General features: G+C 41.9%; 4 protein-coding genes and 1 pseudogene across 18 annotated transcripts; 2 read left to right on the top strand and 3 right to left on the bottom strand.

Annotated features, from left to right (window-relative positions):
- The first annotated feature begins 15,542 nt into the window (after positions 1-15,542).
- ATG14 (autophagy related 14) lies at positions 15,543-68,957 on the top strand. 4 transcript variants are annotated; one of them, XR_011432076.1, is made up of 12 exons: positions 15,582-15,900; positions 29,213-29,275; positions 30,694-30,736; positions 33,034-33,115; positions 36,792-37,029; positions 39,522-39,751; positions 40,985-41,102; positions 42,696-42,786; positions 42,865-42,950; positions 67,969-68,168; positions 68,260-68,311; positions 68,757-68,957. XR_011432076.1 is itself a non-coding variant. In XM_001914860.6 (10 exons), the coding sequence occupies exons 1-10, from the start codon at positions 15,626-15,628 to the stop codon at positions 50,394-50,396; spliced, it is 1,533 nt and encodes a 510-aa protein (XP_001914895.2). In that variant the 5' UTR covers positions 15,543-15,625; the 3' UTR covers positions 50,397-52,981. The 4 variants fall into 4 exon arrangements, 2 of the variants coding, with proteins under 2 accessions (XP_001914895.2, XP_070105796.1); XR_011432075.1 differs by having other exon boundaries at positions 68,260-68,957; XM_001914860.6 differs by lacking the exons at positions 67,969-68,168; positions 68,260-68,311; positions 68,757-68,957 and adding an exon at positions 50,090-52,981 and having other exon boundaries at positions 15,543-15,900.
- Positions 54,597-61,464, bottom strand: LOC111770284 (homocysteine-responsive endoplasmic reticulum-resident ubiquitin-like domain member 1 protein pseudogene; annotated as a pseudogene).
- Positions 61,569-137,188, bottom strand: FBXO34 (F-box protein 34). 9 transcript variants are annotated; one of them, XM_023627776.2, is made up of 2 exons: positions 137,018-137,188; positions 61,569-64,783 (listed from the first exon to the last, which is right to left on the bottom strand). In XM_023627776.2, exon 2 carries the CDS (start codon positions 64,771-64,773, stop codon positions 62,629-62,631), a length of 2,145 nt encoding a protein of 714 aa, XP_023483544.1. In that variant the 5' UTR covers positions 64,774-64,783; positions 137,018-137,188; the 3' UTR covers positions 61,569-62,628. The 9 variants fall into 9 exon arrangements, with proteins under 9 accessions (XP_023483544.1, XP_014591098.2, XP_070105794.1 ...); XM_014735612.3 differs by lacking the exon at positions 137,018-137,188 and adding an exon at positions 136,521-136,810; XM_070249693.1 differs by lacking the exon at positions 137,018-137,188 and adding an exon at positions 136,384-136,776.
- A 67,075-nt stretch (positions 137,189-204,263) lies between these two features.
- Positions 204,264-232,191, top strand: DLGAP5 (DLG associated protein 5). 4 transcript variants are annotated; one of them, XM_070249429.1, is made up of 15 exons: positions 204,264-204,429; positions 204,935-205,170; positions 209,693-209,877; positions 213,707-213,788; positions 213,883-214,065; positions 214,839-214,909; positions 216,879-217,150; positions 218,075-218,190; positions 218,584-218,707; positions 220,981-221,066; positions 221,793-221,953; positions 224,513-224,605; positions 227,718-227,937; positions 229,838-229,884; positions 231,816-232,191. In XM_070249429.1, the coding sequence occupies exons 2-15, from the start codon at positions 204,936-204,938 to the stop codon at positions 231,954-231,956; spliced, it is 2,016 nt and encodes a 671-aa protein (XP_070105530.1). In that variant the 5' UTR covers positions 204,264-204,429; position 204,935; the 3' UTR covers positions 231,957-232,191. The 4 variants fall into 4 exon arrangements, with proteins under 4 accessions (XP_070105530.1, XP_005605254.1, XP_005605255.1 ...); XM_005605197.4 differs by having other exon boundaries at positions 204,267-204,429; positions 213,880-214,065; XM_005605198.4 differs by having other exon boundaries at positions 204,272-204,429; positions 229,835-229,884.
- A 2,998-nt stretch (positions 232,192-235,189) lies between these two features.
- Positions 235,190-248,569, bottom strand: LGALS3 (galectin 3). Its single transcript, XM_023627775.2, has 6 exons — positions 248,374-248,569; positions 242,400-242,421; positions 241,467-241,754; positions 239,517-239,605; positions 236,824-236,989; positions 235,190-235,497 (listed from the first exon to the last, which is right to left on the bottom strand). Exons 2-6 carry the CDS (start codon positions 242,415-242,417, stop codon positions 235,342-235,344), a joined length of 717 nt encoding a protein of 238 aa, XP_023483543.1. The 5' UTR covers positions 242,418-242,421; positions 248,374-248,569; the 3' UTR covers positions 235,190-235,341.
- Between the last annotated feature and the right edge of the window lie 5,635 nt (positions 248,570-254,204).

Below are 254,204 nucleotides of genomic sequence, written 5' to 3'. Positions count from 1 at the left end.
AATATATGTATTCTATTCTATATTTTGGCTGCTTTTTAGTACCCTCTAGAGTCTTGGTGAGCTTATAACATACTTCATACTCTTTTTTTTTTTTCAAAGATTCTTTGAAAGGAAAAGGAAGTATTTCAAAGTAAAAAGCACAGAGTTGGATTAGTGGTGGTTTTAAATCTCAGCTTTACCATTTCCCGTGTAGTGTGGGAAGTTAAATAACCACTTAGCTTCCCTGTGCACTAAATGGGAATAGTAATGGACTCGACTTAGTCCTGGCATGAGGATAAATGAGAGAAGACCCATAAAGCCTTTAGCATGGGGCCTGAAACATAACACTCCTATTTTAGCTTTACTGTTACTATTCTTACCTGTTTCTCATAAATACGTTTTAGAATCATGATCATTTTTGTTAAGTAATCTCAATGTGGGGGAATGGACCCAGATATTTTTTAGTTTTCCCATCCAATTTCAGTTTATTCAAGACTGTGTTCTTGCCCAGCTCAGCTTTTCAACTGGAATGGTGCTAACTCCTGGCAGAGGCTAACGTCTTTTTGGCTTCTGTGTCTGAAGATTTGCTGCTGTCATAATGAGGGTCCGCGAACCCGGGACAGCAGCCCTCATGTTTAGCTCTGGGAAAACAGTCTGCACAGGAGCCAGGAGGTATGAGGAGCCACCGTCCTCCACCACCAGACAGGTAATTCAGTATGTAAAGCAAGGAAGGACAGCATTAATGCTCTAAAACACATGGCACAAGCAAAATATTTTTCTTTGCTGAAGAGTTAAATTCATGAAATGCAAAATTTTGGGTTAAAAACATTCGGCCGTATAATACTGACTTCTATCCTGCTTTCCAGTGCCCCCTGTTAAACCGAGGAGGCTTCTCTAGCCCGGTACAACTTGTTTTTAAGGTACATTAAAAAAAAAAAAAAAAGCTGCAGCAGGGATAAAGCCTGTTGTAGGCCTGGGGAAAAAGTTTTTGTGTACTTTCCTTGTTGAAGATAAATGGATAAGACTTTTTGAAGGAGGGAAACGAGACATTTCTTGACCATCAGCTTGAGCATTAGCTCAGGAGGCATCTCTTCACAGGCTCGTCTTTCCTGTCTCATGCAGAGGTACCCTGTGCTCATGCAGAGCCTGCCACCTAAAATGGTAGTGGAAGAGCTGCCCTTCCCTCTAAGCCTAAAAGATGAGTAGCAAATTGTCCTCCTGAAAGGTTATACCGATTTCTTCTTGCTCTAGAGATGTACAAAGTATTCATTTTCTCTGATGAACTCTGGGTGTTCATATCCTTTTTTATATTTGCCCCAACTTGCTTGGCAAAAAGTTACATTGTTTTAATTATATATCTTTGATTTACTAGTGACACTAACTTTTCCTAAGCACGTAAACTGCCCACTGTGTCTTTTGCCCACTAATCTATAGAGATATTTGTCTTTTAGTATTTAAGTATTTTCACCATTTTATACCATAAACATCTTTCCCCAGATTAATGTTAATAGTGTTTTATGAGTTCTTTTTTTACAAAATTAAATTTTTTTGTGTGGATACTCAGTCTATCCAACTTTTTCTTTGTGATTTCAACATTTGGCTTCATGCTTAGGAAGGCATTCTCCACACACAACATTATATAAACATTGACCTCCATATATTTTTCTGGCCTTTTTTAGGTCCTGCTTTGTATTAAAGAAAGGAGGTTGATGTTCTGATTTATCTAGAGCTTTCTCTGGATAATGGAAAAGATCTATATCTGTGCTGTCCATTGTGGCAGCCACTAGTCACATGTGACTGTTGAGCACGAATGGAGCTGATAGAACAGAGGAACTGAATATTTAATTTTAATTAACTTAAAATTAAATAGCCACATCTGGCTAGTGGCTATCATATTGGGCAGAGCAGGTCTAGAATTTTATTTCAATCTAAGAGAAATAATTTTTTTTCAAATGGCCAGTCAGTGCCCTGATACACTTATTGAAGAATCTATTCTTACTCCATTTTTCCCCCCACCTGTTTTTACATGCGAATTTCTTTACATGTGTCTGAGTACATTTCTGGCCCCTTCTGTTGATCTGTGTATCCTTTGACCTGGAAATCTCCATTTTAAAGTCATTATCGGACAACTCTGCAAGATATCTGCAAGGACGTTCATTTCGGCATTGATTAAAATGTGGAAAACAAATATCTAGTAATAGATTAGGTCATAAAATACAATCGTATCTTGCCATTAAAACACACACATGTATTGAGTTGGAAGAATGGTCACATCACATTAAGTTCAGGGAGGCAGGCAATTAAATTGTAGGCTTATTATCCAAATTTTGCTTTAGAATATGTTCATGTTACACACACATTCACGAGTATCTTTCCCTGTCTGAATTTATCTGGTTCCTAAAATCTGATACTGAAAGTTTGGACAGTGAGTTCAGACAATAAGAGATAAGTATTTCTTCTTGAGTTTTGGATAGAGAGTTGTGAAAGTTTGGTTGTTAGTGTAAGAGATGTCAGAATTATTTCCATAAATTTATCCCAACCTATTCTCTTTAGATGTAATAACCAGAGTTTGCATAGTGAGGGATACCTGTGTTTGCATAGGAAAAGTGCAGAAGGGTCATTTATCAGTGGGTATCACTGCTGGTGGTGACGTTTCAAGATTCTTAATCTATTTTCTAATGTTTGTACAGGAGCATGTATATGGGCTTTGTTAGTTGTCTGAATGGGGATTTCTTTGCGATAGTCACAGCTAATATCTCAAGAAACTACAGGACTATGCAAACTCTTGAAATTTATATCATTAGCACTTATAAACATTGTAACTATGTTATAGTTATATAGTTATAACATTAGCACTATGGGAAATGTAATGGGCCATTTAGGTGAAATGTTTTTCAAAATGGAAACAGTTTATTTCACCGCTAACTCGGCCTCATGGCCTTGCTAGGGACATTTCAGGAGTTAGAAGTGGATGAGGAGATTCAACGTGAAGTGAGGTGAAGTATGTGAAATAATTAATACACACACGAGAGGGGGCAGTGTTGACAAGGGTCTCGATGGGAAAGAGAATTGACCACTTCCTTTGGTCAGGAGACAAGTTCAATCTGGCTTTCCTTTCAGGTGCCTCTGATTTTCGACTTAAAGATGGGGACAACCCGTAAGAGAGGGCAGAGTTCACATGATTTGCTCACCCTGTTTGGCAACCCCTATCACTCACTGTTTTGCTTTGCCAGTGACCATTGAAAAGTATCTAATGAAAAATAAAGCTCAAATCTCAGGACTTCACATTCTCTGACATGGATTTCGGGTGGGAGTAGGACAAACACTTAGAAGAACGTGCCCACAAAGTCAGATGAATTTCTTTTTTCCTTATGTTGGGTATGAATTGAATGACAATTGTGTGAGAAAGCCTCAGCAAAATTGGGCAGGTTTGAAGTATATTTTAAGGTTTTTCTTTTTCTTTTTTTTTTTTTTTTTTAACAATTTGTCCCTTAAACACCCAAGTCCTGACATCTTGTCTATGCTCCTCACTTGGCACATATCTTACTTTCTCATGTTGGGTTTTTCTGTATGCATGTGTCCTTATTTTTGTTGCCGCTGTTCCCATCTAAATGGCACACACTTGCAGACCAGACAGATGGTCCTCAAAGTTTAGTGGGCATCACAATTGTTGGAGGGCTTGTTAAAACACAGATGGCCCGGCCCCACCCCCAGAGTGTCTGCACATCTGGCTGGGGCCCGGGACTCGGCATTTCTAAGTTCTAAGGTGGTGATGCTGCTGCTGATCTGAGCACACACTTTGGGAACCAGTGGAATAGTTGATTTTATCCATTAGCACTTACAAGTCAAAGAAAAAAATACCTTGTATGTGAGAGGTGACAAATTAAGACAAAAATCTGTTTATGATTCAGTTCCACAACTGTACGTTGTACTAAGTGCTAAGGACAAAAGTAGAGGAAGTGGGTCCTTGTCCTACGAGTCTACAGGTTGGCAGTGTACACTGAAAGGTAAGCATGGTGCAGATGCTAAAAATACAATCAGAAGTGTGTGAATACAGCACAAGGAGTGTGGAGGACATGGTGATTAAGACTTCTTTCACGCATTTGCCCCTCCCCAGTGAAGAGCAGTCTTGACTTGCAGCGAGAAAGTTTGCTCGTGTGATACAGAGCTTGGGTTCCCTGCCAGATTCCTTGATTTTAAAATTCAGAACCTGGTTGGAAGCTGTGATGTGAGATTTCCCACCAGGCTGGAAGGTTCGGTGCTAACCCATCAGCAGTTCAGTAGGTATGGTTGTTACATAACTTAACTTGGAGTTTACCAAGCTATTAAAGTTGTACTATGGGCTGATTATATAATGTATCTTACAAAGTGTAAATTTTTTTAAAGGCACAGTAGGTGAAAGGGTTAAAATGCTATGCCTAAGTCCTCGTTGATTACCATGTGTCCAGTCTTTTGAAATAGTGGGTCTCAAAATTAGATTGCATAGTCATCACTTGGACAGCTTATTAAAACTCCTGCCTGGGCCGTATTACTAGACGGTGCTTGAGTCTGCATTTCTAATGAGCTCACAGTTGATGCCAGTACTGCTGGCCAGAGGCCTACACATTGAGACCCACTGAGGTACAGATTTCTAAAACACGCACACCTGCCTTGGGGGTGGCAATTGTGGGAGGAGAAGGGGTATGAGATGGGGAAGGCAAGTTTGAAGGGGCTGACAACTGGTAAGAAGAGAGAGGATTAGAGAGAAGACAAAGTATGGCCATAGCACCTTCTGTGAAGGCAATCCTATCTAGTTTTTGTCCTGCTGAGTTTGTTTGAGGGTTTTCTTTTTGCCTGTAGCTGTAACCCCCACTGCAATTTCTCCCTTAGCATATTTTCATTCCTCGGGGAGTATCTCCAGCCTGCCTAGCTTCTTCAAATGTCACTTCCCATCCCAACAGCAAACGCTCCGCCTCTTCCTCCATCAGCTGCTTTGGTAGTCAGGCCCTGGAGAGCAGCGACGGAGCTTGACTAGTCGATCAACACCAAATCTCACCGCCCCTTGGGAGATACACTTGGGCCAAGGCCCTTGAACTGGCTTAGAATCACAGATGCTCTTCAATTGTCTTCATCTGGCTTGAACTTAACTCCTTTCACTCAACACTCTTCCTTCTCTGTGCCTTTGAGCAATCGTTCTGTTTAATAGATTGGATAGGGCTCATACAGCTGTGCTTTGACACCTGACCTGAACAGAAGTTTAAAGTTGCTTAATTTTTTCCCAACTTTTAAAAAACTTTAGTTCATTCTGAGATTTAGCTTTTACGATATTCTTCAGGGAGTGTTTATTTTCCCCTTAATTGTATGTTCTTTTTTCCACGGCATCAATTGTTTTTTCAACATATGCTTATTGAGTGCCTATGGAGGACCATTGAGTTCACTGGGAAGCCCCCCATGCAAGACATGTTGCTTCTGTAGGTATCTTCAATCTTGGGATAATTTGTAGATTCGTAGTAAAACATTTATTTTTAAGAGTCTCTGTTCAGCCACATGCCCCTAAATGCTCTCCATTCAGCCTCCAACCTTAGGTTATGGATTACAATTCCAGTATGTGTATTCGTGACATGGGGGCGTTAAAACACCTCTTTCTCAGCAGGTTTTATCTTTAAAATGAGGCCCTTCTTTAATTGTCTGTAGCCCTGTGGAGATGATGCCACACATCAGTTATCATTATCAGGTCAAGTTTGCCTTATGTTAAAACCTCAAGTTCATTTAATTTCCCGGGTTTTACAAATTTGTATTTATCAGCATCTGACAATACAAATATCTTCCTTGTTACTGGGCACATTCCTCCATCAATCTTTCTGTGCCATTATTGTTTTCCCTGAGCATTTTTCTCCCTTCCCTTCAATTTTAAAATCAAAGATATCCTGATAATAAATATTTCTGAAATGAGTAAAATCTAGGTGGCTACTGTGTAGCAGGTGCTACAGTGATGGTGACAATCAAGACAGCCATGGTCCCTTGCCCTTATGGAGTTCACTATCTAAAAGAAGACAGACAAGCCAACAACAGTAATGAAATACGGTAAGTATGAAGGTGAACACCCCTTGGCATGCTATGGTACCCTGAAGCAGGATAGATGCTTAATGTAATGGGGGAAGCGTGGAGGTCAAAGAAGACTTCTTTAGGGAAGTGACATTTAAGCTGAGACTTGAACAATGAGTCAAAGTTAAGTTGGCCAAGAGATTGGCAGGTATTTGTTATTCTCCATACCCATGTAGTGAGGCAGAGAATAAATAAAATGAAGTAAATCTCTAATTGGGAGATCATGATGCTGGTACGATAAAACCAGTTTCTGAAAGCCAAACGTAGTTCACCATCAGTTATATACTTTCATTTTCTCTTTTCCCTCTCAGAGTCCTAAGATTCAGTTGGAAGACAAAATGGAAACATTCCTTCCGTGCCCCCAGGCTTCGCTTTCTTGGCTCACACCTCTTAGTTCCCAGAGGCGTTTTCCAGGGCTCCAGCTAGTATTGTGTTTCCCCAGTGTTGGGAAGTGGCTAGTGGATAGAAGTCTTGACTCGATAGAGCGATGTCCTGGAAAGACAGGTCCACCTACAGCAATCTGCATGTATTTTAGAAGGGTCGCCTCACCACTGTGATGCATCCTTCTGGTGCCAAGAAGAGGTTTTAGATCTGCTGTTGCATGGGTCTTCTCCATCGCAGAGTGGAATGGAGTTTTCCATGTGGGCTGAATTCACCCCTTAACTGCAAAGATTCATGTGTATTACTCTTTGACATCAGTATTAAAATGATCTTTTCGGACACCATGCCTTCTCAGAGAAGGGAAACAATAGAAGGAATAAACAAATGGGACTTCATCAGATTAAAGAGCTTCTTCAAGGCAAATGAAAACAGGATTGAAACAAAAAAACAACCCACTAACTGGGAAAAAATATTTGCAAGTCATATATCTGACAAAGGCTTAATATCCATAATGTATAAAGAACTCTCGCAACTCAACAACAAAACATCAAACAACCCAATCAAAAAATGGGCAGGAGACATGAACAGACATTTCTCCAAAGAAGATATACTGATGGCCAATAGGCACATGAAAAGATGCTCATCATCGCTGATCATCAGGGAAATGCAAATCAAAACTACACTAAGATATCACCTTACACCTGTTAGAATGACAAAAATATCTAAAACTAATAGCAACAAATGTTGGAGAGGTTGTGGAGAAAAAGGAACCCTCATACACTGCTGGTGGGAATGCAAACTGGTGCAGCCACTATGGAAAACAGTATGGAGATTCCTCAAAAAATTAAAAATAGAACTACCATACGATCCAGCCATCCCACTACTGGGGATTTATCCAAAGAGCTTGAAGTCAGCAATCCCAAAAGTCCTATGCACCCCAATGTTTATTGCAGCACTGTTTACAATAGCCAAGACGTGGAAGCAACCTACGTGCCCATCAACAGACGAATGGATAAAGAAGATGTGGTACATATATACAATGGAATACTACTCAGCTGCAAAACAGAACAAAATCATTCCATTTGCAATAACATGGATGGACCTTGAGGGAATTATGTTAAGTGAAATAAGCCAGTGAGAGAAGGATAATCTGTGTATGACTCCACTCATATGAGAAATTTAAAATTATGGACTAAGAACAGTTTAGTGGATACCAGGGGAAAGGTGGGGTGGGGGGTGGGCACAAAGGGTGAAGTGGTGCACCTACAACATGACTGACAAACATTAATGTACAACTGAAATTTCACAAGATTGTAACCTATCAATAACTCAATAAAAAAAAAGATTCATGTGTATTATAGTGTTCCATTTCTCAGATTTCTTCTTTTTCTTATACATGTGTTCTACACTGGTTTTGTTTTGGTTTTTCTTGGAATAACTTTATTTTATTGGCTTCCTTTTATCTCCTGACTTCTTTTTTGCAGGCTCCTCAAGCCTTCTCAGTTCTCTCTCCTCTTCTCATGGAGTGTGGAGAAGCAGTTCTTAGCCCTGTCTTCCTTTGTTCTGTGGAGAAGCCAGCTTCCATTTAGTAGTACTATTTATAGGAGTGAGTTACTATTTATAGGAACAAATTCTGAATTTTAAAGCTTGGGATAATTCCGTTTTCTTTCTTTATACAGCACCTGTCCAAGGACAAATAACACTGGTCTCGAAAATTGTTTACATTCTATCTGCTAAAAATGTTAACTTTAGCAGCTCATAAATGCATACAAATTGTGCTCATTATTGGGGAACGTGGAAAATTTAGAAAACATGTTCATATATTTTTCCTGATAGACTTTTTGAAAGACAGAAAACATTTAACCAACAAGATCTTAATGCATTAAATCTGATCCCCGAATTTCTAATAGCTTAGGATGACTTGCACTTGAAAAAATATTATGACCAAAAATGAATTCTGTTTTGACTGCCACAAGAAACTACCTAGGACACTCAAGACTACTTTTATCGAGATGGCCAGAAGGTTTTTGGTAAAATACCTTCTTAAAGCTGCTTTAATATGCAGCTTTAACATACTGGATCTTGACTCTTATGGGAGAGTAGTTGAACAGAGCTATTTTTAACTTTTTCCTTTTATATCTTAACAGTTATGAACCTAAACTATTTCCTGGCCTTATTTATAGAATAGCAAACCCATGAGGTGTGTTGCTTATCTTTGTATCTGGAAAAGTTGTGTTGCTAGGTAAGTTCTAAGATTATTTTCTGACTTCCATAAAATTCAATATCTATGTGTGCGCTTTGCTTTTCCTTTTAAATAGCTTGTTCACCATTATAAGGTAAGTTTTGCTATTATAGAATACCTGGAAAAACATGAAAAGTAGAAAGGAATATAATATCATGCATCTGTCCCAATGCCCAAAACAATGTAACTTTTTTGTGTGTTTTTATGTCACTTTGATGTGTACTTTCATCTTTCCATCCTGCCTTTTTATCAACCAATATAACATATGTAGCTTAACTCATTGTTACAAACTCTTCACGAAGGCTTTTAATGGGTGCACAATGTTCTAACAAGCGGTCAGCAAACCTTTTTCTGTAAAGGGCCAAATACTAAATATTCTAGACTTTGCGTGTCCTGAGGTCTCTGTCACAACAACTGAGCTCTGCCATTGAGGTGTGAAAGTAGCTGTCGACATTGCTTCAAGGAAAGGGCTCTGAAATGGGAATTTAATATCATTCATATAATTTACTTGTGTCATGGAATATTCTTCTCCCCCCACCCCATGCCCCAACCATTTCAAATATAAAAATCATTCATAGCTCACAGGCTGCAAAAACAGGCAGCCGACTGGATTTGGCCAGCTGGCCTCAGCGTCCTCACCTCTGTCCTTACATGTCATTGCGTCTGATTCTCCCATCATCAGGTGCTTAAATGTCCCTTCTTTGTTTGCTGCTTATAAATGGTGATAGATATTTCATAAGATGTAGGTGTGTCCCAGGTATGCATACTGTTTTAGGTGCTGAGGGGGAAAAGCGGACAGAACACACGCCCCGGCTGGCAAGAAACCAGCTGAGTGAAGGAGACAGATGTAAACAAACTATGTGATGCTGCCTCTTACAGAACCAAATGATAAGCCTGGTGTCCTCGGCCTAGCTGCCCAACACCCTAATCCTGAAGCACATTTTCTAGGGCAATAAAATTGCTTAGGCTTTGTAAAACGTTATGATTTACAGAGGGCTTTTTACAAACATTTGCTCACATAACACTTATAGTACCCCCATGGGAAGGTTATTGTCCTGAGTTTACAGGTAAGAAACAGAAGTGCAGACATTAAGAAATTTGCCTGTTATTTCAAACCTAGCTAGTGGGAGAGCTGGTATTTGAGTGAATATGGTTTGATATCAGAGCCAGTCCTTTCTCCAGGGCAGCAGCCACAGAATTTCCACCTCTGTCACCATGGAATAGTGTTCATCCCCCAAAGTCATGATCATTATTGCCTGAAGGAAAGGACTGACAAGTTTTGCTTAAAAGGTAAGGGTCATCTAATCCGACTCTGGTGCTACAAATTGGGATGTTTGATTATAGATTGATTATTAATAGGACTATAGGACCAATTTAGGTTCTCTTAAAGTTTTGATGCCAATATTTCATTGAGGAAATATTTGACTAAATCCCCTCATTGGAACACCCAGTTACAAATCCTGGCAATGTTTATTTGATGACTTCTGGTGTAAAGGAAGGAACTGGATACACGAGGTCTTCTCCCATAGCTGCTACTCATGATTCAGGGAAACTTCAACATCTTGGGCCTCATTTTCCCACATAGGAAATGAAAAAATTGTACTAGATAATTTCCCTAAAGCCCTTTTGTGTCTAAAGTTGTTTTTCTATGATATAAAATAATGGTCACTTTCAATGTCGGTTTCCTCTTGGGCGATGGGTGTTTTCTGCTCTCCAGGAGGTGCGAGATGCTGGACTCTTTTGGGCTTGAATGCAATGCTCTTGGGTATGATTTTTTTTTTAAGTGTTATGAAAAAACTAAAGTACATAGTTACCCAAAATGCTAGACCCACACACTCTTCCTCAATTCAATATAAAAAGAACCTTGGTTTGGGGGAAGTGGAGGGGATGTGTGTGTTGCTATACCTATTATACTTGACTGTCTCCTAAGAAGAAGGCTGCTGCATTCAAATGTATCCAGCAACTGAAAAAGTCCATCAAACCAGAGGCAGAGTTTTTTGTAATGATGTTTTACTTACTGCTCCCCCAACTAACTGTTTGGTTTCTACAAATCAATCTCTTTAGAAACTAAAATTTAAGGGGCTGGCCTCGTGGCCGACTACGTAAGTTCACGCCTCCGCTTCGGCAGCCCAGGCTTTCATGGGTTCGGATCCTGGGCACGGACATGGCGCTGCTCATCAGGCCATGCTGAGGCGGTGTCCCACATAGCACAACCAGAAGAACCCACAATTAGAATGTACAACTATGTACTGGGGGGATTTGGGGAGAGAAAGCAGAAGGAAAAAAAAAAGATTGGCAACAGTTGTTAGCTCGTGTCAATCTTAAAAAAAATAATAAACTAAAATTTTAGTGCTGTAACTAAAATCTGCTGAGTGTTGGGGGTTTTCCTGATCCAGAGGTACAGAGTTTGTGGCCCACGTCAGGGACTCGCCCTCCTCCCCACCCACATCTTTAGGGGCGGAGATTCACAGATAGTACACTCTTTGGCAATGAATAAGTAACTTTTTGCCCTTACCTCTCAAAACATCTTTAAGTTCATAAGGTCTTCATCTTTGTTTCTTAAAAAAATTTTTTTTTAATTTATTGAGGTGAAATTCACATAACATAATCTTAACCACTTTAAAGTGAACAATTCAATGGCATTTAGTACATTCACAATGTTGTGCAAACACCACCTCTATCCAGTGCCAAAACATTTCTAGTACTCCAAAATAAAATCCCATCTCATTAAACAGATTCTCTCCATTCCTCCCTCCCCCCCCCCACCCCCCCACCCCGGCCCCTGGCCACCACTCATCTGCATTCTGTCTCTATGGATTTACTTATTCTGGAGATTTCATATAAATGGAATCACACCATTTGCGACCTTTGGTGTCTGGCTGCTGTCACTTAGCATAATGTGTTTGAGGTTCATCCACATTGTAGTATGTATCAGTACTTCATTCCTTTTTAAGGCTGCCTAATATTCCATTGTGTGTATATATTGCAGATTTGTTTATCCATTCATCTGTTGATAGACACTTGGGTTGTTTTCACTTTTTGGCTATTGTGAATAGTGCTGCAATGGATATGCATCTACGTGTGCTATTTGTCTGAGTGCCTGTGTTCAACTGGGGGGTATATACCCAGGAGTGGAATTGCTGGCTCATATGGTAATTCTTATTTTAATAGTTTTGAGAAACTGCCAAAGTGCTTTCCACAGTAGCTGAACCATTTTACATTACCACCAGCAGTGTATGAAGATTCCAGTTTCTCCTTATCTTTGCCAACATTAGTTATTTTCCATTTTTTAAATTACTAGTATAACTTATCCTTGATTCTGAATCCTGATTTCTACCTGCTTTTCAAATCTGCTGACCCTCTTTTTGGTAATTCCCTCCCATTACTACTGTAATTAAACCAGATAACCACTTCTCATGTGTCATTTCTGCCCTCACACTGAGCCTTCCTCCTTTCTAACTTTATAGCTCTCAAGGAAGAGTCTTTATTAACTTGAGCTATTTTCTTTTTCTCTTCATGCTAGCAGTTTTTATATTCTTTTCATTAATATCCTTGCCTCCTGCCCAATAATATCAGATAATAGTTTCTTGATTAGCTGACAGCTCCATATAAACTCCATAAGCTCCATAAGCACTACCAGTCTGTAACCCTTAGCATGATGTGTCTGCAGTTTTGAAGGTGGAAATAGTTAGCGGTGGGTGGTGGTGAGAGATGACTAGGGACTGATTGACATTATCTCTCAAGGGTGAGGACTGTGTCTAACTCATGCTTTTATCCTCTTTAACCCGTAGGGCAGTAATGTTAAAGTTAAAGATTCCTTGAGGGGCCGGCCCGTGGCAGAGCGATTGAGTTCCCGCACTCTGCTTCGGTGGCTCGGGCTTTCGCTGGTTTGAATCCTGAGCGTGGACATGGCACCGTTCATCAAGCCATGCTGAGGCAGCGTCCCACATGCCACAGCTAGAAGGAACCACAACTGAAAATACACAACTATGTACCAGGGGGCTTTGGGGAGAAAAAGGAAAAATAAAATCTTAAAAAAAAAAGATCCCTTGAAACTTGAGACTCTAAAGGTGACAGTGGTACGGTTTTCCCCTCTAATAATCTCTTCCCATACACCGAAATGTGAAACAGCTCCAGTTTGTCTCACTCTGTTAGTTAATGCCAGGGAACTGAGATAACTAGAAATGAACAGAGCAAAGGAAGTCCCTTTTGCAGGTAGCTGAGTGCCCACTGGTGCTGCTGAAGGTCATGTTCTGTGGTCACATTCATGGCACAGTAAGAGAGAACATTCCATATTTTATACTGCACCCTGTGAGGCTAAAAAATGAACTGATGCACCCACGAAGCGGGAGTACTGGCAAACCCTGCTCTAGGGCATGTGTGTGTGGGAATGTGACTGTAGTCACTAAATTCTTTTCCTTACCAGGAATAAATGTCACTTGTCAGGTACACCTAAAGAGGGGTCATCATATTAAAGTAATTTGAGATAACAATGAAATTTTAGTTTTAAGAAAATTTTGGTATTGTTTTTATATTAAACTTTATATAAACTTGGGTTTCTTTACAGATGCCAAAGAACGTTCTGAGATCTGTGAAGCATTTGAAAACATCTATTCTAGTCTAAAGAATTTTGAAAAAGCCTGAGTATATCATTCCACACCTCATGGTGTATTGGTTTGAATAGGTGCATAAGCCCAGCACAGAAATGGCTGGGTTGTAGACGCTCCTTGCACATTTTGAGTTTACCTATTACAGAGTGAGTCTGTGAAGAACCATGCCTAAGAAATGAAGAAACGTTGTTTTCAAAATGACTTGTTTGTTATCTTAAAGATTGAACAAGTAAACTTATTTCAGAATTTTAGAGAGTTAGGGCCTTGCTAGAATGATATTGTAGCATCATTAAAATTTAATGCTCTGCTTTTGTTAAAGATGCACATTAATCTGTTTTCTGAAAATTCATAGCAATATACAGAAATTTGAAATAACTGCATAATACAGATAATATTTGTAATGTCCTCTAGCAGGACAGAAATTTGTCTATTTTTTGCCTTTTAAAATATTAAGTAGATAGTCTTGGCCATTAGGTACAGCCACTGTACTGTGAAGGATCCTATCAGAATACAAATGAAACAGGAAAATCTGAAACCTTAAGAAAAATTAAATATCTTTTTGTTTGACGTGATCAGTGAAAATTATTTCTCTCACTTATAAATCTTAAACTTCCAGGAACTGTTCAGTTTTAGTATAAGCTTTACCTTGAAAACAGGGTAGGGTCTTTTTGCTTTTTTCATACTCTCATAATCCTATGTAATTGTATTAAAATAGACCTGATAAGACTAAGAGGATGGAGTAAAGGGTTCAGATTCAAGATCTAATTAGGTTGTGGAATCCTCAGCATTTGCTAGAGATGTGGAGGTTAACAGAGGGGGATGGGGCTGACAGGACTCATGGCTCTTGTTCGCAAGAGCTCAGTCATTGTCTTTCACCAAGATGAGGACAAACATTTGTGTGGAGGGAGAGTCAGTTTCCAACATGCTGAGTTAACGGTGGCCACCAGCTATAAAGTGGTACATCACTTTGTACCTCGCAGGCAGTTATGAATCTGGGTATGGAACTTGGGAGAGAAGTCCCGGCTGGAGAGAGAATTTAGGATAGTCAGCAATTGACAGTGTCAACTTAAAAAGCAAATTTGCCTGTTACTTTATCTCAATATGCTGGAGTAGCCAAAAGAATTGCAATTGGGGTGTGCATGCCACGGCCAACCATAGGCAAATCCAGAAAACAAAGGAGGGAAGCCGCCTTTATAGAGAAAAAAGGGGGAGGCGAGAGGGGCTGTTCTAAAGCAAAGCCCGTTGGGGGAAAGCAGCAGTTCAGGCAGGAAGACTCCTCTCTGGCTGAGCCGTTGCTGCTGGGAGAGAATCTCCCCCCAGCGGTGAGGCAGTTTTACCTCCCGGGAAGACGCAGGCCTCCGCTCAGCCCTCTCGCTTCCCGCGGGGGGACTGTGACCATGTGCAATGGGGCCTGAGAGCTCCCCCTGCAGGCCTCCCCAACTCCAGTTTAGTTAAGGTTTCTTTTATTCATTTCCACAACAGCCTACCAAAACAATCCTTGAGAATCACTAATGTAGATAGTTTGACCTATATGCCCACTTTTCTTTTTTCCTTCTGTAGTTTAGAGGCATATTCAGCACTAATTACTCTGCTTTAATACTCTGACTCATCCAATTTACCTCCAAAGGAAAACATTCCTCATTTGGAGGAATCTACTTTCTAGGTTAAATTCCACCTAGTTCGAATTTTTTCTCAGAGCATGGGAGGAATGTTAGACATTAATTTAAAATTCACTTTTCAGAAAGCTACAACTTTGATTCCCACAGCCAGTACTGTTGTTTCCACTGGCTAACTATTTTCGATCAAGTACTATCGAATTACTATTACACGTATTTACTTTTTAATCCTCACGATGTCAGGTAGGTAGTGTAATGATCTCCATTTAATGGATAAGAACACAGGCACAGAGAGGTTAGGAATTTGCCCCAAACCACACAGCTATTAAGGAGGTGGGTGGGCCAAAATTCAAACTCGCTCCAAGACCCAGCCCCCTCACCCAGCTTCGTTGGCTGCAGTTTTAGCCAAATTTAAAAGCATCCATAGCGAATTACAGAAATTCCTCTATTTTGTTCCCAATCCGTTTTCCCAGAATCCTTAGGGCATTGTATCACTATCTCTTGCACAAGTTTGGGGCGTTCGCTGGCAGCCGGGGCAGCACCCAGCGGCCGAGGACGTCTGCCCGGCTGACTCGCCTCTGTAACATAAGCCTCCCGCTTCGCGACGCCGCCCTCAGCGGTCCAGTAGGGCACAGGGCCGCGCTCCGGGGGCGGGGCGGGGGCGGGGCCGGAGTCGGGGTTAGCCCCTCCCTGGCCCCGCCCCCTCGCCCGGCATGCACCTGGTTGAAAACAAAATCCCACGTGACTGCCTCTGCTCTCAGGCTATCATGGCGTCTCCCAGTGGGAAGGGAGCCCGCGCGCCGGAGGCTCCTAGCTGCGGGCCGCGGCCGCTCGCGCGGGACCTGGTGGATGCTGTCGACGACGCAGAAGGACTCTACGTGGCGGTCGAGCGGTGTCCGCTGTGCAACACTACCCGCCGCCGGCTGACCTGCGCCAAGTGCGTCCAGAGCGGCGACTTCGTCTACTTCGACGGCCGCGACCGTGAGAGGTATGGCAGCCGCCACGGCCCGATTGTTTCCTTTCCCGGCTGTCTCCTGAAGCTGGGCGGCTGGAGGCGGGAGCCTGGGCCCCGGGTTCGGGCCCGGAGCCCGGCCAGAGGAGCAGGAGATAGGGAGGGTAGCTGCTTTGCAACGGCGCTTTGCTTCCAGGGGACGGAGTCGGAGGTGGGAGCGCCAATGAGGGAAGGTTGGCCTTCTCCCCATAGCCCACCGAGAGGAGTCTTACCCCACGGTGCTCCTGGGTACTAGGGAAAAGGGATAGATGGTGCCTCTGGAGAAGTCTTCCCCCTTGGCTGCCATAGAGTTGGATTCTCAGCTCTCTGCTGCACTCCCGTTCAAAAGCTTAATTGTACTTTTCTTAGTCTTCGAAAGCACATTCATTCTCTAGAAGAGAGACCAGAACAGGATCAGATAACTGGTTTAAGAGAGATTCAGGCCGTGGTAGCCTGTGTCACAGATGGACCTTGTTATTCAGACATGCTTACTCTAATGTGTGAGCTAGGACTAACTAGTTGCTGCTTTTTCCCTCTCTGCCTCCAAAGATTGTTCTGGATCCTAAGGAGTTTGGGGATGTGTTTTGGCTTTGTTTTAAAATCCAGACTGGGAGCTGTAAGCCCTTAGTTAAGAGAATTGAATTTAGGAACACGTTTTGGCCTTGTTTTGAAATCTTAAACAGAGAGCTACAAGTCCTTGGTTAAGATAATTGAAACATTAGTGTGATTAGCTGTGGGGTCTCTCACTTTTGTTTCAAAAGAACACAACTTTTGTTTCAATAACTTAGTACTGATGATAGTAAGATAGCTAACTTTTTGAGTCCAAAAGTACAGGGGTTAGTGAGTCAGCAGTGATGGCCTAGTGGTTAAAGTTTGGCGTGCTCCGCATTGGTGGCCTGGGCTGGGTTCTAGGCGTGGACCACACCACCTGTCTGTCAGTACCTATGTTGTGGCAGCAGCTCACGTACAACTAGAAGGACTAACAGCTAGAATATGTACTGGGGCTTTAGGGAGGGAAAAAAAGAGAGAGAGAGGAAGACTGGTAACTGATGTTAAATCAGAGTGAATCTTTGCCAGCAAAAAAAAAAAAATAGTTCAAGTATAATTAATTTGTTAAAAAAACAATAAATTATTATCCCCAACTTACTGCTGAGGAAACTGCACAGTAAGTGCCTTTCCCTAGGACACACAGACAATAAATGTGGGGTCCAGAATTAAAATCCAGGCAACCAGAACCTATGTACCGTTACAAACCAGTACACTATATTTGGAGATGTTTTGAGTTCCTAGTATTCCTCTGAGCACTAATGGAGTTCATTTCTGTCTGTCTTTCTCTTTTGAGGTTTGTATGAGGTAAGCTTTTTAGTTCACTGCTGTGTCTCATTGATGCACTCAATGACTTTTAGAAACTGCTGGTGTAATAAGTGATAGCTTTAAAAATTAAACCAGGGGCTGGCCCCATGGTCGAGTGGTCAAGTTTGTGTGCTCTGCTTTGGCAGCCCAGGGTTTCACCGGTTCAGATCCTGGGCACGGACATGGCAGTCCTCATCAGGCCATGCTGAGGTGGCGTCCCACATGCTGCAACTAGAAGGACGCACAACTAAAAAATATGCAACTATGTACTGGGGCGATTTGGGGAGAAAAGCAGAAAAAAGGAAGATTGGCAATAGTTGTTAGCTTAGGTGCCAATCTTTAAAAAAAAAATTGAACCAGTTGTTTTATTATAAGAATGCAAATTATGAATTGCAAATGTTTAACTGGTGTAGTTTATCAGGGGTTCAGTTCTGGATGCTCCTCTCTACCTATATTTTTCCCTAGCTCCCTTCCTATGATTTAAATACCATCTAGATGCCGATGACTGCCAGACTTGTATCTCCAATGCAGACCTCTCTGAAATCCAGAAAACAGCTGCCTACTCAACATCTGCATTTAAATTTGTAATGAGTATCTTCATCTTAATATAGCAAACTGAACTCATGATTTCCATGATAAATCTGTTCCTCCCATGCTCATCCCAACCGAGTAAACCGTAACCTCATTCTTCTCTGTTACAGGCCAAAAAAACCTTCCAGTCTTCCTTGACTCCTCTCTTAACGCCACCATATCTAATCCCACTGACAAATTCTATCCAGTCTTCCAAACCTATCCTAAATCTGACTGTTTCACCACCTCTGGTCTAATCCACCAGAGGGTGTGGCCTCTTGAGTCTCTGCTTCCACACTTGTTCCTTATAGTGTGATTTCCAGAGTGCAACCAGAGTTAACACCACTCCTCCATTCCTCTGTTCAATCTTCCAGGAGTTTCCTGTTTCACCCAAAGTAAAAAAGCCAAAGTCCTTACCCAGTACTCTATATTGTCTGTTCCTCTTCTGAAATCCCATTACTTTTCCTTTACCTACTCTGCTATGCCATCCTCGCCTCCTTTCAGTCCCCAAACATACCAAGAACACTCCCGCCTCCGGACCGTTGCAGTCTTATTCAGACTGCCAGGAACTCTGCTCCCAGAAATCTTCAAGGCGCTTGCTTTGTTTCCTTTAGGCCTCTGCTCATACATTAGACAAACTCTTTTTGACCATTCAGTTAAAATAATAATCTCTTTTCCCACTTAACCTGCTTTATTGTCTTCCATAGCACTTAGACCACCTTTTGGTTTACATACTGGTTTGTCTAACTGCCCCCACTCCAATGATGTAAGTTCTATGAGAGCAAGACTTTATCAGTTTTGTACTCTGCTGTATCCTCACATAGTAGAGGCTTAATGAAGATTTATTGAGTGATTAAATGAATCTACCCCTCCTTCCCAAACTTATCTGATCCCAAACCATTTCATTATTACCCATCATGATCCATTTGTTAGTAAAGCCAGAAACCTGGGAGTTATCCTAGACCTTTCCTTTTTTCTTGTTCTGTGTATCTAAATCATTGGCAAGTATAATTTGATGTGCTCCGGAATAGATCTTGAATCTGTCTCCTGGTCCAGACCACCATCATTTCTCTTCAGGCTGCTTACTGGTTTCTTTTCTTTTACCCATACAGCTCCTCCCTACTCTCCCTCTGGCGTCCACACAGCAGCCACAGTAGAGATGTAAATCAAATAAGGTCATTGTTTTGCTTAAACCTTTCTATGGCTTTCCACTCCATTTAAAATAAAATTCAAGCTCCTTGCTATGGCATATAAAGGCCCATGTGATTTGGCTACTGCTTACCTCTCTAACTTTGGCTATAAGGTTGAGTTTAAAACGTGGGCTTGGGGTTCATGCTGCATTGAATTGAATCCAAGCTCCACCACTTGCTATGTGATTTTGAGCAAGTCTCTTAACCTCTCCTGTGCTTGTTTATTTCACTTTGAACATGGTGGGTTATCTAACTTGGTAGGTTTCTTGTAGTGATAGAAGCATGCAGTAAAGTACTTAGCATGAGGTCTAGCGTGTATTAAGCACTCAAAAATAAACTCATGCCCTGCTCCCTCATATTCACTGCTCCGTCATCAGAGGCCTTCTCTCAAATCCTCAAACACATGAAACTTCTCCACCACTGGGCCTTTTCCCTTACTGTTCCGTCTGCCTGAAACACTTTTCCTCGTGATTGATGCCTTATCTTTCATGTCTCAACTTAAATGTCACTTGCTCAGGGAGGCCTTCCCTGATGTTCACTGAGATAGGTTCCCACTTGCATTTTCTGTCACAGTACTCAATTGCTGCATGGTGCTGAGTGTGATGCGTGATGTTATTCGTTTGGGGAAGATATCCACACCCAGAATGTAGGTCTGTGAAGGCACGAGTTCTGACTTTGTTCGTCAGATCACTGGTGCTGAGTGCAGCGGCAGTGGGAGCACACAGTAGGCATATTGTTGAGGGAATGGCAAGGGCAGTACAACTTTAAAAAGTGAGATACAAGTTCTTTGCTAAATCTGAGCATTAAAGTGAATTTTCAGAAGAGGGATGTGTTACAGTGGATTTTTTTCAACTGAGTGGAAAAATGAAGAGCAAATACCAGAACCACGCAAAATTTAGAAATAAAATCAAAATTTTAGCGTCAGGGATAACGGGACTGCCACAGCGGCCTGCTCAGCCAGCTTCACTTCACTTTCCAGCTTTCCCTTTTCTGAACTGTGTTTTCCTTCGTTCCTAGAACAGTGCCCAGTATCTAGTAGGATGTGAGACTCTCTTGAGACCCAGGACCACTGTCCTAAAGCCAAATCATTTTTAGCGAGCTCTCATTGGGTACAGTTATCTGCGTAAAATGTTCTGGCAAGTGACAGAGGAGAAAGGTCTGTTCTCAAAGATTTACAGTGACTACTAATAAGCCTTAAACGGCACGGCTCAAAGGTTGATTGTGAGATACTCCACTCTCTTCAATATTGATGAAGAATTTTGTTTTCTGTGCTTTGCTTTCAGACTCTTTTTCCTTTTACTTTGTGAAAAGTCCCTCACTAACTGTGGGAGACCACTTGGAAATAAATATGGGTGCCTACAGTACAGTTTAAAAACCCTTGATTAGCCTCTGATTCTTTTTAGTAAATTAGCCTAATTAGCTGTGTCATGTGTACATGGGTCTTGAATGTGATGATGCATCTCGAAGTACTTTCTTTTTATTTTTTTGTGAGGAAGATTGGCCCTGAGCTAACATCTGTGCTAGTCTTCCTCTATTTTGTGTGGGATGCCACCACAGCATGGCCTGATGAGCGGTGCTAGGTCTGTGCCTGGGATCCAAACCTATGAACAGTGGGTTGCCAAAGTGGAGCACATGATCTTAACCATTATGCCACCAGTGAGCCCCTCAAAGTTCTTGTAAATGTATTTTTTCAGGTTTCATTAATAGACTCGCTGACTATGCAGGTTTTAATGGTTTAGCAGTTCAAGGAAGTCAGATAGTAAAGAAGAAATCTATTTCACAGTAATTAGTTCCTTTGACTCTTATGGGAACATGTGTCTTTATGTAATTTTGTGAACAATATGAATTCGGCAAATGGATTGATTGAAAATGATCTGGACTCACTGCTTTGTTGTTGTTCAGTGGGAAGACTTCCTTACAGCCTTGGTGTCCTCACCAAGAGTGTCTGTCCCTCACCTCCCACCTTGGCCCCCGTCCTAAAACAATGGCCACTGTCTTCTCTGCTTTTTCATCTATCTTTTAACTTGTGTGCTTTTTTAAGAGATGAAGAGGAATGATATTAAGCAGTACTCTCCACACAATCTCCTTTTGATCTTGTACTGGTGAACATTTAAAAATTGTAGGTCTTTTAACAGGAATATAATTTTCTGGATTATATGTTTATCTGACATCAAAAATAACACTGTTATCCAATAAATAACTGACAAGTTGAAGTAATCTTTCCACTCAAAACTGGAAACAAATTGGTTACCAGTTTATGATAGATGTAGGAATAAGATGGAGAACAGAATCTGGGACTGTAGCAGCTGGGAAAATCGGCTGCTGGCTTAGGAACTGGTTATTTTAAAGTGTGGATCAAAAAGAAAGATGCACACACGAGGGGCTGGCCCCTTGGTATAGTGGTTAATTTTGGCGCATTTCACTTCAGCGGCCTGGGTTCATGGGTTCAGATCCTGGGCACGGACCTACACCACTCATCAGCCATGCTGTGGCAGTGACCCACACATAAAGTGGAGGAAGATTGGCACAGATGTTAGCTCAGGGCTAATCTACCTGAAGGAAAAAAAAACAAGAGTGGCAGCAGCTGTTAGCTCAGGGCAAATCTTCCTCAGCAAAACCAAAAAAAGAAAGGAAGAAAGACGCTTTATGCATAGGGATATGATGTAAGGAATGTAAGGAATGATGCAGCATTGCCTTCACTGTGAGGTTTAAGAATGTGTGATTACACTTCTACCAGGAAGCAGAAATATGGGTGCTAAACAAATTGAGAGATGGGATAAAGGATGAGCAAGAAATTTAGATGTTACTGAAGATTTCAAGGGGAAGATACAGCCAACATCCAAAAAATTACCCTTTAGACATTTCTGTTCTCTCTCCAGTGTCTTTTTGGTTGTCAGTCACTATAGCCTGTAAAAGTCTATAGTCCTGAGAATTCAGTCCTGGTCCCGAATTTGTATACCTCACTCAGCAGAACTAAAGCTCTACAGGGAGCTGGACCCCCATCTTTAGACAAGAGTTTATCAACCTTACTGCCATTTGATTGTCTTTCCGAAAGGGTCTCAACTCCCATCTGATGCAGCTTAGGACCAGCACGTGTGGATCTGCTAAGAAAATATGGCTTTTGTTTTTAATCAGTGTCACTGGCTACTCTTATCATTGTACCTTTTAGAATTTATAAAGGCTTTTACATTTATCATCTCATTTGTTCCCTCCCATAAACCCATAAGTTATTAACTTATTTTAAAAATGAGGAAACCCAGAGTAGTTGTGCCTTACTTACTCCTGGGCTACGCTAATTTTTAAATTCACTTCCAGATCTGAACTGTATTTCTATATATATATAGTAAGATTAAGTCCAAAATTAGTTGTTGCATTGAACAAAAGGAACTGGTGTATATTATGTAACTAAGTGCCTGTATGTGATGCTTTCACGTTTATCTTACTTAATTCCTGTAACCAAGTAGGATAAGCATTATTCCCATTTTACAAGTGAGGAAACTAAACAATGCTTTGTTTCTATTTTCTATTAATGACTTAACCTTCATTCCCGCCAGTGGAGTATGTTTTTACTATATTTTCTCATATTCTGAATGTTCTAACATAAGTTAACCGTTCCAATAAGGACCATTTTTTGTTCATATTGCATTTGTCCATAAACATCATTCCCTTGTATGCTTAAGGAATTAAGGAAGAAAAATTTAATAGCTAATAATTCTTACTGCATTAGTATCCTAATTCAAAAAATATTTAGCTGTGGGGAGTCACTGCTTTAAGGGTACAGAGTTTCAACTCAGGAAGATGATCGTCCTGATGATGGATAGTGGTGATGGTTGTCAAGTGAAAGTATTTAATGTCACTGGCCTGTACACTTAAAATGTTAAAATGCTAATTTTTATGTCATGTATATGTTATCACAAAAAATGAAGGAAGAAATGTAAGAATTGGGGAACATAAAAGGTAAGTCAGAGGCTGGCCATGTGGCCGAGTGGTTAAGTTTATGTACTCTGCTTTGGCGGCCCAGGGTTTCGCTGGTTCGGATCCTGGGCGCGGACATGGCACTGCTTGTCAGGCCATGCTGAGGCGGCGTCCCACATAGCACCACCAGAAGGACCTACAACTGGAATATACAACTGTGTACTGGGGGGCTTTGGGGAGAAGGAGACAAAAGAAAAAGAAAAAAAAAATATTGGCAACAGATGCTAGCTCAGGTGCCAATCTTTAAAAAATAAAAAAAAAATTAAAAAAAGATATCATATCAAAATCAAATACCAAAACAGGAATAAATCATTCCTTGTATGTAATTACTTTAAACATAAATGTATTAAACACTCCTTTTAAAAAGCTAGAGATTGGCAGAATGGATTAAAAAATAAAAACTTGATACATCTGAAAAAATATTTACTTCTTTAACCATCTCTACTTAAGTAAGGGAGCCTGCTGTGCTCTCTTCCCCAGGCACATCTGTGCTCTCACTTACTGGCTTGAGAAGCCTCACTGCCTTATGTCTAGAGCCAGAAGTCATCATTAACTCTTCCCCCAAACCTGTGTCCACAGCAGAGATGGAGAAAGTTCCGCACCACTGACCGAAAAACTGTTAGTGCTCATTCCGCCTCCCTTAGTTTAAGAAACCTAAGGAATATAATCTGTCTCAAGAGACCTAAGAACTTTAGATACTTTTAGGGGATTGTATATATATTTTTATTTATTTATTTTTTATTTTTTAAAATTTTTCGAGGAAGATTAGTCCTGAGCTAACCTCCGCTGCCAGTCCTCCTCTTTTTTGCTGAGGAAGACAGGCCCTGAGCTAACATCTGTGCCCATCTTCCTCTACTTTATATGTGGGATGCCTGCCGCAGCATGGCTTGACAAGCGGTGCATAGGTCTGTGCCCAGGATTCAAACTGGTGAACCCCATGCTGCCAAAGCAGAGCTCGAGAACTTAACCGCTGCACCACCTGGCTGGCCCCTGTATATATTTTTATAGTGGATATGATCCTCAAAGGGGAAACTTGAGGATTTTAATTGATTGAATGGTGTCTTCTTTTTCTGATTGTAAAAGTTTATGTGATTATTTTAGAAAACTTGTAAAGTACAGAAATATCTAAAGAAGGAAACAGATTTTACTCATGGTCTCACAACTCTGTAAATACTGTGTTATATGTCCTTCTGGCTTTGTTTCTATGTATATGTGTGTGCTTGTAAATATATTCTTTCATTTGGAATCGTACCATGTCTGGGTAGTTTGTTCTGCGCTTTTTTTTTAACCCAACATCTCATAAACACATACTCATGTCTTTGTCTACGAAAATATTTGTCCTTCAGGGCAATATAGTGTCATTGATTAATCATTATCCTATAGAATGCTAAAGTTGTTTCCAATTTTTGCTATTATGGCTGATTTCATGATTGACGCCTTCAAACATAAATTTTCCTCTTCATCTCTGATCTGTTTCCTTGAACTGCAATAAGTGGTTCAAAGGGTTTAGTATTTTTTAAGGTCTTCAATTGTATATTTGAAAGGTTTTTTATTTTTTTTTTGCCCTTCTTAGAATATGTTAGTAGTGCTTCTCAGCCTTTTGTATTGCCATAGCCCTGAGCACCAAGTAAATGTATATACCCCTAGGATGAGGGAAAGAACTGGGCAGGCAGATGGGGAGATCAGGGTTATTTAATGAAAGATGCTCTGCTTGGGACGTAGTGCTCAGAAAGCTGTAGGTGTTACGACAATGTTAACTATCGCCCAGCACGGGAGTAATAGCATGGATCCCTGATAGAGTGCATGCCTGGGAGCTGTTTTCTGGTAGTATGGCACAGGTTTGTGTGAATGGGCCCACCTGTGAATAGATCCGCTCGGTTGTCCACGATTGTCTGTGGCCATGGAACAGCCTGGTGTGATGAGGCTCACACTCTTAACTGATAATGTTATTAGCAACACACTCCTGTCCCTGTTGTCCCACCTGGTATGTTGAAATGCTTTGGTGCAGGACAAATTAACTTTTTACCTTGTGAAACAGCAGAATTTCCTCTGCCTATAATGCCTTCCTTCCCTTAACAGAGCCAACTCTAACCCATCCTCAAGTCTCAGCCCAGACAGGCATGACTCCCAGAAAGCTCCCTCTGAAGTCTGAGCTGGGTTGTATGCCATCTTTTGTACCACCCAGGTGCTGTGTGACCACCAGCTTTTTGTCCTCATGAGTCTCTATTGCAGGGGAACTGTTTGAAAGTCAATTTAAGGGAGTACTGTTTTAGGGAAAATAAACAAAGATAAGTATGGGGAAATTTGGTAAATAATATAGTGGGCATTTTTAAATTGGGAGAGAAAAGATAAGAAATATGTTGCAAAAGCCATGGGGCGTGGTTACAGCCTCACTGGCAGATTGCTTTCTGAAAACAACACAAAATTAGAGTCATTAAACAACAAAATAATAAATGTCTGCATAAAAGTTTGGAAAATTCTGTAGAGCAGAAACATAAGTAGTCAGAGCAGATTGAAAAAAATAATTTGAAGATGTATGAAAGAAAAATGGCTTATTTCCCTAACAAATAACCCTTAAAGAAAAAAATCTGGGCTGGCCCGGTAGCACAGCGGTCAAGTTTGCACATTCTGCTTCAGGAGCCCAGGGTTTGCCAGTTCGGATCCCGGGTGCGGACCTACGCACCGCTTGGCACGCCATTGCTGTGGCAGGCATCCCACATATAAAGTAGAGGAAGATGGGAATGGATGTTAGCTCAGGGCCAGTCTTCCCTAAATAAATAAATAAATAAATACATAAATAAAGTTAGAAAAATATATATATAAAAATGAACAAAGGACTTAGGGGAATAAGAAAAGAAAGTAGCCGGTGAGATAGGAAAGGACGGTCACATTTCTAATAATGAGCTAAAGAAGAGCTAATGCATGTGTTATGCACTATCTGGGAGGTAGGTGTAGGAGGCCAATAGATGAGCAAAGACAAAAAGAAATGTGCAGTGTTTTGGAAGAGTGTGAGAAAACAGGTTCTGTTACTGTTGGCAGGGTTGAAAATTATATGAAGTGATTCAGAGGGAATTTAAAGATAACTGCCAGAATTTTGCATGTAAATATTTGACCCAGCACTTTATTTTATTTATAGGAATTTCTCATAGACAAACCTAAAAGCTTGTAAAGATTTATGCACTAGGATATTCATTTATAGCATTACTGATAATAGTGAAAATTTGAAAGTGATGGCAGTGTTCATCAGTAAATTATATGATGTCCATTCAATGAAATTCTGTGTACCTCTTAAAGAATTGGATAATCTATAGGTTCTGACATGGAAAAATATACAAGATATTTTATCTAATATACCCAATTTGAAGGATAGTACATAAAATATTTCTTCCGCCCTTCCTTTTTTTTTTAAGGTAAAATATGTATCATTAAATCTGGTTTGAATTTGATGACTGTCTATTAAATCTTTCCACTTCTTGGAAACCATATTGAGAAAGCACAGAATTGAGGAATGAATTTTTTTTTCATAAGCGTTTCACATTTTTATTTTAATATTGGCACCTGAGCTAACATCTATTGCCAATTTTCTTTTGTTTTTTTTTTCTTCTTCTCCCCAAAGTCCCCCAGTACATAGTTGTATATTCTAGTCGTAGGGCCCTGGTTGTGCTGTGTGGGACGCCACCTCAGCATGGCCTAATGAGCAGTGCCAGGTCTGCAACCAGGATCCAAACTGGTGAAACCCTGGGCCACCGAAGGGGAGCACGTGAACTTAACCACTTGGCCACGGGGCTGGCCCCCGGAATGAATTTTTAATCTATTTCCATGCGTGGTGGGATGGAGAATGCAGAGAACGGATGAGTGTGCTGATGAGCTGTTGAAATGTTGACCCAGCTGCGTTCTTTGATACCATCTGCTGCTTAGCTTTGTTAATCCCGCCTATTTTTAATTTCTTTCGTGAAGAATAACAATACTCATGAAGAGTTTGATACAGTGGGCATTATCTTCTGCTGTCATCTGTATGTTTATGTTTTAAGTTTGTTTGTTTTTTTAGCAAAGCCCAAGAGAATCAACCAGCTTGATATACAGCTGGAAAGAGTTGTTTGTCATCCCAGTTTGTTTTAGTGCAAAGTGGCGTTTTCACAACAGGTCTGAAAGGAGAACTTTTATAGCCTCTAACAGCAAGATGTTATCCGCCGCCCGTCAGTCCTTTGTTAGCATGGTGTGATGAATCCTGCAAGGTTGTTGTCTTCTTCAGGTTATCGGACCATGAATCACCACATTGCCTCAGTGAGGTGGAAATAAATACAATATTAGTTTCTCATTTTTGATACAAGGAAGTGGAAGCATATAACAATTAAGTAATATGTCCAAGAATACACAGTCAGTTGCAGAAGAATATATAATTAGATTTCTTAATATTCTGGAAGATGCTTTATTTTAAGTTGCAGACACACAGTAAATGCCTGATAAATTAATTGATGAACCTGTGGGTTTGTCTGCATTTCACATTAGTTTCTGAATGTTCTAGTACTGTTTCATGCAGTTACCACCTTACTAGCCATTGCAGTGCTACCCAGTAGAACTTTCCACAATGATGTTCTGTATCTGCACTGTCCAGTAAGGTAGCCGCCAGCTGTATGTGGCTGTTGAAATGTGGTCAGTGCAACTGAGGGACTGAATTTTAATTTAATTTTAATTTAGTCACATAAGTATATAATTGTGCCACACATGGCCTAATTTTCTTTTTTGTTTAATATATATTGTACATTTTCAGTGACTGATTTTGAAATGGTAGGATCATAATTAGACCATTTTACCCCTTCTGTTTAGAAGTAGATACCTTTGGGGATGTTTCAAACGTGGGGTTTTAGAAATAGTATTTTAGAGAGACTTCTATGTCTGGATTATCTTAAGAGATTTTTAGAGCTGTTATGGTTCTGTTAAATTGTTTTCATTTAGGCTAGGAATTCAGGAGACAGCCAAAGCCTAACTTTGGACTCCAGACCATGTACTGTAGCATCTGGAATTACTGTTTTTTCCTTGAAAATAGTGAGCCACTGTTAGCTCATTTCAAGATCAGTTTCATGATGTTAGTCATACGCTTTTTTTTTTTACCCAAATTCTTATTAAGCAACAGGCCACACTTTAGGTACTCAGTAGCCACATGTGACTGATGGCTATCATATTGAACAGCATAGATCTAGAAGATCTGAATGACACTGTTGGCCACCTACAGCTAGTTGACATTTGTAGAATACTACCCAACAGCTGTAGAATACACCTTTGTAAAGTGCACGTGGAACTTTTCACCAGGGCACACCATATGCAAGGCCATAAGTCAGTCTCAAATCAAAAGACTGAAATCTCATAGAATATTCTGTGACCACATGAGAATTAAAGTAGAAAACAATAAAGCCCATGTATATGGAAATGAAACAATGTTCTTCTAAATAACTTAGGGATCAGAGGGGAATTTTATGGAAAATTAGACATTTCAAACTAAATAATAATGAAAATGCACCATATCAAAAATTTTAGGGTTTGGCTAAAGCGATAGTTAGGGGGGAATTTATAACTTTATATGGTTATATTAAAAAGAGAGAGGCTTAAAATCAGTGATCTAAGTTTCCACCTTAAACTGCAAAACAAAAAAGGCAAACTAAACCCTGAACAAAGTAGCAGTAAGAAAGTAATGAGATAGGGGTAGAAGACTGACAAACTGAAAATGAACTGCAATGTGATAACCCTGCTGATAGCTTTTACTGAGTAACTTTAATGCCCATAATGACTAGCAGTGAAATCAGTGAGGAAAAAAAGTGTGCGCTTTAAAAATTATAAGGAATCAATTTACAGGTGAGAGCAGGATTAAATTAAGCTTAATTAAAATTAGTTTTGTAAGAGAAGCCTCAGTTTCCTTGAATTCACATTCACTTTAATGATCTGATATGCCTGTTTTGGAAGATAATTTAACCTAGGGGGAAAAGCCTATAGACACATTTTATAAATTTATGAAAGAATTTTAAAGCTGAGAATTTGAAGTCAGTTTTAAAATAACCAAATAGTAAGCAGCTATGTGCATCCCATTGAGAAGATGTATATTTACTTGGAGGACAGCAACATTTCCAGATGAGTCTCCAGAAATGATTGACTCTCAGGACTTTGCATAATCTCATTGAACTGAATAAATGAACATTTAAATAAAATCCTGAATTTTTTTCTTATAGGTTTGTAGACAAGAAGGAAAGGTTAAGCCAACTTAAGAGCAAGCAAGAAGAATTTCAAAAAGAGTGAGTTTTCATTTTGCTTTTTAATTTGTGGTCACCATGTGGTTTAATTCAGTGCTGTGGTATGCTGATACATGGACTGCTACCTTAATGAATTTAGGATACCATGTCAAAGTGGGGAAGAGCAGTGCATCTGGGGGAGCAAAATAGGAGAGATTATCAGGTTCTAGAGACTACTGGGATCAGACCCAGTGCCTAGTACACAGCAGGCACTCAGTGACTAGATGGATGGATCAAACCCCTGGCCCTGGTAATTGGCGTGTGGCAAATGGGCCCAGGACAGTAGGCATATTAGACTTGAATTAGTGATGGGGCCTCCGGTAGGACATCACTGCCTCCGTTTACTGTTCTTCTTCTGTATCAGTGTTTTGCAAAGTGTGGTCTGCATATTATCTGCATCAGAATTCATTAACTGAGGTAACGGTTAGAAATGCAGATTCGTGAAATCTTATCCTCAGATATTCTGATTCAGCAGGTCTGAGGGGAGGCCCGGGAATCTGAGTTATTCACAAGCACATCTGATGACTTTCTCACCCTCTGGATTTAAGAATTGTCTCCTATAGAACTTTCTGTCCCAGACTGACCTAGCCACTGTTCTCCAGACACCCCCCGGGTCTGATGAACACATTGTTGAGCAGAGTGAGTCTCCTGAGTTGCCCTGCAGTGGAGACACCTGCTTGGCTTTATTTAGCTCAGTCACTTCTGTAACGCACTTGATCACATACACTTTTATTTTTTCCCAAAGGACATTATCCCATAGAACAAATCTTTGCAGACACTGGCTTGTGCCATTTCTTTGGAAACCGATCATAGCATTTTAGATCGTGAATTCTCTTGTAACTGTCATTATTAATTATGACTGATGAAGATTATTGATTATGACTGAGGACAAAGGCTGTGGCTATTAAGGAAGTTTATTGTGAAGGTTTGTAGAAAGGCTCTGGGCAGTATGAAGAGGGCAAAAGGAAGGAGGTGAGAAAAAAAGTGCAGAGAACAGGAAATTTGGAAAACATTTTTAAATGCTTAAGCCCCAGTTTGATATTTCGAGCCATTTCTAAGAACTTATTTTAAAAAGTTGTTGAGGGGCCGGCCTGGTGGTGCAGTGGTTAAGTTCACACATTCTGCTTCAGTGGCCCGGAGTTCGCTGATTCGGATCCTGGGTGTGGACCGGTGTAGCACTTGTCAAGCCATGCTGTGGCAGGTGTCCCACATATAAAAGAGAGGAAGATGGGCACGGATGTTAGCTCAGGGCCAGTCTTTCTCAGCAAACAAAAAAAAAAGGATTGGCAGCAGATGTTAGCTCAGGGCTAATCTTGCTCAAAAAAAAAAAGAAAGGTTTAAACAGTGGTTGATACTGTGTTTTTGAGCTTCACAAAATTTATTATTTTAAAAGCTTATTTTTTTGTCTCTTCTCCATACAGAGTGTTAAAAGCTATGGAAGGAAAATGGATAACAGATCAGTTGGTAAGCTGTAAGAAGTATTTAAATACTATTACTTGTACTTGAGATTACATGTTTTTAAGTTGGTAGAGCTTAAGAAATCATTTTGAATTTAAATTTATCTTTGATCATTTTTTTGGCAGCCCTCTATTTGAATATATTTGTAGTGTAGGCTTCTCAAATATTTCATCTAGATATGAAAAACAGGGTATTGGCAATTAATTATGAAACCATAATAAAGGCTAATTATAAAGTCTGGTATTGACAGAAATACAAGAACAACGGGCTATCTTTTGTGTGTTTACTTGCTCATCATAAACACACACTCTCTAGATGGGTTAATGATTAAATGTGAAAAGTAAATTCATAAAAAAATTAAAACATGAGTGTGTAATCTGCAGTGAGCAGACCTTTATAAGCCATAAAGGAAAACCTTTTGGCAGACTACATAAAAATTTGAAAATTCTGTATGTTAAAGACCCTGAGCAAAATGAACACAAACTTGGAAATAAATGAGTACTACGTATGAAAATAAGGAGTTTGATTGATAACACTTTTCCTCACTGTTGGTGGGAGCACACGTTGAGATCTTATTCGGGGGACAATTTGGTAGTGGTTTGTTGAGTTTTTTGTGCATGTGCGTGTGGTATATCTGGCAGTGTTCCTCCTAAGAAAATGCACATGAATGCAGAGATCATGGACAAAGAAGCTGGTTGTCTGCATCACTAATAGTGAAGTTAACATGAATAATGTAAATGCTCATCAGGCAGGATGAGGAGAATAATTATGATTCTGCGTAGCTGTTAAAAAGAATGTGGTTAGTCTACATGGGTTGATATGGAGTGATGTCCAAGATATGTTTTTTAATGAAAAACAAACAGAAAATAGGCTATGGTAAAGTATGATTTCATTTGTGTAAGTATGTGTTTTAAATATAAATATACTCTAAAAAAATCTGAAAGATGTACATCCAACTTTAATTGAGATTACCCCTGAAGAGTGGGAAGGAGTCAGGCTAACAATCACTCTCTTTTTTCTCTTCTGTGGTGGTTAATTTTTTTACAATAATAAGCATCATTCATAATTTGTAAATAATACTTAATATGTGATACAAGTGCATTCAGGTCATGTTCTGAATGATATAGAAACAAAACATGCTGTATGGAAAAAGAGCGTAAAAGGCTATTTATGAAGAATCTCATTCCCATTTTTCTAAATTCCCTGTGCTATTTCCTAGTTTTTGTATCAAAATTCAATATTGATTCTGAAAGACTAATGCAGATGTCCCATTGCAATTCATTTCTGAACCCATCAGTCACCACGATCTGTTTTCAGATGCCTCTCTCAAGTCCCCTGGCGGGGCTGGACTTTCCCCCTGGAGCATCTCTGTGATCTGCTCTGTGTCTCGTACCAGCAGACTACTTAGACAAGGGTCAGACGCCATCAACATTTGAACATTGTTCAAGTTTTAATTACCCACGTTTATGGAGGCATTATAGAATAGATAACCATACTTTTTAACTAACTACTACTAGGTCACGTTTTTACTGATCCTTTATTCACCTTGGGGGGAGCTGTGCCTAAATCCCAGTAATGTAAAGAGGCAATTTCGTGTTTCATATAATTTTCTCAGGCTTTTCCAGAAATCTTATGTGAGTTATGTACTTTTTTTTAACTTCTGTTTTATTGCAGTTTTTATTATTTTGCAAGTAATACTTGCTTATTCTATCAGTGAGCTAATACAGTGATGTTGATGGTCACCTCCATAACCAGCACTGAGATTCTAGAGTAGTGCCTCAATAGAATTTTCTGAGATTCTAGAGTAGTGCCTCAAGAGAATTTTCTGTGATGATGCAGATATCCTCTATCTACACCAACCAATGTGGTAGCCATTAGTCACATATAGTGTTGAACGCTTGACATGTGGGCGGTGTAAGGAACTGGATTTTTTAATTTTATGTAATTTTAATTGACTTTTAAAATCCAAAAGCTATATTGGACCAAAAGCTATATTAGACAGAGCATGTGAAGAGAATATCCTTCAACACTTTTCTCTATGTTCATTAACACATAGAAAAGAACGGTGTGAATGTCTCTTTCTCTCTTAATTTCCTAGCAGCTTTTGCATTGAACCAGAATAACATTTTATCTTTTTTGTAATCTACCATCGTTACAAAAGCTATAATAAATATAATTATATTGGTCTTTTCTTCATTATGTTTTCTAAGATATAGCTGAAAATAAGTGGTGATACCAGGTCGATAATCATGTTAATCATAAGAGACAACTGTTTCTGATATTTATTGCATATATTTTTTAAGAGGTGGAAAATAATGTCCTGCAAGATGAGGATTGAGCAGCTGAAACAAACAATATGTAAAGGAAATGAAGAAATGAAGAAAAGTAAGTAGTTTGCCCACCTCCCTGCAGCTCTGATAAAGGGCCTGTGTGGAACTTCATGGGATTGGTAAACCAGAGACGGAAAGACAGACAGGAGGGTTGGGAGACAACAGCGACCTGGGAAAGTTGACTACTTGCCTTCCTCTCCTTGTAAAACATGTGTATAAGAAATTTTTGTGTAAAAACCTTTGAATAATTTACTACCTTACTCAATTAAAAAGGTTGGGGAATGTTTCCCATCTGCCTTAGCTAACAGGCAGCTCAGCGTCTAACTTGGTACTTACTTACAATAATTATTAGTTTGTACTAGAAGTAAAGAGTATTGGCTTTTTCTCCCACAGTGAGCTTTATACATATTTTAATCTGTATTAGTCTTACATATATTTGTGCAGTTCATACTTTATCATAGGTGGTTGTCAAAATCTAAGAGAGTCCTCTTAGAAATCCTGTATCCTTGGAAATAGTCTATGTATTTCTGAAGGTTGATGTTTAAAGTTTAGAATGAGTCACTGTCATACTTTGTGAATCCCTTTCTTGTCTACTCATTGCTTTCAGAAGCAAGTGTTTTATAGTGGATGTAAAAGCTTCCTTTGAAAGTGTTGGTCCTGATAAAGCGCTCCTGTGAAGTTTCACAGGATAACAAGCTAGAGACACAGGGCAGCATGAGAAGAGGTGCTCAGAGCTACAGAGAGCCCATTATCCACCGAGGTTTGCCTGCATCCTCCAGAGGCTCTGCTTCAGTGGCAGTGGCAGGACTCGTGACTCAGCATCAGTTCGCCCTCTTTCCCCATCTTCCCCTGTGTTTACACCAGGGGTTTGCCACTGGGCATCTGTGAACCTCGTGAAGTTGCTGAATTTACTGAGCTTGCACATTTCTCTGATGAGCAAGTTTATAACCTTGATCAGCTCTTTTTGACGGATTCTTAGCCCCCTCTCCACCCAAAAAAGCAACAACCACAGAAAATAAAAGATATGGTTCTATAACAGTGGTTTCCATCCCTGGCAAATCATCAGAGTCACCTGGTGACCTTTTTGAAATCTAGACAGAGAATCCTGGGACTCACCTGGATGTAGGAAATTAAAATCTCCCGCATGGGGACTGGGTCATTGGTTCTTAAACTATTTGTAGTGAAAGACCAGTTTTTCTCTTTAATTTCCAGTCTGTCATAAATTGATACTGATGCTTTTGTAAAATACAATAAAATGAATTACTGGAAAAATGATTGCATACTTGGATGTCCTGGCAATATTAAATTACCATGTCAAAGAAAAAAGTTTCTAAACTTACTCTGTATGTCTGTACTCCTCTTGTCTGACTGGTAAAAGTTTGCAGGCAGGCCCAGATCCATAGGCCACACTTTGAGTAGCGCTGCTCTGGGTGGTTCCGATGACCCGCCGGGGTTGGGAACCACTGGTCTTTAGAACATAAATGCAGTCTAGTTGCTACTCTCTAGACTAGACTCAAAATTTTGCAAATCATTTTAAGAGAGCTAACAGATTCCAGAAGCTATGCATGCACTCAGGGCCACAGATTAAGAGCTTGCTACCCACAAATAGTCTTTCTTCTTTTTTTAAAACTTTGTTGTTGAAATACCACATATATTCAGAAAAGGGCCTAAATTATAACCTGTAGAGCTTGTTGAATATTTCTCCAGACTCTTTTGACTTAAGATGTCATGATACAGAATAATACAGATACATTATAGGGCATAGATAGGGAAGTTGGATTCAGAGTTGAGTTGGTTTGTGCTGCAAAGTTATTTATCCAAACAAACGAGTAGATTACAGAAATGGCAGCACTGTAGGGGGAGGTGGCATGGAGAAAAGGATAAACTAAACTGTATGCTGAGTCTGTGCTAGTGCAGGTGGGTAACTGATGATTTCCTGCCTCCTGTGAGGAGTCATGATATTAAATTGGAAACTATCCTCAGAAAATCTGACCACCATGTGACTTGGGGCTGTGGCTAGAGAGATTCACTTGGGCACTTGTGAAGGGCTCAGTGGAGATCATGAAAATGAATGAGTTTGCTGGAAAGTAAGAGACTTAACCTTCAGGACATTCACATTGAGCCAGGGTGCTAAAGAGATGCATCTAAGGAGAAAGAAAACTATAAGAAACCTTACGCCTACAACGAAATACCTGAGTTCGGTGGTCCTCAGTCGAAGAGGGCAACTTATCAGATGCTTGTTATATTCTAGTCAGGAGACAGCGAGGCTTTGGTGGACCTGGTATAAAGAACTAAGCTGCAAGCCATAGGTTGGGTGTACACATTACCGTAGAGTTCCGAGGAGCGAGAGGTCTGGGGAGCTTTCATGGAAAGGGGCTTTGCTGAATGAGCACAGTTTGGATATTCGGAGAACAGGAGCAAGTAGCACTCCTAGAGAGACGTTGATTTGAACAACAAGATGGGGTGAGTATTTAGGGAATAATAACTGGTTCAGCATCCATCCATCCAAACATTTGTTTAAGTACTTCTACCTTGTGGAAAGGGTTTGAAGCATCTAGTCATTGAGTGAGGCTAGAGTACAGGATGTGCAGAGGGAACGGGGATATATACTGGCTCGAGGGTGTCCTTGGTCTGTGTTTGATTGGCAGGGGAGAACTGCTGAGCATTGGCTACGGTTTATGAAGACTGAGCCAGGGAAAGAGGACATGAAGGCGTGGAGTGGAGTCAAGCTGGAGATAGGCAGAGTTTTGGTGAGAGTTAACTAGGATTGTGATGGTGGGAGTGAGAAGAAATCACTAGATATAAGCACCTGTAGGACAGCTCATGGAGTTGGCCATCGGGGGATGGATTAAGGCAGTGGACAGGTCAAAAATAATCATAAAGTAGGGAACCTGGCTTAAAATGTATCAAGAGGGAGCTTTCCTGGAAAAATAATGAGCTTGATTTTGAACTTGTTTGAGCCTTCTAAGTTGCTCCAAGGTGTCTGTCTGAGATTTTACTACTTGTTTTTGGTACCCTAGCAAAGTTTAGCTACAACCTAATACCCTAGCAGGTTCGGATGCAGAACCTGAAGGAGCTCCACAAAAAGGACAGAAATCTGACAGGATGAGTGTCGGTCTCCTTTCCTGGTTGTGTGGCGATGCTTTTGTTGCCCTTGCAGTGCCTAAAACGCTGGCAGGTGAGAGGCGCTCATCAGATAGGTGCTCCCACCCTACTGGGGGACGTTGCACTCCGTTGTAACTTTTCAGAGCTCTTGGTGTAGTTCTCTGCTGCACGCCCACCTGCTGTGAGGTTAACCCTTGGTGTCTGAATGTAACCCAACGCACGCTTGAAAGGTTTCTTAGGAAAATCAGGTAGCCAGCAGTTTTTCAAACTTGAATTAGCTATCTTTTCTGCCCGACATAGCTGTTCTTTGGTGCTTTCCGTAAGACAGTTGGGTACTTCCTGTGCTAAATTTAAACTTGATATCATTGAGCTATTCTTGCTAACGATGATTGCAGATGGAGATTTAGAGTCATTTTAGTGGTGGTCCCCTTTGCTTTTATGTGTCATATCTACTTGAACTAAGCTCTCGGTTTCCACTTAGTGAGCATTATCGAGTTAATTTTATTGAGGGTTCACTTCCTCCCAGTTTGCGCTGCAGGAAGACACTTAGACTTGCGAGGTGGGGTTCTGCAGTTCCCAGGAACTATTTGTAGAGATAATTGTTGAGTGTGATTTATCTCCTTTAGATTCTGAAGGCCTTCTCAAAACCAAGGAAAAGAATCAGAAGCTTTACACTCGAGCACAACGGCATCAAGAGAAAAAGGAGAAGATTCAGAGGCACAATCGCAAACTTGGTGACTTGGTAGAAAAAAAAACCATTGACTTAAGAAGTCATTATGAACGTCTGGCACATCTTCGGCGATCGCATATATTAGAGCTCACCTCTGTCATTTTTCCAATCGAGGAAGTAAAGACGGGTGTCAGGTACTGTGAGTGACTCTTTTGCCTCTAGGAATAGATCAAGTTCCAAAGATCAAGTATTTCTCAAATATGTCCGCACCTTGTTTACTGGGCCTTGTTCTGGGATCATTGGTTTTCCTAGTAGTCACACTGAAGTCTTATCTGCTTCAGCACACAGCATGTACTGCACGAAGTCGGGGATGTGGCCAAGGGGAAGGGTGGTGGCCCTCGAGGATTGGGGCCGAGGCTGTGTCCTCTGACGGAGCTTCCAGATGAGCTGCTGAGTCACACTTCTGATCAGGAGCCATCTGATGGCCGCTGTTGGCTGCAGTCCCAGCCGGACTGTTGATTAGTTGTATGCTGTAAGGCAGGTTCTTCAACCTTGAACCTCGAAGTCTTATTTCCTTGTCTGTTAGATGGGGATACTAGTGCCTACTTCAAAAAGAAGTGATGAGCTGAAATGGAAGAAAACACCTGGAGCTGGGGTCTCTTACTTGGTGGGCATGACACTTTGACTTGGCCGTTTCCTAGTAACTAGCTGCTGTCAAGCACTGGATACTGGGAGTGTAGTCTAGGGTGGTAGTGCATGGATACCCTCAGGAGTCAGTGGGTTGGACAAGACAGTGGTTCCCACCTGGCTGTTCATCAGAGTCACTCAGGAACTTTTGAAAAATACAGGTTCCAGAGGACACACCTCCCAGTGCATCTCAGAATTCTTTTATTTTAAACTTCTCCAGATGATGCTGATGATCATCCAGGTTTGGAAACTACCCTGGAGAGTTTCATTTGCTTTCTCACTGAGCGTCAGGATTTGCTCTCTCTTCTGGTTGCCCTCATCTTCCAGCACCTTTTCCTGGAATTGGACAGTCAGGGCACTGTTGCTGGTTCGGACTGTTACTAGTCTTTACTGCCCCTACTTCAGTCTGTCCTTCTGTCTGTTGCCACAGTTAGCTTCCTAAAAGCTTAAAGGTCTGATTCTTGCTTCTGGCTTGAAAACCTGCTCTCTGATTCTTACCAAGTAATTTGTCCTTAGTATTATTTGGCAAATGTAGAAATAAAAAGGAAGATTCAAAGTAGAGCAGAATAGAAAGTTCAGAAATAGACCCTAAGCTGGCATTTTAGATTAGTGGGGAAAGTTGGATTATCCAAAAATTGCCGTAAAGACAGCTGGCCAGGCCTTTGGGGAGAAAACAGCTGACAAAACAGAAACATGCCAAATTAAATTTTGATGGGCCAAGCTATCAATGTTAAAGCACCTTACAGCAAACAAAGACTCAGACACAGTCCAGATTTTTGGAGACTAAGGAGGCTGACAACTGAAGACAAAGTCGCAGAAGAGAAAACATGGAGAAAAACTTTCTCCTCTATACCTGTACTGTTTAAATCTTTTATATTAGTATATATTATTATACACTGTTAATTTTTTTAAGCTGATAGTTTTGAAGTTATCCCTATAAGATTTCTTGTTCATTCACATTTCTCACACTTCCTTGAGTAGGACAAAGAAGAAGTAGAGGCCCGGCGTAGAATTGGCTGTAGTACTCTCGCCCCGCATGTTATCAGTGATAGCCAGTTGGACTTATCTTACGTGTGTGTTGTGGCAGAAGGAAAAAGGACTGAGAACCGCTGGCCAAGAGAACAGAATCTAAACAGTGCAGCACGGAAGGCCCCTCCCAGTGTGCCCATTTCCTGCCTGCTCTTCCAACACCGTCTCCTGGCACTGCCCTCCTGCATGCTACACACAACTGCACTGAGCGTCTTTGCCTCCCAAACACACTTTGTTCTTCCCTCCACCGTGCATTTTTACCTGCTATGACTTCTCATTCCCATGCCACTCTCTAGGCCAGCAGTTGTAAGTGTGGTCTCTGGACCTCTGCGGGTCCCCGAGACTCTTTCGGGGGTCCATGCAGTCAAAACTATTTTTATAATAATACACTTTATTTTCCTTTGTCACCATGTTGACATTTGCACTGGTGGCTCAAAAGCCATGCTGGGTAGAAGCTTGTGCACCTTAACATTTTGGCAGTGACACCAAACTATATTAATAGTCACTGTATTCCACCATGTACTTGCAGTTTGAATAAAAGCCAGTTTCACATCAAGAAGCAACAGTAGAAATTGTTAACTTGATTTAAATTTTACTAAGTCTTGACCCTTGCATACACGTCTTTTTAACGTACCATCTGATGAAATGGGAAGTATGCAGAAAGCGCTTTTGCCACATGTCAAACTGCCATGGTTGGCTCAAGGTAAAAGGGGTCTTGAGACCAAAGAGTTTGAGAACCTAACAATACTTGAAGCCCTAGGCCTTGGTGCTGCCTTCCTCACACTGGTGTGCGCTTCTGTGCCACAGCTGGTTTGATGTTCATCTCTGAGAGAATTACTTATCTCTGTATATTCCAATTAGATTCCTGTCCTTCTGTGCATCTTTCCAATGTTCTGCAAATCTGGTGAGTATGTTGCATGCTCTTTAAAACCCCGTCTCTTGAAATCCATGTGCATCTTCTGATTTTTAGAGATCCTGCAGATGTGTCTTCAGAGAGTGACAGTGCCATGACCTCTAGCACTGTGAGCAAGCTTGCCGAAGCCCGGAGGACGACTTACCTCTCGGGGAGATGGGTCTGTGACGATCACAATGGGGACACCAGCATTAGCATTACGGGGCCCTGGATTAGCCTTCCCAGCAATGGGGACTACTCTGCCTACTACAGTTGGGTGGAAGAGAAGAAAACCACACAGGGACCTGGTAAGAAGCAAAATAGTCTGTGAAAACTTTTATAATTATATGTATTTTTTAATTAAGGTAAAATTTGTATAACAAAATGAACCATTTTAAAGTGAACAATTCAGTGGCATTTAGTTCATTCACAGCGTTTTGCAGCTATCACCTCTGTCTAGTTCCAAAGCATCTTCATCGTCCCAGACAGAAACGCTGGGGCCTGAAGCTGTCACTCCTTCTCTGCCCTCCTCCTGGCCCTAATCTGCTTTCTGTCCCTATAGATGAGATGTCTGTCCTGGACATTTCATATAATTGGGGTCATACAATACATGGTGTTTTGTGTCTGGCTTTTTTCACTTAAAACAGTGTTTTCAGATTTCATCCACAATGTAGCATGTATCAGCATTTCATTCTTTTTATGACTGAATAATATTGCATTGTATGGATATACCACATTTTGTTTATCCATCAGTGGATGGACTGAAAATATGTATTTAGATATTTCACCTTTTGGGGGTCAGTACTGCTTTATTTATATAAAAAGACCTCAGTGTTTAAAGAAGTGTATTTAGCCCGTTGAGTCCCATTTCTATAGTTTCTGACTTTATAAAGAGCTTGTTTTAGCAGTCCTAAATGGAGCCTGAAATACCCTAATAGAAAAACCCTTTAAAACACCTGCAGCTTCTCTTTGGTGGAGAAGGATTGTTCATTTGGCCCTTCAGCGAATAGTTAGTGAGTCTGTGCTTTCTGTCATGCGCAGTGCTGGTGGTACAGAGGCGAGGTCACCAGCACAGGTGTAGCCCTTTGCCTTTCTGTGGAGAGGCCGGGAAGCAGGTGGTGATCAAAGGCACCATACCCGAGTGCATGCCCTGGACAGAATGAGGACCACCATGGGGCATGGCTACAGAGGAAGGGACTGCTCTTCCATAGCCTAATCAGGGGAGGCCTCTCTGAGGAGGTGACATTTAAGTTGGGCATTAATCGTTCTGCTAAATACTACATTATTTGGTCCAAGCAGGTCACACTTTAATTTCATGTATGCTGAGCCGCTTTAGGCCCATTTGCTTAGGTTACATTCCACTGAGCAAAAACCATAAACGATGAAGCGTTAATGTCTGGCCATGGACCTTTTATTAGTAAGGAGTAAAACAAGCTATCAGTAATGTAATGACAAAATTACAAATCGTAAAATCTAAATGCATTAATATTGTTGTTGAAATGAACCTTGTTTTGTGTATGGTGGTTGTTTTTGTACTTTAGACATGGAGCATAATAACCCCGCCCACACAATCAGTGCCGCATTGTGCTTTGCAACTCAGCTGGTCAACATTTTGTCTCATATACTTGATGTGAATCTTCCCAAAAAGCTGTGCAACAGGCAAGTAATTGAAAGTGGTGATGTCATCTTTATCACGGATCTCTCATGTTCCTGTTGTGTTTTATTTATTCTAATTAAACTGAAAATAAGGGGCTGGCCCCGTGGCCGATTGGTTAAGTTTGTGTACTTCACTTGGGTGGCCCAGGGTTTCACCAGTTTGGATCCCGGGCGCGGACATGGCGCCGCTCATCAGGCCACACTGAGGCGGCATCCCACATGCCACAGCTAGAAGGACCCACAACCAAAAATATACAACTGTCTACTCAGGGGATTTGGGGAGAAGAAGGAAAAAAAAAAAAAAGTTTGGTAACAGATGTTAGCACAGTTGCCAATCTTTAAAAAAAACCCAAAAATAAGAATTTAAGTATTACCAAGAAAAAGTCTGACTATGAAATATTGAGATTAATTTCAAGAGCATTAGCTATTGTGCAAATTTGTTTCATTATCTTACAATTGTACCTGAAGTCTTTGAGAAGACCACAGAGAATTCTCCAACTTGAAAAAAATAATTGAAGGAAAAACCAGGTATTCAGAAGGTATGCTCATGTGTGAGAACTGGGTAAACTGTAACACTTGAATATTTTTTGTTTGATTTTTTAAAAATAAAAAATGTTTATAATTCCAAAAAAATGTAAAGGTTTACAGTCTTATCTAGTTCCTACTAAGACCCTCCGACCCCCCTTCCAGTTATCCTTGCATTTCAAGCAAATATAAATATGTATTATTACCATCCCCCTCCCCTTTTACACACAGAAGCTACCATGCTATACTAAGGTGTAATGTACTTTGCTTTTTAAGTATTTATTTAACAAATATTTATTGAGCACCTACTGTGCTCCAGGCACTGTTCTAGACACTGAGTGGGGGGTACAGTGGTAATGAGAACAGAATCCCTGCCTTCTTGGCACTTACATTTTAATGGAGGGACAAATAATAAATAAACAGTATGTCCAATGGTGATAAGTGCTGTGGAGAACATTAAAGCAGGTGAGAGAAAGGGCGTGTGGATGGGGGGAGGGCTTGCTGTGTTTCAGCAGGCAGGCATGTGATCATGTGGGAACCTCAGGGAGAGAGGCTGCGGGCAGAGAGGATGGCGAGTGCCAGGCCCTGGGGAGAGAGAGCTGCGAGTGAGGAGGGGAGAGTGCACATTGCTTGGGGCCATTGTGAGCTTTCAGCTGTCATTCTGCATAAAGTAGACAGCTGCAGAGTTTTCCTTTGTATAAATGTGCCAAGATCTTACCCATCCCCTCTTTGTACCTCAAGGAACAGTTTTGTGCATTCGTCATTTCGTAAGTGTGAAATGTATTTGTATGAAAAGTATTTGTGTAGGATAAGTTTTCAGAAGTGGCATTGCTTGGTCAAAGGCTGCGTGCAGTTGCAATTTTGATAGATGCAGTGAAACCGCTGTGAGGGCAGCAGTTCAGCCCTAGAAAGTTTCCGTTCAGTGCCGTTCATTTAAGGGGCCGGGGCGACGGCACAGGTCTTACCCTGAACTGTCCTGTGAAGCACGCTCTCCAGAACAAACCTCTTAACGTGAACATTAGAATTCCCTCCAAAAAATACAACCTGACAGATTGTGTGTTTGCTTTACAGTGAATTTTGTGGGGAAAATCTCAGCAGACAGAAATTTACTCGAGCGGTGAAGAAGCTGAATGCCAACATTCTTTACCTGTGCTTCTCTCAGGTATGGACAGTGTGCTGCGGGCTGAGTTTTAATTTGTTACATGGTTGAAAGTATTAATCCTTGTTTTGCTTTTTCTAGCATGTAAATTTAGATCAATTACAACCACTGCATACCCTCCGGAATCTGATGTACCTGGTCAGCCCGAGCTCTGAACACCTAGGCAGGTAAGAAGGGTGTTTGTTGCTTTTCTCTAAGTGGCGCTGTTGTGACTACTTTTAAGTAGACCTGTTGGCAGGGCACAGGGGCCTGGTCTCCAGCCCCAGACGCTCCAGAAAGGACAAACATAATGCGGTCCTACACAGAAGGCAGCAGTGGCTGATCATATTTGAACCTTTATGGTCCTCACATAATCACTTCTCAGAGCAAATTAATATCAAACATTCTTAACACCGAAAACAGAATAGAAGCAGCCAGTGCTCCTGGCGTGGGCCCTTCTTGTGCTGTCCCTGAAGACCAAAAGCCGTTTCTTTGAATCCCCGTTGTTTCTTCTCTAGCCCTGCCTAGTGTCTGCCTTGTTTCTCATGCATCATCTTCTGTGCCTGCTCATTCCTCCCCATCATAACAATTCTTCACAGTTTTCTTTTTGTCACGGAGTTGATCTGGCTGTCATTTGTTGGTGATAAAGGGTACTGGAAGTTTATGGGATGAACTAGTTTGAAATTCATTAGCTTAAAAACAGGAGTCAGTAACAAAAAAGACCAAGCAGGACTGGTCTCTGAGATCTTGTTAGCCTCTCTGCCCGCGCAAGTCTGACATTGATGAGGCTGACCTCTGGTACCATCCAAGCACCCCTTCTCTGCACGCTTCTCTTTGTTCTGTGCTCTGAGCAGTCCGTCCATACATGTCTGCAGATATGACTTGGTTAATAATGTATTTGCACTTTTGAAAGACAACGAAGAATAAAAGGTGGAATGTTCTTTTGGGACTCCCTTCCCCATCGTCCTTTTGCTGTGACCCTGGAACAAGGCTCAAGGGGAGTCCCTCCACCACCAGGGTGCCTGGCTTCCTCCACGTGGCAGGGAACTTTCCACGGTAATCTGCCCTTAACCATTGTCTTGTGTTTCTCCCTCCTCATCTACCCTCCCCCAACCTAAAACAGTAGTTAACTTTTCTGGGATGTAGACCCCTTTGGAGAAAGCTGTGAAGTCTCTCCAGGAAACTGCACATACACCCAGAATTTTGTGCCATTTTTTAGGAAGTTCACGCCCCTCATCCCAAATCCCATTCATTAGTTCACAAGCCGCGGAAGCCTATTAGAAGTCTATGCCAGTTTCAGTGGTTGATTTCTGTGGGTTAGCTTGCCATCCTCTCTGTACCTTATTTGCAAAGAGTTCAACATTATGAAATATATCCTTAGTAATAAGAGCCAATATTTGTTGACACTGGGCCAACTACTTTACATGCCTTAAATCAGAGGTAAGATGATTATTCTCACTTTACTGAGGGGTAACTGAGGCTTAGTGTGGTTAAGTAACTCATGCCTGTGGTCACAGAGCCAGTAAAAGCGGTGGAGCCAGGGTCCCAGCACACATCTGGCTGACTCCAGAGTAGGAGGTACTCATGCTTTTAACCAACGCAGAGTACTTCATCACGTTAACAGATTAAAGATGAAAAAACGTAAGGTCAACCTGATAGATGCCAGAAAAACAATGAATAAACTCAGTTCCCATTAATAAGTATAGAAAACTATTAGCAAATGAAAAATAGATTTGGAGCCAGCCCTGATTGCCTACTGGTTAGAGTTCAGCGCACTCACCACTTGGGCCGCCCAGGTTCGGTTACTGGGTGTGGAACCACACCACTCGTCCGTCAGTAGCCATGCTGTGGTGGTGGCTCACTTAGAAGAACTAGAAGGACTTAGAACTAGAATATACAACTATATACTGGGGCTTTGGGGAAGGCAAAAAAAATTAAAGCCTTAAAAAATCATTAAAAAAATAGATTATGAAGAAAGGATATCCACTATAAACCTACAGCAAACACTACACTTAATGACATGCTACTTACATAGATATTTAATAGAAGCATTCTACAGTGAGGAAAAAAACAAGGATGCCTACTATCATTGCTATGTTAACGTTGCTCTGGAGGACCAGCCAAGGCAAAACATTTTCACAAAGAAGTAAGATGTATTTACATTGGAAAGAAAGAATAAATTGGCATTATTATAGATGGTATGATTACTGAACTAGATATCCAAGAGAACCAAAAATCTATTAGAAATGATAGTTCAGTATGGTGACTAGATATAAGATTGACATAGAAAAAGCAGTTTGTATGGCTTTCTTTTTTGAGGAAGATTAGCCCTGAGCTAACATCTGCCACCAATCCTCTTCTTTTTGCTAAGGAAGACTGGCTCTGAGCTAACATGTGTGCCCATCTTCCTCTATTTTATATGTGGGATGCCTGCCACAGCATGGCTTGCCAAGTGGTGCCATGTCTGTACCCGGGATCCGAACCGGTGAACCCCAGGCCGCCGAAGCGGAACTTGCACACTTAACCACTTCACCACCGGGCTGGCTGCTGTATGGCTTTCTTATATGCCAACAACAACCAGTTAGAAAATGTAGTGGAAAAGAGGTCCCTTTTACTTGTAGGAACAAAAACTATAAATTACAGTAGTCCCCACTTATCCGTGGGGGACCCCATGGATATCCCAAGACCCCCAGTGGATGCCTGAAACCACAGATAGCACAGAAGCCTATATATACTGTGTTTTTTCCTATACGTGTATAACTACGATAAAGTTTTGTTTATAAAGTAGGCACAGGAAGAGATTAACAATAACTAATAATAAAATAGAAGAATTATAACAATATACTGTAATAAAAGTTACCAAAGATCTTATCAACCTCAGCATACGATTTTTTTCTTTCCTTATTAAGTTGAGAACTTTCACCTTTTCATTTAAAGGAAGCACTTTATAGCTTCTCTTTGGCATATCTGAATTGCCAGCATCACTACTCTCGTGCTTTGGGGCCATTATTGAGTAAGATAAGGGTGACTTGAACACAAGCAGTGTGATACTGTGACAGTCGATCTGATAAAAGACAGCTACTAAGTGAGTAACAGATGGGTAGTGTATACAGTGTGGAGGCACTGGGTGGGGCCTGTCCCAGGCAGGATGGGGTTGGAGGATGCGAGATTTAAATTTTGTGAGTTATTTATTTCTGGAATTTTCTATTTAATATTTTGGACCTCAGTTTGACCATGGTAACTGAAACCTCGGAGAACGAAACTGTGGACAAGAGAGGACTACTGTATATAGGAATAATCCTTACAAAATATATGCAAACCTATATGAGAAAATTAAGAAACTTTTTAATTACTCAACATGTATTTCTTGAGTGTTTGCCAGGCACTGTGCTGTATGAGGTGCCGGACTGAATGAAGGAAGGTGGGAGGCACTGAAGACCCTTATGATTTTCTAGGATGGGAAGGCTCAGTATTGTAAAATGCTATTTCTCCCCAAAAGGAAACCTGGTCCGAATTTCAAAAGATATTTCCTGTAACTTTAACCAGCTGATTCTAAAGTTAGCTAGAAACACAGTCTGCAAGGAAACTTTGAAAAAGAATAATACCAGATAGGCTTGGCCCCTTTGAAAACACAGTCTGAAGTTAATTAAAACAGGGTGCTGTTAGCATGCAAATAGGTGGAGTGAGTAGTGGAAGAGAATAAAGAGCCAGAAACAGAGCCCTGTCTGTGGGAATATCATGCATCGTATGACAGGAGTGGCACGCTGAAACACAGAGCAGCTCAGTGGTGGGCCGGCTGGGTATTCATGTCAGGGAAAAGTTGGATTAACACATTCCACATACAAAAATAAATTCCAGTTGATGTAAAAGGCCTTAATTTAAAAAATAAATTTAAAATAAAAAAAATAAACCACAAAATCCAAAGACCATAAAGGGAAGGTGTTACACATTTTACTGTGTAAAAACTTTAAATGTCTCTGATAAAAGATATCATAAAGTTAAAAGACAGGCCATAGATATGTTTTGCAACCTATATAACAGACAGTGGATTAAAATCTAGACTACTGAAAGCAAGCTTTCAGATCAATGAAAGAGACACAGCCTAGCAGAAGCCTAGACCAAGGATGCAAGCAGGTAATTCACACACAAAACATTCAAGTAATCAGTATTCAATGACGAAAATCTTTAGCCTCAATCAAGAATAAAGCAATGCAGTTCAAAACAGGTTTCCAGTTTTTAGCCATCTGTTTGGCAAGAATGGAAAGAAAAGATGATATCCAGGATTGGTGGTGGTTTGGGAAAATAGACAGTCTCCTACTAGAGGGGATATCCCTGGAGGTCTGAAGTTTTCTGTGGGCTTGCCCTGGAGTCAGCTGTCCATTTAGAGTCTGTGTCTGCCAGAAGTACACATACAGAAGCCCCCTTCTCACACTCACCTCTCAGAATGAGGCTTACAGAGATTATTGATGGAGCCTGGGTGGGACTTCCTGTTTCTCCTGAGACTAGCTGAACTGAGGATCCCATCCTGAATTCAACGTAAACTTTTTTATTTGAAATAAATTCAAACTTAGAGAAAGGTTACAAAAAATAAAAATAGTACAAAGACACAAAAAAATCATTTTGCTGCCTTAATCAATAAACTCTCTGCACCATCCTGAGAAAATGAGTACTCTGGCTTCAAGGTCTTAAATAAAAATATACCAATTATTCTGCTGAGCTGAAAATTAAGAGGAATTATTTTATAATCTCTATTCCCCGAAGACATTAAGTGAAAAAGACTTAATTCTTTTGCAGGTTAATTCTGTGTGATGTGTGTGTGGCTCAGAGTATGCTGGGCAGGTGATAGATCTCTAAGCTAGAAGTGATGGGAGAGAGGCATTGAGTGGAGAAATGTCTTCTCCTGCAGGTTCTCAGAAATGTATGTTACTCATTGGAACTAAAATTGTTCCAGCTGGCCACTTGGGGAATCATCCGCTAGTTTATTTTTCATTTGAAGTACTTAATCAAGCAGGCACTCCATGCCAAGTGGACTCCGCTCTGTGGGATTCCAAGCAGAGACCTGGAGTCCTGGGGGCTTCAGGCAGGGAGCTCTCTGCTTTGAGGAAGTGTTATTTCCCCTTTGACATCTATCACTGCTGCCTGTCTCCTGGGAAAACCCTTAAAGAAGGGATCTGGGGACGATGGCAGTCTCATGGTGAGAAAGACCCCATGAGTAGGTGAGGCAGCATCAAGGAGGAACAGAACAGAAACAGCTGGGCCTGGACAGTAACCCTGAACAGAACAGGATCAGAAAGCCTTGTGTTTAAGAAAGGAGGGAGCCCAGCTAAGGTACTTGGACTGTGAACATTTTTAGTAGACAGACACCACAAGGAGAGAGGCAGCTGTCTGGCAAACTGAGGCGGGCAGGGCTAACTGGAGATGGGACTCTGGCCGGGAAGCGATGGTGATACACTGAAGACCTGAGCTGGGGGACACATTGAGGATGGAAAGAGGACTTATTTGGTGATATCCTGTAGGAACATGAGGGAGGAGGGGAGGAGTTCCAGCTGGCTTATGTTTTGGAGCTGGTTGACTGGCTCAGATATCTGAGAAGAGAGTCTGAGAGGTTAGCAACCCTCAGACAGAGAGCTCTGGCAGGCAGGAAGGTTTTGGGGAGTGGAGCTAGGAGGAGAGGAATCTGAAAAGATGGCTTTGGAGTAGGCCTGTTTGCCAAGGAAAAGAAAAAGGGAAGGGGAAAAGGAAATGAACTGTAAGGAAAACCTTAAGGAAACATAAAAGGGATACCCAGCTAGGATGCTGGTTGCAGCGGTTACTGGTTGGTTTGAGAAGGTTTCAGGGGGAGGTAGAAGGACTGGGGAGAACTCCCCCCCAGTTTTTTCTCCCTTCACATAAGGACTTCCGGGCAGGAGGGAGGCCTGGCAAACTTGAGAGCCCCGGTCTGAGGGGCTCTTTGAAATGCAAATTGTTCACTGGAGACCACAGGTCAACACTGTGGTGCATCTTCCAATTTAATGAAGGCTTGAAAGCTCTAAAAACTGTCTGGAACAGAAATGTTAGCTAGGAACTGTCGCTGTGTTCCAGCTGGGAAGCAGGGCTGGCTTGGGAGGGTGAAGGCTGCCTGACCGCAGGTCTGAAGAGGCGTTGCTGGAGGCCAGCACTAGCCTTTAGCATTATAATGGCTGTAAAGGATTTGGGACCACAGACTACAATGACAGGCTACACAGTTCCATGATGTTTCCCATTTCTATCTGTTACTTTTGCTAATCTCTGTCATTTTTCCCCGAAGTAATTATCAGTGAAACTCTTAAATGAACAGAGGCATTGTGTCTTTATCTTTGGACAACAGCGGGAGAGACGGGCTGCTGAGGGACTTGGTCCCACCCTCTAGCCAGCTGCAGGGACATCCCGTGGAGGGTCAGTGAGTGGGGTGATTGCCAACCCAAAGGAAATGCAGCCTGGCTCCCCTGGAAGAGCTGATGGGCACTGTGAAGGGGGCAGGGGAAAAGCAGCAGAAGGCCTGAGTGGGACTCGCTCACACGCTTTCGCAGTGGCGCTGTGGAGCCGTCACAGGGGCTGAGGCCTGAGAACAGTCATTAGGTTGGAGGTGAGGGCCTCATTAGGGACCTTTGAGAAATAGAAATAGTTTTTTCCGGAAATCCAGTGCAGAAATGTGCACTATTGCAGCTGAATGTATTCTGTAGTCATGTCTCATTCTGTGTTACACGTGTCCCTAGAAAATGACGTGATGCTATCTTACAATGTGTGCAGGAGCCTGCTGTCGACACCAGCCCAAGGAAGCTCTCCTAACATGCACACAACCAGATCATTTAGCCGTTCTGAATCTTGAGTTTAACAATTGGGGGCTTCCCTAAGGCAGAGGACATCTGTGCAGTTTCTTTGTGTACTGTTCATTACTTGTTCCACTAACTGATAGCCCGGAGCGTACCTCACGCGACTCTGTCAGACTCGTCTCGCTGGGAGGCATCGAGACCACAGCTGTTCACAGCTGATCATCAGGTCATCCTTTGAGCCAGCACGGACAGTCTCAGTGCACGGGTTCTTTTCCATCCAGGGTCTTCACTAATAACAGATAGACTGGAGGAAAAGTGTTGTATCATGCATGATTGTATTCATTATTGGATGGCAGTTATTAGTTAGGTAAAGAAAAACACAGATAGAGACCAACAGTGGGCACAGTGCAGACTTAGGAAATGGGTGCAGTGATGGCTCTGGGTCTCCTGTGTCCCATCAGGTCTTATGTCACCTGTTGTCCCATGCAGTAAGAATGGTGGTTGTCTTAAAGAGGCCCCTCGCTGTCTGCACACAGGTCAGGACCCTTTGAAGTGCGAGCAGACCTTGAGGAGTCGATGGAATTTGTGGATCCCGGAGTTACTGGAGAATCAGATGAGAGTGGAGACGAGCGCATGAGTGACGAGGAGACCGACCTGGGCACAGACTGGGAGAACCTGCCGAGCCCCCGCTTTTGTGATATCCCTTCCCAGCCTGTGGAAGTCTCCCAGAGCCAGAGCAGCCAGGTGTCCCCGCCCATCGCGAGCAGCAGTGCGGGCGGGATGATCTCCTCGGCCGCAGCCTCGGTGACCTCCTGGTTTAGAGCTTACACTGGACACCGTTAACGAGCATGGACCAAAAACATGCCAAATTTGCATCAAGAAAGTTTTTCCACTAGGCTCTGGTAAACTTCATGTGTTTAGCTAACATAGTGCCTGGAACAAAAGAGGTTCAACTGTTATTTTTTTTTTTAAGCAGGGAGAGAAGCATTTCTATTTGTCAGATGGCCAGTGGTGGTGGCCAACATACTTATGATAATAGAGGGGTCAAAGGTCCTTTACCCAGCCTGGTGTTGGTGGAAGAAGGACCTGTGCACGTGGTCAGTTCTGTTGAGGCAGAAGTTCATTTGGGCTCCCTCCAGTCACTGGCCACACGACCCACAGACAGGGGCTAAGGGGTTGGTCCTCGTGACGCTGACACTGTTCCTAACACTTCACATTTTAGAGTTTGAATCACAAGGAAATTGATGACTGGGACTTGAAAGATAAAAACTGTTTAATATGAGTTTGTTTTTATGCCTTTGTTTTTTGTACAGAGAACCAGCAGGCAATTTGAAATACTTGACTTCTTCATGACTTGGTCACGTTTGGTTTTTAGGTCAAGGTTTGGGCTTGTTTGGAAGGGTTAGATAAATTAATTTCATTTGTGCTGCTCTGTCATAGCTTGTCGGACATTCCTGTTTTCCTTCCTCCTCACGCACCAAAGAGACTAAGGTCTTTTTTCCTGAGGCCCCACATCCACGAAGAGAAGAAACCCTGGCTGCAGTACCGTCCTGGCCTTCTTGCATTCTGAGGGGAATTTAAGTCCATTCTTACCTAGATTATTAATTCCTACCATCTACACTATGTGCATTTTGAAAGTGAACTTATTTTCTATGAGTGAAAAATAAGTCATTAAGGTCATTCCCTTATGTAAGCTAAATGCCTACCCGGGCACAGCTTAAATCCACTTAACTAAGTGGCCTCTGGTCATTCTTGTGGTGTCCAGTTTCTTTTAGCGGCAGGGTTTTCCAGGGAAGACCATCCTGCTTATTTGTTTCCTAGAGGTCACTGTTGCTCTAAGGACACCGCCTTCCCTGAGAAATGCAGAGCAGATGAGCACAGCTGATAGTGTCTGCTCTGTCCCCGGGGAGGGGGAGGCGCGGAGGGAGAGGTGTTCCTCACCATGAGCTCATTTTCAGCCAATGTGTCTTATCATTCTCTTAGTGACAATCTTATAAGAAAACTGTAGAGAGGCATTATGTACAAGTCTGTAAGTTTTTTATTTTTAATAACTGCAAAAAAAATCCTGTGTAACAACTACAAAAAGAAATCCTATGAAATAGACTTCCTAACAGACATTATTACCACATCATGTTAGTGTGATCAGCTTGGTCGCACCTCAGCTACACCGTCCAGAGGCTCGCCCTGCCCTGGCCTCTTTTCTTGTTGTAATGATTCTAGTTGATCCTTGGCCTCCACATCCGAGGGGCTGTATCTGTAGCCTTTGCTGCTGGGATATTTTAGTGGATGGTAGAGTTTCGGGTAGAGTTGCAGAAGAAGGGTGTTTATTCCTGTCCAGGAGTCCCATGTTCCCTGACTATGAATTTTCCCCTTGTGGGTTCTTCCACAGTCGGTGTCTGTGTCAAGTGCTCAGCTTCATGCCTGCTGGGCTTGCACTGCGCCAGCCAGGTCTGTAGTTCACCGAGAGTCGGCCGGGTAGACTTCACCAGGTTCCAGATGAACTTAAAATCCCAGAGAGAAGAGTTGTCGAGGCACTTCCACTCTCAAAAAGAACAGCTTAGTTTCAAGAATGAGAAGACTAGAATTTGGGGCTCAGGGTAGAGATTGACTTGTGCTGAAAGACAAGCAGTCATCCTGGTTTTCTCAGGTAAGCCTCTTGTGAAACCATGATGTGAGAGGAAGCTAAGGGATGGAGTCCAGAGACCACAAACTCCTCCCTAGATAATTCAACAGAACTGGAAGGCTGTGGAGAGTTGAGGGTGCTGAGGCTGTATTTTGTTGTTGTTGATATCAACTAGAGGCACTTTACTTAGGGTTAAATGATCAAACCCTTTATGGTTTTGAACACCAACATACTGGCTTACACTGCTGAGATGTTTTGGTTTTATTTTGCACTGGATTCACCCTGTAAATATTCTTAAATATACATTTCAACCACTGTTTTTTCTACTCTCTTTGCTGCTCATTAAAATCTTTCATGTAGGTGCCAGAACCATATGTAAACAGCTTTTTAAAAAAATGAAGCTGATATTTTTTTTAAACAAAAAGCCATAGAACTTGGTCATGTTTTCCATATTAAAGTGATTTGTTGAAACAAGATAATACTAATAAAAATCCACAGGCACCAAATAGGCTGCTTAAAATGGTCTGTTAAGGATTTTTTGTAATGGAATATAACTAAGAAGAGTTTATGGTCTGTGAGCTGGGGAGGTGGTGCCAGCAGTGGGCGGGGCAGACAGGTTTCAGCTAAGGATTTGTGTGTTGATGATTTGGGAGACTATTTGGCGGCCTGCTGTTGACAGAACCGCAGTACCCTCATGGTGTCACGTTGCAGGAATTTCCCACTGCTGAGCGACTTCCAGACCAGTTTGAGTCATACAAATGTTTTCTAAACTTATTGTATTATTGCAATAAATCTTTTAACAGTACTTTGCTATGTATGTCTTTTTCAAGCTCTGATTACTGATTTCTCCTGATACACTGAACGTAGCAAGAATGAGCTCTAACCCTATTTTATACAAATTATAGGATAAATATTTTTAGAATTTTTTGCCAGGTAAGGAAAAAATGCCTGTTAATACTTTCTTAAAATTATAGATCATGGTGGTATTAACAGGAACAGTCCATCTTTGGTAAGCTGGGAAACTGCTTGCTTACCAGTTGAGTACTTTCTCTAAAGATGCCTTTTGCTTCTGTAGCCATCATAGATGCTTGTGCCCTCCAGTGGCTTGTGTCTTGCAGTAGCCCCTTGGGGAGGGAGGGATGGAGACTCTAAGTTGCCCATATGGAACCCGCCCAGACTTTCTTCAGGACAAGAGAGAAAGAGAAATGTTAGAGGTTAGGAGGGATCTGTCAAACTGGGAGGAGAACCAAGTAGTTTTGGGGAATCCCTCTTTTTTTTTTGGTAACTATTCTCTCCTGGATGGATAATCTCTACCGTTCAGGTTAGATTATTACGGATAGGGGCCGCGGACAAGGGATAGCAGAGTGACTGCTGTGGAACAGCCAGTGCCGGGTCCTCCTCCTCCTCTGCCTGCAGTGGGCGGCCGCCCAGCAGCAGGAGGAAACAGGCAAGGAAATGGAAGGGTTCCCGAATAGGGCATGTGCTTGCGTGTTAGTGTTTTCCAATCTCTTTGGGCAGCAGTTAAAAACAAGATCCCATCCAGTGTACCCCTGGAGATGCCCGGCCCCGGAGTGGCAGCATGGTTGGCACAGGATTCGGGCTGAAGCAGATGGGAAGAACTAGGGATAACTTTGTCTTTCGTGGTCAGGGAGGTCACTTGAAAGTGGCTTCAACAAAATGTACCAGGAAATTAGAAACTGGGCTTTTGGGCAAGTCATCTGAATCTCAGCTGTGAAGGATTTTTCAATGAGAGCAAGCTGCCACCAGCACTCTGTTCCAGGGATGTGGGGAGAAAACACCCTGGAAGGAGGGTTCACCGTGGGCTTCGAGTGACACACATGAAGAGGAGGGTTTTTTTTAACCAGAAGCCAGCAGTAGGACAGTTTTTTCTGGAAGAAAAGGGATGGTAAAACAGCAAGAGCCACATCAGTGACTGTTTTTTTTTTTTTTCAGTGTCATTCATAGTAAAACGTTATTGAACAGAAAACCCAGACAAGGTGTCCACCTGTGCAAAGTGCCCCTTGGTTTACAGTAAAGCACTGCATTTAAAAAGCAACTAGACATAAGTCTTTCCTAGAACAGTCCTGCTAAAACAAGTCTAGCAATTTCATTGATTATGTAAAGTAGTACACTTAGTGTAATTTAAACATTCCAACAGGAGTCAAATCAAACCAGCAGAACCATTTCCGCATCTATGACATCTGTGTACAAACACGTGCACACACACACATCCGGAAAAGTTCCTCAGGCATAACACGCGACACTAATGCCTTCTACTTACAATGCCTATGAAACTACATACAGAATGTATTAAACCTCTTCAGAATAAAGATATGAGAAGCCTCAGGCATTTTTTTGTTCATCAATTTGTATCATGGCTTCATGTCTTACTTTCTGCTTGTGCTTCATCACAAAAGCACAGCATCCTCCTTGTTGGCTCTTTTACTAATTCTGTGCCATTGCCATGTCCGGGTGAGGAAATCTAGCTGGAGTCAGATGATCCAGTCCACACTTACCAAAGCCTCTAGCAGCCAGAGAGCAAACACCATCAGTTTGCTATAGCTGGGGGCCCTTCTGGAAGAAGAGAGGCAAAGAGTCTTGAAAACAAGCCAGGTTGTGCTCATAAAATGAAGGGCTGGTCTGCACGCCATCCAGAACGTCCTTGTCTGGAGGAACGTGGTTGGGATCTTCGATTTCAGGGTCAGGGCGTTCCTGTAAGTTATTGTAGGGGTCCTGATTCACAGCTTCATAAGGGGGCCCATCCTTCGGGAAGTTCTGAACTGGCCTCTGTCTAAATGGAAACCGTCCAACGTGATGCAGGTACGTAACCACGGTGGCTCCCATGACCATGAGGAATCTGCTGAGAGAGGAGTAGAATTAGAGGATACTGAGAAAAACCGAAAACATAGCTGCTGAATAGGTCCAATCCAACCAATCTCGGTTGATCTCATCATCATCTTCCACAATAGGGCCACCTTGTGCGGTCATCCGCAAATTCTGATTGGCCCCAGCATTAACCACCCACTTGAGGGGCAGCATTCTGATTGGCCGGCTGGTTTTCCGCTGGAAACTGGTTGTGAATGGGAGCTGCTGGAGCAGGAGCGGAGACCACAGGTATCTCTTGTGCACTTGGTGAGGGCACAGAAGCCCCTGATGCAGCAGTGGCCGCTGAATACTGCATGCAGTACTGCCGTGCGTCCGTCTGCTAGAACCAGGAGAGCTGCAGCCACCCATAGGTTGTGTAGCCCGAGAAACCAGGCCCCCGGCCTTGGAACGCCGGCTGGGCAGCTTCAGGTCTGGAGATGTTCTCCTATCCAGAGGGAGAAAGGTTCCGGAGAGCCTCCCTTTGCCTTAAACCATCACTTGGCGAATCCCCAGAATACTGTCCCTGATTAAGACCAGTAGGCTGCTCTGTGGCTTCAGCAACCTTCGCGGTGGTTTCTGGCATTTTGGAAGGACTCTTCACATTGCATACCAGATGCGAAACGTGCCGTTTCTCCTGCTTTGGAAGCAAGTCCCTAAGACACCGGTGATCCAACAACGGCTCCCCAGAATAAATTAACCTCTGGTCCTCTGGCCGCGGGCGCTCGGGGTAGACGCGGCTCAGAGGAGCCTTGAGACGGCCACGCTCCAGCTGCGGTCGCCGCTCAGCTCCAGTGGCGGCGGCGCTGGTTGGGGCTCTTCACGAGGAGCGGGATGGGCTCGGGCTCGGGCTCCAAGTCGGCTGCGCTGCGGGCTCGACTGCGCTTTGGGCGTCCGCCGAAACCTCCCCAACAACGGTTCGCGTCTCTGGACCACATCAGTGACTCTTGCTGTGCTTTTTGTAGGAAGGCGTGAGGGATAGTCTGTGGTGGGGCCAACTCTGACGGAGATTTTGAGTGGTCCCCTTTGAAAAGCGAGAAGTAGGCAAGAGGGATTTGACAGCACTAGGCAAGTGCTGAGAAATGTGCTAGAGCCAGTTGAGTGGCAGCAGCTAAAAGCCCTGAAGCGCCGTGTGGCTGAGGCATTGACACTGCCAGACCCATGTCAGGTTGTTACAGCATTTAACATATGACTTCAGAAGACACCTGGATGTTGAGGAAAGGGCTTTCCTACCCTTCCCAGGAGCAGCTTCTTTCCCTAGATTTAAAAACCTACTCAGGAAGGCTTTCTAGAGCATAAGCAAGTATGTGGCTCTCAATTTGGGTGAGACAGTGCCCAGTGGTTTGGAAGTAGGCGATGGGAAATGCTCCTCCCAATCCCAGCTTGGTTAATGAATGAATGACAGAAGCAGAGCTGAGCTTCTGTGTCAGCAGTTTAATACAGTTGGCCCTTGGCATCCATGGGCGATTGGTTCGAGGACCCCACGCAGATACAGAATCCATGGGTGCTCAAGTCCCTTATGTAAAATGGCGTCATGCAATGAATACAACTCGGCCCTCCACATCTGAGGGTTTTGCATCCATGGATTCAGTTCAGTTTCTACATATCTGCAAAATTTCGATCTGTGATTGTTGAATCTGCAGATGTGAAACCCATGGATGTGGAAGGCGGACTGTAGTTGCCTTCCAAGTAGGAAGGACCATGTCTAGACCCACCCACAGAGGGAAATACATCTGTTTTCTGGTTAAGGCATTGGGACTGGCTTAAGTTGGGATTTCTGCTTACCTCCTTGATGGCCTTTGAGAAAAGGTCTGCTAGGAGCCGAAGAGCTCCTCCGGAGGGCTCTGATAACGCCACGCCCAAGACCTTTTAGCTCCTTCCATTCTCCGGAGCCTTGCTACTCATGGTGCAATCCTTGGACCTGCAGCACTGACATCACCTGGAGCCTGTTAGCAATGCAGGATCTTGGGTGCCACCTCAAACCCCCTGAATCAGAATCATTTCAATAATTCATACATAAATGACTATTTAAGAAGAATTACTCTAGCGCAGTACTGTCCAATGGAAATAACGTAACTCACACATGTGATTTTCAAGTTTCTGAAAGTCTCATTAAAAAGGTAAAATAGGTAAAATTTATTTCTCTATTTTATCTCAGGATATCCAAAAATATATTTCAACATGTAATCAATATGAAAACAAGATATGGGGGGGGGTGCTGCAGGAGGGTTCTAGTTGTATTCTTGCCGTGGGCCATAAAAGTATTAGGGAGGACTTGCTCTTGTATCTACACCCTTACAATAAACCCTCCAAGAATTCACTGACCTTGGGTGTGCCAGCAGTCTCCTGTTGAGACCCTGTGCAATAACGAGCCTGTGTAGAGCACAGGCTGGAAGCAAGTTGAGGGGCCTGAAGCCAAGACTACTGGCCATGGAAAAGGGACGCCATGGGAGAGGCCCCGGCCTGGGTGCTGGGGCGGCCAACTCACCACCTCTGCTCAGAAGAGTGAGTCAGGGCTGGGGTGCAAGGAGAAGTGCTCGGGTAGGCCAGCCCCCCTGCAGCACAATCACACTCGGCTGCCTGCATGGAGGGGCCTGGTGAGGGAGGGCAATGCAAGCCAACAGCTCAGTCCCAGAATAGGGAAGGTGGGTGGGCCGGCCGCTCCATCGCGACCGCCCACAGACTGCACACACTCAGTTATGCCCATGGGACATCTAACCTCACAGTGGATGAGAATTAAACAAATCCAGCCTTGCTCTACGTTTTACTGATGGATTGGCAACTCGTTGGTTTGAACTGCATCGACCTCTTCAAACTACTTAACAGGCATCTGAAAACAGCAGTCTGTAAAGCAACTGGTTGATTCTCCGTTGGAGGGGGGGACAAAAGGGAGGGAAATAATATAAATGGCACAGGTGGTTGTGCCCTGATTTCCTGGGAGATGGGATCTGCAAGTCCCCAAGTCTCGGTTTCTGCCCCCTGCTCATCACTCAGCAAGAGCGCCTCCTCTGACAGGACCTGCACACTCCCCCAGTGAGCACGGTGTGGAGCATCCTCTCCTGGGTGACGGACACGGGATTTCCCAGATTCATTTCACTGACCCCCGAAGTGCTAAATTCAGAACCTATTCCCTGCCGTTTCGTCACTCCAAGAGAAAAGCCAAGGAGTTAGTAGAAGCTTCTGATTTTTAACTTTTTTTATAGCCCACCTGAATCCCAAAAGAATTTGAGATAAATTGTCCCAAAACTAATTAGTTCTGAGGCCTGTTCTCTGCTAAGAATGGATGAAGGGCCTTTGGCCTGGGGGCAAGGGGCGTGGTTTTGCTTTCTCAATAGAGTCACACCACAGCTTACAAGGGGTCGTTCAGTGTCAGGTTGCCACCACTCTGCTCCCACCTCACTTCCAGCTACCAACTCTAGTGAAATAACACTAAGGTCAAACCAGCCCCTAGCATGGGGGTGCCACCTGTGATCTTGCTGAGGCCAGTTACGTATGAAGACACTGGCAGTCACCCAAGGGTGCGTGATCACAGTGATGTGTGCTCTTCCCATGAGGCTGCGCCAACACCAGCTAAGGCCACAAACTTAGGAACCGTGTGCACCTCCAGAGACGGGGTCGCAAGTTTCCCACACAGGTACTTTCACCAGCTCAGAGATTGCACCATTAGCTTGTTTGAGCCCAGAGGAAAAGCATGCAATAGAAACTCAGTTTGCCCAAGGGCCAGGCGCTGTGCCTGGAGAGAATGCATTTGAGCACAGCATGGTCCCCGACAGACAGCAGGAGCTACATAACATCAGCTCCCAGGGTGCAGTCTGCGGTGGACAGCAAGAAGGGTTTTGGTGCAGACTGGCTGTATTTTTGAGGCAGGCAGTGGGGGAAGGAGAGGCTAGCCAGTCGGTTGAGTGAAGAAGGAATGAAGGCAGTTAAAGCTGTGGAAAACACCTGGGAATACCCAGATACTAAGAAAGAAAACCTGGTCCAGGCCAGTCCAAAAAGTTTTGGCAGGGAGGCCCTGACAAGTCCAAGTTAGAAGGTGTAGGCGGACAGAGGCCAGGCAGGGAACTCCTCTATCATGGGAAACCGTCAACCCACAGCCTCCTGCAGTCAGAAAGCCCACAGCAGCCTGCTCCAGGGAGCCACCGAAGGAACCCAAGCCACACCAAATGCACAACACACAAGGCTGCTGTGGGTGCGGCCCCAACCGAGAGTGCTCCCTGGAACCAGCTGTGGCCAGAGAAGAGATCACCCTTCATGCCTTTACCCCCTTCAGTTTTCTTGTACTAGATGGAAAACTACCGTACCAGCCAGAAGAGTCAGGAGCTGCCAGCACCCCTCATGTTAAGATGGTCACTCGATATAAAAACGACAAACACATGGCAACAGAGATTGGACTAGTGGTTACCACAGGGGAAGGGGGGAGGCAAAAGGGGTGAAGGGATGGAGTATAATTAGTTGTTGGGTGGTGACCATGATGTAATCCACACAGAATTCGAAATATATTACAATGTACATCTGAAAGCTATATAATGTTATAATCCAAAGTTACTGCAAAAAATAAAAATTGAAAAAATTTTTTAAAAGATGGTCACTCGAGAGGAATGTAAACATTTTATGGAGTGTGGACTGTGTGAGGCACTGAGGGGATGCATGACCAAGCCACCCTTATACATCCATATATACAAGATCCATATACCAGAGGGGGAGCAAGATCCATATACAGAGGGGGCATTCGGCGGAGATGTGCACAGGGTACTGAAAGCACCCAGCCAAATGTGGTGGCAGGACAGAGTGGGGGTCCCGAAGGAGGCTGTGGTCAATTTTGAACGATCCTTTCACATGGCTGTTTTAACGCCAGTCATTTTGACAAGGCCTGGAAAAAAATTTAATCTTAGCCCTTTTTCCATTTCATCCCTGCCTTGGTTATCTGGTCTCATCCATGGGGCAGGGGACAAACCCAAACAGCCCCAGAGGCAGGGGTAGGGGCACTCTCACTCGCCCCGATTTCTCTGCTTCTGATTTTCCTTTCAAATGGCGAAGTGAGGAGTGGGAGAGGAAAACTAGGCCAGGCAGATGAGAGCCTCCGGGCAAAAGCCGATGGGGACGTTTTCTCTACTTGGGCCTCTCGGGGCGGAGGCTCTGGTGCCCACATGGTCAGGTCCTTTCTTCCCCGTCTGAGCCTCCACGGCGGTGCAGGGAAGCAGGGAGCGCTGCACCGTTGCAGCAAACAGGAAGGGGCTGGTTTCCCCACCCGGCCCAGCCCCGGGGCTCTTCCCCGGTCTCCTTCTAAGGGGAAAGCCCACCTGTCTAGGAAGACAGACCAGGGAGCGGGTACCCTCCGAAGCTGTCTGCTAAAATCCTCTACCGTTTACTCAGAGAGTACCGGGAAGGGGTCCTGCCACATAGTTCAAGAGGGGTCATCACTGACTTCTGAGGACCCTAAGAACTGCATGCCAAGATGGGGTGGGGCATTGCTGTGTCCTCTGCTGTTGGTCAGTTCAGCCCATCAGAGTCACAGCTTTGTGTCCCACATGAAAACCACATCTGGAATGGCTAAGGGAAACCAACCAACAGGGTTGTTTATCCTGTGTGTCCACCCTGGGCAAATGCAGGACCGACAGCCAGTAACAGTGACAGCTAATGCTTACTGGGCACTTTCCCCACGCTGAGCTGTCCTCCACGACCTGCGTGTGTGTATCTCCTTGAATCCTATAGCCCCATTAGGAAGGTACACTGAGACTGCCAGGCTGGCGCCGGCCTCAGACGACGACAAGCACCGTCAGCTTCAGCCAGGGCTCCACCACACCTCAGCTGGGCGAGTCACGAGGATAGACACTGAGACCTTGAAGGCAAAGCAAGCTGTGCTGTGTCCCAGACAATGAATGAGCCTGCAGGGGCCCGCCTGCACGTCAGCAGTGTTACCATGTGCCTGACGGGGGCAGACTTGCTCAGCACCGAGAGACCTGCCAGCGTCAGCGCCCCCTTTTCAGGGAGGAGCAGCTCCCGCCTAAGGATAAGGGCAGAAGCAGCCGAGGCGGACTCCAGTCTGGAAGCCACTCCGTGGCCACCCCACCACCTCAGCCACAGGAGGACACGGTCCATCTGGCTCCAGTCTTGCCCCGACTCTGCCTGGCAGACCTGGCCGAACCTAGTTTTCACGTCCTCCTCCACAACAGCTTTCTGGGGCCCAATACCTTCCAGCCCCGCCAAGCATTACCTGACCACAGGCCTGACTGTATCATCTCTGACTTCCGATCAGTTAACTTCATTATGCCTGGACGAGTTCCAAGAATGTCCTAGATAATACACCTTACCCAACAGGAAATACAGTGGGTGTCAGGCAGATGACAAACTCAAAATAAGTGTTAAAGGGTTGCAAAAATGTAAGCTCATGATGTTAAATAAAGATGGTCTCTTTTTGGTAGCAGAAAAAAATTCTCACCCCCTAACAAAATTTTAAATTCTTTAAGACTCAATTCACATCCTTCTTCAGTATTACCTCAAAAAAGGAGTAAAAGTGTACAAAACTCAGGTCCCATTTAATATGCATATTTTTATTGAAGTTTAAAAAAATTTTTAACCAGACAGAATAAAATAGACAAAAATGTTATAATCTGACTATATAATATTCCCTCATTCTTGGTGGATCACTAAAATAGAACAAAGGATTGTTCTCTATGCTAATTTTAAGGTTGTCCAGTTAAAACATTATTTGGTATCCTTTCAACAGGTTAACCTCTTAACTATTTAGAGTTTCTTCTCAGAAACATTCATATATTATACAGGAAACATTCATAGTTTATTTGGAAAACATTCATATTTTATACAGGCTGTACAAATTTGAGACAAAACGATAAAAAACACACACAACTGTAGCCGCAACACTACCCTAGCTGCATTGTGATTTGTTCAGCCAGCCATCCACTACAGACAACCGGATCTTCATAGTGTCATTTACAGAGGGGCCAAAAGCACGCATCTCAGGGAAAGGCGCTGGGGTCAATGTGCACTTTCATCGCCCTATGAAAACACAACCATTATATACACTGTAAACACCGCAGGGCATGAAATCACCTCCACCCACAAACATCAGTCTCAGATCAGCATACGAGGTCTGAGGTAAGGTGCCTGACTTCTCCTTTGTAAGCAGACTTCCCAGCCAAGAGGGCTGCTCTTCTCTCCACAGGGCACTCCTCACTCACTTCAAATGTGGTGCCAGTGCTGGAAACAGCCCTGGAGCCCCTTCTGGGGGACTGCCTGCCGTCTGCAGTGAACTCTTGTGGACGGCCCCACGGGGACGTCTTTGTCCTTGAGGATGTATTTGGTTTGGGAAAATAGGCTTAGTTATTCACAGCCCAGTGACTCAAACTGTGGGATTCCACCCCGGATCGAATGTGAGGCGCCACTATAAACCACGAGACCAATTTTCTTGTACAGCTTGTAAATTAAGAGTTTAAGACAACGCCTGAGCAGCAGCAGTCCTGATGGAGTGAGTGCAGACGCTCCTAGAAAGGCGACCTTCACTTGAACGGGATCTCTAGGTGGTGTTTTGCAGTTTTGAAACTCAGTCCTTTGTCGCCTCTCACATAGACTTTAGTACTCCTCCTCGCTTTCGGTCCCTTTTGCTTTCTTGTGGATTGCCCGATTAAAGCTGTGGCAAGTAGGGACCCAGTGATTGTCATGAAGCCCCAGCTTACAGCCAGGGAAGCCCTTCTGAGAGCGGTGGCAGCACATCCAGTACCCTGGCCCGTAGGGCAGCGGCTGGCAATAGGGCTTAGGGTGCCACCTGCACAGGGACACATCCCCTTTCACGTATTTTTTCTTGCACTGCTTGCACGGATCCTCTCTATAGCGTGGATCTCGAACCCAGCGAGAATCCGCTGGCCTGATGTTGTAGTATTCAATGATAAACTTGAAATAGCAGCAGGTGCATTTAAGAGCCACTAAACTCTTGGTGGGGAGTAACCTGAAGATTTTCACCATAATGTGGTGGGGCAGAAAAGCCATGTACTGCTGAGGTTCCAGAAGCTGCTGGATTTTAAACCTGGTCTCTAGAAAGTTATGAGATACCTGCTTCTTCCACTGGGACGTCTTGAGCGCTGGTAACATACTTGCCACAGGAGAGGCTCGTGGGACAAAGGACTTGGCTGAAACACTCTTTTCCTCAGACGCACTGCCCCCCGCAGCAGCGTCTTCAAGCTGGCTGGCCTCAGGTGACTCTACTGTGCTTTCATTCAACTGCGAACGGTCCGGCTGGTGCTGCCCAGGTGGCAAAAAGAACAGCCTCCCTGGAACTGGGTCTTCACAGGACTGGAAAGGAGAAGGCTGGTCCTTCGCTACCTGGGATACAGTGATGTTAATGCACAAGGATTCTTTTCTTCTCTGATCAGGATTCTGGCTAGAAGGTGGCACAAGCTCTCTACTCATACAATCGGTGGCATTTGCAGGCAATTCAATGGCTTGGGGACAGGTGCGAGGAGAGAAAGGTGACCGAGCAAGTTCCTGTGTCATTTCCACATCATACCTATTGCTGTTTTTCTTAGCAGTTTGCTGATCTGGCTGTAAATCTGCACTGACTGTGTGGAAACTCACCCTTGCTGGCAACGAGGGACAGCCCCGAGGAGCCCTGGCCCAGGCTGGGTTCTCCTTAGGAAGACCATGGGCAGCTCCTGTGGGGCCACAGTCCACAGACCCCGACCCCACAGGAGTCACCTGAGTGTCAGCTGCCTCCATGGCGCCTTTGTTTGTTTCACCTTCATCAGCCTGAGTGCCATTTGCAAGCAACACCCGGCCCACGTTGCGCCGGAAGCTGTTATTCCTTGAGAGGCTCCCAGGCTCGTGCTGGCTCTGCCGCTTCAGGCGCTCGGATTCCAGCCTGGCTACCATGTCGAGCACACGGACTGGCTCACTCTGTGATGCACCAACCTCAGGATTTCCCCGTTCCGTGGGTTCTCCACATGCTCCTGGGGCAGAGAAGGGCTCAGATGTGGGGGGCATACCTCTCGATTGCCCAGAAAACCTCCCCACGGCAGATGAATTAATGCAGTTTTTTGAACAACTGGCTAGCAGAGCACTGGCTCTCTGCTCGAGGAAGGCAACCATCTGTATGACCGACAGAGGCCTTCCGGCATAGACACCGTCCCCACTGTCACTCACACAATGCACAGAACAGTGCTCAATGCCACATGCAAAAGGCTCAGGCTGGCAGCACCTGCTGCTGACTTCCCTCGTCCTTTGTAATTGTATGTTGGCTTTCAAAAAAGCCAGATCCCCTGATTTTTTCCTTCTTTTAGTAGCTCTCCCATCAATATCCCAGGAGCTTTTTATTTTCATAGATCCTATCCTACTGCTACACTGGTGGGCTGCGAAGAATGCAACTTTCTCCTTGGTGTTTCCCGGTTTCACGACCGCCCAGATATCAAGCGGCCCGTCCCCCTCTTCGCCCTGGCGGGTCACTGCCGACGGCGCATTCTTCTCGGTCTGAACATTCAAGCTGCTCTCTAAAGGACTCTGCCCACTCATCCTGCACAGAACATTTGGAGAAAGGATCCCAGAAGGCTTCCGAGATGACGCTTTACCAAGAAAGGCTGAAGGAAAGACACTAGGTTTCACGTAGCTAGCTTTGCACGTTTCACCATTTATAGCCTCCTGGGGGCTCAGAGGAGTTCTCAGAGTCTCCCTGCTGGTTTCCAGAGGCCGTACTTTCTTCTGCAGTTTCCACTGTGGCTTTAGGTGCATAACAGAGGCTCTACAGGAAAGAAATACACATTCGATTAAGATACTGATTTTGTTTTTAGAAAAGTTTTTAAACTTACACTCAGAAAATGTTTCTGTTACTTGCTAGAACCATCTATCAGTTCAATAAACCTTCACCAACTCTCATTTCAGCTGGTTTTTAATGTACAGCTCAAGAATAACAAAAGCAAAATAGCCACTGCCATCGGGGGTACGGGCCAGAAAATAAACTGGCCAATTTCAGAAACTGACATTAGTTAGCATTCTTAAATGTAAAGAAATGCAAACTTACTGAAAACATCCCAGTACGTACAAGGCAATGTATAGAAGAAAGGAAATTATAAAAAACGAACCCACTGGCAAACCGAATACAGCAATACATTAAAAAGATATACACCATGACCAAGTGGGATTTCTACCAGGGACACAGGGATGGTTCAACATCCGCAAGTCAATCAACGTGATACGCCACATCAACAAACTGAGGAACAAAAACCACATGATCATCTCAACAGACGCAGAGGAAGCATTTGACAAGATCCAACAGCCATTTATGATAAAAACTCTCAATAAAATGGGTGTAGAAGGAAAGTACCTCAATGTAATAAAGGCCATATCTGACAAACCCATAGTCAACATCATACTCAATGGGGAAAAACTGAATGCCATCCCTCTGAGAACAGGAACAAGACAAGGATGTCCACTCTCACCACTCTTCTTCAACATAGTACTAGAGGTTTTGGCCAGAGCAATTAGGCAGGAAAAGGAAATAAAAGGAATCCAAATAGGGAGTGAAGAAGTGAAACTCTCGCTGTTGGAAGACTACATGATGTTATACATAGACAACCCCAAAGAATCCACTGGAAAACTATTAGAAATAATCAACAACTACAGCAAAGTTGCAGGGTAAGAAATCAACTTTCATAAATCAGTAGCATTTCTATACTCTAATAACGAACTAACAGAAAAAGAACTCAAGAACACAACCCATTCACAATCGCAACAAAAAGAATAAAATACCTTGGGATAAATTTAACCAAGGAAGTGAAAGACCTCTACAACAAAAACTAAGAGACTTTTCTGAAAGAAATTGATGATGACAAAGAGATGGAAAGACATTCCATGCACATGGATTGGAAGAATAAATATAGTTAAAGTGTCCATACTACCTAAACGCAATCCCAATCAGAATCCCAATGACATTCTTCACAGAAATAGAACAAAGAATCTTAAAATTCATATGGGGCAACAAAAGACCCCTAATTTCTACAGCAATCCTGAGAAAGAAGAACAAAGCTGGAGGCATCACAATCCCTGACTTCAAAGCTACAATAATCAAAACAGCATGGTACTGGTACAAATACAGGTCCACAGATCAATGGAACAGAATTGAAAGCTCAGAAATAAAACCACATATCTATGGACAGCTAATCTTCAACAAAGGAGCTGAGGGCATACAGTGGAGAAAAAGTCTCTTCAACAAATGGTGCTGGGAAAACCGGACAGCCACATGTAAAAGAATGAAAATTGACCATTCTTTTTCACCATTCACAAAAATAAACTCAAAATGGATGAAAGACCTAAAGGTAAGACCTGAAACCATAAGGCTTCTGGAAGAAAATATAGGCAGTACACTCTTTGACATCAGTATTAAAAGGATCTTTTCGGACACCTTGTGTTCTCAGACAAGAGAAACAATAGAAAGAATAAACAAATGAGACTTCAGACTAAAGAGCTTCTTCAAGGCAAGGGAAAACAGGATTGAAACAAAAAAACCACCCACCAGTTGGGAAAAAAGATTTGCAAATGATATCTGACAAAGGGTTAATCTCCATAATATGTAAAGAACTCACACAACTCAACAACAACAAAAAATCAAACCACCCAATCAAAAATTGGGCAGGGGACATGAACAGACATTTCTCCAAAGAAGATATACTGATGGCCAATAGGCACATGAAAGGATGCTCATCATCACTGATCAGGGAAATGCAACTCAAAACTACACTAAGATATCACCTTACACCCGTTAGAATGGCTAAAATAACCAAAACAAAAAGTAGCAAATGTTGCAGAGGTTGAGGAGAAAAAGGAACCCTCATACACTGCTGGTGGGAATACAAACTGGTGCAGGCACTATGGAAAACAGTATGGCAATTTCTCAAAAAATTAAAAATAGAAATACCATATGACCCAGCCATCCCACTACTGGGTATTTATCCAAAGAACTTGAAATCAGCAATTCCAAAAGTCCCATGCACCCCTGTGTTCATCGCAGCATTATTCACAATAGCCAACACGTGGAAGCAACCTTGGTGCCCATCAACTGATGACTGGATAAAGAAGATATGGTATATACACAATGGAATACTACTCAGCCATAAAAAAGGATAAAATCGTCTCATTCACAACAACAAGGATGGACCTTGAGGGTATTATGTTAAGTTAAATAAATCAGATAGAGAAAGACAGTCTCTGTATGACTCCACTCATAAGTGGAAGTTAAACATGTAGACAGACAACAGATTAGTGGTTACTAGGGGAAAGGGGGTGTGGGGTGGGCACAAAGGGTGAAGTGATGTACCTACAACACGACTGACAAACCATAATGTACAACTGAAATTTCACAAGATTGTAAACTATCATAATCTCAATCAAAAGTTAAAAAAAAAAAAAAAAAGAACCCATCCAGAATCCCTAGTAGATTAACACTATTTCTAAGTCATCACAACTAGCATTTTACTGGAGGCACAACAGTCTATCAAACTTGTCATGTTGCTTTCTAAGCCGCCCATACTCTTGACTACTAGATGTTTATAATTTCTCACTTGTTTACATATTTTGCCCATCAATTAGTCTTGATTTTCTAAATAGTCTATTTGTATAAGCTCTTAACTATCAAATTTTCTGCAAATATTGTAAATCAAATACAGAACCTACAATCTTTATTAATTCCCAAAACCATTTTGAACTAGTTCAGAAAAAAAGTGCCTTGCTTTGTTTGCCGGCCTGACAGAAAGCCAACGACATGCCGAGATCTGTGTTCTACTCCTTGCCATATCACTGAGTAGACAGAAAGGGTAGTTTTACCTTGGACAAGTCACTTCCTCTCTGGGTCTGAGGTGAAATGTTAATCGAGGGGGTGGAATGCTAGATTTATCTAACGATCTTGTTGATTTATATGTCAAAATACCCCAGGGCTACATAGAACACCTGAGACTAAGGAGAGAGCGTTTGGAAGGGATGCCTGGTCTCCTACAGATCAAAATAAACAACTGCAGTCACAGGCTGATGGGAGTGAAGTGCGAGCCTCTCAAGTCTCAGCACCCGGAGCTGAGGGGACACCCGTCCAAGACACACATGGAACACTTAGTGCTTGCCGTGTGGCAGCCTCCAAGGTAACTGCTTTCAGATATCAGTTTTAATCATCAAGAATGAAAGTGATCACCCAGAACAAGTTCACTTTTCATTTCAAATTTTAATTCCTAGAGTCCAGTCTCAGCTAAAAGAAGAAATATGGATATGAATATCTTCTAGCCAGGTAAAGAGAAATCTTGCATTTAAGGCACGCAAAGAATTTTTTTTGCGGGGAAAGATTTGCCCTAAGCTAACTTCTGTTGCCAATCTTCCTCCTTTTCTTCTCCCTCCCCCACCACCAAGGCTCCAGGACCTTGTGTGTATAGTTGTAAGTTCTGGTTCTTCTATGTGAGCTCTGCCACAGCATGGCTACTGATAGACAAGCAGTGTGGTTCTGTGCCTGGGAACCAAAGCCAGCCCGCCAAAGCAGAGAGCGCTGAACTTTAGCTGCTAGGCCCTCAGGGCTGGCTCAGTGCACACCAAGTATCTTTTCAAAGATATCCCTGAAATAGATCCGATTGATTTGTTTCTGGTCTTTGGCAATTTATATCTCACATCTGTAGAGATCTTCCCCATTTCTGTATTGTAGCATTTTTAATAGCTTTCTAACATTATGTTCTATATTTTAGTCTTACAAAAAGAGCCACCCAGAATTCTTCAAGAACAAGAGAAGATACATGAATACAATAGATAAATGAATAAAAGAGGCACATCTAGTTCCATATCTCTGTCAATGATTTTCTGGTTTTTCATCTCCCTTCAACCCCTAAGTGAAATGGAAGAAATGGAGGTTGTTGAGAAATCCAATAAATTCCCACATAATGATCTCACTGCAGAGTGTCTGTGAATAAATTTAAACCTCAGAAATGTATGTGCCATTCTGCATTGCACAGTACGTTCTCTTCACTTCCTCCCCCACACATTACTGTAGGTGTGAAGACAGACTGGGACATTAGGAAGAAACTAATGTAATTACAGAAGGCTTTTGTTTGCATTTACTAGCCTGTAAATTCAGCTCAAGTGACACTGCTAACAGACAAGGTTCGAGCAGGATTAAAACAGGAGACGATCCCAGGGAAGAGAAGCAAGAGAAAGTACAACAGGGAAGGTTGAAAAGCCAACAAGGGCACTCGATGCAATCTGGGCAGCTGCTGGAGCGTGGGGGCCTCTCTGAGGGACCCCTGAAGGAAACAGACCTGTAGGCATGGGCTTGAGTCCTCCACCAGTTGAAGGATGCCTGGGATACTAAGCTCTCCCCTTCCTGTGCTGCGCTTGAAAGCCCTGAGGCAGAAAATAGGAAAGTGCTGGCAAGACTTAGAATTAGAAATTACAAAAATCTGAGTTTTGGTTGAAAGCAGTGATGGACCATGAGGATATGATACAAAGTACTAGGCGCATCTGCTGCAAAACTCCATAAAATAAAAACTTTACATCTCTAACAGATCACACCAGATGGCGGCACTTCCCCACCTCCGCCTCACCCCCACAACGCAGGCCCTGCGGAAAGCTCCAGCCAGGTTTCCATGGTTGCCAATCTCGTCGTCACAATTGTAATTTTAAAAGTTCGCCATAATAAAGTTCTGCTTCCTTGTAAGTGAATAAAATGCAGGGTTATCACACCTACCTACACGACTGTTCCTCATGCTCAGAAATGTCCTTGTAAAAAGTTAAGATCCCTGAGCCCAGTGAGTCAGAATTGCTGGGACTGGAACAGGAACCTGTTTCTAACCCTGGATTTAATCTCAGAATTGCTGGGACTGGAGCAGGAACCTGTTTCTAACCCTGGATTTAATCTGGAAGGAACTGTAGAGCTCCCTGTCAGATCTGATGGGAGAGTCAGTGGGGTTCTGGGTTTGGGCTGGGTGCTGAGCTACCAACAGGGGTGAGGTGGCACCGCCCGACAAGAGCCAAGCTGACAGTCAATACTGAGGCCCCTATTCGAACAGCTGAGTAAAGACAGACCCTTTTCTTACTTGTCATTCTCTTTAAAGCACCAAAAAGTCAATGGCCTTTTTATTGCCAGATTAACTCCTCCGTTTCCTGACACTGCGCTCCCAGCTCTCTTCACGTCTTCCCAGCCCTTCAACATCAGTGTTCCTCAGAGTTCTTTCTTTCTCTAGACCATTATTACTCGTAAGCTATATATCTAAGTGATCTCTTGTAGTTGTAACAACCACCTACTGATGACTCTCCAGTGGCCTGCTCTCCCAAACTTCCTATCCTTGCCTGCCTAAGTAGGCATGCTCACCTGGATGTCAGAAAGAATCTCAAACATCAACATGACTAGTGAATGACAGCATCAAGTCAACCAAGCCAGCAAGCTGAGTCACTTAGATTCCTCCTCTCTGATCCCCACCCTGTCCAATTACCGAGTCACTGAAATCTTCCCTCCTCTTCAGCCCTGGTGCAACTGCCCTGGTTTGAGCAGCCATCTTATCTCTGCTCCACTGCTGCTGCCTACAGGGGAGCCTAACCTCTTATCAATGCAGTGCAAGACTGTGGGCCCAGCCCAACCAACCTATCAGCCTCACTCCTGCTTTGCCCTACCACTCTTCACACTTTGGAAGCTTGTTCACAGAACCATTACCACAGGACCAGGCTGATCTGGGCCGATCATATCACTTAAGATACAAATTGGGGGGGCGGGGGGGGGGGGGGCGGGGCGGTGTTTGGTCAGGAAGATTGGCCCTGAGCTAACATCTCTACCAACCTTCCTCTATTTTGTATGTGGCATGCTGCCACAGCATAGCTTGATGAACAGTGCCCAGGATCTGAAGCCATGAAAGCCTGCCCACAAAAGAAAGTGGAGCTGGCAAACTTAAGGGGCTAGCCCGCTGGCATATTGGTTAAGATACAGATTTTAAAGCAGCCAGAACCATAAGACTAAAAGAACAGCTTCAAAGTTTTTTCCTACCAACCGCCACCCATTTCCTTCCATCCATTTATTATCAGAAATTTACTAGCGGCCAGCCCTGTGGCCGAGTGGTTAAGTTCAGCACTCTGCTTCGGTGACCCAGGGTTTCTCCGGTTCGGATCCTGGGTGTGGACTGGCACCGCTCATCAGGCCATGCTGAAATGGCGTCCTGCATACCACAACTAAAATATACAACTATGTACTGGGGGGATTTGGGGAGAAAATAAAAGCAGGAGAAAAAAAAAAAAAGAAAGAAATTTACTAAACAATTCTGGGCTGGATATTACTGGTACAATGATGACTAAGACAGAAAAGTAAATAGGCAATTACAGTAGAATGTGATATGTGTTCTAAGAATAGTACAGGTTGGGGGCGCAAAGAAGGAAGGAGTGTGTGAAGGGAGGAGAGGGTTGGCCAAGCTCAGTCCGGAGGGTGTAGAAACAGGTCAGACGAGCCCTGGTTCTCTAACCTAAGCCCTGAAGGAAGATAAACTCCTAAGAGGTTCAAAAGTAGAGGACGCTTTTGGGAAACTGAGGTGGGTGAGAAATAATCAGAGTCCAAGCTAAGGTGTCATGAGTGGAGAGACAAGTGAATGGATTAGGAAGGAAGAACAGGCAGGATCTTTAGCTACTGATTGTAAATGGAAGCTGAGGAAGAGGAGCCAAAGATGGGTCCTATCTTAGGGCTTCAGCAACTGGCTGCAGAGCAGCACCTTTTAGCGAGAGGGTCACACCGGTAGCTGGACAGATCTGGAGAAGGGGAAGAGGAAGGAAGTTCAGTTTTAAGAAGTGCTGCCTGCAAGACAGAGACATCTAGGAGGCTAACTAACACAGGTCTGACCAAGAGAAAGAGGAGGAAAGGAACAACACAGCTGTCATAGAAATTCAATGAGGAAAAAGTTTTCCGGATCCAGATCACAGACGTCTTTTTCCAAAATTTTCACAATGAACATATATTACATATATTACTGTTATAATAAGAAAAAATGTACATAAAAAGGAGCAGGCACTTTAAGACCCTACAGCAAGGTCGAATCAAGAACCGTGTCCAGCTGGCAGTGGAGCCCCCTGAAGACCCTGCTGAGAGGAAGCAGCCGGCAAGTGAGGCGGGGGTCGAAGTTCGTGAAGGAGTGGCAAGAAGGTGAGGAGGCGAGCCCCGGCCAGCTTCCAGCTTCCACGGCGCCTGGCTGCGAAGAAGAAAGTCTTCGTACATAACTGTCACCTTACATCCTGCCCAGGAATAAGGTGAGACAGATCAACCCATCAAAACCCGAGCAACTTGCCTCCGGTAAAGGCCAAGATCCTGCTTTCAAATAATGCCAGTACTCCTTTTAGACTTTAACTTCTGATTTCAACTCAAAAAAGCTGCAAAAACTCTCACCTAAACATCGTGCACAATCCCAAAAGGAAGCCACGGAAGAGAATTTAACTTTGCTCAGGAAAAAAGTGCTTGAACAAAACTCGAAGTCTAAAGAGCCATAGTGACTCCAGGGTGGAGGGGACCTGCTCAGGAGGAGTCCGATGGCAACGCGAGCTTCGCCCAGGGGAAAGGACGGGATGCGTCCCAGTGCTAACAGAAGTCACTCAGTCTATGGCCTTGACTCTCAAAACAGGTTAGAAAGTAAGGCATTTCCTGTTTCTTTCTGCTTCGTTAAAGGTACAGGAATGCTAATTCCAAAAAGGAGCCATCATTTATTAGCATAATAAGAGTCACTTTTAAAGGTCAGAGGAATAAAAATAGAATAGTCCCTGAAAGAGCCCTCCCGTGCTCCCTTCAGAGGGGAAAAGTACACAGTAAATAAATTCAGTTTCTTTAAAAATGTAAAAGCGCCCAGAGAACGGCTTATGACCGCCGCCTTCACTGGACCATTACGGAGCTCCAGCAAGTACCGCAGGTACATATAACGAAATCCTTGCTTTTTGCCAATGAGGTAACAGAGCTAAAATGCCTTTTGAAGCCCCACAGCTCGATAGTGATAGAATTAAGATTTGAATTAGATAACAGTCTCCTGGATCTATACTTTCCTTGCTACAAAAAAACCCCATAGGAATACTAGGTTCAATTACGACACAAATAAAATTGAACAGATGCTGTTAGAATTATTTAAAGAGTTTTATCGTTCAAATTGGGTCAGTTTTTCTTAAGTGTCAGGTAAAATCTCTACACAGAACTGTGATCAACTAAAGTAGACATATCAGCACATAAGAAGCCATACTAATCCAACTACGTAGAAACTGCTTCCACAGCCATCCAGATGGAAAAAGTGCCAGGACCAGGAGGGTCTCAACACAGGTGCAGGCGTAAGCAAAGACTCCACGAGCCCCTCAGCACTGACAGAATGCACCAGCTCAGGCAGAACAAGGTCAAAAAGACAGCATTGCTCAAACTGAGCTCCGAGAATATTGGGGGCTGACTTTTTGGGGGAGGGCGTTCACACCTCTTTTTTTTGAGGTAACACTGCTTTATAACATTATATAAATTTTAGGTGTGCATCACTCTATTTCCATTTCTGGGTAGACTACATTATGTTCACCACTTTCTTAACTAATACCCTCTAAAGCCATGTCATGGCAACTTTGAACTGTACCTCAGGAGGGCTGGATGGTGAGCAATACACAATTTAATGGAAAAATCCTATATTGTCTGTTAATAGATAGGGAGCAACACAGAACAGCCTTTGGAAACACATGCATGGTTTTCAAGAACTCAGTGCTCACAGCTGTCATCATTCTTAGATTTCACAATGGTATTTAAATACAGCACAGACCTGCTTCACAGTTATCTGCCATACAGATTCTCTATCATGATTAAAGACTGAAAAAGCTAAATTCCAGAAAATAAGGTTTATGATAAGCTTAATGGGACAACCAAGTACAATATTACAAGTTAGGAAAGTAGCCACTACTTTGCTGTTCTACTGTGATCACAACAAGTGACACCTAACACAATCTAACAATACTGCAAACACTGAACGAGTGATATTTATGCAAGGTGCTATGGGTCCCCCCCTCCGCTTTTCTTGGAGTACGGAGGAAAGGGGAGGGCTGGAGGCAGAACACTTGCTCAGGCTGTTATGAATTATTAACTAACACTTGAGGATAGAGACCAATTGAAATATTACATTGTTACATTTACCATGTTCCACTAAGCTAACCCAGTGAACAGGAGCTCACAAATTTATTTCCTATTGCTCCTGTGACAGAATGCCAACAGTCACAAAACACTGGCATGTCACTACTGCTACCAGAGCTGATGAGGCATCTACAATTTGGTAGCCCCTGCTAGAATGAACATCAAAATCCAGATGAAGCCTAACTAAGTTTAGTCCCCCCAAAATTAATATATTTTGAAAACTATATTGAGTGTTACCAAGAAAATGTTCCTTCACAGGTTCAGATATTCAGCATTTCTGTTAAAACTTTCTTGCTTATTTTTCCTATTCTAATACTTCTTACAGAAAACAAAGGAGAAGAAAACCCTTCATATAGCATTTTACTTCCTTGAGTGAGCTGATGCTTTTTTTTTACTTTGAAACCAATCATTCTTCCATATATATTTTTATATAAATTTATATATTTTTAAGGCAATAGCAATTTTTGACATCACTTGCACACGCAGTCCTTTCAAAGAACTGATCAGAGCCCTCTGACTGAAATGTAACTCAGACATAAGGATGTCATGTTTCCTAGGGAATAAATGTTAAAGATTCTAAGGTCAGCCATGAACACAGTTCAAAAATCCATTAGGTGCCAAATAACATTTGATATGAAAAACAACAGAGCAACTACTAACTGTCCAGTCTAAATGTCACTCCGCACTGTGCCTGGCTGCCAACACTCACTCACCCCTGGGTGCGGCCTGGATCTTAAGGCAAGTACCTAACACAGCCAGCTGGACACACCACGATAGGTAACAATTTTAAAATGGCTTATCCCTCGGAAAGAACAAAAAAGAAGGTAAAAACATAAAACTTCAGGGTAACAAATATTAAGGCACCACACAAAACAGTTTGCTTGCAGTATCAATGCAGACCAACGGGCTGGCAAATGCAGACTGTCTGAAACCCTGCTGGGGGTGGAAGGGGCAGGGTTATTCCTTCAGAAACGGGACCCATGGTGTTTACCAAAGAAACAGAGCCCAGCTGTTTAGTAATCACTCCTCCTTCCACCACATTCCTCTAGGGTCTGCTGAACCAAGACTGACGCAGCAGTCTGTGCACTGGCTGGTCGAGGTACACTTTGTTAAGAACCAGCACTTGTAAAGCAATGAGGTTTATGGTCAATAGAAAACTGAAAAAGTTGTGTACTTTGGGGCCTGTTTTTAGAGCTCATCAAAGCCAGTTTAAATACTGGAGTTAAAAATGAGTACTTGCACAGGGTAATGTGAGAAATCTACACTACAGAAAACCACCCATTAGGCACTGAGGAGCCCATACTGTCATGTGATTGGACAAAAAACACATACTCGAGTGTATGTGCTTGTATAAGACCTCTCACATAAAACTATTCCTTGAGGACACAGAGGGTCCGTCTTTATCTTTCTAACCCCACAGCCATCCCATTCTGCAGAATTTGACTAAACCTGGAATTCCTAAAGCCAAATAGGAAAGGTCATGGTTTATAACAAGGTATACAAAGGGTAAAGTTTGGGCATTTAGAAGTAGCTTTGCAGCCAGCCCAGTGACACAGTGGTTAAGTTTGGCATGCTCTGCTTAGGTGGCCCAGTGGTCGCTGGTTTGGATCCCGGGCGCAGACCTACACACCGCTCATCCAGCCATACTGTAGCAGGCGTCCCACATATAAAATAGAGGAAGATGGGCACAGATGTTAGCTCAAAGCTAATCTTCCTCAGCAAAAAGAGGAGGATTGGCAGCAGATGTTAGCTCAGGGCTAATCTTCCTCAAAAAAAACAAAACAAAAACGAACTACTTTTGTGTAAACCCAGAATCCAAAAAGAAGTCAGGGAGGAAAAGAACCCTTATAAATCCTATCCTCTAGAAATTCCTGGATGTGACTAGGCATTTACTTAACATAGTTGTAACCATATTGTACATACAATGTTGTACTTTTTATTACATGGCCTTCGAACCCATCAACTGTTAAGTGTGTAAGTACCAGAACTAATTAAACCATTCCCTCCAACCCTGGCCATTACAACATAACATCTTCACAGATACAATCTTTTATGCATTTAAAGGTATGTCCGTAGAAGATTCCCCAAAAGAGGAATTCTTGAGTCAGAGTGTGAGTAGATGAAAAATAAGCGAGAACAGAATAATCTGGCTTCATTCTAGAATAAGAGCAGCTCTACTAGCTCTAAAATGTTTATTGTGTGCCAAACAGAAACTGTTCTAAGCTCACAATCCCCCCCAAAGCCTAATTATACTCTTATTATCTCCAATATTATACTCTTACTATCTTCATCTGTAGATGAAGAGATCAAAGCAGAATGTGGTTAAGGAAGTTGCCAAGCTCACACAGCAAGCACATCAAGAAGCTGGATGTGCCCGCCAGCAGAAGCCCAAGGCCACACGCCTGCTACCACACTACACGACGAGGGAGGGAGCAGACAACGAACATATGAGGAGGTACTCCTTTAGCAAGCTTATTCTCAATGTCATAAACGAAGACTGAGAAGTCTAACCATGAAAAGAAGCAGAATTCTGGCTGTACGTTCAATTTTGGATGCCTTGAGTTTGATACCTTACTTAAAATCAATCGATTCGTTTACCAAATAATTAACCTCCCGGGGGCTTCAGCATGAACAAAACTGATGGAATTCCTGCCCTCGTGGCAAACCTGAGAAACATACAGTGATGCCTTAGCCTTCATTCATTTCCAAATCTAAAAGTTTCCAATGTATGGAATCAAGTTAAGCATCACTGGAAACATTCAAATTTTATTTTTGGCACAGAAAAACTTCAAAAATTGAATGTAAGTATGACAGTGTGGAGCAGATGCCTGAGGACAGATGACATTATCAGAGAATAAGGCTTGGCTGGAATGACTGTGCAGAACACAGGCAGGCGTATACACACAGCTACTGTCCTGGTGTTGATTTATAGTACACTTACTTACGAAAGTTAGCTCCATGAGATGAGAAATGTTAGAGGATAGAATGATATTAAAATAGAACCACAGACAAACGGGAAACTGTAAAATGATAAATCAATAAAGAATAAGACCAATAAGAATAGGAATTAATTGGGGCCGACTCTGTGGCCGAGAGGTTAAGTTCACGCACTCCGCTTCGGCAGCCCACGGTTTCGCTGGTTCGAATCCTGGGCGCAGACATGGCACTGCTTGTCAAGCCATGCTGAGGCGGCATCCCACATGCCACAACTAGAAGGACCCACAACTAAAAATACAGAGCTATCTACTGGGGGGCTTTGAAAGAACAAGGAAAAATAAAATCTTTAAAAAAAAAAAAGAATAGGAATTAATATTAATATCTGTTATATCTAGATTTCCTAGGTCCTACCATCTCTTTCTGGTACTAGACTGTGTGAAGCTTTATATAACACTTCATCATTTCCCCAAAAATGTACTAGGGCAAAGAGAAACAGTTACTTTGTTATACTTTCTACTGTCACTCAACCTCTACTTCATCATGAGTGTACTGGTTTGCTAGGGCTGCCATACAAAATGCCACAGACTGGGTGATTTGAACAACAGAAGTTACTTCTCACAGTTTCAGAGGCTGGAAGTCCAAGATCAAGGCATCTGCAGGTTTGGTTTTTTCTGAGGCCTCTCTCCTTGGCGTGCAGATGACCTTGTGTCCTCACATGGTCTTTCCTCTGCACACACAGGCACACATGTCCCTGGTGTCTCTCTTGCATGTTCAAATTTCCTCTTCTTCTAAGGAGCCAGTTAGATTCAATTAGGGCCCACCCTATCTACCTCCTTTTAACTTAATCACCTTTAAAGGCTGCCTCTGCAGATTCAGTCACTTTCTGAGGTACTGTGGGGGTTAGGACCTCACTCCATGAAGGAGGGGAGGCTGAATTGTATTCAGTAGGGTAAAATGTAAACAATGGGGTAAAATGCAAGAACTCGCAGGTTAAAGTTTGATGTTTTAAGATCACATAAAAGAAAAGCAAGCGATTTCGATTAGATCTCTACATAATCCAAGTTGGCTCAAGAGAACACTTCAAATGATTCAAGAGCTCACTGCTCCAATAATAAACAGCTGGACAATCTTCTAACTTTCTGCCAAATACGTCAGGAAGGGAGAAAGCATCCTCATTCTTATTAAAATCTCATTTATACAGCGTACGGTGGTTCTTAACCTTTTCTGCAGTCACTAAGCCCTTTGAAGGGCTGATGAAAGCAAAGGGCCCCTCCTCAGGAAAGTGAGGAGAAACGGCAGGTGGCTACAAAGTGTGGCACCATCGGCTCAGGAGACACACGCCACCTCCCTAAGGCATCAGGGTCCGTGGACTCAGGTTCAACAGCACTCACCTAAAGGTCCACTGATTATCTAAATTAAAAATTAAGTCTGTCCAAAAACAGAACGAAATACTTGAAGTTGAGATTATCTTGAAAAATATAGGATTTTGCAGTAACCATGTTTACATTAGCTACTTCCAGTCCTTTGGGAAGTAGCTAAATGATTAACCAAATAATATCAGAATAGATTTTAATCCTACTAGCCAACACTAAAGGTGAGGAAAGGACAGAAGAGGGAAGAAATATTATTTCAGAAGATCTAAGAAAACCTATTGCAATTCGGCACAAAATCCCAGAATAAAAAAGAGAAAACAATAGGTAGGAATCACTAGCAGGTTTCTTGTTAACTGAAAGAAGACCCATTATTTTCTACCTACCAAACTCATAGCCAGCAGAGATAATGTTACGTTGTGGAATTTTTAAAGCTGGCTTGTATTCTACTCTCTCCAGGCATAGGTGCTCCCTGACTCCTCAAAAAGCAGGTCTGGATCCGTTCCGACGATTGGGCAAAAAAGAAACTTACGCAGGATTCTACTACTCTACTGAGGGAACTCTGGATAACTGCACTAAGATGGAAGCTCTCCAGAACAGGGACACTTGTTTGCCTGGTTTTCCACTGTTGCTCTGCAGCCTCACTTGCAAAAATGTTTGCTGAATTGGAACGAATGACATATTTTAGATGCGACACTAGAACCTGGAAAACGGGATGCGACGTAACATCCATCTCTGCTGTAAAAGCACCCCCTCTGGATCGCTGCAGCTGGGCTGGACCCAATGAGGTATTAGATGAAGGCCCAGAAAAGAATCTGTTACTCCTTAAAGAGATTTACTATACCTTATTTTCTAAAGAGTTACATAAAACCAACTTGAAGAAGCATCTGACAAACTGCTAAAAAACTTAAATCTCCTGATCTATTATTTTAATTTCTCTTCTATGTCCATTTACACAAAAGTCCAAGTTCATCTGGAAAGCAGAAACAAAATCCTCGAAAGAGAAGTGAAAATCAGGTTTATTCCATTGCAGACATATCTGAACAATAAATTCAACCACACTCAATAGCTTTGAGTAGGAAGCGAGTCTGCTCACCTCCAGAGCGTTGACCTTGACCAAGATCTGAAGAGAGGAAAGGAGAACGGCAATGAGTGTAGGAGGGGAAAGAAGTTAACTGTCTGGTCACTTTCAGATTTACCGAGGAAAATCTCCCATGAACCCCGCCCGTTTCTTCTTACAGGCGGCGCTGAGCTGGTCAGGCCACTGGGCCTTAGACCACTTTCTAGGCCCCCAGCTTCAGCTGCTCGCTTTACAGGAAACACCAATGAGGAGACTTTTCTTCCTAAACAAATTCCTTCCAGAAACAAACAAAAATATTGTCATATTATAACTGTTTATTAGAGGACCAATTGGAAGGTCCTCAAAGACACCATGTGGGCCTCAGATCCCTTTGGATAGTACTCAAATGTAAAATGTACCAATTATGAAATGGCACTTGCTGTAAACTAGAAAACCGAACAAAATCACTTCTCTTCCAAGCCTCCCTGCTACAATTTTGTTTAAAAACTACACAATTTCGAAACCGAAGTCTTCAATAAGTAACACCAGAGCTAACTGTACTGAGCAGATAGATTTTAAAGACTTTAATTTTTCCTTTTTCTCCTGAAAGCCCCCCGATACGTAGTTGAATATTTAGTGGTGGGTCCTTCTAGTTGTGGCATGTGGGATGCTGCCTCACCGTGGCCTGACGAGCGTTGCCTTGTCCACACCCAGGATCTGAACCAGTGAAACCCTGGGCCGCCGAAGCAGAGCCCAAGAATTTAACCACTCGGCCATGGGCCGACCCCTAAGCAGATATATAGATTTTTTTTTTTTTTTTTTTTTGAGGAAGACTGGCCCTGAGCTAACTGCTGCCAGTTCTCCTCTTTTTGCTGAGGAAGCCTGGCCCTGAGCTAACATCCATGCCCATCTTCCTCTACTTTATATGTGGGACGCCTGCCACAGCATGGCTTGACAAGCGGTGCCATGTCTGCACCCAGGATCTAAACCGGCGAACTCCGGGCGCCCAAAGCGGAACATGCAAACCTAACCGCTGCGCCACCAGGCCAGCCCCAAAGCAGATATATTTTAGACTTTATTGTTCCCAGTTCCAAGTGAAGCCTAGAAATGATTTTTAGAAAAATAAGCTCATTTAAAAAATAACTTAAATAAGCAAGTAAGACTTTAAAATAGCAATTTATATTCCACAAGTAGGGAAGTACACATTAATTCGAATGCATATTTATCCCCAATAAGTATTTCTAGCTGGGAAACAACCAGCAGTGAGCCCTGCAAGACAACTTCCTGACTAGATGAACTCTGTGGGTGTGAAGTCATTCTGCGTGATCAGCTACCCTACAGTAGTTTGCACATCTCAATACCAAATCATGTACTATACTTTAATCACTGCTACAAAGTCAGAGAGACAATACTGATTCAAAATAAAATACACATAAAGCTATTAAATGCCTTAAAGAAAAATTTCCTGATAGGTTTTGATTCCAAATAAATGGAAGGAGTGATAGAAATAGATATCAATACGTTCCAACTTTTACTGAGTTAATGGATCTAGGCATTGATCATCAGTAGCTGCTAACATCACAAAATTGAAAAACACGACCAGATATAATAAGCTCCTGATCGGGGAAACACACACACACACACACAAAATCTATTCTAATCTGGTCAATCCTTTACAGCCAGCTACCAATTTACAGGAAACAAAGGAGACAGAGAAATAGGTTAAACACCCGAGGGATACAAAACAGAAGACTCTAGATTGCAGGGAAACTACAGAACAAAATAAGGCTGGTTTCTTCAAGCAGACTCCAAGTTAGAGAGAAAGACAGAGAGATGGGGGAGCCTATATACTAAGACTTCAGAAACTAACCAACTAAATATGTGGGTCCTGAGTCAAATAGACACACCGTAAAAATTAATATATATGTGTATGTATATATGTCTTTTTAAGTTCTCATCTCTTAGATATTCATCCTAAAGTCTTTTTAGATTAAATGATATGATGTCAGATTTTCTTCAAAACAATAGGGAAAGAAGAAATGGCTAGGAGTCTAGATCAAACAACATTGGCCATGAGACAATCAATTGTTGAACTGAGTAATGGCTAAGTGGGGGTTTAACATTCTACTATTTCTATATTTTTGTACATAATTACTGGTCTTTAAAAAGGAGCAACAAACCAATGGAAGCATTTGGAAAACAATGGATGAGTGAGCCTCGACACATCCATTATGCACACGTTGCGGAGCCACGTGCACGCTGATGTGGGGGGAGGCAACTGGGCTCCAGCGGCTCCCGGGGAAGGCAGCTCTGTGGGCCTCACCGGAATTCCCTCTCCACCTGGCCCCACAACGACCTATGCACCACTTCTTCCTGGTTCAGACACTGGGCACCAGCCCTACTCCACACCCATTACTGAAAACTGAACAGGAAGTAAATTAGAAAGCAACAAAAAGGATAAAATGGAAATGGAGACAAGCACACAGGCAGTCAAACAAAAAAGAACTGAAAGACAACAGCAGTCAAGACCAATCAATCCATTTCTTAATTAAACAGAAATGGCTTTCAATTCCTCATTCTGTAACCTAAATGAGCAGTCTAATACCTGAATCTGCCTTAAGTGCACTTAACTTTTATAACTTTAAATATAAATTAAACGTTTAAATAAATGCATAGGAAATTTTGCTATTTAAAGAGATCTAATTGTAAATCCTTTTATAACAACAGTCACTCCCCACATGCACCCATGGGAAAGAGGGAAATGACAGTATTAATATTAAAATATTAATTTTTTGAGGAAGATTAGCCCTGAGCTAACTACTGCCAATCCTCCTCTTTTTGCTGAGGAAGACTCGCCCTGAGCTAACATCTATGCCCATCTTCCTCCACTTTATATGTGGGATGCCTACCACAGCATGGCTTTTGCCAAGTGGTGCCATGTCCACACCCAGGATCCGAACCGGGGAACCCCGGGCCGCCAAGAAGCAGAACGTGTGAACTTAACTGCTGCACCACTGGGCCGGCCCCTAAACTATTAATATTAATAATAATGTAGCCATTGGTATTTATTGAGCACTTAAATTATACATGATTCTAAAGAGCTTGATTATGTATGTATATGAACTAATTTCATCTCCAGGACAACTCTGAGATACATACAATTATTATTATTATGCCCATTTCACAAAGGTGAAAACTGACCATTTAAAGTGTAATGAATATTTTAAATGACTGATTATACAAGCACCAGTTCATCTTAGAATTCTAAGTGATGGGTCGCTTTTTAAAAATGTACTTTATAGGATTTTAAATGAAGCCGTGTGTGTATACACACACTTATTTATATAACAGTTAACAGTAGAGCCACCAAATCAGCTGTACAGAGGTTCCTAATTACAACTACAGTGTATTTATTATATTTTCTAAACCCTCAAAATCAAAGGGGTTCTCCATTCTTTAAAAGGAAAAATAAGTCACAGACTAAAGTCACTTCAAGTTCATTTTAATAGAAATGTTTCCCTTTGCCCAGGAAATTACCAAAGACCCAAAGATAACTGAACATGCACAGATCCAAGCTGAAGAAAAAGCCAAAAGGAAAGCATTCCATACCATCAGCTACTTAAGGGCAGGAAGGATTCTAGAATAGCATCCTAGTCTCCTACATCTTTATCAATCTGGCCTCCAAATAAAGCAGGAGATAATAATGCTGAGAGACCCCTTTGACTAGAACACCTCCACTTCACTGTCACACAGCCTACTAGCGGATCCACCTAACAGGCTGGGTGGGAAACCCAGTGTGACAGGGCAATCGTCGCCCTCCGGGGACCATTTCTTAAGCTCAGTTCCCTAACTCCCACCCCACCTCCCACAAGGACAAGTCTGTTCTACCACATGACTTCCTTATTTCTCTACCAAGCCTCAACACCCTCTCAGTCATCAAAGGTTGATAACTTAGCACAGCGGTTCTCAATCTTTTTTGGACCCTGGACCCTTTTCAGAGTCTCAGAAAAGGTTTCAGAGTTCTCTGCCCCAGAAAAATGCCAGAGTACACGTAAACAATTTTCTATAGAACTCTGGGCGTCTGATTAATAGCTCCTGCCTTAGTCCCTCCTTCTGTTTTTCCCTGCATCTTCATAGTGGCCATTTGACCTTTCTTCCCTACCTGTTAACATCTTTATCGTTCTTTACCCATCAGAACTGAAACTGCTTACACAAATGGGCCCCTCCCTGCCCAGGCCTCATCCACTGCCCCACCCCAACCATCGATATTACGGAACGGCTTACCATATGCCTCTGAATTCCCAGAGCTGGGCTTCCCTTGAGACACGTACCGCGGTCTACCCTGTCTTCATCTCCCCTCCTACACTGTAAACTCCTGAACAGTATGCATCCCCTCACTCCTTTCTGTATCGCACACAGAACACGCAGCAAAATGCCTCCCTCGTGCCTGGCAAGTATTCGTTAGAGCGAGTCCATGTCCAACCTAAGGACTTGAAAGAAACCAGCCAATCAGCAAGAATCTCTTAAGTGGGACATTGTGAGTGTCTGACTAATCAATACTTGGGCAGCCCAGGAAGTCGATGCAGGCAAGCACCTCCACCCATGGTTCCTGATCTAGCGCCCTGCTCTCTCACAGAGGGGAGGTGGATGAGGTGGAGGCACAGAGGACGCGCTCCAGGCCATGGGCACTTTTAATCTGTGTTACTTTTCTGCAAAGCAGAAAGTAGTTTGGCTTGAGTAGCAGCTTTTTTCCCAGCGCTCTAGTTGCCTAAAACATTCCTATGCAATATCAGATTTTCAAGAAAATTCTACTCACCAACCATGTGCAAACACACGCTTCCGCAATAAAATTATTTAACTTAATACTGTCAGTTTAACTAGAGTAAAAACAGCTTTCATACTTTCCCGTTGCTAATTACCTCCAGGACAGAACAGTCTGGATCTGCAGGCTTTCAGCTATGAGTTAGGCAACCTCCCTCTCATTCTGAAAGCCCCAAACCACATCCTTTAAATACTAAAACACACAGACACTAAATCCCAAAAAGAAACACTGTACAGTCTCCCCAGGATTCTTTACTATATTAAACACAGCTGTCTAGGGTCATGTTTACATGGATTTAAAAAAAAGCCAAACCAACATCAGCACTAACAAAATTTCTGACAAACAGGCTCCTCTACACCCAACTAGAAAGGAAGAGAACATGGAGTTTAAAAATATTTCCATCTTTAAGGGCCATAAAAACATAAACTATGTCCTATTATCATGTTTTAGTTATTTCTGTATAACAGTTTTATATATATATTTTTAAAGCCACAATGCTTTATTACTTTAACAGAAAATTCTAACTTCCCTGGTTCTAAATTAATTATAAAGTATGCAGAGTTCATACCCAGAACTCTTAGGTACTTCAAATTATTAACAAACCAAACCACGAAGGAGAATCTGATACCCAAGATCAGATTTCAGAGCTGGCTTAATAGATGGTGAAACTCTACAGGTCAGACAAAAAAGCCAACCGTGGTAGGAGGTAGAAACGATATAGAGCGCTCTCACCCAAAATTTCTACAACTAAGCCCATTCCTCTTTCCTACTGCAAATCTTTCAGAAAAATACTATTAGTACAAATAAAGTAACTAATCATAATTCACAAACTACTGGAATTTATGACGTGTGGGTTCAACGCTTCCTTTCCATCCTCAAAGCAGGATCCTACTCCCTAGGCAAGGTGGCCCTGTAGCTAACAAACCACAGCTCACTGGAAAAAGATAACAAACATCTTTCCTAAACATAACAGCACCTGAGCTGTAAGGAATGCTTTCTATCTACAAAGCACTTTCACAAATGTTTCATTTGGCCTTCTTTCTGTTCCTCAGCTCATTTGCATCTTGGGGCCTTTGTACCAGCTGCTCCTTCTTTCTCCCCAATCTCTGCATGCCTATCCTATTCCCCTTGTGGTCCTCAGGTCACCACAAACCTCATATCCCTCAATGTTTCTGTACCCCAAAGTCTGCAATCATTGTGCCAAAAAGGCAATAAAAACTCAAAGTGAAACATGCTCAAGATCACAGTAGTGATGTAGCCATTCCTTCAAAGGTCAACATTTTCTGATACACGAAAAATTCAAAACACACCACATTTTAAGTTATAAAACATAAACAGAGGGACACACCACGTTCTCTCCATGAAAACACTCTACAATGTCTTACTGCAGGAACTGAGACGTAGGCCCCTATTGTATTAAACACTTCCCTCCCAGTTTTAGAAAGCAAAGTAGAAGGCAACTGGAGAAACAGCTTTGTATCCAAAAAGCCTTCGACAGTGATCAGCAGAGAACTCAACGTTACCTAGAGACAAACCTGAAGCTCGCCTGCAGCCCCTGGGCTCTCACAGAGCGCTGACAGCGTGAGACCTAGGTGCACACGCAAGGAGGCCCTTTCAGTCAGTCCATTCAGGGTTTCACGTAACAGTGCCTTCAAGTAACACCTACTGTAATTCTTACTTCTACTAGGAGTGGAATGTATAGGTGAGAAAAATACTCAACATCCAAGGATAATCAAATAGGATGCTCTTCCATTCCTGAATTCACTTGGAAAATAATTACCTAACACCTCCAGATATGCTCCAATGTGCTTGAAACCCTGAGTTAATGAAGGCAAAACGAAAGCCAAACAAGGTGTGAACAAAAGTTTCAGCAGCGATTCAGACAGAGAAAAGCGGAGAGGGTGAGTTATCACAGTGGCTTTAAAACATGAGTCTGCTGAGTGAACGTCAGCATTTATAGCGCATGTGTCTATTTAGTTTTTCAAACTTGATTCAAACTAATATCAAAATACCGAGTATTGTATACATTACGTATTTTCTCTTTATAGTTGCATAAGATCTAGAAGCATACAGGGTTTACTAGTTTTGTTTACACATATTTAACTACATTATAATGTAACAAAAATTTTAACATTCTCTCTATATTGAAGGGCTTCAGTAAATTTCTTCCTTTGGCTGGGATTCATGATACTCAAGTTTACAAAATACTGCTCCAGACCAGAAATTAATCAGTGTAGGAGAGGATGACAGCAGCATAGGAAAAACTATTCTTATACTGACAATAGAAGCGTATACCAGAGACGTGAGTAACAGTCTAAGAAGGTGGAGCTCTCTAGGCCCCACTCATCCAGATCTGTAACAGGAGTGCTGCACTCAAATTGCAATCATTACACGGGGCCGAAAGAGATCAGGCGCCTTAACCAGGGGAGTTTTCACCAATCCTTAACCTTGGTGAATTTGCTTCCATTGCATATCACAAGAATAAAACAATTTCCATCTCTAATTTGAACACCTAAGCAATCATTTCTGCTTCTATTCAAATCTCACACTGGCAGCTAAACTATCAATTAGATCTTTCATTCACTCACCACTGAGCATCTACTATGTACCAGGCACTCTTCCAGAGACTGAGGATACAGCAGTGAACAAAGTACAAAACTTCCTGTCCTCAAACTTCTGCTCTAGTTGGGAGACAGGCTAAAAAAGCATATGGTACCTAAGAGGTCTCTATGGAGAGAAAGGGAAGCAGGGAGTGTGTCATACACAAACGATGCATTTAGACATAAGGTTTCAGACAGCTATTTCACAGTCAACCATATGATGAAACATTTTTTTGGTGAGGAAGAGTGGCCCTGAGTTAACTCCTGTTGCCAATCTTCCTCTTTCTGTTTGAGGAAGATTGTTGCTGAGCTAACATCTGTGTCAGTCCTCCTCTATGTCATGTGGGATGCCGCCACAGTGTGACCTGATGAGTGGTGTAGATCCGCGCCTGGAATCTGATCCAGTGAACCCAGGCTGCCAAAGAGGAGCACATGGAACTTTAACCACTATGCCACCGGGCCTGCCCCCTAAAAACTTTTAAATAAAATCTACTAGAAATAATGAGTGCCCATTTATATATGAACCCAGAAATGGGAGGAGAACATCAGGATAACACACAGAAGCAAAATGGCACAAGAGCAAGGTCTTTTTTGAACTGAATCTAATCCTGGTGTGTGCTCAAACCATTCCTGAAATACTCTAAATAGATCTGAAACAAATTTTAGAGGAACATTTACAGAGACAGACAAAAACTGAGAGGTTGAGACAATACAGGGAAAGAAAGAACTCCCGGGAATCAAGTTAATCAATAGTCACTCACCGTTAGCGTAAGTGTACAATATTTCCTAAGTTTTCAATATTAAAACTAAATTTGGATGGAAAGAGAAAAATGACATCATGGCTGTCTGATGCCACTCAGCTCTAGATTTCTTGCATGATTACAGGAAACACACAAATCAAAACTACAGATGAATGCCTTTTCCAGGCTCCCATCCAGGAAGACGGAGAGGGGAGGAAGAACACCAGTAGTTACAGGGACAAAAAACAGGCAAATCAAACAGGAAAAAATTATCTCTGACAGAACTTACCACGAAAACAAAGGCTAGCCATGAAGAAAAACGGCTCTAAAATTAACATTCTTCCTAGCATGGAACCAGGAAAATGGAAAAGCTCAAGAGGCTAAGAGGAAATCTCCTTAAAATACTTAAATTTTATCTGAAAAATCAAATTATTGTGAAATTTTCTTGATGTTCTTAAAAGAAGACTTTAATTCCAAAATGCCCTTTTTAAAAGAAAGCCACACAGGTATTTTAATTCTATCCCATCACCACATTTCTACCCATATTCCCACCAGTCCAAGAAACAAAATTCAGTGATTCTCCAAAATAACGTTGAATAGAAAATTAAACCTTTAGAAAGAGTGAGTCAAAAGTATCAAGAAACATAAAACTTGGTTAAACATCTTTTAAGATCATCCAATCCTGTTATTTCATGCTCAAAAAACTCCACATGATATTTTTTGGTTTCCTGAACATGCCCTCCTTCCCATTGGAATTACAAACCCTGAGAAACATAGAGGAATCATGAGATGACACCTAGCCAAGGCTTCACACACTGATGCAGGACCAGAAACCCACTTTTATCACTGCACTCAGTTGATGAGGCTCCCAAGGCTAGCTCATAATATAAACTGGTGTGTCAATTAAGTCATAATGGGGATCAAAATTCCAGTTTCAGAAATTGGAATGCCTGAGTCCTCCCTTCATATTGTCCCCTCTCCTAGTGTAATAATGAAACCAGTAGGTTTGGGTTACACATGAAAAAAGAATAATTTAAGGAAGAATCATCTAAGAAAGAATTCAACCAAGCTATGAAGAATCTTGATGTACAGTTTTTGACGGACAGCTAATTACACCCCCTTAAGTTTAGAACCCAAGTACTCAATCAGTGCACAGACTCAGCCTCCTCATCCACCGCCCTAAAGGCAGAACAAGCACAAGCACCCGCTTGAAATGCTTGTACTTAAGCTCCTCCTCAAGACCTAATCAACTTCAGTTTATTACATACTTTCTTCAGCTGATGTAACTAAATGGATTTTCACTTCCCAGGTGTCCATAATCTTCTGAGTTTGAACTAATTCCCTTGACTGTTCTAAACCTCTCTAGCTGCTCATTTACTAGATTATGTTCCTTCTAAAGACGTCTGATCACATCCATTAGTAGCCAGCTCTTCCTAATTTTCTGAGTCATCTTATCTCCAAGTTGAATAGTACACTCACTTTAAAGAGAGAAGCCTACTTAACCATTCATTCTTGCAACAAATGTTATTTCATGGAATTTTAAACATTTCTAAGGTTTAAGTATGGGATACTATAATAGAGAAAGAACTCAAAATACACCTGAATTTTGGAAATAAATTGCTTTTTAAAGACATTTTGCACAAATCTCCGTCAGCCCTTTCCAGGGCCTCCAGGCAGCAGTTCTCTAGCTCTCAGGGCACATTCTGTACCCAGCCCCAGGATTCTAATTAAGTTCCTGGGGAGGGGGAGGGAGCACTAATGAGCCTTAACTGGAAGATTCTCGACTGTACTCAGGCGGAAAGTAAAGCCCCTGTGGATTAGTTTTGGAGTGTTTGTAATGTGACTGAACCTCAGTTCAGGGGATTTGACTACGCCACATACTCTCAGCTGCATCTCCTGAACGCTGAGGCTGTTTAGACACACCTTGAGCGGGCCTGCTGTCTAATCTGCAGAATGGTATTTGGATTGTCTCACATCCTTCTGAAAAGCAATGGACCAGCATCCTGCCCCGCCTCAAGAATGAGTTGGCTCCTGTTACTATGGTGATGAGCACCGTAGGAACAGAGATAATTTGCCACTTCACTGGAAATTCAAAGCATTCAGTAGCTTTGTTTATCAGGAATGAGGTGGGAGGACAAGCAAAACCAATTATGGAGGATATTTATAAACATGTAAAGGAGGGTGTTTCTTGACTCAGAATAACAAGATTTTAAATTGGTTAGCTTACAGGAAAAAATGAAGAGAGTATGAGGACTGAAGAAAATAAACATGCTGGACAATATTCTAACACGTACAGTTCTATACCATCCCTGAACTTGGCGCTACAGATTTTCCAGAACACAGGTTCTCAGATTGGTTTTCAGACTGATTAGACACAAAACAGTTTTGTTTATGTGTGACCAACAGTCTGGATGGGAAGAAACATCTACTGAAGCAACCAAGAATCAACCCACGCAAATACTGGTACAAGTCCAATGCTCCAGAAACACTGATGGTTTACAAGAAAGATGCGCTATCTCAATAAATTCTGTTTTTTTTAAAGATTGGCACCTGAGCTAACAACTGTTGCCAATCTTCTTTTTTTTTTATTTCTGCTTTTTCTTCCCCAAACTTCCCGAGTACATAGTTGTATATTTTAGTTGTGGGTCCTTCCAGTTGTGGCATGTGGGATGCCACCTCAACATGGCCTGATGAGCGGGGCAATGTCCGCACCCAGGATCTGAACCGGCGAAACCCTGGGCTGCTGAAGGGGAGCGCAAGAACTTAACCACTCGGCCATGGGGCCGGCCCCTCGATAAATTCTTAAAAGAAAATAATAATATTCAGCACCTATTCCTGATCTAGAAAATATTCTTAGCAAACTAGGGATAGAGGAAAACTTTACCTTAACAAAAGGAATCTGCCAGAAACTTATAGAAAATAGCATACACACTAACAAAATATTAAAAACATTCCCATCCTGGAGCTAGGAGTAAAAGGTCTCAGCTATCATATTACAAAAAAAGATTAAAATATTCAAAGGGAAGAGATAAAAATCTGTCATTATTTGCAACTACACCTTATCTGGGGCTTTCAAGTTAAGCAATAAATTAAATCAACTAAATTAATAAAAATTTGGCCTAATAGTAAGTTCACAAACTTAACCAGATAAAACATGAAAACTAAAAATAAAACAAAAAATGTTAAATGAAGAATTATCACATACCCCAGCAATTCTACCCCTACGTATACACCCAAAAGAACTGAAAACTGGTACTCAAACAAATCCTTATACACCAAAGTTCACAGTAGCGCTACTTAAAATAGCCAAAAGTTGAGAACAAGCCAGAGGTCCATCAGTGGACGAATGGATACACAAATAAAGAATCCAGACACAAAAGGTCACATACTGTACGATTCCATCTGTAGGAAATGTCCAGAATAGGCAAATCTAGAGACAGAAAGAAGATTAGTGGTTGCCTAGGGCCAGTTGTGGGTGGGGGAGCAGTGCAGCGATGGGGAGTGACTATTAATGGGTTTCTTTTGGGGGTAATGAAAATGTCCTAGAATTAGAGGTGATGGTTGCACAACTTTGTGACTACAGTCATGCAGGGCATAACGATATTTTGGTTAAGTGACAGACCACTTATGGGATGGTGGTTGCCTAAGATGAGCACCATCCAGCCTAGGTATGCAGGCTATACCATCTAGGTTTGTGTAAGTGCATTCTGTGATGTTCACACGATGACGAAGTCGCCTAATGATGCATTTCTCCGAACGTCTCTCTGTCATTAAGCGACACATGACTGTGTTACTAAACACCAGGGAACTGTAAACTTTGAAAAGGTGGATTCATGGCATGTGATTTACATCTAAACTAAAAAAGTACATGGAAAAGTCAGTAAGACTTGAGGTGGGAAAAACGTTACTCCAAAAACATATGTTAAAACTACAGCAATCAGGGGCTGGCCCCGTGGCCGAGTGGTTAAGTTCGTGCGCTCCGCTGCAGGCGGCCCAGTGTTTCGTTGGTTCGAACCCTGGGCACGGACATGGCACTGCTCATCAAACCACGCTGAGGCAGCGTCCCACATGCCACAACTAGAAGGACCCACAACAAAGAATATACAACTATGTACTGGGGGGGCTTTGGGGAGAAAAAGGAAAAAAATAAAATCTTTAAAATATAAATAAAGTAGGCCTGAAACAATAAGTCTTCTAGAAGAGAATATCGGCAGCACACTCTTTGACATCAGCTTCAAAAGAATCTTTTCGGACACCGTAACCCCTCACATGAGGGAAACAATAGAAAGAATAAACAAATGGGACTTCATCAGGCTAAAGAGCTTCTTCAAGGCAAGGGAAAACAGGATTGAAACAAAAAAACAGCCCACTAATTGGGAAAAAATATTCACAAGTTATTTATCCGACAAAGGGTTAATCTCCATAATATACAAAGAACTCACACAACTCAACAATAAAAAATCAAATAACCCAATTACAAAATGGGCAAGGGACATGAACAGACATTTCTCCAAAGAAGATATACAGATGGCCAATAGACACATGAAAAGATGCTCATCATCACTAATCATCAGGGAAATGCAAACCAAAACTACACTAAGATATCACCTTACACATGTTAGAATGGCAAAAATATCCAAAACCAAGAGTGACAAATATTGGAGAGGCTGTGGAGAAAAGGGAACCCTCATACACTGTTGGTGGGAATGCAAACTGGTGCAGCCACTATGGAAAACGTACAGAGATTCCTCAAAAAGTTAAGAATAGAAATACCTTATGACCCAGCCATCCCACTACTGGGTATCTATCCTAAGAACCTGAAATCAGCAATTCCAGAAGTTCCATGCACCCCTATCTTCATTGCAGCATTATTCACAATAGCCAAGTCATGGAACCAACCTAAGTGCCCAGCAACTGATGATTGGATAAAGAAGATGTGGTATATATATACAACGGAATACTACTCAGCCATAAAAAAGGACAAAGTCGTCCCATTCACAACAACATGGATAGACCTTGAGAGTATTGTGTTGAGTGAAATAAGCCAGACAGAGAAAGACAAACTCTGTAGGACTCCACTCATAGGCGGTAGTTAACATATGGACAAAGAGAACTGATCGGTGATTGCCAGGGGAAAAGGGGGTGGGGGGAGGGCACTAGGGGTGAAGTGGTGTAGCTACAACATGACTAATAATAATGTACAACTGTAATTTCACAAGGATGTTAACTTTTATAACCTTAATAAAAAAAAAATGTCTTGATGGGGTAGATCTCACGTTAAACATCCTCACCAAAAAACCAAAGAGGCACAAGCAAACTTGTGGAAGTGATGGATATGTCTATTAATTGATTGAGGTGATGGTTTCATGGGTGTATGCCCACACTCAAACCCATCAAATTGTATACATCAAATGTGCAGTTTTTTCTATATCAATTTTACCCCAATAAAACTGTTTAAAAAAATAACAGCCTCTGCAATATAAACAAGTATGCTGAAAAGACAGATGCCTACTTCATTATAAACAAAAACTTAGTGCATGACTGAGTAAAATGCAAAATCCAATGCTGTCAGATATGAGAGAATGGCTTTAAAATCTTACTGGGAACTCTTTTCTAAACAAAAAACACAAAACACTGACATATCTGACGAGATACAAATTTCAAACATCTATCTGGAAAAAAGACACCATAAAGTTAAAAGACTGGGAAAAAATATTTGCAATATACACAAAGGATTAACTTCCATGATATTAAATAGTTTACCCAAGCCAATAAGGGCGAGAAGAGAGGACAATATTTTAGCATAACACTACTGGTGGAAAACAAAACTGGAAAGCTATATGTAGTTTGCAAATCTGTAGAAAGATATTATATAAGGTCCAGCAAACTGGATATTTTGAGGAGAGTTAGGGACATATTTTTTACATATATTTTTTACATACATATATAAATGTATTTACATACACGTATTACATATATTTTTACATCTATGTTTAATGTTGTTTGAATTTCTGATCATAGTATGTTAATTTTATAATATCAAAAACAATTTTAGAAGGAAAAAAGTCTGAGAGGCTAAACTTTAAGTAGCTGACAGCCACCGAAGCATTTTCAGAAGGGCAGCGGCATGGCTGGCTTCGTCTCTTTGACAGATCCCTGGAGCAGCTTTCCCGAGAGGCCATGAGAGGCACCAGGCTGGAAACAGGCAGGGACTCAATTCTCCACCACGGAACAACTGCTGAACACCCGTGGACACGCGGCACTGAGCTCACCACTGGGACCAGTTGGAGACGGTGCACAGGGTCTCAGGAAAAGGCCGTGTACACCTAGTTTGGGCGACAGTGCAAGGGACACAGGGCGAGGGAAGACACCCGTTCTTTTTTCTTTTGAAGTGGGGGAAGGAGGTGCAGGTAAAGCCCTTGCCATGTTAAGGCATCAGTGGACACTATCCTTCTGAAATGCCGTGTGTTACAGGAGGACTGGTCATTCCTAATGAGTGTAATCCATTTTTTGACAACTCGCTGAACAGAAAATGCTTTTAAAAAGCCCGTATCAGCCTTGCTCCTACAAGTATCTGTCTTATTTTCAAGATTCTTTGACTTTGGAAAGTCCATGTCCTAAAAATCTCTGAACACAGAAATTTCAAAGCCACCATGGGTCATTTTCGCTGTGTCTATTTTTTTTTATTCTTTGGTTTTGTCAAAAGATGAATAAAAAGAGGACACAGTATTCATAGTCAATCCAAAGGAAAACATTTTGGTGAATGATATTAGAGGTATTTTTAATTATGATTTAATCCGCACAGGTTTCTTCTTACAGTTGACATGCTCCCATTTTATCACAGCCATCTGCTATTTCAACAGTCAAGCCAGTTTTAATAAAGACCATGACTACATAAAAATTTTTCAACTTTCTCACCTTAAAACTCATTCTTTTTAAAGTGTCTCCTAAGTGAAAGGAGGCAGAAAAAAGAACCTGCTAATAAGTTTGGAAAAAATTCACCCTACCACTTAGCTTAGGGCATTTCAAAAATGCGAGGGGTGTGACAGCAGCTCCTGGTTATGCCACTACCTTAGGGCTAACTGCTTTACCATCTGCCTTTTAGGAGCATCTCTGAGGTTGCTGGGCAAGCAGGCAATCACCATCACCTGGACAAAGTCAACGGCCAGAATGAGCTTTTCTTAAGCCTATCGTAATGCTACCATAATTCTCCCCAAACCATGCCGACAAGGTCCGCATTTATAGATATCCTATTTCAAATGCACGCTGTGCGCAATGCCAAGGCAAATGCAGGCAGGTTCCGAGGAAGACATTATGGCAAACATGACAGTCACAGGACCTAGACATCATAGTATTTCATTGTTTTCACATAAGGTAATTTGTTAAATACAGTCATGCATCGATTAGCAATGCAGATATGTTCTGAGAAATCTGTCATTAGACGATTTTGTCCTTGTGCCAACATCACAGAGTGTCCTTACACAAATCTAGATGGTACAGCCCACTGCACACCTAGGCTGTATGTACAGTACTAATCTTATGGGACCACCATCCCATAAGCGGTCCGTCACTTGACCAAAACATCGAGATACAGCGCATGACTCTGCGTGTCTCAACGTGATTTAACAGTTTTACTCATGAAAGACCTTTTATATGAACAAAGTTGAAACTCAGCAAACAATCTTTTTAGACTCTTTACAGAATTTTGGACATGAACATATAATCATATGGAAAAACCTGGCCTAATCCCGTCCTCCCATCTGAAGACAAGCATTTCTTCCCAGAAATCACAAAGGATTTAAAAAATAAAAACAAACAAAAAAACAGCAATTAGCACATGCACAGAGTCTGACCTGGATCTCATCCTATAAACTGAAGTGAGGGAAAACCTCTCTAATTAAAACACAAAAGATGGTGAGCAAAGGAGAGATCAGAAAGAGGAGCAATAAGCAGTAGTTGCCAGAAGCCCTTTTTGTAGAAATGTTTAATTTAATTTAGCAATTGGATACTGCTGTACACTGGATCTTTAGAAATAATTACCGGGGCCGGCCCAGTGGTACAGCAGTTAAGTGTGCATATTCTGCTTCTCAGCGGCCTGGAGTTCGCGGGTTCGGATCCCGGGTACAAACATGGCACCGCTTGGCACGCCATGCCATGGCAGGCATCCCACATATAAAGTGGAGGAAGATGGGCACGGATGTTAGCTCAGCGCCAGGCTTCCTCAGCAAAAAGAGGAGGATTGGCAGTAGTTAGCTCAGGGCTAATCTTCCTCAAAAAAAAAAAAAAAAGAATTACCATCTTCACAACTTTGAACAAGAAGGGTCACCAGGACATCTAACCTATTTCACATGTCCAGTGTCAAGTAATTATTTATTCCTTTTATATATCCTGTCAGATATTTAATCCTTTTAGCCACCACTGTCACTGTCTTGAGCCACAAAACTCTTTTTCATAAATATATGCATTCCTCAATAGAGGAACAGTTTGAGGTCCAAGTCCCCCTTCTTAGAGATCACAGGCAATCTCTTCTCCTTGAGTTGCCACCCTTGTATCCTATGACCTTTCTACTCTGGCCTTAACCAAAAGGTAACCATCAACACGGTACAGAATTAAGGCTAATGAGAGCCCAACCAACCCAATCACATCCAATCTAATGAGGAGAGGGGAGCAATGAGTTTGAGCAGAAGGGGGTAAGAGTGGAGGTAAAATCCCAAGATTGGGAGACTCACTAGATGAGGGGGCAACAAATGCCTGCTTCAGAGTGGGCGAGGCGACCAGGCCACCTGACCAGCCGCTGAGGGGCAACTGGAATTGCTGCAGAATCGAGAAGAGTTCCACTTCTCCTCAAGACCAAACTACGACCTGAAACGGTTTTATGTCTTTCCTTACGTCCCCACACATCCACATAAAAACTAACAGGTCATCTGGTCCAAACCTACTCATAGAAGGTCATTTCTTTCTTTATGGAAATGCAGATATTCTAGAATCAACAGAACTTTCTCCTAACTGCATTTAAATGTGACTTGCAAACCAACAGGGATTGGCTAAGCCTGTTTAGGCCCTCTTCAAACGGCTGAGGTTATACTCTTTCAGGAGCGATATCCCAGACTTCCGGGTAAGGAGGGTGGGCCAAACGCACAGCTATTTGCGGCCCTTCCCCAAACACCAAGGCATTTCTTCAAGATGTAAACTCACAGGGACAAAGAAAACTGGAGAGTACAGCCACGCATTTTTGAAAGCTGGAAAATAATGGATAAGAGGTAAAGTAGTCAAAGACCCAAGAAAACTGAGTCCTAAGGTAAGCAGCAGGGAACACTCCCCCAAAAGGCTCAGCAGGGATAAAACGGGAAGGATTAACAGGAAACCTTCCTGAAACGCAATTCCCAGATCCCCTCTCTCGGTCTTCAGACAGGCAAACAAATGCCCTTCCCTCGCCCTTGCCAAGGCTGGAGGTAATGCAAGGAGGGTTCAAGCAGAGGGCTACATGGAGCAGGGGATCAATGGGCGAGGTGGAGGCAGTTTAAGTTAACATATGTCCTACGTCCCGGTCCACAGTGCGTTGGTAAATAAATGATTAACAACTACCTGGGGCGGGGAGGGACAAGGGTAGTTATTTGTAATATTTGCCGATTCTTGTGGCGTAGATACTCTTAGCTGCTTCAAGCTCCCCAATGATGTTGAAGCAGGGTACCTGAGGGGTACTGTGGACATTATACCAACTTGCTGTTTTTCCTGTGCAACTTGAGGGGTGACTCAGGGGTCCCGAGGATTTGTGAGCTTGTTTTACAGAAGAAAGAGTACGCCTTTGGGGAGGCTGCCATCACTGGCTGGCTGGCTCTCAGCAGCCCTTGAAGCCCAGAAGTCAGAGTGCTCAGGGGCTTATCAGGAGTGACCCCTCGTTTCCCCGAAGCTCCTCCTGCCAAGCGCCTTAGCTCCAGAAACCCCCTTGCTTTGGGGGAGGTGGATTTAAGCGAACCCAGGCTCCCGCCTTGCATTTTGGCCAATTTGAATAAATCTTTCTCCGTGTCTGAGCACTGATGTCTCTGTGTTTGGCTTCCAGTGCATCAGGCATATGAACTTGAGATTAAGAGGTTCAGTATCAATGTCACAACACAGAGTTCAGAAGAGATGCACAGTATGCTAGTATTACATAGTATATCTACCATATAGGTAGATGTAAATAATTTCAAAAGCATCTCTAATATCAAAATGTAATAAAATAATTAGGAAGTGGTGAGTTTTTAGTATTTGGTAATTTGATTTCTCTTTTTTTTTTTGGACAGTAGGTATTCTAAATTTTCTTGTTTTTGCTAGCTTGCTTTTCTTTTTTTTTTTTTTTAAAGGTATGCTTTTTTGGTGAGGAAGATTGGCCCTGAGCTAACATCTGTTGCCAATCTTCCTCTTTCTTTTTTTCTCCCTAAAGCCCCAGTATATAGTTGTAGGTCATTCTATTTCTTCTATGTGTGATGCTTCCACAGCATGGCTTGATGAGTGATGTGTAGGTCTGCGCCCAGGATCCAAACCCGTGAACCCCGTGCCACTGAAGCAGAGCACACAAACTTAACCACTCGGCCATGGGGCCAGCCCATAATTGATTTTTAACACAAAATTTAATTATAAGTCTGTATAATCTTTAATAATTGTTGTATTTAGCAACTGGCTCACAAAGTACCTGAAAATTTAACAACTGACTCCGACGTGCCAGTACAAGCCACTGACCCCAGCCCCCTCTATCAATACCTTTCCCCAAAGGCTGACTGTCAGGCCTTCACTTCCAGGGCAAGATTAGAAGAGACTTCTCTGCGGAATCTGACCAGCGATTAGTCTAGGAGCAAAACTATAAAGATACTGACAAATTCTCAAACTGAATTTGCCCAGCCAGACCAGCCGACAATGAAGCTCACAGCTGCAAAGTCCTACTTTATATTCGGAGCTTCCAATGAGCTTTGCAGGATCCCACTGTTAAATATTAACAAACAGGCAAGAACTGTTGGATATCTCCAGGATGAAAGACAGAGAGGGAAACAACAAGTTGGAAGAAAGAGAAACTAGGGTCCACTTCACAGGTGTGTGGCCTGGGCGGTCGCACAGCACCCTGACTTAGAAGAGGTCCATGTTAGGTTTGATGCTCTGCTGTCTTGGAATTCTTTAATAAACCTTGAACAAGGGGGCCCACATTTCCACTCTGCAAATGATGCAGTTAGTCCTGATAGAGACTATGCGGGCAAAAGAAAACTCGGGGGGAAAAGACACCATTAATATTTTCAGAAACATAAGAGAAAATATTACAAACATTAAACAAGAGCAGTATGCTTAAAAAAAAAAGACTAAAACGAGAGTCAGAAAGTGAGAGTAAGCTCGAACATGCTTTCTCAGCAATTATAAATGTAATTAACTGAAATGAAAAACTCAATAGAATAGCATAAGAACCACAGGAAGATCAATCCAGGAAGTCCAATATCTGAATAAGAAGAGTTCAAGATAAAGCTAAGGGGGCAAAAACAAGAGGAGACAGTCGTCAACAAAATAGTTCCCAGACTGCAAGTGTTCATCAAGTGTCAGCACAAAGGATAGAGCCAAACACAGTGCGGCACATGACCGTGCAATTTCAGACACTGAGAAACGAAGAAAAGAACTATCACACAAATAATCAGGATCCGAAGGGCCTTGGGCTTCAAGAGCAATGGAGGAAACTAAAAAACAATGAAGCCCTGCCTTTAAAATTTCAAAGGAGAATTTTCAAACTAGAACTCTACGCCAGCCAATCAATCAATTAAGAGTAAGGACAGAAGGAGACATTCTCAGCCTTTCAAGGTCTCAAAGTTTAACTCCCATGAACCTTTCTCAGGCAGCTACTGGAGAATACGTTCTGCCAAAGTAAGAGTGCAAACCAAGAAACAGGAAGGAATGGGATCTGGAAAACGAGAAATCCAACATAAAGAAGCAAAGAGTATCCCCAAGATGCTGGGGAAGGGAAGTCCCAGCATAAGAGCTGTGCATAAAAACAGTGGGTGCCAGTCCAGATGGGAGCGCATCTTCAGGACTAGGGGAGGCTAACAGAATACCTGAACTATCAGAATTTCCTCAAAGGAAATTTGGACAAGTTGCAATTTGGACTATATTAGGGAGAAGTTAATATAAAAGTAAACAATGAAAAATATAAATCTCAGGGAAAACCAAAAGTTGTACAGAAAAGTAGAAGTGTTCACAGATTACTACATGGCTTACCTGTGAATAGCATGTTCAGTCTTTTTTTAAAAATTTTTATTTATTATTTATTTATTTATTTATTTATTGAGGAAGATCAGCCCTGAGCTAACATCTGCTGCCAATCCTCCTCTTTTTGCTGAGGAAGACTGGCCCTTAGCTAACGTCCATGCCCATCTTCCTCTACTTTATATGTGGGATACCTGCCACAGCATGGCGTGCCCAGTGGTGCCATGTCCGCACCCGTGATCCGAACCGGCGAACCCCGGGCCACCGAAGCGGAACATGCGAACTTAACTGCTGCGCCACTGGGCCGGCCCCAAACATGTTCAGTCTTAACTGTGTAAACAGTGAATACTGATCTAAGCAAAGTTATCCACGTCTATAAACACCTATACTGGGCTGTGAGAACAAAAAGGGTACCCGGGGATGTGGAAAAAGAACTACACCCTCGTCTGCTGTAACAGGAAATCAAGAGGTAATGCCTGAAGCCGAGAAATCAAGAAATCAGAGTACAAGAATGTTGTTAAGAAGGAGAGGGTTCAGAGCTTGCTCCCGCAAAAGATGGCACCTTGGCAGACTGACTATTTTAAGCTGAAGAATCCTTTGAAGGGGCAGGTGCAGAAGGACTCTCTGACGCCCCTTCTCCTCCGAAGCAGGTCCCAGAGCCTCATGTGACAGGAGGAAAGGAGCATCCTTATCTCTGCAGACAGAGGGGCGCCGAGACAGAGCCAAGGAAGTGGCCTTGCTGTCCCCAGTTCACTCCCCGTAGCTCATACTCCTTTCTCCTGTCACCTTTTCCATGACTTTCTACTCTTCATCAAATCTAGTATAAAAATGCTCAGTCTTAACCACTCTTCAGGTCCTTTCCTTAGGGAGACTCCCGTGTCACATAACATTTACGTTAAATAAATTTGTATGCTTTTCTCTTGTTACTGTGTCTTTTGTCAGTCCAATTTACAGGGCCCCAGCTGGAGAACCTAGGAAGGTAGTAAGAAAACAAATTTTTCCTCCCCCGCAAGAACACAGAGGTAAATGCAAAAAGAAGACACTGTCAGAATAAAAGAGTCTGCCTCCAGGGAGAGAGACGTGGGAGAAGTGCTGCTTTTCAAGACACTTCTTCAAGGGCTACTGAATCTGGATTACGAGTCTTCTCAGCAAGAAATTGCTCTCCTTTCATTTGTTGTATTTCCAATTTTTCTACAACAAAAATGTATTACGTGTATAATAAAAACTTAATAATCATCTTACTATTGTCGGATATTCAAAATCATCTGTATCTCTAACTATCTTTTAGGGATGCTGCTACGTCATATCATCCCCAATCTGGCCCAGCTCAGGAAGAGTACCCCTCCAGGAGTGACCTTGGCAGTTTACACCAAAGGACTCCACAGCTCACGCTGGGTTTCCCTCCGCAAGCCGACATTCTTTCAAACACTGTAAAGAGACTTTCATTTAGCCCTGTGAGAAATTCAAATAATAAACACAACAAACTCTAGAATGTGCCTTTAAGGGGGCAATAAATTCAATTTCTTTCATACCTTTATTATTCCTGACACTAAATTAAAAGCTCTCAGTATATATAAATTGCAATATGCAATATACTATTTTAACACAATTGGATAGTATTTGTTTTTATTGTCTTTATATAGCTGTCAGGTTGACTCTCACCTACCTAGAAAAGTTATTATGGTCACAGTTTACAAAACACAGTTCAGATAAGTAAATGCTGTCACATCCTCTGTTCACCCCAGATTGAGCGCTGATGACAGTGATGGCCATCTTAGGATGTTCAGAAGGAATCTGCTTAGCACAGAGAACGGAGCCAGTCTGCAGACAGCTGTAGGCCAGCCAAGGCAGCTACACGTGTTTTTACTTATTCCCTTAAGAGTGATTTGACTTGTTTGGATTTGGTATAGGATCATTTCTGGATTTAAGGAAAACTAAACAAGGTTACAGCTTGTTATATTGGCTGGCAGGCAGGTAGCCAATGAAGAAACCCTGATCTAAAAAAGATTTGTTTTGCACTTAAAATTGAGGTGCGATAGACATCCCTGAAGGTGTGGTCTCCATTTCTCATCTCTTTCTGTCTAATCATGGCAAAGGTTATCTTGTCTTCATTATTGATCAGTAAACCCCGGCACGGTAACGTGGCATGGTAATGGTCACGGAGGAGCAGGAATGCTCCTCCCACACACACATCCTGCCCCCAGTAAATGTCCCCTTGGCATAAAATACTACTTAAGTTCTTCTCAAACTGGCAACAAAAATAAGCTGCTACCCAAAGAATTTCTTTTTTTTCTCCAATCAAATTAAAGTTTGCCAATGTACACAGAGAACACACTTCCAGATTAGTGGCTGTTAGCCAACTTAATCTTAACCAACACTCAGAACTTTATGTTCACACTGGAGTGCTTTAGGAAAATAACACTAATCTCTTCCGGCTTCTACACAGGGTGCAGACGTCAGGGAAGTTCACCTGGTATCCCGCCACCTCCAGCCATGCCCATCTCACCCTCCCCAAAAAAGCAGCTGGAGTTTTTTTGTTTTGTTTTGTTTTGTTTTTGAAACAGCCTGCTTTTTCCATCCTGAGTTTTCCCAAACTATTTCAGGGTTCTGACAATTCTGCCAATGACTAAGTCTCCTCCTGGCAACGGTTACCTCATTATCACTATTAAAAACAGTCCCTCCTAATACTGACTGATAAGGATCTGGAAACTCATCGTAACTTCAGGAATGCAAATCCCACCCAACCCAATCTCAAGATAAATGCATTACAAATGGAATGACAGACTCACCGCAGAACAGAACTCCAGCAGTCTTTGTGCTTCAATTAAACTATTGAGTTTTGTGTGTATTCCTAATTCTTACTAATATGAAGAATTTACTATTTCCTTCTCATAACCAATTAATAAATCAACTACTAAGAGCCAAGTAAGCAAAAAAAAAAAAAAGGCAAAAAAACCACCAAAACACACACACACACAAACTAAGCAGCAAGTGCCCTAAGTTTTTAAGGTAATAAAGCCTTCCAACTGATCTTCTGTTTCAGAAATATTTTATGCAGGACATGTGTTGGGTAACTTTTGTTCTTGGCAAGCTAGGCCTCCTGCTTGGAAAAGCATCAGCAGATAACCTCAAACGAGAGGTCCTTCCTACATCCCTCAAATGGAACAACCACTTAGAAACTTAATTCTTGCAAAAAGGATACCCACAATAGAGAGGATCATAAATTTATTTCTGTCATCACCATTTTGCTTCTATCTAGCTTTCTCAGTGTGAGCAGAAAGTCACATAGTCATTCTGGAAACCTGAAGACAGCAATACAGAGATGACTCCCCCATCCACACACAGCTCACCCAAAAAGCAATGTCCAGGAAAGTCCTTTCATGTCAACCAGAATCAACCTGGGTCATTTTGTAGGAGAACATGCAGCTCAGGGGTATTTAACCTTTCTGTGTCATAAATTCCTTTGGCAGAATGAAAAGTATACATCCGTTCTCAGAATATTTTTTTCCCTTACTTTTCTTAAAGATTGGCACCTGAGCTAACATCTGTTGTCAATCTTCTTTTTTTTCTTCTTCTCCCCAGTGCCCCTCCAAGTACATAGTTGTATATTCTAGTTGCAGGTCCTTCTGGCTTTGCTATGTGGGACACGCCCCAGCATGGCCTGATGAGCGGTGCCACATCCGCGCCCAGGATCCAAACCAGTGAAACCCTGGGCCACCGAAGCGGAGCGTGAGAACTTAACCACTCGGCCACAGGGCCAGCCCCTCAGAATATTTTTTAAAGCAAAAATACACACACACAAAGAAAACCAATTACATGAAAATACACTTATCAAAAATATTTTTAAGGGGCCAGCCCAGTGGTGCAGCGGTTAAGTCTGCACGTTCCGCTTCGGCAGCCCAGGGTTCGCCAGTTCAGATCCTGGGTGCAGACATGGCACCGCTTGGCAAGCCATGCTGTGGCAGGCGTCCCACATATAAAGTAGAGGAAGATGGGCATGGATGTTAGCTAAGGGCCAGTCTCCCTCAGCAAAAAGAGGAGGATTTGCAGCAGATGTGAGCTCAGGGCTAATCTTCCTCAAAAAAAAACCTAACCCTCCCCCCAAATAAATGAATAAATAAATAAAATAGAATAGAATATGGCACAAATAATATCCTTCCTTCGGGGTCAGTACAGAAGTGCTCACCAATCTAAAACAGAACCATTCAAACAGCCAGCAATTCTTTTCCATAAACACTCCTTATTTAAAAAGAAATTACACAGTAAAGATAGTATGACTTGCACTTAAAAAGGAAAGGGATTAAAACCAAAGGCCATCCCCAAATTTCTAAACCAGACAAAGGTAAACAAACATTGGAGGACAAGAGTCCCAAAAAATAATCTAAGTGTGTAAGTATTCAAACATACAAGTGAAAAAAATGCCAAGAGGCAAGACCACTCAACTTCTTCCCAAACATTTTGTTTCGCTTGCCTCCACGAAAAGAATTCAAAGTAGTCAACTGAAGACATGTCAAAGTTATCGTGACAAATATGCAAACATTGTGGTTGACTAGGAACAACATGCACAAAATAAGTAGCAGGTCCAGGGAACGTAAAAGGCTCGCAGTACAAAGCAGGTTTGTTAAACACGAGGGCTGGAAAACAGAATCATTATCTGCCACGCCCTCCTGTCACACCCATTTATTTGTAGTCATAACTGCAAGCTGTTTTAAAGACAATGGCAATGTTATTAAGGACACCTTCATGCTGTGCCAAAGCACATACACATAGCAATTCGGAATCATCAGTGTTACTTTCATGAGCGCAAGGACTGCAGCCAAATGAAATGGGTGGATACCATCTTAAACAATCCTGGCAGTAGCCAACAGGGTATAGGAAAAAATGATCCTCGTGCAGATGCTAAATTCTCTTCCTCCTTCACACAATACAAATTCTTACTATTTGAAAAGCACTAGTCAAGGAAGGTTCCATTTACTAAGACCTAGGTATGGCCTGTTTTTAAGCACAAAGATGCTTATTATTTCCTTGTATAATCTATAAACCTAAAATACATGCACTGCATACTAGATCTGACATCATATAATTTTCAAAAGGATGCCATGTAGAAACAACTATAGCAGAAACCTTTAAATATAGGCACTGCAACTCTAGAGAAAACCCAGTGTTTCACAGACCTTTACTAGAAGTGGAATTGAATGAAGGCAACACGCAGCAACACAGAGCCTCACGCGTGGTCTGTTGTGCGTCTTCTACTGCTGATCCTCAGGAAACAAGCTACTCCCCACAAGGTTTTCCTGACTCTGTTTTCCTAATCATAATGAAGTCCAAAACATTAAGCAATTGTTTTTGGAAGTTTGGTGATCACGTAACAACTTCATGGCTTACTTTCAAGCACAGGGTAAAGTGTTTTTTAAATAGCTGACTGGGAAAAGAGGAGGGCCGTGGATCATACCCGTGCACACATATTTACGTAGGCCTTCCAGCTGGCACGTCAAGTTTACTTGATAGAACACTGAGCTACTCTACTACTAGACCACACAGGTTTAAAATGCGGCACTTTATCTGTCATTGCGGCATGTCGATATTTTATTCAATGTCTTCAGTCTAAATTAATTACATTAGCTAATGCTTTGTTAACTGGCTTCAAGGCAAAAAAAGGAAAGGGATGAAAAATAACTTTAATGATGATATGACTTTATAATCACATCAAGACAGCCTTATATACACAGTACCTAGCAGTGAGACGGAGAAAAAAATGGGGAATAAAATTCAGGTCTTCGGAGAAATCGCACTATTTAACAGATTCAGTGAAAATTTCCATAAAACAATTTTAATAGCTTACTTTTAAGGCTCATATTTTTGAAACTTTTTTTCAGATGCAATTCTAATGCTTTGATTAGAAATCATATTTTAGGTTACTCAATTGCTATTTGAGAGAAATCTATTGCTCAAACTAAACTGAAAGAGGCGTTGAAAGGGGAGTGTCTGCTCAGGCTGCTTTTAAAAGCACCCCAAGAGGTTTAAGCTCGTATTGGGCAGCTCCCCAGTAGGTTCGGCATCTGCTGCCCAAGTTCGCTCTAAGAATATGAACCGCTTACGATAACTTCCAACAAAAAGCACAAAAACAAAGTAGGTAAAACCCCTATTTTTTTTTTTTAAGATTTTGTCACATTTGCTCCATTAATCCCTTTCATCCTTCTCTTTTTTTTTTCTTAAAGATTTTATTTTTTCCTTTTTCTCCCCAAAGCCCCCCGGTACATAGTTGTATATTCTTCGTTGTGGGTCCTTCTAGTTGTAGCATGTGGGACGCTGCCTCAGCGTGGTTTGATGAGCAGTGCCATGTCCGTGCCCAGGATTCGAACCAACGAAACACTGGGCCGCCTGCAGCAGAGCGCACAGACTTAACCACTCAGCCACGGGGCCAGCCCCTAAAACCCCTATTTTTAATAAAATCTTTTTAAAGAAATATTTTGAAAAACCAACCTGTCTCCCACAGAGCTCCAAACCTTGAAAGATAATTACAATAAAAATGGGTTGGCCACCTAAATTATTTGCAATTGACAGTGACTTCAGGCAAAATCATTTATCATCATTAAGACTGAGGCGATACTTTTAAATTTATCCAGCAAATTAGGTGAGAATGAGACAAGAAGTTTAGCACTTGCCCAAAGCACTGCAAAAAAGTAAAACGGGTACATCTCACGTCTCAAAATGGCACTCCCAAACAAATGCACAAAGCAAAGGGCTGTACACTGGCTTCTATTTCCTTCTTCACCTCTAAAGATGGACTATGTAAGCCTTTTCACGGGCAGAGGGGGATAGGTCATGCATAATAAAGAAAAACGTGCAATGCTGCAAAGCTTTTCTAAATTATATATTATTATAAGTGATAAATTATTTTTTAAACAAAATGAGTAAATATAAATGGGAAAATTCACTCTGTTTTTTACGTACTTGGAACTTACTTAAAGCTGAACCGAGGGGCCAGCCCCACAGCCGAGTGGTTAAATGCACGCGCTCCACTTCGGCAGCCCAGGGTTTCGCTGGTTCGAATCTTGGGCACGGACATGGCACCACTCATCAAGCCATGCTGAGGCGGTGTCCCACCTGCCACAACTAGAAGGCCCAGCAACTAAAACATGCAACTATGTACCGGGGGGCTTTGAGGAGAAAAAGGAAAAATAAAATCTTGAAAAAAAACAAGCTGAACTGAAGACAGAAGACCAGTCAGTCATTCAGTCAAACCCCGGCCCGCACTGCTCTGAAGTGCAGGAACTCTGCTGTTCTCTTGACTTCTGCAGAAGCTGCAGTTTAGGTATTTTGTTTTCTTGCCTTTGTTTTGCAATTAACTGACTGCTATGAATCAAAGAAAAATCATACGAAAACAAAATTATTCAAGTTCACAATAAAATAAAGCTGTGAGTACGTATGGGGAGAGTGAAATACAGAAGAATTAACTGAAAGATTCCACCTCCCAAAAAATGACTTAAGATTATGTTTAATTAGTACCCAAATTTATATATTCTGAAAGGTATTTTCATGGATGAGAATGACACTGATGGTGTTAATGAGATAGGGGCTGGTGTTTCAAGTATTAGAGATAATTTGCTATTCCCAACGTAAAATGCCCAGCACTCAAAGCCGGCGGATTTTTTAAATTTTTAATGATAGAATGAGGTTACCATAGTAAAAGCTAAAGCCACAAGCATAAACTTAGAGCCAAGGTCATTAGAACTGACATATACTAACTCACATTAAACAATTTCGTCACTTTAGCAGCAGACATGTCACTGTAACTTAACCAATAAATCTAAATACTAGTCTTTCCCTTGCGTATCCTTACAAGGTATCAGACTGCTTGATTCGTTTTCTGATGTAAAATCCTAAATTTGTTTTAATACATAGACTTTCTCTATAAAGATCCATTCCTGAGGCCTTCTTAAAACCATATTAAAAAAACAAAGTTAGATGAGGTGGTATTTCCCTCCATGATTTAGCCTAATCCTAAAAATTTTCCTCTAGGACTCTGTACGAAGTTAGTCTAGCAATGTACCTAATTTGGTTAATGCACTAGTTTATGACACTTCTCATATTCAAATTGCTGTACAACGTGAATCCACTAAAAAACAAAAACAAAAAACTGACTCCTCGTCGGGTACGAAATCACTCACTATCAAAGTGCCAATTCTCCCTCCTCAGGAGATTAAGTGTGCAGTTTCATGATAATAAGTCTACATTATTCTTGAAAGGTCACGGCTGCTAAATCGAACAGACATCGAAGCCCTCATTTCAGAGGGCACCCCGACTCCAAACCTAGCATTACGGGAGGGGACACGACCTATGGCAGGAGAGCCCACCAAGCCCTCTTTGCTGCTGGACATAAGCAGAGAAGAGGCTCTGTCTTTCAGCACTGCTGCGGGGGCATCAGAGTCCCAGAAAGTGGCATGAAATTTTTGTTTATCACAAGGAAACGCGGAAGTTTAGAAACATGGGGCTTGCTCATTGGTTTACTCTTTAAGAAATGGCGATGAATAACAGAGTAAAAACAAACAAAACTCTCCAAGTCTAAAAGTAAAGGCATTAAACTCTCAGCTACACAACTCAATTTTGTAAAGCTACACAGACAAGGTTTGAGAACCAAGGGAGGCATTCATAACAAACACACTCATTTAAAGTCTCCTAAACCTAATCTGCAGTATTGCTTCATCTCCTGGCAACACTAGCAAAATATATTATTTCAACGCCTAGCTTTAAAAAAACTAGAAAAAGTGTTTCAAGTTAGGCGTTTTAATTCATTTTGATAATAGCTCCTTAAAGTCTGTAATTCCAAAATCACTAACAATCATTATTGAACACTTGGAATTTTCCTAGCCGAGGACCAAGGACAAATAATGAGTAAGACAAACAGTATCCCAGCCCTCCCATAGTACCGAAATTCTAACTGCGAAGACACAAAAATACTTACCTAACATGTAAGAGCTAAACTATAAAACTGTTAGAAGAAACATAGGCATAAATCTTCATGACCCTCGACTAGGCAATAATTTGTTACATATGACACCAAAAGTGCAAGGAACAAAAGAAAAAAGAGACTCCACAAAAATAAAAACAAATTTTAACTATCAAGAAAGTGAGGGGCTGGCCTGGTGGCACAGTGGTTAAGTGCGCACGTTCTGCTTCAGCGGCCCGGAGTTCGCCAGTTTGGATCCTGGGTGTGGACATGGTGCCACTTGGCATGCCATGCTGTGGTAGGCGCCCCACGTATAAAGTAGAGGAAGATGGGCATGGATGTTAGCTCAGGGCCAGTCTTCCTCTGCGAAAAAGAGGAGGATTGGCAATAGTTAGCTCAGGGCTAATCTTCCTCAAAAAAATAAAATAAAATAAAATAAAGTGAAAAAAACAACCTCCCACAATGGGAAACTGAGGAAACTGAGGCATAATGAAGGAAAGTGACTTGCTCAAGGTCACAGTGATGCTATGATGACCTGAGACAAAGCATTCTGGCCCCCAAGTCCCACACTCTGACACTTCACCACCCACCCTTTCCTGGAAATTGCCTATCGATGACCACAGACAGAGTTGTGTATATTCAATCCCTCACAGTAACCAGACACATTATGCATTTACACACAAGTTTCTTCAGTTGAGTCCCAGACGAAGTACTTAACTTGGGTTTAGAAGCCATGTTTACAATACTTACACTTAACCTTTAAACTCTGGAATCACACTTATCATTGCAGGTTGATCACTCAGCAGTTCTGAGCATTAAGACTTCCTGAAAAACACCTCCCATCTCACCCTTAACTAGGGGGAGCATTTACTCATTATAATTTTTAAATTGTCACTATTTCAGTCGTATGTATATGTCTACATCTGTAGACATATAAATATAGATATCCTGAACCAGTATAGTGGAATGTGCTTAGAACTTCTATTTGTGGGCCAGCTGGTGGCATGGCAGTTAAATGCGCATGTTCTGCTTCGGTGGCCCGGGGTTCGAGGGTTCAGATCCAGGGTGTGGACATGGCACCTCTTGGCAAGCCATGCTGTGGCAGGCGTCCCACATACAAAGTGGAAGAAGATGGGCACGGATGTTAGCTCAGGGCCAGTCTTCCTCAGCTAAAAGAGGAGGATTGGCAGCAGATATTAACTCAGGGCTAATCTTTCATTTGTGTAAAAAAGTGCATCAAGCTTAGGTTTCTAGTGTGAACATCTACATGAATGACAGCGCCTTTTACTGAGGCCGGGAAAAGAGGGCTGGGAGAAAAATTTTGAGTCCAAAAATTTGGACAAGTTGACCTGGAGGAACTATAAGACATCAAAGTGAAAATGAATAACAGGCAGTTGGATCTGTAGATTGGTCCTGAGAAGAACTGGACCAAAGAGGTAAATTTGGAAGTCTGGGCACCTAGCATGGTAAACTCAAGCCATGATAACAGACTAAACACCTAAGGAGAAGGCGTGGACAGAGAAAAGGCCTTAAAGCACTGGTTCTCAAATTCCAGCAGGCATCACCAGCGCCTGGAGGGCGTGCTAACACACAGCCGGCCAGGCCCCATGCCCGGAGTTTATGATTCGCTAGGTCTGGGACCTGAGGATGTTCACCTCTAACAAGTTCCCAGTGATGTGGTTGTTGCCGGTCTGGGGAACCACACCTGGAGAACCAGAGGCCCAGAGGAAGCCCTACAGAACTCTAACAGTTAAAGTAGAGGATAGGAACTTACAAAAGAGACCAAGAGGAGCCCGGAGTAAGACAGGAGAAATACAACCCCAATTAAATTATTTTTACCAAGGTCACCAGCAACCTCCTGATAATCTAGTGGAAACCTGTGACTCACTGAAACTCACTAAATTCTACTGGCAACATGTGTTTACTGAGCGCCTAACATGCCAGGCACAGCTGTGCCCTGTGACCTATCTTCTCCCGTGGCTTCTGAAATGCCACTCACTCCCTTGCTGCTGCTGCTTCCCTTTGAACGCTCAGATCTCCGTCACCTTATTTCCTCTCCACTCACTCAAAACACTTCAAGCTTCCCCAGGATTCTGGGTCTTCTCTTCATCATGCAAGCTCTCATGGCAGTTTCACCGAATCCCGTTACTTTGAGTACCATCCAGCTGCCAATAATTCTCCCACACCTCATCTGTAGGACCAACTTTGCCACTGGGCCTCAGGTCCTATTTCCAACCGCCAACCCAAACAGACGTTTACACACTAAACCTCTTTCTTCCCATATTTTCTCTTCAAAAAGCACAACCATCCATCCAGAGACCCAAGCCAGAAATCTGTGAATCTTCCCAAAGCAATTATTCTCAACCTTAGTACCATATTAGCTCCTGGGGAGCTTAAAAAAAAGAGTAACACCTCATTCATAGGTGTAATAATTGTCCTTAACACACGCATGTAAAGTGTTAAGCAAAAATGCTGTAAGCACTCAAGAAATGGGAGCTATCTTTATACACACTTCAACTTTCAGTTCTTCTGAGGTCTTTTCTGACATTTCTGATCAGAATCAACACTTCTTTAGGCTATTTCATTAACAACAACAAAAAAACAAATGAAAACAAAAAACATTGTTCCTAAGTCCCTCTAAGGTAAACTTATAAAACTTAGGTTCAAATGCATCTTCCCACTTTTTCCAAATATCCTTTGATATAGATCCTTACAGTTGATCTATAGAGCTAAAAGTAAAACTTGTTAAACAGACACATCAGTGTAATCATGGATTTCTATTTGAAATGTGGTCGGTGGATCAGAGACAACACAAATCACTGAGTGGTCTACTGTTTGTTTGTTTTTGAGGAAGATTGGCCCTGAGCTAACATCCGTGCCCATCTTCCTCCACTTTATACGTGGAACGCCAACCACAGCATGGCGTGCCAAGCGGTGCCATGTCCACACCCAGGATGCGAACCGGCGAACCCTGGGCCACCGAAGCAGAACGTGCACACTTAACCGCTGCGCAAGTGGGCCAGCCCCTGAGTGGTCTATTGTTGACAGAACTATTCAGAGACACTGGTGAGCCAAAAAGACAAAAAATATACTCAAACAAGCTAATAGGAGAAACCCATTACACAATACGATGGCACTTAAAAGTGTTTTGCAAATGAGACATTCAACTCAGTGATATCAAAGCACCCTGGCATCTCTCCTTTTTGTATTTTGAGTATTTTCAAAAGAGAATGACGAAGATTTAAAACAGCCACTATCTTCCAAAGTAGAATGCCTTGTTTGTGCTCCTTGCCTAGTGATGGTAGCAAATCTACTTTTTCTTGAAAAGATGAGAAGAGACGGGCAAATGGTTGAGCCTGTAAGTTCATTTAAGGCTATAAAATTCTGTCACTTTTACCCAAGATGGCCAGTTTCTTTTAACTTTAGCACAATAGGATAGCTCACAAACAGCCTGGAATATGTCAGAAAACAAAAGAATAAAAGCTACCAAAAATTGCATTTGGAATGAAAGGTGAGGGTTGTTTTTAACTGGTTTTTGTTTGTTTGCTTTAGCTGAACAAACTGGCAGTATATTTCTGTTACAAATGAATTAGAAGTTATATATTTCAAAAATAACGTGTACACGGAAACACCACTAGTCTATAAACACACTAAAACACCATCCTTTTCAACAAAACTGGCCGCCTGGTAAGTGGAGAGGGACTTAAGTTGTTATGTGAAACGGAATCAGTGGAAATAAGCTTTATTTGTGTTTATGGTACAGTCATAGAGGTATCTGGATGGTGGGAAACAGAGAAAGTTTGTACTCCCCTTTTTAAAAGAACTCTCTGGTAAGTATGAAGCAACTGTATTTCCAAACAGGAGGGAAACATAGATATTGATTAGGGCTATGAAAGCCTAATAATGTGGGTGAGGAGTAAGGAAAGAAGAAATTTAAAAGCTTTTTTACAGTTTTCTTTTCTAGATTTGGGGAAATCTTTAATTTTTACATTTTATGAGTGAATAAAATGTGTATGTAATTCAAAGGTTACGTTTTTCCAATACGATATTTGAGTCCTTTTATAACCTATCCCCTAACAGGTCACACAGCCTGAACCTCTCCAACGGTAGGGAAGTCATTCCACCAACACTGTTCAACTTCATAGAGCTTTGACAAAGGACTGAGAGCATGCTTTTAAACTTCAAAACCTACATGCAAAACGAGAAAGTTTATTTAACACCAACACAGCATCAGACCCTGTACAGTAAGGGTTGCAAGTTGATGGCGGTATATGAAATACACCTCAAGTGTTTTTCAGCAGATCGCCAAGCCAGGTGACATACCAAGAACCTTTCTCCAGAGTCCACCTGGATTCCCAGCAGGGAAGGAACTGTAAGAGCTGCAACAGCAACCAAGCAAAAACCTGCTAGTTCAATTCACTTATAAATATATTTACTATCACAACTGGATCTCCAAACAAATTGATGAAATTTGAGGAACTGAGAACTGTTTTGTTTCTGTGTTCTCCTCTGTCACATCCAAAAGACTGATATTCTACTGTATCAGAATAACCCAGGCCACTGTGCACACCTTCCGCTCCAGGCCATGAATGCACAATGTCCCTGACTATTTCTTAAACCCCACTCTGCTCCAATACACTCAACATAGTTGTTTTCAGAGTTCATTCCAGAACAGGAGCATGAAACTTTTTTTGCTTAAATTAAGGAACATTAGGAGCAAACACTGGTGGCAAGATTTACTTGCCTCAGAATCTCATCCCAAGCTCTGACAACTCTTAGCCTTTTTACTGCTTCCATTATTCACCAGAAAAAGGAAAAGGATCTAGATCAAATCCCAGGCAAGTCCCTTAGACTTTAACGTATTTGCCCAAACGCTAGAAAGAACCTTCCCAAAGAAGGAAAAACAAGTTCTTAGGCTTCATCAATTCTCCTCTCAACCTATGAAACACCATACAATTTGTTTCCCATATCTAATAAGTAACCACTTAGCATTACGTTCTAATTATGAAGCCCATTCTAGCCAGAGTCTTCAGATCCACTGGCAGCTGTGAGAAAACTGCTTTATAAATGGAGTTCCTCGAGAAGACTCCTCTATCCCTATACTCTCCCCAAAACAAGCATCACAGAATCAGGTGATGCGAGCGAGGGCATCTGAATGTCTAACCTATTAACTAGCCTAATATTATGCAAACTTCCCACACAACCAAGCGGAAGCAAACCCATAGATGGTCATTATCCCAGATCCAAATGTCTGATTCTAGCTGATAGCAGAAATAAGTTCCACAAGTCATCTCCATTTGATGCCCTGCTGTTCAGACCTTGAGGCTCAGTTGGAATACTCTTACCAGCAAATTGTTTTGAGGCCTCCTGAAAGAAGCTGTCATTTGAGGAGCCAGAAATTGCTCCTTTACTTCTGTTCTCATCAGATTCCCTGCATGTGACTTTGCCTCCAGCTTCCCCTTCCTGGCTGCTGGAGCTACATCTGCATCTGTTGGCCAGTCTGCTCGCTTGGTCCCCAGCTCTCCACAGCTCCCTCTGCTCTGTCTTCCTAGTAACCCAATCACAGTTCTACAACTGATCTAATGCCTATCTTCTGAACTCTACCATCTGCCCGAGGGCGACTGGAGGCGGATGAGTGGGGGACAGGGAGGGAGAGACGACAACAAGAAATAGGGGACTGTGGGCACATGTGGTATGACTCACCTGTTCTAACCACCTATTCTGTAACCCATCCTGACCAAATGGTGCAGATTGTACACCCTGGTTCACTCTAACAGACCTGTTCTTGACACAGCCTAGCCCTTTAGACTGGGTATGGCTTCCCTGGCCACGCACCTTGTACCTAAAACTTTCTACCAAAGATGGAAGAGTCTCACAATTAATTATGGCCATGCTTATAGTAAAGGCAACCAACGTTCAAGGGTGTCTTCCATACTTGGTATTGTGCTAGGTACTTTCTCACTCAAAACTCACCGAGGACACTGATATAAATACTGCCCTCATTTCACAGATGAGAAAACTGTGGAACTCCACTATCTTCATAGTTAAGAAAATAAAGCTAACTGTACCAGATACTGCACAATGTTAATACAGAAGATTCTTTTTAGTGTTTCCCTTAACAGGGCCGCTTTTCATGTTGCTCATTATGTGAGAGTATTCCACTGCAGTAGCAAGGGATCCGGCTTACAACTTGTAGTCAGTGATCATCTCACCTTACAAATTCTGCTTCACCAAAAAGAAAAGCCCACACCTTAAGTGGTGACTGGCATCATATGCTTATAAAGTATTTAAATCAAATTCTAAAATTTACAAAATAACCTTTGTATCTTAAGAATTCTAAGAATATTTAGTATGCTCAATGGTGATATGACAGATTAACAAATACAGAACATATAAGAACATGTTAAACTAAGCCACAGGGATATAACATTAAAATCCAGACCCTGAGAAACTCTGAAGGACAAAAAACCCAGTTTCTTTAATAGTAACAAAGGAGAGAGAAAAAGGGGGAGTGAGGGGGAACCCCTAGATTAAAAGCGATTTGAAGGTCATTGCCAACCAACTGCATTATATGGATCCTGATTCAAACTATGATGTTTGAGACAACTGAAAATTTGAACACTGGGTATTTGATGATACTAAAGAATTGGGGAGGTATTTTATATATACACATATATATATACATACTTTTTAAAGAGTCCTTAATTTTTAAAGATACACTAGACAACAAAGGAAATGTCACCTGAGATTTGCATGAAAATAATCCAGGAGAAAGAAGTGGGAGAATAGATGAAACAAAATTGGGCATGAGTTGATAATTGTTGAAACTGGGAGATAGGTGCATGGGGGTTGGGTTTATTACACGATTTCATCTACTTTTACATTTTTGAAGTTTTCCATAACAGGATAAAGTCAAGCATTTGCAAAATACAAATACTTTTATGTAAGTGAAGAAAAACAAGTCATTTAAAAATGATACTACTAACTTGAAAAATCAATCTATGAATTTTGTTAGGTGGGATAATGGCGTTGTGGTTATGGGGAAAAATGTCTTTTAAAAGACACATATTGACATATTCAGAGCTAATGACATGCTGTCTAAAATTTGCTTTAAAATTTTCTTTTAAATGGAGACAAGAACAGGTATGGCAAAATGTTGAAACCAGTTGATAAATATATATGGGCTCACTCGAATTTTGTGTGTGCTTCCATTTTAAAAAGTAAATAATAATAATAACAGTGACAATAATATATTCCAAGGACTTCTTCCACTACGTGGGAGAGGAGGATAAAAAAGATACACAATCCAAACTAAACGCCCCTAGTTCAAATAAGGGGCACGTTTGGGGGACGGGGAGGGACCATTACAGAGTTTTGCTCTCATTTAAGCCAACTGAATTTTACACAGTCAGCAGATGTGGTGAGGAAAGTCTTACAGTGTCCACTATAACGGAGGCATACTTGAAGAAAAAGACTCTTTCCTCTTGCTAGTCCTGTCCTAGACATCCATTAATAAAGAAACTTTCGGGCTGGCCCCGTGGCTAAGTGGTTAAGTTCTCATGCTCTGCTTCCGCGGCCCAGGATTTCACCGGTTCGGATCCTGGGCGCGGACATGGCACCGCTCATCAAGCCATGCTGAGGCGGTGTCCCACACGCTACAACTAGAAGGACCCACAACTAAAATATACAACTATGTAGCGGGGGGCTTTGGGGAGAAAAAGGAAAAGTAAAATCCTAAAAAGAAAAGAAAGAAACTTTCAACATTTCTGAAGTCCAAGCAGCAGGACTGTCAGTGTGTGTTCTGAGGGGAACAAAGCTCCCCCAACATCCTGAGCACATGTGATTCTGATTGTCATAGAGTTTCTGGGTGTGAAAATAGAATTTTTCCATTCCTAGTTTTCTGGCTGTGCTCCAAGACTACTTTTCTTATCAAGTTACATTCAGTGAGATCCTTTATGGGGGGAAGAGGAGGACCTTTCCAGGACTTTTATGAAACATTTGCACATACACATTTAAGTGTTCTTTGAGGTTCTAAAGAGAAAAACACAATCTAAAATTACCTAATCCTACCAAAATTTCTGCTGTGGGCATTCACCACCAGATCTAAACCACATAATTGTTATTACTGGTAGAGAAAAAAAGGAAATCAACACGTTCTGAGAATTTACTATATACCAGGCATGTAATATGTATTTTTAACTAAATCCTCTTAACAACCCTAATAGGTGGGTACCCGACTGTCCAAATCTTACGGAGGAGAAAAGTGGGGCACTGAGAGATTACGTAACTTAGGTATACCTAAGTGGCAGACCCGCAGGGGAGCCCAAGCAGTCTGGCCCCAACATCTGGGCTGCTCTTTGCTACACTACTCTATACCCTAAAACTTTTCACTCTGAAACACGGGACAGATGACTGTTTCAACATTTCTAGGCCCTGGATCATTGACCCTCTTCATAGTCCTAGTTATCTTTGAGATTTTACACTATTAGAAAAATTAAAACTGGCAGTCCTTCTTTAATGAAATGAAACTGTCTGGCAAGAATCAATGGAGCTATTACAGGCATTGGCATCACTCACCACAAATAATGGGGCCCCGTAACTGCTCACCCTAATGCAAAGCTCACCAGCTGACAGATTCTTCTAGGAACAGAGATCCTAATCAGTTTTATATTGCTTCATTCTTCCATTTGATTGGTTAAATCAGAAACTAACATCTGTAGTACGAAACAGACAAGGAAACGAAAACTTAAAGAAATGTGACAAAGGAAAAAACAGAATTCATAAGACAGAATAGATCTTGTTAGAAGACCTCTAACTGAAATGCTCAGAAACAGTCAAGATATTGCATCCAGAGATAGGATGCTGTGAAAAGGCAAAAAAGACAAGACTGTTGTAGTTAAAAAAAAAAAAAGCAATACAGTAGTAAGGTTTGAAGTTGTGGAAGTGAAATCTAGAAAGTAAACAAAAACAGAGACAAAAGACTATCAAATGACACACAGCATCAGTCCAGGAGGTTAGGATTAACAAGAATTCCAGAATGAAAAGAAAAAAAATTGGAGAGGAAGTTTTCAAAGAAATATGAATTTTTTACAACTAAGATTAATAAGTTAATAGATTTATAGAAGTCTTGCAATTAACAGGGCCCACTCAGCACTCAAGTGAATAGAGACCCACACCAAGACACATCACTGACAAAGTTCAGACAACAAAGAAAAAAGATATTAAAAGCTTTCAGGGAAAAGGCAGCTCATCCACAAAAGAACAAGAATCAGACTGGCCTAGGACTTCTCATCAGTAATGAAGGATACCAGCCAATACTCGAGCAATGCCTTTATAGTTATGACAGAAAATTATGTTCAACCTAGAATTCTACTCCCAGCCGCAATACCATTCCAGTTTACGAACAGAACGAAAACATTTTCAGACATGGAATTACTCAAAATTTACCTTCCACACATCTTACCTTAGTATGTACCCCGGAAAACAAGGCAATCAACCAAGAAAGAGGAATATATGGGAAACAGGAACATAATGAAGGCAAGTCACAGGACATCAGCTGAGCAGCAGTTGTAAATAAAGCTCAGAGATTAGACCAGGAGGATAGAGGGCATCAGGAGGGAGGTAACCACAAAAAAGGGAGATACTAGACATCTGATACTATCTTGTTAAAAAAAAAAGGGAAAAATTAAGAAGTTATAAAAGCAAAGAACACCCCCCACAAAACAAGAATACAACTGAGAACTCTGACATGGGGAGGTGACGGCATCCTGTCTTATCTTTGGAGAACTACCTTCTCCCCCCGAATACATGTGATTCAGAGGAGGCAGACTCCACAGCCACCTCCAAGAGCAGGCCTATGACCAGGCTCTGACTATGCTAATCTATTCTCTCCACCCTGCCAGAGCGACTTGTTCAGAAATAAACACCAGCCTAGAATCAGCGCTGGTGGGGGCAGGGGTGGATCAGTCAAGGAGGATCCTGAGCAGAAAGCTGGAAGGAGGAGAGCCTGCTGCTCGTGGCGAGAGACCAATTCTTCAAAGCAAGGTGTGAGCACCTGGGTCCAATCCCACTCTATCCTCCTGGACTCGCAGTTCTGGGAACCAATTTCCTTTTCACTTAAGTTAGGACGGAGCTGGTTTCTAACACTTACAAGGATCCCGACCTAAAACACTCCCCCTGCAAATCAGGAAGTCAAAGATACCACCAATCGTGAGTGAAATAAACACATAATATTTACCGAGGTGACCAGAGAGCTAAAAATAATGATATAACTGTATCAGAAAGGTTGGGAATCAGGTGGTGGTGCTGAGAAATAATTCTTCATGGGTCTCTGTCTTTCAAGCAAGGCACTGTTTGCTCTTTGTTCCAGACTATATTTTCAAGGTTGTTCATATAGCGAACAGCCTTGGGAGACAGAAGGCGCCCTCCTCCAGAGCAAAGAGCAGGCATGCTTACTGTCTCCCTCTGGAGCAAAGCACAGGCCTGCTGACTGCCCCTTATAAATTATTTGGAATCCCTAAGCCCAGAGTTGTCTCAACCAACAAAACCCTCTAGGTGAACAAGTGTTGTCTGGCCCTCTCTGCAGAGCCCGGTGGGAACTGAGGCTCAGGACACTGAGACAAACGAATGTTGACGGTCTGGCTGCTGCTACTGCTGTGAGCAGTAAATTGTATGTCATCTCTGCCTCTGTGTCTTCCGCCAGCATCCATGAAACTGTGGCGAGATAACCTGTTAGCTTCGAGCGGAGTAAAATCTCAGATCCTTTAGAATTCCTGACAGGTGGTAATCAGGAGCTTTAGCATATTAGTATGGGGGATGACCACCTGAAGAATCAAACAGAAACAAGTGCAGTGGTTCCCCTGGAGGGGCCTGAGGTGGGGAGGGGTGCTTTCATCATCAACTCTTCTGCACCACTAATTTCCCCCACCATGAACATGTATTTGAGAAAGAAGCATTTGCTGGCTACTTCAAAGAGCAGACAAGAAATAAAAAAGAAAGAACTTTTTCAGTATTTTCATCCCACTAAAATTGGATGAAAGCATCAAGAAAAGTACCTAATTAAGCATGATGTTCTCAACACGAGAAGAGAGACATTCACCAATGACCATCTCAAGCCACAAAACAGTCTCAATGTATCTCCAAAAAAAGTAACTCATGTCTTGCTTTGGGGAATTTTTTTTTATTAAAATAATTCTACTAGCTATGTACACAATAGTGTCCTACAACCTTCTCCTCGAAAAGCTCATTACTTACTTCAGCATGTAAATATATATCCTTAAGCATAATTTCCTGTCATTATTTCTAATTTACCCCCCTAAATCAGCATTGTTTTAAAACTGAAATTAATATCAATTTATGATACTGGAGATACGCAGGTATAGTCTGAGGCTCTTTAGGACAGAGCAGAAATAGTTTTATGGCAGAGGGAATAAAACACACCATCTTGCAAGGAAAAAATACACAAAGGGCTAACTAAAAGGTTCAAAAAGTAATTGACATTAAAGAATCAGAATTTTCTAATCAAAATTTGAAATTACAAATTATTTTGTGTGTTAGGCCAGGGATGACTGTTTCCATTAGTACAATTTAAAATAAATTTTATAGGCAAGTTTTTCTCTTAAAAATGCAGAACAGCAAAACCTACCCACTGTCTACCCGTCTATTCCACTAAATTATACTTCCTGTACAGCCACATTATAACTTTTGCCTTCCTGCTGAATCTACTTTTTAGGGAAGATGAAGGAAGAGCATACAAATTCTGCCCCAGAAATTAAGCTAAATTGTTCTTGAGTTAAACTAAGTCTAAGTTAGAAGATCTGGTCAGGAGCCAACTCTGGCTTTATTTAAAATATACTGTATTTAAATTAGCATTGGTTAACTGAACATGACATTACTGCTTCAATCTCAGTGGCCCCATTCGATCTACGTAAGTCGTAAGTCGTGGAAAGCTGGAGCAGATAAAAGATAAAGATCTCTTTGTGACATCAGAGTGCCACTAAGTTGTTTCTGATTTCTTTCCACCTCCAGGTCTCTTTACTAGGAAGCATCTTGTGCAGTGAAGCTCCTCTACAGGTCAGACTGCTTGGATTTGAATTCCAGCTCCAACACGCTTATCGGCTAGGCAAGTGGCTTAACCCCCAAGACTTAGTTTTCTGCAAGAAAAAAGACCCAGGAACACCTTCCTCATAGAGTTGTATAAAGTTTAAAGAAGATAACATACATAAAACGTTTTGCATAAGGCCTAGTTGAAAGAAAGGAAGGAAGAAGGAAGGAAGCTACGAACATCATTGCCCCTCACTTTGTGGAAAGCCACCTGCAGTAGGAAAGAGATGTTCCATCGGCACACAGCGTGATGCTGGCAAACTGAGAGACTCTTTCTCACGAACTAACCCACCTCTGAAGGCTCTGAGAAGCTACTTCACCAAACAGATGCTACAGGCTTGAAGCAGGTGACATCATCAGCAAGTCAAAACTCGGCCCCTTTTCCACCAAGAGAACACAGAGAGAGTCCTTCAACTTGGCACACGTACAAAAGTCCCCTTGGTCTCGCTGGAGTACACGGTGGTCTCCAAAAGCAAAGCTTTTTAAATGGTGGAAATAATACTTTTATTTAAAATGTAAATTACTTTATAGCTAACTTTCTTACATGTTACATTCTTTCCTACCTTCATTCACTCAGCAAACGTTTGCTGAGCATCTATGAGGCACTTGGAATACAATGAACAAAGAGTCAAAGCCAGGTCCTCGAGGAACTAACATTCCTGTGGTTAGGGAGAAAAGAGATAATCATCATGACAAGCAAACTCCATGTCTATGTTTCAATAAGGTGACTGCTATGGGAAAATCCAAACTAGGGTAGGGGAACTTGGAAGTGCCAGGGGAGAGGGGCAGCGGCCATTTTAGAGAGGGTGATCAGTGCAGGCTTCCTTGAGGAGATGAGGAAGTCAGGCAGGAAGATTTACTTAAGAACCTAGTGTTCTAGGCGCAGGGACCAGCCAATGCAAATCCTACGGCAAGTGCAAGCCTAGCTGATTACAACACCACCACTACCTAACACTACACAAAAAAAAATACTATTGCTATTAGTCTCTCAACAACGTCTCCCTTTCCCCCAAAACATGTGTGCCAGCAAAACCAAAAAAAAGAAATCTACTTATAAACATTCAGTCATAAATGTTTCTGGAACACCAACCATGTGCTAGGCACCACTTTCCATGCTAAGGACACAGAAAAGAAATGACAGGCACCACTTTGTATTCTAAACCATGAAGACCTCAGGAAGGAGCTAGAACTTGACCACAAAGCCCATTCATTTAGTATAAGAAATACTTTTTTCCTGTTCTTTGGCTTATTGGGCCTTCATTGCTTAAAAAAAATAATAAATAAAATAAAATAGGGCCAGGCCCATGGCGTAGCACTTCGGCAGTCCAGGTTTGCAGGTTTGGATCCTGGGCGCAGACCAATACCACTTGTCAGCCATGCTGTGGCAGTGACCCACATACAAAACAGAGCAAGACTGGCACAGGTGTGACCTCAGGGCTAATCTTCCTCCAGCAAAAAAGAGGAAGATTGGTAATAGATGTTACTCAGGGCCAGTCGTCTTCAGGATAGAAAAAAAAAAAAGCAGAGATTTACAGAAATGTGATCTTCAGATAAAGTGGGATGATACTATACTGAAAGTGTCTCAAAGTCTCTGTCTTTAGAGCACAGATATCAGCCCCTTATTAAGTTTCTTCACTAAATAGATGATCATTTGAAAAGTACCAACAATGACATTATATTAATACCTTCTTCCCCCATCCCCTGAAGGGCCAAAAGCTTGCTACTCGAAGTCTAATAATTTTTCTACCATTTTCCCAAGATTCACTTCAATTAGAGAAAAAATGCAATCTACCATGTACAACATGCTGCGCCATGTGCTTTGGCAGCTAAGAAAGCAGCCTCTGCCCTCCCAGACCTCACTGCGCAGTGTGGGGACAGGCACAAGCACCCTCCTTTATGCCACTTCCTGCTTCAAAAGGAGCTGCAGCTTTTGATACCGCCTGGTTGCACAGGAAATTCCCATGAATTTTTCATAGTATATATTTTATATAATTTATCTGAGCCCACTTAGCAACTGGAGAGTACAGTTTAGAAAGGTAAGAAAACCACAAGAAGAAATATTATATAAAACAAACCAAATGAGATATATTTGTTGATTACTTTTTTTCCCCTGTTAGGTTAGAGGAGATTAATTGAAAACACGTTTCTGCATGTTAAAGAATGTACATAAAAGAAAACAGAGGACAAAAAAAAAACCACATTAACGCATTTTAACCTCACGCCCTAATCTACTTTTAAACTAAGAGAGCGACTCCTAAGAACATATCTGACTGTGTCCTCCTGTCAGTTTACTGTGAAGTGCTTATGGGCAGCAGGGTTTCTCTTCTAACTCTGACCATCCATCTCCTCCTAGGACTGCCCTAAATGAAACTCACACATGGTGTGCTATGCCTCACCAACTTAGCACACATCAGCCGGCTGTGCATTCCTTTTTCAGAGCATCATACGCTGTGGTGGAAGTACTTTCTGTCCACCTAAATGTCCTATCGGGCATATTAGAGCTGTCCTCTGGCACGGTGTTCTACAGATGAGATTAGCAGATACAAAAACCGTGTCACCAAGGATGTGAGACACAGGCGTACTCTCAAACTGCGAATATTCTTTGACCCAGCAGGTCCACTTCTAGGAATTTATCCCACAAGATGACCTATGAACAAGGTTATGCACTGCAGCATTGCTTCTAACAGAAAAAGACAGTAAAGAATCCATTTCTCAACCTCCCTTGCCTTCAGATGCCGCTGTGACAGTAAGTTCTGGCTAACGAAACGACTGTAAGCGTTGGGAAGTAGCAGCTTCTAGAAATCTTCCTGTAAAAAGGCTGGCATGTAACCTTTGCCCCTTCTTACATCCTGCAGCTTGGAATGGGCTGCAGTAGCTGGAGATCCAGCTAGGTCAGAGGGCGAGCGCGACACAGGGTGGAGCAGTAATAGGACAGAAAGAGCCAGGCAGTCAGAAAAAAGCAGGGAGGAACGAACCTGGGCTAGAAGGCGCTCTCTCTTGACTGCAGTGTTTTTATACACGTACAATTGGCAAGACTCACAACGGTCCGCTTAATATCTGTACGTTTTACTATACTCATTATGCCTCAAAACAGAGAGAGGAACACCACAAGTGCTATCCCAGCCCTAGTCACCTATCTGAACTTTTACAGAAGGAAAAACTGTGGTTTAAGCCACGGTTCATTTAGGTTTTCTATCACTAATACGCTCTTCATATACCGACATGGACAGAAAAAGCAAGTAAAAAGGGCAAGATAACAGTATGTAGAATATGCTACCATTTATGTTTTTTTTAAGGTAGGAAGAATAGAATTGGTTGCCTCAAATGAGTGGAAAAGCGTGCCTGAGGGACAGAAGACAGAAGAAAACATCACTTTTTACATCTTTTGCATTTTGAACCATGTGAACACATTACCTACTCAAAAGATAAATGTTCTTTAATCCTATTAAATATTTCATTTAATTTTTCTTGAAATTTTGGTATATGAAGACTTTAATGCTTTGAAGACTTATACTGACTTTAGTTTCAAGATCATCCCACACTGAACTAATTATAAGAACCACAAGCAACAAAAAGGGACAAAAGAATAAAAAAGCACTGGAGGGGGGAAAGAGGAGAGTGCTAACAATTCTTCTTTCAAGGGAAAAAGGCAAGAAAACATTTTAACCAAAAAGAGAAGCACTGGGGTCATTCTACTGCTAGAAATATACACTATATATCTTTTAATTTCCCATTATCTTCTTTTAATGAAGAACAAACAAAAGGAGCTAGCTAAATTAAAAGGCCTACAAAGCTTTTGTCTGATTAGCTGAAGCAATCATACAAAAGGTTCTTTCTTTCTGGAGCACTATAGATTATGAAGAGTTACAAATAGTAACATGAAAGTCTGTGAATCAGATTACAAATTGAAATAAAATTAGGATTTCTGAGAAATTTATCAAATTGACCTTAGATGGTTTTCTTTTCTCAACACTATTTTAAAATTTGCATTTGTAAACCCTGTTACCTTTTTCATGTTACAAATAATGTGACAAAGAGTTACTCAAAATCTACTCTTAAAACAGACCATTTAATTTTGTGTCACTTGTCCAAATCTTGGCCTACACATATATTTTTGTGCATGATTAGCGTGTATATTTTATATACCATTTCACACACTTATTTCTATGTAATGATAATTAAATTGCACAAAATAAAAAATGTTCACTTTAGAAATATCCATAAAATTTTGTATTTTCATTTTTAAAAGGTAACTTGGTAAGAAAGCCTTATTTCTCACACCAGTGCCAGAAGACATCTATGTAGATCCTGGGGTAGAGGCCACCAGGCATCTACTGATCCGCCTCCATTACAACCAAGCTCTGAAGTGATACATGCAAACACTTAAACCCACACAGGAGACATCACTTACATCCTCTGGCTGATAAGAGTACAAACATCAAATCGTTTCTAACAGGGTTGAGGGGTTACAAACAAAACCACTAATCCTTTAGAAATTCCTAGTAACTAGTGCGGAAATGTCATGTGGGGCCTCTGGAACACAGTAGGCATGAACAATAACCATGAACCCCTTCAAAGTAAACTCCCCTGAGGGCAAAGACTACATTTCCCAATACGGTTCTCTGTGTTATCCTATAAAGTGGAATTCTGGCAATACGTACCAAACGAACATTTGAATGCAGAAGGCTCAAAGAAGGCAGAGTTAACATCTGGTGAACACACCGAACACTAACAGTTTACAAACAGATACAATGCACAGGGAAATAAAATTAAAATGAAGCTTTATTTCTCTGAAAAGATGTCCACACTGGGCCAGCCCCGTGGTGCAGGGGTTAAGTTCACGTGTTCCGCTTTGGCAACCCGGGGTTTGCCGGTTCAGATCCCAGGTGCGGACATGGCACCACTTGGCAAGCCACGCTGTGGTAGGTACCCCACATATAAAGTAGAGGAAGACGGGCACGGATGTTAGCTGGGGGCCAGTCTTCCTCAGCAAAAAGAGGAGGATTGGCAGCAGATGTTAGCTCGGGGCCAGTCTTCCTTAAAAAAAAAGATGTCTACACCAGAAGCATACAATACAAATGGCAAATTTCTTAAAGAAAACTGAGTAATTACTCTGAGGTTCACTAATGAAGGCTTGACATGGTTTTCTTCTAAAAGGGAAAAAAACTAGGTTTGTACCTGCCAAGAACATTATATTGAATTCACACTGAATCTTCAAGAATAGTACTGTTACTTTAATAAACCAAAAAAATTAACATGCTTTGCAAGTAGAAAGGTGGGAATAGGCTCATTATTTTTTAAAAGAATAGGTAAAGATTAATTTTCTCCTAACTTCTAAATTATGAATTTGGAAGGGAAAAAATGGACTAATCAAATTAATTTTGTATAGTATTCTCCAAGAGTACTAAATAAACAGCATAAACACAAGACAGGGGTTACTAAAATTTGATTCTAACACATTTTTACTTGATTGTACAAGAAACAAAGATTAGTAACCATCAGATCAGTCCTTAAGAGACTTACTCAAGGAGCCAAAATCTTAAGACTTTTAACAGGAATTCTCACTGGATTATGTGACCATGGTCAAGAGGCAGACTTAAATCAGAGCCATTAAACAAGAGAAAGATTCAACAAGCATTTAGTAAAGCAGACGCTTGCAAACACTGAGGACACACGAAAAGACCTTTAATAAAACGAAACCGTAATATTTAAGTCCAACAAATGAGTCGGTAAGCAGATTTTAATTTCCAAGACTAATGATATCTTTTAAAGAGGCATGATCCCCTTCTTTTATGAGCCTTAAAAGCAGAGGAAATCCACGAGACATTCACAAAGGAACAATTCCTAAAAGAAGCTTTACAACTCCTCATTCTCTATTAAAATAGGATAATTAGAATTCAAGCAGGATAGACAAAGTCGACTCACAAAAGAAAACAAGATAACATCTACAGTAAAAATCAAGTAATTTTTTGATAATATATCCAAGAATGCTTCTAGGTAATTCAGATCATTTGTAATACAGAGGCTAAGCCCCAGATCAAATAGAGAGAGAGTAAAATAACTCAGTTTTAGATGAGAAATAGTAACTAACATGGCTAAAGCTGTCATTTAAATTTTAAGACCATCAAATTATTTTAAACAGCAGTAGTTCTAAAATGCTTTATACTATAATTCTTGTGTAAAAATATTTTATACAATTTTAAAAATATATGCAACTAGAATGTAAAGTTATGTTTTAATTTGGGGAAAAGTTACAACCCCCTGCTAATAAAACAAAAATGTGAACATTCCAGAAAAGTTAGTATTTATTTGGTCTTTAATAACCAATTTTATCAATGATATTTGCCAAAGGGTGGAAAACCCACCAGGTGTTAAACGATAATAAGACAAAAGAATAAATTCTTAAATAAAAGACTCATACTCGCCAAAGAATATACAAGAGCTGTAAAATAGTGCTAAGAGAAAAAGTGACAGAAGTTAACTAATGCACTTAACATAATATCTGACATATAAAGCATACTGCACTTTTCAAATTAAATGAATAACAACTGAACAGGCTTTGAAATTTCCCAAGTTAAAAACGGTGGTGTATAGCTATTTCAGCAAGTTAACCACATAGCACGTTAAATAAAACACAGGCAACAGAAATGCCGAAGGAAAGCATTCCTAACGCATAAAGCCATGTGCCTTCTTCGGACTGACTTTCAGGATCCACTTTCACAGTCCTCTTCGCTGTACCCCAAGGGTGATGAAATCCTGTGACGACGGTGGAGCCCTGCATCTAGCAGACTGCCTGAACCAGAGAGCGCGCCCCAGGGCCGGAGCGAGGGTGTGGGGAGGGTACCCAAGCCCTCCAGACAGTCACCCCGACGCTGGACGGGAAGTAAAATCTCTCGCCCTACTTTGGGAACCAGTTTGCCTCTCCTGATCCCTGGACAGTAAAGCAAATGTGTCCTCGGAGACTTCCTTCTCAAACTCAAGCTTCATCTTCGGAAACTCCAGCTAGTCACAAATTCCCTACAGTAGTTCCAAGAGTGATCTTACAACTTCAAATAGACTACAAACAAAATTAAACGTCTTAATTTTCAAGCAAATGAACACTTTAATGCGCAAACTCCTACAACTGAATCTGCTAAAAGGTATCTAAGTTAACCAGCAGAGTCGAAAACAACACAGAATTTCAAAAAATTTAAAGCTGCGAATGTAAACAGCCCAGATATGTCCCTAAACATAAGGGAAAAAAGCTAAGTCTTTAATTATGTGTCTACCATTTGGGGACATAGATATGAAGCTCAGAATTTAGCAGGGGAGATGAGACCAACACACACGAAACCTTAGAGCGCAGTAAACAACGGTCTGTACCCAAGCGCTGGAGCGCTGATGGCTGAGGACTCAACATATTAGGGGTTCAGGAAGCGGAAAGACTGCAGAGGGACTGGAGGAGAGTCCACGGAGGTTTTACAGGAACAAGCTTCTTTTCTTCTTCTCCCCAAAGCCCCCCAGTACACAGCTATAGATTCTAGTTGTGAGTGCCTCTGGTTGTGCCATGTGAGATGCCGCCTCAGCGTGGCCCAACGAGCCATGACCGCGCCAGGGATCCGAACCTGCGAAACCCCGGGCGGCCAAAGACCAGCATGCGAACCTAACCACTGGGCCACGGGGCGGCCCTAAGAGGCTTCCTAAAATGGACGATTCTATTTGGAGAAATGCAAAGCGGAGGACTGAGGAAACTGCCTGTTTAAGCACCAGGTTTGCTGCAGGCAGGCCCAGAGACACGCGAGGGAGAAGGATGGGACAGACCATCTTACGGAAGTCTTAAAAGCTCCTTTTAAACGTGATGCCACAGAAACCTAGTGCAGGAGAGCAGCATCCCAGTGGAATTTTTGCCTGATTAACCTGGTAACTCTACAGAAAGACTGAAGGGAGTCAGTAATGGATTTATGAAACTATCACAGAGACGGTGATAGAAATCTGAACTCAAAATGATCATTGGTCTAGATCCGTGCTAATACAAAAGCCACTAGCCACACGCAGCTTTTGAGCACCTGAAATATCACCTCTGAACTGAAATGAGATTTAACTGTAAAATGCACATCGAATTTCAAAGACTTTACATGAAAAAAAGAATGTAAACTATCTCAATAATTTTTTATATTGATTACATGCTGAAATCATGTTTGGAATATATTGTGTTAAATAACATTAAAATTATTTTCAGCTGTTTCTTTTTACTTTTTTGGATGTGACTGACTAGAAAATGCTAAATTATATAACTCATTATATTTCTATTGAACAGCATTGCTCTATGGTTATCTCAACTTTTCTGACTCTCCCAGTCACCATAAATTAAAACAATTTCAACATGTACCCATAAATATGCAAATATTTGTTTTACATATACACACGTACCACTGTACTAATATATTTTATATACAGAATAAAACATACACAAAAATAAATACTAAAAGGATGAGAAAAATAAACAAGTTATTCCAATATTTTTCTTCTTGCAATCCAGTGAACCATGCCACACACTCCACAATGGAAGCGCAGGATGTTAGCAGAGAGACTGATCAGGAAAAGACAAATCCAAATGAAAGATTCACTAAAATCTGATGATCAGTTGACTCTGAGAGCAAAAGAGAGGGGATGGACTAAGGATGACATAATGAACATCTGCTACTTGCTGCTCAGCATCCAGGAGCCCCTGAATTTCCCTTGGGAATCCACCCCTCTCCCAGAGAGCTCTTTCTTTTTTTTTTTGCTGAGGAAGATTCGCCCTGAGCTAATAGCCACTGCCAATCTTCCTCTTTTCATATGTGAGCCACTGCCACAGCATGGCCACTGACAGAGGAGTGGTGTAGGTCCACGCCAGGGAACCAAACCTGGGCTGCCAAAGCAGAGTGCACCAAACTTAACCACTAGGCCACGAGGGCTGGCCCCCATCATGCTCTTTAGGTAGCAATGACCCCAGCTCCACCGGTAGGCCCAGGCTGGCTAACCAATTAGCATATCTTTATCTAGCTTTAGTGGTTGATTCAGAAATGTCAATATATTTGGGGCTGGCCTGGTGGCACGGCAGTTAAGTTCACACATTCTGCTTTGGCAGCCCCGGGTTCACCAGTTTCGATCCCGGGTGCAGACATGGCACCATTTGGCAAGCCATGATGTGGCAGGCATCCCACATATAAAGCAGAGGAAGAAGGACACTGATGTTAGCTCAGGGCTAATCTTCCTCAAAAAAAAAAAAAAGAAAGAAAGAGATGTCAATATAACCCAAAGTCAATGAGATAAAGATGACATTGGCTGGGGCTTCTAGGAAGAGAAACTCTCTTCCAGCAATGGTTCTTAAGCTGAGACTTACAGATCCCCCCATGGAGTTTAGATATAAAATTCGGGGTGTCTGTAAACTCAGATGAGGGGGGGAAATTATATATTTATTTTTACTAACCTATGACTGAAATTTAGCATTTCCTTCTATTGTGAATTCAGTCAACAGAGCACAATAATATTAGCAGTAGCTGTCACTTTTTCACCAGTAGAAATCACACGACCATTGATTGCAGACAACACCTCCAAGTAGTGACAATGTTCATCACTACTTGGAAATTATTAGACCCACAGTAAATCTTGTTACTTAATAAAGAAGCACATATTACTATAATTTTTAAAAATATTTGGGGGGGCCAGCCCCATGGGCGAGTGGTTAAGTGCGCATGTTCCACTTCGGTGGCCCAGGGTTTTGCCGGTTCGGATCCCGGGCGCGGACATGGCACTGCTCATTAGGCCATGCTGAGGCGGTGTCCCACACACCTCAACTAGAAGGACCCACAACTAAAATATACAACTATGTACTGGCGGGATTTGGGGAGAAAAAGCAGAAAGAAAAAATATATATATATTTGGTACCTGTATTTTAATACAACTGGTTTTCTTTGTAGTCCTATGTATTTTATTTAAAATATTACTCAGAAAAGGGTCCTATAGGCTTCAGACTTCCAAAGGGGTCTACAAAGCAAAAATGGTCAAGAGCCCTGCCTTCAGCTTCTGCAGAAGCACACTCCTTCCCCTCCTCGGACTTGAGAGCATGAGGATGTGGGGCTTGAGCTGCTGACAAACATGCTGTGACCAAAAAGGGACCAAGGCCACAGAAGCAGGGCTCGTGAAACAAAGGAAAGAAAAGAAACTGGAGGTTCTGATCACATAAGTCCAAGTGCATCAGGCTTCGCTTTTGGACCTTTCAGTATTGCAAGCCAGGAAATCTGAGTTGGTTTTCTGTTACACACACAACACAAAAAACCTAAATGGTACAGTTGCTTTCAGTAGTTTCTATCTTAGGAAACTAGAACAATACCCATGTCTTTGCGTGGAAACAGCAAAAACAGCAAAGGCTTAATTAAGTTTGTCACATTGATAGAACCTGGGGAATATGAGTTTACTTTTCCACAAACTGAGTGTCCTGAAGACTCATCAATACTCACTCCAGGCTATTCGCACATGGACTTCCTGTTTTATAGAGGCTGGACAATTAAAACTACACTTTCCAGTTGACCCTGAAGCTAAGGTTTCAATATGACCTAAGTGTGGCCAAGCAGACATACCTGCATAAGAGCTGGAGGGCAGAAAGTAACATGTAATGATGGTTTTGCCTAAAGAAGTTAAACTTCTACTGAGTACGGTGGCAGCAAGTTTTTGATTCAACAACATGCTTATGGTGACAGCAGCCCCCTTAGCAGACAAGTTTTGCAGCGTCGTTCTGGGGTTTGTTTCTGGGAGCTCGATCTAACCTGTTCATTCAGCCCACTCAAAATTCACATATCTTTCTTTCTCAATAAATCCCGTTTGCTACATATTTTTGAACAATTAGTACACAGTAACAGGGATATACAAAAAGAAGCATCCTATTAGCACTTAGAAACCTAACAAGAGTTAACAGCTTATGGATACAGACGGAGGCAGGACCTGGAAAGAATTATAAGTGAGAAGTCCTAGGAGCTGAGGGCCAGATTACGAGCACAATAGTCAAGAGCAGAGCTTTATAGATGGTTCAGATCCGCAAGGGAAAGGACTGCCACCAAAGCAGAGAAATCAGAGATAGGCAAAGAACCACAAGAAAAGAGGGCTCAAAAAAATGAAGAGGTCAATTACCAAAGAAGACAAATAGAGAAGAATTTAGCCAACAGATCTATTTTTCACATTACTTCCTTCTTCAAAAACTGTCCCTGAGTACAGAATAATGCTCATATTCCCTCCAAAATTGGGTCCCAACCACCCTTATCTGCTAGTCTTCCTTTATACCGTAACTTCTAATCACACAGTCCATTCAAAGAAAACACACCTCTTCTCCGGACAAAATTGGGCCTAAAATAAAGGCCCAATTCAAGACCTACACCTGGGAAGCTTTCTCTGGCAGTCCCAGTTGCCTCTGAATTCATGTAACATTTCTTTCTTTTCAGACACCTAACTAAAATCCAAACTAAATTATAAGCCTAAAGAGAGCAAGGGCTGTGTTTCTCATTTCTTTATATTCTGAACACCTAGCATAATGCCACCCAAAAGTGCTGCTAACAAAGCAGGCCCTTTGAACAAGTGCCTTCAGAAGGCTGGCAGGAGATTGCAGGATATTAAAAAATTACTTAAACTGACTTGGAAGGTACATGAAGGAACTTTCTGTGGTGACAGCAATATTCTCTATCTTGACAGGTCTATGCATTACACAGATGTATGAACTTGTCCAAACTAAGGGGATGGGATATATAGATTTGTACATTTTACAGATTATAAATCTGACATAAAAAACAAGTAAACAAATAGTTCGTAATAGGCATGCTGAAATGTTTAGGGGTATAAAGTACGTTTACTTTGAAGTACAGTTTGAAATACTTTGAATAAAAATATAAGATGGATTGATAAATGGATAGAGGGAGACAGGGAGGGTGGGAGAGAGATAAACAGATAAGCAAATAAAGCCAAATATGAATTACAGAATCTAGGTTGTAGGTACTTAGGTACTCGATGTACAACACTTCTCACAACTTTACTGTGACTGAAATTTTCATGATAAAATACTAAGGAAAGAAAACAAAGAGTGGAAATCAAGGCTGAGAGGCTCACATATTTCAGAAGTTTGTCAATTAAAGAAAAGGAATGACCTTAGAGAAGAAAAAGGTAGATGCATGTCCCTGAGACTGGGACGTCTGGATTTTCCCTCTTCTCATTTTAGATTGCCTACACACACTAGTCCTGGCCTTGAGCACTCGTTCTTGCCTCAAGAAAGTGCCCACTCACTAAGCCCCTTCATTCTGGGAAAATCCAAATCCATGGAGTCTAGATCCTGTGTCTGTCCTGGGCTATGATAATCTGTTCCCCATTCTTTTTATCTCGGCTTCTAATACCTCCTGAAATTGACCTTCAGATGCCCCTCTAACGGCCAATGTGGAATAACATAAATGGTTCACCCTCCTGCTCCAATTCTGGCCCAACAGACCCATGGCCCTCCATGGCAAGGGAACGTTAAAACAAGGTCAAGGGTCCTTGCAGTAAAGACAATTCATCTGGGTGTCACAGTCCCTGGCTGAGTACTTGGCACAGAGGTACTCAAAAGATGTCTGTTGGATGAACGAAACCCTTTGCCTGACAATCCCGTAAATCACCACGCATATTTAGTGCTTAGTTTCACATGTATACCTACCTTGTGCCGAGGGTAGGAAATGTATGCACCAGAATTCTGAAGCTGAATATTTAAAAAGGGAAGAGCTGTGGAGAGCCAACTAGAAGATGGAGTTGGAAAAAAAAGATGGATAAACTCTTTCAACTAACATTAAGGAACACCTACATTTGAATCATTAATACTTTCCTGGATAATACAGTACGTTCATCAGTCAAAATACCATAAGCATGAACTAAAGGGGAGAAGACAAATTATGCAAAGATGAGGATTGACAGACATTCAATTTCCAGATGACCTAAATGCAGTTGGAGTTAATCTGCTCTTTTTCGTTGTTGTTGCTTTCAAAGGTCTGCAGATTATGCACTTGCTGAATTTTGCCTTTGTCACACATGACCTAACAAGGAAGGCATTCATTGCACCATAGTAGCTTGCCTCACGTATCTGGTTCTAAACAGCTGCAAATTTTGGAACATAACACTAAAGGATGTCTCTAACGACTAGTATGTTCTCTCCCCACCAAAGATTAAAACAAGATAAAGGTTTACTAGAAAATCAAAACTGTCCAAATTAAACTGGCTGAGCATAAATTTAAATTTAGAAAATAAAGCAGAAAATCTGTATAAGAATTTAAATTCTACTTCATGTTAATAGAATAACTGATCCAATAAACATATCCTAACAAAATTCTAAAATACAGCACTTTCATTCTTCGTATTTACTTTTTACCTGTCAGAAAGATGCCATATCACTAATGAATGGTAGATTTAGTCCCTTCAAATGCTGTAACTGGATAAAATATTTTAAAATAATAATAAACTCGATCTCACATAAATTTCCAATTATAAGAAGTAAAAACCAGGGCCAGCTGGGCAGCGCAGCAGTTAAGTTCGCACCTTCCGATCCACTGGTTCGGATCCCCGGTGGGGACGTAGCCACCACTTGTTAAGCCATGCTGTGGCAGGCATCCCACGTATGAAACAGAAGACGATGGGCACAGATGTTAGCTCAGGGCCAGTCTTCCTCAGCAAAAGGAGGAGGATTGGCAGCAGATGTTAGCTCAGGGCTAATCTTCCTCAAAAAAATATATATATTTTTCAAAAAAAGAAGCAAAAACTGCTTCCTAGACCCAAAACGTCAAGGCTTGGGTGAAAACATCCTGCCAAAAGTAGAAACAAACTGTAAAAACATTTAGAAGTGTTCTGGCTTGTTAAACAGTTATGCAACCACACTCGTGAGCTGGCTTTTTTATACCTGTCATTGCTCCTCATCACATCAGAATATAGATTTATTCTCCACCTCTTCACTCATTTCCCACAAGGAAAGATAAAAACCCCGATAACGGGGAAAAAAATGCATTGCCAAGGAGGAGCTGTGTTATCACCATCATTTCTATGTGCTTCTCCTCACATTTTAGTTCGACTTTCATCTCTTCCCATTAATTTACAGAGCCATGGAGCCTGCCCCAGAAAGGCTACTGGGAAAAGACACATGCAAGTGTCCTTGCTGTACCTCTTTCAGTTGCACTGCAAAGGATCTTGCCATGAGCCATTCATCTTATAGAGCGGGTTGACTGACACCCTCAAGTTGGGCAGTTTCACATTAACTCAGTACCTATCAGTCCTGAGGATCCAAAGGCTCAAATTTTGTCTTGAGCCTTCACTCAAGATTGTCACCATACGATTCCTAATTTGTTAAATGAAAAAAAAATAACAATTTTCAGTACTACACACAATGCTGTCAAATTTCCATGGCATAGTGAGGATCAAAATGAGATTTACAGGAAAGGCTTGTTTTGTGAATTTCCAGTCAAATCTGACAGGAATTAACGAGGGTGAATTTTCGCTTTCTCTCCTGTGTTCATGGGCATAGCATAACTTCCATCTGCATGATGATGCAAAATCCAGGGAGATAATACCTATCGATCACCCTTAAAGAGCTTATGGAGAGGAGGAAGTGTTAATAACAAAAACCTACCATTACAAATCAAGGTGAGCGAGGAAGGACTGAGGACTCTCCCACCCCAGCTTCCTGCTGAAGACACTAAGCTGTAATTATGCTTCCATTTTAAGCCATCTACCTTTCAAACTAGATTCTATTTAAATGATGCTAAAGAGAGCAAGAAATGATGAGTGAAAGTACCCATACCCTGGAATACCTGAAGAGGGTCAGTAATGGCAAACGACTAGCTTCTCTTCTGGCCCGAACTCTTGAAAGCTTTGGAGGAAAAGCAATATTCATAGAAAAGGCACCTTTTTAAAATTCTGTAGTTTCATATTTGAAAGCACTACAGACAAAATTTGAGTTACCTGTCGAGACAAGCAGTCCCGGGATGTGTCATTATACGGTTATAGCCCAGTCTTAGTAAGAAAACAAGAAAAAGGCTTGTGGCTGAGCTCTAGCTGTAGGAAACCCTCAATTAGCCATGGTAGCAGGGGACAGGGACAACTGGATAAATTAAATCCTCACGTAATTATCATTTAAGAATATGGGATTTATTCAACCCACCCCCATCCCCCCAGTACAACAGAAAAATTTCACTTAAAATCCGCTCTCCCTCTTCCTGGCCACTCTCTCAAAAGACGCGAACAAGCAGATGGATCATCTCAGAATTGTCTTGCCAAAAAGAGTAAGGCAAACTCAACCGTCAGCACTCAAACTGGTTCTATGTTTTTCAGCAATTCCGATCACAAACCAGCAAACTATGAGTTTAGCCTCCTGACGGGCATTTACGTTAAACACGCACCCCTAAAGCCTCTTGATGTCCGTTTTTCTAAAGCAAATGCGTCTTAGATTGAACGAACTAACAACGCTTGTTCGAAACGAAGTTAAAGAACCTGACAACCACCGCGTTAAAACTGTAAAACGCCGATCCCGAACCACCTTCCACGCAGCCCCGCGGCGAGCCGGGCGGTGACATTACGCTGAACTTCCTTGTTCTCCCTCGGGTCCTCCCGGCCCTTCCGCGCCCAGGGCCGCCGGGCCTGCGGCGACATCACCGCCCCCTCCTGGGAAGCCCTGACGTCACAGGCACGCGGACCCACGGCCACCACCGCGTCGCAGACGGCGGCCGGCCGGGGGCCAGCGGACCCCCAGCCCGCGTCCCGCGCGGCCCCGGGCGAGGGGAAGCACCGGCGGCGCGGCCCTGCCGCCGGCCGACCCGGACCAACGTCCGCGCCGGCGCGGGCCTCCTCACGGCCCTGCCGCGATCGCCTCCCCTCCCGCCGGCGGCGGCGCGCCCGCCCTCCGTGGCCCGCGGGGCGCCGCTCGGCCGAGCGCACGGAGGCCCCGGCCCCTGCCCCGGGTCCGCCTGCCCCTTCCCGAGCGAGGGCCGGCGGAGGGCCGGGAGGGCTGGGGGACGCGCGCCCGACCCGACCCACCTGCGCTCCTGCCCCGGGCGGGGCCTGGCCCGGGCTGCGCACCCCGACGCGGCGGCGGGAGGCCTGCTCGCTCCCCGCGGCGGAGGGCGATCGGGCGCCCAGCGCGGCCCGGCCGAGCCCAACGCTCGGCCCGAAAACCATTTGTTTGGCTAAAACGCCGTGACGTCACGCGCCGGCCCGATCGGCGGTTGGCCGGGGAGGGGCCGGGCCGGGCGTGGCAGCGCCCCCTGCCGGCCGTGCTGCGGGGCTGCAGACGCTGGGACCGGCGAGCGGGGACCCGGAACGGCAGACCCGGGTGAAGCGTCCGCGGGCCCCCGGCGGTGGAGAAGCGGGAAGGCTGGAGCGCGACCTGTGGAGAACCGAGCTACCCCTCGGGCTGGCCAGGCCTCAGTCAAGGGACAGGACAAGTTTGCTAATACTCGGGGGTGGGCCTGGAATTATCGATGCTGCTAGCTTGCTACTACATGTCCTGGTAGACTTGCTTCCAACCGGCCGGCGGGGCTTCAGAGTTCTCGTTTGTAAATGAAGGAAGGGTTTGGGAAACTCCTCTGACTGTCGTTCTTTTCTCTGCAAATCATGGCAGGAATGCCTACCAGCAAGCAAACTTGGAGAGCGACAGTCTTAAACAGTGGTCTGTAGAAGCTTAAAGAATTGTAAAGGATGGATATAAAAGAGGTTTTTAATACTTAATTAATTTCAACTTTCTTTTTTTGGTAAGGAAGACTCACCCTGAGCTGACATCTGTGACAGTCTTCTCCTATCTTGTATGTGGGTCGCTGCCACAGCATGGCTGACAAGCAGTGTAAGTCCGTGCCTGGGATCTGAACCCAAAAACCCCGACTGCCCAAGCGAGGCGTGCAGAACTTAACCACTGGGCCACCAGGGCCGGCCCCTTAATTCAACTTTCAAATCAGAGTGCCAGAGAGAAATCTTTGTATCTTCAGCCTTTAAAGTGATAATTGCTTTCACTGTAAAAATAATTTTAGCCACATCATAAAACAGGAGGACAGTAAAGAAAAAGTCCTTCACCCAAACCCAGCTGCTCAGCGTTTGGCATATTTTCTTTGAGACCTTTTGTGCCATGCATTTTTATTTTACAATGTTGTAATCATAGTGTGCACACAATTTTTGACTCTTTTTTTTTGCTATTATGTGTTTTTCATATTTCTACATAAGCTTCATAAGCACTTTAACAGCTGCAGGAAATTATATTAAGTGGACATACAAAATTTATTAAATTCTCTATTCTTGGACATAACATTTTCTTCCTTTTTTGCCATTATAAAGAAATCATAGGCTATTTTAATGAATGCAGATTTTTAAAGATAAATACTCAGAAATTGAATTACTAGGTGAAAGAGTATCAACACTTACAGTTACTAATACAAATTGCCAAAATGACTTTTAAAAGATTGAACCACATTGCACTTAAATCAGCAGCTTTGATTTTAACCAGTCCTTAAAAAAGTAGATTTATCCAATTATAAGGCTACTTTTATAAAATATATATTATAAAATCTTAAATATCAAAAAGTAAAAACGAGCCAGCTCTGATTGCCTAGCAGTTAAAGTTCAGTGTGCTCTGCTTTGGCAGCCCAGGTTTGGTGGAACCACACCACTCATCCGTCAGTAGCCATGCTGTGGTGGTGGCTCACATAGAAGAACTAGAAGGACTTACAACTAGAATCTACAACTATATACCAGGGCTTTGGGGAGAAAAAAACAGTAAAGTAATAAAAAGAATTAAAAAAATATTTCCCAGAATCTCACCACCCAGAAATCACCACTTACATTTCTATCAAGGCCTTTATCTATACACATACTTTTTTTTAATTTAATTTTTATTGAGTTAATGATAGGTTACAATGTTGTGAAATTTCAGTTGTACATTACTGTCTGTCAGTCGTATTGTAGGTGCACCCCTTCACCCTTTGTGCCCACCCCCACCCCACCTTTCTTCTGATAGCCACTAATCCGTTCTCTTTGTCCACATGTTTAAATTCCTCATATGAGTGGAGTCATACAGAGATTGTCGTTCTCTATCTGGCTTATTTCACTTAACATAATTCCCTCAAGATCCATCCATATACACATACTTTTTAATAAAAATTGGAGAAGGGCTCATATTGTACGTATTGGCATCAAACTATGTCTTATTTAATATCTGATTGGTATTAGCTCAATATATCATGATTCATTTGAAACTTCATCATATTTGACTCAAAGTTCTAAACTTCAATCCGTCCTTTCAGGTTCATCTCAAACACTGTCCTCCTTAAAACCTCTTGATTCTTGGGGCCAGCCCAGTGGCATAGTGGTTAAGTTTGCATGTTCCACTTTGGCAGCTCAGGGTTCATGGGTTTGGATCCCAGGCACAGACCTACACATCACTCATCAAGCCATACTGTAGTGGCATCCCACATACAAAATGGAGGAAGATTGCCACAAATGTTAGCTCAGTGACAATCTTCCTCACCAAAAAAAAACAAAAAAACCTCTTGATTCTTTAGAGGAATCAAAAAATTGATTCCCCTCATTTTTTTCTTCTTCCCTTATGGCCCTTTTTTATTCCACCCACCATCTCAGTGACTGGTTCAGACACAGGCATGTGATGCAAATCCAGCTAACCAAATGCACTGGGAGGTTTACTGAGATACTTCTGGGGAAAGTTTTCCTCACCCTTAATAAAAGACACTCACTTTCTGTTGAACTGCATTACTTTCCTAAATAAAATTATATTTTACTAACAATGACAAAGAGAAAAAAACACGCAGGAAGAAACAGTCCCTCATTTGCTGCTAGATGTCGTTCTGCCTGCATGTGGTGACTGGTACTACGACTGCCATCTCAGGACCTTGAGACGTGTTAGCTCAGGAGAGCACAAGAGGATGGCAAAACAGAAGGATGGAAGTGACCTGTGTCCTTGATGGCATCATTGAACTTCTGATGTAACCAATCCTTGAGACTGTTATATGAGATAATAAATTATATTATTTGTCATTTATGGGACTTTCTAAAAAAACTGAAAGTAGCTGAAAACATCTTGATACACACTATGTATATATATGTATGTATGTGCATGTATATATATATACACACACATATTTTGGGGATGAGGTTGTAGGATAGGAAATAAAATGAGGGGAAGACACTAAGTGACTCTTTTTGGGGCAAGCTCTACAATAATCTAACAATAAAATAGTTTTGTTTTGCTCTGCTTCCAGAATAATCTTAAACTAATGATAAAAGAAATTGGTAAAATCAGTGGGAAAAGAATCTTTGTCTATTAATGCATAAGTTTGTGTTCTCTAAAGAAATGAGTAGGAACACATGTGACACTTTGAAATCTTTAAGAAAATGGCATTTTCCACTCATTGAAGTCTAATTTGAGGGAGCCTGCAGCATCAGCACGAGCCTAGTCATCTGATCTTATTCTTTCTCAGGTCCAGGGTGCCTAGTTCACAGCTACCTGCTGTATGTAGCAAAGGAGAGGCTTCCTGGCTGAAGTAACCCAGTCACATCAGCTTGCTAAACTGGTCCAGGGAATAGATTTGGCTCAGAAGTGAGTTCTTTAAAAAAGCCACGAACTTATTCTGCAGTTTTAGGGTTTGCTGGCATTTTCTACCAGACATAACTATGCTCTTATGCCAAGTCTTGCTTTGAAATACCAAAGACACTTTCAAAAAGCTCAGAGCTTAGTTACCAGCATTTCCTTGCAAAATCACTTGTTTTATCTATTAGAAATGCACCCAAACTAGATATTTTCTTTCGACAAATGTACAGTGGTTTGGTTTCTTTCGAATATCCCGCTGCACCGACCCCATCGCGCCAGTGTATTACGGCTTCCTGTTACTCTAGCAGAGTGTCCACCCATCTTCCGCCACACCTCACTTCCCGCCCCTTCCTGAGACTGCTGAGCTGCATGCAACTTTTTGTGTGCCTTCAGCAAGACGCCAGCTGAACAGTAATACTGTTCAGTAATACTGTTACTTTACATTATTAAAGTAAGTTGAACCTGTTTTGTCCTTTCTCTAGCTGCCCCTCTGTTCCGCAAAACCAAAGGATGCCTTCCAAGTGGCAAGATTTCCTTATAAAAGAGTGAGGGGGCGTCTGACTGCTCCCCCTTGTTCAGGCCATGCTTTCTTATCTTGGAGCCAACACTGTCACGCTCAGATTATATATGCTCCTTAAGGCCCCATTGCTCCTGTGGCTTTTGCCATCTGTCGTTTTTACTGTCCCTGCGCTTCTCTACCTTTCTGTGTGTTTTCCTTCTCTGTTCTGCTCTGTCCCTGCTGTGTCTCCCAGATTTCTTGACTTTCTCACCAAATGGCTTGACTTGCATGGTCATCACTCGCCAAGAAGACTCCTTTTGGTCCATGTATGTTGTCACTGAGTCTCTGCACGCTGATGTAGGCGGGAATCCTCTCCCTTTCTCCATTACTTCCTTCATTCCCTGCTCCTCGGGGGCTCCTGTTGCATGGCTGCATGCATTTTCTTTTTTATATTTCCGGTATCGGCAAAGTTTTAGAGCTCCACTCTCTGAATAAAATCGATGTGTGATTAATATGTGTACTAACAGTCCCATTCTTAAGCTCATTAAATACTTCTCAAAAATGTGCTAAATGCATTTTCACGTCCGCGTTATTCTGTATGTTGGCACATCCGAGTCTTAATTTCCTGCTTTGCAGAAGAAGTTCTGCTCTAATAACAAAAGCTCTGTTGGAACATCACAGAAAGAGATGTTGTTCAAGTTCCAAAATTATTGGCTAAGCCACTCTGCCTTCAAAAGGTATAAAACGGATACAATTAGTGTTCTTCATTTTTTATGTTTTCGCCATTGCTCTTACATTAGAGTGGCCATCAGGCTGCCCAGAGAAGAGGCAAGCACCGTGGTTTATACAAACGTATTATCCACCTACTACCATATTATCACCCCTACGGCCCCTTCCCTGAATCCCCGAACAAAGTTAGTCATTCCCAGAATCTATGTTCTCGTGGTACTTTGTTCCACTTTTACTATTACACTTAAGACATTTCAATGTAATTTATCTGTGTATAGAGCTTGCCTTCTCGTTCTGTGATCTCTCTAAAGACATACTCTACTGATTTGTTGAATCAGTAAATGGATGAATGATCTATGAGAACAATGTCATTATATCAAAATTTTCAGAGGTAAAAATATCTTTTCATTAAGTGCAATGATATTTAAATTGCCAAACTTGTCAATTTTACATAAATGAAACTAAATTAAAGATCACAGAGCTTTGTGATCCTTCCCTGAGTAGCTAACTGGTGTTCATGCCCAGAATGCTGCTGGAGCGGATCCTGTTGGCCTTCCCAAAGGCTCGTGAGGTCCTCAGTGCCTTCTCGAAGGGAAAGTGACTTACATGTTCTCTCCAGAGAGTTTGATGTCGTAAACTACTCACTGGGTCTTCTCCTGAATTGGACTATAATTTGTACACTGTTGTCTAAGATAAATTACAGGAATCTTCTTAAAACTTATTAAATTACATATTAATGAGTTTGTGGCAAGGGCTATTTTTCTATTTGTTTTTAAAGTACAATTTAATATTCATTTAGGCAGCAATTGAACTTGCCAATTTAAAATTTTATTTTAGTCTGAGCTCTCCTTTTTCTTCCTGTCATTCTCATTAAACTATCAGTCAAGTTTAAATCCAGAGCTGGACTGACAAATGCCCACTGAAGAATGAGGAGGAGAAGGGGCAGAAGAAGAGGAATAAGGAGGAGCCCAGCCCAGGGTTTCGCCAGTTTGAATCCTGGGCGTGGCCATGGCACCACTCATCAAGCCATGCTGAGGCAGCATCCCACATGCCACGAGAAGGACCCACAACTAAAAATACACAACTATGAACCGGGGTGCTTTGGGGAGAAAAAGAAAAAAATAAAATCTTTAAAAAAAAAGAAAAAGAAAAAGTAAACTATTTATACGCATATGTTATTTGCCCCTATTTATTAGGGAAAGAAAGAAGAAAAAGGGACCTGGACAAATAGGGGATAGATGACTACATGGGGAGATAGTCATACAAGGGAATAAGAAGCAGGATTTAAAATGAATCATACAGACGGATGTGTATCGGTGTGGATAATTCTCAGAAAACATTCGGTTCAGTGATAGAAGCAAGTTGCAGATGGATACCCACTATGCGCTCCCATTTACCCAAATCTTAAAAACAGCAAACAAAACACACACACAACAACGCTAAGTATTGCTTATGGACAGCTACAATTGCAATAAAAGTATAAAGACATGGGTGAGAAGGGTCCAAAACATCCTCAGGGTAATAGTTACTTCTGGGGAGAAAGGGAGAAGAAACTACGAGAAAGAGGCACAAAGAAAGACTTCAATCATATTGGTAGCATTTTATTTACTTAAGAAAGAAAATCTGAGGGGCCAGCCCCGAGGCCGAGTGGTTAAGTTCGCACCCTCCACTTGGGCGGCCCAGGGTTTCGCTGGTTTGGATCCTGGGAGCAGACGTAGCACCGCTCATCAGCCCACGCTGAGGCGGCGTCCCACATGCCACAACCAGAGGCACTCACAATCAGAGTATACCACTATGTTCTGGGGGGCTGTGGGGAGAAGAAGAAGAAACAAAAGAAGGATTGGCAACAGATGTTAGCTCAGGTGCCAATCTTAGAAAGAAAATATCTGAACCAAATATAGCTGGTTTACTGTCAATATTTTTAAAACTCTAAATGGTGACTACATGGGTATTTGTAAAATCACGCTGAAATTTTTTGCGTCTTAGATGTATTCCATGAATATAACAAATAGATGCAAAATTTTCACATGAAAATTTTACAAGAAGTTGTGGTGTGAAGACTATCCTTAAGAAGAAAACCAGTGAACTTACTTATTACCTGTAGGTAATGTTGATGCAGAACAAACAACCTCAGATTCATTCCTATTTTCTCTTCTTATCCCAAAGTGTTTATGAAACACAGATACAATTAGCTAAACACGTAAAAGTCTTACTGTACAAAAATGATACTTCTTTGTTAAGAGGAGGAAGTGAAGCCACGATTTCTGTCTTTACAGACCCTGGCATTACTGCTCTATTTTCCCAGTGAGAAGACAACATCAAATCCAAGGCATTTATAAGCCACCCGGAATTTGAACTCTAGGGGCAAATGCTTCTGTAACGTTCTTAAAAGCATCCATGGGGGGCTGGCCCCGTGGCCGAATGGTTAAGTTCGCGCGCTCCGCTGCAGGCAGCCCAGTGTTTCGTTGGTTCAAATCCTGGGTGCGGACATGGCACTGCTCATCAAACCACGCTGAGGCAGCATCCCACATGCCACAACTAGAAGGACCCACAACAAAGAATATGCAACCGTGTACTGGGGGACTTTGGGGAGAAAAAGGAAAAATAAAACCTTTAAAAAAAAAAAAAAAGCATCCACAGAAATGGCAGTGAGACAGAATATCGCAGTTCTCTTCTCATCCCTCCATCAGCCTCCTATCAGCTTCTTTTCTGGTTGGCTCTGTACCCTCCTGAGCTGTACACAAAGAAAGCACAGAAATATATGGCTAGCCCCTTACAAAGCAGCATCATCTGATGACTAAGCACAGGGAGGAAGCAGGGAGCCAAGACACACATAAGGAGAAACCCACACAATTCCATCATGTGCCTTTGTGGAGCTGTGGCAAAGGCATGTCTGTGGTCACCCCACCAAGTGCCCAAATCCTTGACCCCTAGGCTTTGGGCAAAATAAATTTCAGACATGTCATTAGGGCTAATGAAGCCTCAGTAAGCTCTAAACAAAAAGCAGAATAATCATCAAAACCTTTTATTTTTGCCTAAAAGATTTAAAGTTCTTATTTAAAAAAAAGAAAAAGAAAAGACACTAGTTATTTAGAATGAGTTGGTGCCAAAGACTTATGTCAAAAGCAGCATGCAACACAAAGAAATCACTCTGTGATGATATTAAACAGCTAACGGGAAAGAGAGCTAGTAACACCCGAGCATCCTTAGGAGGGATTTACAGCTGAGAAAAGCCTGTGGCTCTGGCAAAGCATTCATTCTACGATCTGTTCACACTGTTCTTTACCTGCCTCAGGGGAGAGAGAGCCCAGTAGATGAGAACTCAGAACTCGGTAAGGTAGATTTGTTTTTCCTTAAAGAAGTATTAAGGAAACATCATCTGAAGGTCTCTTCCACAATAAACAGATCAAAGGCTGGTTGGGAGTATTTACAGGCAGTGGTTCTCAACCTTGAATACTCCTTAGAATCTCCTAGGAAGCTTTTGAAAAGTAGGCTGCCTAGGCACCACCCCAGACCAACTGAATCAGAATCTCAGTGGGGAGGAGCCCAGGTATTTGTGATTCTGATACACGATAAGGTTAAGAATTACTATCACAGGGCCAGGGATGTGCTGGTCAACTGGCTCTCAGGGACGGGGGTGGCTTATTCCAGGGAGCTCTGGTTTACATAGTGTCTGCCAATTTCTTGCTGTAAATTCTCCCACCATGGCCAATTTCAAGCTACTAATGTGAAGACACTGGATGTGGAGCTGTGAAGAGACGCACATAATCGGCCCTCACAAGCTTCTGAGTGCTGGCTCCAGCAGACCACCTTCAGGGGCTTTTGATGATGAAGTCACAGTAAGGGGTGAGAAAGCAACATACTGTGTCCTCCAGCTTTGACATACCATAGAACCTTCCGTCAGAGTTCAAGTTTTCTCAGTTTAAAGAATATAATGAACAACTAGCATTAGATTAAACAATGACTTATCTACCATTTCATCAGTTTTTGCTTGTACCACCCTGTCTTTAGAACTAAAATTTATTTTAAAATATCATTCTTATAAATAGAATTATTATCTTTTTTCCACTTCACTAATAATATCTGAAATTAGCTCATTTTTGAAATAAAAATTTATTTAGATATATCAGTAAATTCAGCCTTTGGTAAAGAGAAATAAACTTTGAGTTTCAAATGTGGTTGTGAGACTTCTCATATAAGACTGTCACAACAGCTCATGTTATGTGAGATTCATTAAACAGAAACAATTGAAATGTTGCCCTTACACCATTGAGAAATAGATGAACAGGAAACAATTCACTTGTGAAAGCTGCTTTTAAATAAACCACATTTATATAACACTATCCTGTGAATTACAATCCTGTCAAGCTTCTATCTGAGCAAGTGCATAATCACTTCACTATAGCAGAGAAACTAAATGAGAGAAAATTCAAAATCACTTTGCAAGAGAGACCAAAAAAATGCTATCTCTGGATCAATAGAACAGACTTCTTAAACAGCAACACAAACATACAATACAGTATCAAGAAATCAAATAAGATGGAAACAATTTACTAAGATTCACATTTATGTAGTGTACATTTAGAAAACCCAAGAATTATAGTCCTATAAAGTTTCTATTTGAACTATTGTAGTCAAACAATAAAACCAAAAGAGCAAAAGATTATTTTAAAAGACAAAACCTCATGTTTCTGAATTATTTTAATGAACTTATTAACAAAAACAAAAATACTATAATTAGACTGTCTACAAATAAACGGAAGCAATTAATTTTCAAGATTCACATTTTAAAAATCTACCATTGTAAAACATTATCGTAAGAATTTATGATGGTACCAAGCTTCCATTTGAGCCATTGTATAGTCACTTACTAGCAATAAAACTAAAAGAAAAAAATCTAGTTTACTTTGAGAGAGAGACAAAGTAACTTGCTTTGATCTTGGATCTTCAGAAGTTGACTCATTGAAGGCGGCATCAACTTGGCAGGTGATACACTTTGTTTTCAGGCTATGTGGACAGAGACCGAGTCTAGCCTTGGTGTACAGACACCTCTTGTTGCCAGTGGAGGATGAGCTGGGTCAGGAATTCCCCCGCAGGAGGGTAGAAAGGATTCTTGGGGAGCTTTGGCCTCACTTCCCACAATAAGGGAAGAATGGGGGACCACTTCTCTGTCCCCTCTGCGACATCTGACCCTAGACAAGAGGATTAGAGAAGATCTGCCTGGGTCACAGGCTCCCAGGTTAGGTGGGAAGTTGAACCAAGAAAAGATTCCAAGTGTCTGTCAGTGTGAGGAGCACCAGTAGAGGATCCACGTCAAGATGAAGTAGGCCTGACAGAGGGATGCTTTTTCTGGGATCCTGACGCCGTGGGAGTAGCATCTGGGGCATATAGGACACTGGAACCTGGATCTCCATGCCATCACAATCCTTCTTTCTCAGGGATCTGGTCATCCAGAGGATTCCCTAGCAATCCTCTTGGGCCTCTGCCAGATATCCCATTTGGAATGTTGGGAACATAGGATCTTTTCCCAGACGTCTCGATGCATGCATTTTTCTCTTCTTAAATTATCAAGGTTTCTCTCAGCCAACAGAGCTCTCAACCCATTATCATGAGCCTTTCTTCCATGAGGAAGAAACCAGCTTTGACAATAGCCAGCAGTTCTTTTGAATTTTCCCGAAAGAATTTTGGTTTCTATTTTATAGGTGTTCAGCTCTTCACATGCCTGGCTGATCTTCTCATCTGCTTTGGAAAGACTCTCCTCCGTCTTCACAGGGTAAATTCAATCCAAATCAGTTATTTGGTGAAAACTCATTTCTTTTGTTGAGGCGGTTCGGAAAGAAGTTGGAGTTTCTGCCAGAGCTTTGGCATCCCCCTCTCCATGTGTTTTCCTAACTGCAATGACTCTCATTTGGAGACTTCTAATATGATCTTTAAATGCATCAATTAACTTTACTTACTTCAGTTAATTTAGTGGACTTTTGGTTTCTTTTTTCTTCAAGAGCCTTTAAATAAGTATTTCACTCAGCTGTATCAATTCATTTCTTCAAAATGCCTCTTATTCATCCTCTAGGAGGTGGCCATTTTCTAACGCACTTGTTAGATCCGATTCCAGGCTCCCAGCATCTGTGAAGTCTTCTCCAAGAACGGGAGCCCAACCTTCCATCTGCAGCACGCGCTCCTCAGAGGCTTGCTCTGACGTTATCATTTAGAACTTGTTTCATGTGCAATTTAGCGTTTTTTTTTCCTGCTGGATTCGTTTTGTTACGTTCTTTCTATTCCTCAATTTCTTGTGAATACAGATTTATGTTGCCCTGAAAATCAGAATTTTCATTCAAAGCATCTTTTAGTGCTTCTGAAATAGTTTTTCATCTTTGTCATGTATTTTGAAGGCTTTTCTGGTTGCAGCTACTTGAAATTTTATGTATTTTGATGCATCTTCAAAAGATTGAATCTTTCTTAGAATATCGATCATTAGCTCAACTTGTTTTACATGGTTAGATTTTTCTTCCTTCAGTCCTTTTCTCAAACTTTTTATTTTAAGCCCAAGAGTTGGAAATTTCCAGCTCTTTATTAATGGCCTCCAGTTTTTGTATTTCTGATCAATTGTCCTCATATGTGGCATCCATTAAAGTTGATTCAGGGATCCTAAATTCCTTTTTTCCCTCTTTTCCTGAATTGGATCCTTTATTTTGCTATGAAGGTTATTACTGGGACAATTTATTGTAGTATTATCAATGTTAATTTCCTAACGCTGATGGTTATATTGTGATTATGTAGGAGAATGTCCTACACACACTCCCTAAAGTATTTGGTTGGCAATTACTCCCAAATGGATATCCCAAGATAAAATATTCTCGAGCGTCTGTGTCAGCAGACCTGTGGTAGGTCACAACAGTGGCTGCCACCAATGTCTCAGTCTCTGGAGAGGTCTCGCCCCTCACCAAGATGGACCCAGAGCCTACCATGAACAGGCTGACCACAGGCAGGAAACACACCTACAACGTATCCATCACAGCTGATAGAAGAATGGAACAATGTGGTGCCTGGAGCCCGTCATGCCTGGAGACCAACATCCCTGGACCCCCTCCTCACTGCCCATTTTCTCTATATAACTGCCTCAAGATTCTGAAATCCTTGAAGATGTATCTTTGAGACATTAGCCACCCATCTTCCGATTAGCCAGCTAATCTAATTAAACTTCCATTCTCGATCTCTTAAAAAAAAATTCTCTGTACTGTACTTGCAACTTTTCTATAAGCTTGATTTTTAAAGTTAATAAACTTTATTTTTTAGAGCAGTTTTAGGTTCACAGCAAAATTCAGCAGGAGGTACAGAAAGTTCCCATATATCCCCTGTTTTCACACACACAATCCCCTCCACTATCGACATCCCCGCCAAAGTGGTACATTTGTTACTATCAATGAACTTACATTAAAACGTCGTTATCACCCAGAGTCCACAGTTTACATCACGGTTCATTCTTGGAGTTGTACGTTCTGTGGGTTTTGACAAATGGATAAACCACGTAACCACCATTGTAGTATCGTACAAAATAGTTTCATAGCTCTAAAATCCTCTCTTCTCCACATATTCATCCCCTGCTCCCTGCAACTCCTGGCAACCACAGATCTTTTTATTGTCTCCATAGTTTTGCATTTTCCATAATGTCCTATGGTTGGAATCATACAGTGTGTACCCTTTTCTAGATTCTTTTTGAACAAGGCTAAGCTTGTCAAAAACTTGACGTCTTTCTCCAGAAGGGCACAAACTCCAGTGGCCAGTTCTTTGTCTCTACTTGCATAAAGTAGACTTTCAATAATTAAAAATATGACTATGAATGTAAATATACCATTTTCCACAGCAATCCATGAGGATCTGGGCCTGGTCAGCTGTCCCCTGTCCATGCTGCCACTGCCTGGCACAATGTCTCCAGGACTGGCATGACATGGCACATCATGGTCATCACTTAGAACCCTTCAGGTTTCCAGGACCCTGCCGGCTACCTCAGACGGCAGAGAACACTGGTGAGCGTTTGGCTCAGAACCAAACCTGTGGCTGGCAATAGATGCAGACCTCATTGGAGGTGGGGGAGGGGAACCAGTCAAATACTGGCCAATGGCTCTGCCTTTCTTGAGTGAACATTTTATTCTAGGGCCTGGAGGCCTCGTCCTGACCACAAAGGTCACAGGAAACTCCCTATTCTCAGCTCCCTTCCTTGGTTTGTGTCTGGCAGGTCTCTGAATGTAAGGAGGGGTGCTGAAAGGGTTATAGAGGGCCCCACAAAAGGCTCCAACTTACTGCCCTAATTTTACCTTTAAAAACTAAGGAAGAAACAAGTAGTATTTCCCAAGTCTTCACATTTCAAGAATGAGCAGTCTAACTGTGAGCAAAGAAAGCATAATTTTCGGGGCTGGCCCCGTAGCCGAGTGGTTAAGTTCGCGCGCTCCGCTGCAGGTGGCCCAGTGTTTCGTTGGTTCAAATCCTGGGTGCGGACATGGCACTGCTCATCAAACCACGCTGAGGCAGCATCCCACATGCCACAACTAGAAGGCCCCACAACGAAGAATATACAACTATGTACCGGGGGGCTTTGGGGATAAAAAGGAAAAAATAAAATCTTTAAAAAAAAAAAAAGCATAATTTTCAAACGATCCCTACACAGAGTAGCGAAACTCTGGTGTTTGGTGACACAGAAGCCCTTCAGGGTGCTGTTGTTCAGAATGAGAATCTTAGGGGATGTTGGGTGCTGGATGGAGCTCTCCTCACACCATCAGGAGTACTGGACCATGTGAACATCTCCTCAGTGTAGTCTGGTCCTTGAGCCCAGGCCTTGTCCAGCTCAATGAGCAGTTCAATCTGGTTGACAACGGAACTGTGGGTCAGCTGGGAATTGGCTGGTTTTAACTGAGCAGGGATGAGTAGGTCTGCTGACCGCAGCAGGCCTTGCTCAAGGTTACCTGGAGGTCGGCAGAATTGGGAAGCACTACTGAGCTTGGCTAGACTTGCTCCCATGTCTTAGGGTCCGCTGCTGTGGGCTGGGCTGGGCTAGACTAGCTCAGTGTGTCTCCGGGTCAGCTGGGAATCAGCTGACGTAGATTGCACCCAGCTGTGCACTGGGCTCTGCCCTACCTGCCTCTCATCTTCTTCCTAGAACAGCAGGAAACCCAGTCATGTCTGTCTTGGCAACGGCAGAGGCACAAGAGAGCCTTTTGCATTTTGAAAAGTTTTCCCCGGCTGTGGGGTGTCAACGATTGTTTGGAAGGCCTTTCCTTTCCATGAAGTCCTCATCTCAGGGAGACTAAAGGCTGTTTGAAATGGGGATGCACAGTAAGGGTAGACGTGGATGCCCATTTCTCCTTTTGTTTCTCTGGTTCACTTCACCATCTTCCGAACCACACCATCTGTGCCAGGATCTGCATCTGCAAAACGCACACCCAGCACTCGCCCTCTTTCCCATGTAACTCCACTCTGAAACAAAGTCTTGAATCTGATGAGCAGAGTCAACATCACATGTCTGCACTCTAAGAAGAAGGAAAGCAAGAAAAGGGAAATGGTTCTACATCGAGAGGGGAGATTTCCACTGTGAGGAACTATGACCATGGGGAGAGAATGTTCGGAAGACTTGGGGCAGCCATGGATGACAGATGCTCATCACAGCTGCCATACTTGGACCACGTGACCTGGCCCCCCCCAGATGTGAGCTCCTAAAGGAACCAGGTCTGGTTAATTTGTGTATCATCTGAAAGCATCTAGTACTTATGGAAAGCTCAGGAGATGTTTGCTGAAAATTGTAATGAGGGTAGAAGGGGGAAGTGCTATGGGGTTCAGCATCAAGAACAACTGCTGTTACAACCCCCGTGTGCTAGGCATTCTAGGTTTGTCCCCGCACACAGGCTCGCTATATGCTCTCCTCTGCCCTGCTTCTGTGTCTAAGAAGGATGACTTCCAAGGACTGTATGCCCTGTACTCCCTTATCCTGTGGCTTTCCACAGAGAATGGCCAAAGAGAAGCACTGCTCCTGACAATGGGAAGGATGGAGAGAGATGGGTATTCATTCCCCACCATCCTGCATGGTTCTGGCAGGGGCTGTGTGGTTCAATGGCCACAGCTACTGCCAGGTACTGACCTTCCACAGTTCCAGCTCCCCGGGTCTCTGGTGACACTTCTCACTTCCCTTGCCTCCTCAGGCCTATGGTGGTAACAGTCTCCAGCTGTTGTTAGTCTGTGGGTACTTCACTAGCCTTTGCTGGGTCCCCAAACCCTGCCCACACCTCTGAAAATAGTTCCTTTTTAGAGTCTGCAGGAAAACCCATTGAGTGTGCCATTTATTTCCAGCCAGCACCCTGACTGGAACAGTCTGTTCATAGTCTAGAAAGAGGGAGCTAATACTGTACTTGTCCCTAGGTAGTCTTACACTTGGAGACAGGTCAAGCCCACACAGTCTGAAAGAATCCACAAATCAGCCTTTTACTTCTAGCACCAGAGAGACAGGAGTGCCTCTTCTGTTTTCTTCTATCAGTTTCTGCTCCCCAAATTCTCTCACTGGCGCCAGACCTCAATCTCTCCCTCCCCCACCCCCTTATCAGAGAAGCCTCCTCCCTTGTGCTACAGAGGCTGTGTTTCGTTTTTAAGTCTCGTTTTCTCCTGGCTCCAGAGAACTATTGCTTCTTGTGCCGACTGTCACTCTCTTGATCCAGGCAGGTTCTTTGCCAGTTGGGGTTGGGGTTGGGGTTTCCAACCCTAGAGGCTTAAGATGGGAAGAGAAAAAAGAGGCCTGCTTAGTGGTCTGCCCTCAGGTTGTTGTATAAAATAATTAGGTCCCTCTGGGTAAGGCTAAACATCCTGTAGGTGTTTCCTGCATTTGCTGGAAGTTTTGCGAAAAAGCAAACTGCCTTCTGTTAGGCTAGCCTGACATGTTTCTCACTGTGGGAGAGAAAGGAGAAAGTGGAGAGGGGACCTCCATCCCACCACCTTTGAACTCCTCAAGAGGAAGCAGGACTTAGCTTTAAAGGAGAAATAAGATTAAACAATAGATAAGGAAGAGGGCATTTCAGAAAGTGGAGAAGGATATGAGTGAAGGGTATGGGAATGTCACAGCTGGGCAGAAATGAGTACACCATTTCGCTGGTTGATGTAAGCAACGAGAGGGAGATAGGTCTGGAGATTGGAGTAAAGAACCAATTTGGGAGGTCTTAAATGCCAGGAAAAAGGTTTTAAGGAGTCTTTAAAGGTTCTTAGCAAGGCAGTATTTCAGAATTCACATATAAAATGGATTGGCGAGGTAGAGACAGGATGGCAAGTTAGAAAGTAAAATCAGTTATCCAGATGTGAGACTGTGAAGGTGTGTGCCAGGGTAGTAGTCCTGGAAAACACTACGAAGGAAGAAACTATACTTTAGTTATGGGGTAAATGTGGTAGAAAAGGGAAAGTAGAAGGTAAGGATGACTTCAAACTTAAAGCTGAGAGATGGAGAGAACGACAGTGCATAGGCGAAGACAGAAAAGCTTCTCGGAGAGAGCTGGTTTCAGACGAAAGATGTTAGGTTTTAGGCATACTGCATTCAGGTGGCTACCATGCCTCCTAGCGGACGCGGAAATGGAGGCGTAAGACACAGCGAGAGGACTGGAGACAGGAACTGGAAATGTGATTATCTGAAGTCATTAGAAGGAGCAGCACCTCTGAGCAAACTTCATATTAAACCAGAGAGTGGAAGACTAAGCCTTAGGACATGCCTACCTTTAAGGAGCTAGAGGAGAAACCAGAGAAAATAAAGTCAGGAAGAAACCATCTGACAAATGGGCAAAGAAAAAGGTGGAGAAATGAGACAGCATAAGGAAACCAAGGAGTGTCTCCAGAAAGGATGAGCTCTACATTTGAATTTTAACACAGACACCTCGGCCTTTGCAAAGGTATCCTTCAAGATTTTGAAAATAATATTAGAGAATAAAGAAACAGGGTAAACAGAGTGAAAAATTTTGAGCTCCTGTCAAAAATACTTCCCTGGGAATGTTGATCTCCATTATTGATTATTGATATAATCCTGAAGCTATCGCTACATATATTAGTTAAGATGTCTTTGGATGCAAATAACAGAAAACCCAATTCAAATTAGCCTAAACAATATAACTGAACATTTGTTGGCTCACTTTCCTGAAAAGACTACAACTTTGGCGAGCTTCAGGGTCGGTCCAACCCGAGGGAAAACACCATTTCCCTGCAATTCTCTTGGTTCTACCTTCCTCCACAAGCCAGCTGTATTCTAAGCTCTGTTTCCCAAAAGCTACGTGCTTCCGCGTTTACAGCTAAGGTAACAGTCTTCTGCGGCGAGAGGGCGCCTCTTCCAAACCTCCTGCTATTTGCATCACACCTGTACCAACGGCAAGGCCAAGGGAAGGCCATCAGCTGATTGGCTTAGACACTCCTCATTGCACCAATCGCTACCCCCGCAGGCTGCAATTACCTGAATTGGCGGTGATCAGTCAGGGAGCCCTGTAGACGCGTATAGCCAGTCTCACTCCGCCGCCAGGCTAGGGCTGAATGGGTGACGTTCGTTTAACCCTGGGAAGATAACTAGAATTACATAGATGGATACTGAATTAGGGTGTCAGTGGGCAAGTCAAAAACATCAGTGCGTTAAACAAGATAGTTCTCTATGCCCCCTAAAAGTCTGGAACTTTGTGGTGCAGGAGCCCTGCTCCACAAAATCTTTGGGACCCGGGAGTCTCCCTGTAGCTCACCATCCTGATGACGTTCCTAGGGTGCAGCCCTAATTCTCATTATCCAAGGAAAGATCTTTGCTCCAGGCAGCAGGATGGAGGAAGTGACAAAGAAAAAGGGGCAAATGAGTATGTTTGAAGGAAGGTCTCTAGAAGCTGTCACACATGGCTACCTGTATCACATGGCCACACCTACCTGCCAACTAAGCTAGGAAATGAACTTTATTCTGGGTGACCATTCTCCTGGCTAACCATTCTATTACTGTGGAATAAGGGGGGAAATAAATACGGGGGACAAGCACTCTCTGCTACTCCGAAGAAACGAGATCTGTTAGAAGTGAGTGAATGATCCCAGGCTAGATGACTAACTAGTAAATTATTTGGGAAAGTAGTTATCCGTTTGTAATCTGGTCTACAAGAGTGAGATGAGAGAAAAATCCCAATTCAGAGGAATGAAATAGTGAAAAGGAAACAGTAAGTTATGTGTTTAAAAGAACTGTGTTTACATCCCATTTTGGCCACCTAATAGTTGGAGAATCTTTAACAAGTTGCATAATCTCTATAAGCCTGTGCTCTTTTCTGTAAAATGAAGATAATATCATCTACTTCACAGCTGGGAAATGATTAATTGGGATAATAGCTGTTAGGTGCTTTGTAAGCAATAACGCTCATACAGATAAAAGCTATTGTTATTAACCATAACAAAGTTTACAATAACATGGTTAATATTTTAGAAACACATTTTTTGAGTTAAAAAATGAGATGTGAGACTTTCATTAGCTTTTGAAGATCAATTTTTTTTAACACAAGAAGTGATTTTTGTGGTTAATTGAATTTTTAAAAGCTCTCGCAGTATTTTTTCCTGCTGGCCAGGTCTCATTTATCAAATCATTTGATGTGTATGCAGAAAGCAACTGAGCAACTGTTCTCACTGTGTCACAACAAACCCATAAACGCTAAGCCAGAAATTTTAGATAAGAAAATTGCAATATTTATGACATTAATTTCTACAATAAAATGAATTTTTCCAGTGCTAATAAATTATATAAATGGAGTCCCAAATGTCATATATACTCTCATTTGCATAAAGAATAGGAATGAGTTGGAAAGGAAGTATCTCATCTGCTGTGTATAATGCAATTCACAAGTTATGGTGGAAAGAGCAAGGGACTGGCGGACTGAGGGAGGCCTCCTGGGGGATGGTGTCTTGGTCTGTAATTAGGTCAGGAGACTGGTTACATACAGGAAGAGGCAGGAAGTTTATTGAGGTAAGGAGAGGTAGAAGGGAATTACAATGCAGAAGGGAAGGAAACCAGACTTGGAAGAAGTGATCCCCTAGTAGGAATGAGCATACCCAGCACCCGGATGGTGGCTTCTGAAGGTTGTCCTCCACTAAAGGGATCCAGAATTCCCTGGAGAAACATACTTTTTTTTTTAACTTTTTCAATTGTACTTTTACTTTATAGTACAATGCTAACTAATAAATGTAGAAAGTATGGTGGAATTAGAATATCACCATTTGTAAACCATTATAGTAATAATTGACTCAGGGAAGAACCAACAATGGATGCTAAAACTATGAGTGAACATGTGATGAGGAACAAGATATTTACATAATATCAAAGTAGCTGTCCACAAAATACATGTTAATTTCACAATGAAGAAATTTGGCAGACATCATCTTAATGAAACGATAAAAGTCAGTGCTGATAGAGATGAGACAAATTAATATTTGTTAATTTGCCTCCTGATAATGCACTGGGAAGAACATAGCATCATGTCTGTGGTTCCTCTCCATAAAAATGAATAACCTGAATCTGATCATAATAAATATAAGGCAAACTCATATTGAGCAACATTCTACAAAGTAACCGGACTATTCTCTTTTAAAAAGTCAATGCCATGAAAGACATGGAAAAACTGAGGAACTAAAGGCACGTCAAATAAATACAACACATGATCCTCTATCGGACCCTGGGTTAGAAAGGAAAGAGAGATTATACGGTACATTAGGAGTGAAATTTGAATGCAGCAGATAGATTGGATCATAGTTTTGTATCAACTTTAATTTCCTGATTTTAATAATTTTACTGGCTTTCACTATAGATACGAAATAATTGAGAGAGAAAGAGAGATAAGAGAGAGAATAAGATAAATATGGTAAAATATTAATTATTTAGGGAATCTGGGTCAAAGGTAAACTAAAATCCTTTGTGTTGTTCTTGTAATTTTCTCTAAGGTTGAAATTATTTTAGAATAGCTATTTTGAAAAAGCATAATGTATAATATAAAAATAATCAAATTTCAGTCCATGGAAAGTTATAGTGAGCTTCTCAGAAGTGATAACACAGTTTTTGGATCTTCTCAAATGCCTGTATATAAACAGAGAAATTGGAAAGCAAAATTAAAAGTCCATGGGTAATATTTAAAACAAAAGAAGATGATAAAGTATCCCCACAAACCACAAAATAGAAGCAGGTGGGGACAAGTCACCAGCAAGCACAAGACCATGATATTAGAGTCTACGTAAGAGAGAGAAGGAATCCACGGAATACTCGATGTACCTGAGAACAAAGAGAATCTGAAAGAGAAAGAGATACCTGCAGGCACAGTTAGCCAATCTGAGAATAGCCAACTGGAGCTGGGAGGGGTTTTGCCCATTCCAATATCAGGTGAGTGCAAGGGGCCCAGGTAAGACCTGAAGGGGTAGGAATCACCTCTGTGAATTCTCAGAATTGACCCACCACACCCCTCCAGCACACAGCTCTGAGGAGAAACTACCAGCCATGGAATCAAAACTGATCAGGATAGGGACAACATAGATGAAGTAAGGAGAAGATCTAGATAAAAAGTGGCTGAGGCAGGGAGACGTCACCAAGATGGCAGCGTGAGTAATCTTCTTCATCTCTCCCCCTTCGAATCTACAACTAATTGGACATTCATCGCTTAACAAAGGTTACCCATATAGCATCTCAGGATGCCTGAGAGACCCGTGCTGCTATACATTGGAAGGCGGACGGACTTCCCCCCGGGAGAAGGTGGAGATAGGTGAAAACTCTCCGACCCCCGACCCCCAAACAGCCTAGTACCTGCAAGCAGCTTTCTTCCAGTGGACGCCCCCATAACATTGCCATGCACCAAGGGCAGGAGTGTGCACACACCAGAGGAGCGATGGTGGAAACAGGTGACTACAGCCCTACCTAAGCCCCCCGTGATTACACCTAAGCCCGGGGGAAACTCCAGAGTCCCACACTGGTGGCGGCAGGGAAAGCCTCTACTCGCCATTAGCAGAGAGGCCCCGCCCAGCATTCAGAACACCGGGAGGCTCCTGAAGAGGAGAATCCCGAATGGGGCAACAGCCCGCCAGCTGCCACTGCCGGTCTCACGGACTCCAGCTGTCGCCCAGACGGAGAAAGGGGCTCCCAGAGATCTCCTGGGAGAGGACTGGGGCTGGGTGGAGTTCCAGCGGCCAGCTCCGCGGTCCAGGGGGAAACTCCAGGGTCCCTTTCTGGCAGCAGGGAAAGCCTCTACTTGCCATTAGTGGAGAGGCTCTGCCCAGCATTCAGAATGCCAGGAGGGTCCCGAAGAGGGGAATCCCAGGCAGGGAGGCAGCCAGTCAGCCACCACTGGACTCAGGGACTCCAGCTGCCCCCCAGACAGGGCAAGGGGCTCCCGGAGATCACCTGGGAGAGGACTGGGGCTGGGTGGAGTTCCAGCGACCTGGCTCTGTGGCCCAGGGGGAAACTCCAGGGTCCTGCACCGGCAGCAGGGAAAGCCTCTACTCGCCATTAGCGGAGAGGCCCCGTCCAGCATTCAGAACGCCGTGAGGGTCCCAAAGAGGAGAATCCCGGGCAGAGCAACAGCCCACCAGCCACTGCCAGACTCATGGACTCCAGCTGTCCCTCAGACGGGGCTAGGGGCACCCGGAGATCCCGTGGGAGTGGTCTGGGGCTGAGTGGAGTTCCAGCGGCCCAGCTCCGTGGCCCACGGGGAAACTCTACAGTCTCACAGCAGCCTTAGTGAAACCCTCTGCACAGCAGTAGTAGAGAGGCCCCGCACAGCAATCACAAGGCTGGGAGGCCCTGGGGCAAAAGTAGCATAGCTAGGTGAGCTAACCACAGAATGCAGAAGATACCCATAGCTCTGCTGTGACCTATAGTGGACAAGTGAGATTTTGTGGGCTCCAACAGTGACAGAGCTGCAAATACAGGTGATCCTGCTCCCCGCCACTGGGAAAGCCCATAACACCGCTGCAGACCCTAAAGAGGGAGCACATCTAGGTGGTCTGCAACAGTAGGCACAAGCAGCCTGAAGCCCCCTCGTGACTGCCCCCACAGCTGAAGAGGGACCCCACAGGACCACTGTGACTATGAGGAGGGGCCCAGGTGCAGTCAGCAATAGCTGATAGGGTTCCTGGTTGGTGCAGTCTAAACAGCTTCTCCCCCACCTCACCAGTAGAAACAAGTGGAAGCAGTAACAAAACTCTATCTCTATGTGGAGGCACAAATCTATGCCATGAAGCAGTATGAAAAAATATATTAAATCTCCAGGACAGAAGGAAAATGACAAATACCAAGAAAATAATTCCAAAGACAATGAAATATATAACCTAAATGACAATGACTTGAAAACAGCCATTATTAAAAATCTCAATGAGTTAAAAGAAAATACAGATAGACAACTCAACGAGTTCAGGAGCTATGTCGTAAAAGAGTTTGACACTATAAAGAAGAACCAAACAGAAATACTGGAAATGAAGAGCACAACGGAGGAGATTAAGAAAAATCTGGACACTCTGAACAGTAGGGCCGATAATATGGAGGACAGAATTAGCAATTTGGAGGATAGGAATATATAAATGCTGCAGGCAGAGGAGGAGAGAGAACTAAGACCAAAAAGAAATGAAGAAACTCTTCAAGAATTATCCGACTCAATTAGGAGATGCAACGTAAGGATTATAGGTATACCAGAGGGAGAAGAGAAGGAGAAGGGGGCAGAAAGCCTGTTCAAAGAAATAATGGCTGAGAACTTCTCAAACCTGGGGAGAGAGATGGAACTTCATGCAACAGAAGCCAATAGATCTCCAAACTTTATCAATGCAAGAAGACCAACCCCAAGACATATAGTAGTGAAGCTAGAAAAAGTCAACGACAAAGAGTAAATACTAAGGGCAGCCAGGCAGAAGAAAATAACCTACAAAGGAACCCCCATAAGGCTATCAGCAGATTTCTCAGCAGAAACTTTACAGGCTAGAAGAGAGTGGAATGATATCTTCAAAACTCTGAAGGACAAAAACCTGCAGCCAAGAATACTCTACCCAGCGAAAATATCCTTCAAATATGATGGAGAAATAAAAACTTTCCCAGATAAACAAAAGTTAAGGGAGTTCATTGCCACAAAACCTCCTCTTCAAGAAATGCTCAGGAAAACCCTCATAACTGAAAAATCAAAAAAAGGAAAGGGGTTACAAAACCAAGAGCAAGAGAGATAAGTAGAAGGACAATAACAGAAACTAGCAGCTCTCCATCAGAACAGGTAGCAAAAGTTAAATAAAACATTAAAGATAAAAGGAAAGGAAACACCAAGAATAAATATAACCCTCTCATTTTAACCACAAACTCACAACAGAAGAAAGAAGAGAAAAAAAATCTGACAATAACAACCTAGAAGGGGAAGAGAAAAGGGATGGAATGTTTTAATTCAAGGAAATAAGAGGCTATCAGAAAATGGACTATCACATCTATGAGATGTTTTATACAAACCACCTGGTGACCACTAAACAAATAACAAGAATAAAGACACAAATTACAAATAAGAAGAAACCCAATACAGAAATTTACATATCTGAATTAGTAATCCAAAAATCATGGGATGAGAAACAAAGGAAATGCAAGAAACCAGAAAACAAGAGATAAAATGGCAGCGGTAGGCCCCCACATTTCAATAATCACTCTAAATGTAAATGGATTGAACTCTCCAATCAAAAGACACAGAGTGGCAGGATGGATCAAAGAACAAGACCCAACAACATGCTGCCTCCGGGAAACACACCTCAGCCCCAAAGACAAACACAGACTCAGAGTGAAGGGATGAAAGACAATACTCCAAGCTAATAATGAACAAAAGAAAGCAGGTGTCACTATACTAATATCAGACAAAGTAGACTTCAAAGCAAAACAGACAAAGAAAGACAAAGAGGGACAGTATATAATGATAAAAGGGACACTCCACCAAGATGACATAACACTTATAAGTATATACGCACCCAACACAGGAGCACCAAAATTTGTAAAGCAACTCTTAACAGAACTAAAAGGAGACATCAACAACAATACAATAATAGTAGGAGACCTCCACACCCCATTAACACCAATAGATAGATCATCCAGACAGAAAATCAACAAGGAAATTAGAGAATTAAATGAAAAATTAGACCAGATGGACTTAATAGATATATATAGAACACTTCATCCAAAAACAACAGGTTACACATTCTTCTCAAGTGCACATGGAGCATTCTCAAGGATAGACCATATCTTGGGAAACAAAGCAAGCATCAATAAATTCAAGAGGGTTGAAATAATATCAAGCATCTTTTCTGATCATAATGCTATGAAACTAGAAATCAACTACAAGAATCAAGCTGGGAAAGGGGCAAAAATGTGGAGACTAAACAACATGCTACTGAACAAACAATGGATTATTGAAGAAATTAAAGAAGAAATCAAATATTATCTGGAGACAAATGAAAATGAAAATATGCCATACCAACTCATTTGGGACACAGCAAAAGCAGTCCTGAGAGGGAAATTCATTGCAATACAGGCTCACCTCAATAAACAAGAAAAATCTCACATAAGCAACCTCAAACGACACCTAATAGAATTAGAAAAAGAAGAGCAAACAAAGCCCAAAGTCAGTAGAAGGAGGGAAATAATAAAAATTAGAGCAGAGATAAACGATATTGAAACAAAAAAGACAGTAGAAAGGATCAATGAAACAAAGAGTTGGTTCTTCGAAAAAATTAACAAAATCGACAAACCCTTAGCCAGACTCACTAAGAAAAAAAGAGAGAAGTCTCAAATAAATAAAATTAGGAATGAGAGAGGAGAAATCACAACGGATACCAAAGAAATACAAAGGATCATAAAAGAATACTGTCAAAAACTATATGCCAACAAATTGAACAACCTAGAAGAAATGGATAAATTCCTAGACTCTTACAACCTCCCCAAACTGAATCAGGAAGAAATAGAGAATCTGAATAGACCAATCACAAGTAAAGAAATAGAAACCATAATCAAAAACCTCCCCAAAAATAAGAGTCCAGGACCAGACGGCTTCTCTGGAGAATTCTACCAAACATTCAAAGAAGATTTAATATCTATCCTTCTCAAACTATTCCAGAAAATTGAGGAAGATGGAGCACTCCCTAACACATTCTATGAAGCCAACATCACTCTGATCCCCAAACCTGACAAGGAAAACACAAAAAAGGAAAACTACAGGCCAATATCACTGATGAACATAGATGCAAAAATCCTCAACAAAATTCTGGCAAACCGAATACAGCGATACATCAAAAAGATTATACACCATGATCAAGTGGGATTTATACCAGGGACACAGGGATGGTTCAACATCCGCAAGTCAATCAACATGATACACTACATTAACAAAATGAGAAACAAAAACCACATGATCATCTCAATAGGTGCAGAGAAAGCATTCAACAAGATCCAACATCCATTTATGATAAAAACCCTCAATAAAATGCGTATAGAAAGAAAGTACCTCAACATAATAAAGGCCATATATGACAAACCCACAGCCAACATCATACTCAATGGGCAAAAACTGAAAGCCATCCCTCTGAGAACAGGAACAAGACAAGGGTGCCCACTTTCACCACTCCTATTCAACATAGTACTGGAGGTGTTGGCCAGAGCAATTTGGCAGGAAAAAGAAATAAAAGGAATCCAAATAGGCAGTGAAGAAGTAAAACTCTCACTGTTTGCAGATGACATGATCTTATATATAGAAAACCCCAAAGAATCCATAGGAAAACTATTAGAAACAATCAACAGCTACAGCAAAGTTGCAGGGTATAAAATCAACATGTGTAAATCAGTAGCATTTCTATACACTAACAATGAACTAACAGAAAAAGAACTCAAGAACTCAATCCCATTCACAATCGCAACGAAAAGAATAAAATACCTTGGGATATATTTAACCAAGGAAGTGAAAGATCTATACAACAAAAACTACAAGACTTTCTTGAAAGAAATCGATGATGACATAAAGAGATGGAAAGACATTCCATGCACATGGATTGGAAGAATAAACATAGTTAAAAGGTCCATACTACCTAAAGCAATCTACAGATTCAACGCTATCCCAGTCAGAATCCCAATGACATTCTTTACAGAAATTGAACAAAGAATCCTAAAATTCACATGGGGCAACAAAAGTCCCTGAATTGCTAAAGCAATCCTGAGTAAGAAGGACGAAGCTGGAGGCATCACAATCCCTGACTTCAAAATATACTACAAAGCTACAGTAATCAAAAGTGGCTGAGGGGCTGGCCCGGTGGCGCAGCCATTAAGTTCCCACATTCCTCTTGGGCGGCCCAGGGCTCGCTGGTTTGGATCCCAGGTGCGGACCTACACACCACTCAGCAAGCCATGCAGTGGCAGGCGTCCCACGTATAAAGTAGAGGAAGATGAGCATGGATGTTAGCTGAGAGCCAATCTTCCTCAGCAAAAAGAGGAGGATTGGCGGCAGTTGTTAGCTCAGGACTAATCTTCCTCAAAAAAAAAAAAGTGCCTGAGAGGAACACGGTCAGGAAATCTCAGAAAGCAAACAGTCAAGTTTTTTAAACATTACACAAAAACAAGAAGAAGCACCACTGTTAAGTTAGAAAAGCTGTCTGAATCAAACCTCCTTCCTAAAGTTCAGGAAAACTAATTTTACTTAGGAACAAGCAACAGCAAAGTATCAAGGTCAAATCTCAAAGTTACTCCAAGGGGAAAAAGGAATAAGAAGCAGAATAACATCCCTGCCGAAAGAATGAAGGCACACCTGAAAGTCATACTCAACAAACAGATAAAAACTGTAATGCGATATTTCAAAATGAACTTTAATATAGTAAGAAAGTAATAGAAAACATGAGAAAACAACATAAATCAAAATTAGAAAAATTCGTAAATTAGGTGACACAAATTAGGTAATAATACTCAAAGGAGAATTTGAAAAGAAAAAATCGTTTTAGAAATAAATACTGAACTAGAAGGAACAAGAGCAAAACACACACAGATAGATAATGCCTGATGAGCAATACGAGGTGAAGAAGACAATTTTCACGTTCAAAAAAAGTTTTTTAAATAAGAAAAGAGATGAAAAGGGATTCAAAAGTGGCCAATGTTGAAGATACTTAAAGAAGATCCAACACACAGACAAAGGGAGTCCTGGAAGAAGAAAACTGATCGATGGAAGGAACAGAACAAATACTGTAGTTTAAGAAAAATTTTCTGAAATAAAAAGGACTTGAAATTACATATTGAAATAGCACCTTAAGTAACTGAGAATATTGATTAGAACAACCAACACCAATAAATATTCTGTTAAAATGACTGGACTTTAAAAAGAGTGTGTGACTTATAAAGGAGACACAATTAGGTTATCAAACTTGTCAACAGAAGCCCGTTACGCCAGAGGAAAATAGAGTAGAGGCTGTTTTTAAAAGACTCGGGAAAATAAAATATTAGCCAAACATCCTGTATCCTGCAAAACTGACCTTTAAGTATAAAAGGCACAGATAAATTATTATTGGTAAAACTCAAAGAGTATTGTTCCGATGTGCTCTTGCTAAGAAATCGACTAGAGCGTGAGTTTCAGACAACCAAGGTAACTGGAGAGATATTAATATAAGGACAAAAGGCGATCCTTAAATATGCAGTTGTTTGTAGAACTAAGATAAAATGAGAATTAAAAGGGGAGGTGAGGAGGAATTATAGTATATAATGACTATTTGATCTCACAACGTAGATAGTATGTGACATAAATATACTATAGCCATTTTTAAAATGGGAGGAGAATAGTGATAGCATATGCAAATTTTAACTGTTTTGTAGTAACTGGTGGTGATATTAGTAATATTAATCATCAGTAGCAGTATTAGTGTTGTTATTCTGGAACTGTTGTTGGTATCATGTGGGGAAAAGTAAATGAAAATCGTGGAGTATTCTAACTCTTATCGCCCTGTTGCCTTGAGAACCAGGGTTCTTGGGATGGAAGAAAGGAGATACAGATGTAAGATAGAAGAGGTTAAGTAAAAGCTATGTAGTTCTGAATTTGAAATAGAAATATTAAGGTAATATATACTCTACTAAAGGGGCTTAGGAATACCAACCGAGTTGTGGTCTTGAAATATTTCCCATTCAAAGAAACCAGGGGTCCTTGGGAAAATGGCTGATTCCAGGATTCAGGGTCTGGGGCAGAAAACGGAACATCTTGACATACCAGACAGCAAGGAAGCTATTGAAAACTATTAGGATCATGTCCAAGGAGCCAGTCCAGAAAGTACCCACAGCCAAAGATGGGACAATTGGAGCTTCAATAAGGATAAGAATTGCAATGGATCAAAATCTCACAAATATGTTTAGGCTCATGAGTTCATTACAATATTTTTAAAATCTCATTGATAATTTTTTAAAGATGACAGGGAATCAATTTGTTGTATCAAAAACTGAGGAAGTAAAAGGGAAAACTCAAGCGCTTTTCCTGCCTTTTCTGTATAAAGTGGTCCATTGGATGACCAGTAGGTGAAGGGAAGCACCTCATTATACAACTTTGAAAGCGCCACGTGAAAGCAAAACGGTAGAAACGGAATATCACCTAACCTTCGATGAATTAATGAATGTAAACCGAGCATCGCCGGCTGCTAACATTAAAAAGAAAAAAAGATCGAAAATCAGACTTCCTGAAAAAAGAACACAGAGGGATCAAACCTAAGCCTGGTGAAGCCTCTGGATCCAGTTGCCAATTTCTAGGAAATACGGAGGGCACAGGAACATGTTGAACTCTATCTTGGGTGTGCAATCAGCAAAATCCAGACTGCGAGACAGCCTGTGTGTCAAACAGACTGAGTTCTACAACAGATCAAGTGTGAGGAAACGATGGAGGGAGAACATACAGATCACAAGACGTCTAGAAGACCTAACAAGCTGTTTGTTTTTAAAATGGGCGCGACTAAATTGTAGCATCGGGAAATACAGGAGAGAGATTGCTGTGCAAGTCAGGATGTGGTGATGACAGAGGAAGAGAGCGTGCTGTGAATTGCATGGGGCATGTGGAGGGACTTCTGCGATGACTTCTTTTGACCTGGGTGGTAGCTACAGGGTGTTCACCGTGTAACTATTCACTAAGCGCTACAGTTGTTATGTTTCATTTTCTCTTTCTGTGCTTTATTTTTTTTTTTTAAGATTTTATTTTTTCCTTTTTCTCCCCAAAGCCCCCCAGTACATAGTTGTATATTCTTCGTTGTGGGTCCTTCTAGTTGTGGCATGTGGGACGCTACCTCAGCGTGGTTTGATGAGCAGTGCCATGTCCGCGCCAGGATTCAAACCAGCGAAACACTGGGCCACCTGCAGCAGAGCGTGCGAACTTAACCGCTCGGCCATGGGGCCAGCCCCCTCTGTGCTTTATTTTACAATTTAAAATTTTTTAAAAGTTATAGTGGCTTAGCGAGATAAATCAACCTGGAAATGGTAAGAAAACAAAGTATGTCCAATGGGCCTTTGTTATAATATAGTTGATTATTATGCTGACGTATTCTGGCTAGTGCAGGTCCGTTTATGTCTTCCAAAACTTAGCCATGTAAAATAAAAGCTAAACCCGATATAGAATCGTAGAACATATTTAAAAAACAAAAGCAAAACGAAGAGCTCTTACAATTTAGTATTTTCTAAAGCTGGCTTCTTTGGAACATTCATTCCACAGAGGTTAACAAGTGCTATCCAAAAAATGAAAAAAAAGTTTCAATGGTCAAATAAGTCAGGGAAATAGAGTGAAACAGATGCTTTTATTGTCTAATACCTTAGGGGCCTTAATAAGCTAGCATGTAATTTGAAGCATTAAGAATGGACTACAGTTGCATTATTTCCCAAACTTATTTGATCATAGCTTTTTTTCTTTTCTTTTCTAAAGACATACATTGAGCAACTATTAAATAGAGTTATGCCTATTTCTAACAGCAGCAAATAAGGGATTTTATTGGGTTTATTATTTTATAATACCCTTTGCTCAATGAGATTAGGGGCATAGTTCTATTTACAACTCGATCCCCGCTGCCTCAAACAGTGGCTGATCCCCAGCAGATGCTCAGAAACTGCCTGATAAACGAATAAATGATTTCTCGATGTGAAAAGCAGATAAGATTAAACACTTTTTTGTGGAAAATCAAATTCGTTTGTAGATTTTGTAGAAAATCAAAGAATAATAGCCTGATTAACAGCTAGCATCTGCTGTCATCTTTGTGGTCTACTGTGTATCTTTCACATCCCTGAGCTTCCACCGGCAAGTCTGCAGGGATGATCATTTAAAGAAAGCTGTAATAGCCAAGTGCTAAATTCTGCCACGTTTATGAGTAACATATAAATTAACTGCTTCTAGAAATTTGCCTAAACTTTCATTTTGTTGTCTAAACATTTGCCTTTGGACCTTACAGATCTGGGGAGGCAGTAAATATCATGGTTAATTAAGATCGCAGGCTTTGGAGGGAGGCAGTGACATCTCATTCTACTTATTTCCTTCTATTCTTATAGGAGGAAGTTTTAATACCATAACATACTATGACATCATGCTAGAGAAGGAACCAGAGATCGCCAGGTGAATTAACGTAGGAACCAGAGACTTTGCCACAATGACTGTATTTCTACATTGTCCCACTCTTCTGTTTATTTCAGTTTGGCATTTTGAGTGAAAAAAAAATCTCATGTGTCCGTCCTTGAACTAAAATTAGAGTGCCATTTTTCATTTCCAGTGCTACCTCTGATAAGCCCTATTTTCACTGGAAAATTATTTAACTTAAGTGCATTTATTTCTTCATCTATAGCAAAGACAAAATTCTGATCTTCAGGGAAGCAGACGATTAAAAAAATAGCATAATGGGCTATTTTTTCTCTCAGCACGTTAAGGAAGCAGCGGGGTGTGGTGGAAAGTGGAGTGGGCTAAAAGAAAATTTGGATTCTAGTTCTGATACGTCACTGACACAGTCTTGTACACATTGCTTCCCTTCTGTGAGTTAGAATGCAGCTGCTGGGTGATCGCTAGGATCCCTTCCAAGTGTTAGAAAAGGTCTAAGATTCGGATCCTTACTCGCAGGATTATTGTCGCACTTATTGTGCGTGTCTAAACTTTTCTGTAAATTGTTCCTTCCATTGCCTCATGCTGGGGTCTCTGAGGGGCTGATAACCACCACCCCTCTTTCCTGCCCTAATTCTGAACCAGTTGTGAAGTAATATAGAGTCCAAGGCACGAGGGACCGGGAGGAGGTAAAATATCACCTTTTAATATCACCTTATTAATGAAGACCAGAGCAGATAATGTGGCATATACCTGTGGGTAAGCAGACTTCTTAAAGCTGAACCCCACACTTAGAAGACAGTCTCACCAATCCAGGCCTAGACGTTGGACTATCTCAGACCTACCTACGTGGAATTAAGTCTAAGCGAAATCTTTGGAATGGAAGAACAAAGGAAAGTGTGGGCTCCCCAAAGAAAGTTTTTTGTAGATGTCCTTTACTAAGTTGAGGATGTTGCCCTCTATTCCTGGTTTATTGATTGCTTCTATCATAAAGGGGTGTTGAATTTTATCAAATGTTTTTTCTGCATCTATTGAAAGAATTATGTGGATTTTGTCTTTTATTCTGTTGATATTTTCATTTTCAACTTTGCATTCCTGGGATACATTTCTCTGAGTTATATATAATCCTTTTTAGATGTTGCTGGATTCAGTTTGCTAGTATTTTCTTCAGGATTTTTATGTCTGTATTCATAAGAGATGTTCTCTAATTTTCTTTTCTTGTGATGTCTTTGGTTTGGGCATGATAACGCTGGCCTCCCAGAATACATCAGGAAGTGTTCCCTCCTCTTCCGTATTTTACAACAGTTTGTGCAGAATTGGCATTAATACTTCTCTAAATGTTTGATACAATTCATCTGTGAATCTAGCTGGGCCTGTACTAAGCCCACTTTTAAAAGTCTCCCGATTGATTAAGTCAGGGCTGCCCAGGCTAATCTCCTTTAGATTAACGTAAAGTCAACTAAGTAGGAATTTTAATTATGACTACAAAAACCCCTTCACAGCAGCACCCAAACTATGTTTGACTGAAGAACTCGGAGGTGTGTGTATGCTACAAAATGGCTGCAGCTTCCCTTCCCTCCTTGACATCTTGCAAAAGAAGGTCTGTTAGCATCTCCCCTAACATTTCGCACACTAGAAAGGAGGTTCTGGGGACTTGGGTTCAGCCTAGCCTGTTGACACATCACAACGCCATCAGGTTCCAAACCCATAACTGCATCAGAATCATCAAGAACTTGTTAGGAATACAGAGTTTTGGCAGACCGCATTACAGCCTGCTGAAGCAGAATCTCTAGAAAGCTTTGTTTTAAGTCTGTGGAGGATTTTGACACAGCAAATGCATGGACTAAGATTTGAAAATCAGTGCCTAGTAACAAGTGTAATAATGCAAGTAATAACTAATATATACTCAGTCCACGCTATGTGCCATGCACCAGGCCAAGCACTTCAGATTAAGTCTCTCTTTGAACCTTCATAGCAACCCTATGGTACAGGTACTGTTACTATTCCTGTTTTATATGTGAGGGAACTGACGTTTAGATAGGTCAAGTTACGTGCTCAAGGCCACATGGTAGAATGCGAGCTCACGAAACAGAGGAACAGCTTTTCAGCCTCTAGCTGTAACCATCAATTATATACAGAGGGTCCCGGAACATGTTAAATGGCACCATGGGGATTCAATCAGAAAAATCCAGAATGTGGGAAATTCCATGAGATAAATGACTTGGGTGTTTTTGACAATTAAAATGGATAAAACAAGGAAGAGCGACTCGTAGATCAGCACTGTCCTATGATACAGTGTGCAGTCGTGGAAATGTTCCATATCTGCACTATCCATGTCACTATCTGGCACTTGAAATGTGGCTGTTGCAACTGAGGAACTGAATTTTTAATTTTATTTAATTTTAATTAATTTATGTTTAAATTTAAATGGATACAAGTGGCTAGTGGCTACCATATTGAAGAGTGCAGTTATAGATTAGACTAAAAAGACAGGTCAGTCAAATGCTATGTGTAGACCTTATTTAAATCCTGAGTCAAACAAAATAATTGTAAAAAGATTTTATGAGACAATTGGGAATGGACACTGACTAGATATTTGTTAAATTTTTAAAGTAGGATAATGGCTTTATAGTTATGCGTTTAAGAAAGGGACTTTACCTTTTAGAGATACATACTAAAATACATAAGCGTGGGAATTATATGATATCTGGAATTTGCTGTATAAGATCCCTTTGGGGGCAAGAGCGAGTACTGGTTGGAGTATAGATGAACATCACTGACCGTGAATGGATGATTGTTGAAGCTGGGTGATGGGCACATGAGGGTACAACTGTCTTCTCTCAACCTTAGAATAGGTTTGAAATTTTCAACAATTAAAACTTGTAAAAAAGTATTCGTGTAGTGCTTTTCCATGTATTATCTCATTTAATCATCAGAACTTATGAAGCAACTGGAACGACTGTTTACAGATGGAGAATCTGAGGCTCAGAGAGATTAGGTAACATGCCCAAGGTCACACAGCTAGTTGAAGGCCTAGACTCAAATCCAAGCAATCTACCTCCAAATACCGTTATTCTGTCACCTCATACTCTGTGTGACAAGCTGTGTCATTGTCACAGGTTGCTAAACGGTGAATAAAGCAGGAAGGATGAGGGAAACAGATTAAACACCATTGCTCTCATTCAGAATGATGGCTCTGCAGCACGTGCTCCTCTAATTAGGAAGAGATGAACGCCGGCCACCAGCTGCATGAGCTTGTTAGTGAGCACAGAGAGACACATGCTGCTGGACAGGATGGATTTGGAAGTTCCAGCCAAGAAAGAGGCTTTATTAACCTTTTTCTATATACCACCAATGATGATAATAAAAGCCATTTAAGACATTAAGTCCATTGACTTCAATTGCTCTTCTCAGGACTCAAAGCTTATATTCTGCTCCTTTTCATTCAAAATATAGTCAATATGTGCTGAGAAAAAAAATTTTCTCAAGGTAATATCTGAAACAAAGACAAATAAGTAACTCACGTTTGGATCTTATTAATACATCTATTCTCCAATTAAATGATTTTGGTCTTTAATTTCTTATGACTTCCTCAAAGGCCTTCGTGCCTATCGGCATATGATAATACATTAACGTTTCATACATGAAAGATTTCACAGCAGAGGCACAGCTCAGCCAATGCTTTTAGGCAATATTTTCACTCCTTAACAATTATGATACAGTGAAGTATCTTTCTTAAGCTAATAAATTAACCCCTTAGTATCTGTGGGAACTACAAACGAGAGATGAATATACTAATTATTACCCTTCGTATCCAGATCTTTCTCTAGGCTTCTGGTCATAGCCTACGATAGCAGTCACTCAGCAGTTGAGTGAAGAGTCACATGTAGCTTCATCTCCTCTAAAAAGATTTTCACATGTTTGCCTAGTTCTGTTGGAATGTAATAAAAGGGACAAAAAAAATAATGGGCTAATAACGACGGGATTCAGGAAAAAGGGTTACGAATTCATATTGAAGCAATTAAACTGTGCCCCATAGAGTTTTCTTCCTGGGCTGAGACAGTAATGGCCTTGAAGCACTGAGCCTTCATGCTGAGAACAACTGCCTGCTTGCCCAGCAGCTGCTCTGAGTCCAACACCTCCATCACCTAAAGCAGCCGTCACTCCCTCCGCAGGTCTGAGTCCAACATCTCCATCATCTCAAGCAGCCGTCACTCCCTCCTCAGGTCCGAGTCCAACATCTCCATCATCTCAAGCAGCCGTCACTCCCTCCTCAGGTCCAAGTCCAACATCTCCATCACCTAAAGCAGCCGTCACTCCCTCCTCAGGTCCAAGTCCAACATCTCCATCACCTAAAGCAGCCGTCACTCCCTCCTCAGGTCTGAGTCCAACATCTCCATCATCTCAGGCAGCCGTCACTCCCTCCTCAGGTCCGAGTCCAACATCTCCATCATCTCAAGCAGCCATCACTCCCTCCTCAGGTCTGAGTTGACCCATTTCACCTGAGAGCTGGAGTCGCAGGAAGGCATGAGGCAGGAATTGGAGTCAGACAGAAGGCAAACGGCAAGCGCAGATTTATGGAATGGTGAGTTCCAGTAATTAAATAACCAAAAGGTCATATAGAAATCAGAGATGTTGCAACACCTATTGTAACCACAAATGCCTTGGAGTTTGCTGAGGAGAGAATAGGATTACGAAGACTTTACCCTAAGGGTTTGAGAAGGCTTTCTAAACTACGGATGTCTTTCCACGTGCTTTGAGTGAAAGCTTGTTTTCTTCACATTCTTATTAAAAAATCCAGGTCTGGCCAAAAGGGCTTAAAAACTTTGCTACTTTCTGAAAATCGTGAAATATTGAAAAACAAAATGACTGTCCTTATGCAGGACTTAAATTTTTCTAAAGTAGTTGGGCTCTCTTCAAAGGAAATTTCACGCATCATTTGGAGAAATGCACATGTTGAGGCAGAGTCTTCACTTAGGGACATCTAGAGGGTGAAAGAAAGTAAGCCCCACCCCCACCCCCAGAGATAGTGTAATAAACCATTGTTAGATCTCACACTCTTATTAAATAATATGTTTTACAAAAAAGATTGAACACATAAAATAAGAACATACCTCTGTTCCAGAAGTAAAAAATCATCAATTTGTATCAAAAAGCTGTTCCTGGTTGACCACACCTGCTACGTTCCTTGTTCACTCTGTAATTTATTGCTTATTTATACAGAACAGCTCTGCAGATGCCACATCTAGTTATCTGACAGGTTTGGAGTTTTAGTTTGTTTTTGGCTGGGATGGCATGACAAAGTTTAATGCCTTGGATAAGCTAAACGTTGCAAAAATTGTTAGCCTGAACTTTGCTACATCTAGGACTTTCCTGAAACTTGAAGATTGACCTCATAATGAAGAGAAAGTGAACATTATTCAAAAGAAGTAGGACAAGGAAGGCGGGGAGAAAGAAACATCAGTACCGAACCCTCCAGATCAATCTTCACCCTGGACCTGATACAGCTATTAACGCTGCGTTAGACAACCCGGTTCTGGGCAGTGAGCAAAAACCTTTCAACGAAGATGTCTGGCTGCTACACACAGTGTTTAGCACGGTTTCCCAATCGCAGGTTTCTGAATTTAATTTAACCTCACTGTGAGCCTCCCTTAGTATCTGGCAGGCAAAGTGTTGCACAGTCTGGATAGAATCCTGCTGCAGGATTACCAGATTTCTGGACTATTAGTACTATTCTTTTTTAACATCATCTTTGTGAAACAAAATGAACAACCTCAAAACTGTATTTGCAACTTAAGCTGCAGTAACCATTTACTGCCAAAACTAAATGCACCCAAAAAACCTCTAAACGTGACAAAACACACACACACCACCATACACCACACACACACGGGCTAGGAGCCATAAGGCAATAGTTTGATAAATTATACTACTATCAAAATCATACGACTCCCAAACACAAAGTATACACACAAGAGACAGAAAGGATGTGGGTAAGAGGAATCCTCACTTACTACTAGGGAAAAGTATGAACTCTATGAGACAACCACGCTGAAGGGCACTTTGCAATAGCCAGTAAGGAGGGTGCAGGACTCACAAATCAGCAGCCTCCCTTGTAGACAGACACACCAGAGAAATCCTGGGACACGTGCACAAGGAGATATGTCAATGCAGCATTGTTTTCACTAAAGGAAAAAGGAATAATCTAAATGTTTATTAATTTTAAAATAGAAAAATAAATTCACAAAAGGGACTACTATTCAGTAATTAACGGGAATAAACTCAATCTATATGTATCAACATGGATAAATTTTGAAGTCATAGTGAATAACCATGCTGAATTGCACAATGATAGGCACAGTTTGGTGCAATTTATAATTTTATAAAATTATATATATATACATATATATATATATATATATACTTTTTAAAGAAACATAAGTCTGTGAAAAAGTATAAAACCAAAGAAGTGTATCATTTAAGGTGCTTATCAAAATCACAGGTGACTCCCTTGTTTAGGCCAAGCCTAATTTGGGTTCTTTTAAAAATAAGCAATGAGGTAGAAGTTTCAGAATATCAAAAGACTAGAGATTATTCAAAAGTTTTTTTTACTGACTTTTAATTCTTTCTGCAAAAATGTTCAGACATGAGCACACTGGTTCCATCACCCTCCTTAGGAAATGTCTTCATTTTCATGTGTCTGAGCAGATAGGAACGCCCCAGCCCCCGCTATCTATCTATCTATCTATCTATCTATCTATCTATCTATCTATCTATTTTACAGCCCGCTAGGGTCTAGACTCAGAGCTCCACAGGAAGGGACTATGTTTGTGTCACTCATTATCTGTCCTTTGGGTCTAAGATGGGTTCCTGGAACATGGTAGATGGTAGGCAGTCAGAGAATATTTGTAGAATAAAACCAAAACAAAACAACCTACCTTGCACCTTCACTCCTAAGCATTGGCTACAAATTAGAAAAACATTAGTCACAGAATGAGCATCCTCAAGGCTCTTTCACAATATTTTCACCCAAAGTGATCAGAAGAGAGACTGATGTAGTGAGACACAATATTTTTTTTTCTTTTGAGAAAGATTGGCCCTGAGCTACTATCTTTGTCTATCCTCCTCTGTTTTGCATGTGGGATGCCTGCCATAGCGTGGCTTGATAAGCAGTGTGTAGGTCCATCCCTGGGATCTGGGCTGGCGAACCCAACCACTCTGCCACCAGGCTGCCCCGAGATACGCAAATTTTAGGAGAAACACTGATGCCTCTTTTCAACATTTGCTGATATTGCTTTTTGTTGATAGAAATTATTTGATACATTGTGTGAATTCATTACTCCTGAACTATTGCAATAATGGTGGAACTCAGCAAATTCATTTACTCTATTGTTCAAATAGCTTAGGGTCAGGCTAATTTATTTTAAGACTTTTCTCCTTCCTTCTCTTCCCTTTCCTTGGCCCTCCTTTGGGTACTCACTGGGCCACAGAGAGCTGCTTCTGCCTTTGCAGTTTGCCACATATTTACGGTTGCCAGATAAAATACAGGATGCTCAGTAACGTGTGAATTTCAGATGAACAACGAATTATTTTTCAGTATGAGTATGTCCCAGATTTTGCATGGGACCAGATATTACATGGGGCATACTTATCTAAAAGATTATTCATTGTTTATCAGAATTCACATGTAACTGAGCATCCAGTGTTTTTATTTGCTATAATTTCTTGCTTTTATTTGCTAAATCTGGCAACTCTACACATAATGCCAGCTACCTGTGACTACTTTCAGTTTCCCAAAGGGTAAACCCCTGGGCTTTCTGGACTATAAAGTACCTGATTGTTGGAGTTTTGCTTTTTAGTCTGGCTCTTTTACACTTAAAGGGCAATTCTAAAGTAAACCCCTGTGTAACCACCCCCCAGGTGAAGAAATAGCAGTGATGCCAGTACCTTAGCGCCCTCTGTGGTTCTTTCCTATATCAGCATCCTCCTCCCTCCCTCGACGGGTAACCACTGGCTTTCTTAATCATTCTCCGGCATCTCTTTAGGTTTGTCACCTGTGAAAGCATCCATAACGATATAGCTCCTTTTGACTAGCTTTGATAGTTTCTTTGGGACTTGTTTCTTCCACCCAGCCTTGCCCTTGTGAGGTTGATCCATGCTGATGCCTGCAGCTGTGCGTCCTTAATCCTCATTGCTGCACAGTGTCCAAAATGTGATCACACCCACGATTATCCATCCATTGTACTGCTGTGCTGTTGATGGTGCAGTCTTAAGTTGGAAATTTTAGAATGTTTTAAATGTATTGCAGTAAGCTAAAATAAGTAGCGTAAAATAGTTTCATACCGTTTAGGGAAATTTCTAATACTTAGTACTCCTCTGAAATTTTTGTTGCTATATTCAATAATCGGGCAAAGTTTAGAGGCTTATATAAAATGGTTCTCATTTATAGTCATTTTTTATTGCAGTATAATATACATATAGTGAAACGCACAAATCTTAAATATATAGCTTGACGAATTTTTACATATGTATATACCTGTGTAACCATCGCCCAGATCAAGATCTAGAACGTTTCCAGCATCCTTTTAATATGACTGTCTTGCAGCTCTTTTATTTCCTGTTGCTACCTGCAAGATAGCTGTCTGTCTAAAGTTTTGGACAAGCCCAGTTCAAGTCTGTATGATGTTGGGTTTTGGGCTTTCGGGTGCCACCACATGGTGAGTCTGCACACTGCTAAGTGGTTCTTTTAGAGAAGGGCTCAAGCCTTTCGATTTCCAAAAGGAAAAGTGATAATACAGATTCTCATGGGGCTAACAAAGTAGATGAACTCATGTTTCTATTAAAAAAGAAAAAATATTTATCTTCCAAAAGGAGGATTTAAGATCAGGCAGATAATAACATCACATGTATTTATAGTTAAATTGAACATATGACTCTCTGCTTGTATATTTATCATATAAAGAAAAAATTGACTTATTGCAAATATTATCAGCCACTAGCTGTAAAATGCCTTGAAGCTGGCAATGTGTAGAAAGTATAAGAATAAAATTACATGCAGGGAATTTATTCAAACCTTCGAACTTATTGCTATATTTTTTATTACTATACTGTATTCTGACCACAAATTGCTGTGATTCCCCTCAGAATTATGCCACTCTCTAATGGCTACATAACAGTAATGTCTCTTAAAATATTCTCCGAAATTTCTGAATGCTCACTGGAGATACGTTGTTCAGACAGATCTCTCCGGTATTTTACATTTTCAGGATGGGGAGAAAAGAGAACTGAAGCACCGAGAGTTTTAGCGAATGTTAAGGAAAAGTATTCACATGTTAAATGAAATGATTTTGTATGCATGTGCAGTACATGTTGAAGAATAAGAGAGGGAAGAAGAAAATGCATGGACACTAAACAATGTTTTATTTCCATAAACGTGGAGCTTACAGTTAAGAATCTCTTGCAGGGAAGATTCCAGGTCAAGGTGCAGGCTGTGACACATGATTAATCCCACACCCTCCCACCTCCCACTGAAATTCCAAGACAGATATTTTTTAAAGATTTTATTTTTTTCCTTTTCCTCTCCAAAGCCCCCTGGTACATAGTTGTATATTCTTCGTTGTGGGTACTTCCAGTTGTGGCATGTGGGACGCTGCCTCAGCGTGGTTTGATGAGCAGTGCCATGTCCATGCCCAGGATTCGAACCAACGAAACACTGGGCCGCCTGTAGCAGAGTGCGTGAACTTAACCGCTTGGCCACGGGGCCAGCCCCAAAGACAGATTTTTTTTCTTTTTATTAAGATTATGATAGATTACAACCTTGTGAGATTTCAGTTGTACATTATTGTTAGTCATGTTGTGGGTACACCACTTCCCCCTTTGTGCCCTCCCCCCACCCCCGCTTTTCCCTGGTAACCACCGATCAGTTGTCCTTGCAAAGACAGATATTTTTTAAAAGCACAGAACTATATCAGTAGAAAATGATTAGAGAGGGGCTGGCCCAGTTGCACAGCGGTTAAATGAACATGTTCCGCTTCAGGGGCCTGGGGTTCGTCGGTTGAGATCCAGGCTGCAGACATGGCACCACTTGGCAAGTTATGCTGTGGTAGGCGTCCCACATATAAAGCAGAGGAAGATGGGCATGGGTGTTAGCTCAGGGCCAGGCTTCCTCAGCAAAAAGAGGAAGATTGGCAGCAGATGTTAGCTCAGGGCTAATCTTCCTCAAAAAAAAAAAACGATTAGAGTACGGTCAGTGTGCCAGAAATTTTGAGGACTACCTAGAAAATAGAAAGAAAATGGGTTGAAATTTCCTGAAAAAATCAAGAGAAGAAATTGCATCTCAGGACACCAACGGCAAGCCAAGTTCTTTCTAGGAAGCCTCAGATAAGCTCCAGGCTCAGCATCGCGAATTCGAAGGGAGGAGCTGGCTGTGGGGCACCCATCAGTGGAGTTCCCTCAAGATGCTTCCTCGTGAGAGTATTTGGGCCTGAGAGAAAAACCAAAGCCAGACTTGTAGTAATGTCAGAATTTGGGCCGAAAAAGCACTTAAACAAGATAGTTTATAATATTAAGTGGGGAATTTGCAATGAAGGTATAAAATCTCTGCACCAAATAACATAGCGTCAATATCGATACAGCAACAACTGTAGGAGATGCGAGGAGAAAGAGAAACCCTCTGGAGACGGAGCCTTCAGTTCACCTCTCTCAGTCTATTCTAGAGCAAGTAGACAACAGTAAGAAAATAGAAGAAAGTGCAGTAATGTCTCCAAAGGTCAGGGGAAGATTTTTTTGAATTTAGCCTTACTTTTAATTAAGGATTAGGATAAAATAAAGACATCTGGAAATAAATAAGTTACCATTCAGGCTCCCTGTGTGAAAACAATTACTTGAGGAAGTTCTTCAGCCCAGAAATAGGAAACCAAGGCATCAGATTGCACATAATGGTGGCAACTAAGTAGAACCAGAAAAAAATAAAAGAAAAACTTAAGCAGCAAACTTGTAATGTCATAGCCTTCAGTTTCCTTCTAAATTAGTTCAGTGTTTGGTTTACGGTGAATAATACTTACGTAATCATAATATCTTACACGCTGTCTATTGGTTTTCACTTTTGTGTCAACCAATGCCCAAAGCACAGAAGATTTAATAATTATATTACAGAACAGCAAAAGTAAATCTCATAAACCTTGACAATTTAAAGATTACGTGGCAAGGTGTTATCTCAGCCAACAAGTTCAAGTATATAAGAAATATCACTTTATTTTCTACACTTCAGTTTAATTTCTGCCTCCGGGAAATATTCCCTTTCTCCCTCTACCCCCCATAAGACCTGCTTGATGGGAAATGTAACCACAGACATTCCTGGGCTTTCTCTGCCCTCCCGGGGTCCCACCAAGCCATGCAGTTGCCAAACCATCAGAGAGCAGGGGGCCCCTCCGGGCTTTAGTGATCTGCACACCCGGGTGACCCGGAGCCTCCGCGAGAGAGTGTTTGCAGCGCAGCAGATCTGCTCCTTCGGGGCCCCACGTGCGGCATGGGAGTCTCAGCTGAGGTTGGAACCCTGTGCTAGGGTCCTGCTTTCCCCAAATAGCTGACACCACTACCTCTTCTGAGGCTTACCCCTCCTCGGGCTCCACCATGGAGCGGTGTTTGCTTCCCGCGTAGATTCTCAGCACAGCTCCGGCCCTCGTGGACCTCCGACGGGGGAGCCTCTCCTGCCCCTGCTCCTCCAGGGCCCCTGCGTCCTCCTGAACGTCGTGTGATCCTCGCTTAGCTCAGGTGTGTGGGCCACAAAAACAGGTAAAAGTTTGGCAGGCTGACTCTGCCCTCCTGCCTGTCCTGTACCTCTCCTGAGGCGAGAAAATTCACAGCCTGTTATTGCTTGAATGGAGAAATGGAAAAGGGGAAACTTAAATTAAGATCAGACAGTATTTTTCAGACAATATTAATGTAGCTGAGAAAAATGGGGAGGTAGCTACAGAGAAGAGAAGGGTAGTGTTCTCGCCTTTCATTGTGGATACTGAGTCCATAGTAAATTTACTAAATCAAGAATTAAACATTTATATGTGCTATTTAGAGTAAATAAGGCAACGACTAGAAAATACAAATATAAACAATATAATCCAGAGGTGGAAGGGTAGTTAGATCATGATAACTTCTTAGTCTCTCATAGTAGAATATCAATAGATTCTGTATAAATTTGATAAAACTTGAAGAAATATGCTATAAAACTAAACTAAAAACTATTAACAGGGGATTTCTGGGCAATGAGTTAGGGGCCGGGGAGGAGAGGCGAGAAGTGGGAAGAGGAGGGAGACATCTTTTCATTTTAAGGTTCTTTTTATTTTAATTTTTTAAATTATGTGTATGCAATTCTTTTCCAACAAAAATTAGATTAATTAAAAATAAGTAAATAAGACTATTTTAACACACTGCCTCATCAATATTTATAAGATCTATTGATTAAAGAAGTCACACATTAAAATATGGCTTTACTTTAAAAATTCACTATTAATTTCCTTCCCATATTAGGAAGACCTGCTAAAAAATCTACACCAAGAAACAAATCCTCTTAGCTTTATACAGATAAACAAATAATTTAGCCAAAAAGGAATGCTTGGGAAACAACTAGAAGGAAACACTAACAAAAATTAACACAAGTGACAACGCAGTGTTAATGAACATGCCATCTTTCAAAAGAAGAAATCATTCAAAATATTTCATTGAGTCAAAAAAAATCACATCCTCTGATACAGTAAAACCATTGTTTTAATTGAGTTCATAATAGTTTACAAAATTGTGAAATTTCAATTGTACATTATTACTTGTCTGTCACCATATAAGTGCTCCCCCTCACGCCCTGTACCCCCTCCCCAGCCCCCTCCCTTTGCTAACCACTGAACTGTTCTCTTTGTCCGCAGGTTTGTTTACCTTCCACACATGAGTGAAATCATATGGTGTTTGTCTTTCTCTGTCTGGCTTATTTTGCTGAACATAATACCCTCCAGGTCCATCCATGTTGTTGCGAATGGGATGATTTTGTTGTTTGTTTTATGGCTGAGTAGTATTCCATTGTATATATATACACCACATCTTCTTTATCCATTCATCAGTTGATGGGCATTTGGGTTGCTTCCACATCTTGGCTATTGTGAATAATGCTGCAATGAACATAGGGGTGCATAAGTCTCTTTGGATTGTTGATTTCAAGTTCTTTGGATAGATACCTAGTAGTGGGATAGCTGGGTCATATGGTATTTCTATTTTTAGTTTTTTGAGGAACCTCCATACTGTTTTCCATAGTGGCTGCACCAGTTTGCATTCTGCAAACACCAGCAGTATACAAGGGTCCCCTTCTCTCCACACCCATTCCAACATTTGCTATTTTTAGTCTTGTTGATTATAGCCATTTGAACAGGTGTAAAGTGGTATCCTAGTGTAATTTTGATTTGCATTTCCCTGATGATTAGTGATGTTGAACATCTTTTCACGTGTTTGTTGGCCATCTGTATATCTTCTTTGGCAAAATGTCTGTTCATATCCTCTGCCCCTTTTTTGATTGGGTTGTTTGTTTTTTGTGGTTCAGTTGTGTGAGTTCTTTGTATATTATGGAGATTAACCCCTTGTCAGATATGTGATTTGCAAATATTTTTTCCCAATTGGTGGGTTGTCTTTTGGTTTTGAGCCTGGTTTCCTTTGCCTTCCAGAAGCTCTTTAGTCTGGTGAAGTCCCACTTGTTTATTTTTTCTTTTGTTTCCCCTGTCCGAGAAGACACAGTATTCAAAAAGATCCTTTTAAGATCAATGTCAAAGAGTGTACTACCTATATTTTCTTCCAGAAGTTTTATGGTTTCAGGACTTACCTTCAAGTCTTTGATCCATTTTGAGTTTATTTTTGTGTATGGCGTGAGATAATGGTCTACTTTCACTCTTTTGCAGGTGGCTGTCCAGTTTTCCCAGCACCGTTTATTGAAGAGGCTTTCCTTTCTCCATTGTATGTTCTTGGTACCTTTGTCGAAGATTAGCTGTTGGTAGATGTGCAGTTTTATTTCTGGGCTTTCAGTTCTGTTCCATTGATCTGTGTGCCTGTTTTTGTACCAGTACCATTTTGTTTTGATCTCTATGGTTTGGAGTACATTTTGCAGTCAGGGATTGTGATGCCTCCAGCTTTGTTCTTTTTTCGCAGGATTGCTTTAGTAATTCTGGATCTTTGATTGTGCTATATGAATTTTAGGATTCTTTGTTCTATTTCCGTGAAGGATGTCGTTGACATTCCGATTGAGATTGCATTGAATCTGTAGATTGCCTTGGGTAGTATGGACATTTTAACTATGTTTATTCTTCCAATCAATGTGCATGGAATCTCTTTCCACCTCTATGTCATCATCTGTTTCTTTCAATAATGTCTTATAGTTTTCATTGTATAAGTCCTTCACCTCCTTGGTTAAATTTAGTCCTAGATACTATATTCTTTTTGTTGTGATTGTAAATGGAACTGTATTCTTAAGTTGTCTTTCTGTAAGTTCCTTATTAGAGTATAGGAATACAACTGATTTTTGTAGATTAATTTTACTTTACTGTAGTTGTTAATTATTTCTAATAGTTTTCTGATGGATTCTTTAGGGTTTTTTATATATAAGGTCATGTCATCTGCAAACAGTGAGAGTTTCACTTCTTCACTCCCTATTCTGCTGACTTTGTTCTTCTTTTTCTAATTCAGTTAGGTGTAGTTGGAGATTGCTTATTTGGGATTTTTCTTGTTTGTTAACATGAGCCTGTATTGTGATGAATTTCCCTCTTAATACAGCTTTTGCTGAATCCCATATGAGTTGGGATGGTATGTTTTCATTTTCATTTGTCTCCATATATTTTTTTATTTCTCCTTTAATTTCTTCAATGGTCCATTGGTTGTTCAATAGCCTGTTGTTTAGTCTCTACATCTTTGTCCTTTTCTTTGCCTTTTTCTTGTAATTAATTTCTAGCTTCATAGCATCGTGATTAGAAAAGATGCTTCTTATTGTTTCAATATTCTTAAATTTACTGAGGCTTGCCTTGTTTCCCAACATATGGTCTATACTTGGAAATGTTCTTTGCGAACTTGAGGAGAACGTGTATTCTGCTGTTTTTGGATGGAGTGTTCTATATACATCTGTCAAGTCTAACTGTTCTAGCTTTTCCTTTAATTCCACTGTTTCCTTGATGATTTTCTGTCTGGATGATCTATCCAATGATGTAAGTGGAGTGTTGAGATCCCCTACTATTATTGTGTTATTGTTACTATCTCCTTTTAGGTTCGTTATCTCCCTTCTTTTGTTTGCCATTAGCATGGAGTATCATCTTCCATCCCTTCATTCTGAGCCTGTGTTTGTCGTTGGAGCTGAGATGTATTTCCTGGAAGCAGCATATTGTTGGGTCTTGTTCTTTAATCCGTCTTGCCACAGTGTCTTTTTATTGGAGAATTCAGTCCATTTACGCTTAGGGTGATTATCGATATATGAGAGCTTAATGCTGCCATTTTCTCTCTCATATTCTGGTTCTCCTGCATTTCCTTTGTTTCTTGTCCTGTGTATTTCGGTCTACCAGTTGAGTATGTAGTTTTTTGTTGTGTTTCTTTGTTTTCACCTTATTTATTATTTGTGTCTCTGTTCTGCTTTTTTGTTTAGTGTTTACTATGACGTTTGTATTCAAAATCTCGTAGGTAAGATAGTCCACTTTCTGATGGCCTCTTATTTCCTTAGACTAAGACGATTCAGTCCCTTTCCTCTTCCCCTCCTAAGCTGTTTTTGTCACATCTTATTCCATTTTGTGTTGTGAGTCTGTGGTTAAAATGACAAGAACATCTTTGTTTTTGTTGTTTTCCTTCCCTTTATCTTTCATGCTATTCTTGAGTATTTGCTAACCTGTTCTGATGTACAGCTACAATTTTCTGATTTTGTCTACCTATTTATCTCCTTACTCTGTGCTTTGTAACCCCTTTCTCCCTTTTTTTTGGGGGGGGGGTATGATGCCTTCTTGAGGATTTCTTATAGGGGGGTTCTTGTGGTGATGAACTCCTTTAGCTTTTGTTTATCTGAGAAAGTTTTTATTTCTCCATAATATCCATCATATCATATCATATTTCTCCATCATATCATATTTCTCATTGCATCATATTTCTCCATCATATCATATTTCTCATCATATCTATATGCCTTTCAGTAGGTCTTTTTACATTGACTTGGTTGGGAGATCTGATGGTCTCTTTCACATGGATTTCCATCTCCTTCCCCAGGTTTGAGAAGTTCTCCACTACTATTTCTTTGAACAAGCTTTCTGCTCCATTCTCCTTCTCTTCTCCCTCTTGAATACCTATAATCCTTATGTTGCATCTCCTAATTGGGTCGGATATTTCTCGGAGACTTTCTTCATTTCTTTTTAGTCTTAGTTCTCTCTCCTCCTCCATCTGAAGCGTTTCTATATTTCTGTCCTCAATGCTGCTGATTTGCTGCCCCGTGATGTCAGCTCTACCATTCAGGGAATCCATATTCTGCTTTATCTCATCCATTGTATTTTTCATCTCCAATATTTCTTATTGATTCTTCTTTATAGTTTTAATCTCTTTTGTGAAGTAGCTCCTGAACTCATTGAATTGTCTATCTGCGTTCCCTTTTAACTTGTTGAGTTTTTTAATGATAGTCATTTTGAATTCTCTGTCATTTTAGGTTATAGATTTCTGTGTCTTCAGGATTGATTTCTTGCTACTTGTCTCTTTCCTTCAGGTCTGTAAATTTAATATATTTTTTCATACTGCTATATGGTGTGGATTTGTGCTTCCACATTGTGGTAGTATTTGATTGCTGCTTCCACATGTCGCCACTGGGTGGTGGTCAAGAGCTGTGTATCTCAGCCTGCTACAATCTGCAAGGTCAGCTCTCAGGTGCTGGGCTGGGGCACCCAATGGGGGGGGGCACTTTCTTTCACCTGTGTGATCTTGGGGGCTTCTCACTCTGCCCTTGCTATCTGCTCTCTTGGAGTGTTGGCTTCGTGAAGACATGCCCATAATAACTAGTCACCTCTGTGGTGAACATTCCCCCTGGCTGTGAGGGACCTGGGAGATCTATGGTGTTCCTGCGGAGGACCACTGCTCCCTCTCCACTTTCCTCCCAGAGGCCATGTGCAATCCCTGGGTCTCTGTGCTTTGGGGAGATAGAGAAGTGTCTGCTTACCTCATTCCACTTCCTCAGGGGGGGTGGCTCCAGAACCTTCACCTTCCAGTGGATGGCTGTGTGGGTCTCTCAGACCTCTTTTGTGTTGTGTGGATGTCCTCTGTTGGAATATGAATGTCCTATTTGTTGTATCTTTGAGGGGAGAGTTTTTGGGGAGAACTCACTCTGCCATAATGCTGACATCACTCCCAGTAAAAACATTTTAAAAAATATATTCCAGGGGCTGGCCCCGTAGCTGAGTGGTTAAGTTCACGTGCTCTGCTTGGGCAGCCCAGGGTTTCACTGGTTCAGATCCTGGGCGTGGACATGGCATCACTTGACAGCCCACGCTGAGGCAGCATCCCACATAGCACAACTAGAAGGACCCACAACTAAATATACAACTATGTACCAGGGGGCTTTGGGGAGAAAAAAGAAAAATAAAATCTTAAAATATATATATATATATATATATATATATATATATATATATATATATATATATATGTATGTATGTATGTATATATTCCAGCACTCTGCTAAATTAAATCACAGTTCCTGTATATATTCTCTATATATCACACACATCACACTATATACTTATTCGTGAGATCTAAGCTTCATGTAAAAAATACACATCATCCTGAATAAAAGAGAGAGTGCAAGATGGCACAGTCAAGCACACAGACTCAGTGTACACTTCACAATCCACTTTCCTTCAGAAGGTGGGCAAGTTCCTTTACCTCCAGCTCTCATTTTTCTCCTCTGTCAATATTTATTCATCCACTGGATGCTAGTTACTGTCCGAAGAAATTTATCAGCAGTTCTGTCTTTTAGACACCAGACTACCCTCCGACATACTAATGGCAAGCATTGCCCGACTCTGCTGGCTTTCTTTTTATCTTTGTTTTCTTTGGTGTAAATGTTTCTTATTTTATGTATATATAGTATTTGAATTTTTTTATTTTGCCACCAATAATTCCCTTTAATGTTTCTATAATTTCTAAGTTACTCAGTAATTCCCCTGTCTGGGATTGTCTCCTAGGAAATTATCAGAAACTTGGACACACTGAAAGGGATCACACTTATGTGGAAATGGCAATGGTGGGGAAGGACAGGAAGAGGTGTAAATGTATAAATTTTGCATTGTTTGACAGACATTTTAACTCCTTTCAGTTTCTTGTTTGTTTGTTTTGTGAGGAAGATTGGCCCTGAGATAATAGCTCTTGCAAATCTTCCTCTTCCCCACCCCCCAAAGCCCCAGTACATAGTTGTATATCTTAGTTATAGGTCATTCTAGTTTTTCTATGTGGGATGCTGCCACAAAATGGCTTGACGAGTGATGTGTAGGTCTGTGCCCAGGATCCGAACTGGGGAACCCCTGGTTGCTGAAACAGAGTGTGCGAACTTAACCACTTGACCATGGAACTGACCTCTCTTTCAGTTTTTAAAAATATATCATTCCTCTCTTCCACTGTAAAGGCCAGGGAAATAAAAAATGTTGTCATATAAAAGAGAAGCTTGAACAAAAATTGACATTTTAAAAGATGTTAATTAAAGGATTAGGTATAATAGGAAAATTAAAAATAGCTCAAATAGCTAATAAGAAGAGAATGATTAATTTGTAATATATAGCATCTATAAAATATAGTAAATTATGCAGCAATTAATTAAAATATTTTCTTTTAAAGAAAAACATGAGTTTTTTAATAACTGAAAATTTTAACATTTAATTAGGTAATCAGGGACATATAGTCAGATTGAGCTATTTGAAGTAATTTATTTTTTTGAGGAAGATTAGCCCTGAGCTAACATCTGCTGCCAATCCTCCTCTTTTTGCTGAGGAAGACTGGCCCTGAGCTGACATCCGTGCCCATCTTCCTCTACTTTATATGTGGGATGCCTGCCACAACTTGGCTTGCTGAGTGGTGCCATGTCCACACCTGAGATCTGAACCCATGAACCCTGGGCTGCCGAAGTGGAACGTGGGAACTTAACCACTGTGCCACCGGGCTGGCCCTATTTGCAGTAATTTTTAAGCTATATTTTTTTGTATAAAAACCACTATTACAATGCTAGTGGAAATTAAAACACAAGAAAGGTTCACATGATCTTGCCAGATCACCCAGCTCCTTCCAGGCTTTGTCAATATGTGTGTGTAAGTTGTGAATAATTGTAATCTGTGAACTCTGTATTTATACATTTTCAGAGATGATTTTGGAGATGTGTGCTTAAATTTTACAGAGTTTTTTTAAGTGTTTTCAATCATCTTTTATGAATTCTACAGCACCATAAAAATGAAATATTTGTCACTTTATATAAAACATCTACATAATAAAAATGTCAATCAACATATTTATTGTATCTCTGCTATGTTTTCTCAGACAGTTTTTGAGGGAAGAACCATCAACAGCTTTTAATGATTGGTGGAAGACAGTGGCAATAAGCGGATGAAAAAAGAAAAGTTTGAATGAGTTCTACTTTCTTTAAGTCTCCAAATGGACACTTAAGGGGGAAAATGCTGATCCAAAGCAATGGCTGACAGTGTTGTGGATTAAGTGAGATCCTATTCATCCTTTAAACATGTAAGACTGACTGGGAAACATCTCTATATTTGTTTTCTAGAAAGACTCCACCAGTTTATACTTGTGGCCAACTAATGTTAAATTTTGTCACTCTTTCTAATTTTTTATAGCAATACCTCTTGCTCCTGATGTCTGAATACTTTAACTAAAAATGCTCATAATTTCTATTGGTAGATCCAAGGATATTGTTATTATTATTGTTGTCATTATTAGTACTTTAAAGTACCATTTATTGAAAAATCTATTATTTGCCAGGTACTATAATATCATTTATCTTAAAATTCCATGGAGAAGAGATTGTTATAAAACTGAGGCTTATGGAGGATGCATCTCTTGCCCAAGGCCATGTACGGCCTTCAACCTTTGGATTTAAAACAGTGGCAGGGTAGAGATTAAAACCTAAGTCAAAGCCCACACTCTTTGCCACTACCCTGTACTCATCTCAGGCCCCTGCTAATCTAAGGCTTGGTTTACATGAACTCTTGAGCCATTAGGCATTAAAAGTCTATTAGGCACACAAAGTGAGAGCATCTTTATGTATTTATTTGTTTGTTTATTTATTTATTTTTGCAGGGGGAGATTTGCCCTAACGTCTGTTGCCAATCTTCCTCCTTTTTTCTTCCTTTTATCCCCCCAAAGCCCCCAGTACATAGTTGTGTATAGTTGTAAGTTCTTCTATGTGAGCTGCCACCATAGCATGGCTACTGACAAACAAGTGGTCTGGTTCCGCGCCCGGGAACTGAACGCCAGCTGCTGAAGTGGAGCATGCTGAACTTTAACTGCCAGGACATCAGGGCTGGCTCTAGAGAGCATCTTTAAAACTCAGGAAAACAGAACAGATTTTTGAAATGGAGAATCCTTTATTTGTAATTCTTTCATCCTTTAATTCCAATGGAGAATTTAGAGCCCCATTATCTTCCTTTCAGCTTTAACTGTTACAGGCAAATAGATTAATTGAGTAATTAAGTCCCATTCTCCACCTAAGCCCCACTCCCTGCCTTGCCAGGAACAGGGCTGGTCCGAGAACACAAGGGCACCCACAGGATTTGAGCCTCATTCCAACTTTTCCCTTTAGTGGTCAGCTAACAGTAACTACCATTTTTTGAAGTCCTTACTGCATGCCAGCTGCTATGCTATGCTTTTTAGATAGGGTATTTAATTTCATTCTCACAACAACCTTATGTCTACACAAAATAACCAATAACCATTCTATAGATTAGAGAGAGAAGGTTAGTTTTATTTGAGCCAAGTTGAGGATTATAACCCGGGAAGGTAGTTTCCACAAAGGAAGAAAGTGTTCCAGAGAAGCATGGTTTTCAGTACAATTTTATAACTCTTTAGAACAAAGAACATACGTTAAACATGTCCAGGATACATATTCATCGAACTTTCAAAGAGGTATTCAGTTGCAAATTAGCAGGTCAACCTGACCCTGATGTCCAGGAAATGGAACTTATCTTCAGGAGTGCTGATATGGGTGTTACTGATAGGGAATTACTGACACTGCTGATACTGGCATTGTAGGAGGGAACGTATGCATTCTTGTAAGAGAATGCATTCTTTAACAGTTAAAGCAGGTGTACAATGTATGTTTGATAGGCAATAAGTCAAGCTTTTTTAGTTCAAACCAAATCAGTTTTGAACCAGAATACTACCCCATATACTCAATATGTGAAAATCTCCTGTCACTTATGAAGTAGGTGTTGATATGACTCACATCAATGAAGTTTGAGAACAGAAATTGAGCAGCTCCAGGACTAGAGCCCAGGTTGGTCAGACTCTAAAACTACTATCCACTCTTTACGTTACAATTTTTTTTTCTTCAATTAATGAATGATTTCTCTTGCTCCTTTTTGGTAATCCAGTTTCAAGATTTCAAGACTCCATCTCAAGATGTCTACAGATAAAGCCCATCAGATGGAGACCACCAAGAACACATGAAGCTGGGTACCTGAGGGTTACTGTAAATGTTCAATTCTTTTCACATTGTTCCCAACACAGACATAGATGAAAAGAAGTTAATCTTGTCAACTTACTGTGTTCTTGTTTAACTTGAGGGGTGACTCAAGGGTAACAAGGATTTATAAGCTTGTTTTGCAGAAGAAAAAGAATGCCTTCAATTTCATTATTTTTAAATTTAATTTAATTTAATTTTGTTATTTTTTTGATGAGGAAGATTGACCCTGAGCTAAAATCCATGGCCAATCTTCCTCTTTTTGCTTGAGGAAGACTGTTCCTGAGCTCACATCTGTGCCTATCTTTCTCTATTTTGTATATGGGACAGCACCACAGCATGGCTTGACAGGTGTTGTGTCCCAGGATCCAAACCCGTGAACCTCAGGCCACCAAAGTAGAGTGCATGAACCTAACTGCCACACCACCAGGCCGGCCCCAAGAATGCCTTCAATGAAGTTACAATCACCAGATAACCAGCCCCCAGCTGCCCTTGATGCCCCGAAGTCAGATTGCCCAAGAGCTTATCTGGAGTGAAAGGAACACCATGATTTCCCCTTTGTTTCTCTGACACTCCTCCCGCCAACACCATTAGCTTATGAAACCCCCTACCTTCCTCTCTTGTGAAGGTGGATTTGAGAGAACCTATCCTCCTCCTTCTTGTTTTGGCCAATTTGAATAAATCTTTCTCTGCCTCCAGGCACCCATGTCTCTGTGTTCGCCTTACCTGCGCACAAGCACACGAATTTGAGATTAAGAGGTTTGGTATCACAAGTTGCAGTTAAGCAAAGTTTGGTTTATTTACTTGCTACTGCAAGGGAGAACATGAGGCCTCTCAGGGAACCCTGGGCAGTCTGGGTACAGCGACCTGAGAGGGGTTCTCCTCAGGGTGTGGGCCCTGCTGGATGATTCTGGGGAGGGACCCAGGAAGTGTGGATCAGCTCTGGATTGTTGCTGTCATGAAGCAGGGACAGTTTAGCAACTGAGGTTTCTCTGTAGTTGTTCTGGAGGCAACAGGAACAAAGCAGAGCAGGGGATGTCACTGGTAAAAAGCAGTAATCCCTCCCAAGGGGGAGCTGGATAGCCTGAGGAGAAACACTGCTTACATAGCCCTGGCCTCCTCCCACGGGAAACATTATTTTAGGTTCTGTTAGGAGTATTCCAGTCCGATCACCTGTTTCCTTGGAAACTGCAACCTAAAAACCTCTTATCTGAAGCTCTGGGTTGGAATTGAGCTGCTTCCCTGTGTGAAAGTAGCCCAGAGGTCTCAGCTCTTGAGCGGAAGTGAGACATTCCATTCTCACTGACAGCTCCAATGGCAGTTTCTCATAATCGATGACGGCATCTTCCAATAGAAATGTAACGTGAGCCACAACCACGATTACAACTTTTCTAATAGCCACATTAGAAAGAAGCAGGTGAAATCAACTTATTAATATATTTTAACTCAATATATCCAAAACATTATTATTTCAACACAGAATAAATACAAGGAAATATTAAATTAGATATTTCACTTCCTTTTTTCGTGCCATCTCTAAAATCCAGTACAGTAGATCTCAATTTAGACTTTAGACTTTCAATGGAATATTTTATTTGTGTTTAGATATCATTAAATTTCCAGTTTACCAAAGTTGTTCCAGACATATGTAAGAGTTTTTCAATAACTGAATCAAGTACCAGTTTGTAAATTCAACTTTAAACTACCTAAGATTAAGTAAAATTAAAAATTCAGTTCCTCAGTCACGCTACATTTGAGGCGCTCATTGGCCACGTGTGGCTGGTGGCAGCCATGTTGGACAGCTCAGGTCTATGATTCCAGAGAAGGAGTTTTCTCACCACCATGCCATTATGGTAACTAACAAAAGCAGATTTTACGTGTTCACATTATCCTTAGTTCTTTTTTCTCCTCTCCCATCATTTTTGTAACCACAAATTCCCTGCCACACTAAGTAACTTCTCAGTTTTCTTAGATCCCAGTTGTTCTCTTCAGCTGCAAAGCAGGCCAGCTACCCGAAATCTAAGGTCAGGGCTGCTGATCAGCCCTGTTCTCTCCCCTTTGCAGGCATTCTATCATCATTGTAAAATGGGGACAGTATCTTCTACTTCTTCCAAGTACTTCCCTAACGGCATAAAGAAATTATAAAGAAGTTTTTCAAAGCTCTTTCCTGAAATTAGATGCTGTTACAGTAAGACATGCCGCAGGTTCCTTGGGACAGAAATAATTAGAAGTGCCCCGAGTCGGGGTAAAGAATTTTAATGAGCATGCTTTCTGAGGTGTACGCTGATACTTGCTTCGGTACTGTGTTAACATCTTCAATTTTCAGAACAAAAGGAGCCAAAGAGAAATAATATGGTATGATCATATCTATTTTTTTTCCCCTGAGGAAGATTTGCCCCGAGCTAACATCTGTGCCAACCTTCCTCCATTTTGTTTGGAGCTGCTGATGAGTGGTGTGGGTCTGCACCTGGGAACTGAAGCTGGACTACCGAAGGAGAGCTTGCTGAACTTAAGCACTAGGCCATGGGCCGGCCCCTATGATCATTTTGAGAGGCAGCCTGGTGTTCTAGAAAAAGTATAAACACTAAGGTCAGAAAGGTGTGAATTCAAATCTGTAGCCAAGTGGTCAAGGCACTAAGAAGTGTTCTCCCTTTAAGATGTGTTTTAAAGTGGGGATTTGGAGTCAGAACCAGAGACTATAGCAGTCTTGCGGACTCTGAATGCTCTGCTGCCCCAGATCAGGACTGGATTAATACATAGGTATTAGATTCATTCCGCAGAAGTTTTGTGTAAAGTTACACCTTATACATGTGTCCCCATGGAAGGGTGTGTGTGAAACAGGCTCCAAATGCAAGCCTAAGGATTTTTATACTCACTGAGACGAACAGTCTGACTCATCAACATGCTTCCTAGGTCATTTCATTTCCACATTCACACTACAGAAAATGTGATCAAACAGTCCATACGAATGCTCTTTACATGCTCATTGAAATATGTTGACTTATAGCACTCCTTTTACTAGCATTTTATTGAGCAATTTTTATTGACTGTCTTTTATGATATTTTTATCATATTTTATAATTATAAAACAATTTAAGTTCATTGTGGAAAAATTAGGAAAACATGTAACCAAAGAAGAAAATGAAAATGATCTATTATACTCTCTAGATCTAAGAATAATTAGAATTTTACTATTTCCTTCAAATATTTTTTCTTCATCCGCTTTCCATGTGTGTTCTGGGCGGGTTACTTTAAGGCAAGTTCCTTACTCTCTGAGTCTCAGTTTCCTAACCCCAGCTCCCTCAGGAGGCTCCTGCGAGGATTCAATGGGCAGAGCACTTCTAGAACACCACTTGGCACACAGCAAGAGCTTATTCACTATTAGCAATTATCATAATTAGATATTAATGTTTTTATTTTCCAAAACTGCATTAAAACCATATTTTTTCATTCTGCTTTTTTCTAACTTTGTATTACTTTGATAGTACTTTCTCACCTCACTCATTTTTTTCCTTATGTGGATATTTTTAAAAACCTCATGGAGGGGCCAGCCTGGTGGAGCAGCAGTTAAGTTCAGATACTCTGCTTCGGTGGTGCAGGGTTCGCTAGTTTGGATCCCGGGTGTGGACCTATGCACTGCTTGGCACACCGTGCTGTGGCAGGCATCCCATGTATAAGGTAGAGGAAGATGGGCACGGATGTTAGCTCAGGGCCAGCCTTCCTCAGCAAAAAGAGGAGGATTGGCAGCAGATGTTAGCTCAGTGCTAATCTTCCTCAAAAAAAGAAAAGAAAGAAAGAAAAAAGCCTCATGGCTAAAGTTATTGCTCTAGATGGCAGCAGAATCCTCTTTTGGAAGAATTGTTTGGAGATTTTTGTGGAGGGCACAATTCACCAGCATCCAACTGAGACTGTACTCATTTAAAAGATATATTTCTGTAAAACATAGAAGACTACTATGATTTAAAAGACAGAAAATAGTATAAGGTTCAGAGCTTATTAGTGCTCATTAAAATTTCACTAATTTTAATTTAGTCATTAATAGCAGGCATTCAATAAGCAGCTGCTAGTTAGCTAAGTGATTGTTTCAATAAAAGAAGCTGATTAATGCTGAAAGAGGGCACCACAACTCCTCTGAATTTAGCACAAGGCGTTTGTTTACAAGTTCACCATTAGAAGAACTATTTGAGAGCAAGAACTGTATCTTACTCACTTGTGCTGTCCTCAATGCTTAAATATAGTACCTGGTACTTAGGGCTGAATGCATGCTGAATTAAACTCCACAAAAAATTAAAAATTAGATAACCAGTTATCTGAATTTGATAGGTGCTATAACGATTAAAAATAGGTAAATGAATAATACAAATTAATGCTACAATTAGGTTAACTCGAGGTTGCTGGGTTCCTCCCTGCCGCCCGGCCGCTCCTTACCATTTGGTTAATACCCTTTGAGAGGATTGAAAACGGGCATGCAATTGGAGGAGAGGAGCAATTGCTCGACTTTCCAAACTATGTAAACACACTGAGATCTTATAATCTCCAAGCCTCCAAATAACCACCGAACACGGACGTCTAAAACTTACAGTCGCTGTGGTAATAATTTCACACATTTGCAGTTGTAAAGTAACAGCATCCTTCTATCAAACATTTTGAAGAAAAGAGGAAAGAAAAAAGTCTTCTCTATCTCCACTTTGTCACGCTATTACAATTTTGGTATATTCCGGTTCACGTTTTCAACAGTGAATGAGCGTGGTCCATTTCCTTCAACACTAACAGTACCTCACATGCGTTTTTCTCCGTTGTTGTTTGGCTTTTACAGTTTGTTTTAGTGATTGCATGATATGCCATCACATGGATGGGACTATTTGCTAAACCATTCCCCCATCGCTGACGTTTAAATTGCTTCCAGTTCTTCATTGTCAGGAAACTAGTGAACATCTTTAGGCATCTGATTTTATGATAAATCACCAGATATGGCTTTTTGGGGTCAAAAAGGCTCTGAAGTTTTTATGGCTCCTGGCACATACTGCCAAAGTGATTTCCAAAATGACCATATTAATTTAGAGTGCCATCAGCTCTGTAAAAATAATTCACCCTCCACACACCTGAATTCACTGTTATAAATATGACTTTGGCATAATTTCCCTGCCACAAAGAAAATCACCATTTTATTTATGGCATTTCTTCTACATATGTGTATTAATTTACCCTAAAATACATAATAATGGAATTTTTCTATATTTTTAAGTGGCACTGACCTCTTCCACAGCCTCTTTCTTGACAGCTTTTTTGTTCTACTATTACAATAACTGCTGATTCATTCATTTTCCATACTGAGATACTATTCCGATTTTAGGTCAGCATTATTTTAAGCTGGAATTCATCATAAAAGTTTCACAAAGTTGATAGAAAGGACAATAATTTTGCAGAACTGTACTAATAAGTACAAACAACAATATTTTTCAAACTAGGAAGAATGTGTCCTTCTGGTGGTAAAAATCTCAACTCAAAGCACTGTGCTATCTTTGCCAATTTCATTATGGAGTTGAACCTAGAAGTGCTCAAATAGAACATCGAGAAAGAAAATTCCATAGAAATTCAGTAGCTCATTTTGCTCCCGAGGTTCTCTCTATTTCCTTCTATCCCTATCTTGTTTGTTGAATTTGTTAAGAGGAATAACTACCTCCAGACAATCACTGTTAGGAAACATATTTCTGAAGACCCTGTATCAGGAGAGCCTAATTAGTAATTTTGGAAAAATAGTGTAAATAAACTATTTTATTTATAAACATAGTTTCCATTTTTTCCAATTAACAATGCTTTAACAACAACAGCAGATTTTATCTATACAGAGCTTTACAGTTTTCAGAACATTTTCACATGCATTATTTCCATTTCATCCTATCAACTCTATCAAGTATGTAGATAGATATTGTCATTACCATAGTTTGTATACGAGGAAACTAAGGGTCAGAGCCACCACTTCCCCAAAGATAAACATCTAATAAGTGGTGTGGCTAAGACTGAAATCCAGCTCAGCTCTTGGCCAGGAATTTTTCATCTTACGATAATAAAACGATGGGGGCCAGCCCCATGGTCAAGTGGTTAAGTTCACACGCTCTGCTTCGGCAGCCCATGGTTTCACCAATTCCGATCCCGGGTGAGGACATGGCACCGCTCATCAGGCCCCGGTGAGGTGGCGTCCCACATGCCACAATTAGAAGGACCCACAACCAAAAAAAGTATATAACTATGTACTGGGGGGATTTGGGGAGAAAAAAGCAGAGAAAAAAAAAAGATTGGCAACAGTTGTTAGCTCAGGTGCCAATCTTTAAAAAAAAAAAAACCAAGATGACACTGTACAACTGAACTCCTCTCCCCTGACTGTATATGTGCATTTTTCTCCATTAAATATTGAGGTTGTTACGTTGTATCAAAATATGATTATCCTGCTGAAGTTTGAAAGAGTAAAGCCACATCTCTATTTAGATGGCCTTTCTGAATGAGGTCACCCCACATACCTTACAGAGAAGTGGCTCTTCCATCAGGAAGCCAGCACTGTGCAGGCCAGCTCTAGAAAAGTAGACAGATCTTGTCTAGACCTGTAGGAGCAGGCTCTGGGCAGTGGGCTTAACAGATATGCCGAAAATGTGAAGAGAGGCAAGAAGGTGAAGAGGGAAAAATTATGCAAGATCTCTTTATCTCTGGGTTCCCGGGGGCCTGCACCAGGTCTGGAGCAAATCAGATTATCTTCTGTGCTTCTCACACTGGAAAACACCTGATCACAGGATAATTGTGGGGCTCCCTCCTGGAGCATCTACCTCCACTGAAGATTTTGGGAATAAAATACAACTTTAATATTAAAATAAATTCCATATAGACTTCACCTTTTATCAAGAAAAATGCATCAATATGGCTTTTAAGGAAAAATATGAGAGTTTGACTTTAGAACGTGATGGAACACTTTGCTGCCTCAGAACACTGAAGATATCACGAACTCTTCACCCTCACGTCTACACGATGGAAAACATTGGAGAAATACAGCAGGACAGGTATTTTCCTTTTATAATCGTCTAGCATTTAAAATAAAGTCCTGTTTGAAACAAGCCAGTCTTGTTTCCGCTACAAGGAATCAGTGGACTGACCATGTGGACTAAAGACCCTAAGGGATGATATATTTCAGGGAGAATAAGCGGGCTCTGCAAAGACAGCTGCCACCACTTATAGTGGGAACCTCAGAGGTTCTAGGTGTTACTTTCAGTAAGGAGGACTACATTCTTTATACATGCTTTCCTTCCGCTATTTAATTTAACCAGGAACCGAGGAAGAACGTGTTAGAACGCATTGTCTATAAACCCATTTGGACCTGGTGTTTCCTTTATGGGAAGATTTTTAACTGCAGTTTTAACTTCTTTAGTTAGTTGTAGGGCTATTTAAGCTTTTTATTGAATTTATCCATTAATGTAAGTTTTCAAAATTGGCATTCACTCTTGATGGTATTCTCTTCTTATCTTTTTAATTCTTTATCTGTAATTATGCCTCTCCTGTGGATTGCTAAAAATGGCTCCCAATGAATCATTCCTCCTTGTGCCCGTTCCCCTTTGAATGTGACTTTGCTACTCCTCCCATCAAGATTCAACCCCCTTGCATCTGGGCCGGCCCTGTGATTTGCTTTGACCCATAGAATGAGGTAGAAGTGACATTCTGGAACTTCCAAATCCAGGTCTTATGAGGCCTTCCACATATGCCAAGAAGGAACCCAGCTACCATGTAAAGAAGTCCAGGCTAGTTTGCTGGAGAGACCAAATGGAGAATCTGCTGGAGAAGGAAAGACTAACCATGTGGAGAGAATGGCCCCACTTGATAGTCAGCAACAGGGCCCACAAAGATGAGTGAGATGGCCTTGGATCCTCTCACGCTAGTGGGAGAATGAGATGAGAGAATTAGAAAGGGGATCAATACCCATCCCAGCCAGTGCCTGGCCTTTTGAGCCAACCCAGCTGAGAACACAGACATGAAACACAGATGACTTGTTCCACTGAGATCTGCCCAAATTCCTGACCCATTGAATCAAGAGCAAATAAAACGGTGGTTGTTTTACGCTACAAATTTTGGAATAATTTGCTACACAGAAATAGATAACTGATACAGTCCCCTTTGTGTATTCTCATTCATGATGTTGTCTGTATCTTCTTTTTTTGATCAATCTTGCTAGAGTTTTATCTATTTTAATTTTTTCAAAGAATGAAGTTTTAACTTTGTTGATTTTCTTATTGTATCTTTCTGTTTCGCTGCTTTCTGTTCTTTTCTTTCTATTTTCTTTGACTTTACTCAGTTATTATTTTTATAATTTCTTAAGAGGGACACATATCTCATTAATTTTAAGACTTCTTCTTTTCTAATATAAGCATTTACAATTTCTTTCAAAGCACTGATTTTGCTATATCCCATAAGTTTTGATTTGCTTTTTCATTATCTTTTAGTTTTAGACATTTAAGTTTTCCATCATAAGTTTTTCTTAAACCCAGAAGTTATTAAACAGGGATTTTAAATTTATGTTTTTGCTCTTAATTTCTAAATTTATTGGATCTATGAAGTTTGCCAAAGCTTTGTTCATGGCCTATTGTGTGATCATTTGTAACTCTTCCATATGCACTTAAGGAAAATATGTATTCTCTGACTGTTGAATGTTCATTTGGTCAAGTTGGTTAATTGTTTTGTTCATATTTTCTATATATCATTGCTAAATTTTGTCTGGTCAATCGGCACTGAGAGGTGTGTTGAATCACTCACAATAATGGCAGATTTATCAATTTTTTTTCTGTAGTTCTGTAAATTTTTGCCTCATTAATTATGAGGCTATTTTATTAGATGCATACGTTTTAAATTGTTCTAGCTTGGTAAATAGAATCTTTTATTTATTTTTTTATTTTTATTTTTTTGAGGAAGATTAGCCCTGAGCTAACATCTGCTGCCAATCTTCCTCTTTTTTGCTGAGGAAGACTGGCCCTGAGCTAACATCCATGCCCATCTTCCTCTACTTTATACGTGGGATGCCTACCACAGCATGGCTTGCCAAGCGGTGCCATGTCCGAATCCAGGATCCAAACCAGTGAGCCCTAGGCCACCAAACTGGAAGGCGTGAACTTAACCACTGCACCACTGGGCTGGCCCCTAGAATCTTTTATCATTGCAGCATGTCCCTCTCCGTTCCTAATAATGTGCCTGCTTTCTTTTGGTTAGTATCTCCTTGATATAGTATATACTGTCCTTTTATTTTTCATTCTTTATATCCTTGTGCTTTGGGCATATCTCTTATAAACAGCATACATCTGGATTTAAAAAATTCAGTCTGGGGCCGGCCCCATGGCCAAGTGGTTAAGTTAGCACACTCACTCCTCTCGGGCGGCCCAGGGTTTCGCCGGTTTGGATCCTGGGCACAGACATGGTACCACTCATCAGACCATGCTGAGGCGGCGTCCCACGTGCCACAACTAGACAGACCCACAACTAAAATATACAACTGTGTACTGGGGGGATTTGGGAGAAAAAAAGCAGGGGAAAAAAAAGACGATTGGCTACAGTTGTTAGCCCAGGTGCCAATCTTCAAAAAAGAAAAAAAATTCAGTCTATCTATCTTCTGCCTGGTGAGTGTACCCCATTTACATTTACCGTAATTATTGATATGTTTGTAACTTTTTCTGTCATGTGAATTTGTAATTTCAGTTTGTTCTACTTTTTCCGTGTTCCCACTTTTAACACAATGATGCATGTGAAAGCCTCTTTTTTTTTTCTGCTTTTTTCTTCCCAAATCCCCCCAGTATTTAGTTGTATATTTTAGTTGTAGTCCTTCTAGTTGTGGCATGTGGGATGCTGCCTCAACATGGCCTGATGAGCGGTGCCATGTCCGCGCCCAGGATCCGAACCCTGGGCCGCTGAAGCCGAGCACGCGAACTTAACCACTCGGCCATGGGGCAGGCCCCTGAAAGCCTCTTATTAAATAAGAATTTTAGCGCATCTCCTTACCCTTTGTTTTCCCTTCACGCCCACTTTCCAAAACTTGATATGATCTAGAGACTTGAATTCTAGGTGATTATGAATGTATGTTCTCTTTTTCCTATGGTCTTAGCATTTTTTAAACAACATAAACATTGCAAAGGTATTTTCTCACCTTCAAATATCTGTTTGTATTTTTCTCTCTGTATGTCCTGGAGATCTTTGTTGCTGCTCTATAGGAACAGGCACAGTTTGTCCGAAGAGAATGGCAGGGGAGAAGCAAAAGCCAAACTCTACCAGTTTCTTTCCTGTTTTGTCCTCCATTGCCTCCGGCCCCAGGCTATACCCATCCTCTCACAGACAACAGTTCAGACAGCTGCACTGCCGCAGACTTTTCTGTTTTTTCAGTATTTGGTGTTTACCAGGTAACTTGGCGGGGTTCTTTTCCCCTCTGTAGCTCCTCTGAAGTTGATCTTGTGGGAGGGAGCCAGTCATTTTACTTTGTCAGCATCTTGGTAGGAAGCAGAACTGGAAGTAATTATTTCATTTAATCCTCTCAACATACCTAAAAGGTAGATAAGGAAATAGAGATTCAGAGAAGTGCAGAAAACTTGCCCAAGGTAAGGGAGCAATTTTAAACCACATTTATTTGACTCCAAAGCCTATACTTTACGTAAACGGTGAAACAAGCCGTGTTTCCAGCCAGGAGGATGAAAAGACCTGGATCTGAGTCCTGGCTCTGCTGCTTAATTAGCTGTGACCTCTTGTACAAGTCATTAAGCTTCAACGTCCTTTCCATCACTAAAAACTCTGATTCCTCACTTAGACTCTGGACCTGTTTTTCAGTAATTGCCAATGAGGCTTTAATTCATCGCAGCATGGTTTCTGCCACCATTGTTCCACTGAAATTGTTCTCTCCAAGGCTGCCAATCTCATCCTTGTTGCTAAATGGACTGAACATTCAATGCTACATCCTTCCCATATGTTATGCTCTCTTTTATATTTCTTTTTTTTTTTAAAGATTGGCACCTGAGCTAACAACTGTTGCCAATCTTCTTTTTTTTTTCTGCTTTTTCTCCCCAAAGCCCCTCAGTACATAGTTGCATATTTTAGTTGTGGGTCCTTCTAGTTGTGGCATGTGGGACGCCACCTCAACATGGCCTGATGAGCGGTGCCATGTCCGTGCCCAGGATCCGAACCGGTGACACCCTGGGCTGCTGAAATGGAGCATGTGAACTTAATCACTCGGCCATGGGGCAGCCCCTTATATTTCTTAATGCACTAAAGTACTACAGTTTTTAGTTAACTCAGAGAATCACCTGAGTGTGTGCATAGGGAACTTTACCCACAAACAGCCATACATACAGGTTTCATTTATATGTGCTCCTGGACAATGTATTAAAAAAAGCAAAAAAGATTGGTGATACCACACATGAATTTATTCAAGATGGATCACAGACCTAAACATAAGAGCTAAAACTACCAAATTTCTAGAAGAAAATATACAAGAATAACTTCATGACCTCATGGTAGAGAGGAAACAAAGCACTAAAGATAAAAGAAAACACTGATAAATTAGACTTCATCAAACTTAAAATCCTCTACTCACCAATGGTGCTATGAAGAAAATGAAAGGGCAACCAGCAGAGTCAGGTCCTCCACTGGTGGAGCAGGAGGTTACAGATAAGCAAGGTGGGGAGACGAGAATGATCCATGTGGTGATGGATTAGAGTTGGAAACATCAGCATGAACTCGTGATTAGCTTGATATAGATACAGAGGGTTACAGATAGAAATATTTATACATATGTATATACATACGTTAGTATAGACAGATATATTTCTCCACTCTGTCAGCTGAGAGACTCCCTAGAAAAAAGGACCAAGTCTAGTGTCCAGATCTTAGTTTCTAGTACTGTTCTCCAGGAAAAGGAACCTGGATTCCTTGGAGAAATGGCTGATTCTAGTAGTGGGGCAGGGAGAATACTAGATGAACCTGGAGCATCTGGTAGATACAGAAAGTAAGGAAGTACTAAAACAAACAAACAAAAACATAAAACCCCACAATGATGGGAAAATGTCAAAGTGACAGAGGAATAAACTGAAAGTGCCAATGACCAAAGTTAGAATGATTTGAGCAAAAAAATAAAGTAGTATTAGAGTATAACCCAAAGTATAAACTAATATCCACGAGTCCTGACATAGATGATTGAATAAATAAGTAAGGGGAGAAGAGACAAGTCTCTCATGCAGAATCACTCCAAACAGTTTATGTTCATAGTCTGTCGTCAAGAAGATGGAACATAACTTCCCACTCCTTAAGTATCGATGCCCATGGTTATTTCCTTCCAAAGAGCACAGCATGGAAAGGTGGGAAAATAGTAATTTCACAGTGGAGAAACCTCACAAACACTACTGCAACCGAGTGATCAAGATTAATGTTAACAGTGATAAATAATGTTGATATTATGTACTCTTCCTGTAACATGATGAGAATGGCACTTCATCTCTATGGTCTTCCTCCCCAAAACCCATAACCCCAAGACTGGGCTTATCATGGGAAAAAACATCAACAAATTCCAGTTGAGGGGTATTCTACAAAATACTTGACCAGTACTCCTCAAACTGTCAAGGTTACCAAAAACAAGGAAAGGTCTGAGAAACTGTCAGTCTAGGGAGCCTAAGGCAACCTGCTGACTAAATGTAACATGGAATCCTGGGACAGAAAAAGATCAGTGGGTAAAAACTAAAGAAATTTGAATAAAGTATGGATGTTAGTTAATAATAATCATCAGTATTGTTTCATTAATTGTAACAAATGTACCATACTATTTAACAGGGGGAAATGGATGTGGGGCATATGGGAACTCACTCTACTATCTTTACAATTTTTCTGTGAATCTAAAACTATTCTGAAATTAAAAGTTTTTTGGGGCCGGCCTGGTGGCACAGTGGTGTAAGTTCAGTGTGCTCTGCTTCAGTAGCCCTGGTTCGCGAGTTCAGATCCCGGGTGTGGATCTATACCATTCATGAAGCCATGCTGTGGCGGCATCCCACATACAAAATAGAGGAAGATTGGCATGGATGTTACCTCTGGGTGAATCTTCCTGAGGGAAAAAAAGTTAAATTAAAAGTTTATTCTTGAAAAAAGACAACCCGCAGACTGGGAGAATATATTCAAAATACATATACCTGACAAAGGACTTGTACCCAGAATAGACAGAACTCCTACAAATGAATACTAAAAAGATAACTCAATTTAAAAAGATAACCCCCAATTTTAAAAACATAAACAAAAAACTTGAACAGACATTTTACAAAACAAGATATAAAAATAGTCAATGAGCACATGAAAAGATGCTCATCATCATTAGTCTTTGAGGAACTACAATATTAAAACCGGATACCATTTCCCACTCACTGGGGAGTTATTAGAGTGACGACTCCAAATGTTGGCAAGCATGAGGAACACTGGAACTGTCACACATTGCTAGCGGGAGCGTAAAATGGTACAACCACTTTAGAAAACTGCTTGGCAATTTCTTATAAAGTTAAGCATACCCAGAATGACCCAGAAATACCACATCTATATTTCCCCAAGAGAAATAAAACATGCCCACAAAAAAGATTTGTACAAGAATGTTTATAGCAACTGTTGACCTTAAACAGACAGACAGACACTTATCTCTCGAGCAATAATGGTTTTATTTGGGACCAAGAAAGAACTGCAATTCGAAGTCTGCAACCATGGTGAGCCAGGTGCAAGTCCCTAGCAGCACGGGGAGGAGAAATTCTTTTATGGGCAGAAGAGGAAGTTGGGAGGGCTATTGTAAACAAGGAGTCCAGAGGTGTAGCAGCATTTCACTAGCTGAGTTGTGACTCTCTCTCATTGGCTGAGCCTCTTGGTGAAGAAGAGGAAGTCTGCCTTCTTCCTTTTGGGCTCTGCTAGGAGGTAGGGTGTGAGAGCTCTCCCCTTGGGCCCCCAGACTCCAATTTAATGAGTTTCTGTTTATTAATTTCCACACGACTTTATTCATAATAGCTAGAAACAGAAACATTCCAGATGTCCAGCAACGGGTGAATGGATAGACAAAGTATTCAATGGAATACTTTTCAGCAATAAAACAACTAACTCCTGATCACGCAACAGTAGGGATGGATCTGGAAAGCATGCTTAGAGCAAGAAGGCCCACCTGGAAGAGGACCTACCCTCTTTATGTGTGTGGTGATGGAAATCAGAGCAGAGGTTGGCTGCCTAGGGGTGGGCGACTGGAAAGGGGATGAGGGAACTCTTGGGTGATGGAAATGCTCTGTATCCTGATTGGGTGGTCCTTACACAGCTGTTTGCGTTTAGCAAAACTCATGAAATCGCACACTAAAAGATCAATCCTTTCCACGGTATTTTAAATTTTACCTCAATAAAAAAATGGACAAGAAGAAGACTGGCAACGATGGAAAGTAACACTAGGTGATGTAAGTGATGTGGATCAAGGCTGCCCCAGGGAGAGAAGCCCAGGGTGTCCTGGCCTACATGCCAATCTCTATGACCCGATGGATTTTACGGTGTGAATCAAGGCTGCCCCAGGGCGAGAAGCCCAGGGCATTCTGGCCTACATGCCAATCTATATGACCCGATTCCTATCTAAAGTTATACGACCACACAATAACCAGACCCCACCTGCACTGATACCATTTAATGACTTTTTACATCATCTTTCCTTTGTGTAGTCCATGCTTTATAAATTTAGCCCTAACACATTGCAGCCCTCCACTGCCCATGGGTCCTGTCCCCATGCTGCAGCCCTTCACTGCCCATGGGTCTTGTCCCCATGCTATTCTCTGAATAAAGGAGCACTACTATCAGAACTTGAGAGTTCAAGAAATCTTTTCTTCGACTCCTTGGCGCTCTGAGCCGGCATCATAAAGAGAAACCTGGTGTGGTAAACTCTTTTAAAAAATATTAAGTGAAGAAGACGATCCAATAAGCTAAGCTCCAGGGCAGATTTGGGACCACACGGCCTCACCTGCGGAGCGCCCGTACCTGCCCCGGAGCCCGGGTGCCCCCAGCCCGCCGCATAATCCCTTCAGACCCGCCCATCCTTTGAACCGTCCGTTCACCTTTCAATCAATTCGAATAGCGCAAGGCGAGAACCAATCGCAAGCCTCGTCGACAGGAAGGGGCGGGTCCCTTACCCGGAGGTGTTGCTCCGCAGCAGTCCAATCAGAGGCTGGGTGCGGGAAGTTTGAATTCGGCCGGGGCTCGGCTGTGGGCGGCCCTCCAGACCCCGAGCGTTTCTTTCCTTTTGGTTTGTCTGAGGTTTCACGCTACAGGCTGCCTCAGGTAGGTGGGTGCTGGGAGCTGGAGGGAGGGCGCTGGCTCGCCTCCTTCTAGAAGGTCTGGAAGGGTCTGAGGTGGGCAGCGGCGAGCTGGACGCCGCTCAGGGGAGGCTCCTCTAGGACCAGTTACCTGTCCTTCCCGCAGCCGTGGCTCCGTCCTCCAGAAGAGTAACTAGGTGTTGCCATGATCTGTGTAGCAGTCAGCGTTTCACCACCGGGCCGTGACTGGCCTCTGGGGCGGGACGCTGCTTAGCATCCTTGGCCCCCACATTCACTTCCAGTAGCTGCTCCCAGAGCCGGCGACAACTAAAACCGCCCTGGTTGGGAACCTCTAGGCAAGCAACACTAAGCCATTCTAGACTTTCAGTGTCACATGTTTTTTCCATTTTGTACTTAAAATTTTTTATTTCAGAATGGTCTGAGGTGGGACAGGGGGTGAACCAGAATCTTAATTTTTAAAATAATATGAAAATCTATATAAGTTGGTCTATCTTTCTTTTCCCTGACAGGATGGCTTCATCACATTTTGCCAGTCGACTGAGAAAGGATTTAAGTGTTGATATGATTAGAACTAAAATTGTTCATAGGAAATCTCTGTCTCAGAAAGCAAACAGACATAAGGAATATGAACAAAATAGACGCTTTGGTTTGAAAGATGTCAACATTCCAACCTTGGAACGTAGAAATCTTGAATTAGAGGACACGTCTCAAGAGCTTATTCCAGAAGAGATGAGTGTCAAGCCAAGTAAGTAAAGAGCTGTTGTGATTTTAAATGCTTTTTTTTTTTTTTGAGGAAGATTAGCCCTGAGCTAACATCTGCTGCCAGTCTCCCTCTTTTTTGCTGAGGAAGACTGGCCCTGAGCTAATATCCGTGCCCATCTTCCTCTACTTTATATGTGGGACACCTACCACAGCATGGCTTGCCAAGCAGTGCCATGTGCGCACCCAGGATCCGAACCAGCGAACCCCAGGCCGCCGAAGTGGAATGTGTGCACTTAACCGCTGTGCCACCAGGCCAACCCCATTAAGTGCTTTGAAGAGGGAATAAAAGTTGGTTTAAGACCTGGGGTTAAGAAACCTTGACCAGGGGCCAGCCCCAGGTTCATGGGCTTGGATCCTGGGCACAGACCTACACACCGCTCATCAAGCCATGTTGTGGCAACATCCCACAAACAAAATAGAGGAAAATGGCACAGACGTTAGCTCAGGGCCAAACTTCCTCACCAAAAAAACAAAAAAGAAACATTACCCAGAAGAATTTGAAATACTATTCTAAATAACTTGGTGTTTTCTACAACTAATTGCTCTCTATTTGAGGTAAAGGCTGTGAAGTTTCCTAGCTAGGCTAAAGCCATTCACCTATGGAGTATCATAACACTGTATTATCTATATTGCCGGATAGGAATACTAAAGTTCTCACTTCTGGAGTGTGAATAAGATGAGTGTTGACAAGATAAATGGATAAGGGACATTAAAATAGAAGTTTTGTAGAGAAATGAGATGTCAAGTTGTTTAAATGTTCACTGCTTCAATTTTGTCATTTTCCAGGACCAGTGAAATATGCAGCATGTACAACACATTCAACATATTCAAGCTTAATTGATTCTGTAAAAGAGAGGGTTGGTCTAAAATATTTCTTCCAGATTTATCACTTTTGTGATTCTAAAGGAAAGTGAGAGAGAAGAATTGGACAGAAGTGTTGTGGGGTTGTTTTTGTTTTTGAGATGACATGATCAGTGCATGTTTGAAGGTCAAAGGAAATGGGTTGGTAGTGAAGGGGAGAAAGTAAAGAATAACATCTCTTAGGAGTTGGGAGGAAATGAAAACTGGGCCATAGAATGATATAGGGTGACTTTTAAAGGAAGAGCTAGACATTTTTTGCAGGAGTTGACATTGCCGCCTACGTCAGCTCCTTGGTTCTACTCTAGCCCTCTCAAATACTCCGTTCCTTGACCAAAATCTCTCGAAGGAAAGTCTAACTCTGTCAGTATGCTGTTAAAATATCCTTTATTTTGCATTTGCGAAGGTCTAGAGGTGGCAGTAGGCCTGGCATGTTCCAGAGAAGCAAGTAGGTGAGCGTGGCTAGAGAAGAACGAACAATGGGGACAGTGCCCGTAGAGCCCCGAGGGCCTTCTTTACAGGGAGACGAGCTTTTACTCTGAGTGAAATGAGAAGCCATTATTGGATTCGTGTGTTTATAATCTGATTTATGTTTTAAAGCATCACTTATGGATTGTAGGGTGACAAGCATGGCCTCTGGGAGACCAGCTAGGAGATAATTGCAATAATTTAGCTCATGGTTGATCACAGTGGGAACGGCAACCCTGGGTGGTTGCATTCTGGATTTATTTTGAAGTTTGAACCAATAGGATTTCCTAATGGAGTGGATGTGGGTTGATAAAGAAAAGTCAGGATGGGTCTAAGGGTTTGGGCCTGAGCAACTAAAAAAATGGAGTGGCCATTTACTAAATTGTAAAAGACAGAGGAACAGTTTTTTGGGGGGCAGTAAAATTAAGAGTTCAGTTTTGGATGCGTTAAATTTGAGGTGCCTATTAGACATATAAGAAGAGGTGTTGCAAAGGCAGTTGGATATACAAGATGGATTCATGGGAGACATCCGAGCTGGAGATGTAAATTCTGGGGTTGTCACCTTATACATGGTGTTTGAAGCTATAAAACCACATGTGATTACCCAGAGTTTTGCTATGGAAAAAGGAGAGAAGAGGGGTGAGCACTCTAACATTTAGAGGGTGAGGACATGAGGGGAAACTAGCAAAGAACTGAGGTGCAATGTAAAGTAAGAGGACAACCGGCAGAGTGTGGTGTCTTAGAAACCAAGTGAAACAAGCATATCATGGAGGACAGACTGATTATGCCAGTGCTGCCTGTTAGGTCAAGTCACGTTAGAAGTGAGAATTTGGCCTTCACTGTGGGGGTCGCTGGTGATCTTAATGAATACTTTTGGTGGAGCCAAGTTCAGGGTGTGAAAGGCAGATTGGAATGGGTTCCAGAGAGAATGGCAGCACCACCTAGGACATCTTCTTGCCCCAAAAGTTGAGCTTGAGTCTAATCAAACCCTTAGGTATTTTCAATTTATAGAAAATATGAGGGCTAGAGGAATGAGTACAAAGCATGAGAAAGGAAACAGGCAAATGTAGAGTGCAGGAGATTCTGTAGGACAACTGAATAGCTTTTGTCAACAAGATGATGGCCTGGAAAAAAGGGTGAGGCGGAGGATCTGTTTCAGATGAAGAGACTTACAAGACACTCAGATCCAATACATGGATCTCACTTGATTCCTGACTTGAACGAACTAATGGTTTAAAACAAATAAAGACCTGTCTGAAGCAAACGAGGTCTAAATCTGGTCCCCGTAGTAGATGATAATACGGAATTACTGCTAATTTTTTTTTTTTTTGAGGAAGATTAGCCCTGAGCTAACTGTTGTCAATCCTCCTCTTTTTGCTGAGGAAGGCTGGCCCTGAGCTAACATCCGTGCCCATCTTCCTCTACTTTATATGTGGGACGCCCACCACAGCATGATGTGCCAAGCAGTGCCATGTCCGCACCCAGGATTCAAACCAGCAAACCCCGGGCCACCGAAGCAGAATGTGCAAACTTAACCGCTGTGCCACTGGGCCAGCCCAACTGCTAATTTTTTTAAGTGTGGTATGGTATTGTGGTTATGAAAGGAAATGCCTTTATTTTTAGAGGTGCATACTGAAATATTTATGGATAAAATTTTGTGAGTAGAATTTATTTTCAAATACTTCAGGGGAATAAAAGCAAGTGCAGCAAAATGTGGAAAATTGTTGACTCTGAGTGATAGGTATATGGGGAGTTCATTATATTCCATTTGTGTGTGTATTTGAAATTTTTCATAATTTTATAAAAAGTGAGCGGGGACAAATGGAGAACCGGAAATAGGGATATGAGTAACTCTGGTGGAGAATTTTGCCTTAAGTGGGAATACAGAAATGAGGCTTGTGGCTAGATGAGGATGTGGGTTGGGAGGAATTCCTGCATGTTTATAACTTTCTGGTGGCAAGACCCTAGTATAAAGAGAGAAATAGGTGAGTGATAGGGTAAATTGCTGGAAGAATGTCCTTGAGTAGGTGAGAAGGCATAGAGTCTGGAGCTAGGTGGAGGAGTTGGCCTTATGTAGGAGCACCCTCAGCCGATCTAAAGGCAAAGTCTTTAGGCCCAGATGCCCAGGTGGGAGCTTTGAACACAGATGGGAGGGGGCTGTTTCGGTTTTGAGGAGAGGATAATGTGTAAAATAATAATCCTGGAGAATGAAAGAGTGATGAAATAGGGAAATGTAGGGTCCAACTGAGGTTTGTAGTCATAGAGAGGAAGAGATGGGGCAGCATGCCTTGTGTGTTTTTCTAGCCACATTCACTTGAGCATTGCAGGTGGGAAGGAAGCAGAGAGTGGCCTTTAATTGGAGTTGGAATTTTGCCAGGGTACAACACATTAAGAGAGGAGTCAGAAAGTTGAAGTAGTAATGATGATGATGAATCATGGAATCTAAACTGGATAAGAAGAAACCTGAGAACATGAGGGAGGTGAGAGACAGTAAAAAGATGAATGTAGGTCAGCAGAGGGTAGGTCCTGGTGGGGCCAAATGGTTCAGGGATGCCTCTGAAGCTTGACTGAGGCTGGAGGAGCCGTTTCCAAGATGACTCACTCTCATGACTGGCAAGTCAATGCTGGCTTTTGGCAGGAGGCCTTAGTTCTTCATCATGTGGCGTCTCCATAGGGCTGCTTGAGTCTCCTTAAGGCTCCACATGGCCACTGACTTCCCCAGCACAAGTGATCCGAGAGAGAGCAGGGCCAAGCTACACTGTCTTTAATGACCCAGTCTTGGACGCCACACTCCATCATTCCCACACTTTTCTTGGTGACACATCTCAGCCCCATTCCATGTGGAGGGGACAACACAAGGGCGTGATTACCAGGAGGTGAGAATTGTTGGAGGTCAGCTTGGAGGTGGGTGATCATAGAAGTTAGTTAATTTAAAAGTGAAGTAAGGCATGCCTACTACATGGCAAGCAGTTAATAAATATGTGAACAAGAGAAGGCAAAAGGAAGAGAAATTTTAAAAGAATAGGATTGAAATGACTTGTGGTTAGAGTGCTAAGGAATTCTTAAGAAGTTACTGAAAGCATTTCTTAGCAGCAGTTGAAGTTAGACAATGGTATTTTAGACATTTGGATAACTTTTTATCTGAAATGTTTTATATACTGTTTTTTCCCCCTGCTTAGGGTCAGTGAAATCTGTTCTAAGTGATCAACGAAGACAAATGCTCCAGAAATACCAGGAGGAAAAGCAACTTAAAAAATTGAAAGAGCAGAGAGAGAAAGCTCAGCAAGGAGTATTTAAAGTGGGTCTTTATAGACCTGATAAGCCTTGTTTTCTTTCAGCAAGAACAGAATACCACCCAAAAAAGGTAAATTTAGTATCCTAACTTGATATACAGCAATAGTTCCTAACAGGAGTTTTCTTAAAGAGATTACACTTGATCTTAGCCAAAAGGCCCAGAAGTGATTCTTTGAGAGTTTGAATGACTAAAATAACCCTTTCCCTGTAGCCCTTTATTCACTTAGCTAGTTGGCAGGAGCCGGGAATGACATCCTAATAGTTCAGAAGATGGAGATCAGGTCTCTCGGTGCAGCCATAGGTAGGTTGACACGGGATAAAACCAGCAAAGCAGTTAGAGCCGGGCTGGACGGTGACGGCCGTGCGAAGGATCTGGCGTCCATCCTGTCGGATGCGGAGAGTCAAGAGAGGCTTATACACGAGCTTGTACCGTGATCAGATGAATAATTCAGGAAGATTACCCTGGCCTGGAAGATCGTAGTCTGGAAGGGGAAGAACTTATAGGTAGGAAGACTGTAGTGAGACTGTCGTGCTAGAGTAGGTGAGACAAGATAAGGGGACTGGGGCAGTGGGCTTAAAGGAAGAAATAGGTGTGAGACATCTCAGGAGAGAAATTGACGGGGACCAAGCAGATGGCGAGGGGTGAAGGAAATTGAGGAGTCGGAGATAAGATGATTCTGAAGACAAATTAGTTTGAGCAACCATATAAATTGTGCTGCTGCTGAAAGAGGTGTGGAAGGCAGGAAAAGGAACATGCCTAAGTGGGTGCGTATTAATAATGCTTTTTCTTCTTTTGTTTAAGCTCATTTGGGCCATCTGGATAAGAGGCAGTTGGGAATAAAAATTTGAAAATCAGGATGGAGATCCATGCTGAGATGTGAATTTAGGGTATGATGTTGGGAGTATGGATGGGGGTTTCAGCTGTAGGGCTAAATGAGACCACTCCAGTAAAGACACATACATTGTGAAAGAGTGATGTCTAGAGAGCACCTTCAGGTGGGCAGAAGTCAGGTACCAGTGATAGGTCAGAGTGGCAGGAGAGCTAAAACAGGACAGAAGCTGGAGGAGGGGTGATCTAAAGAAGAGAATGATCCATGAGTCAAGAGGGATGAAGTGTGAACACAGGCAGCTGGATTTGTAAATTAGGTAGTCACTGGTGATTTGCTCTTTTCAAGATAGTCTCTTTTTGGCTGTGTATTCATTCCTGATTTAAATAAGAATTAAACAACGTAAAAGCTCAAGATATTGCCTGTTTTTCTTTGGTTCAGGAATCTCATTGATTTATTTGACAGACCTTTGATTACTCTGTGTGTGACTTAGGATAACGTGGAAGTGACCAAAATTAGTAGAATGTAGCTCAAGGTGGAAAGATACAGAAAAATATGGCGTGTATGTGTTAGACGAGGGCGAGATTGTTTCTGTTTGGAGGAACATCAGAGAAGACCTCTTGGAAGGGGCTGAACTTAATCTGGCTTCTCAAGAGTATGTAAGGCACCAGTCATTGGTCTAAACTGTAAACAGCGATTTACAAAGTGTTATATGTAGGGGGAAAAGACACACATCGTTGTGTTAAATAATAAGATTCACCAATAGCCATTTTTTATTCTACTTAGACAATAGCCATCACTGAATATTGTTCACTTGGTGCCTCGTTTCTTCAGCACAAGATCTTCCCTGAGATTTGGAGAAGCAAATGGCTCCTAATCTAGAGGAGAAGTCTGATTGTCCTTCTTCAGGAATTTTAGAGTTGATAAATATCTTATCACTTTTAATCAGTCCTTCTCGCTGGATTTCTTCCATGCTTTGTGATCAGGTCTCCATTTTCTTATTGACAGAGGACAACTGCATAATCATTGGATTTGAAGGCAAACTGTCAAAGCTAGGAAAGTAAGCTGTGCAGTATCTTTTCATAAACAGGAAAGAAGTGATCCTAATAATCTAGTCTCTTCATCGACCCCTTCCAAATATTTCCAGTTAATCATATTATCAAGGATTCTCATGCCTGGAAAATATAGTGTGAAATTTCTTCTTTCTCCTCACTGAGAAATATGAGTAAGTTTTGAAGCTTTTAAGCATAATTTTTTTTTTTTTTGAGGAAGATTAGCCCTGAGCTAACATCTGATGCCAAGCCCCCTCTTTTTGCTGAGGAAGACTGGCCCTGAGCTAACATCCGTGCCCATCTTCCTCTACTTTATATGTGGGATGCCTACCATAGCATGGCTTGCCAAGCGGTGCCATGTCTGCACCCAGATCCGAACCAGTGAACCCTGGGCCGCCAAAGCAGAACGTACAAACTTAACCACTGCGCCACGGGGCTGGCCCCTTAAGCATAATTTAAATCAAGCCAGAACCAGAAAAAATAGTAATTTAAGTTAGCAAGTATCTTTTTGCCATAAATGATTAAGGGTTGAATGATTAAGGGTAAAATTTAACTTTGAAATGGAAACTTTATTTCATAATGAGACATGGAAGTAAATTTTGCCAGTTAATTTTTTTTTTTAAGATTTTATTTTTCCTTTTTCTCCCCAAAGCCCCCTGGTACATAGTTGTGTATTTTTAGTTGTGGGTCCTTCTAGTTGTGGCATGTGGGATGCCGCCTCAGCATGGCTTGATGGTGGTGCCATGTCCACACCCAGGATTCGAGCTGGCGAAACCCTGGGCCACCGAAGCAGAGCACGTGAACTTAACCACTCGGCCACGGGGCCGGCCCCTAATTTTTTTTTTTAAACTTTATCTTCTTTTGACTGTTTTAAGATTGTTCCATCTTGTATAGATTACAAGGTCAAAGGCCAAAGCCCAAACGGAGCTGACTAGGGTATAGTTGATAGTTAGTAGATAATCGTTACTAAAAAGACAAATTGTACTTTTTTCTCAGAGTAAGTAAATTCATTCTAAATCTAATATCAACTTCAAGCATAGTGATTATCTAACTAGAGGTAACAGTACCAAAATCCCTGTTATTGGTATGGTAACATGGAGCAGTTTTAGCTAGATGCTAAGGAAAAACTCACTTAAAATTTTCATCGCCAAACATCCCATATGAGATCTATGCCAACTCTGTGTGTCACTCTCTTTGTTTGTTTACTGGGCTCTATTGTGCATCCGTGTCACTATAAAATGCAGATAGGGATATAAAGCACGTAGGGTGGGGTGATAAACTTATGGGTCTTCAGAACACCATTATGGACAAAGTTAATAGGACGATTACTAAAATAAAGTGAATCGGGCAAGGAGGGAAATAATATGTCTCTGTATCAGGTGAGAAGGCTCCGTTTCATGTATTCAATAAATTTTGAGTCACTACCATGTTCCTCTAGGCTCTAGGATATAGTAATGAATAAAGCAAAATTCCCTGTTTTCATGGAGCTTACATGTGAGATAAGCAATAAAAAGAAAAATAAATAGTATGCGATGGTCATAAGTATTATGGGGGAAATAAAAAAAAGAGAGAAGGCAGATGGGGAGTACTGAAGCTGGTGCAGGGTGGACGTCTGATGGGGCCTCGCTGAGAGGGTGGCGTTTTGAATGAAGTCTTCAAGGAAGTGGGAGAGTGAACTGTGGGAAGTGTTTTCTGTCCAGGAGAAGACTTTTCCAGGCAAAATTCAAAAGTTTTGAAGTGAAAACATGCTGGTATGTTTAAGGACTCTCGGAAGATTATAGTTAGCTATTTTTAATAACGTAGGCTATTAGCGTTTTCCAAATTCTAGGATTGTAAAAAAGCTTGTAAGGAAATTTATATCATGGAAAACTTTTTTCATCATTTTATTTGGGGTGGTGGATTTTTTGCTGGATCATTTACAATAGTCAGATTTCAGATGAGGCGTCAAAATGCAGATTAAAAATGTGGTAGTTTGATTCTTTAAGCAATTAAATCACGTAGCACTTAATCTTTTAAATAGATTGGTAATGGGAGTGATGTTCGAGCAACCCGATCTGGTCAAAGACAAACTTCTGAAAAGAAAGTGGCCAATGAGAAAACAGGTAGGAGTATTAGCAATTATTATAAGCTCTGATGTTGCCACAACAATGCTTTAGTAATTACCGAAAGCATTTAATTTGATTGTTCCCACAGCAGGGCAGCCTGCAATGCCCACGTGCACGAGAACCACTCGATCGATGACTCAAAGAGCGAAGCAGACCGCGGGAGCAGGCGCCGCCGGTGCAGCCTCCGCCCCTGCAGCCTCCGCCCGTGCAGCCTCCGTCCGTGCAGCCTCTGCCCGTGCAGCCTCCGCCGCGCCGGCCACGCGAGCTGCGCGTGGTGAGAACTGTTCCTTCATCAGTGGCTGAAGTAGAATGTTCTGGTCCCTGAGGTTTTTCGTGTTCAGTTTTTAAAGTCATCGTGTACTTGTTTGAGTAGGCGAGGAGGAAACGGGAGATTCCAGGTCCCGAAGACAGGTTCAGTGCCCCACCATCCACTTAGCACACAGTGGGCGCTCAAGTGGTGAAGTATCTGCATCGGTGTAGGCAGCGCTTCAAAGTGAAGATTAATGGCCCCAGTAAATTACAGCCCGTTCGTTTGGTGGAATACAGTGTACCGTTTAAGAACGATCCTGTGAAAGACACTTCATGAGGTTCAGGATATATTAAATGGGCAAAGAAAACAGGTCAAATTCTGAACAGTATGATCACAATTCTAAAATATGTATGTGAATATGTGAACATAGGAGAAAACTGGAAAAGCACACCCTGAAGTGTCAGCAGTGATGATCTCTGAGTAATGTAATCGTGGGTGATTTTTTTGGATTGTTGTTTTTGTGCTTTTCTTCTCCTAATTTTCTACAGTAAGTACATATTTGATATTCAGAGGCAAAAGGTAAAATACATTAACACCTTTTGTTTTGAAAACAGCCTATACTTTGGCAAGAAATTTCATCTGTGTTTATCCTATTTTAGAATGTCACTTTTAATCATAAAATCCTTTAAGACATACATTCCTATTGTTGCCTTTTTTCCTTTCCCAAATTACCTAGTACTTTTAATGTGGTATTTTCTATCTAGTCAAAATGGATCTCTTATTCATTTTTATTTTAGATAATGAAACAGAAAGAAAAGTACCCAATCAAGGAAGGCCTGCCAAAAAGATAGAAAGAAAACCTGGCAAGGTAGAGTATAAACATCGTTTTATTTCTAGATGCTTTGAAAATCTCATTGCGATTTTCATGAAGCTGAAATTAAGCTGACAGAACTGCTTCAAGAGGTTAACCTCCACGTGTGTGAAAACCTCTTGAAGCACAGGGAAGCATCAAGAGGGTTTACTGTTATGGTTTGTGAGGTGTCTCATCTTCAAAACCTCATAGGTAGAGAATGTGTAGTCTGGTTAACAGAAGAGAGAAAATAAAAACACAGCTGACGGAAACCTTCATGTGAGAATCAACTAGGAGATGGGGTGCAGTGGGTGAAATACATCAACTCTGGATTCAGCTAGCCCTGATTTGCATATTGTCTTGCTTCCAATTGGCTATGTAATCTTGGGGAAATTATGTGTTTGTTCTCCCAACTGTAACATGTAATATCTACATAGAGTCGTGTTAAGAATTAAATCACCTGACGTTTCTAATAGCATCTAGCGTAGTGCCTGGTAGAGTCTTCAAAAAGAGCCACCATTTCGAGGCTCCAATCCCTTGATTTATAATCCATGCTACAATTCCTTAGCCTTAAAAAAAAAGTTATGCCAAAGTGTAAGAAACCTGGCTAGATTCTTACTAAAAATCAGACATAGATCCTCCAAGGAAGGCAGTACAGGGTGATCTTCACAGGCAAACAGCTGGGCCTCACAGCTCCTCCCTCGAGATTGGTTTTCTCCTTAAGGATCATCGCTAGTGTCTACCTTTGCAACCACACAGGCCTCAGGGACAGTGTCACCCTTAAACTCTCGTCCAGGGAGAAATACTCTGCTTTCAATTCATATCTCATTAAAACTCAGAAACGTAGAAACCTCTAAAAATTATGTTTAAATGGGTGGGTTAAATGGGCGAAGGTGGTCACAAGGTACAAACTTCCATTTACAAAATAAGTAACTAGAGAATGTAATGTACTGCATGGTGACTACAGTTAATAATATTGTATATTTGTTGCTAAGAGAGTAGATCTTAAAAGTTCTGATCACAAGAAAAAAAATTTGTAACTGTGCATGGTGATGGATGTTAACTAGACTTACAGTGGTGATCATTGCACGATATACAAATATTGAATCATTATGTTGTATACCTGAAACTAATATAATGTTGTATGCCAATTATATTACAGTAAAAAAAATACCAAATAACAAATTGACTTGGGAAAGAAAATATGCGTCACATTTTTTATTTTCTTTTTTTGGTTAGGTAGATTGGCCCTGAGCTAACATGTGTTGCCAATATTTCTCTTTTTGCTTGAGGAAGATTGTCCCTGAGCTGACGTCTGTGCCAGTCTTCCTTTATTTTGCATTGGATGCCACTACAGCGTGGCTTGACAAGCGATGTGTTGGTCCACACCTGGGATTTGAACCTGTGAACCCGGCGATCCCAAAGTGGAGCATGCAAACTTAATCACTATGCCAGCGGGTGGGCCGTGCTTCACATTTTTTGTTTTCTCCTGCTTCACATTTTTTTATGGTTAATCTTACTATGTCATGTTGAAAAATATTTTTGCTCATTTGATAAAGTTATTCATAAAAATCCAAGGTTATTTAAAAAAAGGATTTAGTCCTTGACAATACTAGTCATCCAATAAACATTGGATTTCTGATTCTCAAACCACTGTAATTATCAACATAATTTAAGTAAAAAGATAGGTATTTGTTAAGTGAGTAAATTTTTCCACCTCAATTTTCTATTTTTTTTTAATTTGTTGTAATACCTAAAACCTATTATTTAGTTTTTTTAAATAAGGTTCTCTCTCTTTCTGGACCATAGCAATGGTTTATGTAGCTGGTCTTCTGACTCCATGTATACATTTAATTGTATTTGTTTTTGTCTCTTAAATTACGTGCATGGGACATGTCTCTTAACTTGACATTTTCGGGCCTAAAAAATTGGTCGAATATATCCCCAGAAGAGAGATTCTCACTCTATTCTGTTTATTCGCATCCAGGTCGTTTCTTTCAAAGTTGACAGTGAAGAAAATACTTTGGAGTCACAAACCATTGTGACAAATGGAATGGATCCAGATGGAGTCTTATCAAAAATGGAAAAGTTACCTAAGACGAATCCTGCAGCAGTGAAAGGGAGGCCATCCTTCGCACCAGTAGATTTCGTATTTCGGCCTCCAGATGGTCTGAAGAGCTACGAGATAACACCTAGGACTCCCACAAGCACCGCTGCCTGGACGCCCACTTACAGCTGCAGCTCTTTAAACACGGAAGTGTAAGAATGAGATGTTATTAATGAATTCCTTGCTGAGATGGATAACGAATGCCTTTCTTAGATTTGTCCTGTGCTTTGTAAGTTATTTACTTAGTAAACTATGTTCATTATAAATCATGAAAATTTGACCTTTCCAAAAAGTTCTTCAGAAGGCTACCATAATGTATTTGACAGATTTGATATTTTCTGTGCATTGCTATTATTTTCATGATTCAATTTGCTTTTTTTTTGCTTTTAATAAGTGACTTTATTATAAGACTTAGAATTAAATTTTTAGAAAGAAGAAATTGCTATACTGTAGCTCACACATGGTTTGGATTTTTTTGTTTATTTGTGGTTTTTTTACCAAGTATTACTTTATAAAAACTATCTCTAGGGGCCAGCCCGGTGGCGCAGCGGTTAAGTGCACACATTCCACTTCTTGGTGGCCTGGGGTTTGCTGGTGCGGACATGGCACCGCTTGGCAAAAGCCATGCTGTGGTAGGCGTCCCACTTACAAAGTAGAGGAAGATGGGCATGGATGTTAGCTCAGGGCCAGTCTTCCTCAGCAAAAGGAGGAGGATTGGCAGTAGTTAGCTCAGGGCTAATCTTCCTCAAAAAAAAAAAAGAAAAGAAATGGCAAGGTTGCTTTCCAAAGACTGGCTGGTGGCAGATTGACTAAGAACTGCTCAGCCACATCCGAGACTCCTAAGTGCATATGTCCGGTTGAGAGGTCTTTGCATCTGTGGATCTCATCGCAGGGAGTAAAGATGGGCCTTCCCGCTGGAGGTGTTTACGGTTTTCCCTCCAGATTAGGCACATTTTAAAAAACAGAAACATATTTCTATTTTATCCCATGTTTTTAAAAAACAACATAATTTTGAAATCCTTCAATGAGCTATATGGGGTTCATGTTTCGTGAAGTGTATTTTTGCTCTTGTTTAGTGATAAGGCTCCAGAAGCAACAAAAGAAACTTTGGCACAGAAATGTAAACCTTCAGCACATCAAGAGTGTGATGGATGGCGCCGTCCTTTGAGTTCCCTGGCAGTCGGGAGCACAGGTGTGGCGTTTTCATGAACTTTTCACTCGCTTCTCTGGGTTATGATTTATCAGAGATTGTTCAGAGCCCTTTTCACCATATGGCTCACCATGTAGCTCAGGGTGTGATCTCAGGGTCAGCGGAGATGGAAAAGCATGGGGAGGGCTATCTGATGACAGAGCTGGAATGAGGACTGCAGACTGAGAGGGGGACCGAAATGTAAATTTGAAGAGATGAAGAACATTGGAGACGCTTTAGAAGGAGATCTGATGAATGAAATCATTGAGGCAGAAATGAAATTTTAAATTTCAATGTTGAGAAAATTGAAGGATTTAAGAAATTTGTCTTGTGGGGGATGTCATTTTAGGAGTTGCTGCTTTGAAATGTATATGTAATGTTTTCTTTAATCTATAGATCGTGTCTTAAATAAAAATGAAACTACTACTGAAAATTTACATGGCCTTCCAATAAAAGAAGTCCCATCACTTGAAATAAATGAGGATCAGACATCTCAGCCACGACATGTGCTGTATTTCAGGTCTGTGCGTGTGTTCCCAGTGTAAGCATTGGGTATTAATGTCCAGACAGTTAAAGCCAAGATCAAACTATTTTAACCTTAATATAAGACATAGATGAATTAGGAGGAAACTGACTTTGGGTGATTTTTTATTTAACTTTTAAATTAAAATTTGTTTTTCAATGGCTAGTATAGTATATTCATGTGGTTCCTAATTTAGAATGTAAAAAAAGGTACAAGTGAGAAGTCTTTTTCCCAACTCTGCTCCCAAACCCACAGTTCAAACCTTCCACAGAGGCAAGTGTTATTCATTTCTTGTGAATACTTCCAGAGATAGATAACGTATATGTAGATAAACATATGTTTTTCTTTTTTTATGTAAACAGTAGCATACTGTTCTGTTTTCGTTTGTAAGAGATTCCATTTTAGTCCTTTAAGAACTCTCTCATGCTGTTTTGTGTGTGTTTTAATGGCCATATGGTATCCAATTGTATGGATACACCACGATTTACTTAATAGGCCCCTGTTGCTGGTTGTTTCCATTGAGTTCAGTGTAGTAGTATTACTGTCAAGCCTGCAAAGAACAAGCTTGGATGCTTTTCAATCCTCTCCTGTGCAAATATATAAAGACCCCAATTTACATTCCCTCCAGTAAAGTATGGGAGTTCCTATTTTCTCATACCTTTTTTTTTCAAGCAAAAAAACTAAGTTAATGTTTATTTTATAAAAGAAGGATAGAGGGAGATGGTTGGAGGCTCCTTGGCCCACTAAATCATGAGATAGGATTATGTTCCTCCAACTATGAAGACTGAAAATTAACATCCTGTTTGGGAACCTAAATGCCATGTCACCTGAATGGCTTGGTCACAGATCAGAGGACTGCATCTGGAGAAAGGCCCCAATGCTCCATATCACACGGGAAATGATTACATACTATGTTCTGCAGTGAATGTAGCAAGAAAATTCTCACACCTTTTCCAATGCAGTACTAACAATTTTTTTGAGCTTTGCCAATCAAATGGAGGCGATATTATCTTGTTATAGTTTTAGTACTCATTTGTTGTATTATGAATGAGTATCTTTTTATATGATTGAGAGCCACTTCAACTGTTTTTAGAACATAAGGTTTTATGATTGCAATGGATTTTAGAGATGAGCTACTCCACTGTGTTGTTGGCCTGAGACGTTGAAATAATAAGCAATTTACAACTGAGACGTTGAAATAATAATCAATTTACCCAACTAAATAACGTTGGATCTAAGCCAGGTCTCCTTTTTCATTAATTAAGTTGTTCTCTGTTATGCCCTTAGATATAAACAGCTAAATTTTTCTGCTGAGAAACAAAGACTGTCCTCAGTTTCTCCTGCTAAGATACTTTTTATAAAGAAACTTTAAATTTACCTTGGGCCGGGGTTTCTCAACTGGCACTACTGACACTTCAGATTGGATAATTCTTGTTGTGGGGCCGTCCTCTGCATTGCAGGATATTTTGTAACATCCCAGGCCAGTAGCACTCCTCGGGTTTGTGACAATCAAAGATGCTCTTGGGGCTGGCCCAGTGGCACAGCGGTTAAGTGTGCACATTCCACTTTGGCGGCCCGAGGTTCGCCGGTTCGGATCCCAGGTGCAGACATGGCACCGCTTGGCACGCCATGCTGTGGTAGGCATCCCATATATAAAGTAGAGGAAGATGGGCACGGACGTTAGCTCAGGGCCAATCTTCCTCAGCAAAAAGAGGAGGATTGGTGGCGGTTAGCTCAGGGCTAATCTTCCTCAAAAAAAAAAAAGAAAAAAAGATACTCTAGACATTGCCAGATGTCACCTGGGGGGCAAAATTGACCCGTGTTGAGAACCACTGCCCTGGGACAAGCAAAGCCTACTAATTAGAATCTGTGAGGCCCTAACACTGTAATTCCAGACTTACAGAGTTTAGCTTCAACTTACTCTTGGCAGTTGGGTTGGTCTTAGTTCCATGGGCAATACCAGAACTAAAAATGGAACTCAGGCATGTCTGGTTCTTTCTCTTCAGCCTCTGAAAAATAAGAACAGAAAGAACTAGAAATATTAGCTGAAAAGTGGCTCTTGGCGTTAATCGTCCACATAAGTTTTAGGTGTAGAAGGATGGACATATATAGGCTATCAACTTGTATTTATGAATTTTAGTATATCACAGCTCGTAAAATAATGAAGCATCAACTCTGGAAAATTACTATTGTATAAATGTCATATTGCTAATATTTAGCTATTAGTATGAGAAACATTTGTAAAATTGAAACATATGTCGTAATTTTAGAAAGATTCTCCAGTCAGAAACTGAAAAACTAACCTCACACTGCCTTGAGTGGGAAAGGAAGCTTGAATTGGACGTTCCAGATGAAGGTGAGGGAACATTTATATCTTTTATGTCTTACCTTTGTTTATTTTAATATGTTTACATTTATCTGAAACATAAAAATCTAGTGTTGTCCAACTTTATAGTTTTGTTATTCAAAATAGCAAGAATTTTTCGTATCTCAACATATGTTTGCTAATATCTCTGTGCTAAAATGGTACATGGCTTAAAAGATGTAAGTAATTAGAATATTAACTATCATTCCTGAGAGTTAAACGCTTGCCTATTAGATTTTTTTATGACTTTTTGAGTGACATCCATATCTAGTATTGTTTAATTATGCAAAAATATTTTCTGAATGAAAATTACCTAAATAAATATGGAACAGATTTTCTGAAAAGTTCCTTAATCTTATTTGGGAAAGCTGAAAAAATCATTTGTGTCTGTGTGAAGTCCTTAGATGCTGATGTACAGTGAGCTGTTTGAGGTTGAATTCTTATAAAACTCAAGGTGAGCAGAATGCTGTTTACTATGTAGCAACATATATGAGAATGAATGTTGCTACGTTTTAGCGGGAACAGAAGCAGACAGTCAATGCTCAGTATTTGTATGACAAAGTTTTGTAGTAGATGTTTTTTTGTTTTGCTTTAAGGTAAGAGTTTGATTGTGGAAGCCCCAGGATATTTGGGGTGAGGCCGTCCTATCAGCTGGCTGACTTGCGATCAGGGTCCCGTTCTGTTCTCTAACTTTTAAAAGTCTCATGTTTCCTTTAGCCAAAGATCTTATTCGCCTCGCAGTTGGTCAAACAAGACTCCTGATGAAAGAAAGGTTCAAACAGTTTGAAGAACTGGTGGACGATTGTGAATATAAACGAGGCGAAAAGGATACCACCTGTGCAGACCTGGATGGCTTTTGGGACATGGTTAGCCTTCAGGTATGTGGCCAGGATTTGGAATGGATTAACTTTCGAGTCTCATGTTTTTGGAAGTGATTTGCATTCCCTAATGAGTAATGATGATCAGCATCTTTTCATGTGCTTGTTAGACATTCATGTGTCTTCTTCGGTGAAATATCTGTTCAAATCTTGTTGCCCATTTTTTAATTGGGTTTGTCTTTTTATTATCGAGTTGTAAGTGTTCTTTGTATATTCTGGATACAAGTCCTTTATCAGAAATATTTGCAAATATTTCCTCCCAGTTTGTGGCTTGTTCTTTAATTTTCTTAATGGTATCTTTTGAAATGCAGATGTTTTTAATTTTGATGAAGTTCAGTTTATCAATTTTTTTATGTTGTGATTTTGGCATTATTTCCAAGAACTCTTTTTGCCTAACCATAGGTCACAAAGATTTTATCTTATGTTTTCTTTTAAAAGTTTTATCTCTTTCACTTAGGTCTGTGAACATTTGGAGTTCAGTTTTTTAAAAAATTAAGTTGTGATTAATTTTTTTTTTTTCTAGGAAAGATTTGCCCTGAGCGAATCTGTTGCCAATCTTCCTCTCTTTTTTTTTTCTCCCCAAAGCCCCACTACATAGTTGTGTATTCTAGTTGTAAGTCCTACTAGTTCTTCTGTGTGAGCTGCCACAGCATAGCTACTGCCAGACAAGTGATGTGGTTCCACAACCGGGAACCGAACCTGGGCTGCTGAAGCAGAGCATACCGAACTTTGACCACTAGGTTATCAGGGCTGGCTCCGGAGTTCATTTTTGTGTGTGGCGTGGGAAAGAGTCTAAATTCATATTTTTTCTTGTGGATATCCACTTTTCCCAGTACTGTTTGTTGAAAAGATATCTTTCCTTCATTGAATTGCATTGGCACTTTTGTTGAAAATCAGTTGGTCATTTAAATTTCTTTGAGAGAGCAAGATTGAGAGGACCTACGTGTGTAAATGCATAGTAAGGAGACTCAAAGTATATTTACCCAACTGTTGACAGTGGTTACCACTTTGAGGAGATTGGAAATACCAGAAGGATGGGGATCACACATTCCCATCCTGCTAGTATGTATATTATTTGAGTCCTTTATTTTTTTATTTTTTAAGATTTTTTTTTTGTATTTTTTTCCTTTTTCTCCCCAAAGCCCCCCAGTACATAGTTGTATATTCTTCGTTGTGGGTCCTTCTAGTTGTGGCATGTGGGATGCTGCCTCAGCGTGGTTTGATGAGCAGTGCCATGTCCGCACCCAGGATTCGAACCAACAAAACACTGGGCCGCCTGCAGCAGAGCGCACAAACTTAACCACTCGGCCACGGGGCCAGCCCCTATTTGAGTCCTTTAAAATGAGATTGTGTCAGGGTCAGCCCAGTGGTATAGTGGTTAAACATGGCACATTCCACTTCATTGGCCCAGGGTTTGTGGGTTCCAATCCCAGGCATGGACCTACACCACTCATCAAGCCATGCTGTGGCGGTGACCCACATACAAAATAGGGGAAGACTGGCACAAATGTTAGCTCAGGGCCAGTCTTCCTCAAGCAAAAAAAGAAGAGGATTGGTAACTTATGTTAGCTCAGGGCCGATCTCCTTGCCAAAAAAATAAAAATAAAAATAAAATGAGATTGTGTCAAGAGAAAGAGAAGGCAAGCTACAGACTGGGGGAAAATTTTGCAAAAGACCTATCTGATAAAGGGCTGTTTTCTAAAATATACAAAGAACTCTTAAAACTCAACAATAATACAACAAACAACCTGATTAAAAAATGGGCAAAAGACCTGAACAGAGAGACACTTTATCAAAGAAGACAGATGGATGGCAAGTAAGTGTATGAAAAGATAAGATGCTCAACATCATATGCCCTTGGGGAATTGCCAGTTAAAACTACAATCAGACACCAGTACACACTTATTAGAATGGCAAAGATCCAAACCGCTGACAGCACCGGATGCTGGTGAGGATGTGGAGCAACAGGAGCGCTCATTCATCGCTGGTGGGGGTGCAAAATGGAGCAGCCACTTTGGAAGACAGTTTGGCAGTTTCTTACAAAACTAAACAGTGTTAACCATACGATCCTGCAATCTCGCACCTTGGTGTTTACCCAAATGAGTTGAAAACCTGTGTCCATACAAAAATGTGTGCACAGATGTTAATAGCAGCTTTATTCATAATTGCCAAGACTTGGAAGCAACGAATATGCTCCTCAGTAGGAGAAGGGATACATAAACTGTAAAAAAACAAAAACAAAAATAGGGAGAGAGATTGTGTTCACATTGTACAGTTTAGGATATCTCTCCTACCATTTTAGTCATCAAAATAATTTAGGAGAGTTATTCACATATGGCATTCTTTATGTAGATTTTTGAGGTTTATAACACCAAAAATAACAGTGAACAATTTTACCATAAGAATTTTTTATTTGAATACTAAATTGAGAATGATTTAGTCTAATTTTATGTCACCAGTCCAAGTCTTTTTCAAATTTTTTGAAGCTTCAGTTCATCAGTTTGTAAATTTAATTTGGTTAGCATTAATCTGATAAACTTGTGCTTTACTTATTAATAGGTACGGGATGTAAACCAAAAATTCAACAATCTGACCAAACTGGAGGAGTGTGAATGGCAAAACAATAATAATACAAGCAAAAAAGTCTTTCAGGTAAATTTGTGGATTTCTAATATAGACTGTTTTACTTTAATGAATTTAAGCTTTAGAAACATTTGGCTTCAGATTTTTCATCATTTCACAAAATGTGTCTTCTATTACTTATAATGTCCTGATTGTCTTTGAAGAAAGAGTAAGGAAAGGTCAACACAAAATTCAGGATGGTCATTTCTGGGGGGCAGGTGGGGGCTGAGATTGGATTTGGTCCCCCTGAGAGCTTCTGAGTTGCTAAATAGTGGTATGTACCTGTGTGTTTTATTCTTTAAACTGTACCTATACATTGTTTTGTAGTAATAATAGCAGTGGTACATAATTTATATAATGCTTAGTATGTGCCAAATATGCTTCCCAGGCCCTCACACACATTGACTCAGTTAATCCTCACAACAGCCCTGTGAGGTGGGTGCCGTTATCCTGGGTGGGGAATCTGAGGCCCAGGAAGACTCGACCATGTGCCCAAGGTGGAGCTGGATTTCTCACTCCAGAACCCATGTTCTTAACCCACGGGCTGTGCCGTCTCTCTGCTTCATATACTCTTGTGTGTGATATATTTCAAAGTGAAAGAACTTTTTAAGGAGAAAAGGGGAACAATGACTCTTAGAATCTCTCTCTTCTTCCCAAATTTTATCATGTAAAATTTCCTATTTTCTCTGTAAAATTGGCTTTGTTGACATGATAGATTCCATTCTTATCTATTTGTAGCAGTTTTTTTCCTAGAAATATTTTAACTCCAAGTTTTTAGTTCAGATTGCTACTTCTCAAACCACCTTGGAGCACTGCCACTTTTTCTTTAGATTTTAGAGAAATGTGTGTGGTTGTAAAATGAAGTTTCTAATCTGGTACTTTATTATGCTGTGTAATCCAAAGAAAAACTCTGTTTTGAATCCTATCTTAGGAGTTTAAGATGTTAGAGTATTAAAAGATTATTGTAGGATTATTTTACTAATGAAGTCTCCTTATTTTACTAATGAAGTAATGTCTTAGAAAGACATTAGTAATCTCTTACTAATGACAAAGGCCCTGAGGACAGTGACGAGATTGACTGAATGAATTTCAAGTCTATTAAACAGGAAGGATGCTTGAACATTTGGACCTCTTGTGGGCATTTCTTATGGAGTGCTTAGTCCTGGGAACAGAACACCATCAGTGACACTGATATGGCTGTGTCACTATAGGGTTCTATTGGAACCTTGTAATTCTGCCCCTTACCACCAGGTGTCTCTCTCCTACCTTATTTTATAGGCCACTGTTAAGATTACTGAACAAGTAAAATCAAACTAATCTTTTATCTGTACTTTGAAACCATTCCCTCAGACCTCTTATTCATTGACCTCTCATTCCATCAGTTAGCCTTGTTCTCGCTTTTCCATGAGTTTGTAGACATGTTGAAGGGTCTTGTCTTTGTTTACATTCAATAACAGCTAACCCTGTGATGTCTGCTTGCCCCTCCAGTTATCTGTGCCCCGTTGCTGTCTTTCTCCCCAACCCCGGCCAAGCCTCCTGAGGAAGTTGTCTAGACTGTCTTTACTATTTTGATTCCCAGTTACCTCTCCAGCTCACTGCAGTTCAGCCTCACCCCTCTCTATACCCCTAGAACAGTTGTCACCAAGGTTATTGATCCACCTGTTGCTGGAATTATTAGGCACTTAAGAATTATAAAATCTAACCCCTCTGCAGCATTAAACACAGTCTACTTGCTCTTTCATGAAATTACTTCCTGCTGATTTTCCTCCTACCTCTGTGCCCATTCTTTTTTTTTCTTTCTTTCTTTCTTTTTGTTGAAGAAGATTGGCCCGAGCTAACATCTGTTGCCAATTTTTTTTCCTATTTTTTTTCTCCCAAAGCCCCAGCTTTGGGGCTGTTGTATATCCTAGTTGAAAGTCATTCTAGTTCTATGTGGGATGTTGCCTCAGCATGGCTTGATGAGCGGTGTGTAGGCATGCACCCAGGGTCCAAATCAGTGAACCCCAGGCCACCAAAGCAGAGCGCACTAACTTAACCACTCAGCCACAGGGCTAGCCCCTCTGTGCCTATTCTTTAGTCTTATTTGCAAGTTTCTGTTTTCTATTTATCCCTTCAATTTTTTGTGATGTTCAGACTTCCTACCTCAACTCTCCTCTCTCCTTCCGTATTCTTCCTGTGCAATCTTACCTACCCTGTGAAGATTCCCAAATCTGTATTTCAAACCACACTTTTTGCTAAGCTCTAGGTCTGTATATCCTGACTCAGTATACCTTAAAATCAATATATCCCCAACTGAAGCCATCTCCACACACCCTGGTGTGCCCCTGTCTCAGAATGGCATTACCATCCCACCAGGTGTCCAAGATAGAAGCCTGGGCATCTCCTTTGTTTCTTTGCTTTCTCTATTTCTCCATCTCCACCCCACACATCCAGTATGCTAAGTCCTCTCCACTCTACCTCTTAAATAGCTCTTCGCTTTTCCCACTTTTTCCTCAGTTTAACCACCTTCGTCTTTTCCCAGGACCATTGCAGTAGTGTCCTGCCTAATTGGCTGTAACCCTCCAGTCCCTTCTCCAGGCTGTAGCCAGAGTGACCTTTCTAAAACACAGGTCCAATGATGTTAATCTCCTGATGAACACTCATCAGGAGTCGCTGCTCCTTTGTCCTCTGTGTAATGCGGCTCCTTACGTGCCAGCGACGTTATGATCCAGCTGGGGCTCCTCTCTTGCTTTAGGCTTTCCTTCACTTCTGGTTTAGTACACATGCTGTTCTCTCTCGGGGCCCTTCCCTCACCCCGTCTCTTAGCCTGGCTAGCTGTGATTTCAGCTTGGGTGCTGCTTCCTGTAAGCCTTTCTTGGTGCCTCTGAAGGATGTTTGGGTGTTATTCCCGTATGCTCTTACAGCCCTCTGATTTCTCTCCAGCATGCCATTTATCTTTATCTGCCTAACTCTTCACTGTGAAGCACGAACTCCCTGAGGGCATGAACTTTGTCCTTTACCTTTGACCCCAGCATGTTTAGCACATACTAGGAACTTGATAAGTATGGGACGAATGTGTGAAATATTTTAGGTATGCTTTATTTACTTTTCTTGTAAAATGATAATGAGTTGCTTTAGTAAATGTCATAATTTCTCTTTATAGAAAAAAGTTGTTTCGGGTTTAGCAAGTAAACCAAAACAGGACGATGCTGGGAGAATTGCAGCCAGAAGTCGCCTTGCTGCTGTGAAGAAGGCGGTGAGAGAGAGGATGCAGCGGGGAGAGCAGGCTGGGGCCGCGGGCTCTGCGGTGCCGAAGGAAGTTGATCAAATAGTGTTTGACGCTGGATTTTTTAGAATTGAAAGTCCCGTTAAATCGTTCTCAGGTTAGTTTTTCTGCTGAGACTACTAAGTATTTGGGTTGGATGGGAGCTTGTACAGGAGGTGAAAAAGTTTTCACAGGAAGCGATATAAGCTGTCTGTTGTTTCCGGAAAATAGACCACATCCTCACCCCCAAACACTTGCAGATTTCGTTTGATGGATGGGATTAGATTACCTGAAGTGACATATCTCCTGGAGTTGCATTTCTGTGTTTGCTAAGTGACTTCACTTCCGTTATTAGCCCCTAACCCCACGGTCCTGGGAGGAAGGTCACAGGTCCCAAGAGGGAAGGGAGATTATGAGCATGAGGAGTGAGGTGATTTTCTTCAGGTTGGTGCCAGGCTGGATGAGAATTTCAGCAGCAAAGGAAGCTTAGGCACCAAAACATCACACTTCTCTGGCTGTGCTTAAAAATGACGCTTATGGAAGGTGGGTTTGGTTTTATTTTCATTTGTATCAAAACTTTTGCCCAGATATTCTTGAAACACAGTAAATGTGCTAATTTCAAAATATTCCAATGAAACCAGCTAAGGTAGACCCCAGATGAAGTAAGACCTATTAAAAATCAACAACAGGGGCTGGGCCTTCCTGGTGGCATAGTGGCCGGGCTTGTGCACTATGCTTCGGTGGCCCAGGGTTTGCCAGTTTGAATCCTGGGCACAGACCTACACACTGTTCATCAAGCCATGCTATAGCAGCATCCCATATACCAAATGGAGGACGATTGCCACAGAGGTTGGCTCAGTGGCAATCTTCCTCACCAAAAAAAAAAAAAAAAAAATCAACAGCAGATACTAATCCATGTTGGATATAAGTAGCATTTTACATTAGACCTAACTATTTGGGATCCTTCATTGTTTGTGAAGACTCAGAATTAGAGAAATTCCCTGAAGTTTTTTTAGTTCTCCTCCGTTGAAAAGGACATCCTCAAACCTTTCTTCAAAATGACCAATTTTTCTTCCCTAATGACTCCTCCTACCTACTTTGGTGCGATTGTCATGTGTTAGGAAAGGGCTCTTGTGTTTTTGTTATAATGGGGTGCGTGATAGTTTTGCTGCCTCTCTTCTGCTGCTCTGGGGTGCTCTTCTGGCTGGGGCCTAAGGCAAAATAAACATCACCTTGGCCAGACATTTCATGTTCTCCAGCTGTGTTCCTCATTGAGCATCTTTTCGGTACCTTTAATATTACAAGCATGAGATTTGTTTGTAGGAGACTCTTTATACTGAAATTAAGGATGAAACTTTTACTAAGACATTTAACTACGTTTAAAAAATGTTATGGGGGCCATCTGGTGGTGCAGCAGTTAAGTTCGCATGTTCTGCTTCGGTGGCCCAGGGTTTGCCAGTTCAAGTCCTGGGTGCAGACCTACGCACCGCTTGTCAAGCCATGCTGTAGCAGGCATCCCACATATAAAGTAGAGGAAGATGGGCATGGATGTTAGCTCAGGGCCAGGCTTCCTCAGCAAAAAGAGGAGGATTGGCAGCAGATGTTAGCTCAGCACTGATCTTCCTCAAGAAAAAAAAAGTTGTACCATAAGATGACCTACATTTTTGTCCTAGCATTTGATATATGGAACTTTTCGTATCTTTCAAAGCTTTGTCCATTTCTAACAACCCTTGGCTGTAAGAATATTCCTCTTTTTTTTTTTTTTTTTAATTTTTTATTTTTCCTTCTTCTCCCCAAAGACCCCCAGTACATAGTTGCATATTCTAGTTGTAGGTCCTTCCAGCTGTGCCATGTGGGACGCCGCCTCAGCGTGGCCTGATGAGCGGTGCCATGTCCGCACCCAGGATCTGAACTGGTGAAACCCTGGGCTGCCTAAGCGGAGCGCACAAACCCAACCACTGGGCGGCCCCAGAGAATATTCTTTAAAAAATTAAAAATTATTCTTTTTTTTTCAGCAGTATTTGATAATAAAAATCTCATGACTGAATGCCATCTTCTTGATTCAGTAAGTTTCCCAACTTAATCTGAAAAGTTTCTTTATATTCTAGATTTGTTTTGTAAAGTGAATGTTACTCAGCTTTTAATTGAAGTACAGCTTAAAATTTGCATCTTGTTATTGTTTTTTTACTCTGAAATCTATTTGTTATTCATTTTTATCAAAATGGGAACAAAATTTCATGTTTACATACTTTAAAATATAGTATGTTTTAGTATTACACTCTGAAGGTGTATTTCCTTATGTGACTTATATGTCAAATGTGCTGTGACGAGTTGGTTGAGTACTTGAATATCTAACGTGGCCTGGGTTATGCAGGTGTTTCTAAGTGATGCAGGAAAGTGTAAGGCAAGGTTTCCGTCCATCTGAAGCATGCGCTTGGGGACACGATGTCTAGCCTAGCTTCATTTGTCATTGGCTGTTTTCGTTCTAATTTGCTTAGATTACTCTATTTATGTTTTATTTTATTCGGAAGCCCCCAGCCTTTACTTTTGGTGACCTCTTGCCACTAACTCCAGCTCCAGCATTAGCCCTCTGGGCGGGCTTCCTGTAGACGCTCTCATCACTCCCGTGTTGCCTCATGTCCAGGCACAGATGCACACGTTTAATGTCTTATGAGGAGAGTGATATGAATGTTGTGTTCCTAAAGCATGTCGTAAGTTCAGGGCTCCATTTCCCACCCTGGGCCCGTCTCCACCAGAGCATCTGCCTCGTGTTCAGGGCCGCTGGCACGGGCACGATGCAGCAGTGCTCTCTTGCCCACTGCGGGTTTGCTGCCCTGGTTTTCTGCCCTTCCGCATGGTTCTAGCTCAGCGACCTGGGGTAGACCTTCGCCAGGTGATTTTAATGTGTAGCCCGGCTGACAACTCCAGTGTACAGCCTTACCTTGAAATTTTCCAGGGCAATTGCTAAAATGGCTCAGGGAATGGCCTTGGTTTGCTGATCTTTGATTTCCGGATATAAACAATTCATTACGGCAAGTATAGGATCAAACAGCAGCAGCTGTTGTTAACCTCATGAAGCCTGGCCAATGCTTGGCTTCCTGAAGCCACCAGCTCCTTCAGGACCTCTGTTATCTTGGCTTTCATTGGCTCTCAAAGATGCCTTCTTGGTGTTCAAGCTTCTGGGTGGCTGGGTGTCTCCGGGGCAGAAGGAAGTGTGTTACTGTGACCCACACTCTGGTCCTTCTTGGTTCCAGCTGCTTTTAATCGCGGGCTGAGACCAGAGGGTCAGGCATTTCAGCATAAGGCCCATTTACAGAAACCTGACTTCTTCTTGTTCCTAGATCTGAACTCAGAATGATAGGTTCTGATAATATATGATCTTATAAGTAAATCCTGAAGCTAATGAATCATAGTATTCTTTTTCATATATTAGTAATATGATTACAAGTACTTCACAGTTATCTATACATTATCTTGCTGATAAATTTTAGTACCTAATAATTTACTCTCCCTGTGAATTCTTTTCTACTTCTGTATATATTAAAATTTTGATTTTTTGATATATTCTTGTTGGTCCCCCGGTCCATTTCACACCCACATTATGACTTGCTCCATGGCATCATTTGAGCCTGAACCGGGGCTTGAGGGGGAACAGAGGAAAGGATCCCACAGGATCCCACTAGTAAACGGCGTATTGAGTGCGGCTCTGTGGGTTAGGATTTGTGGACTCCACAGAAGAGGCTTAAGATGTGGCCTCAGTTTTATTCATCCTGCATGTGCTGCTGAGTCCATTTACATGCTAATCGCCTTTTCAATGAAAAAAGCTATAGTTTTAAAATTATATCTGCTGGAAAGTAGCATAATCATTATGTTAATAATTTTATTATGTACAAAATGTTATTTATGTTATTAATCCACTATTAGCTTGCAATGTTGCAGACTAAGTTGGTGAAACTCGAGCGTTACTTTAGTGACTTCTCTGACTTTGTTCTCTAGCCACGCCTGGGGTGCAGCGAACCCTTCACGCAGGTGGAGAGGAGACGACAGGAGCACGCCAGACACGCTTCCTTTGGTGGGGACTTAATTGCCTTTTCACCTCGCACGCCTCCTAGTGGAAATCAACCAGAAGAGCTATGAATTAGAAAAAGCAAAACATTTCTCTTCATATCCTCCATGCTGTAGTGTATTCTTCAAATATTGAAAAGTTAAAGAATATGGATTTGTGTTCAATTCTATTTAATTCACTTATATAATGTCGTGTAATGTCTTAATATTCATTGTTCACCAAAGTGTGTTTTAGATATGATACTGTTTCTCAAGGGAAGTGGGGATATTTTGTACTTTATGCAGAATAAAAAATGCACTGTGCCTAGCCTCTCTTGTTTAAAATGTTTAAGCCTAGGGGCTGGCCCAGTGGCGCAGTGGTTAAGTTCTCGTGCTCTGCTTCGGTGGCCCGGGGTTCGCTGGTTCGGATCCCGGGTGCAGACATGGCACCGCTTGGCACGCCATGCTGTGGTGGGCATCCCACATATAAAGTAGAGGAAGATGGGCACAGATGTTAGCTCAGGGCCAGGCTTCCTCAGCAAAAAGAGGAGGATTGGCGGCAGATATTAGCTCAGGGCTAATCTCCCTCAAAAAAAAAAAAAAGTTAAGCTTAAAGCTAAGTATACTTACAGCTTATGAACATTCTTCAGTTTAATCAAAACATGTTAAACTTTGACAGAAATATTTACATCCTTTCATACGCTATTCTTAGTTTGAAGTCTTAAATTTGTTGGTGTTGAACAGCTTTGCAGGCTGCATTTTCCAGGTGTACTGCGTTTCTTTAGATGAGCTTTCTGGATTCTGAACTCAGTTTACATGCTGCTGTTTCAAATGGTCAAATTATTAGAGGTGCCCATTAAAGTTTTGCCTTTTGCCTTTTTCCTTTGACATAACTGACAGCCTTTGAAGGAAATGCCTTCTTCCTTTGAGGAGAATTATATCAATCACGATGGGTGTGAAATGTTCTTTTATAAGACTCTCACCTATGAGATTGTAGAAGGCAGGACCGTCAGAATAACGGAGCACCAAGAAGACTCGGAGTAGCTAAAGCTGTGACCAGACCTGGGTCCAGTTGTTTCTGTCAGCAAATGGGTTGAGGGTTGGAGGTGTTGACCAAACAAGCAGGAACTTGATGGATAATCCCTCGAGATTAGGGGTTTGCAAACAAGAAAAGAAAATGCATCCACTTCTGTTGTCAGAGGAAGGTGTGTTCGGCTTGTGGGGGAGACGATGTTTATTACCAAGTCCATGTGAGCAGTTGGGAGGCTGTGTGAGGAATGTTCCCAGAATGCCTAGTCTTACCGGAGATTAAGGTAGCTTTTATTCATTAAGTCTGTCAATGAATAATTTAAGCAAGACATGCAGAACAAAGAAATATATATAGAAGCTAGGGTTTACTAAGGGTGCAGAGCCAGGAACGTGTAAAAGAGGTGAGTGCAAAGTAACAATATGCAACATAAAATAATATTTGCCCTCGAGGATAAAGTAGATGAGAATGAGACAGAGTCTGTAAACACGATTTTTCTCTGTGGTAGGTTTAATAAGATCTACTACTGAATCGTTCAGAAAACTTTTGGCTGTTAAGTAGCAGTAAAGTGAACTCAAACTGGCTTAACAGTAAGTCATCAGGATGATTCCAGGCACTTTACTATCAACAGCTCAGTGATAGCACCAAGGTCCACATTCAGTTCGTAGTTCACTCGGTCACCCTTGGTGTCGGCTTCTCCAAGGCTGGGTCCTTTCGGGGTCATAAGATGGTTGTGGGTGGTAATCAAAGCTGTGTCTTTCCCTTTGGTCTGGTTGGGCCAAGTGATGCCACCTGCCCATCTTCAGATCAATAGGAGTCAGTAGGGGAAGGGAAACGGAATAAATGGGAAGGCAGCCATCAGTGTCTCCTACAACTAGAAAGAGTGTTCCTGGGCTATTGGACTCTAGAATCATGAGGCCTGAGAAAACTCTTTAAAGACCAAATGAAAGAAAAGGGCATTTCCATTTATTGAAGACCTACTACATGACGACCCCTTTGCAAACAATATTTAGCGATCACAGTAAACCTACAAAAGATGTATTATACTGCCCATTTTATAGACAAAGGAATCGAGGCTCAGAGGAGTTATTTTGCGTAAACATAGTTCCCTCTTTTCTCCAAAGCTTATGTTCTTCCATTTAACCATAGGAGAAGGGTGGTCAAGACCAGATGTTAGGTTAAGGGATTTATGTAGTTTTTAAAATGTGCTGTGATGTGCTGCCCGATCCCTCTGACGGACTAAAGAACCCACTCCTCCAGTCATCAGAAGCGCAGACAGCCCGCAGCTATCATCCCCTGTGAGAAGGGCCTCAGGTGAAGACAGACCCTTCACCCACGTTTCCGCCCTGTTTCCCAGGTGGCCTGTACTCGGTGACTGGAGTTCGGCTACAAGGACCTGTCCCCCTCTTGACTACTCTAAAGGATCATCCCAGCTTCAGCTCCCCTGCAGGGTGGGCTGAGGCATCCACGCCCCATGTCCTCCTCTGCCAAATCCTGTCCCTTCTCGCCCCTACAGCAGTTGATCACAAGAGCGCTCCCTCATAAACCTCTTGCATTCTGATCTCTTTGCTTCCCAGGGAACCCAACCTGTGACAATGAGCAGCTTAAAGGATTTGAGAAGATGGTACTGTAGAGACAATAACAGATACAATAATATTTCGGTCTTCTATAAAATGGTGTGACCACAACCTAGTTTTGAAATTTCACTATTCTTTGGGCTTGCTGGGAGTAAGGAAGGGCAGAAAGGCAAAGTTAAGAATGTTGACAATGGGAACGATTAAATTTTTGAAGCTGATGATATACGCTTAATTAAGAAATGACTATTTTTCCTTCTACAAATTTAGAGATTTCATAAAAACCAAGAAAACCTACGGAGAGAGAGTCTCATATCAGTATCCAATGCTGATTTGAAAGCAGTGAAGTCTAGTTTAGAGACATAAAATGGGATTTAAAAGGAGTCAAAAGAAATAGAATGCTACCAGTAATTGCCTATGGGTCAAGGGTCATCTACGGGTAAACTCTTTCTGCTTTTCTCATTTCCTGAATGTATTTTATTTCCTTAAGTAAGAAAACAGGAGAATGATTTCCTTGTAGCATCTCCTGGTTTTTATGAAACCCAAGAAGAGAGAGGTTAATTTTGGGGTAATATTTACTCCTGTTTCCTGTCTTAAAAAATATTTTAGCAAATATAGAAAGCTTTGGGAGACTCCAACACAGTATTAATATTGCTACATATTTCTTTTCCCATTCTGCATTATCGAGAATAAACTATCCCAATTAAATGACACATGAAGACAGGTAACTCTTAGAGTATTTATTCAATGGATGATTTACAAGAAGGACATCGATGAATAAAGGTAAAACTTTTCACTCCTAGTCAACATGAATCCTTTAAATGTGTAAAGTTTACATTCAATTTCCTTTTTTTAAAAAGCATCTGCCCCTTTAAGATTATATCATAGTGTGCGAAGCACTGGTGAGATTTATGTCACCAGAAATGCTCAGTGTGTTGATTTCTCTGAGATTTCTCATCCGATGATTGTACTGCAACAAGTGAGCATCATTGACCGCAACCTTGAAGTGGTCAGCTTCAACCAGCACTTGTATCTGAAATGGCACATACGCAGAACTGTTAGAAATGCCCGTTAATTTCAAAACCAGACTGCCTGAGCTCAGGATGCCCAACCTTTCATCTTTACGATCATTTGTGGAACTGATTAAAGTGCAGAAAGAGTTAACTTTACAGCAATAATAAACTCTAGATTATTCAAAGATTTACATAAAATAAAATGATAAATTTGTTAGAAAAAATATATAGTTGAAGCCATAAAGGAAAAGATTAATGAAAACATAAAGCTTACATAAAAACTTAAGTTTTTTATGGTCTAAAACACGTAAAAGTGAAAAATAAACACTAAAGTAGGAAACCCCTGATAAAGTGGCAAACGTTATGAAGCTCTGTAATAACCAGTTTTGGCAAGAGTAGGAAAAAACATTCTGTTCCAGGAGCTAGTGGATGTGTTAATTCTCACATCCTTCAGAAGGGGCACTTTGGCAATATCTTCTCTAAATTTTAAACATGTCTATTCTTTGAATAAAATTGTCCTTCTCGGGAGCAAAGATTTATAAGAATAGTTATTACAGTATTTCAGTAAAATAAATAAATAAACCTTCCCAGGTTTTATTTGTTTGGAATTTTCCATGCTCCAAATTTCCATCAATAGGGTACTGGTTGAATTATCACATATCTCAACAATGATATACCATTGGGTAACAATGTTCAAGAGGAAAAGATGTCCACCAGATGTAGCATAAGGTCCCTCCTCTCCCTGCCCTCGAGGAGCTTACAGTCGAGCTGTTTGCTGCCCACTCTACAGCCAACTATGGCCCAACAGGGAGGACCTAGGAAATATTTATTGAAGCAGTACTTAAAAACAAAAAGTGTGCTGTGTGTCGTAGACAATACTGGAAAGATATTCAGCAAGCTGCAACTTTTGTGAGGATGGGGGATGGGATAAAGGATGGAGGACTTTTCAGTTAATTAAAAAATCTATAAATTTTTTTTCATAAAACAACCATGTATTAATTTTAGAATTAAAAAAAACTTTAGTTTTGATTGCCGTGCCAACTATATTGATTTAAGGAAGCAAGTCTCAGTCCAACTGCACCGTAAAGACTTTCTGCCTTTTTTTTTTTAAGGATGATATTTTTCTCGTTTCCAGAAGAGCTTAAACTCAGAGTGGTGGCCGCAAGCACGACAGCCGCTCCGGCCCTGTTCCAGCCTGCAACGCCTGGTCCCCTGGGATGGGGAGGAGATGTCCTAGTTAGGTGTCTCAGGAGAGCTGGTGAAAATTCATTTCAAGTGCATTGTGGTTTAGAGCGAGTCCCATGAGCAACAGACATTTTCAATATCTCATAGTAGCAATAACTTACTTTGAATGGTTTACCACTTTCAAATGGGAAAACCGCCTGTCTTTCTTCCCTTCCCCAGACATTATCCTGCTTTGTATTGCAAACAATGACTCTCCTGTTGTTCTCGTTGAAGCGCGGGTTAAAGTGGAAGGCAACATCATGCCCTCTGTTGAAATTTAAAGCAAACCTGTTTTAAACCAAAGACCAGAGTTAGTAAAATGATTCAAGCTGTGCGTTTGTACCAAGCGAAGAAAATGCAATTTTCTAAAGAGCAAATCATTGTATAAAATACAGGAAAATTTTCTAAACAGAAAACCCACTGGACAGTACCCTAGGCCAAGTACTGGATGTCATATGGTAGCATCTGAAAGGAAGCAAGACAACGTGCTGAGTTTTTTGCCTCGTTGTCTTGATCACGTCACTCTAGTCAGCTGTCATTCCCTCTTTGCCGCCTCTACCCATGAAAGGTCTTCAAGGTTTTCTCACAGAGGTTTAGGGCCACTCAGAGGGCACTTTATGCTTTACTTTGCAGAGAATAACGGTTACCTCCTTTCTGCCCTGCCAGGTTGCTTTTAATACCTATTAAGGCAAACCGGTCACACAAATAAGAGCTTTCAAATACCTGGCTTCCTCAGAGTTAACCAAAAGCCAAGTCCTAAAACGGCAAGAACGAGATAATGTCGTTAAAGTTCAGTATTCCGATGCTAAGTTGTAAAGTCGTGACAATAAATGTGATAAACATTCCATGATGTGAACTGATGAAAGTGCTGCTTGGCTTTTTGACCCCAGTTCCTGTACTTGGATGCCAAGGCAAACACAAGTCCTGGCTGTCGAAGCACTAACTCTTTCCCTCAGTGTCTCAGCGAACCCCATAGAGCACTGACATCAGAATCAGCAGGTGCTCTGGCTTTAAAGCAACGTCTGCACTCTAGACCTTTTAACAATGATTCTCTGTATGTTTTGATTCACCCAGTAATGGACACATACACCACACTGTATCTTCCAATGATTAAATTCACAGGGAAAGGACCAAGATAGCCAAATGGCAATAGAATGTGTATTTGACTGAATATCTGATGGCTATATTTCCTCTGCAGTGAAAAGGAAGATACTGTCATCTCTACCGCCTTCAGCATTCTTTTTTTTCACATAACTCCTCACACAGAATTTGCAGGACCAAGCAATAACTTTTTCAGTTTAGACCACCTTAACCATTTCAACCAAAACTAGTTTTGACCGGCCTCAGTGTCAGTCTGCATCTCTAGTGTTACTGGAGCTAAAGTTTCCAGTGCAATAACCCTAAATAAAGCAAAGATATATATACCAGTGTGGTTCTGCGTGAGAGGGGTTGTACAGGGAGGAGAGCAGGTATTAACAAATTGTGAGTGCTGTATGCACAGGGTAAGGTGTGCTGGGTCCTACCTGATGTTGGGAGGAAAGATGGACAAGGACATAGGCAGAGGATATACGTTTCATAGTTTGCTGTGAGGCAAGCTTTATTGTGCAGGGAAGAACTGTGCTTACAGAAGTAACAGTTGGCTTAGGGTGGTGGCCTTCACGCAGCACCAGAGGAAGCTGGCTGGAGGTTGGAGTGAGTGGGCCATTTGGATGTAAAATGATCAGATCAGAGCTGAGTCTATCTCCTGCTAACAGAGGAGGTGGCTCCCTTTGATTCACCAGGAACAAGGTGACAGACACTCATGGAGTCTGTTTGCGGATTATTGAATAAACCTGTGTACATAGCTTGACTTTGTGCCTTTTGTGTGCTGTCCATAAGACCCAGAAACACAGATGAATTAATGGCTGCAGTAGCTTTAGTGGTACCACTGACCTCAGGGATGGGCGCACTGGACAGCTTCAGGATATCCTTAGCCTTCTTGTTTTACATGTAGGTATAACCAGTGGTGATAACCAGGGTCAGGCATCCCAGGGCAGCCAGGAATCAGCGTGGATTTACCTAAGTTAGCTCCAATCTTACCCCATCCTAGCTCACCTCAGTCAAACCAGTTCCGATGGCAAAGGTTGATTTATTTTGCGGAAGTCTTGTAACTTGTAGAATCTGTTCAAATCTTTTAAGTAAACAGTGTCTACTCAGAAGACTGGGGTTCCCCATCCTGCCCCTTATCATCTGTAGACCAGGCTGACACCATAGGGATCTGTGACCCTGCTGTTGCCCCCACTATGAAGATGGAAATGGCAGCCGAGCTCGCAAGGTGCGAGACTGCACTGTGACCTGCACAACTGCGGGGAGATTTGTACGCACATCAGGACAGAATGATCACATTCAAGCGCTCAGACCAACTCGAACGATGTCCAGTGGGGTCTTTTTGTTTTCGCACCTTGTTTTTGATGGGCATGTAGACATAAAGTGCATGCTTGGTTTTTAAGACAATATATGGCTCAGAGGTGGAGGGACGGCCAGGCATCACATTACAAAACTACATTTCCTTGACCTCTAAGGCTTTCACTGCCAGGAAACACCAACAGAATGGGTTTCTTGCTCTTCCTCTTTGTCCTCAGAAAGTGGGACTCTGTTTTATTCTTGATTCTTCTGGTTTAAGACTCAGTGAGGGAAACATTGTCCCCCTATTGGGAATACATATTGATTTATGGGATAATCTCGTACTGTGGTATAGCCAAGATTCTAAATGTGTAGTTTTTAAAATTCTAAACCAATCAACCAATATGTCAGACTTGCTAATCTTGCTGTTCACCTGTTTGGATTGGGCTTCACTGTGCCCAGAATTGTTATCAGCATGCGAGGCGTGACTCCTCCAGGCAAAGGCAGGTCATAAGGCACAGTCTGGGAATAAAAAAATGTATATGTATCAATAAAGAGTCATGTTTTCTTGGGGAAAGAAAGAAAAAGATGTTGCTAAAGTTCAATCACTATTAATATGTGTGACTGTCACATAACCCTAAGGGAAGCCATCTTTCCAGACTCTCGGGCCACCTTGCCCAGGGCCTGAAGATATAAGGCTCCCTACATGCACAACGAATAATCGAGAGTAAAGCCATGAGTTATTTGGTGCCAAGGGCAGAACATATTCCCTTTTGGAGCACGGGGTCTCTCCTTACCAGGACATCCCTAGCTATAACTCATGCGCTTAGACTATTTTTCAGAAAGGCTTAAGCTAGACCTCACAGTCAACATTACCATTTTTGTGCTGCTCTTAAGACTCCTTTCACATAACACCCTTCTTGGTGGTTATTCTGCTCCCTGAGGGCGGGCATTGTGTCACACTCTGGGGCTTCTGAGTTCTCATGTGTTCTAATCACACGGCCCCAGCAGAGTGCTTTGAATGTGGCAGACATCCGATATTTGTGAAATGAACACTTCCCAGCTCATACACTCCCTACGTCATTCTGCAAATATTTATTGGCCATCTATGTTCAAGGTGCTGTGAATATTCCCAGGGCTCTCTCTCTGGCCTCTTCTCTTTCCCTTTATAATTTTCCCCCTGGGTTCAACTATCCCCCAAGTCTTTTCTCTAGCCCTGATCTGCACCAGTCCTGTACTTCCTCCTGTCTGGATTTGCTTCTGGTGCCGCAAATCCAACAGGTATGAACTGGAATCGTCTCCCCTGCCCCTCCCCCTTCAGGTCCCCTTCCTGAGTTCCCAGTTTGGACGGACCCTTGGCTGGTGCTCTAGATGTCCAGCATTGAAAAGCCAGAGTCGTCTCTGACTCCTGAGACTTCACCACTACATCCTGGGGTTCTTCCTGCAAGCTCGCCCACGTCTGCATCTTCCTTTCCACAGCCTCCATGTCCTCCTCTGCACCCGACTAACCTGTGGCCTAAGCCCTGCTCAATGGCATCCATGCCTCCAACGCTTTTTCTGCACTGTCCTCTAACACGCTGCCTGCGCCATCTTCTCCACAGGCCTGAAAGGGTCTGACCCACACTGCGATGGAGGTCTTTCCTCACGTCTGTATCTACCTCCAAACTAGCCTAGACATCTGAAAGGGAAGGATCTGTGTTTGAGACATGTCTGGAGCCTCACAGAGTTAGGTTTTACACTTTGAATTCATTTGCTAAAGTGTGTTTTAATGTAAATGAAAATTCAATCCTTAGATTGCAAAATAATCTTTAGAACAGTTGTCAAAACCAGATCACCTTGGTTCCCCCACATGTTCCCTCCATGCCTCTGAGCAAGTTCCAGAACTCCAGACTGCTCCATTCCCACAGTGGAAAATGGGGATACCAGCAGCATCTTATAGGGTAGTCGTGGGTTCCCTGAGGTCATCCGTGTAGAAGCATGCTGCTGGTACATGTTATGTACTCAGGGTTTATTAATAATAATAGCCAAAACTTCCCCCATTACTATGATTTAACTTGATTTATATTAAAGCTGCTTTACAGATGTCTTTAAAAGATGGATTAAGTTCTCTTTATACTAACAGTACACATAATAAACTCAATACAAACAACTACTTTTTCTACTGGATGGACACACACCATGGCAGGTCCTTGAGAAAGTGGCTCTGAGCTGTGAGTTAGAAGCTTCAGGTCTCCCTGAAGCCCTTTGCAGGTGAGTGCCCAGAGCCAGCCCCCAGCCAGAGCACTGCAAAGTGATGGCACGACCACTCCAGACATTTGCTGCATTCTTCATTAGCTTTGTCCTGATCACAATCAAGTATATGAAGTGACTAACTCCATCTTACCAGTGGTCCAGCAGGGACGCCATAGGGCCCGGCAGCAGGGTAGGCTCCAGGAGCACCTGGCTGTCCAGGAGATGGGTAGGCACCAGGCCCACTAGGGTAGCCTCCTGATGCATTTGGTCCAGGATAAGCAGGGGTTGAGCCAGGGTAGGCGCCAGGGTGTGCCTGTCCAGGGTAGGCGCCGGGATAGGCGGCCCCTGGGTAGCCCCCTGCCCCAGCAGGCTGGTTTCCCCAGGGACCAGGCCATCCTTGAGGGTTTGGGTTTCCAGACCCAGATAAGGCATCTTTAAGCTGGAAAGAAAGACATAAACCATTACAGGATGAAAAACGTTCACAAAAACAGAATTTTCAGGAAAACAGAAATATGCGATCTAAGAAGTAGAGGGATATGGTCAAGATATGAAATTTGTATCCATAACATTTTTTCCACGTATTGAATAGTTTTGAGTTCCTAAGATTAAGATTAGACTTTGGGATTACACATGCTTGTCACTTGGCTCTTGCCTCCCATCATCTCATATCGCGGAGGGTGGCCTTTTCGTAATTTGCTAAAGTCGGGAGATGGCTGTCCTCTACGCGAAAGCACATACTTTCTGTAGGCAGGAGAAAACCAATCACAAAAATCAGGATGCTCAGACTGCACACAGCTCCCATCGCCCAGTTTATTTCTCGGCTCCTCCAGGCGGAATCCTCCGGCTTCTGTCGCAGGCCTCACAGTGACAGAGTTACTACCATTGTAAGTCCCAGACCTCCCTCTGACTGGCTCTCTTCCCGAATCCGCGGCTAGAAAAACAAAACTCCAGCTAACAAGCCCTCATTGGACACGGGAGGCCAGCAGTGGGAGAGTTAGAAGGGAGAGCCTGGCGGTAAAAAAAAAATAAACCTCAACCTGTGTGGAATGTGTATTACCTAGGAAATCAGACATCAAACACTTACCGAAAAACCGTCTGACATTTTCCTGAGAGGAGAAAAAAAAAAGATAGGTTATCATATGATCCTAAAAGATTTCACCGGGTTCCATACAAATTTAACATCACGATTAGTTCATTGTGCAGTTCTAGTCAATCTACAGGCATTCTTCTAACCCAAGCAAGTCCATTCCATGAACACGCCTAAACCAATAGTGTACAACCACAGAAATGTCTCCTGGAAGGGCAGCGACGCACTCCAGCTGGATCACCAAGCCCTTTAAGTCATAACTCATAACTTTGACCTCTAATCACTCGAGCCTGTGTGACTAGTGGGAGTAACAGGCCAGACAACGGAGCAGGGAGAAGAATAAGGAAGAAAATGTTCTGCCTCATCCCAAAGGAACAAATGGACACAGTCCTGCTTTTATCTTTGGTCCTCCGTCGCCCGCCTGCCTGTCTCTTTCTCCACCACCTCTTACGAAGGGTCCGTGTGTTGCTAGAGCTCCCCTCCCCTCCCAGTCTCGCCAACCGATCCACACCCTTGTCTGGGTCTTAGGAGGAAGGCAGAGTTGGTCTCTTCCTGCTGAGACTTGAAAGACATGCCCCCTGCAAGTAGTTGCGGCCGACTATTTCTTCCTTCATTGGCACACATTTACACCTGCTCTGGGCCAGGCACTGTGTGGGCTTCTGTCCGCGTGTGAGGATGGACAGGTCAAAATCTGTATGGTCCAAGGGCCCAAAAGCCCCTAGGATCACCAGTAATTGATGCTGTGAGTCCGACTGCATGGCGTGGAAAGTCACAACCAGACCGATTACCTCTAAGAGGGAAGTGCTGTCTGAGCTAAGCCTCTGAGGAGAGCTGAGATGGGGATCCGGAGCAATGAAGAAGAAAGGCGGGTATAAGAGGCTTGCTTTTTTTTTTTTTAATGAGACTTGCTATTCCAAGTGAAATCTCTGGCGGTATAACAAACTAAGGTTAAAAAAAAAGTCAAGCAATGCGGAGGAAAATACTTTTGGGTAGGATGCTACCAAAAGGGTTGGCCTTGCCCAAAGCTGCCTCATGGGGTGGCCTTGAGACATCACTCCTGCTGCTCCCCAGGTGCCAGGTCCCCAGCAGCACACACCTGCTCCCGCGGCAGACACTCCAGCAGTGAGGGGACCAGGGCAGCTTTGGACTCCTGAGGCCTGGGGGAGTCTTCTCAGCTCACAATCAACGGTGCTATGGCCAAAATTCCCTAGACCTTAAACAATCAGAAGCTCTTTTTCCTTGAGTTAGTCACTTGTGAAATTGACTCAATTATTTTAAGAAATGACATTTTCCCAAGGGATCCAATAAATAGGAACTACTTGATAGGTTCTAAAAATGTAAAATATTAGAATTTTTTATAACAACTCAAACAGGCAGAGCTCCTCCTAGGATTTAATGTGTGCTTCAATTTCACACACCAGATATTTTATCCTACTCTGCTGTTATTTATATCATAGTTAAATATTACTTTGCACTAATTTTTTTGCACATCTCTTTTTCAACTTGGTCATTCTGAAACATACTTGGAAGCAGTTAGGTTACGACCATGCCCATCTTCCCAGGTAGGAAACTGCTGGCGATTTGACGGGGAAGTCATGGTGACACTTCCGGGCTTATATTCACTGTGTTTCCTATAGCGTCTGACCTCTTAAAGCAAACATTGGGTGTTCCGCTGCTTGTGCTCCCTCCCCCACAGGGCTGACACTGCCCGCAAAACTGTGCTGCTGACGCAAGAGGAACTTGAGAGAAGAGTCATTACGGAAGAGCAAAGGAAGGATATGTCTTAGGAAAATAAAAGCCTCACTCATTTTAGACCCCAGTAGGAAACGATCTTGAACTAAACGTGAACTGAAGAGAGTTTGGTTCCTTTGATTATACAAACTCTTCTTCCAGTCCTGGGCAGCGCACCAGAGACCCAGCAATAACTTGATAAGTGTTTTGACTTCTTTTAAATATCCCCATTGTGTAGGGGCTGATTCCCAGCCTCAGCACCACTGACGTCTCAGGTCGGACACTTTGTTGTGAGGGCTGTCCGGTGCGTTACAGGATGTCTAGCAGCATCCATGGCTTCAGTGCAGAAGGGGCCAGTAGCACACCAGCCCCGCCTCAACTGAGACAATCCAAAATGTCTTAAGACACGGCCAAATATCCCTGGGGGAGGCGGGAGGGGACACAATCCTGCCTGGTGAGAACCACTGGCCTAGGCTGATGTGCATCCCTGCACAAATGCACACACGCAGGCCAGTGCAACACACACACACAGTTCCAACTGCTAAAACTAGTAAATCTACACCATTCGCCTCATAAAGCGTCCTATTACCATAACTCAAACGAAACTAAGATGTGTTTAAAAGCTGATTACACCCAGAAATTCACCTAAAGACAGCATTTCCAAAATTGAACACATTCTTTTCAAAGTCTCTGCTCAACTTTCTTCAGTTTATTTTCCAACCCGAACAAAACAATTTGAGAAACAAAGCAGATCTGCCTTTATTTCCACTGTTTTTGAGACAGCACCTCAGAGGACAGTTTGGACTGTGTTGTGACACATTAGCCGAGGCCCTTAGAACAAGAACAGCCGCGTGCGTGGGGCTTTTCAGTCTACAGAGCACTTTCACACGCCTGTTTTGACTCCGATAATCTTATGAGACTGACGGGGGAGAGTTACCGTTCCCACTGCAGAGGTGGGAAGCGGGGACTCAGGAGGCTAATGTGGTGGCCCAAAGTCACTGGTCACTGGCTGGCCAAGGACCAGGGTCCAAGCATCCTACTTCAGGCTCATTGTACACCAATATAAAACCTCACACTTTGAAATTCTAAAGTAAAATTCTTTGAAAGTGTTAAGTACCTCATTTAGAAATTGATTCTCTGGCTTATTCATCCAGAACTACATGACATATGAAATTGTAAATAAATTTTAAAAGAAATCATGTTTTCATCAGAAAACTAGCTGGATGACTCATTCAGTGTGCAGTGATACTGAAGACAAGGAAGTCATTTTGCACAGTCCCTTTACTAATTATAACCACATTTAAACCAATAAAGTGTATTTTTCCAAAAATTGGGTATGCATTGTTTTGATTAGGTTAACTCCCAACCATCAGATCTCTTTTTTGAAAAGAGTTATCACCAATGCTCTTTTGAAATCAAGGTTAGTAACCTTAGAACTTAAAAACAAATCTATTCGGATAAACAGCTGCCTTGCTTCCCTGGAAAATTTCTTTCTTTCTTTTAGATGAGTAGTTTATGGAGAGAGAATCAAATGTGAAAAATCTGCCCCCTTCAGACATTCTAGATATGTGAACTCTGTCCACCCGTTTCCAGAATCAGAGAACTCTGAAGAGCTAGAAAAGAAATATTGCATCAAAGACAAACAAAAATAGAGGAACTACCACCTGGGTTTGCACATCTGGAAAAACCTGCAGGAAGTAGTTGAGTGGCACTTTGGAATATGAATTCAAATGAGTCAGAATACTGACCATTTTAATTGGCTGTTAGTTGCAGCTTCTCCCGTTAATAGAGTGGCTACCCACTGCACTGTGCTACTCTAGACCCACCCAGCCATTAATCCAGTTCTCCAGGTTCCCAGAGCACTTCTGAAATTTCTGCTCACAAAGGGCCCTGACCTTTATAGGAGCTGTAGGAGAAGCAGATCCAGAAGGTACTTCCTCAGAACCCGCCCCCCCCCCCCCCCCCGGCTCTGCCCACACTCCTCTCCCAAGGACACGGGAGAGGCCGTCTGCTTCCTGGCCCTGCTGAACACAGAGTGGGGCTTGAGGAAAGCCCGGTTCCCAAAGCCAAATTCAGTGATGCTGAGCTGGGATAAAGGAAACGGGTCCTGTACTAGGATTTCTTTCTCAGTTCCTCAGCACCAAGGAAGGTAAAGTTACTTTGTGCCTCTCAGTTACTGATTTTTTTTTCCCTATGGAAAAGCAGAACATCAGTCAGGAGAGAACACATGACACTTAGTCAGCGGCAGATTGGAAGCAGACAGCAAGCACAGCCTGGCAGGCTCACTCGTCCGCATCTCCCGAGAAGAGCCGGCTCACGCACCACACTGTTACTGAGTGATCCTCAGCAGGAGCCTGTGTCCCGAACCAACACAGGAAGAGAGGCTGTGTTTCAGATCAGTTCTCAGGAGTCTCAGGGACGTTGAGTTGACAAACCAGTTGGCGTTAAGGTCAGCGTGAGACTCTCCAGTTATACTATATGAATACAGGTCTCTGCGGCAGTTAAGACAGAGTCTGGCTGATGAGGGTTCTGGGGAAACAGGTACGTAAATTATACCTGAGACCAACATTGGCCTTTTGACCTCATTAGCAATAAGAGAAAAGTCTTCATGAAGCACTTAGGTATATCTGCGGCATAGCGAATATCATCGAGGACCCCTCCGCAGAGGGAGACTGCCTCTCGCACTGAACTAACCAGCTCTGGGGTCAACCCGTCAGCCAGCGCTCCCCCTTCTACTAGTTATGGAACCCGGGGAGACATCCTACTTCTAAGCTCGCAACATTCAAGGACCATCATCAAACTTCTCCCCAGAATACGGAGTAAGCGCTGATTCTAACTCTAACCCCCAAACGTTAGGGATGCAGGAGGCAGCTCCAGCCTCCCCAGGATCACAGAGGAGGCACGCCCACCCAAGGAGTAGACTCCACCCCAGGGATTCAGGGTCAATGTCTGAAGAGGCGACTGTCGTGGAAAAAATGATTCCTATTAAATTTTAACTTTAATGGAAACACAATTTCCTAGTACAAAAGATAAACGTCATAAACTTCAGGCAAGTGAGTCAGAATTTTGAAGTTGGTGAAAATTCTCTCATGCTCTGTGCCCAAGCAGTCAATTTTTACTGCTATCCTTTTCTTCAGAATTAACTGAGCCTGTCTGCGTTCCTTTCGCAGAACCCTAGAAACAGACTGGGTTCCTGAGGTCCAGCGCCCTCACTGTCGAGCAGCCCAGCTCCCCGGAGCCACCTTACAAATATTCCTACACAGTGTCTGGAACAGGAATCGCTGACTCGAAGGAGCCGGCCTGAAGCCTGCGCCACAGCCGCCCCCGCGCGCCCCGACGCCCGGCCCTGAGCTGCGGCCCCTCGGGGCGCACGCACTGTCCTGCTCCATTTGTGCAACTGATAATTCAGAGCAAATCCTGGAGCACACGTTTAAACTCTCCCCTCCCACCGCCCGCGCTAGGGCCCTGCTCACTGCGATCAACACTCCGTCCCCACCCCACATCTCAGCTTAGATCTGAGAGCCTCAAACCCAATTAGCCAATTGGGGCAGGGATGAGTCACTGATTTGCAAAACTTCAGGGTCTACGGTCTTTGCCGGGCCGGGCACATGCCCACTCAGGCCTTGGGGCAGCACCATCTTCCGTGGGATCAACATCCAAAGAGCGGCTGCAGCCCCTGACGCTGCCGGACTTGGGAGAAGACCTCACTCGCGCCCCACAGCAAGATCAAGGGGCCGGGCAGCCAGGTCACGGGTCGCAGGAGCCGCCCGATAGAGTCCTTGGCAGTACCCCCGTGTCCTGGGGAAGGGGGCCCGGCTCCTAACACCCAGCTGGAGCGGCCGCTGGGTCGGATGAGAGCGCCCACCCGCCGCCGGACACGGCCTCCCGGGGGCGCAGAGGGCCCGGTGCCGCGGCCGCAGCCCCGCAGCCGACGAGGAACCGGAGACCCCGTAAGGCGTCGCTGACTCTCCCTGGGTCTCAGACTCCTCTCTCGGGGGATGAAAGGCTCTGGAGCCCTGCCCAGAAGGCGCCCACTGCCCCGACCCCAGGAGGTCAAGACCCCCATCCCAGGCGCCCGCCGCGCGCCCCAACGAAGGCCGCGCTCCGAGCCGCGCCCGGGCGCCTCGCCCTGCCCGGTGGGAGCCGCCCGCAGGCCAATCCCCGGCCACGGCCCGGCCCGTCCCCATTCCGACCCATCCCGTCTCAACCCCGTCCCCGGGCCCGGCCCCGAGCCCCTCACCCCGCGCCGGCACTCGCTGGCTCGCTTGCTCCGAGTGGCTCCTGCGACGCGCTCGGTGCAGGACTGGGCGGCGGCTCCGCGCCTCTAATACCCCCGCCCTGCCCGCCTCTCCCGGGGCGGGGCCGCAGCCTGCACCCCGACCTCTCCCCGCCCGACAGCCGGGCGCCGGCCTGGCCCGGGAGCGGGGCACCCCTGGTGGGCGGCCCCGCCCGGCCGCCGCCCGCGCCTGGGCTGTGGCCGCGCTCTCCGCCCTCTCTCCAGGTGGCCCTGGCGACTTCTTGGGCTGAGACGCGAGAGTCTGCGGAGGGTTTAGTGCGCGCTTCTTTTTTTTTTTTGAGGAAGATTAGCCCTGAGTTAACTGCTGCCAATCGTCCTCTTTTTTCTGAGGAAGGCTGGCCCTGAGCTAACATTCGTGCCCATCTTCTTCTACTTTATATGTGGGATGCCTACCACAGCATGGTTTGCCAAGCAGTGACATGTCTGCACCCGGGATCGGACCAGGCGAACCTCAGGCTGCCAAAGCGGAACGTGCGCACTTAACACCACCAGGCGGGCCCCTATTGCGCGCTTCTTTAGGGAGTTTTGCTTGCTGCTTTACCCGTGCTTACTGATTTTCTGCTGGAATTGCAGGCGCTCCCTCCCTTCTGTGTTTACTTTACCTAAACCTTCTCTCAGCATTGAAGGCTTCCCAAGAAGCGCACAGCGCCCTGTGGAGTTGCTGAGATGCTGGGTGAGATGCTCCCCTGTTCTTAGCCTCGCATTCCCTCCGCTTCTGAACTGAGACGTAGGTGCACACCTCTCAGCCGGAGAGCCCTGAGCTGTTTTGCTGTTTGCTCCCCACTGCATCCTCATCGTCTACGCAGGGTTTGCTGCCTACTAGGTTCTCAGTAAATATTTGTTTCACTAATGAAGAAGCGAAATAATGAATTTCTTCCTAGGAAGTCCGACTATCTGTTTTCTCAAAGATTGCGGAGGGCCCTGATGAGGAAATAGGAAAGTACGTCTGGTCAAGGCAGGAACAGGACAAAGCTACAGTTCTAAGAAAGGTTGTTACAACAAAGAGCGATGCTTGCAAAAGAGGTGGTATTTATTTGGTATCATTTAGCTGGGTAATAGGTGAGTGAAATGGTTAACGGTGTCCAAGATGGATTTTAAAAAATATATCCACTCACAAAAATTAACTCAAAATGAGTTAAAGACGTAATTGTAAGACCTGAAAACCTAAAACTCCTAGAAGAAAACGTAGGGATAAAGCTCCCTCGCGTTGGTCTTGGCAATGATTTTCTGGATATGACACCAAAGCACAAGCAACAAAAGCAAAGATAAGCAGGTGGGTCTACATCAAACTAAAACGCTCAGCAAAGGAAAGCATCAACAAAATGAAGAGGCAACCTACTGAATGGGAGAAAATATTTGCAAACCGTATATCTGGTAAGAGGTTAATCTCTAAAATATATAAGGAACTCATACAACTTAATAGCAAAAAACCAAATAATCCAATTAAAAAATGGGTGAAGGATCTGAATAAACATTTTTCCAAAGAAGACATACAGATGGCCAACAGGTGCTGAAAAGGTACTAATCATCAGGGAAATGCAAATCAAAACCAAATGAGATATCACCTCATGCCCGTTAGAATGGATATTATCATAAAGACTAGAGAAAACAAGTGCTGTGGAGGATGTGGAGAAAATGGAACCCTTGTGCCCTGTTGGTGGGAATGTAAATTGGTGCAGCCATTATGGGAACTAGTATGGAGGTTCCTCAAAAAATTAAGAATAGAACTACCTTATGATCCAGCAATTCCACTGCTGGGTATATGTCCACTGAAGATGAAATCACTGTCTTGAAGATCCCCATGTTCATTGAAGCATTGTTCACAATAACCAAGACATGGAAACAACCTATGTGCCTGGTGATGGATGAATGGATAAAGAAAATCACACACACACACACACAGGAATATTATTCAGCCCTGAGAAAGAAGGAAATCCTGCCATTTTTGACACCATGGATGGACCTTGAGGGCATTATGCTAAGTGAGATAAGTCAGACAGAGAAAGACAAATACTGCATGGTCTCACTTATATGTGGAATCTGAAAAGGCCAAACTCATAGAAACAGAGTAGCATGGCAGTTAGCAGAGGCTGGGTGTTGAGAGAAAGGGGAGACGTTGGTCAAAGTACCAACTTCCAGTTGCCAGATGAGTAGTTCTGGGGATCTAGTGTGCAGCACGGTTAACAATACTATATTTTTATTTGAAAGTTGCTAAGAGAATAGTCTTAAATGTTCTCACCACACACACACACAAAATGGTAAGTATGTGAGGTGATGGGTGTGTTAATTAACTTTATTATGGTAATCATTTATCAAAAAATAAAGGTTATCAAACAATGAAGTTAGATCACTACTGCTACTCATCGAGCACTGGTTATGTACCTTGTGCTTTGCCTAGTGCTTTCCGTGTGTATATGGGGGGGGGGGTGTTTTTATCCCCATTTTAGAGATGGGCACAGAGAATTAGATACGGCCAGGATCACAACATAGATCCAACTGAAAGTATGTCAGGGTCTGAGAAATAAGTGTTTGGAACTGGGATATTTGCCATTCAACAGATTGGGGCGAAGAATAAACTGAGAGAAAGAAAGAGAGAAAGAGAGACAGAGAGGGAAAGAAAAGAAAGAAAGAAAGAGGAAGGAAGGAAGGAAGAAAAAGAAGGAAAGAGAAAGAAAGAAAGAAAGGGAGGAAGGAAGAAAGAAAGAAAGAAAAAGAGGAAAGAAAGGGATGAGAGGGGAGGGAAGAAAGAAAGAAAATCCCACTACCAACAGGCCACCAGAAGTTGGTACATCTAGCAGTTGGAAGGGGTCGTCCAGAAGTGGAAAGAACGGCTGACCACAGGGTGAAAACTTCTCTGTTCTTCGAGGGGATGGAGGCGCAGGGTTGCTCTTTGATTCCAGTGCTGCAGTTTGAGGGGCGGTTTCTTCTCTCACACTGGGGTTCTGTGTCGGCTGATCGCATATGTGAGAATGCCTCCAGACCTGCTTGACCTATGTCTGGGAGCTTTTGGCTTTTGGGCTAGAGGAGGAAGGGATTTGGTGCTAGAGAATGGAGTAAGGACAAAGGATTAAGGAGGGTATGTCGGAACCCATCACAGCCCAGCCTCTTTTGCTGGGTTGGGGCCCCAGGGGGGGAGGACCGGGCCAGAAGCTGGCGGGGCTGTCTAGGTGTGAGCTTTGAGAGAAGTTGCATCAAGGCCTAAGTGACAAATGCAGTCCTGGGCATGAGGCAGCGTTCTTCCCTCTTCTGCACACACCCTGGCTCTGAGCTGGCTCTTTGCAGACTTTCAGAGCAGCGGGCAGCATTCTCACCAGGGCCCACTACTGGAGGTGTCCCTGGGAGTTCCCTCAGGGAGGTGATGCGCACTTCCCTAGGCGGGAGTCAGATGTTGCAGCTGACACACTGGTCTGTTAGCATGAGAGGGGTCTGCTTCGATCAGGGGGTGGGGCGCACTGAGCAGGAGGGGGCTAGGGGAGGCACACTGCTCATACAAGAACAGGACTTTGGGGAGCCTATGAACACCCTCAGTGGGACAGAGGAGGCCTGGCTAGCGCTGGCCAACTGGTGGTTCTGATGTAACGCAGTCAAACAGGTCCACGTGTTCTGTGTTTTGGGCAATGACTTCACTCAGTAAACCAAAACGGAAATTGGAAATGTGGTATTGTGGTGTAATCTCACTGATACACTGTGATTGAAGGGTGGGAATTAATGAAAAGTCCAAATTACATTTTACTAGAAAATATTGCTACTAAGAAAATTGAAGCAGGGGCCGGCCCCGTGGCCAAGTGGTTAAGTTCTTGCGCTCTGCTTTGGCAGCCCAGGGTTTCGCCAGTTCAGGTGGTGGGCGAGGACATGGCACCACTAACCAGGCCACGGTGAGGCGGCGTTCCACATGCCACAACTAGAAGGACCCACAACTAAAATTTACAACTATATACTGGGGGTTCTGGGGAGTAAAAAAGCAGGAAAAAAAAAAAGAAAGAAAGATTGGCAACAGTTGTTAGCTCAGGTGCCAATCTTGGGGAAAAAAAAAGAAGAGAGAAAATGGAAGGACGCAGACATTTAAATTTGGAGTTTAACCCGGACCTCCTCTCCTATTACCCTCCCCTTGCTCACCCCACCAGGCCACAAGGGCCCCCTTGCTTTCCTTCCCTGGATGCCATGTTCACTCTGGACTTGGTATCCTTGCACAGGCTGTTCCCAATATCTGGAACTCTCTTCCGTTCTCTCCTGACTCTCTCTCACATCCCTCAAGTCTTTGTTCAATGTCATCTTCTCTGTGAGTCTACTCTTTTACCACCCTCTTCAAAATCACAGCTGCGACCTTCCCCGGCACCTCATGCTGCTGGTCCCCCTTGACCTTGCCCTACTTTTTCTTTTTTTCCATGGTATCTATCAATTTCCAGCATGCTATAGACTTTACCTATTTCTTACATCTACTGTGTATGGTTCATTCGCCTGCCTTCCTCTCCCCTCCCTGAACGCAGAGTTCTTTGCTGTGTTATTTACTGATGGATCCAGTGGCACACAGTAGGCACTCAGTACTTGCTAAGTGAATAAATTCATAGTGTGGGCACTGAGGAAGAATCCTGTGGCTGTTTGATTTTACCACTTTCAAAGCTCTTCCCTCTGGTTAACAAATGCCCCTTAAAAATGATAAAAAATTTGAGTGAAGATTTCAATTAATAGGTTGCCATGCTTATAAAAAATTTCTTTTAATATCTATTCCCCAGGGAACCGACTAAAGCTTGACCACTTATTTTGGATAAATAGACTGAGTCCCTAAGCAACTTTGTTATGAAGTAATTATCAGCCACCTCTTTAATACATTTTTCACAGGAAATTCAAATTATGTATACTCTCCTTTTAACTTCCGCTTATCTTTTTATTGGAGGAAATAGGTAAGCATTATTTGTCTTATTTTTACTGTTAGGGAAAGTGATTTACTCATCCAAACTCATCCATGTCTGGCAACAGAATCGGGAAGACCTGACTCGTACGATTCATCTAGAAAAACATCGAGCCTGCAGGAACCACTGGATTATGTAAACTAGAGAGAAAGCCAGGTATAATCTGGTTCCTAAATAATTCCTATACTCCCTAAAACAACCAAATAATGCATTGTGTAAAGATAAATTGTTTCATTCTGTTTTCCACCATAGGAGGGAAATGTGCACAGGAAGCACCCATTTGAGGGAATTGAGAAGGTATCTTGGCGTCCTGTAGAATCAGTTGGAAAGTGCCTCAACACTGGTACTCTTCTTGCATTGTTGTCCCCTCTAGGCTTGCACACAGAAGTTGCTGTGTGGTTGGGAACGCATTATGAAAATATAACCTCTTCTCTGCAGAGGGAACTTGGCAGCTTACTTGAATGAATCGTCCATATTAAATGAATAACCCGTGGGTATTAAAAAGGAGCTACCCACAGAAATGACCTTTGTCTCTTAAGAAAATGCTGTAAATCTTAAGACTTTGAGTCACAAGGCCACATAGTCAGGTGTGGCACTGCTGCCCTTCAATGGGTGGCCATTGGTAGGAAGAAAAAGGAACGGCCAGCTGGGTTGTTATGGAGACACTGGGTGAGTCACCCTCTTGCCTGTCTTTCTGGTAATTTTTAGTCATTTCAGGGATAGATAAAGCTCATGCCATTGCTACTTAGCGGGCTCACTTACACCTAATCATGTGATCAGGTAGCTTTTTGGCTTCACTTCCTTACTTGCACATCCCCATGTAACCTTTGGTCCCAATTTCATGCCCCTTAAAGCTAACCAAGG

The sequence above is a fragment of the Equus caballus genome, chromosome 24 (genome assembly GCF_041296265.1).
Source record: "Equus caballus isolate H_3958 breed thoroughbred chromosome 24, TB-T2T, whole genome shotgun sequence".
Lineage (NCBI taxonomy): Eukaryota > Metazoa > Chordata > Mammalia > Perissodactyla > Equidae > Equus > Equus caballus.
The sequence above is the reverse complement of the archived record's forward strand: the minus strand, read 5'-3'. Positions and strand labels throughout refer to the sequence as shown.

Bases quoted from the DNA above. Each gene is read 5' to 3' on its own strand.
- FBXO34 (XM_014735612.3), bottom strand. From the start codon at position 136,633: ATGTCGCCGCAGGCCCGGCGGCCCTGGGCGCGGAAGGGCCGGGAGGAC. The intron at 64,784-136,520 runs GTGGTTCGGGAT...TCTTTCCTGTAG, and splicing joins GCCGCGGGGCTGCGTGGAAG to AGCCTCTGTTATGCACCTAA.
- LGALS3 (XM_023627775.2), bottom strand. The intron at 236,990-239,516 runs GTGAACAGCAAG...GGTTTAAAACAG, and splicing joins GTGAAGCCCAATCCAAACAG to GTTTGCTTTAAATTTCAACA. The intron at 235,498-236,823 runs GTAAGTTATTGC...GTGCCATTTCAG, and splicing joins AAAGTGGTAAACCATTCAAA to ATACAAGTGCTGGTTGAAGC.
- DLGAP5 (XM_005605196.4), top strand. From the start codon at position 204,936: ATGGCTTCATCACATTTTGCCAGTCGACTGAGAAAGGATTTAAGTGTT. The intron at 209,878-213,706 runs GTAAATTTAGTA...TCTTTTAAATAG, and splicing joins CAGAATACCACCCAAAAAAG to ATTGGTAATGGGAGTGATGT. The intron at 229,885-231,815 runs GTAAGTTTCCCA...TTTGTTCTCTAG, and splicing joins AATGCCATCTTCTTGATTCA to CCACGCCTGGGGTGCAGCGA.
- ATG14 (XM_001914860.6), top strand. From the start codon at position 15,626: ATGCACCTGGTTGAAAACAAAATCCCACGTGACTGCCTCTGCTCTCAG. The intron at 37,030-39,521 runs GTACTGTGAGTG...TCTGATTTTTAG, and splicing joins GAAGTAAAGACGGGTGTCAG to AGATCCTGCAGATGTGTCTT. The intron at 39,752-40,984 runs GTAAGAAGCAAA...TTTGTACTTTAG, and splicing joins GAAAACCACACAGGGACCTG to ACATGGAGCATAATAACCCC.